Raw genomic sequence first — 288,358 nt, 5'->3', positions numbered from 1 at the left:
ATTTTGTCCTAAATCAACTGAACAGATCAATTCAAGCATTTGCTTGAATTTCTAATTAGGTTTAGATGATACTCCATCACATCAGTCGAACAACCTAATTCATAAACAGATGTGATCGATAACCCTTATGATATTACTGATCTAATAACGGAATTTGTGATCTTGTAATCCTATCTGCTTTAGCTTTGCACTAAATTAGTCTTGGGCAATCGTAACATGTCTTACATTATGTTGGGGGTTTCTTGTTTGCAATTCCTTGATTGTTAATTTATTCTTTTGGATTTATGTGGTTTATTCTCATGAATCGTCATATGCCCTATGCATGATTAGATGGTTTTTTCACCCTTAGGTTTTGATATATATTGTTAACCTTTTATATAATAACTCAAGTTTTTATACTCTAGTGGTTAAGTCGAGCTCCCATCTTAGCTTTTGTGACCAATCATGCAGGAGATTTTGGTTTATTATTAGAAATTTTAGATCTTTATTGGATGAAACATAATATAAAATTTTAAAATTTGTTCGAAATAGCTAATCACTTTATCCATAATAATGGGGTCGGCAAAATACGACTGTCTGCTCCAAAAACAAAACCCCTTGGCACTCTGGGATGGGAGTGGGGGATGGTCCTACACGAAAACAACAACAGTACCGGCTCTACGACATCCGAATCGAATCTTTAAAATTTTGAAAGAAACAACAACAACAACAACAAAAAAAAGAGTAATAAGTGCAAAATTGAGAGAAATAAAAACCTATGTACATAATGAAAATAGCATAATCCTTTTTTGAATCAATGAACCCAAATAATATCAAGATATGCTTATAGTAGCGGAAGCAAAAGATTGCAAGTCGCGATCAAATAGTTACCACAACAATCCCAAGAGAATCATGGCATCCGATTTGGTCCTCACTTGAAAAAGAAAGGCTTTGGTACAAAGACATATCACTTATCAAACGATCCCGGATCTCCAATTTTTAATTTTCCACCTAACTTGCAGATAAGCTTCGTAAATCTCTTCCTATACCCAAGAACGGTAGAGGTTGGATGCTTGCTTTTGCTTGAAACAGGAACCATTTTGTTGCCTTTATGGCAACATCTTTTTGAAAGTAGCCTTCATGGCAACATCAAACTTTGATATCATCCCAAGACTAAGCCAAATTACGCTTTCTCACAATCTATATTCCATCCTCCATCGCTGCCCCTTACATTATAAATATATATTATCGAGATTTGAATAAAGACTATGATTTTGATATTATCTTATTATATATGCTAGATTAGGCAGATGACTGTTGAGATTCATCACCAAGTTCTAATTCAATTAGGATTTTTATTTAGTTGGTCATTAATTTTAATGACTTTAGTATTCAACTCTATGTTAAGTTAAGTTGAACCTTAAGCATAATATATTTCAGTTTGTTTTTGTGTTGGAGAAGGATAGTGATATTTTTAGCTTTTAGTGGGAGAGAGAGCGTGGTTTTATAATAGGAGGAGGAGAGTTACATGAAAAAAAAATAGGAGAATATTTTTTGTGTGTGGAGCATCTTTTGTAAGGCATCGGTTGTGAGAGAGAGCCAAACTTATTGTTTTGGCCTTTTTTTTTAAAATAAATTTATCTTTTCCTTCCAAAATTTTCTTCCACTATTATTTTCTTCTTGCAATTCTCTACAGATATTTTTTTTTTTCTTGTTTGATGTTTGATCTGAATTTTGGGCCGATACAATCAATCTACTCCAAGTAGTATGCCGTTCTATAGTGACATCTACTATATAGCAGCCATAAACAAGACTATTAATTAATAAATAACATGTCATTGAAACCTTGATAGTAGCTTTAGTGTGCCGGGATTCAGCCAAAGCCAATTCATTGGGTCTAGGAGATGGTGGTTGAAAGCCCCTGGTCACAAAGAAGCATGGAGTGATTCATGGGATATCATGGTCTTGGGGTAGAATCTAGCAATAATAATAGTCTAATTCTCTTTTGTTTAATTGCTCCCGGGCGGGCAAAAACAAATAACTTTTTGGTTGAGAAAATGAAGTCCTTAGGCCATTTCGTTTAACTAATCTCTTTCATGTAATTTAATTAATTGTTCTCTTTGTGTTCTTAAAAATTAATTTTTCTCCTTAATCTCAGGATCTGGTCTAAGATTGGAGGATGCTATGATCATTAAATATCACACCTCTTACCCACAACTTTGTTTTTATGGGGGTCCTCTTTTTCAGTTCAGGCTGTGAAAAGATAATTTCACGTAGGACGATATAAGTTTGGGACCGCCCATTTTAGACTGAACGCTAGACCAGATTTAATTTTTATTTTTCAATAAAATGAATGGTCAAGGTATTGGGTTTATATTAGTTATAAAAACATCATGCATTGAGACACCCATTTTTTATATTAGTTAATATTTATGTATTTTTGTTTATTACTTGACTAGCTAAGAACTTGATATTTCAAAATCTTAAGTAGAGATACAGATGGGTTGGGTCGATTCTTGACATGATCTAGTCCCAAGTCGATTAGATCCGACCAATCTATATCTGAAGACTAGTTGGTTGGGCTGGGTTCAAAAATTAGACCTGATCTAAATTCTACATTAATTTTGGGTCTTGTATTTATCAACCCGACCAACCCAACTCAATTTGTATATCGTCAGGTACAATCTAATTTGGGTTAACAAAATATGGGCCATGTTCAATTGGAACTTAATCTAACTTGACCCAAAGATCCAAATCATATAAACCTCCTTATCCTTCATTCTAAACTGATTGAATGAACTCTTGTTTAAATTAATTCCTCCTTTTCCTCTCAGCATCACATCTCATTTATTTTCTCTTGATTATTTTTAAACATCAATAAATAACCTTTTAGAGCCCTCTTGTTATCATGCCTCAAGTATACCAATATATATTTCAGCACAGCGACTAGCAAGCCATAATTTCAAGGAAGAAGAAAAAGTTGCTTAAGCTTAGTTGAAAGGCGCCCATCTTCTATGATCTTTCTTGAACTTGTTAGGCCTGAAATGAATGTCACCAACCCTTGTACGAAAGAACTAACACATAGGTAGCCATGAATTGTAGAAAGATGTGGCACTAAAATTCATTGACGCAATTAAAACTAGTTGGTAACCAACCAAACTAAAATGATTCCCATTTGGTAAACAAGGGCTATAAGCTCCATGCACAAACATCAAACAAAACCAAGCAGGATGCTGCTACCTAGAAAGATCTCAAATTAGGTGGTCCAAACCCAAGAATTTACTCTGAAGCATGATTCCCTCCATGGAAGACTATTATATCCATGCAAAGGTGATGATCACTTTCTCCAAATTCCATGTGAGTCTGGCAATTCTCAAGATAACGTAAGATCCAATTACCATGGTAATAGAACATTAGTCTTATGGCAAGGGGTAGTTTAACTAATGGGCTCCATTTGATGAAACTTTGGGCGTCATTTAGCAAAGGACTCAAGAGGTCCCCATGGGAGACCAGCAGATCCCTGAGACACTAGATTCTGTCTTAATAATAAATCTGTTCATATATCTTCCAAATCTCAGAAAGTCAAGGGTGGCTATCTTCCAGCGGTCCCCTCATATTTTTCTTCTGGGAAACCAATCAAATTTAAGGAGGAAATCTCATGGAAGTTCTTTCAGAATCTTTTTGTCTTGGCAAAGTTCATGCATGCACTGTCACGCTTACCTTCCCCGGACGTAAAGGGGGCCATGCAGCAATGAAGGGGATTCATGTGTCCCTGTTCCCATGTCCTTAATTTGTCTGAACGAAACAACACAAGAGAGAAAAGGGCCACCCTTAAAAAAAAGTTTGGCTCTACGCAATTTGTGTTGTAATTCTACGTGATTTTGATTTTGTTATAGCAGTTAGGTTGTTTGGTTGCATGGTCATTGGTTTTGATTCACCTTTCTATATATTGTACTATGATGGTCATTATCTTTATTGTCAAAACTTCGTTACTTTACACTTTGGAGATTTTGCTGATGATTCCAGATAATGAAATAAATGGTCAAAGTTGTTGTTATAAGTTCTAATCCTTTCACCATGCATAGAGCTGTTTAATTTCGAACATGTTGCTATAAAGTTGTTTAACTTCTTAGGAAAGGTATAGAGCAGAATTGAAAATGATCATGGAAAAAATCTACCTATTGCTTGTGGTCTGTTGTAATTAATTGTTACAGTGGTCCATGATGTCTTGTGTTATCTTCATTCTTATCTTTTTGAGAGGAAAGAAGAGAGACACACCTCCACTATAATTACCCAGGTTGAGATTTTAGAGCAAGCTAGTTCATTATGATGTTTTATATTATCTACAATATATACCAAAAATTATTTGTTGGAGTGTATTTCTAGCATTAGTTTGATGCCCTTTTTTTTTGTGAATGATTGATTAGTTTTGAATGTATCTATCAAAATTATTGGTAAGTTAAAAAGTATTCATAACCTGACTAATCATAACCTTTAATTTATGTTAATGCTAGTGTTCAATAATTATTCTCACATGTTTTTTTTTGTAGTTTCTTGCCTTAATAAAGGATCTTACTTTCAAAAAGTTTGCAGTGATCTTCAAAGAACATCGTTATTAGTGCAACTTTTATTGAAAATAAAGTATATAGCTGGTAAAGGCATGCTCTTTTTCTAATTCAGTCCCATCAAACTCTTTAAGACTTCAACAAGTTACCATCTTTGCATTAAAATATATATATATAACATATATATACATAGCATGCCTCTACCAGATGTATCCTGTCGTACCATATTTTCTATAAAATGGTATTTGTAACAAAGATTTCTGAAGATTGCTGTGAATATTTTGGAAGTAAGCTCCTTCATTAACCCAAGAAACTCAAAATCTGTCATATGCTTTGAAACGAATTTGTGTGACAATTACTATCAAGAACAACAACATAACTAAAATATTTTTCATATGAATATTTTTCAACTTCTATCACAGTTAGTCATAACCTGTCGGGCAGCATGGTAGATATACACCTAGGTTAAAGGGAGAACCCACAAAGTCCTATCCATGCAAATTATGAAGGCCGCATGTAGGAGTGTGGATGCTGCAAAGCATTATGGATGATTTGGAATGATCATTAAACTCGATGCGAATCATTTTGGCACCTATAGATAGGATTGAAAGGATTTAAGAGCAAAATCCGCCATATCAGAAAATCGAATCTTGCACCAAACTTTCAGATTTTATAACTTGATCATACAATGCCCAATTGAGATGATCTTTTTTTAGAAATTGTGTAACTTTTCAAGATTATGATATATATATTGCCCTAAAGGATGCCACACCCCTAGTGATCAGGCTTAAATTTCATTGTTTTGGTCATGAAACGAGCAGGTCAAAATGAAAGTTTTTTTTTTCGGAAAAAAATTTAATCCAGCATATCTTCTAATCTAAAAAGAATCAGATGAAGCGATGAAACATAAAATTAATGTAGAAGTTTCAATTTACTTTTTTTAGGATTTCAGTTTTTTCAAATTTATTTCTATTAGTCATGGCTATTTTAAGAAAGTGAGTTCTATTAGTAGTAGGAGAAAAATCTAATCTAATTTGTGCAAAGATAGGATTTCATTGTTATAAATGAAGACTATATATCCCGGTTTTATGTTCATCGATGAAACCAAATAGGATGTAAATCCCACTTTTGCTAATTTTTCCATTTTTTTTAAAATTCTTTTGAGAGATTCGAGTTGAACAGGTTGATAAAATTCTTCACTCATCCTAATTGGATCAATAAAGCATTTGGATATAATAACCTTAGTTATCTTTTTCGGAGCAAATAATTAATTATCTTAGATACCTAATACATTATTATATATACACAAATTCTTCTTAAAAAGATTTGTATTTACACTTGTCATTGGCTCTACCTACACAAAATTTTGCTCCATGCCAGCAAACAACCAAAAGCTTTTACCAGCTCGTTTTGCAATTTTGTAATAATGCTTGCTACAAACTAATAAGAAGTTAAACACTCGAAAACATCAATTTAATAGCTTTTTATCTCTGAGTACATTTTATCTTAGTGGAACACTTCTCATTTTGGAACAATATATCATGATTATAATTAAGGTACCTCATTATGGCTGCTGGAGTATATTAATTTATTATTGGAACATCCAACTGGGCATTGAGAATTCATTGCCAAGGATCACCAATCATATTGAATCCTACATGTCATCTTCACTAACCTGACTATATGTCATAACGGCCGACAACATATTAAATCTTCTATATATCTCATTAATCTCTGTCGACATGATTTTTATACTCTCTTTTTCATGCACTGCAAGATCCACATTAAGAGACGAGCAGTCCTTGTAATTGACAACATCAAAAGGCTGCATGAAAACAAAAATAATATTACTCTTTTGTTACTTGACATCAAGTCTTTGTTTGATTACCATTTTATATTTGATTTTTTGTCTGAAAATTTTTATCCTCATCTCTTAACTTCGATGGTCATTTTAGTTCAGAAATGGCTGTAAGTGTGTGCAAAACAAATGTAACAAACCGAGTATCTGGTTCATAAAATGACAGTCAAACAAAAATTAGGGGCCAGATTCTCCTTTTAATCACTTCTAGCTAGAATTTTTTATTGCCTATAAATCTTACACAGATAAATATCCTACTGACTTTCGCAGCGGTCCCTCCCATCATGCTGAAGAATTAATAACATTAAATTTGGCCATAAACAGTACCCAACCCTAGCAGGCAAAAACCATGATAATACCAGGAGGGTAGGGTGGTAGCCAAATGGATTTTTCGGGTATCCGACTCATCTTGAACCCAAAAAGGATCCATCGGGCAAGACTCTATAGGATTTTAAATGAGTTTGGAATTTAAACTAAAATCCGTTATCTAATCTCTACCTTTACTATTAAGCTACAGAAATTATATATATATATATATATATATATTATGAGGGTACTTGAATCCCAAAACGGTTGGATATCCGATCTGACCCGAATAATCCAATTCAAATAAGGATTAATCTAGCAAGTTTAGGTACCCAACGGATTTATCATTTTTTGATAGCACAGACTTGAGATTTTTGGATAAATTTTTAATCATGTTTGTGACATTTTTTTTTTTTTTGTTGCCAGAACGGAAGTATCATACATAACGTATATGGATACAGGCAAAAAAGTCAAAAAATAAAACATCGCGGTGGCCACCGAGCAATTCCACCTCTCCCACCCATAGATGTCCCATGAATGGTTGGCGACATAGGAAGCCACCCAATCCGTAGCCCTATTCGCCTCTCTGAACACATACTCATCTGAATGACTATCCCATCACGCACCATGGCTCGGACATCTCTCACCAACGGGTGGTAATCGCCGACCCTGCCTGAGACCTATCGAAGCCATCCAATGACCATCGCAGAGTCATCTTCTAGGAGAACAGTTCTAGCCTGCAACGCATGCCACACATACCTCAATCCTGACCAGGCTGCTCTCAGCTCCGCCCCTGATACCGAGATATCAAAAAGCTGGCAGCCACCGACAACAATCACCCTAGAATCCTGGGCCGTCACAACAAAGCCCGCACCTCTTCTCTCATCGCCCTGCAAGATGCAACCATCGAAGTTGACCTTAAAAAAACTCGGGAGTGGGGGCTTTCAGGTGAAAAACACCATTCGGTGCGCTCGACGAGCAGGAGTAGAGCCCCAGGTGTCCCGAGCTATCAAAGATCTATCCAAATGGATCGCCTGAGAGACCTCCATCGCCAGCAGTCGCGCTCTCTCGACCACTACCGAACAGTAGGATTTTAAATAGATTCGGATAAGAATAGAGCAAATTTTGCCGGTATCCTGTCCATTGCCATTCCTGTAGGAGGACACGTGAAGGAAACAAAGGTGAGACTCGGCATGGGGAAGTGGGCTGGAGACGCCCTTTTACTGTAGTTCTTGCCGGAGACCATGATGAGGCCCGAGATCAGAGTTGCACATGGTCCCAAGTGGCATTGGCCCGGCGAGATCCAACCCGTGTTTCCAGGGGGTGCCAAACTTAGGTGGATATTTGTGGGGTGGGCCCATTGGACTAACTGCAGTTCACATGGAACAGTCCCTTGCTTGGAATTTTTCATCCACACAATCTCTTGATTCCAAATAAATGATGGCATCACTGATTTGATGTACCCTGGAGGGCAGATGGAACATGGGATGTTCCCTTTCCATGATTTTATTTTCCCCTTTACAGGCTGCTCACTATGTTGGTTGGGTCCAGAAGGATGATGCCATGGAGAAAGATAGAGTTTGGCCACCTTGGAGACATACACTAATGACAGAGGGGTGTAAAATGAGTGCATGGATCCAATGTCTAGTCTTTTGATGATGTCTGATGGCATGTCTGAGGGGACCTAATCCGTAGATGGCCCGACACTCGGACATGTCAGCATGGCCTAAAAAAAAAGGACTAGCTTTTATTATTGTTTTAAAAAAATTACTTGCCTAATAGTTTACCGGACCGATGTAGCAGTCAAGGTTTAACAACCCAAAACCTCAGTCAAATAATATTAGCCATAAGGTATTATTTTTACTCCTTGATTTTATATAAATATCAAGATTTATATAGCGCATAACTGATATTAGACTAAATACATACTTACACGGTCCTCACATACTCTGTTTGTCTAAATTCTAGTGAAGACGCTAGGCTAAGAATCTGAATTCTTTTAAAATCCAATCACAAATACTACGATCAGTATATATGTAATTCAAAGAGGCTCGTGCTTCATTGTCTCTTAGTTTAAATAGATTATTAGCCAGGTCTGCTTTGATACTAGATACAACAATCTAAAATCTCATGCAGAAAAGCTAGCAATAAGGTACTATTTAAGTTCTTTGACTTTGTATAAGTATACAAATCTACTAGGTGCAAAGCTAGAACTAAAGATGAACAGGTCCGCACACAAGGATTGGTGGGATACAAAATAGATCCAATAGTGCCAATCAGACTTCACCTATCACTCAACTAATTACTGTCTTTCATATCAAATCAGTAGATTAAGCAATGATCTGATGGATGATATCTATCTTTTTTTTGTACCCAAGATTGAGAACAACGCTTAATCACAATTTTGAAAAAAATAATGTGACCAAAATTCGAAACCAAATCCTCCTTACAAATGGAACAGAGGTGCAGCCACTGAGCTGTAACCTAGTTCTCATGTCAACTTTGGTTTCTTACTAGGTTATCTGAATTATATCCACTTGGAAAATATGGGAAGGTTTTCAATGCTGTTTAATTGTATTTTGGATCCTAATTGATCTATAAGATCGAGACCCTTAAGAAGTCAGCATCAAGTCAAGCCCATCCATCTTGATTCTGTTCTTGGTCAGCTTCTCGGAGGCCCCATAACTTGGACCACATAAAACATAACACCCTAACATGGATGAAGATTTTGCCTGCGAAGTAACAATTAATATGCAACCTTAGTAACAAAATAACAACTAAGGGTTCCATTAGTGGGGCTATCAGCTATGATTTGGACTCGGTTTTCCTCCTAATCTCAATGATGTAGCTTTCTTGCATAGGAGGTTCTATTTTGTGATCTGGAGTGGCAAGGCTGTAACTTCACCTTTTGTGATTAAACTAAAAAAGAGTTGCGGCACCATTCAATCAATTCTTTTGAAGAGGTTGGTGGATGGATTAGGGATGCAAATTGGCTGGATTAAATTCAAAATCAGACAAACTTGTCAAACCCCGTCCACACTGCAAACCTATCTTGTCCCAGCTAAATGTATTTGTTGCCGTTGGGAACTAGCCCGACCTAAGCGCCGAGTCAATAGGATCGCTGGAGATCTCAGCTTATTTGTCGTTCGGATCAGAAAGAATAGATATGGTTGCTATACGCCTCTACGGGATGGTTCGATAGCCGCTGCACTCAATCGGCGATGATCCCGAAGCCAAGCACCCACAAATTGGGGCTAGAAGATGGAGGAATGACTTCAGTCAGCACTCTAGCTCCAACCTAAAATAGTAGAAAAAAAGAAATCTACTCATCTAGTGTATGTCTTGCAGGGGACTCTCCGATGTCTAAGTCAAACACAGCTCTCAAAGAACAGAAAGAGGCCTAAAAGGAACAAAGAGGTAGTGTAAGAGAGTCGAAAGAGAACTTATCTAAAAAGCCTCCAGGAATGCAATATATAAACGAGGGTCGGAGCCCACGACTGAGTAGTCTGGGGCTATACACTGGTGGATAAAGTAACAAACCATAAATCTTGCCTGTAAATCATGCCCGTGCTTTTCGATCACAAGGATTTGCTCAGACATTGCATTTGTTAGAAAATAGTTAGCGATCATTGCTGAGTTGTTGCCAACTGGAGAGAGAATTTAAAATGTAGAGTACTCTTCGCGCGCCATTTGGGTCAGCTACGTAGCAAGCTTTGAATGGTCAATCCGCAGCTAGGTAGAGAGCTTTCATTTGTTGGTTTGCCTCATCAGTAGAGGTTGGTTTTGAGGTATATCAGTATTCAAGCACAGAAACTTGAGCAAATACAGATTTGGAAGTTTTCTTTGGAGAGAAAGGTGAAAAATCTTAGAAAAAGAAAAGAACATGCCCTCTACTTATCTTGTCCTGAACCCATCATCCGGGTCAACCACATGACACAGCTGCATGAATCCTAAAGCGGAGCCCTAGAGATCATGCATAGCCTATAAGACGATCACAATTCTAGTAACACCAGAAAAATCAAATTAATTCATAAAATTAAGCCAAAATAATTCAACTAAATAAATCCAATATTATCAAATAGTAAAGTTTATTCAATTACAAAATTTTAAATGTTTATTTGATATCAGAAAATCAACTATCTAACTAACGACTCCATTGCTTAACTCTATATCCAAATCCATTCGAAACTAGGCATCCTACAACTCTTAAAAAAAATGCAATAAGAGATATGAGCTTTACAACCTAGTGAAAATCCTCCATGCACACACAAACATGAAGATGAAAAACAGCTTTTAGTAAATATAGTTGATAGAAAAATAGTAAGATCCATGCATCAATTATCTAGTAATTGAATAAATGTTTAACAGATCTAGCGTATACATTATATAATATAAATATAAGCCATGGTGGCATACACTTCATGTTTTAAGCATATGGCAACATATATATATATATATATATATATATATATATATATATATATATATATATATATATATATATATATCACCATAATAGAAATCTCAAGATGCATGTCATATATCAAAATAGTTCTATTATACACATCATATATCATCCAATCAACAATCCTATTCAGTAACAATTCAATGAGATTACTTATTAACTAGTTAACATAGATCAGATCCTAACAACATTATCATTCCAATACTAAAGTAGTCCTGCCCACGCTCCAGCTTATGGCAGGTCAAACGTACATATCGTGTTTCCTCCTGTGGCCGGCAACCATAATATTGCATCTCAACGTACAACTGATATCACATATACCACATTTCACATAAGTCAGCTAGTCTAGATGCCCCTCTTTTTCTCTATCTTATACTTATGTAAAATTTAATTTAAACATAATTTATCATCTTGATTTGATTTGATAATGGACTAGTCAAGTCATGCTCTAGCCCATGGTAAGCCAATTACATGCCATGCTTCTTCCCATAGATGGTAGCCACAACATCTTATCTCAACCCACATCTGATAGACCATGCTTCACATATCGCAAAAATATGATTTCGTGTAGTTCATTATCTGGAATTGACTTTTCGGCATTGGACTAGTTATAGCAATGCTCCAGCCTAGGGTAGGCCAAATACAATTTTGCATCTTAGCCCAAGGCTGATACACCATATACACTGTAATGTCCGGGCCCACAACCTACTAGGCCCAATAGAAAAATAGGCCCAGTTAAGGGTTGGGCCCAAATTTTACTGTAGCCAGTATAATGATTATTATAAAAAAAAAAAAATCATACTGTAGCCAGTACGAAGGGATAAGACCGACAGGGAAGGGTGACCCCCACCCCTGCTGGCAGCCGATGCCGGCGCACCGGAGACAGGGGGGACGGCGGCCATTCCCGGAGAGGGGAGGCATGGAACGGATGGGACCTCTCAGAGGGGGGGGTCTCATCTTCTAAACCACTATTTAAGTCCCTGCCGGCAACCCTAAGTCGGAGGCCCCCAAGAACACTGAAAGAGAGAGAGTCGAAGCCCTGGAGCCTAAGGCGGAAGAGCCCTGAAGCTCCAAGAGGAAGGAGGGACTACGAGGGGGAGGAACGGCCCAACGGTAACCAGCAAAAATCCAGGTAAGTGGCCCTTAGGTTAAATAATAAAATTTTAGGAGTGGAGATACCCCTCTGTAGGGTATTCTCCCCTCTGTTTCACTGATGAAACAGAGGGGAGGAGACTGGCACAGAGAGAGAGAAGGAGACCGGCACGGGAGAGAAGAACAGGAGGAGGGCCGTGGGCCGGACCCACAGGCTGCAGGCCGGACCAACAGGCCGCGGGCCGGCCTGAGAACGGCCCAAGCCGAGCCCACGCCACCCGGGCCGAGCCCAGCCGGACTCGGCCTGCGGGTGACAGGCCCCGGCCGTGGCTGCCCTAGGGCTGAGGGGCAGCCAAGGGCCGCCGGGTCTGCCGTGCCGGCGACCAACGCGGCCTCAAGGCCGCCAGCCTCAGCCGAGCCCCAGCCGAGCCCCACCTCTCCGCCGGCCGAGAGGTGGTGGCGAGACTCCCACAAAAAAAAAAAAAAAAAAAAAAAAAGAAGAAAACGGAAGAGGAAGAAGAACAAAGTAAAGAAAAAAAAAAGAGGGGGCACTTACCGCGGACCACGGCCTTACCTCGCCGTGGTCGGAGCCGGAGAAGTTCTCCCGGAGGAGATCGGCCTCGATCCCACCTCCCGGCTCTTCTCCTCTCCTCCGGCATCACGTCGAAGGAGAGGGAAAGGGCCGGCCTCCCACCGTCGCCGCCCCGAAGGGGAAGCACCACTCCGGGCTGGTAGATCTGGCCGGGGAGGGTTCGGTGAAGGTCGGAAGGAGAAGAAGGGGAGCCGGAGAAGAGGGCCGGAAGCATGGGCTTCGGTAGAGACAAAGAAGAGAAGAGGGAAAGAGAGGGAGTGACCGAGAGGGGGAAGGCCACAGATCTGGCCGGAGGAGAAGAAGGGGAGCCGGAGGGCCGGCCGGAGGTATGGTTTCGGTGGAGACGACGGAGAGAAAAGAGAGAGAGAGAGAGAGAGAGAGAGCGGCCGGATGAGGGAGAGGGGGTCGGGAAGGTGAAGAGGCGGAAGCCTCTGGAAGGGGGGAGAAAGAACCCAATAACGGGTTCGCGGGTCGGATCCGAATCCGAACCCGCAACCCGTTAAGCCCAAAGAAAAAAAAAAAGAAAAAAAAAGAAAAAGAAAAAGAAAAAAAAAAAAAAAAGAGGGAAAGGGTTTAGCCAAATTTGACTAAACCCGAGCCCAAGCAAATTGGGCTAAGTCTGGACAAGCCAGACTATAAATTAAACCAAAATTAAACCCAATTAAGCTGGGAATTAAGCTTAGTGGCCAATCGGAAGGCCAATTAAGACTTATGAGCCCAGCCAAGACCCCAATACAGAGGAATTAGTCTTGGGCTAAATTTCAGGTAGAAAAGAAAATAATATATTGTTATTATGACAAAAATCCAGGTGACTTAGGACTCGTCACCAGGACGCAGGAGACCTAGGAGAAAGGCGAATCACTGTAAGTAATCTGCCTTAATCTTATCGTAGATCCTGTATTACATTTTATAAGATGAACCAGTGCTTTTTATACAATTTGAATTGTATGCATGATTAGTGAAGAATGTAAGTAATCTGTCTTAATCCTATCGTAGATCTTGTAATACGTTTTATAAGATGAACCAGTGTTTTTTTATACAATTTGAATTGTATGCATGATTAGTGAAGAATGTAAGTAACCTGTCCTAATCCTGTTATGGATCATATTATGTTATTAATGTTTCCTAAGCATTTATTTTAAGTATATATGTTTCATGCCTGATATGTTACAATGCATAAGTAACTTGCATGATCCCAGAAGCTATGGCTATGTATGCGACATGATGATACTGATATTTTAATCATGCATGTAAGTTTATAAAGTCTTAGTTAGCCAAGAGGCACTGTAACGGGCTCAAAGATGCTACTGATCGAATGCAACTGAGCTGGCCTTGCTAGTGGCCGAGAATAACTTCGCTGGCCTTGCTAGTGGCCGAGAATGACTAGCTGGCCCCGCCAGTGGCCGAATGGACTTCGCAGTAGCATCCGAGAGAATGGACCACAGCATGCCGGGGGCACGGGCTCAAAGATGCTACTGATCGAATGCAACTGAGCTGGCCTTGCTAGTGGCCGAGAATAACTTCGCTGGCCTTGCTAGTGGCCGAGAATGACTAGCTGGCCCCGCCAGTGGCCGAATAGACTTCGTAGTAGCATCCGAGAGAAAAAGGACCACGGCATGCTGGGGGCACGGTTTCATATGCATATTTTATGAAAAATTTTGTGATTTGCACTACTACTTTGTTTAAATTGCATACTTATTATGCCAGGATGATTTTTAGATAAACATGCATGTCAGCTTCTCAAAACCCTGATTTACATGTTTAGTCTACTGGTTGATCCGGTAGGATTATGCAGGATTACTTACTGAGCCGTGTAGCTCACATCTGTTTATGTTTCGCTTTCTTTCAGATCCTCACCAGTGATCGCCATCAGACATGTTTTTATTTTGTTACAGAGCTTCGTATTTTTGGAGAAGCTTATATACTTCTGTACATATGAATAGCCTAGAAGTTCTGTATTTTTGGTTTTCAAACTTGAAGGTTGTACTGCAAACTTTTAATATATATATATAAGGATAAATCCTTTTGGCTACCTGTTACCCTGTATGAGGCTGCGTGCTACTGTGGGCGATAGTCGGCAATAGCACGGCCGTGTCACGGAATCGGATCCGGGGCGTGACATCTAGTGGTATCAGAGCCTTAGGTTAAACAATAGAATAACCATAAAATGCCTAAGGAAAAGGATAGTTAAGAATGTCACGGTATCACGCCCACATTGATTGTTACCACAAGAGGGTGGTATTTCGGATACCTGGGGAGCAAGAATTTTTCTTTCAGGGCGATATACCCCTTCAAGATGCTCCTACACTACACTTTATTTCCGCCTTGAAAGCTGGAAAGGCTGTGAGAAAAGGGTGTAAGGCCTATCTGGCCTGTGTAATGGATACCCAGAAAGAGACCAAACTGGAAGATATTCCAGTAGTCAGAGAATATCCGGATGTCTTTCCGGAGGAATTACCAGGATTACCCCCAGACCGAGAGATCGAATTCACAATCGACCTCGCACCAGGAGAGGGGCCAGTCTCCAAGGCTCCTTACCGGATGGCCCCTGCTGAGTTAAGGGAATTGAAGGTACAACTACAAGAACTCCTGGATAAAAAGTTCATCCAGCCCAGTGCGTCGCCATGGGGAGCTCCTGTCCTATTTGTGAAAAAGAAAGACGGGAGTATGCGGCTATGCATCGATTACCGGGAATTGAACAAGATAACCATAAAGAACAAATATCCCCTACCTCGGATCGATGACCTGTTTGATCAGCTGCAAGGCGCCCAAGTCTTCTCCAAGATAGATTTGAGGTCAGGCTACCATCAGCTGAAGATCAAATCTGAGGATGTGCTAAAAAACTGCATTTCGAACCAGGTATGGGCATTATGAATTTCTGGTTATGCCTTTTGGACTGACCAATGCCCCGGCTGCATTTATGGACTTGATGAACAGAGTCTTTAAACAATATTTGGATCAGTTCGTGATAGTTTTTATCGATGACATTTTGATATACTCAAAGAGCCGGAAGGAACATGAAGACCATTTGAGGATAGTGCTACAAATCCTTCGAGAGAAGAGGCTGTACGCCAAGCTGAACAAATGTGAGTTCTGGCTGGACAGTGTGGCGTTCCTCGGCCATATAATCTCCAAGGAAGGAGTGTCAGTGGACCCCAAGAAGATAGAAGCGGTGGTGGATTGGCCTCGTCCCACCAACGCCAAGGAAATAAGAAGCTTTTTGGGATTAGCCGGGTATTACCGGCGATTTGTGGAAGGGTTCTCCAAAATAGCTACCCCTTGACCCAGTTGACTAAGAAACGGGCCAAGTTTATCTGGGACGGCAAGTGTGAGAGGAGCTTCCAGGAGCTTAAACAAAGGTTAGTTTCTGCCCCAATTTTGACATTACCGTCCTTAACTGGAGAATTTACCATCTACAGTGATGCTTCCAAGAACGAGCTAGGCTGTGTGCTGATGCAAGATGGCAAGGTGGTAGCCTATGCCTCGAGACAGCTGAAACCCTATGAACAGAATTACCCGACACACGACCTAGAGTTGGCCGCAGTAGTGTTCGCCTTGAAACTTTGGAGACATTATTTGTATGGCGAACACTGTGATGTGTACACCGACCACAAGAGCCTGAAGTATATATTCACCCAGAAGGAATTGAATATGAGGCAAAGAAGGTGGTTGGAACTCTTGAAGGATTATGACCTGAGTATTAAATACCACCCAGGAAAGGCCAACGTGGTGGCGGATGCCCTAAGTAGAAAGTCAGTTATAAGCTCCGCCGCTTTACTCACCACTCAACCACAGATTCAGAAGGATCTCGATAAAATGCAGGTTGAGGTGGTTACCCAAACTACAAAAATTTTGCTGGCCGCCTTGAGTATACAACCAACCTTGATCGATAGAATAAAGGTTGCCCAGCAGTCTGATGAGCACATTTGCCAGCTCAAGGATGAAGTGGAGAAAGGGTTGCGACCCGAACTCCAAATGCACCCAGATGGCACTCTAAGGTTTGGCCACCGACTGTGTGTACCGGCAAATGTTGACCTAAAAAGGGAAATCATGGAAGAAGCCCACCAATCCCGTTTCTCTATTCACCCAGGCAGTACTAAAATGTACTGGGACCTTCGGGAACATTACTGGTGGAAGGGGATGAAGAGAGAAATAGCTGAGTTTGTGGCCCGATGCTTGACCTGTCAGCTAGTAAAAGCAGAGCACCAGAGGCCAGCAGGGTTGCTAGAACCAATAGAAATTCCGGAATGGAAGTGGGAGCACATCACGATGGATTTTGTTACAGGACTCCCCAAAACGGTGAGAAAGAATGATGCAGTGTGGGTGATTGTTGATCGCCTTACAAAATCAGCTCATTTTCTGCCATTCAGAATTGGTACTCCTTTAGATAAGCTGGCCCAATTATACATCGATGAGATTGTACGCCTGCACGGAGTACCAGTGAGTATCATTTCTGATCGTGACCCCCGATTCGTGTCCAGATTCTGGAAAAGCTTTCAGAAGGCCATGGGTACCGGACTGAGGCTCAGTACAGCATACCACCCCCAGACTGACGGCCAGTCAGAGCGGACAATCCAAACTCTGGAAGACATGCTGAGGGCTTGCACTGTGGACCTAGGTGGAAACTGGGATAGTCACATACCACTGGTGGAATTTGCTTATAACAATAGCTACCATTCCAGTATCCAGATGGCCCCATACGAAGCTCTCTATGGGAGAAGATGCCGATCCCCCTTACACTGGGATGATGTCGGGGAGCGGAAAATGCTAGGACCTGAACTGGTCCAGCACACCAGAGACAAGGTACTACTAATTAAGCAAAGGCTTCAGGCTGCCCAGGATAGACAGAAAAGATGGGCTGACAGAGGAAGAAGGGCCTTGGAATTTTTGGAGGGGAACTTTGTCTTCCTAAAAATTTCACCATCAAAGGGTATTACCCGATTCGGAAGACACGGTAAATTAAGTCCTCGCTACATTGGCCCATTTGAGGTTCTTGCTAGAATAGGCAAAGTTGCCTACAAATTGGCCCTACCTTCAGAGCTATCAGGCGTACACAACGTCTTTCACGTCTCCTTGTTACGGAGGTACGTTCCGGATCCCAGCCATGTGGTGCCACCTGAGCCTCTGCAATTAAATAAAGATTTAACCTATGAGGAGGCTCCCCTGTGCATCATAGACAGAAAAGAGCAAATCCTCCGAAGGCGCACCATTCCCTACGTTAAAGTCCAGTGGACCAACCACACTGAAAGGGAAGCTACCTGGGAATTGGAGGAAGAGATGCGACAACGCTACCCTCAGCTCTTCGAGAACCAAGGTATGTTTAATTTCGAGGACGAAATTTATTTAAGGGGGGAAGAATGTAATGTCCGGGCCCACAACCTACTAGGCCCAATAGAAAAATAGGCCCAGTTAAGGGTTGGGCCCAAATTTTACTGTAGCCAGTATAATGATTATTATAAAAAAAAAAAAAATCATACTGTAGCCAGTACGAAGGGATAAGACCGACAGGGAAGGGTGACCCCCACCCCTGCTGGCAGCCGATGCCGGCGCACCGGAGACAGGGGGGACGGCGGCCATTCCCGGAGAGGGGAGGCATGGAACGGATGGGACCTCTCAGAGGGGGGGGTCTCATCTTCTAAACCACTATTTAAGTCCCTGCCGGCAACCCTAAGTCGGAGGCCCCCAAGAACACTGAAAGAGAGAGAGTCGAAGCCCTGGAGCCTAAGGCGGAAGAGCCCTGAAGCTCCAAGAGGAAGGAGGGACTACGAGGGGGAGGAACGGCCCAACGGTAACCAGCAAAAATTCAGGTAAGTGGCCCTTAGGTTAAATAATAAAATTTTAGGAGTGGAGATACCCCTCTGTAGGGTATTCTCCCCTCTGTTTCATCAGGAGACTGGCACAGAGAGAGAAGGAGACCGGCACGGGAGAGAAGAACAGGAGGAGGGCCGTGGGCCGGACCCACAGGCTGCGGGCCGGACCAACAGGCCGCGGGCCGGCCTGAGAACGGCCCAAGCCGAGCCCACGCCACCCGGGCCGAGCCCAGCCGGACTCGGCCTGCGGGTGACAGGCCCCGGCCGTGGCTGCCCTAGGGCTGAGGGGCAGCCAAGGGCCGCCGGGTCTGCCGTGCCGGCGACCAACGCGGCCTCAAGGCCGCCAGCCTCAGCCGAGCCCCAGCCGAGCCCCACCTCTCCGCCGGCCGAGAGGTGGTGGCGAGACTCCCACAAAAAAAAAAAAAAAAAAAAAAAAAAAAGAAGAAAACGGAAGAGGAAGAAGAACAAAGTAAAGAAAAAAAAAAAGAGGGGGCACTTACCGCGGACCACGGCCTTACCTCGCCGTGGTCGGAGCCGGAGAAGTTCTCCCGGAGGAGATCGGCCTCGATCCCACCTCCCGGCTCTTCTCCTCTCCTCCGGCATCACGTCGAAGGAGAGGGAAAGGGCCGGCCTCCCACCGTCGCCGCCCCGAAGGGGAAGCACCACTCCGGGCTGGTAGATCTGGCCGGGGAGGGTTCGGTGAAGGTCGGAAGGAGAAGAAGGGGAGCCGGAGAAGAGGGCCGGAAGCATGGGCTTCGGTAGAGACAAAGAAGAGAAGAGGGAAAGAGAGGGAGTGACCGAGAGGGGGAAGGCCACAGATCTGGCCGGAGGAGAAGAAGGGGAGCCGGAGGGCCGGCCGGAGGTATGGTTTCGGTGGAGACGACGGAGAGAAAAGAGAGAGAGAGAGAGAGAGAGAGAGCGGCCGGATGAGGGAGAGGGGGTCGGGAAGGTGAAGAGGCGGAAGCCTCTGGAAGGGGGGAGAAAGAACCCAATAACGGGTTCGCGGGTCGGATCCTAATCCGAACCCGCAACCCGTTAAGCCCAAAGAAAAAAAAAAAAAAGAAAAAAAAAAAGAAAAAGAAAAAGAAAAAGAAAAAAAAAAAAAGAGGGAAGGGTTTAGCCAAATTTGACTAAACCCGAGCCCAAGCAAATTGGGCTAAGTCTGGACAAGCCAGACTATAAATTAAACCAAAATTAAACCCAATTAAGCTGGGAATTAAGCTTAGTGGCCAATCGGAAGGCCAATTAAGACTTATGAGCCCAGCCAAGACCCCAATACAGAGGAATTAGTCTTGGGCTAAATTTCAGGTAGAAAAGAAAATAATATATTGTTATTATGACAAAAATCCAGGTGACTTAGGACTCGTCACCAGGACGCAGGAGACCTAGGAGAAAGGCGAATCACTGTAAGTAATCTGCCTTAATCTTATCGTAGATCCTGTATTACATTTTATAAGATGAACCAGTGCTTTTTATACAATTTGAATTGTATGCATGATTAGTGAAGAATGTAAGTAATCTGTCTTAATCCTATCGTAGATCTTGTAATACGTTTTATAAGATGAACCAGTGTTTTTTTATACAATTTGAATTGTATGCATGATTAGTGAAGAATGTAAGTAACCTGTCCTAATCCTGTTATGGATCATATTATGTTATTAATGTTTCCTAAGCATTTATTTTAAGTATATATGTTTCATGCCTGATATGTTACAATGCATAAGTAACTTGCATGATCCCAGAAGCTATGGCTATGTATGCGACATGATGATACTGATATTTTAATCATGCATGTAAGTTTATAAAGTCTTAGTTAGCCAAGAGGCACTGTAACGGGCTCAAAGATGCTACTGATCGAATGCAACTGAGCTGGCCTTGCTAGTGGCCGAGAATAACTTCGCTGGCCTTGCTAGTGGCCGAAAATGACTAGCTGGCCCCGCCAGTGGCCGAATGGACTTCGCAGTAGCATCCGAGAGAATGGACCACAGCATGCCGGGGGCACGGGCTCAAAGATGCTACTGATCGAATGCAACTGAGCTGGCCTTGCTAGTGGCCGAGAATAACTTCGCTGGCCTTGCTAGTGGCCGAGAATGACTAGCTGGCCCCGCCAGTGGCCGAATGGACTTCGTAGTAGCATCCGAGAGAAAAAGGACCACGGCATGCTGGGGGCACGGTTTCATATGCATATTTTATGAAAAATTTTGTGATTTGCACTACTGCTTTGTTTAAATTGCATACTTATTATGCCAGGATGATTTTTAGATAAACATGCATGTCAGCTTCTCAAAACCCTGATTTACATGTTTAGTCTACTGGTTGATCCGGTAGGATTATGCAGGATTACTTACTGAGCCGTGTAGCTCACATCTGTTTATGTTTCGCTTTCTTTCAGATCCTCACCAGTGATCGCCATCAGACATGTTTTTATTTTGTTACAGAGCTTCGTATTTTTGGAGAAGCTTATATACTTCTGTACATATGAATAGCCTAGAAGTTCTGTATTTTTGGTTTTCAAACTTGAAGGTTGTACTGCAAACTTTTAATATATATATATAAGGATAAATCCTTTTGGCTACCTGTTACCCTGTATGAGGCTGCGTGCTACTGTGGGCGATAGTCGGCAATAGCACGGCCGTGTCACGGAACCGGATCCGGGGCGTGACATACACCATATTTCTTGCATGGCTAACTAGTTCAAATGCCGCCCATGCCCCATCATACAATTATATTAAAGTCATAATTTGTCTTACTCTACATGATTTCAATAATTAAGCACAATTAATAAATTTCAACAAAGCTAAACTCAATAACATCCTAATCCATGCACCATCAATTCATCAACCCCTAATACATATACCAATATATATATAATATACACAATCATGCAGGTACATCTTATATACAAAACTTTTATAATCATGTAGATGATTATGTTGAAGCATTCTTACCTCCATCGATGATAGACTTAAATACAATGTGTACCAGGTCACACCTCAATCTTGGAACTAGGGTGTAGAGTATCTTACTCACACACTAAGTCAAGACTTCTGGCAGCCTTGGAACCCGAATAACAAAGAGGATAAAGATTGGGCATCTTACCTCGACTTCAGTGAGGTATCAAGATCGGATCGGCAAAATTTTCTAGCGGAAACCAAAAGAAAATTTCTCAAAATCAGCAGTGACAAGAGCGAATCTCGACAATGGGATGCTTAAAGGGAAAGAGAGTGTTGTTCTTTATAGGGAAACCCTAGGGCTCCGCCTGAATTTGGCAACCCTAGGTTCCCTCTTTCGATAAAAATCAGGAGATGAGGCGGACTCCGTTTGGGAACCCTCCTCTTTCTCCTCACGTGCCAATCGCATGAGACTTTAATTTTCTTCTTCTTGTTGTTTTTTTTGCGGTACATTTCATATGCTGACAATGGTGTGGCCCTCTATACTTGGACCGATCAATGGACCAGGCCCTTTCACTACTACGCTTCTATATTATAAAGAAAACAACAAAAATATCCACCCAATTTTTGGTGCAAATAAGGTGTGTGATGGTGCATTAGACAGCAATCATTGAGTCCTACATGTATCTCAATATAATTGAATTGCATTGTCGATGTCATGTTGCTAAACTCTTCTTAGAATAACCAAATTTTATACACATAACGGGCATCCCACAGCAGACAAACTGCCATCTCACAAGTATTTAGATTGCATCTGTTTGCACAAAGTGCTTAGTTTCAAGTATGGATGATTCAATAAAATCCTTAACCTTTTTTGTAGCATTTGATTCTTCTCCACCCTCGAGACAGCCCATGTCATCAAATGCCATTATAACTTAATGTAATGCCCTTCTAGGTTGAGCATATAGAAAATATCAGTAGGGCCCTTCCAACAGCTCGGCCCAAACAAACACAGATTGGCCCATCATCTGGCTTCCAGTTCATTTTGCCTTAAAAGATCCAAATGCAAGGCTTGGAAAGTTGTCCAAATGGCCAAGTACCAAGTTTTGGAGCTCCCTCAGCTGTACAATAAAATACAAATCAGCAGACTCTTGAAGAAATTCGAGCCAGGTTGATGCGAAATGTATCCAAACTTGGCTCCTACTAAGAAGCTTTTTAAGGGAGAAAAAAATCCATCCAGCCCATGTTCAATGAATAAATGCATCTGAAACAGCAGTCACTGTGAGAGGGCCATATCACAAGAAAAGAGATCCAAACATTACAATGACAAAGTCTCAAGTCATCAAGGAGACCTCCAAACTAAGTTAGGAGTTGACTGCTAAAAGATCCAAGATTGTGGTAATCCAAAACACTGCAATTACACTGCAAGACTAGTGGCCATGGCCATGGATTTCAATAAAGCAGTCCATTCTGATAGACTTTCAGGACCAACTTTGTGCATCAATTGGACCTAACCACCAGAACCTGGTTTGATGTCCAATCTGTTTACATCTGGTTGATGGCCAGTGGCAGTTTCAGGCCCAAAAACATGCCATATTGTTGTCACACCCACCATGCATTATCACCTTATTTTAACATCACTAAGGCCAGACTAGACTAATCCTACTATTAATGATGCAAAAGTCATTAATTTTTTTCTTTCATAAGCAATCTAAATGTTTAGTTTTATTATCAGTTGTTCGATAATTGCTCTTGCATTTCATGAAAAGGAAAGGAAGAACGCTTGTTTTGTGTGTGATTCCAGGAGGCAAGTAATAAAGTTTGTTACACCGTGACATTTCACAATTTTATATCACGTTAATAGGATAATAAGTTTGTTACTTTGGGGTATTAAGACAGTTTCACCGTACTTGCAGACCTCGACCTCATAACATTTTTACTACAAGAGTTCATACAATTTGTTGTTTGTATGTGCCGGGTTTTATTAATGACCGGTTCCAGTCCTCCACTAGTTACCAAAATGTGCAAAAGGATGTTCATATTTGTAAGCTTATAATGCTTAAATATGATGTTATTATTTTAGTATTTAATAACTTCCGGCTAGCCATTTTGAGTGAGATTCTGGGTTGTTACAAATAGTATCAGAGCGGACTCGGCCCATAACCTATGTGGACTAGGGGACACTGCAGCACGGATCTATTGGGGCTGACTACGGGCCAATCGTGGTGTTTGTGATTAGATTTGAATAGATATGAACCCTTAGCCTGACGAGAACGTCAGGGCTTGAACGGGGGGAGTATGTGAGGACCCGTGCGGGCGTGTGTTTAGTCCCACATCGGTTATTCGCTAGGTAGATCTTGGGTACTTATACAAGATCAAGGAACCCAAATAAGTTTAGCCTAAAGAAAAGATTCAGGATGATTGACTACGCTCCTGAGTAAGCTAATCTAGAATCTTTTAATTATCAAAGCTTAAAATAAATATTAACTTGTATAATGGAATTGTCAAGGAAAACTAGAATTGGCTTAGTTCAAATTTGGATCTAGAATATGATTACTTGATTATATGATGGTACAAATACGACAACTATCTCAAGGGTTAATCATGACTTAGTATATCTGAAAAGCAAGGATAAAATTTTGCTTGGATATTATAAAAAAAATGTTGATGATCTGGGATCATTAAGAAATTTTGGAGAATATTGATCAGAGTTGCGCAGCGAAAGTATGATGGACTGAGTCAATTTAAACTGGTCAAAAATATTGACTGTGTTTTGGTAACATGTTATTATGAAAGACTATGTTGTTCAATAATGAAAGATTTTGTTAATAAGGAAAGGTATATACTATTGATTCTCAGGTCAATCATGATATGATTATGTTATCTGTTGAGTAGAATTTGCTATTTTTGGGTTTGCTAAGAAAATAATAATAATAATAATAATTTGAGCGTATCATGACTCGGGTTAGTTGATTGTTGACTAAATATGGTCTAATTTGTTAAGTATCTGAATAAACCATGCATTATTTGCTCCCATCTTATAATTTATAAGTTTAAGTTAAAAGCTTTGTGGCATATTGAATCATGGTATCAATACTTTGCCTTCCTAGACCTGCTCTTGTGATTTGATGCAAATCATTTTTGAGATAGACCGTTGCTATCTAATGATCGTCAGTACATGTTCATTTTGTGAATTACATTTCTAGCCATTTAATGATTTGACTCCAAGGTTGGTCATTATCCTTTGAGGGTTCAGCACACTACCATGGTAAGTGTATGAGATCTATTTCATTTCAAGTTCTATCCCAAACACAACTAATTTTAATCAATCCTGTTGTGAATCGATCCTGATCCAATCTCGAGTGAACATGCATCAAGATGATAATTTCAATATGAGATTTTAGTCAGTCTCTTATCTAGTGTTAATCTTGCGAGTTTTATGGAATTTTTGATAGTTAATCCAAAGCTATCTATCACACTGATTTTGATCGAGGAGAATGAGATCTTGGATTTATATTACTCAATGGGCTAAGCATCTGAAAGGCCTAGATCTCTTAAATTTCGAGGACGAAATTTTTTTAAGGGGGAGAGAATGTGAGATACGGGCTGAAGTCGGCAGCCCCAGCCGACTTCAGCCTCGTTTTCCTTTTTTTTGGAAGGGGCCAGAGCAGGGGATCGCAGACGCGATCCCCTCCGGCTTCTTCGGGCGCAGCGAGGGCGGGGCGCCGCGGGCGTTACGCGGCAGCCCCGCGGTCATTCCGCGGCCACCCCACGGCCGCACGAGCGGCCGTTGATTTCACCCCACCGCCGTGATTTTCGCGGCGGAGAGCTATTGAAATGGGGTTATAAAACCCCCCTTTTCCTCCTCCCTTGGATCCTCCACCGAGCACTTTCTCTCCTCCCCCCCCCCCCCCTCTTCCCTGCTTCTCCTTCTTCTCCGGTGACCGTGTGCGCCACTTCAATCGAGTTCAGCCACCCCGGGAGCCAAGCTCCTTTGATTTTCTTATTCCCCTGTTTTTCGATCTAGTTTGGCCGTTGGAAACCCCACTGCCGTCGCCGCTGCTAGCCGCCGAATCGAGCCACCTGCGGCCGGGATCTGCCACCTCCATCGACCGCCGGTAAGCCCCTTCTTTTTCTCTTTATTTCGTTGCTAAACATCCTTGTGTTCTCCCTTTGTTTTGCCCCAAACCGAGACCACTCTCGGTCTCTTCCTCCCCGTCAGTCACCGCCGCAACCGCCGGCCGCTGGCGGCCGGCTGACCGTCAACCAAGGGATGGCCTCCGGCCACCCAACCGGCCCTCTCCCTTCTTCCGGTTCCCACCTCCCTTGCCCATGGGGAGCACGGTGAGGAAGAAGGCCCAGTGTGGGCCGTGAGCGGTACGATGGGCCCTGCTCACCGTGGGCCCCACTTGGGCCCGGTTCAGCTTAGTTGGGCCCTATTTGGGTCGTACCCTTGTGGGCCCAACTTGGGCCCAGTCCGAAATCCGAAACCCGAAATCTAAATCCGAAATCTGAAACCCGAAAATCCGAAACCCGAAATCTAAGTCCGAAACCCGAAACCCAGTTCAGACCCGAAACCCGAAACCCAATTCAGACCCAAAACCCGAACCCATTTGGCCAATAAATAGAATTTTGCAGTTAAGCCCTTGACAGTATGTTATTTCACAAAAGGGTCTTCTGTAATTTATGTTCGATCCCTAAAAGAAAGATTTATTATATAAAGGTCCTCAAATATAATTCTATGGTCCTTTTATCCAAGTTTTATTACGGAACAGTACCATGTAATTAAGTATTAGCCCCTGCAATGAATAAATAATCCATTAGAGACCAACTTTGGGGGCCCTATTGGGCTGGATCTATGCGGGCCAATTGGGCCGTGTCCGATATGGGCCCTATCGGGCCATGCCCATTATGGGCCAACTCTGAGCCCTGTTGGGCCATGTCCAATAGCATTACTTTGGTTTTGTTTAGCTCTGAAATTTATAAAGAAATTAATTAAATGTTAACAGGTGAACCTGATCCGCCTACCTGAAGTAAGAATTAAGCGAGGAGAGGTAAGTAACTTAATACTTCGAGTGTGATTTCCAAATTATTTGATAAATAGATTAAATTATGATAAATGTTTTGTATTCTATAAAATGGGTCTGGCATGTTAAATTTTATTTAAAAATTATGCTTTGAAATCCGTAAACTATGACTGGAAAATTTATGAAATCTGTTTATATATATGTATTCTCAGCATGGCTATGATCTGTTCTGTTCTGTTCTGGCCCCGCCAATGGGGATTATATGTTGGACCTGTCGACTTGTAATCTGTGAGGAACCGGTTTCGACACCGCGCCACCGGTGATTAGAATAGTGGTTTCTGGACACCGGCTGCCATCGGTGGGTAAATATAGTGGATTTGGCACTTTTGTGCAACACCGGCTGCCATCGGTGGATAAAAATAGTGGATTTGGCACTTTGTGCAACCCATGCCACTGGGTTACGTGGCCGTAGCCTATCATGTTGAGATTCTGATATCATATTTTTGGAAAAATGATAATAAGTTTTGAAAACAACAAAATGATGTTATTTATGATTTATTCCAGACATTATCCTATATTTTGATCTGATATGCTCTGACCCCACTTTGGGGTATTTTATTGCTTACTGGGCTAGTGTAGCTCATTATTCTATTTTCTCCATTTTTCAGATCCAGAGGCTTGATCTCACAGAATTGGGGAGTGCGTTAGATTTTCCGACGATTTCTTCAGTTATTGATCCTTTTGATAGATTGATTAGAATATTTGACTTACGTCAGCATATGTTATTTGAAATTTTGTAAGACCGCTTTTGAACAATTTAAATAATTATGTCATCTTTGAATAGTTGTATCTACTTTGATATGATCTGCTGCCTTGCGCGCCCGTGCGGCCCGCCGTGCGGGCGTACGGCGTCTGCCACGCCTCGGGCTCGGGGCGTGACAATCGGCAACTGGTTTGAGATGGGATGGCTATTTAGGTGATGCATGTCTACTAGAAGGCCAATGGGGCTGCCGTTTGGGTGGCTTCGTTTGTTGCTGACCACTCAGGAGGACATCTATGGGTGAGTAAGGCGGAGTTGCCTAGTACTCTTCAAAATATTTTGTATTTTGACTCTCTTGGCTGTATTCATACATTTTTGGTATGATACTTCCGTTTTTAGCGCGCGCACGTGCACACACACTAGATGCTGTTAGAATTGTTTCTTTAATAAAGCTTTACATTAAAATCCATGACTATCTTATCATAAAATTGGTAGATCATATGCTTAACTTGATCTTTTTAATAAATTGTAGATTAAATACAAAATAGAAAGAAACTTAATCTCTGTCTATCCTTGTATATATAACACACTCTTCAGAGACCTGCTTGTGCTTCTCCATCTCCAGTTTACAGAGCCTTTTGCTGCAGAAGCTGTCCTTCACACTATGCTTCTCCTATCACTTTTTAATTGGCATATCATGACGGTTCAGATGCATCATATATTTAAGACATTAGTTGTTGTTTTACAATTTGTAAAACCTCTGATTCCATTTTCCAACCTAGTCTCTATAATTCATTAATATATTGCTATTTATTGAGTTCTTGCTCTCACTTTATGGGAAGAATAAGATGAGTATGTCTATCAACAGTAGGAGTATATATATTTGTTAATCCATATAAATAATTAAAAATTTATTCTGTGAAATAGCTATTCACCAAAAATTACTCTGCGCAATACTAATATCCAACACTATCTGACAGGGTTATTTTTTGAACTTGAATTTCGAATAACTACACGATAAAAAGAATACTAGATTTAATGTAAAACCCCATACCAAAATTGAAAATGAGAACAACAAGAGTTTTCTCTCATGGTGCTCCAGCAAGCACATCCTTTTTATCAAGCAAAATAAGGCAATCATCACATATTTTATCATTTCTTTTAGTTTATGTTTATTATACTTAGTGCAAGAAAGCATAAGTTTGGGTGTTCAATCTATTGTTTCTAGGGGTGTTGAGTTATTATTAAAATACTTCTTGTTACATGTAGAAAGGAGAAATTCACATGCTCTGTTTTTCTTACTCATTTGCTTTTCTTTCCCTTTCTGTGAAATATAATCTGTTTAAATATCTCATAGTTGATCCAAGCCAATTAACATCGACTAGATTGCCTAGCAAAATGAAGTTTTATTAGATAGATAGCAAATACTATTTATCGTAGACAAATGCTAAATATACACTCTCACATATTTGAGGTTTATTGAAACATAATCTACACATGCATATTGGAGGCAACGACCATTTACATGTAGCAGAAATCACAAATGTCCCTGCCACAAAATTCGCTCCATCTCTGATTGATGCAAGATCCAAAATATGGCGATAGATTGTGGTTTATGCTACCTACATGTTTGGTGTGTTTTTCATGTATCTTATTTTGATGATCAAACTTTAAAAAATAGACATAAAGATCAAGAAGTTTTTTTTTTTTTGGCTCATTCTAGACATAAAACCTAGAATTACTATATAAACTTTCACATATTGCATGTCTTATTATAAATTCATGATCACTTGTAATAATCTAAAGTCATAGCTCAACAAGGCTCACTATTTGCATGTCATCTAATAATAAATAACTAATGCAATAGTTCCAATGAATGATGAGGCTCTTGATACTTACACCCTCATGTTGGCTGAAAGTTCAATCCTCCGTTCCCTTCAATAGCAAACCTATAGGGCTCGTTTGGTTCGCAGGAAAAGAAGGGGGGAAAGTATGGTCAACGGGAAAGTAATGAAATGCCTCTTGTTTGGTTGGAGTTTTCAAAGGAGAGAGATGGAAAAGTTGTATTCCCATGGGAATATGATTCCCACATTTCATGGGAAAGTCTTTCCCATGAGAAACATGGGAAAGTTACTTTCCCATGAGGTGGGAATCACTCCTTTTTTATTTTTTCTCAAAAAGACCCTTCAGCATTGAAGAAGTATTAAAGAGGCATTAAAGACCTAATTTTTATTAAGGGCATAATATGAATTATACATAACTTTCCTAGGAAAGTGGATGGTCAACCAAACATAAGTACTTTGGAAATTTGTCACTTTCCCATAGTTAACCAAACATGCCAAAAGTACTTTCCTAGGTATCCTCTTCCTAGGAATCTGATTCCCAGGAATCATATTCCTAGGAGGGAAAATACTTCCCGCGAACCAAACGAGCCCATAAGGGAAATGGAACCAGTCACTGACCCACATTGGACCAAGAAGGGAGTAAAATAATTAACTAATACTTACCTTCCACATTGCTATTTTGCTCCATCCCCTTCAACCTTCCACCTTCCACTCTGGTATTAAAGAGGCCAATTAAATATTCAAACAAACAAACAAGTGTGGCAATATCATCTCCCTACAATTAAAAAATTAATAAACCATAACATCGTACAAAAAATAGTAAAAAATAGTAAAAGAAGAAAGCGCCTCCAGAAAACGGCAAAGGAAAACCCCATCATATTCTCTTCTCAAATCACAAAGCGCCAGAAACTTAAAAATAATAAACAAAACAAACCAACAGCGCATTCACGCCTCTTTCCATTCCCCTTCTCTGTTATTTTTTCCTCCCTCTCTCTCTCTCTCTCTCTCGTACTCATCAACAGATGGTGTTGCTTTCTCGAGAAGGGTAGATTGCCTTGGGGACGGGAGAAAGAATTCCTCGAAGGCCTTCTCCTCGCTCCTCCTCCCTTCCGCCATGGAAGGTAAGCGAAGCCCTTTGCCCAGCCACCCCAAGATCGCTTCGTTTCTGAAAATTTTAGCTTGTTTGGATTAAGACGTAGGTTGCCGAGATGTTTCGATTCTTTGTTGGTAAAGGAACTCTTTTTTCTTTGATTAATCTGGGTTGATTGTTCACTTTGTGTGCAAGTTTGGATTTTGATGGAAATTGGGGCTTGTTTTGGAATGCGATTCTTCTAGTAATGTTGCTAGGGAAGAGCTATCTTTTTGACAAAATTGCTTCTGGTTGGAAGAAATGCGTTTTTTGATTTGGGTTGTTGTATGGCAAATTGGCAATACAACATGCCTTGTTTCTTTGACGGGAAAGAAATGCAGGATGCATTGTGAAGATGGTGATTTTAAATGAAGATTGTCTTATAGCTGGCTAGCATATTGCTTCACAATACGTTTATAATGATAGTACGATAAAAATAGATGCTTGAATGGTTCTGAATTGGTTTGGAATTAATGGAGTCATTGTCAGGATTCAAAGTCTCGTGATTGGGGTTGGTACTTTTATGAATATATGTTTCATGTAAATAAGTATTTACGATCTTTTGGACCCATGAGATCACTAGATATATAATTGATCAATACCGATCATTGTTACTTATGCTCAAGAATCTAGAAGAAGATACTCAAGCCTATGCCGTATATATATTTATGGGCATGATATAAGAAGCGGCAGGCGGAGTTCAATCTTGGAGTTGTTTTATCAACATCTTTCCATATTCGTATGATGGATATTTTCTGTTCGGGTTTTTTTTTTCACCATCTTCAATTGTCCACCAATAAGCGGCCGTCCTTTTATTGTAAAAATGCGGATCATACTCTTGTCATTTTCAAGAGTTGACAGAGAAGCAAATTTATCAAGAAGCTATATCAGACTTGTCTCTTTATTTGACTCTTTTGTTATAAAATCTTATAAAGACTTTGATGACAAACAAGTCAAAAGGTACAATGCAAGTTTATGGTCCATAATGTATATCTCAACTGGCCATTGCATGTATATTACTAGAATCCGGCATGTATGATGCTCATGAGAGTTTGTATGAATAGTTGTGATCCCCCCAAAAGACCAATTAATTTTTATCATCAATTCTTCTCTTAGTTTGGGATGCTGTACTTTTTTTATTTCACTCTCTTAAACTTGATCAATTTTCAGAGTTGTTTCTTATACTTCATAGGAATATGTCCTTATATAAACATATAGTGATTGTACCGCCTCCAGCCTTGGTTCCCCTTCCCATTGTGATAAAACAGAGCTTGGAAGAATATTTGGTTAGATGATTGCTTTGTGCTTAATTTAAGGCTCAAGGCAAATAGGATAATATGCGATTGACCAGTAGATTGGCATTGTGTTGCAGGGGAAGCACTAGAAATTAGTTGGTGTGTGTTCACAAGGCAATCACTTGAGATTTTGCAACTAAGAGGGGAATGCCAAGAGTGCTTTACTATGGGTAATGAAAGTGGGCTTAGATTTTGTTATAGCCTATACTATTTAAGTTCTAGATCTACTTATGGGCAAGGAGTTGTAGATAATTAATTGGTCATTATTTTGTTTGCAGATTGATCAGGGGTTTGATAACTAAAGAAAACATAAGATAGTATGTTTCCATTGAGGACATTAAGGATTTCTTACTTAAATGATTGAGGTTTCTTGCATTATGAATGGAAATTCTATAATTATGTTAAATGAACATTGAAGTGAATTTCGCATGTGGACATCTCATGTATTTCTTTGCTTGCAACTAAGATTAAATGATGATGGTTTCTACGGAGGACCGTGGCTTCACCTTAGTAAGTTGAGCAGCATGATGAAAGAACAAGGTATTAAGGCTCCATGAAGTTGCTCATAAGCATGACTTGTATCAATGTCTGAAGGGGCTATTTGGTTGCTTGCATCTAAGCCTCGGTTGCTGCATCCTAGTTGCAGGTGGACAGATCCTGGTATTTGCTTGCCTGCAACTAGGCCAGATGTAGGCAATTATCCTAAGGCCCTTTTGCTAAATCTTGAAGTGTAGCAAAAAATGGTCACATCCTTAAATGTAGGCTCTAGGTGCAGCCTTAAAGGCTATAATGGCCTCCCATTCTCTCCAGTAATCATATGATAATAATTTTACTATATGATCACAATAATAAAATATTATTTTAGTATTATCATAATTCACATTAAAATAATATTTATATATTAAATTAATAATTAATATCAAAATGTTATAGTAATGAATTGCAATATAATAATATAATATAATTATGATATGAAGATGTAATGATCCACGACCTCATCTAAAAAGGCTAGTCAAAAGATAGTATTTGGATTTCTTAGTCTTGTATCAGTATTTAAGATCTACCCAGTGTATAGTCGATATGGGACTAAATATATGCCTATACGAGTCTTCATATACTCCTCCTGTTTAAGCAAGTTTCACAAATCTAATCACAAACACTATGATTAGCTTGTGTCAACCCAAACGGGTTGATGTTGCAATATTTTCTAATCTATATAGGCTATAGGCCGAGTCTGCTCTGATACTATTTATGATGATCCAGAATCTCACGCAAAAAAGCTAGCTAAAAGATATTATTTTGGTTCCTTGGCCCTGAATAAATACCCAAGATCTATCCAATGCGTGGTCAATGTGGGACTAAAGCATGCTTGCACATATCCTCATTGGAGATATACAAATATAATATTTATTATTACAATAGGATGATAATAATTATTATAATATATCATATCAGTAGTGCTCGTTAATTATTAAAGCTAGACAAAATATTATACTATATTATATTATGTGTATCAAGGTTCGTGGTACCGATTGTACCAACGTACCGGTGGACGTCGGTACCGGTATAGTATTGAACCAAACTGGTACTGTACCAGCGAAGACCAAAAAAAACCTGCGCGGGCGCGTGGGCAGACGCGATAAATACCACTGTATTGCATTGAATCGAACGCTGCCCCGCACAGGTGCGCTGCCCAGTGCGCGCGGGCGTGGTTCCCGCCCGAGTGCGGTTTCTGTGCGGGGAACCCCGCCCGAGCGCGGTTCCCAAAGCGAGAAACCGCGCTGGCACAGGGCCCGCACCCGCGTGCGGGGCGCCCACGCTTGGTTCGGTGCAAATCGGCCTGGTTCGCACCGGTACATATACGGAACATTCGGTTCTGACCTAGAGGTCAGAACCGAAATCCAACGCCGTATCAACAGGCACCGGTCCGGTACGGGCTGAACCCACCGATTTCGGTCTGTTCAGCATACCATGATGTGTATGATTATTATATTATATTGTATTATATTATGATATTTTAGTGTTTTATATTATACATAAGATAGTATAATATAATAATATATTACATTATATTGTTTTTATTACTATGTTATATTAAGTTATGTTGTGTTATATAATATATATATATTTTGTTATAATATTTAATTACAATGACATATATTATATTGTAAGAAAATATTATATTATAGATCATATAAAATAATTTATTGTGTTATGTTATGTTATACTTTATCTTATAGTATAATATAACATTATCTTATAATATGATATTATAAGATAATACTGTATTATATAATATTAAAATAATATTACAATTATATAATATTAAAATGTTATAATAATTGTATAACATGATAATATGATAATAATGTCATAATGTCAATGGAGGTAATCTTACCATATCAGTTGCAGGGTGATCAAACACTCTAGATTAAGCAACCTCATGTAGAAATTGCAGATGAGATTTTCAGATGCAAGCAAAACAACACTTATAACTAAGGTTCCTCATGCCATTGCATACTGCCCCATACCAAGCAGACCATATCGTACCACTATTTTTGAACCAAAGCTCGGTATGTGGAGGGGGGTGCATTTCGAGTCTCGGTATGTCGAACCGACCCTCATACGAGGCATACTGGCACCGTACCAACATGATACAGGTACGGGGTCTGGTTTCGAGATGGGAAACCTTGCTTCTAACCAAGGAATGTTGTACCGGCCCGTACAGGCCGGTACGTACCAGTCCGGTCCTTGACCGGTATCGGAAACAGATGAAAGCCGGTATTTCTCGGTTTTTTGTGCGAACCGGCCGGTACGGAGCCCGTACCGGCCGGTACCGCTTGGTACCGGCCTTGTACCGGTGCGAACCGCCGGTTCGCACTCGTACGGTTTTTTTTTTCCGAACCACAGCGCCTCGCGCTGTGGTTTTTGAAACCACCGCGTGGCGCGTGGTTTCAAAAACCACGCGCCGTGCGTGGTTTTAAGGAAGAAGTGGCCCACGGGCCACTTCTTTCAAACAAAAAACAAAGAAGTGGCCGAGAGGCCACTTCTGTTCTATCAAATCAAAAAAAGAAGTGGCCTCTCGGCCACTTCTTTTTTGTTATTTTTGTTTTAAAAAAAAGAAATGGCCGAGAGGCCACTTCTTTTTTTGAGTTGACAGCATGAAAATCGAAGTGGCCTCTCGGCCACTTTTCCTCGCTCGTTCGGTTATAAAACCGAACGAGAGGCTCTGTCCAGACTCTAGAGTAACTAAAATCCAGGAGTGAGCCTCTGAAGAGTAATCAGAGACGGGAAGATTTGAGAGATAGCCCACAAATTAAGGAGGAGGTCCTGTCCAAAAAATCCAGCGGAGACTATTTAAGGTGCGGTTTTTTTGTCCTATATTATTTCATTAATTTTGTTAATAAGTAACTTAAAAAAAATAGTTTATAAATTACTTAAATAATAAGATAATGCAAAAATTTACTTTATTAGCTTAATTTTTTGATAAGTTGTACATTTATGATAGAAATGGAGCCATCAAAAAAAACGACCAGCTACCTTCATAGCCACCGAAGCTGGGTTTGATCCAGAGCAATGGGCTAAGCGCAATATTCCAAGCACTCCCAGAGCTGATCAGCCGCAGGCACAGGGGAGCCAGACAGAGAGAGCCAGAAAAGGAAAACAAAGAGTCCCAATGAAGAGTGTCGAGGAAGAGACTTGGACTAGTAGCGATGAAGGTTCTGGTGGTGATGGATCTTCTAGCCATGGAGGGAGCGGAGGACAGTATGGTACTCAGAAGACACAGCCGGAAGGTGGTCTTTATTTCACCGGTGAGTCCCAATTTACGGGTGCTACACAGGATACGGACCACGGTCGACCACCTGATAGATTTCGTGAGGATATCATTGGATATAGAAGACGGGCTCCTCGAGGTCGTTCAGGAAGACAGGATACGACTGCAGATCCGACAACATACGGATACGGATTCTATTATCCACAGCCTCAGCCTGACGAATATGGATATGGTGCATTGGATTTTGCTTCTGCCATATTTGGATGGGCCCTTACACAATCAGAGGACACCTCTCAGAGCCAGAGCATGAGCGAGAGATCTGACAGTTCTTATAACCTGGCGCGTGTTCCTTCTGATTGGGTTGATTTGCCTCCTCCTGATTATACTTATGATCCGGATATCTATGAGAGCCATCGGCACTCGTCCCGATTTTAGATATCCTAGGGTACTTTAAATGTATGTAAATGTTTGTATCTTAATTTGAGGATATTTTATATGTATCATTTTATCATTTGGAATGGGAGGAAAACATAACATGCATCATCTATATTTCAAATTTCAACCCTAAATTTAAATATAAAAACATCAAAAATCATGAAAAAAGCAATAAAAAAACATCAATCTTCACTTAATTTAAGATCCAACAGAGACAACATTTAAAAAAAAAAATCAAAATGTCTGGCTCGCAGTACCGGCCGGCCACCGGTACGCCGACTGGTACGGGTACGGCGGACCTTGCTTCTAACTATAATTAATACATTTTTTGTTAAGTTTAGCTTGTTATCAATTTTTATTTTTGACTTGTAATTTTGCTTCATGGAGTACTACATACTATTCTTCTGCTTACATATGTAAAGTAACAAAAAGGTTGGAAAATCACTAGGAACTGCTATTGTGCTTGCGTCTCTCCTTCAAAAGAGACAATTCCATATAACATACATACATACATACATACATACATACACATATATATATATATATATATATATATATATATATATATATATATATATATATATATATATATATATATGCTCATGTGTACATGTACACAAAGTTTAAATAGAGAAAGTGAGAGAATATACACCAATCATTAAAACTTTTTTTAAGAGAATGAATACTATAGTGCTATATTTTTTTTTTCTTTTTATTGCATTTACCACCCATTTCTCTGTTTCTTAGATGCATAATCTGCTAAGCTCTTATGATCTGTCTGACCACAGTCACAGCATTGTGTTTCAAATTACAATCGCAATTTATCTTTGGGGCATTACGTAATAGCTCATTGGTTATATATCAAATTTCGCAGGGTCTCAGGATGTGTATTACAAAGAGAAGACAGTCTCTCCCGAAAAAACCAAGAGAAAGATGAAGACTCCTGCACAGGTTGAGGCATTAGAGAAATTCTATAATGGTATTGTTGCTGCTCCTCTAATATGTAAAGATGCCATTTTTTGTTTTGTCAGAGAATAAATCATTAAGAATGAATATTTGCATTTGTCAGAGCACAAATACCCCAGTGAACTAATGAAGTTGCAGTTTGCAAAGCAAATAGGGTTGTCAGAGAAGCAGGTCTCTGGATGGTTCTGCCACAGAAGATTGAAAGACAAGAAACTAATGCAAGGTGAAGTTTATGCAAATGGAAAACATTATAATGGTCTAGTACATGATCACACTAGTGGACTTAGACAGGAATCATGTAGCAGTACTAAACAAGGGGATAGGTATTTTGATCTGAAAGAAGTACAAAGCAAAAGGTCTTATGGCCAGACTTCTTCATCTGCTGGTCTTGCTCTTGAGCAGAGGGGTCGGCAGTTCAATGTTGGATGTCATGCTAATGCAGATGATAGATCTTCAGGAAGTAGCTCAGCATCACAAGGAAGGTTGCTGCAACAGGTTGAGGATCCTCCTTCTTTGGTGTCCTCGGGGTATCCATCCCAGGGTGACAATTACATGTTGATGAGTACCAGGGGTGTAAAGAGCAGAGGACCTATGATGCATTCCAGATGCTCATATTTTCAGGTTGAGAATGAGCATCCAGCTATCTCTTCTGTTAAGCGCAAATTAGGAGGACATTACTGTGAAGATGGTCCACCTCTTGGTGTCAATTTTGACCCACTTCCACCTGGTGCATTTGATTCACCAATTCGAGATTCAAATTTTGGTAATGCATGGATTTGTTTTGGTGATTAAAGTTTTATTTTGTTGGTGTTCCTTTGCTTATATTTGTAAGCTTATTTTCAGTTTATCATGGTTATGATTAACATCATCATCACAATCATGCTACAGATATTGTAATCATTGTTTTTGATCCATATTTCATGTTTCATAGTCAAGATGCTGAGAATTAAGCTACTCAAGTTTTCCTTATTTATACAGGAGTTGCATTCTACATATACCACACGAAGGGCTAGTTCAGAGTCAAAGATGTTCTCATACATCTTTACATTTTCTACATTTTATTATAAGTTTGTTTATAATGAATAAAATAATGAATGAAACCTCAGAAATTGTAATAATAAGTCATTGCCGTTCACGGTTGGTCTTCTTTCACTGCTGGCTAATTCAGGTGTTACATGTGCAGCTTATAATGTATAGGATCATCAAAATTGATAACTTTTGATTTAAACTTTTGCAATTCTGATATAGTGAAAAGATATGTCCTCCACATTTTGTTGCCATTCTTTGACCCTAGTATTGCTTTCCTTGGTTTAAGGTGCAGCTAACTTGATTTATTCATCTGAGATGTGAGCAGTAAGTCTCTAATGGTATTGTACATTTTTTGTTTAAAAAAAACAAAATGCAGAAGTCATTTCTTAGGATTGTAATATCTAACGGTAGAATCTTTTATGTTGTAGTTTTAGCTTCTAGCTGCCTTTGCGAGTCTCTTACTGTTGATGAGAATATTGCCATGGTTGTTGCTGTACTTGGGGCATCAAATCCTCCGTAGAAGCTTTTTGGCAGCTTTTCTTTATACTTTTCTTGCATACAGAAAGGCATGATATAGGTCTGCCATTTCAATTCTTTTCCATTTATTTCAAGATAACCCTGATGCCTGGTACCTTTTAAGATTATCACCACTTATGTGGGCCTGTTATGATCAGAGAACATCACCATTGTAATCACTTGCCCCTTGCACAAGGGGATAAAATTTTCAAAAGATTTCTCAGCAACTTTTCCTGATATTCTTGCCAGCATATTTGTATCAATACTATTTTTTATGACCATATATTCTGGTTGTTTGGTGCCCCCTCATGCAAGAAAATATTAGTGCGCAAGGTATGCCATACCGTACCAAACCGAGCGGTACGGAGTGTACCATACCGTACCAGTTTGGTACCGGTATGTGGTATAGGAGGTGTACCAGCACTCAGTATGCCAAATCGGCCTGTACCGGACGTACCAACACAGTAACAGGGTGGCACTACTACAAAGCCTGGTACCGAGACGACGTACCTCGCTGGTGAGGGCCATTTAGATTGATTTTACCATATGGTCATGTATGGGGCTGCTTAGTTGTTATTGTTACAGACGTTTCACCATGTGGTTTAAATACATCAAGTTTGTCTGAAAAAGTTGGTCATTCGTCGTTGTTTGCTTTTAATGTCATAACTTTATTTTCCTACCAAAAAAAATTGCTGTACAATTTTCTAGTTGGGAAGCGTGGAAAATTTGTGTATTATGTGAAACTGTGAATGAATAATCAATTGATTAAAGTGAACAATTTAGTTGATCTGCAAAGCGGAGATTAACTTGCCCAAGGATGGCTGATGCTCACATTTAATATATCCAACCTAACCACCTCATGGTGGTAGCATTGGAGGTTCCTGCTTAATCCTATTCTTATCATTTCACTGGAATACCTTTTTTTTTCAATCTTGTTTTTTTATTCATCAGCTTGAAGAGAATGTATACGGTCGTATACTAGCTCTCTGCTTATTCTCTAAGAATGATGCCAGTTGTATATGATCAGTTAGCCAAGTAGATTATGATGATTTATTGCAATATCATGCTTTTAAATGATGTTAGTTGTATATGGTCATTTTTCTTTTCTTCTTTGTAATTCTCTTATGTTAGGATGCATCTTATTTTTAATTGGTTGTTTAATTTAGATCGTATCTTATTTCTTTTCCAATTTTTTTGGCAGAACCATATTATGTGGGAGATTCTATGCTCCATGGTGCTAGTTGCATCCCTAGGATTACAAAGGAAACTAAGGTAGATTCTCCACTTCCCTAATTTTGGTCTATTATTTTGCTGCTGCATGTAGAAAAAGGAATCCTCTACCAAATCAAAATTTGATCGTTCTTTTGTGATGTCAACAAATGGTTACTTATAAGATTTAATGTCGTCCATGTGGTAAAGAAAGGGGTTACTGTAGTTCCATTTTGATATTTGTAGACAAATAGCATACTTCATTTTGATATTTGTAGACAAATAACATACTTCATTTTGATATTTGTAGACAAATAACATACTTATTTCCACTATCGCATAAATTTATTCTTAGCTAGCCAAGTAATTAGATTCCCTTTTTGATAGGAGGCAACTTGAGAGAGCTTTAGTGTATCTAACGGGTGATTGTTGTTCAACAATGAGGGTTGTGTTAATCCTAGGAGTGGAATACGAGACATTTGTTGGAGGAGACGATGAGTAATTGAAAAGAGCCTCTCTTTCCTTGACCGTATTATCATATTGGTGAAATATTTTCTGGCCTAGGAGCACACATAGTAATGGTATCTGTCTAAACAAGAGACAATTTTTCCTCAAATATAGGTTGGCATAGAGCAGTTCTAAATGATTGTTTCTACATCTAATCAGGATCTGAAATTTATTACAAATTTGATGTAACTACAGAAATCTGGATAATAAACACAGAATAGATCATCGATCTATACAAAAATCTGATGCAAGGATAATTCCATGTTCCTGGAGTAACTCCTCAAACTCAAAAGAAAGAGAAGCGAGTAGAAGAGGTAAAAGATAAATTAAAAAAAGGAGCAAAAAAAGCTAAAATCTTTCTTTTCTCAATTGACTACATTTTTTTTTAAAGAAAACTGTGTGGCTTCCCTTTATAGGATTTCAATGATTGTTAGTTATCTCACAAGTGAATAGGCTCTAAATGTTCTATTTTCTTTGTATTTTCTATTTTTGTTTTTTTGTTAATCAAGAGGGGCTAACGCTCAGCTTTCTTCCCTATACCAACCCTACTCCTCAAGGGCCGACTACAACCGGAATCAAACCTCTGCCCCTTGCCCATGTGGCAAGGGGGGATACCATCCGAGCAAGTGCTTAGTAGTAATAGGACTCTAAATTACTAAATCTTCTAAAGTATAATAGTGCTCTTGTGCTCATTACCTAATACAAAAAAATGGTATAAGCTAAATAACTAATGAGATAGGTATGGTCCGGTTGGCCACCTAAGTGGGTTTCCTAATAGGGCCAGCCACTTTTATTATATCTCATTCCATTTCTCTTAGTTTCTCCCCTATCCTCTCTTTTGCTCATTACCTAAAACAAAAAAAAAAATGGCACAAACTAAATAACTAATGTGATAGGCATGGTCTGGTTGGCCACCTAAGTGGATTTCCTAATAGGGCCAGCCACTTTTATTATATCTCATTCTATTTCTCTTAGTTTCTCCCTTATCCTCTTCTTTTTCTCCCACTTTTTTTGTTACATATTTTCTCTGTTTCTCCTCCTTTTATCTTCTTTCTTGTCTTCTCTCTTATTCTTTACCTCTTCCTTCCAAGGTTGTCAAATTTCCAGGTGGTCTTGGTGAAGGCCTAGCTGGGACAGGTGGCCAAGTAGGGCCTGGGTAAAAAAGATCATAAAAGTCAGTACAATTGTAAGTTTTCATATATAGAGTTGCATATAGTTCATGGAAAGTACATTAAAGAAATTATATTGATACAACAAGGTTTTAGCTACTTACCCAAAAATGAAATCTTTAATTTAAATGCTTTAGTTTTATTTAATATATTTTCTACTACATGATTTAGAATATTTAAAGCTTCTTAGAAACATAACATGTTCGAGCATCAATTAGTATCCAAAGGAGCAACATATAGATGGACTCAGCTTCTCTCTCATAAAATAATGCCATCTTACTTTTGGGAGAAAATTAGCTGAAACTTAATGTCCTCAATAAGTTATTAAATAAGGTATCTGCCAAGACAAGGCCAGCCCCTAGGGAAAATATGTGCTCGCTCTTGGCAGCTGCCTTTGAAGGCATGGAAAGTGCATAGGCACTTGGGTTGTCCAAGCACCTAGGCAGGACAACCTTGGTGGCCTACCTGTGACAACAATGCTTCTTTCCTTTCTTTCTCTTTAGCTAGTCTAATTCTTCTTAAATTGGCCCCATTTCATATTAAAAAAATGGGCATGCAATTTGTTGCTTCCATTTTTTGAAAAGGATTCTATATATATTACAAAATATCCCCTTAATTATTAGTCCTTTTTATGCAGCAAAGAAATTTATACCACAACCATAACTATAGCTATCTAGCCTTGTTCCACTATTTGGGTCAGCTTTATGAGTCCTCGTTCGCGTGATTTCTAATTTAAGGTCGCCTTTAATGTTGTTTCAAAAAATGGTCATTACTTAGTTATGTTCCTGATAACTGGAGGTCCTAAGATGGGTAGATGTGGACAGACATAACCTTTAGTGTTGTTTCAAGCTTTTTCATAATTCAATGCTTGACATGCTTGTTTTACAAGCTGTCATCCTATCACCAACCATCAGGGCTAGGAATTGGCATTGCTGTTCCTAATGTAGAAAATAAATAAAACCAAAACTATCAGGAAAAGAAATTGTAAATCTACTAAAGCTCCTAATCAAGCCCTGCCAGACCATCTAACTACTCAACTCAACTTCAACTCAACCATGCCTTAATTTCAAACTAGTTGGGGCCGAGTAAACCATCTAACCACAAGGGGTGGTACTTTATGACCCAACTTGCCAACGCGATCTTTAATTTGCCTGAGATAAATGGGTTTGGTTTTGGCATAAATAAGTTTGAATCGTAAATGGGAAAACCTAACTTGACCTATTCATGAAGGTCAGGTTCAAATTTCGAGTCTTAGCCTATCTAATCTATTTCGACCCATTTAACATTTGGGATGTCTCAACATAGTTACAACTCGGCCTATTTAAGGCCTATTTCTACTGTTAAGACTTGTTTAACCCATTTAAGACCTGTTTGATTTGTTCTTACAGATCTGACTCGACCTAACTTGTTTATTTAATGAGTTATGCGGGTCAAATTGGGTTGCTTTTCTAATAAACATTTCGGATTTAGGTTTGATTTCTGACTTGTTTAATAAACATGTTAGGTTTGGGTTGATCGGTTTTCTTGAATGCCTATGTTTCAATCCAACCCAACACAACCATTGTTGATCATGCTAACTAGATTAGATATTCGCACTTATATATCTTGTTTGAATCTCTTGGTAGACTTATGCACATGGTGCTCTAGTGGATCTCCAAATTTGAAGAAGACCATTGATTTACTTCCTCTTGGATGATGATATTGCGTTATCTCGAATAATGATTATTCGGCCTTTCATCATCTATTTGATGGCATACAATCATGAATTTGAAAAATCATCAAGGAACAGTTAATAGAGCATTTAGAGCACTATCCTCTAAAGGTATACTTTTTCTTGTGATTGAATCCTATAGAAGGTACCATGATTTCTCAATGATGATTGATACTGGTGTTTTGTGATGTAGTCACATTCATACATATATACACATACTTATATACATATGTATATATATACATATATACAAATATACATATATGTATATACATATGTATGGACGCATGTGCATCCCCATCCCAGTATCGTACCATTTTAGGAAGAAAATGGTACCCCAGATAGGTGTGAGACAACCTGAATTGGGAGAATTGGGAAGTCCCAACTATCCCGGTTATGTCTTGACATGTGGGATGAACCGAGATAGTCAAGACAGACCGCAATGCAATTTTTATTTATTTTCTTTTTTTAATGTTTGTTATTGATTTATTTTCTTTTTTTTATGTTTGTTATTGATTGTAGCATACTATCCGAGGAGCAAACTGAGATGGCCTAGTACCAAGATTTAAACCCTTGGCTTGTGGGTGTTTAAGAACTTATAAATCATATCCAACTGTTTAGATATTCATTTGGAATCCCCATCTTTGAATTGAACAATGAATGTAAAATCCTCTCACTTATCGGATACTTGCGAAGCATTCTTAGAATATCAAACTTCAGATTTGTTATTCTCGTTATCTCTAACTAATAAAATATCTTTGGTATTCCCACTACTATTGTTTACCCTTGCACTCGATGCCATATTTCTTTTATCAACTTGGTCTCCTATAGTCATGCCCCATGGATTCACCATCATACCCAATAAACCAATGCTTCTTCCTATTAAACTGACCACATTTCAAGTGATGGTATGGGGTTCCCCCATTTGGAGTATGAGTTCATTTACTGGCCATATTTTATTCAATATTCCTTCCTTATTAATCAGCATAACTAGGTGTCTTTGCACTTCTAGAGCTTACTGCTTTTATGGGGCACTCTAGGCGATGCTTCAGTTCATCATAGTTTGATTAAGTTGCAGAGCATCTCTTAATGGAAGGCATTGCTCAAACATTATAATTGCTGAGTGTGATTCTGGGCCAGGTACTAATAGTATTGTTGTTTTCCTTGAATAGGCTAATTTATTCTTATGTACTACATTTTTATGTACCATTATATTATTTACCAGAAGCTCAGTTAATTAGTTAAAAGCATAATAGCTGTTCATCTGTTCTGATTCCGGATCATTGGTTTGCCATTTCTATATTTATTTGGAAATGACTGAATTACCTTTTAGTCCATATTTGTCGGTGTATGTAGATGATCGATGATGTTCTGGAGGATTATATTGCTCTCAACTCACTATTCCTTCTCTCATCAGTGATGTGACCTATATAATTTTTAATTTTCTATTTTCATTTTGCCTAGGTGTATGATAAATATAGGCACGAGGAACTTTCAAATGGCTCATATCCAGAAGCAATTGGCTTTAGAAAAAGCAAGCAAGGATTTGTTGATCAAGATGGCTTGCTTGGCTGTCAATTAAACTCAAAGGCTTCGCTGACCAAGCAGAGTGGTTCTGTCCCAAAGCAGACCAGTCTAATGGAAAAAATTGAAGATTTTGGAGGCAAAACTTCTGACTATAACAGCCGGAGCAACAAAAGACATGCTAAGTACAGAACTAAAGAGGGTGAAAATAGTGTTGGGCATCTCTTTCATATAAATGGTCAAAAAGCTTATACCAACAAAGCATTTCCTCATCCTCATAATCATTATAACTACATTTCTCAAGTGTCTCAGAGGGAAGAATTCAAGAAATGCATGTTTTCAAAATCAGCATGTAAAAGCAACAATTTTCTTGATACTGAGGATGTACTGATACCCAGAAGATCCCTGAAGGTATTCATAACACCCATGTCACCAGAAACTTAGGGCTTTTGCAGTACTGACTATCTGAAAACATTTTTCTTTGTATCCTTTTTTGCTCATAAAATGTCTCCCTAGAGCTTAACTTATTTATGCGCAGAAATGTCCTGATCCCACTCAACCCAAAATGCTTATGACGGTTTTTTTTTTTACTCAGAGTCCTCTAATTACCATTTACTCATTTTAATTTCATGATGTTTCATATCATCTTCATGCAGGTGGGCAGGAAGGTGAGCAGCATGCAATTTCAACAGCAGGATTATGTAACCAAAAGTTCTGTGAAACACTCATGGAGAAAACCAGTCATAAGGTTTGTGTCATTAACATAGCTAACATTGCAGAATATTTTTTTATAAATTTTTGCATGTAGATTTATAGTTGGGTTATGTTTCTTTTCTAGAAGAAAAATAACCTATACTAAATATCCATTTCTTGCATCTTCCCTTGAAATAATGTTCGCATAGCTTAATTTTTGTGGTTTTGTTTCTGGATTTATCATCATTGGTATACAATCCTACGCGGTAAAATGAGACACATTGATATTTCTAAGTGTGATATTTTGTCAAACCAATATCTGAGTTTCTTACCAGGTATTATACTGAGATAAGCAGTGTTCTCCTAATATATTATCACAATTCAGTTAGCTTACTTAACAGTAGCACACCTGGATGGGGCGAGCCAAATATGGTGGACATGGTCCAAGGTTTGAGTTGGGCCACCAAGCTTGGTCCTCTTCTTGGCTGTCTGGGTTTAGCCTGAGCTTCAGATTGGATATTTTCAGCTGGGTACTCTCCCAGTTGAAAACATTTTGCGTAGGAACAGCAAAATCTTTCAGATACCTGATAACTTGCACAATTCATTAGTCTCTCTTTTCTTTAAATAATTCTTTTAGAGACTCTTGCAAATATTCAAATGAATGTGATAATCTACCAACTAGTCCAACACATAGAAGGAGATTTCCCTGGACCTAAAAATATGAGTAATAGCTAATAACACCATGCAATTTTTGTGAGCTTGCTGACATTACGTTGTTTGTCTGATAGGAATAATGGAAACATGGCAACTACTTTTAGTGAGGATGAAACTGGTGGCACTGCTTCTTCCGTAGAGTAGGAAGAGTGTCAACTGAAAGTGGATCCATGTTGTTGTGAAAGATCTCTCAAGGAAGAATCTGAAACTTGGGAGGTGTACAATCAAAGGAACAGCCATATTTCATGGCATTAGAAATGTGCTGCATGGATAGGCATGGTGCCCCAGCAAGCTGCATCTAATTTCAAGTGTTGGACATGGTTATGCCACCCATTTCAAGAAAACTGTTGTACATATATATATATATATATATATATATATATACATACATATTCCCATAAGTCACTTAGAACAAGGCTGATATGAGAGGAACTTTCAGCCAAAAATATGTGACTTGATCTATGCTCTCCTCGTCTGGTTCCGTAACGTTTTCTATGCACAGCAAATGACTCTCAACTCGTTACCTGGTGGAGGATCTATGATGGGTTTTTTGTTGTAAAAAGATTCCAAACTCATTCGAGTTACTCTGTAATTTTGTATACTTCTCCGGTAGATGCAGGCAGCTTTATCTGTAACTGGAAAAAAAAAAGTAGAATTTGCATTTGTTTGTAGCATCTTGGATGTGAAGAGTCTTTTGAGATTGACTTAAAGGATGAATCTAGGCCTAGTAGTTTTAGAGTTCCGTAGTTCTGACTCATGCTACTTGGGTGCATCTTCTAAAGGGTCTTCTATTTGGCTGGTGATGACAATGGAAATGGTATTCATACTTTATCAATGGGGTTGGGAACTCTTTAATATCATACATCCAGATGCAACTCAAAAGGTACGTTACAGGATATTGTACTGTTATTATGAATTGAAGATGTCGACAAAACTTAGCTTTAACATGATTGTTGGAACCTTGACCAACTTAACTAATTGATAAATTTGATTTTGCTCAAATATAAATCTCGTGTTATAATATGCAGCATTGGGGTTATAGGATGAAATGCATTCGCTGCTCAGCCCAGTAAACATTTGTTCATTTTTGACAGTTCTCTGCCCTTGTTTAGTTTATGCAGACAAGGGGTCACTGAACTTGAACACTTTTTGTGCAGTTGATTAAATATGACATGCGAAGGCAAAATGACTGATACAAAGCAAGTTCATAAATACTAGCATGGCCTGATCAACAGAGATATATTCATGATCAATGAATGTCGGATAAAACCATGAGCATTCAAGTTCTAGCTAGATGCTCGATATAACATAACCATAATTGAGAATGGATAAGCATTGCCTTTACTCGGTGCACATTAGAGGAAAATGCATGATTTGATGAATAATTTGGAAATCTCATACCAAGAAAAAAGAAAAAAAAAATCAAAACAACGGTGAGCCCACAAAAAAGTGGAGAAAAGAAAAGGAAAAAAAATAGAAATGGGAAAAAAACCCAAAAAAATATATTTTATGTTGAAAGTGGGACAATGAGACAAACCCTAAACTAGGCAATCTTGATATGTCGATCTAATGCAATGTTAATGATCAAGCATAATGTAATGATTCATGACCTCACTCAGAAAAAAGCTAGTTTGAAAGTGATGTTTGAGTTCTCTAGCCCTGTATAAGTTTTTAAGATCTATCTAGTATATAGTTAATGTGGAACTAAACACACGCCTGTACGAGTACTCGCATCCTCTTCTCATTTACATCTTGGCATTCTCATCAGGCTAAAGATCCAAATCCATTCAAATTCAATCACAAGTACCACAAATCTAATCACAAAACCACGATCAACCTATGGTCAATTAAAATGGGCTTGTACTGCAGTATCCCCTAGTTCACGAGCCATGGGCCAAGTCCAATGTAATAGCATTTATAACAACCCAGGACTTCATCTAAAAAGGCTAGCTGGAAAATATAATTTAGGTTCTTTGGTCCTATATAAGTATCCAAAATTTTTCTTGTGTATAGCCGATGTGAGATTAAACATATGCTCAATAGGTCCTCACATGCTTCTTCCATTTAAGCCTTAGCATTTTCGCCAGACTAAGGGTCCAAGTCCATTCAAATCCAATCACAAGTATCAGAAATCCAATCATAAACACCATGATCAGCATGTAAACAACTCAAATAAGACTGTGCTACAATATGCCCTAGTCCATATGAGATAAGGATTGGATCTGCTCTAATACTATTTGCAACAGCCCAGAACTTCATCTAAAAAGGCTAGCCTAAATATGTTATTTAGTTTCCTTGATCTAACATAAGTACCAAAAATCTACCTAATATATAATCAATATAGGACTAAATACACGCCCACATGGGTCCTTAAATACTTATCCTATTTAAGTCTTGACGTCCTTGCGAGGCTAAGAATCTAATAACCCAAGACCTCATTTAAAAAAATTAATCAGTAGGTATTATTTCGATAAGTCGGTCATGTTTAAGTACTCAAGATCTATCTAGTGCATAGTTAATATTTGACAAAATACACACCCGCACAAGTGCTCAAACAAACTAACTTAGCCTCAGCTACCCAGGCTAATCTCGGTGCAACACATTTGCTTGATCCCTAGTTTCAATATTCTAGTCATGCCAGACCAAATTTGGTTATGTTCTCCGATCTGATTTTTCAACATGTGTTTGTACAACTTTAAGCATTTAGAATTGTGTACAATTTTGGAGTTTCTAGCATCTATTTTGCGTATCACTATCAAATTTAGACAAGAAGCAACTAGAACCGTCAGTCTTTTAATTCTTTATATACACTTGCCTTGTTCAACCATCTAATTAAAATTTTGTGATGGTTAATGCTTAAAGCCCTAACATAGTAGGATTGATAATAACTTGCAATCCATGAAAAGACTAATAAGTGGGTTCATCCCGGCTAACATTGGTTAAAATTCCTTCTTTAATTACCATTCATAAACTCAAGCATCTTAGGATAGGAAAATACAAGGTTAGGAATCACACAAGGAATTACCATTTTGGTCTTTGTTACTAACGAGTTGCCATAGATTTCCATAAGATGGCTTTAGCCATTGTGCTGTAAACTTATTTCCTAGCAATAGAAGAATGGATTACATGATTATTTATGTAAATTAAGTTGGACCTCTTCACCTAAAACTTTTGGATATTTGATTCATGAATCATTTCTTGTGCAGTTTTGAAGTGAACTATTGGCAAATTGTCAGCCCAAGCAGAGGGTGTCCTCTGTATGAAGGAAGGCCAGGGTTTCAATCCGATCAATTTAGCAAACTTTGGCATGCGATGGAAAAATTGCCAACATAATCACTGTCCTAAAAAAAATATTGTGGCAGAACAAGCTTTATATGGAGGCTCTTGGAGAACACCTGGCATCGATTCATTTGCCAAAGGAAACTATTATGTATTGTGGGAATTATGAAGTAATATCCTGCACAGGATTCATTATAGAATTTTTGGCTCATAGTGTTTTATTTGGCAAAGAATGTCACTCAAGAGTGTTAAAAATGTAATAGTTACAGCACCTGCAGCTTTTATCCTAAGCATTCGTTTCTAGGAGAGGTTGATATTGAACTGAGCCAGGGATTGTAGCTTGATGCGAGATACTGGAACTTGACTGGAGAACATCCCATCACCATCACCATCACAATCATCATCAACTCATAATCATCATCATCTTAATGTCATAATTAGATTTGAAGCCGAAGATTCTTTAAGAATGTGACGTTGCATCCATGTGTTTCTATGCTTATGGATGAAGTTGTGTTTCGTTTTCGTATTGCAATCTAATCTACTGTTTTTGTTTCTCAGCTGCCGTTTTCTCATCCAAATTATCAAAACAGAGGAATAAGAAGACACGGCCTTGTCTGTTTTTAAAATGACAGACTAAACCTGAATAGAATTCAATTACCCAACTTGATTTCCGAGCACAATTCTTCAGCACTAGAATAAAGACCACTGTCGTTTTCCAAAGTGATATCCAAATATAAATATATATTAGAGATTCAAAACATTTATAATTCATTCGTACATACACGCATACATATCTATATACATTTTTTATGCTGCAAAGAGTTATGTATGCACGAAATGCTACCATATCATTCATCTCAGAAATAGAAGGCTCTCGCTTATTTCGCAAATTAAGACCGTCTTAATTGCCAAACACATTGAGTAGTAAAACTGTGCAAGAGATCCTAGTTTTACAAGATGGATGCCATGATGGCAATCCAAGCATGCACAGCTCTTTAATCAGCCAAAGTGATGAAAGATTAATGGAGAGAAAGGTCGAAGAGAATCTCAAAATATTAAATGATTTGATCTCATTCTTTGTGCGAGTGGAAAAGGATACGTTTGTGGTCTTGTCCGAGCTGCGACAATCAGCAAACCGCAGCCATCCTTCCCATTCGCCGTCCTCCCAGTTTGTCCCCCACACTGCGAACCGGCCGGTGATATCGCTTGTGTGTGCATGGACTTTATGAAAAAGGGGCTTAAAGGGCATGGACATCCCCTTCTCATCGTCAACTTGCTCCAACCAAACCACTTATTGAGCTTTTTGAGCATCCTCCTCATGCTTTGTTTGCTCCCTTCCTTGGGGTCCAGCTAGGTTTGCAAATGGTTTGGGTGGGTGTGGATTGATTAGTTCATTGGTTGAGTCTAACTACCATGTCCCTTGCCAAAAGATGGCACACCCAGATCTTGGCTGGTTCTTTACCTCCCTTTTCACTTTTCATCCAAAAAAAAAAAAAAGAGCATGCACGAACCGGGCACGATAGATGTCGAGAAAAAAAATTGAAGGAAAGAGAGACAACATTTCGACATATTTTTATTTCTATCTACACATAACGCAAACGCTCGGTCGATTGCTAATGATACAACTTGCATCGGCATGTCTAACTCAAATCTACTATAATACGACATTCTATCGGTTAATTTGACCTAAGAGATCGGTCAATTGGGCTCGCATGGTTATTCAGGGTCGAGAGCGTTAGAGAATGAATGATTAACAAGAGATGCTTGTGTATACTCATCATTCCTTACAAAATGGTGAAGATTAAAGGCTATCATTTTCGCAAAGTTATTTTTAAGAACTAGGATGGGAGAAACTTAGGAAGCCAAGCCTAAAGTCGGGATGAGGGCAGGATTGGCTCCAAGTGATTGATATCCAACATCTTGTGCATATACCAGCTAAAATAGTTGGAACCAGCCACTTACACCAAGTTTCTAAGGCCAAAATGGCAATGAGAGGATTGGTGGTAATCACTAGGGTTTGATGCACCTCACAAGAAGTTGGTGTGTTGGTTTAGGCTGCATGGACCCATGGAATGATGGGTGATTGCGTGACAACCCATAGCATTTTCCCTCCACAAAGTGAGCAATCACCTTTCCAAAGAAAGGAACCGCATTCCTATACAAATAAAGTTCTGCAGTCTGCTTTAAGTTCACTACGAATTAGAGTGTTGGTACTTGAGCCAACCTAACATAGTTAGCAGACATAATCCCTGGATCTCAACATACACCTTAATGATGAAGTGCAGTACACTTGAATTGCATGCGGCTACCATCAAAGATTTTAGGTGTAGAGTAAATTTAAAAAGATTATAATAGATAGCATCTAAACAAGAATAACTCAAAGAGAATTAGAATTCCTTTATATAAAAGTTTATCATAACTTAAACATCTAAACAAGAAATCTAATCAGGATCATTATAGAAATTGAAAAGTTGAAAAGTTTAGCTGCTTTTATATAGAGTGCAACGGATCAGGATGCTGGGACATGAACCCAATCAAGCATAACCTTTGAAGTCCTTAACTCCAGGCCCCAGCACCGTTTTGGTGTGGTTCAAACCTAGTTACAATTTACTATAAAAATAATCATCATTTTGGTGACCATAAAATGTCAAAGTATGAGGATTCGTGCGGACATGTGTTTAGTTTCATATCAATTATTCGTTCAACAAATCTTAAATATTTAAATAGGATCGACAAACATAAATAATATTTTTCGTCTAATTTTTTTTAGATAAGATTCTGTGTTGTTATAAATAGTATTAGAGCGGACTCGATTCATAATTTAGGTAAATTAAGGATACTTCAAATCGATTTCGGGTATTTATGTCGGAATAAGATTTTTTTTTTTTCTTCCCTTGGGAAGACTCTGACTTGTTGCATAAAGGGAGCACGGGGTGCTGTGAAGTCAAATCCAATGTTTTTCGTGACTCAGACATCACTGCGGTTGTTAGTAAATAATAATTTATGAACCGGATTTGAAAAGATCGGTAATATCGTTTTAGATTAATGGTACGTGTATGATATGAGTAGTCCAATCAGCTTAAGAATATTGGAAGATTTCTCGCATCAAGACATCTTTATAGGACCACCAATATCTTTGGTATCCATCTAGAGATTCTTCAAACTTCTTGATGGGATTAGTTCTATCTTTTGCGTGACACCACGACAAGACGATGGCCCAATGACCGGCTCCCCATCCTTTGACACATTCCTTTGTTTTTTTTATTTGCAAGATTAAGACTGAGAACCGACCAAATTCGGTCGGATAATGCTATATCTATAATTTTTCAACAAATAAAAATATACATACAAGTACTAATTAGGTATTAAAATCAGAATTTATATTTGTTCTATATTTAGTTTAAATGAAAGTAGATATATATTAGATATCTATGCTCAAACACTAAATATTTCTTTCTCATTATCATTTTAGTCTATGATCATTGTTAAATTTTTCCATTGCTTTAACATTGACATATGCAGCCTTAAGTTTGAGTATTTGTTGATACACATGGTTGTATTTTACTATTTCTAAAACGAGGTAATGGACAACCAATCTCTTGGTTGACCATCATTTGATATTTAATCTTTGTTGCTTTGAAAATTTAATTCCCATTCTTAGCCTATTTATTTGATTTTTTAATCCCTGGCTCTATACATGGTTACAACTAACCATGTGTGCGCACACACATATAAATACATACATATATATACACACACACATATATGCGTACATAGATGGTATTAGTATGTGCAAAAACTATTGTAATTGTGTATTATTTTAAAAATCTAGTATAAGTAGTGGAGCAAGAAGAAGCCATATTTTTCCATGCTAAACTAACACATGTTGATGATGCGAGAATCCATGCAAATCTATGTTTAGTCCCATATCGATTATGCATCGGGTTATTTTAGGTACCATATAGAGCTAAAAACTTCAAATTTCTGGCTAGTTTTTTTAAGATGAAATCTCGAATTATTTTAAATGGTATCAAAGTAGACTTAGCTAACAATTCATAAGGACCAGAGGACATTGCAAGGTTTTTGTAATTAGATGTAATTGAATTTAGATTGTTTGTTGCTATAACTTAAACAGACAAGCGTGTATGGTGAGGGGAGGGTGGGAGGGATACGTAATGTAATTTTTGGCTAGTCTCTTTTTTTCATGAGGTCTTGAACTATTATAAATACAAGCCCACATAATTTATATTCCACGGTATGCAAGGTATCATGACACACATATTCACCTTGGACTAGCACCATGCAATAAGTTATATATTTAATAAAAAATATAAAACTAGCTGTTGAAATTTTGCTAAATGTGTTTGAGAACATATTCCAATAGTTTTTCTTACACCAATTCAAATTTAGTCACAGCAAGAAGGCTTCCATTTGAATGACTTGATTATTTTAGTCTGCTAATGTGTGATTGGGGATCTAATTGTAATTGAGAATTAAACACTAAAGAGTTGTTTACCCATGTTGGTGCACATCTGCATATTGTAGGTAAGTCCTGCCTAATCTACTTATGTATACACATATAGATCATAAATTACTCCATTTTTGTCATGCCTTTTATCTCTATCATTTTCATTTTCTTATTTTTGAGCATCGACAAAGTAATGTATTTTTTGTAAATTGCTCCATTAGTGCCATGGCTTTGAAATGGGTCATGCTGCTCCCAACCATAGATTCTAGTAGTCATGAATAGTCACATGACATAATTAGACTTTCAAAGCCTAAATCTAGTAAACTATATATAAATATTTTGAATTTTAATAAGCATGCCCCTCTTGTCTAAGTTCTCATCATTATTACAATCTTAATATTTGAAAATAATATGACCAAATATAAAAATTTGAAGTTTGAAAAAATTTCAAATAACAAAAAAATAAAAAAAAATATAAAAAGTGATGTTGCGAGCAAGGCATGTTAGTTTATTTAATAGAAAGATAATAATAATTTGTTTTGTTTTTTGTTTTTGTTTCTTCTCTTGGGTACCCCCATCCTCTGGTTATCTTAAGGTGAATTTCGATGGTGGTATGGCGGAGGATGGCGCCTCTAGGGGCGTGGGTTTCGTGATCAGGGACCACCGGGGTACTTTTATCGCTACTGGAGAACAGAGCATTCTTGGCTGTTCGGTGGTGAGAGCAGAGCTGCAGGCTGCTTAGGAGGGCGGTTTATTTGCGAGACGTGTTCTGGGGGTCGACAGATTTGTTCTCGAGGGTGACTGCTCTACAGTGATTGACTGGATACGAGGTGTGGACACATATGGGAATGGTCACCCCTTGATACGGGACACTCGCAGCTTGGTGCGGGAGCTGACTTCCTGTCAGATTGCCCATACCTATCGAGAGGCGAACAGTGCAGCAGACTGGGTCGCCTCTTATTTTGCCCGGCATACTGGGGAGGCCTTCTGGTCTAGTTTAGATGGCGTCCCACACGCTTTATTTTGTTTACTTTTTTTGATATGTCTGGTTGTATTCACGTTAGAGGTATCTGAAATGAAAATACCGTTTTGACAAAAAAAAAAAGAAGATAATAATAGAAAATTTGCTAGCGAGACCTTTCTTGCTGAGCATGTCTATAGGGAGGCTAATAGGGCTACCGATTTGGTGACCTCATACGTGGCTAATCACTCAGACGGTACTCTATGGATGCAGGAGGAAGAGCTGCTAGGGCTCTCCATAATATTTTGTTTTCTAATTTTATTGGATGCATCCGTACTCGTATATTGTGAGGCGCCCGCTAAAGCTAAAAAAATAATAATAATAATAAATAAAATAAATAAAATAGTGGATTGTGAATTTTCAAAATATTAGATGAAAATTTATAATTACTCCCACCCTTGTGGGGTTGGTGTGATTTACTTAGAGGAAGATGGAGAGAGAGGTTGCCCAGAACACAATGAGGAGAAACAAAGGAGAAACACAATGAGGCAATCTAGGTGTTGCCAAGAACAAAAACACTTGTCAGGCTAGTTTATTAGAACACAGGTCTAGACCAGAAGCTTGCCCCCCTTCTCATCCATTACATCAAATCAAATCAAACCAACTCCTTTCCCACCAGTGTTTTTAGTACTCTTTATTAAATAGTCAAATGGTTACTTTAATATTACTCAATGCCTAACGAAGCCCGCATTAATTAATCCCCACAAATCACTAACAAAATGAGCTCCATTTGATACGACGTTTACGTCCGGACTCCTCCTCGCGATCCCTCCCGTGGGCCCCACAAGCCGAGGGAATCCAACGTGGCATTACCGTCCTACGTGTCAGCGTATGGCGGGCCCGCTCCTTCGCGGTGTGTCTGTCACCCGTGGCACGAGATTAATGAAGGAAAACGTGGGGTCGTTGTGAAAAGATCAATGTCCTAACGCCACGTCAGATTGCAGCCCATTTGGGGCATCGATTGGGCTCCGAACCTCAATGTGGTCGCACGTGCGGGAGCTCTGACGCGACGCACTTGCGCCCAAAGGCCCAAGCCCCTGGAAAAATCCTCGATTCCTTATAAGTACACGCCCAATTTTTATTCACAACGATTAGCTACACGCTACATGCAGATATATAAAAGGGAAAATAAGGCGTGCGTATATCAGTAACTTTTATCTAATTTCTTCCTCTCGTATGGAGAGATACGTCAAAGACCCTTGTCGTCAACCGGAATTACGAGAACGCCACTACTCTGTGAGCCTCGTGCGCACTTCTGCGCCTTGTCCTTGCACTGCGTACTGAATAGGGTATATCCTACCTTCTTATAAAAAGTGACCATGGATTGCGATAGCACAGCTGGGGATGAAGGTGTGTGACTTGGCAAAAAGGACCATAGCTCTGTCCTTCTCTTTTCTCTTCTTCAGCTTATACTTTGGAATAAAAAGGTCACTGTTACAACTAGCTGGCAAGGCAAAATGTTTTGTGTCAAGGAGGCTGGCTTGAGAAATGCATAAAGAAAAAACAAGATACATCAAGATTTTTGTTATTATTGAGATAGCAAAATATCAAAAAAAGAAATTAGAGAATTTTTTAGAGACACGATACCATCTTCGAAAAGAATTTCGATATCTAGGGCATCAGGGTAGCCAAAACATCAATTAATGGCAAGCGATTGAGAAGAGCATGTATAGATAATGAAGAGCATTTTCGCTTCATGTCTCGTCTATTCTATTATCTTCTGATGATTAATATGTGGATAGCAAGCAATCGAGTTGGATTCTCAAATTCGTAACAAGGTTCAAACATGCCTTTCGTATAGTGGAATAGAGGGTTAATCGAAAAAGAGGGACATGAAGGATATATCACATGGCAATGAAGAGACCTACAAACCAAAAAGGTTACGCACCAAACACCACCACCCATTAGAAAGCCTAGTCTCAAAAGGGAATGTTATGGGTGTAATAAGTCCTTCGCCTTAGCATGGGGGACCCTTGATGGAACGTTGAGGAGCTGCGTGTTTCAATGGCCTCCCAATCCCTTTTCCTTTGGAGCAGTGATGTGATTGTGGGTAGGCTAATTGATAAGGCCATCCACTACACCTCCACATGAAGGAACCAACTTTTGGTCTTTGGAAAGTAAGCCACCTGCACTCTTTAGCCAATGTACCATCTCAGTTAAACATTGCTCATCCCATGGAGTCAACCAGAAGGAGAACTTTGCCCTAAAAGAAAGCCTAATGGACTATTATAACTCCTAACAAACCAAACACTCCACTCTCTCTCTCTTTAGAGATCAAAATATTGGCTTCCATTTGGTCATGATCTTCCTTATGGTCCCTCATCCACTCACACCTACTTCAATCTTTATCTTGCATGGTCCATTCTTTGAAATATCATGGTTACAATAGTCGCAAGTTTGGTGTTCAGGAGCAATTCATCTACAGTTGGACATTCAGAATTCTACAAAATATATGATGAAACTCATCAAGAGAACAATAAAGAATTCAGACAGCTTAAAAAATTGGAAGGATATAATTTTAAAAAACTTATATATTTATTGATGTCAAAATGAAACATGGGAGAGATGAAAAGATAGAAATAGCAAAATAATATCACCATCAACAGCATATACACTAATTTATAATTCACAGAGGAGTTTTGAACTAATCATGAATGATTAACTTGTAATGTGATTTTTTTTCTCACTTTCAGGAAGATAGTCGATATAGGCCTTGCCTTTCTTTTTTTTCAATTACTTGAGGTGAAATTAAACCCGACCCTCTAGCATCAACACTTAGAAACTTCACAAGACCTGTCACTGATATTCGAATAGTTCATCATCTACTGCTATATGATATCTACTTTTGAGATTGTGATTCCATCTTCGGCTCGCAAAACTTTGCACTTTTCTAACTTTTTTCATCAACTCTATTTAAGAAACCAAAAGATACAATAGAATAGTATTTTCTCATCTTCAGAGGGGTAACAAAAAAAATTTGGAGAATTACCCAATCAAATAAAACATCATATATATATATATATATATATATATATATATATATATATATATATATATATATATATATATATATATATATATATATATATATATATATATATATATATATATATTTGCTAAGGCGGGTGGATCATACCTGACAAGTTTGGATACACTCAATAAAATCAAAAAATAAAATACCTCGGGGTGCCACAGATAGCTCTTCATTTCCAGTCCACAGAGTACTAACAGAGTGACTAGCTAGATAATCAGCCATCCAGTCCGCAGTCTTATTGACTTCACGAAAAATATACTTAGCCTGAAAGGCTCCTTCGTCCTTCACCAATATCCAGATGTTTCGGAGCAAAAAGTGGACGCAATTATTACCTCTTGCCCTTCCGGATCTAATGAATATTTTTTTGAAAACTAGAACTAACAAAGCATATCCCAGCATGAGAAAATCAAAGGGGGGTGTTGTTACCGTGATCCCACCTGGGGGGATTGAGGGGTGAGGGGTGAGCGGTGACCGGACTCACATTCCACACCCCAGTCCGCAGAACTCCGGGGCCTGCGTCCGCGTACGGTACCATAACTCCACGAGCGCCAGTTGGCGGAGGACCAGACCGCCGCCGACTCAACTCCCCGATGGACTTCCAAAGCAAAGGCAAAGCTAAGGGGCACGGACGTAAATAAGCCACAAACCCAATGGCATTTGCATCTCCTTCCGTTCCCCGTCTCCTTAAACTTTGGGTAGTTCTATATACACCCCCCCTATTGCTCAGGACACCCCCCAAAAACCAAAAAAAAAAATACCCAAACTAACCTTTAGTGTAATTACCATATTGCCCTTGAAATTTTCTCATACACCCCTCCTTCCTCCTCCTCCGTTTCGTTTTGAAAAGAAAAAAAAACCCCCCCCTCAAACCCCCCTTAAACCCCTCGATCCATTTACATCGTTTAGGCGATCTTTGAAGGAGATTTAAGCCCCATTCGAAGCATGGACAAGCAACTAGTGATTTGGGACGAAGAATCGGCCGCAAAGGTACGTGTTCCACCTTGTTTCGAAATTTTTTTTTTCACGGTTCGTGCTCCGTTCGGCACTGGATCGCCGAACAAAAGGCTTCTGTTCGGCTGAACAGTGCCGAACAGAAGCCTTCTGTTCGGCAACCCTCAACCGAACAGATCTGTTCGGCTGCACAGTGCCGAACAGAAGGCTTCTGTCCGGCACTGTTCAGCCGAACAGAAGCCTTTTGTTCGGCGATCCAGTGCCGAACGGAGCACGAACCGTGAAAAAAAAAAATTTCGGAAGAAGCCGGCGAGGTGGTTCCGGGAGAAGCCGGCGAGGTGGTCGGAGATCGGGAGAATGCCGGCGACGAGAGGGAGAAGGGGGAACGGGGGGGTTTTGGGCGTTGGCGAGGTGTTTTGGAGGGGAAGAGCGGGGTGGGGGGGGGGGTTTGGGGGGTGTAGAGAGCAATTTAGGTGAGGGGGTGGGGAGGGTGGGGGGTAATTTAGAAATTTTTAATTTTTTAGGGGTGTCCTTAGCAAATGGGGGGTGTAGAGAGTATTTAATTTTTTTTTAATTTTTGGGGGGTGTCCTGAGCAATAGGGGGGGTGTATATGGAACCACCCTTAAGCTTTCCATTTTACTCCCACTTCTCCCTTTTTATTGGATCCACCGGCAGTAAACAAAATAAAAAACTAAATAAAAGACGGCAAGATTGGTTTTTTATTTTTTTGTAAAAGAAAAGCAAAGAGAGGAGAGAAGAGAGCTCTTTTCCTCATCTCTCACACGCTCTCTCTAGCCCTCTCTCTTCTCTTCCTCGGCTCGGCGACTGATCTCTCGCCTTTTTCCCCTCCTCGATTCCCCTGCACTCGGAGCTCGGAGCTTGCGACATTTGGATCCGAGCAGCACTAGGAGAAAGCGAGGACTGTGATTTTGGAGAGGTTTTGAACGAATCTGTAGCCGGAGAAGAGGAATCGAGACCAATTTCGGTGGATCCTGGAGGCATTGAGAGCAGTCTGTGAGTTTGACTCGCTTTTTGGTGGATTTGGATCGGATGGGTGGATGAAAGGTCTCTGCTTGGAGAGAATGGGTGCGGGGTCCGATTCGGTCGGGGAGGAGCGGAGGAGGAACTGCTAAATATTGGTTCGTGGTGAAGGGGATGTCGGCAGCGGCGGATCATGGCAGGACGGCCCCTGTCGAGAGGGATATCGAGCAGGTAATGGCTTCTTTTTTTGAGGAATTAGTTGATTTTTTTCCCTTTTAGTTCTTGAAAGTAGGATTTTTTTTTATTATTTACTTTTGGTTTATATGGTTGAATTTGGAGTCGTTGTAGTATTGGTGGATGAGTCAAGGATGAGAAGAGTAGTTTATGCTGGTTTTGTTAAGTGTTATAGTTGGTAAAAATATCATTTTGCTTGCATTTGGATTTGTGGTGTTCGCATTAGAGTTTATAAAGTAGAGTAATTGCTCCAACTAGTGTCTCATTGCAAGCTTTTTGGTCTTTTCTTCTGAAATGGAGGTTACCGGGCCAAAACTCATATTGCAAATTTGGACTGATATATGATGATGGTTCTGAGAATCATTGGAGTGAGTTTGGTAGCTGATTCAGCTGCCGAGAGTAACTAGTGAACTTTCTTCTTAAGTTCTATTAACTTCTTGTTAGTTTGTGATCGTCTTTCCACTACACACTAATTCTTCTTAACGGACTTTTTTAAAAAAATAATTTTTATTTGATTGCTACCTCTGAATTCCCTGGAACTCTACATTTGCAAGACTATCTTTCATTTCTTTTCCGGGATATGTATACTGGTGTTTCCCAATTCCTATTTATTATGAATTTGGTGATGTCTTTTGACCTGGCAAGTGCCTAACTCCCGTGCAACTCTTATCTGGTTCTTATCATTCTTTATGATGCTAAATCTGTTCCTTTGATGATTAACGAGGGGGTTATAGGTCAGCGGTGATTTGTTTGGAATGAGAGATAAGTGGTTCTCGGTCAAGTTTGTTCTCCTACCTTGCGTCTATTTTAGAAAAAGAACTAAGAGATAATTGAGCATGTCTTTTATAGGGGATAAGCGGGGCGGATGAAGTCAACAAGCATATGAATACTATATGGTTAAAATAATAGAAAAAATTCGTAAAGAAGCCAAGACTAGCCCTATATATGCATCAAAGTACTGGTTAATGAGGATGGTCCATTATCATAAAAATGATAATAAAAGTGATATCTATATGGAATAAATTAAAAAAAAAATGTTTATGATGATTTGGACATATGAAGTAGGGTGGAGACGGTGTTGGTACAGTGAAAGGTGTCAATAATGTTAAAATGTTTGTCCATGAGCAACTGGAGACCAAAAAAAACTGGGATGGAGGTGAGGTTTTCAAAGAAGCTAAAAGGGTTCTCAATGGTGTAGCTGCCTAAATGTGTAAATGATGCTTATGACTAGTCAGTCCACATAGGTCAAATGATCGCTGCCCCCCTTCCCCCTTCTTTTAGAGAGAAGATGGAGAAGTTGTGTAAATAAATAAAAGGAAGACAAGGAGAAAAAGGAGTAGAAAAGGGAACAAGAAAACAATGTAAGAAGAAAAGAAAGAAATAAAGAACAAAAGAAAATAGGAAAACAAGCAAGGAAAGGTAACATTTACTTCTGTTGAGATCAACAAGAAAGAAAAAATGGATGAAAAAGAAAACGAAGAGAATAAAGAAGAATCAATGATATTGAATAAGGTTAGAAAAGGGATGAGCAAGAATAAGAAGAATACAAAGGAAGTGTAGAGGAAAGAAAGGAAATGAAGTGCAGAGGTAGAATTGAAAGAGTCAATACATCTTTGTTAGTTAAACTGAAGTTAGATATATCTAACCTATAAAGGTCTTTTTATAGTTAACCGTGGTCCTTTGCCTCCTCTCACAAACAAGAGCAGCATGCATGAGTTTGTCGACATGTTGCTGGCCGGCCGACTCGAGGCTTTCTAACTGATGGTGACTGGGCAATCATTACCTAAAATGCTTAAGCACCTAGTTAGGTGGCACTAGTGGCAACAATCGCGAAAGTAAAACTTGCCGACTTCACTTAAAAATCGCGAAATTTTTTAAGACCGCGGCCAGACTCCCATTTCATTTGAAATGGGGGAAGCGACCGCGGCCGAGGCCGGCCCTCCGCCAGCATCTGTCACCCTCCGCTGGCCTCCCTCCCTTCTTCATCTCTCCCCCTTCTCTCTCTCTCTCTTCCACAATCTGTATCGTCTCCTCTATCGATACAGGCCCAGCATGACCCGTACCGACTCGTGCCGCCGGAAAACTGGTACGGTGCCCGGTACCGATTCTGCCGATCTTGATGGAAAAATCCTGATCTTCAGGAAGCTAGATGTAGTGTGAAAAGAACTTGAAGATGTATATCCCTAGAAACCAACTTTTCTAGAGCAAAATTTAGAGAAAGGAGAGAAGACAACGGATTTCCTTGAGGATTGATTCAATTCAACCTTAGATGCATTAGAAACTGATCAAGATGCCCTAGTATTCTCTCCTGTAGGAGGTTGGATCTGTTGGATCTGTAGCTAAAGCAACTATTGATAGTCCCAAACTAATGTTTCCATGATTGATTAAATTGCATTTGTAAATCTCCTGACATACTATCCTTTGGATCAATGACAGTTGACATGACAGATTGTAATCTGATCTGCTATGATACAATAAATCACCCAGCACAAACATTCCTTGTACTGTTTTATGCATTGTACTCTATTGAAATTCATGAAACATCTAATATCAAGTCCCGATTCGAACTCTTATGCGAGTAATGATGATTAGTACCTTAGACCACCAAAAGGTTAACAGTGTAAACAAGCTTGCATATGAAACATAACTGTATGCTGCAAAGGATACAAGATATCTTACAGATTGGAACTTGCTGACTTGTATAATATGACATATTTTGCCATCAAATAATCAAAACATTGGTCTCCTTGTGTTGTTACATCATGCATTGTTTTCCTACATCATCATAAGTCACTTCCACACTCTTTCGCGCTTTTTTATATTTTTTTGCTTTTGGTTATTGATGTCTTTTCTTGTGATTCTTATGCTTTGCTCTCACTTATGATATTGCATTCTGGTGCAGAGTCCTGTAGTCTTGCAAAATGCAAATGTGTAGTATATAATATCTGGGTTTAATATGGTGCAATCATCATTCATTTATTTGATTTTAGAGTTATTCTAAGGCAGATATTTCACATATCTTACTGCACTTAATTTTTGTTTTCAGTGGTTCTTTCTCAAGATCACATGAATATATTGTTAATAGAGAGTAGATGGCATTTTAACAGACTTTTTTTATTACAGGCTATCACTGCTCTTAAGAAAGGAGCATATTTGCTCAAGTATGGACGCAGAGGAAAGCCTAAATTTTGCCCATTTAGGCTGTCTAATGTAAGCATATTTACATTGTATTTTTGAATATCTATTTTTCATCAGGAATGGTTGGAAAATTCATATACTGCACTTACCATATTTTTAGTTGTATTATTTTTTCCTTGGGCAGAAAATTTATCAATATTTGGTCTTCCATTATTTTTCGGAACTATGTTGTACATGTGTCCATTGAGTGCTACCACAGAAGAGTACTATTTTTAAAACTAGTGGCAATGTTTTAGCTAAGGTTACAGGTGTCATGTAAGCTCTGTTGAGAAAGATAATAGTCTTTTAAGAACTGGTGCACTCTTCAGATGTGGATTCACAAGGTCATGAAATACCAAAGATATAACAGAAACATGACTTTCTAGTCAATTCTCACCTTTTCATGTAGATATGAATTGTTTAATAGTCAAAAATATCCCACTTTATGGAAGCATACATTGTGGTATATCTTGGATATGTGAGTCGGAGCTGATGAACATAACCCTCATTATATACTGTCAATGTTAGAAGCTCTTTTGACAGGAATAGGGCAATGCTGATCTGATTATGTTATCGATTATTTTATAGAAGTGTTTGCTTCCACTGTTCTGTTAGTATAGTAAGTTGGATAAGCATGCCTGCCACCCCTTCTAAGCATAACTATATTATAATTTGCAATGGTTGATTCAGTTTGGGCATTAGGATTACTACTAATTAGTTCCGTATTTGAGCAATAACACCTTAGAGATGAAGCCTAACAATACATAGAGCATTGTGTAAAATGACCAGCACCTTGGAGGATGTCATCACCATCTTGTGCCTCCCTTTTAATAAATGCCGGTGGTAGCAGGAAGTTGATAATCCATATTGGATGTTGCTTGACCATCCTGGGAGGGCACCACTGAAGGACAAGATCAGGAGCAATAAATTGACCTCGACTTGGCTTAGGTGAAAATTTAGGGTGATATCAAGTCCATCAGTAGTCCATGCCTTTATCCTTCATCTGGTTGGGAGCACCATATTTTCGAAATCACCTCGAACATTGTAGTCTGACTGTCCGAAAATCACTTTCGTTAGGATAGATGGCTTATTCAAAAATTCGTGCATAAGGCTAAGGAACTTTGGATTGTTCCTATAGTGGCTTGCTAACCCAACACACACTTGCTAACCCCAGCATAGCGGCATTAGTGCAAAAAAGAAGTCTGTCCTTAGAAGTAACTATAATCACCAATTTCCATAAAGATCAATAACCAGACAAAAGGAGTAAAAGAGGTAGGTGCCTACGTTGGGCTTCCGGTTACTAAGAGCTTCCTTCGATTATCATTTATTGTTTCCTTGGGTTCTTTTGCCTTTCAAATTAAGAATGGTTAAAAAATATTGTATCTTCTGTTGTCTCTTAATATAGAAGTATCATTCTGAATTTTGGAATTTAACATGACAAGGCTCCTTAGTTAGTGGGTGAGGCAATGTTTGAGCCTGGAATATGAGTTTGCAATTCAAAAGGAGTGAGCTTGTGTTCAGCTCAATGAATATTATATAATTTAGATAAATATCTATATATGTGTGTTAATCATTAAAGAATATTGAGCTGTTAGATCATATTCTAACAACTGAAATATTTGGATAATACCAGCTGTGGTTAAAATCTTGGATCATGGATTCACATACTGATTGAAGTGGGAGCATACTGCTTGCTATGTACTGCAGTTATCAGCCTGTACTGCTTATACCCTGCTGGGGTGCCTGCCTGTGCTGGTATGAGGGCATACCACAGTATGCATGGTACTATTCTTTGTTCTTGATTGACTCCTGGCCGCAGCTCAACTAATTTATGCTTGAGCTAAACCAAATACTTCAAACTCTGTACTGGACTAACATTGAGAGGCTTAGTTTGTCATGAACGTGAACGGATTGCAAGCTAGTTTTGGCTGAACAGGCAAAAACCTTATGCACACATTCTTTGTGTTGACAAAAAAGGCTTAATATACGGTTCCATGAACCCTTAAATAGTTAAATCTCTAAAGTAGAAGAGTGAAAGTTATATAGTTGAGAACTTTCTATATACTGCTTGAATTAGAGCACAAATTAATTTATTGTCTATGGATGCTTTTATTTGTAATGGTGCCATGATGCATCGTTGTCAATTGATTCTGGTATCATATCAGACAACTCACATATTTGTTAATTAAGGCATGCATGAATGGATATATAGACTCTGTGCACTTGTGTGCCACACTTATGTGGTGAGTGTTCATGTATGGTATCTGTCGACAACTCTGAATTTTTTGGTTGTTGCTACCTATGCATTGGTTTCTTCATTATCGAAATTCTTTATTAATGTGTTATAGTACGTATTTTTCTTAACATGACTCTATCCATATTGTGCATTTTCAGGATGAATCAGTATTAATATGGTTCTCAGGCAAAGACGAGAAACACCTCAAATTAAGCCATGTATCCAGAATCATGCCTGGACAACGCACTGTAAGTTCTACTATTTCAGAGTTTTAAGTTTTCAGAAGAATGCATCCAATCACTGTCCCCTGCCTCACCCCCACCCCCACCCCATTCCTGAAAAAAAAAAAAAAACTGCATATGACCTAACAGTTCTAAGTAAACAAAAGTTGTGACATTTTGTATGAACATGTTTTCTTATTCATTTGAGCAAGATATTTGTGCAGAGAAAAACTAGTTAGTCACATTAGGCAGATTCAAGAAGATGTGAGTTGTGAATACATTTCTTCCTTGGGAATGTATAAGTAATCAAATTTCCTGTTGTTTGCAAGTTGTCTATTTTATTCAATAAGTTGTTAATATAATGTTATATAAACCTAGAATTATAGTATATTAGAGAGAAGAAAAAATCTATAAGGAATATTCTCTATAAAAGGGAAACCCAGTGCACAAGGCTCCCGCCGCTGTGGGGTCTGGGAATGGTCAGATGTATGCAGTCTTATCCCCACGCATGGAGAGGCTGTTTTTATGTTTCAAATCCACGATACCTAGGTTAAAGTGGAGAACCTTACCATGCTTAGGCCCTCTCTCTTATGAAGGATATTTAGTGTAGTTCATTAATTTCTAAAGTAGCAGCAAAGCTATGCTACCAACTTTCAGAGAAACTTTCAAAGTAGAAAACTTGTGTTAGACAAAGATTGCTTCATCACCTCTCCTAATGTAGGTAGATTGCCACATACACATGGCTGGGTTGCCTGATTTGTGCCCTTACATCTTTTATTGGATTCTCCATATTGGATGAGTTTATGTGTGTTCTTCTTTCATCTTTTCCTTGTACAGTTTCTCAAGGAGTTGGGTGGAGAAATAGTGGTGCGAACATGACTCTTTAGGCAATCATTATACTAAATGCAGTGAGGTTGTCTTTGTTGACCGCCTCTAAAACCTTCTCATAAACATCTGGAGAGACACTAGGACACCTAATGCTCCCGAACCACCTCGTGATGGATTTTGAGTTGTACAATGACTCTAATTCTTATGCAACTTCAACTTCTGTTAAATTTCATTTGATATGGGGTACTTGGACCTTTGCAGTGGGGGCAGAGAGTAGCGCTGTAATCGGATTGGGTTGATGTTTCTGATCCAATCTGACCAAAATTGACCTAGTCAAGAATTTTTTTAAAACCAACCATTTGGATTAGGCGTAGGTCGATATGCATAATAGGATTCTTTCCAGACATCTCTTCCTTATCTGTGTCATAAAAAGATTAGTGATAATGATGCTTAATGACAACTGGAGGATATTTTATAGGGTTATTAATATTTTATGTAACTTTTTTTGGTCCTTGAAACTAATGTTTGCGGATCCTTGTAAGTTGGAAGATTTATATTTTAGCAGTTTACTTCTTCAAATATACAAAATATTGATTAGAAAAACTTTTCTATTTTTCAGGCAATATTTCAGAGGTACCCACGGCCTGAGAAGGAGTGCCAGTCATTTTCTCTTATCTATGACGATAGATCATTGGATCTTGTAAGTGCTGTTGCATCTTGAGCATTTTCTATGGTTGTTATTGCTCTTATTGACTCTTGGGTGCAGTTATCCTGTTTTGCTTGATTATTTTTCTGTTTCCATTTAATAATTTTCGCAATTTTGAAAGCTGAATAGTTGTTCTGTCATCTCTTTCTAATCTATACCAGATCTGCAAGGATAAGGATGAAGCTGAAGTCTGGTTTGCTGGTCTTAAAACACTGATATCACGAAGTCATCACCGGAAATGGAGAACAGAATCTAGAAGTGATGGAATGTCTTCTGGTACTAATAGTCCAAGAACATACACCCGTAGAAGTTCACCTTTGAGCTCTCCTTTTGGTAGCAGTGATAGCATGCAGAAGGTGCTCCTTGTTCATCTTAATTTCCCTCTATTTGTTGTTGTCACTATTGTATTCTTTAAAACAGGAAGTCCTTGGTTTTTATTTAATTCAGGATGGCAGTGAAACCCTTCGACTTCGAAGTCCATATGAAAGTCCACCGAAGAATGGCTTGGACAAGGCATTGTCTGATGGTTTGTTATATGCTGTGCCTCCTAAAGTTTTCTTTCCTTCAGATTCTGCTAGTGCATCGGTGCACTCTTTGTCATCAGGATGCTCAGATAATGCAAACGGGCATCCAAGGGGCATTGTGATGGACACATTTAGGGTAAGTCTGTCAAGTGCTGTTAGCTCATCGAGTCAAGGCTCTGGTCATGACGATGGTGATGCTTTAGGTGATGTTTTCATATGGGGTGACGGAACTGGGGATGGAATTCTAGGTGGTGGTGGTCATAGGGTTGGAAGCTGTTTAGGCGTTAAAATGGATTCTCTTGTGCCAAAAGCCTTAGAATCTGCTGTAATACTTGATGTTCAAAACATATCTTGTGGAGGCAGACATGCTGCACTTGTCACGAAACAAGGAGAGATCTACACCTGGGGAGAGGAATCGGGGGGCAGGCTTGGACATGGAGTAGATGCTGATGTGGCACAACCAAAACTCATTGATGCTCTTGTCAATGTGAATATTGAACTTGTAGCATGTGGGGAGTACCATACATGTGCTGTTACACTCTCTGGAGAACTCTACACATGGGGTGATGGTACTTTTAATTTTGGGCTCCTTGGGCATGGAAATGAAGTGAGCCATTGGGTCCCGAAAAGGGTTGATGGGCCTTTAGAGGGCGTACATGTTTCATCAATTTCTTGTGGGCCTTGGCATACAGCTGTTGTAACCTCTTCTGGACGATTGTTTACTTTCGGAGATGGAACTTTTGGTGTTCTAGGTCATGGAGATCGCAAAAGTGTCTCAGTGCCTAGGGAAGTAGAATCCCTCAAAGGACTACGCACAGTGCGAGCAGCTTGTGGTGTTTGGCATACTGCTGCAGTTGTTGAAGTTATGGCTGGAAATTCTAGTTCTAGTAACTGTTCTTCAGGGAAGCTGTTTACATGGGGGGATGGAGATAAAGGCCGCCTAGGACATGGTGACAAAGAACCAAGACTTGTGCCTACTTATGTGGCTGCCTTGGTTGAACCAAACTTTTGTCAAGTTGCCTGTGGGCACAGCCTAACTGTAGCACTTACAACCTCAGGCCATCTCTATACAATGGGTAGTACTGTTTATGGTCAACTTGGGAATCCTCAGGCAGATGGAAAGCTCCCTGTCCGTGTTGAAGGTAAGCTACTAAAGAACTTCGTGGAGGAAATATCATGTGGGGCATATCATGTTGCTGTCCTAACTTCAAGAACTGAAGTGTACACTTGGGGTAAAGGAGCAAATGGCCGATTAGGTCATGGCGATACTGATGACAGGAATACCCCAACACTGGTTGAAGCTTTAAAAGATAAACAAGTCCGAAGTGTTGTTTGTGGCACTAACTTTACTGCAGCAATCTGTATTCATAAGTGGGTGTCTGGTGTTGAACACTCTATGTGCTCAGGCTGCCGCCTGCCATTTAATTTCAAGAGAAAACGCCATAATTGCTACCACTGTGCACTCGTCTTTTGTCATTCCTGCAGCAGTAAAAAGTCTCTTAGGGCTTCTATGGCACCAAATCCTAACAAACCGTATCGTGTCTGTGACAGCTGTTTTAACAAGTTAAGCAAGGTTTTGGAAAGTGATTCATCATCTCATTCTGCAGCAACTAAAAAGGGTAGTGTAATTCAGGGGTTCAGTGAAATGATTGAGAAGGAGGATAAGTTGGATCCTAGATCACACATAAAAACCTCTAGACTTTCTTCAATGGAGTCATTTAAGCAAACAGAAAGTAGATCTTCCAAGAGAAACAAGAAATTTGAATTCAATAGCAATCGTGTATCTCCCATCCCAAATGGAACTTCACATTGGAGCACCCTTAACATCTCAAAATCACTGAATCCAGTATTCGGAGCATCAAAGAAGTTCTTTTCTGCTTCAGTTCCTGGATCAAGAATTGTTTCTCGTGCAACTTCACCAATATCAAGAAGGCCCAGCCCCCCTCGTTCTACAACACCAACACCCACTCTGGGAGGGCTTGCATCTCCAAAAGTCATTGTTGATGATGCAAAAAGGACAAATGATAGCCTAAGCCAAGAAGTTCTTAGATTAAGAACTCAGGTACGTGCTTAACCTGACATATCATGCATATCTTTAATTTTGTGTTCTTTTTTCTGTGATATGTCATTATATTCTATTAAGCATGTCATTCAATGATAATAAAAGAGAATCTGTATATCCACTTCTAGTATATGTAATATTGGGCTGTGCATCAAGAACAACTTCTTCTGGAGCTGATAGACCTTTGATTGGTGCTACTGCAAAGAGTCAGCCACCCATTCATTAAATAGGTATTTAAAGTTTACCGGATTTTGATGGAGGCTTTAGAGATGATATGTGCTATGCTGGACAAAATAGACAACTACCATCATATTAATACATATCATACCGAGAAGAGCCTAATTCTAATGGTTGAGCTTCATCTTCTATTATGCATCTTAGAGCTGTGAGTGCCTTTAGTGATGAAATCTTTTTTAATCTCTGTTGAAAGTATATGTCACATCTGGATAAGCCAAGAAGAATCATCGGTTTAAACTTGATTGATTTAATTTATAGTTTATGTACAAAACAACTGCTCCTGTCAGATACACACAGGTCTATTACAAATTTATGAATTTGCTCTTCAATTTGTATATTTCAAGATGGTTATTTGGAAAGTTTTGTTTAGATTTTCTGTGAAAGAACAAATTCTGTGATTTAAATGTTCAAATCAATTAGTTCATCCCCCCATAGCAGTCCAAAGGTACTGTATTCTATAAAAAGTTGAGTTGACAGGAAATCTCCTGAGCATATCTGGATAGCATGTTGTATCTTTCTGTTTTAGTGCATACCAATTCCTAACGTGACATGGAACCGTTTGTCATATATGGATGGCTGATCAGTATGAGCATGGTGTATATACTTTACACTTTGTTTATTTATATGTGGATCCATGTCACATCTTTCAGTAGTCAGCTATTTGTAGTTTTTGCAAAGCAAGTGCAGATCACTAATTTTTGTTGGAAAATTTGGCAATGTGTTGGATTTCTTATGCATGATTCCTGATGAAGCATGTTTTATAGGTGGAGAATCTTACACGCAAGGCCCAGCTTCAAGAAGCTGAGTTGGAAAGAACAACCAAACAGTTGAAGGAGGCTATTGCAATTGCAGGGGAAGAAACTGCAAAGTGCAAGGCAGCAAAAGAAGTTATAAAGTCACTTACTTCCCAAGTAAGGATCATCATTTTGAACCATGATATGATTGCAGTTATGATTTATTACATATTCAATTTGCTGATGTCGTTTTGGAGTCAATAACATGATTTGAATTACTTTGTTACTTCTGAATTTTTAGGCATTGTGTTTTGGGCAAAGCTATTTATAAGTTATATTGCAAAGCATGCTTGCAATTAAATGGATAGTTTATACTAAATTGCAGTTGTAGATTATAGCTAGTTTATAGTTATTTCGGACAGGTCTTGAAACTGTTGTTACATACTCTACTTTAAAATATATACAAACTAAGGTTCAAAATATCAAAGTACATGGATGAACCAATTGAAATTGGGTGCAAGACATGCTAAGATCAAGGATTTTGCCAACAAAGGGTATTGATGGGTATGGATAGATATGGCTGGCATGCCCTTGATAAGAGCTTTTTCAGTTTTTTTTTGGATTTATGCAGTTTTTGGTTGTAGGTTTTCGGTTCCAACAAAACATAAGGAATCATTAATTTTTATCCTGGACTCGTGTTAATTCATGCTCTAACGCATGAATCCAATGATCAAACAACATTTGACTTCACAAAATCCCCTCAATTTTTTTCAATCAAAGACGAAACTCCATTTGAATTTTTTAAGAAATAAGAAAGAGAAGGGAGAAGATTTACCTAGCTAGGATGATTTTCTAGCCTCGAAAATTGAGAACCAAGCTTCGATCCTATAAACTACTCCCCCTCACTTTGTTTCCACCTTCCATTGGTGGTGGATGATTGCAAAAGAGTGTTTTAGTCATCGAACACTGCAGTTCGAGCTGGTTTGAGCTTAGGGGACGAATCAAGTTTGGGACCAATAGACCTTGATCCACCCCAGACTGCTTGATTTGGGACAGATTAAAGTGGTTTATTTCAGTTCGGGCATGAAGCAACTTTGCTTAGTGAATTAAGCTTATATCATTCACGAAGAACTTAGAGAATGCTGAATTCTATCTTCACTTTCCTTTATTGCAGTTGCATCAGTAGCAAAGCACCGTCGCTTTAAGCATTTAGTCCCACCAAGGGGGAAGGCTAGTCATTTGTTGTTGGATTGCAAGATGAAAGAAGAAACCATAGACATGGCAAACTAAAGAGGGTTTGTCTTAACAGAAGATTTGATTATATGCCCACCAAAACGAGAGTATTCGGTTATATAAAGTAATATCTTCTCTAGTTATTCTCATGCAATGGTAAAAAGTATATGATCCTTGTGTTTTATTTTTGTTTACTTAGAAAGTCACTATAATATTCAACCACAGGAACCAAAATGCCATTCTAGTTAAACTGTGAATAGGTACTGTTATAGTGTCACATTTAACTTACAAAGCCACAAAAGAAGTGTAGTTATGAGATGTCATATGACACGTGGATAGCATAAGGTTATAGGCACGAATTATATCATTCAGTCCCCTGAATACATTGTAAAAGGATGTAGAAAAAAATCAAATTGTAAAATTAAAGATGTCCAAAATATAAAATACAGATATCCTACATCTTACCATTTTGAAGGAAAATAAATCTCTTTGTTGCATATAATTATCTTATTTCTAATAGGCCCATTAAGACCTAAAAAAATAAAAGTTTGCACCTAAGTCACTCTCAGAAATCATAGCAGATTCTGGAATGCATCTTAGTTTTATCTGGACTGCATCTTGTAGATCCCCTCAAATTTAAATTGTTGACATGGATACCTCATGGAACCATTCTTGATGTTGTCCATTAGGAGATGGGGAGTGATAAGGCATTACAAAAAAAGAATGTGAAAGCGCAACTATATCAGTGAGATGAGTTTGTTTTCTATGCTTGTATGAAGTATATGTAATTATGCATCACTGACAAAAATGTATAAATTATCTTAAGTTAGTAGCCAGGATATAGAAATATGAACTCAGCCAGTGGCATCCAAAACTTTTAGCTAATCATGAACCACAAAGGATGTCAACCTCCTTTTAACAATTTACTCTTAAGAAATTGGCGTTGCAAATTTTGCCCTTTTCTACTGTTGATGGGGAATATGATTTTGTGTTTGGTAGACTAACATCGGTTTGTGAGATCATGACCAAATCTAGATTTTGGGAAGCTAGCAAATAAGTTGGGCATCTCCATAAGGATCCTGTGTAGGCCTTTACTGCTACATGGAGGACTAGGATGTTGAGTAAAAAGTTCCTGCATAAATTTGTGGTATGGGTTATTTTAATCATAATTTACTTGCTAAAAGAACCTAGAGTTATGTCCAAGATAACTTGGGATTCTTTTCCCTGCACCTCCACAAAACCCTCATTCTATATAAAATATATTCATAGCGGCATAGAACTTATTGCTTGGTGTCCTTGTGTGCTAACTTAGGTTCTTATGTTTGAGCAAGAATAGTGAAACCTCCAAGATGCACACTGATCATGTTCAAAAAAATTTGTGCAAGGCAGGTTCCTGCTACTTAGTCATCTCAGGCAGAAAATGGCTTTCTAAATCTTTAGTTTCAGCTCATGGTAATGTGTATTTTGATACTTTTGGGAACTATCATTACCCATGCAGACAATAATCTCAATTCTTGGTTTAATGGGGAAGTTAAAGAGTAGGATATGTTAAACTTCAGTTTAATGTCTTCAATGAATGAACTAGTCATTGATTTGAGCACTGTTAATGTCATTAAGTATGTACAGGCTAGATCTTTCTAAGATATATTCTGGATACAGAAGCATGACTTAAGAAAATTGATGACATGGGTATATCCAAGCTTTGCTTTGAGGGGGATTTGCTTGCACTATCAACTAGCTCAATGTTTTGGCCTCAGCTCATAGGACAAATCATAATATTATATGGCCAATTATCTTTTCTGCTCTATTTGTCCTATGAGTACAGTTTTCACATGCTTTGTGCAGGGCTGATCAAACATCTAACTCCTCGGGAGGGATGGACAAGGATTTGTAGTCATAGAAGCAGTTAAATTGGTTTTCATATTTCTATGGAATGGACAGGGATTTGCAATCATATAAGTGGTTGATTAAGTATTTCAATTGATATGTGGCTGTTACTTGCTAATGATCTAGACACTTTGTGCCCCTTATCTCTTCTTGATGGAAGATTTTAGATTTGACATTACGAGGCAAAACAAAGTGCACTTTGTACATGAGTTTTTTTGCTATTCTGAGTTCTACTTAGTAGCGAAAGCCATCACCAAATATAGATGCAATTTTAGAAGGAAATTTCTGTTCATGTGCTTATTGCTGTTTTCTAAGCATGTACTGGCTGTTCTATCTTGTTTCTGATGTAATCTTCTTGTTGGAGCAGTTGAAGGATATGGCTGAAAGGTTACCCATTGGAGCAGCCAGAAACAGTAAACTCCCTTCATTGGCATCCTTCAATACTAATCCTGCTTCAAGTGATATTTCAGCTGCAGCTGTTTATCAGATGAGCAGTCCTACCACTTTGTCTCATGACCCAGAGTCAAATGGTTCAAATGGGTCATTAGTTTCTAGTAGAGTAAGTTCCATTAGCAATCGGAGCAAAGTAGGTCATTCGGAAGCAGTAAGGAATGGAAGCAAAGTGACAAATGCAGACCCCCATCAAGAGTCTGAATGGGTTGAGCAAGATGAGCCAGGTGTATATATTACCCTCACTTCTCTACCTGGGGGTGTCAAAGATCTCAAAAGGGTCCGGTTCAGGTATGTCTGAAGCACTAAATTCTGATTCGCATCCCAAAATAGAATACAAAATAACTATCTTGCACATGGTTACTTACAGAGAACACTGCTTTTTCTTTGCATAACTGTTACGTACTATTATATTGGATTAAAGTATAGCACGTGCAATGCATCTGCAAGTTTTTTTTTTTTCTTTTTTTTTAATAATATATCAAGAGGTGCCATGCCTTGTTGAAGCAAGATTTTTTTTTTCAGTTGGTGAGAGATGCCTCTATCCTATGGAAAACAGGATTTTTTTATATTTTTTTTTTTTTAAAGATAAATACCTTTGGTTCATAGAGGAAATGGGAAAACAAGATGTTTTTTCTTTTTTGGAACCCCGGTATATATGATTCTGGGGGGAGGTGCGTCAGGGAAATATGAAAAACCAGAACTTTTTTTGAAAAAAAAATGGGAACTGCTGAAGCTACGAGGCTGGAGGAGTGAACCTGCCTCAAGCTTTTCCCATTATATATTATTAGACTGTATCAAACGGCAAGCACCAAATAACTGCCATTTGAATTATATGTATATGTGTGGGGATCATTTTGCATTGTTAGGTATGACAACATCAGGATACAGAAGATCTGCTAGGGAAGTGTATAACTTGCTGTCTGTTCTCCATGCAAAATGTTTTTCCATTTTAATATATGTTAGATAATAAGTATATCATTATCAGCTCATTAAGTACTTTTATGATTAAAATTTAACGTCTTTTTTTTCCTTTTTTCAATGTTTGAAGGTGGTCATATACTTTATAGCCGGTAGTTATTGGAGTTGATAGGGTAATTTAAAGCAAATGATAAATTAGCTGTTGGTGAAATACTGTATCTGATGTAGTGGTGATTTTAAATACAAATCATCATGTTGATTGGTTGGCTACATAACGGTTTGCGACTCTATACATATAACATCAAAATCAGTCTCATTTTGCTCCTTATATTATTTTCTCACCTTTATGAGCAACTCTCTAATTCTTTGTTTGGAATCAGCCGGAAGCGGTTCAGTGAGAAACAAGCTGAACAATGGTGGGCTGAGAACCGGGCAAGGGTTTACGAGCAGTACAACGTGCGCATGGTCGACAGGTCTGCCTCGAGTGCTGGGAATGATGAAGGATCTCATTGAAATTGACTTGCAATTATTGGTTACCTAAATTGGAGCCAAGCTGCAGAAATGAGGAAGCTCTCACTGATTGAATGGTTGTAAATGTGGGTATATTTTATTTTGCCCTATGAAAGATCGGAGGGCCCTGGTATAAGATGTGGTTGGTATTCTGCACGATTTTTCCCCCCTTGTTGTGTGGAAAAATAGAGTGGGTTTGAGCATGAGGAATGTAAATTCTCATTAGGCAGCTAGCAATATCCTGCCTTGTAAATTCATAAGCAAGTGCATCATCTCCCATCCCTTCTCTTTTTCTTTCTTTCTTTCAATAACCTATGAAAGGAAGTCACATTTTCAACGGTTGAGCTGCCTGCTGACAATTTGTGCAAGAGTGGGCTTGTGCATTAGTATTTCAGCTGCAAGAGCTCCATGAAGATTTTATGTCTTGATAAGTTGTAATATAAAAACAGCTGCCTTGATTGCTGAATTTAGACAGTACTTTTGATTGACAAAATCTGATAATGGTGGCTGTGATGTCTGTCTTTTATGAAGAAAGAAATAAATGAAAATTGAGAAGAATCACTGGATTAGACGAGTTCTGGTGTAATTGATGGAAAGAGGTTATAAAATTTTCAGTTCTATCATTGAGCCAATCCTGGCGCGCCAGTCTTTCTTTGTATCAAGAAGAAAAACAAGAACAAAAACAAAGAACCTCTACGGTGTTGGCTACCATTTTCTGGTTCTGTGAAATTGAAATGATGCCTTGCTGAGGAAAGTCAGGGAATAGCCAGGAATGCTGCAAAAACAAACTTGTGTTTTAATTTCCTTTCCCTCGTAACATGAAGCTTTGTTCCAAACGTGCAAATTGGCTGAACTTTTTTTGCTGAGGAAAAGGAGTGAGCCAAAATTAGCTTGTGTCCAAGCTAATAACTTCAGAATGGCAACAATATCTGATCTTTCCATACAAAACTGAGTAGGGAAACTCATTCTCCATGCAGGAATGCCTTCAAAAGCCAACTTTGTCATGCTAGCCTGCATCAAAGTAAGAAGGCTATGAGTTACCCCTGAGAAGGTAAGTTTGGATGCCTTCTCAAAGGAGATTTCAGATCAAGGGGACGCATATGTGGATCGAGGGGATTATATGGAAAATAATTATCAAAAGGAATCGACAAGGAATTGAAATAGAAAAAAGAAAGGAAAGATTAAAATGCAAAGCCATATGGAACAGGGATCATCTCCTCCTCTGCCACCTCCACCTCTTGCATTCAGTTTGAACCACGAAGCAAGAATTAGGACTCAAATTATTGCATTTAACCCCACTTAGACAAAGATATTATACAATAATCCTTATTAGAAGTTTGAACTAGTCTCGGCAGGCCATATGCAGGGACTAGTTCATCTTTGACGAAAACTTATCAGGCAAGTTTCTGCATCCTGTTTTCCTCGACTGGTTCATATTTTACATAAAAAAATCCTACTCCAAGTTTCTCCAAAGTTCATACCCTGGAAATAAACATGTCTATGGCAACTTTCAAAAATTATCGGAAGGTTGGTGCCAAGACTAAGTTCATTCCCTCACAGCTTCCTTTACAAAAACTCTTACACATGGATTCCAGATCGCTTCACTCCTATCTTGTCTCTATTCTTTCCCTCACAAACAATTAATTTACTTTACTGAGTAAAGAGAGTGCCTTCACAACAAATTATTATTTTTTAATTAAATACCAGTTCTTTAGGATATTCATGTTGTTCATTTTGTTTGTGAGATACAAGAGGAAAAACTTTTCCTCGCAAATCTAAAATTTTTACTTGAAGAGTTCTAAGTAAGGTCGTCGTGACAAATAACACCACTCAAAGCTCGAATGGGTCCCTTGGAAGCAAGGAGGTGTGACTAGCAAGTTGTTTGTAAGATAACTCTCTAAATTTGGCTCGTCCAATAAGCAAGCAAGCAGAGCTAAAACAAAAGCTATATTATTCATAAATATTACCAATATAAAATATATATTTATATTTATTATTATAAATTAATATAATTTATGAAGAATGAAATATAAATGAAAGTTTTGAAAGATCTTCTCACAAAATCTTTTTAAAAGCCCTTTCCAAACAACTCAAGTTTGACTCAGAATTTAAATGAGCTAGCTTCAACTCGGATTGATTATAAAATAAGTCAACCTAGAACTAGACTTAGCTTGCACGTATTTGGCTTGTATGCATCCCTAGGTGTGACCACTGAGCTAATACTAAATTTTCCCTATTGTCAACTGTGATCATAGAATTTTTTTTTTGTGATGGATGGATAAAAGTGCTTGCCGAGGTCACTTGTGACTCATGGTGGCAACCTGGGGTGCATCACTTGCGTGCCTTGATTCACCCAAAAGACAATGCGGTGGGACCAAATCCAGGTGCGCCGGAAAAACCCTAGTTTCACCCCGCGACCCGGACTCATATAAGGTCAAAGCGCGGTTCGCTGCAAAGATCCATTCTTTTGGGTTACAGTAGATTGGGTACGCGGGTGGAGGCCGAGAGGAAACATGGCACGGGACAGCTGCTTGGCTCGCGTCGCCGCTGGAGCTGCCGTCGGCGGCGCGGTCGGTGGCGCGGTCGGTATGTAATCCCTCACTCTCACGCTCGCGCTATGGCTATGCGACGATCACTTAAAACCCTAAAACCCTAAACCTATAATCCCTGTGAAGTATAAATCTTCTAGGTTTCTCAAAAGGGCCGCAGGCTTCTCTATGATACTCTTCCTAGGTTACAAGGATCCGAGGTTAAGATTTTTCGTTGTTTTATATTAACGGAGGATAGGATGTTTTATCGCTGTGAAAAAATCTCATTTTTTCCTCTTTTAAATGCTATTTAGGTATAGGGGCACAATTCTTAAATTGGTATATACTTCGAATTTATTCTGTATGAAAATACATTCGAATTTAACATCAATAGGTTGTTTTATAACTGCATGAATTGTCGGAATGAAAGCCAGTTTTTTTGTTTTTTTTTCAACTAAGCTAGTATATGATTTTTCCACCATATAATTTACTTATATGTCACACTTATTCAGGAAGATGTTGGATTGCTAGAACGGTGGCCTTTATGATCCCTCCACCATTTTCTTTCTCTTCCTGGGATTTATGTTTTCAGGTTTTGTTTTGCACTGATGTACAAACTGCAATCCAATCAAGCAGCTGGGAACCGAAAAACTTGCTGCATTTTCTCTGATTCAGAACTTCCTACGAAACCATATTCTGTATAAAGCTCTAAATCTTCTTTCCCTCAGTATGAGAAGGGTGGTATAGGATGATGAAGCACTCTAGAATATGTCAATATGTTAATCAGCGATAAATGCATGCCAAGTTTGCTAAGCCTACATGTGAAGGCAATGAAGATGATGCAAAATTTCTTCATGTAAACCCGATAAGGAGCATACCATGTATCCATTTCCACTTTCCTTTTTTAGGATAGTCTTGCCCTGGTTAGAAGTTATTTTGTTATTTCAACTTAGCTCATTAATAAGACTGCTGCATCTTATATCTTACATACTCTCGGGATGAGAAAATGTGAAGTAAATAGTCCTCAAAGAAACTCTATGAAGGAACAATTCCTTAAATTGACTTATATAATTGAGTATGTGCTTATAAAGAATTGTCAATACCAAGGGGTTTTACTATGTCGTTCAGCTGCTTTCTTCCCCAGATTTTTACACACTTTTCTAATTTGCCCTTCCAAAATTAATTCAAACTTGTCAATTTGAATGGGTGGCCTCCTTCGCGGCCGATCACTCTAGGGGCTTCACCTGGGTGGACGACGGGTCGGTTCCTACTCCATTGTATCATCTTCCTTTTTCCGACTCTGTTGGATGCATTCACACCTGTCGGCTGTGAGCCGTTGTACCAAAAAAAAAATGAAAAAGAAAAAAATGAGGTTTACTTCTCTCATCTTCTTTCCTCCACAAGGAACTTTTTTATTTTCCACAAGTCTCTCCCTTTCTCTCCAACTTTCTACCATTGATTTTAAAAAATTGATATATGCTGCATTGACTGTAGTCGTGAACCTTCTGATGTTATCTTTTAACCAAATTGAATTAAAAGTTTACTAGAAGTTACTTCCCTTTGAAGATTCTTACATTCCATTCAAATTCACAATCCTAACTCCCTAAGCCTCTATTTATACCTCTTGAAATTTTAGCTTTTCCTCTTTTTAGTCATTTTTTAAAGTTCTACATTGTTAGAACCTCATCCACCTCAAACATTTCATATCTAAGCTAGTTTTCTTTCACAAATCCCTACTTTTCCTTCTTCGTGCCTCAGGCTTTCAATCAAAAAGATATCAGTCTCTCATTTATAACCTGCAATGTTAAGATGATTGGCACATCTTTGGATGTTGGTCTTATTGCCCTTTTTTCTGAACAAGAAAAAGAAGAATTTCCCAAGTTCCAGTCTATGATAGTGCAGCATTTGTTGCATAAGTCACATGCTCATTTAAAAGTGCTTCCCTTCCCCCATGTTATCATTCTCTTTAGCTTTGATCTGCTTTCAATTTTGTTATAATATTGTTTTAAATTTGTTAGTATGTTTTAAGAGGTTAAACTTTTTTAATTTACTGTAGATGGTGTTTGAGTAGCATGATTCTTTGCAGGTGCGGTTTATGGGACCTATGAAGCTATTAGGTACAAGGTAGTATTCTTAAATCATGTCACGAATTTAAACATCTTTATTTTGTCAACTGTTTATAATATTTTATGTCAATCATATTATCTTAATTCCATAAACTTGTTGCCCTGATCTTGTACTTGTCTTCATGTTAGTGCTTATACTTAATCTATATTAGTACTGTAGTCTGATTCAGGCAAATTTAAATGTAACGAGTGAATGGCATCGAGCAAGTTTGTGGAAATTTTGCATGCTAGGACAAAAGTGCCCCGAAGACTTAAAAGATACTTTTTTTTTCCTAATTGCATGCTGTCTATAGGAGCTGAAAAGTTGAAAAGTAGCAAATTGTTTAACTATTCATGTATGTAATGTAAATAAGAAATAGTAGTGGGTGTATGAATATTTTAGTTTTATCACATGGCTGGCAAGTGACCTAAGGCCTTTTCTGTTCAATGTAAATTAAGTCAGAAGTTGTTTTAGTCCTCTCACTGATTTGTCTAAACACTCTGGATATGATGTATGTCTACTATAACCTTATTCACACGCATATACTGCCCTTTATTATAAACAACATGCCTTACTGCAACAGTTTGGTGTCACATTTAGAAGTCCTATCTTGCCATGTGTTCTTAACGTGTGCTATCTTTTTTCTCTCAGCTTGAGCATTTTGGGGTCCTTGCAACTTTTATCTAATGTACTTTTTGCGTTGCTTTTCCCCATGACCCTTCAATGCAACTTTGAGGCCTTCTTTACCAGAATTTATCATATCTTCCTTGTGCAGACCAACAGGATCAATAGCAGTTTGCAATCACTTCAAGCTCAATTGGTTCAGATGATGGGCTTATTTTCTCTTCCTACTTTTTAAAGCTTTTAGCACAAACTCCCCAACATTCAGTGTGGGCCTATTGCTGTGACCTGTCTTATGAATTTCTCCATTCAATTTTGAAGGCATGCAAAGAATTGAAGCAAATGATCGCATTTTATCAATGACAATTAATAGTTTAATAGGAGTCACAGAACCATTTGGTTATGCCCTTTGAGATTTAGGATGATAACTCGCAATAGAAGCATCAAAAGAGGATTCTAAAGTTTCTTACTATCTATCACATTAAGTTTTATTTATTTTAAGTACCTGTAGCAAAAAAGTAACATGTAATACTTGAAGTTAGTAATGATGAATTTGTATTCATAACTTTTATATATGCATCTTCATATCTTATTTGTATGGTGTATAATTCTAATTACATGTACATGCCCATGCAATGGGTATGGTCTTATGGATGCATGCTATTTATGATATAAATTATTAATGATTGTTTGCTTTTCCATTTATTTGGTAGGCAATATATGATATGGCAACAACAAATGTATAGTTGATATTGAGCCATTGAAAATAAGTGATTTGCATGATTCGCTCATCTAATGGTTCATTAAATATATAGTTTTTCCCCAGAAGATCCACTTGATCTCCGAGCATCTTCATGATTTTGTATATCAGCAGACAATGAATTTTCAAGTGTCTACAGAGGAAATTTTAGCAAATGGTACTTGGATTATGATTCCAATTATCAGCTAAAAGGTGAGTATGGACTATTGTCGATAATGAACTTGGAATTAGATGAGGTGAGGGTTGCATTGGTCAATTCAAAATGTGCATGATAGATGGAGGTATATTTTAACCTGATGTCTCTCATGCCCTCCTGGTATAATATGGTAATAAATTGTACATATTAATCAGTTACCAAATTAATTATCTATTGTCTATCATGGTATTTGGTGTTACCTAAACACACCAAATTTTGGATTTTTCAATATATTGGACCCTTGGGCCCTTGGGACACTTCATGACACTCCGAGACACTCAATAGCAACATGTTGTTAATGCATCAATATTACATCTCTATTATTGGCACTTATATATGAAAGTTTTTAGTTCTAACATAATAGTTGGCGAGCATTTATTCAAATTTTATGAACTTAAGGATCATAGATCTGGCTCATTATTCATTGCATGCATATATCAATACATATGTAAGATATAGACATGTCCCTTTGTTCGACTTTTAGAAGTTTCCCATGTCGAATTCTTCTGGGCACTTGACACTAGTGTTGCGTGTCCAGGTAACATTGATGGGAATTGATTGTTAATAACTCTGAAGTGTTTTCTCCACCTACACAACCATGTGTATACCTCATCTCATATAGGTATGATGGGACCCCTGAAATTGTAGACATCAATAAGTCACATCTAGCATAGATCATGTTCATTTTCTGTAATCTTGGTTTTTCAAAACTTCTGAAAAGTTCTGGCCACATGCTATACTGAGGCTATGAGCATTATGTATAATTATCATGGAGTCTTTTCTGGTTTGATGTTTATGGATCTAAGTGTAAGGTAACCAGCAAAACAATATATGGCATCAACTCAAGTTCTTGTTCTTGTTTTTATTTTTTATTTCTTATTTTGGAGATTCGGGAGGAGGGTGATGGTTGGGGTGGAGGAGGTCCTTTGAGGTGCGGTAAATTGTCTAATATATCATGCCTGGTTGTACACAACTAAATTGCACTTTGTTAATAAATTTCATCTTTGGAATCCTTCATGTTGGTGTTTTATTAGTTGTGTAGACATAAAGGATGTTGTTGAGGAGCAATTGATATTGTCTGTCTATGGGTTTGACAGGCTAGAGTGTTTTCTTAGTTGTGCAGACATAAATATTCTTCTTGTTGGTTTTAATCATCATTGGGGCTGAGAGGTCTAGGCTAACTTTAGAAAGTATTTTCCGGCTCTTGTATGACATGCTCAGGAAAAATGATAGTCCATAACCTGTAGCAAGGTTGAAAGTTGAACAGCATGAGATGCTTGAAGAAATACATCAACAAAGGAACAATGCAAATACCATTGTGTTATGATATGTGATCATCTTCTACGTGTTGAGAAACAAGATTTTGGAAAGCAGGTTTTCTGCTTCCTACCTCTTTTTACAGGTTTTATAAAGATACTTGCAGAGTTCAATTTCTGTATGACCAGGTTTTATGTGTCTGAGATTCTAAGTCAAGGGAGTATGCCATTTCAAAGTAATTGTGGACTTAGAATCTGTTGAGTTCATAAGAACCATTTCATTCTTATTAGACTTCTGTTTTGCCTAGAATTTCTTTTCTGCAGTTCACAACAATTTTCTCCATGTTGTCATTCTTTTCTTCTATTTAAACTTGGCAAGGATTAAATGTTCAATGCCCATGCTAATCACATGCTGGCTAGGCATGTTATCATGACATTACTGTGCTGTGACATGCTGTGCCAGTCATGTACCACTCACTTGTTAGGCCTCACTGCAAAGACGAGTCCTTGCTCGTGCAATTCAGACTAGCCCGCTTGCAAAGATTTGGACTGATAAGGACAGGCACAGACCAGTATATGCCTGTATACCATCTCAATACCTATACGGCAAGGTGTAAATCTTTTAGTATGAAGGATTATCCTTTCTCTTTTCAAAGATGTTTGGGTTCATTATCGCATGCATATCTTATGAATCATAGGATCTTTAATTCAACTGTCTTTATCTTCCCTATAAAGGGAGTGGTCACAAGGTTCCTTCACATAGAGTGAGGTTTGACCCATAAAAAAACATGCATGAAGAAGTATCTTGCAAAAAAAGATGTGAACCTATCACATGTGAGGAAACAAAGGTTTGTCCTTTAGAACAAAGATGTATGGATTCATCATCACATGGATAGTTTTTGAACTATAGAAACCCCCAGTATGATTTCTTTTTTTCCTTTTCTTTCTTTTTCCCTTGACCAGAATGGGAAGGGCGAAAAGGAAACTGAAACATGCTAGACCATTGGTTTCCAATTCACTTTTAATGTTGTGGAATGTGGTTTCACTTTTAATGGTGCATGAATATGTGCCTGTATGTAGGTTCTTGCATGTAAAAATCATTTAAGCTATTGGTTCTGATGTAACCCAACTCACACACATACATGCACCAGTTGATCAGAGTTTATGAGGTCCATTGTCACCTAGCGGGATGCAGTTTTAGATAAATTTTCACCATGACTAAATACCATGTTCTCAATTTAGTGATTACATGTTTTACAGGTTCCAGGATTATTGAAAATCAGATATATCGGACAAACCACGCTCGGAAGCGCAGCAGTTTTTGGGCTCTTTTTGGGGGCTGGGAGCTTGATACACTGTGGGAGATCTTACTGACTACCTCTTGAGCGCTTCTGCACTCTTTTGGGGTTGAGAGTTCATTGCATAAAGATCTTGCGAAGCCCCCGGTTTTCTGAGTATGTGACATTATTTTCCGTTTGATGTATTAAAGTTTGATACTGTGGTTGAGTTCTCAACCAAGTGAAAGCTTGATGATGAAGAAGGGCAACCGTTTTTTTTCTGAATATGTCAACTGTTACAGATGGAAATAATTAGAGATGCCGAGATCGATCGATACATGTTATCATTCTGAGCTGCATTTGATCAAATTGAATTTATTTTTTCAAAATATTTCTGAATATGTCAACTGTTACAGATGGAAATAACTAGAGATGCCGTGATCAATCAGTACATCTCATCATTCTGAGCTGCATTTGATCAAATTAAATTTAGTTTTTTCAAAGTGTTTGCATGCGAAGTAGAATCTCATGCATGACATGAGGATGCCTACACACAGTAGAACCTAAGTTGTGGGTTTATTTACTCATCAACACCTTAAAAAAAAAAACAGAAATTGCTTCAAATTATTCCCTAGTCTGTTCTGACCATCCGGTGTGTTCCCAACCATGATGGATGGGATGGACGCGGATGGGAAGCAATCTTGGGTCTTGGTTTTCTATTATAAGTATTATCCCATTTCGATAAGACTTAAATCCTTGATTCTATTTGATCAAAAATTAATTGGTCTGATAGATCGATTGATCTTTATAACCATCACCTAGTTTGTCTGGTAATTATTCTATGAGTGTTCATGTGCCCCCAAATAAATTCTAGTCCAAACAAGAACAAAAGTCAGGGATCAGGAGAGGGGCCAAGCAGTACCATTCTGAAACAATTTTCCGGTGCACCACTATGTTGCTTAAAACTTAACAAGGCTCCACTCTTTGTTGAGGTGATATTACTCTTTGAGTTAGTGCAAACATGATGCTATTGCATGCATCTGTGGCAATGCACAAGGCGCAAATTGCTTGAAGTTTATTCAAAAGGGGCAGCAGACAAGAACAGATCGATGTCGTACCCGGTTAACTTTGTTATTAGTAAAACAAGATGATGTTTCTGTTTTAATGAATCACATCAGAATAACACTTAATTGGTGAACACAAAATTATCTATTTTTAGATGAATTACTTCTGACTTGCAACTTTAGTGTGAGCATTAATTTAGATCATGATACATATGTCATGCCATCCACTGTCAGTGATTCAGTTATGAAAAATAGAGTCGAACTCGAACTTTGAGATAACCGCCTATATGCATGTATGTATAATTTCATTCTTTATATTCATATCCTAGTTCAAATCTAGGATTCTTCAAAAGGAGTGAAGCCATGAAATTTCTTATTAAACTGAGGAGTTTATATCATTGTCTAGGGGGGGAACTGGGAAGCATAGGTGGATTTTAATGAAAGTATAGAAATGCAGAGTTGATGGTCTCCTATTGCAAGATTTTGTGTTGTAATAGTGCATTAAACAGCCTAACAGACTCTTATGGAGAAGCCTAGTAGGACATCAACATTTTGTATTATTGCAGTTAGTGATGATGTAGGATTTAATGATTAAAGAAAAGAACTAATCAATGGTTAATAAAATGTATATTGTACAGCACAAGGAGTGGGATTTTAGTCAATTCAAAATATAAATATCATTGGCTGGAAGCAGGGTGGTAATGGTTATGCATGAGAATAAAAAAGCAGTCCATCCAAGAGTGGAATTTAAAGTAAGGATATGCACAGTTTTATTTCATTGAGGGTAGAGAAAGAGAACGAAAGAGGGATTATCATAAAAACTGAAAAGGCTAATGCATTTTCCTGTTAAAATACCTTCTACCTTCACACATGAATTTTGCACAATTGTCAAAGTTTTATACCACATGTGTCACTATTAGCACTGATATAATAATAAAATATATCATCTCTTACTAACTTAGCAGATGTAAATATATTATCCCAGCAGATTGGCCAGCATGATATAGAGGTATTGTAGTCTCTTGTACATTCTTTTTGGAATTTTTCAGATCTCCAAAATTCAGATCAATATATAAAAATGATAGTTAACCTCATACTATCAAAAAAAAAAAAAGACCCTATGCTCCTATTCTAGCTAATATTGCAATATGTTGATCATTATTTATTAACATATATTTAGAAGCCTTGATTATCCTAGAGATTCTTTAGATTCCATTCTAATTGAGAGAGATAGATATCTTAATCCATGTTAGCATTAATTGCCTATGAATGCTAGCAAATATGCTAGAAACTAAAAACCTTACATTAGGCATGACAAAATAGCCTGTGTTTTCTTCCATCCACAAAGTTAGCCTTCCTAAGTTGGTGAAGGCAAAGAACAAAACACCAACCTCTTTAGATGAATGTTTCAAGATACATTATGCATGTGGGTTTATAGCAGATGTTACTATATCTTCAACACACAATAAAATTTGTGGTGATGCCTTCGTACCACTACATCTTCAAAACAGGCGCCAACAGAACTTCACAATCAATAATATGATCATGAACTACTCCAAATGTTTAAGATCCATAAATACCCTCATTTTTTTCTAGTTTATCACCCAATCCATGTGTCAATTGTCTTACAGTATCCTTTGTTCTCTGATTCCTTCTTCATCTACTAGTTTCTAGAGCATTATAGACAGACCGTTAGCCATCTCTTGCTTACGATACGGTCAGTGAAGCTCTCATCGATCGAACATTCTTGTTTCTCCCTTATAATAGGAAATTGCAAATTTTTCTTTGCAAAATTAATATTCAATCTATTTATCAATATTAATGCAACTAATGTTCTTCAAAATCATCTAGAATCTCCTCTTAAACTTTCTTAACATTCTGGACTTTTGACATCAGAGGATCAAATTTTCAGAATTTCCATTACAACCATGTTACTTTGTCTTCAGATAAGAGACTTCATGCTCATGTAGATGAAGGCACCAAACCCTCAAAATATTAGTTTTTGTCCTCATCGACAGATCATGTAAATCTAAGATTGCTTTCATACAAGTGAAAATAATAATAATAATAATTAAATTGTCTGAGATGATATGGAAGCTTGAGACTTCATGCTCCTTCGAGCCTCCATTTCCTTGCCATGTCAATTGGCGCATAACAAGAAAAGAGCACTACTAAAATAACAATAACCCTTAAAACAGGGCTAGGCCACTGCCACCTAGGCACTTGGCCCACTGCCCCAAAGTACGATTACTTGGAGACTAAACCCTGTTTAATGAGGCTTGCTCAATTAAACTATGATCATCTTCCTATCTATTTATTCTTAGCATCTCACTATTTGGATTGAAGAATCATAACCATCCGCTATCGAAGTGAATTCTTCTACCTGACTGGAAGCAGCAATGATAAGCAACTAGCTAGTCAGAATTCTAGCATGGCTCTTGTTAAAAAATGTCTTCCCTTACCAAACCTCACTCACCCAGGAGAGTTAAGCCGAGTATGATCCCTCCAGGCCGTTCTTTTATCCAATCAAAGTGCCATCAACTTTGCTGCATCAGCCTCACAAGCCAAACCAACTGGACCATGGCATGATAAATGAAAAAGTAGAGAAGCAGAGGCAATGTCAGCAGTTTCATATAAACTTAACAGAAGCAGATAGTTAAGCAAATTCATAAACAGCACAAGACAGAGAAGAAGAGGGACAAGAAGGCCATTCTCCTTCTCAACATTCAAACCAGAGTCTCCTATGTTTAGCATGAGTTCTTCTGTGCTTACTAGAATGCCCGCTCTTCTCGCTCTTCTCCGCAGCAGGGAATGGAGCAGGAGGGGATGACCCTTCTTTAACCTCAGGCTCTATGGAGGCCGATGACAAAAGCTCTTCTCTGGGCTCTATCCGAATGGAAGGTAGCAGCAACGGCTCTTCTTTGGGCTCGGGCAGAAGTAGGGCAGGTGGCAAATATTCCTCATCTAGCTCCGGCTGCAGTAATGTCTCCTCAATAGACTCAGGTTGCTCTGGTGCTAGATGTGATGAGATTTCCATAAGCTCCATCCTCGATGGGGCTGGCAGTGCCAGTTGCTCTTCAGTCTCAGGCTGTGCAGAGATTGACAGCATTGGTTCTTCATGAAGCGCAGACTGTGCAGGGCCTGGCGGCGGCCACAACTCTAATTCAGTCTCAGATTGCAGCGGGAGGAGCCGCAACAACTCTTCCTCTAGCTCGGCCCGCATTGGGTCCAAAACCAGCAATTCCTTGCAAGGTTCGGAATACGCTGAAACCTGGGGCAACATTGATTCTTTTAGTTCTTTCGCTTCAATATGCAGTTGGGCAGATGCCAATGGTTCCTCACTAGGCTCTGGCTTAAGGTGCACACTGGCCGGAAACAGTGACTCCGCATTAGCCTGAACGGCCGGCGGCGATGACTCCTCTATGGATTCGAGCCTAATTGTCGCTGGCACCGATCGATCTTTCCTGGTCTCGGGCTTTGCTGAAGTTGGCAGTGATTGATCTTCATTGTTCTCAGGTGGCTCCTGAGCTGGCAGCAAAAATTCAGACTCAGGCTGTAGCAGCAACAAACCACCCTCTGGCTCTGGCTGCATTTGATCCATATGCAGCATTTCGACATCGGGCTCGGAAAGCTCCGACTGCATCACCGTCGTCATCTCGGAAGCAGCAGCAGCAGCAGCAGTATCAGGCATGGGGTTGGAAGGTTTGCTTCGTAGCCGAATGATCAGCCGCGGCCTCGGAACCGGCTCACCAACAGTCGCCGGCACAGCGGGAGTCGGAGCCTTCGTCTCAGGGTTCTTACGCGGCCTGCCCCTTCCCCGGCGCGGCGGCGGCGATGCGCTCGAATCCGTTACATGACATGGGCTTGTTGTTGGCCAAGGAGGAAGCATAAGGCATCCGGCGGCGGAGCCAGAGGGGGCGGCGGCCTTTTTCCTCTTAGGTGGCCTCCCACGGCGGCGCGGAATTTGAGGACCGGCGGGTTTTTGCCGAAAGGACGATCGACGAGGGTTAGGGTTATTAGGATGATGATTGGGGGTTGGAATGGGATAGTGGCGAGGCAGGAAGAGAGGAGGGGAAGGAGGAATTGGGGGGAGGGCAAAGCGATTGGGAGAAGGCATGGAGACGTCGCCGGCGGCGACGAACTTGCCGAGGTAGTAAGGGAGGAGCCTGGAGTGGCCGGGAGGGAGCTGAGTGTACCTGGACTGGATGTAGCGGGAGATGGAGGCCTCCGAGGAGCCGCCCTCCTCCGCCAGCTCTCGCAGCGCCACCCGAACCATCTACTAATCCAGGAGTCCCACATCAAGAACACAAACGATGTGGGACTAAAAAGAAGGAAGAGGTGATAGCAACGAAAGAAATAGATATCATTCATACCTCGGCGTAGGGAGGATGGTCGGGGGTGGGTCGTCTCGGTCTTGGCGCTGCAACATTGGAGGGATGGCGAGGGGGGGCTTCGGCTTCTTCGTTATTTGCCTCCATTATATTAGAAAAATAAGTTTCTGAGGCACGCGGAGATGGGGAGCTCTCCCTCCCTCTTTTGATAAGCACTCTCTCTGTCCGCATAAAAAAAAGCACTCTCTCTTTTCAGATTCTGCTTTGAAGCGAGGCAGGTAGAAGGTTGGCGGAGAGCACCGCTTGTACCTGCATGGCGCTCCGACCAAGTGCAGACCAGTGGTTTCGGCTTCATCTGTGGGCCCCGCCGTGTATTTTTTTTTTTTTTTTTTCTGAAAAAAAAGGGGGTAGGGGGGAGGGACAAGCCCACCCCGCGTAACAACCCCAACCGGGCCCCGTCCCCGCCAGGACTATGTTCGATTCGGGCAGAATGGCCGTTTGGTATAGGCCCAGCTCACCAGGCCCCAGCCATATATTACTCATACCCTCCCCACCCGTGACCCCGGCTCGGCTACCCCTCTGGGCTCCGGCTCGAGAACCACGTGTGAGTACGTCACACATGGCACCACTAAGGCTACCAGCCGACCAGTAGCACTTCTAGACCCCGTGTCCAGGCTAGGGGCATCCGGTCCCCACATTTAATCGACGCCCGCGCGTTTCGAACCTGGAACCACTTGGTTAGAAGCCAAGCTCCATTCCAACTGAGCTACCGCCTTGGCGGCGGCCCCGCCGTGTATTCGTCGTTAGGTATGGGCTCAGGTTGCACCGAGAAAGAAATAACCTTCTAAATCTATGGATCGTGCAATGGCCGCTTTAAAATCTGACGAAGCATTCAAAGCTTAAGATCCACACAAAGAGCTATCCATAAATTAATATATTAAAAAAAATAAATTATTTTTTCATGCCAAAAATACAACTCAAATCTGTTAGCAGCCTTTCATGCGTCTTGCACAGCTCTCAAAGCATTCTAATTTTTTTTATCAGCATAAATCTTAAAGTGGCTATTGAAGTACCCAAAAAAAAAAAAAAAATCATTGGTCTGTTTAAATTCTTGGTATAGTTTTGCCCACTTTGATAGCTTGTAAAATATGTGTAAATAATGAATAGTTGTTTTGGTTAAAGTTGTCAATACCGAACATAATATAACCATGTAAGGATAAATGGATGAACCTCTTATTTATACTAGGTTTGTTTTTTTTCCCAGGCAAAGGCACCTGTAATCTAACCAAAGATTATTAAATTAGATGAGAAAATTGTTTTGTCAAAAAAAACCTTTAGTTTCATATAAGAAATTCATCATTTTTAGGATATATGCATGCAAACTGCAATATTTATAGATTTATATATTGATATAGTTGAGAGCATTATAAATAAAAATCCATCAGCATAAATTATATTTAACTGAAATAGGTGAGAAGAGATATGTTTGTTAAGGTAAATAACAAGAGAGTAATTCAATGGAGGATTTAGTTTAAATAATTATTTATTTAATAAATTAGGAGGATAGAAAGGATAGGGCTTTATGTGATTTAGGTTTTTGGGTTGGGTTAGATCAGGCCCAAACTAGATTAGATCCAACCACACCAAGATATTATATAAATCATATTGGGCCGAGCTAAAAAAAAAAAAAAATCAAGACTCTTCTTTCAGAGGGTCAATTTTTTTTTTTAAGCTAACTTATATTCCATACGAATTGGTTGGGATCTAAGTATCTAACCAAGTGAGGACCGAGTTAGGTCGTGGCTGATCCAATCCATTTGTAACCCAACGATCCACTGTTCAACCGAGCGGTTACCCGTGACATCAATAGGTACAAATGGTTCGGGTTGGGTCAAGTCTTGAGTGACTCCGATCCAACCTAATTTCTTGTTCAGATTTTAATTTTGGACCCAAACCCAACCCAATAAAAAATCGGGTATGGTCGGATCCACAGCTACAATTTTTGACCCAATAGACCATTCGGGTTGGGTTGTATCCATGTATAATCTGGATCCGATCCAAAATATTCAGTCTGATTCGAGTCCGGGAGTCCGGATCTGGGTTGGGTGCAGTTTGGATCTAGCCTTGTATTAACGCATGCTAATTGCTGAAGAGATGTGAAAATCTAAGCGGGCATTTCACAATTTATCAGTGCTTTAAAAAACACTTGATGCAGTTCATCACTCGTCCTATTATATCTTCGTCACTTATCTCTCTGCCACCAGCCTCCTCTCAGCCCATTTGTGTCCATCCCTTTTCGTCGATCCCATCCATCGCCGGCGGTTCTCCGACACGGTGATCCGTTAGTCCTCCTCTCTGTCTTTCCCCTAATCTATTTTCTTCTTTCTCTTCATCCCATCCCCACCATCTATCCCCTATGTTTTCTCATCGATGGCGACGGGGACGACGATGCCGACGTTGGGGGTGGGGATCTCACCGGACCTCTACGAAGACGACCTCATCTACACGGAGGAGATCCTCTGCACCCCCTTCAACTTGAAGCTGCGGTGGCGCTACCTAGTGGCCTGCGTCGACGCCCCCTTCAATAAACAGTCGCTGATTTATAAGCGCACCCTCAAGGCCCTCTCGGGATCCTACAAGCTCTGGCACGCCTACCTCCGCGAGCGTCTCAACCTTGTCCATTTCCTCCTCGTCTCTCAACAACACCTTCGAGCGCGCCCTCGTCACCATGCACAAGATGCCCCACATCTGGATCATGCACTTGACCTCCCTCACCGAGCAGCGCCTCAGTCGTCACGGAGAACCGCCTAAGCCTGAAAGCTAGAAGCAGTGAAGACTGAAGAGTGAAGAACGATTGGGCCTCAGGCCCTCATTCCTCATGGAGGCGAAGCGACGAAATGATCGAGCGATCGGATAATCCCTTGCAGCCTGTGGGCCTGCATGTCTAAAATAGATAATTCGGGTTTGGGTCGACCGGATTGAATCGTTGGGTAAACGATCCAAAATTAACCTAAAGATAATATAGATCAGATCGGATCAAGCCCGAAAAATAAAACGGGCCTAATTTTAGAATTCGACCCAACCTCATGGGTCCTCCAAAATGAATCTAGTCTAATTGAAGTAGATCGGTCCGGTCAACCCAACCCAATTTCAGCCTCAGCGGGCCATCCTTCACGCGTCCAAACGATGACAGCCGAACGCAGAAGAGAATATCCCAGACCCAGGGGGGCCCATCTCTCTTTCCATCCTCCTTCCCCCAGGTGTTTCCTTGGCCCCAAAGTCTCTCCCTTGTCCATTTCTCTCCAGATCCCACCCCACTCCGATCTCTGAACCCCATAAGCACCCTAGCTTTTGATCCGGGAGAAGAGCAGCTCGGCCATGGACGCCAAGATCGGCAAGTTCTTCGAGTCCGTCGGCTCCTTCTTCAGCGGCGGCGATAACATCCCCTGGTGCGATCGCGACATCATCGCCGTAAGATCCCTTGCTTGCCGCTCCCAAAACCCTAATTTCACCTCCTCTCGCACTCTGATTTCTTTTATTTATTGTTAATTTAGGAGCTTTTATGATATTGTTAAATTCCTCGTCCTTAGATGCAATTAGGGCATCTTTTCTGCACTCATCTTTCGCATGCATATCATGATTAATGGATGTGATTAGTTTGAAAGATCTACGAATCTGAAATTTCATTTAACGGGAAGAGTGGTGATTGTAGTGTCAGTTTGTTCTTCGTATAAGAATGCGCTGATAAATGATCTTGACTTTGCCTGAAGCCATCCTCTTCATGAAAAAAAATGACTTTGCCATGAAGCCATCGGATTGTTTCCTATTGTGGATCGTTGCAGCCTGTACCAGATTCAGCATATGCGGCCGCTTGAGATGTAGAAGTTTGTGCTTATGTAACTCATATGGTACAGCATATGAAATTCAGCATATTCGCTATTGGTATCGAGACTTTTTAAATCGTTACATATCTAAAATAAATTAGGTTTGGTGGAGATTGTCATATGAAAATTCTCGTTATATGCTATACAAAGTTATTTAACTCTTTTAGATCAACTTGGTTAACCTAACATAACTTTACAATCTTCTACTAATAAACAATGTTCTTCGACATGCAGAAATTAGAAGATAATTATCATAATGCTCAAGAAATGCAATAACAACAGATGCTAGTTTATGAATAATTCATCTCAAGCTAGTCTTGGTATTTTTCAGAACCCAGTTTTGAATAGCCACGGCCACCTGATACCACTAGAAGCTTTTTAAGAAATGTCCATGATTCTTGGAAATCTACTACCTTGAGGTATCCATGTTGATTTGATTTAGCATAGGTACAGGCCCATGGTAAAGTTAGAGAGTATCAATTAGTTTGATACTGGTCAAGTTGTTGGTTTATGTCACTTTGGCACGTTTGTTTTCACTAACTTAATGAAAACTAGTTAGGTGTCTCTGCACCTAAGTGTGTCTTCAGAAGGAAAAAGGGGGTTTGGGGGGTCTGTCATCTTGTTCTACTAAGGAAAAAAAATGAGGGGTGCGATTAAAGATGTCATCATTATATATGGGCATATCACGTTATTACCATTCAAAATATGATGTCTGCATGGATCTTATGACACCACTACCTTCTATGTGTGATAAGTTAGATCTCTTTTTCTGTCTTTCTTATTTTGAAATTAGGATATTAGTAGTTTCGTGAAATATACCACAGCATACTCTAAATGCACCCACAGTCTATTTAAAGATCTCTTTAAATGGTACCATTGGAAAGTTTAATATAAATAGGTATTATGTTAGTGTTTATTTATGACTTTTTTCCCTTTCTCATATATATTAATCATTTCATTTCTCATTAATCAACACTCGGCAGTATTATTTTTCATCTGATCACTTTCAGTATGTTTTGGTATTTATCCTTCATCCATGTACAAAAATGTTTGTTTCCCATGTGCACAGGGTTGTGAGAGAGAGGTTGCTGAGAGTGGGAGCCAAGAACAAAAGAGTGAAAGTCTTATGAGGTTATCTTGGGCTCTTGTTCATTCAAGACAAGCTGAGGATGTGAATCGTGGAATAGCCATGCTTGAAGGTGGAATATTTTATTCTAACGTCATTTCTATCGTCTCTTTCCTAATTTTCAATATCTTTCCTTATAATATTTTTCTCTTATGGTCTGCACTTGCTTGTTTTTTTTTCTTTCTGTTCAATTATTATTGGTAACCTGTTAATCCTGGTATGTCCGAGAAGTCTGAACAACCTGGTGTTGGCAGCTTCCTTGGGCAGTTCAAGCAGCCCACTGCAAACTAGAGAGAAGCTATATTTGTTAGCTGTTGGATATTACAGAAATGGAGACTATTCAAAAAGTCGGCAGCTCCTGGAGCACTGTTTGGAGGTGTGATCTCATTATGTTCGCCTTCATATTATATCACTCGAGTCCTATTTTCTGCTCTTTTTTTTTCTAGTGAATGATACATGCTTCATGTTTGATTAATGAGTTACACAATGCTATTTGTCTCTTGTTTTTATTTCTTCCACAAAGATTTTATTAGCTATTTATTTTTTTTATTTTTAAATTGCTTTGATGAAATATGTCTTCTTTCTACATCTTAAAATTTCATTGCCTACTTAACATTATAACTCTTACCTCTTTTCCCCTGAACTTTTATGTATCGTCCTTGAATATCATAATTGCTCTGGAGGGATACTTGGTAGGGATGACTAGCTTCCCATGCCAGTACTACAACACCCTCCCATTGGCTAGTGCCAGCTGGTCATGGGAGAAAACTGGGTTCTCCATTTTCTTATCCAAACAAAGGATAGATTTAAATAGACTTATCTACCTTTATGTTCCCATTGCAATCACTCGCTGTATACCTTTGGTTTCTTTACACTGACTTATTTACCGTTAACCCTTGAATAGACTGTCTTGGTCCTATCTCTATCCTAGATCCATTCTTTAAGGTCTAACTAGTCTTGGATAGAAGTCATTCCATGCCTAGTTTAGTATAGATTTTAGGCTAACCTAAGAGCTTCCCCAGAGTGAGACAGATAGAGAAGGGGGCCCATGCTACCATTATTCCGATGGCATAATGCATATATGACACTTGTCTCCATGCATAATTTTGATAAATGAATTCACTTCTGTAAGAAATGTTTCATTTGTAGGCTGGCTTAACTTTGTTTATTTTGTGTCATGTGTCTCTTGGTCTTTGGTTTTTCCTAGAGACGTATCGCCAAAAAAAAAAAAAAAAAAAACTTTGAACATTATAAGCCCAAGGTCAAGCCATACCAATGCCATTAGTTCAATGTTTTCAGAATTTAAGATATTGACACCTCATATTGGAATAGCACCTGTGCCAATACACAAGAAAACAACTCACATTTTATCCGTAAAGCTAGGTATTATGTGATGGCTTGTATCACACTAATGGTTTATAGCTTGAAAGCCTTATTTCTGATGTGAGTATGACAGTTAACAATTCACGCTCATGTGAATTCAGTGTGCTTTCTAATTGCCAATAATTCATTGTGCCCATTCTTTCACAAGCGTATATTAACATATTAAGTCAACCTCAACTTTCACCTCTTCTATCCAAATATCTAAATAACTTCCACATATCTTATTGGCTAGTGATCACTATATTTCATGTATAGATTACTTTGTTTCTCTTAGTATGTACTAGGCAAACACATATTCCAAAATTTAAAAGTATAGTTTAACAGATTGAGAGTTGGGGAATATAGTCTTGGACTATAGGTTTAATATGATCTGTACACATGCAATGAATGTAAATATTATGTTCATGCCTTGATGTAAAAATTATGCTCATGTCATGAATGTAGATATTATGCTTATTCTTATATTTTTCTTTGTTTAACAACTTGTCAGAAATTGAAGTTCATTTCTTAGAAGGTTGTATGGTTTACCATCTTAAAACCAAGGTTATACATGAGGTAGTAAACAATTTAAATAATAAGAACTATCGGAATCTCAGTAAATGTTTGATGTGTTGTACAGGCTTTTAGTTTTGGTGCTAACTTTGATTCTGTTGAATACTACTCTAAAGCAATTAAATATTCATTGATTTGAATTTTGTTTGTGGCATCTGCTTCTTTTGGAATTCTCCCTCTCTCTCATATATATGTATATATATATATATATATGGAGAGAGAGAGAGAGAGAGAGGGAGGGATAGAATTGGTTATACGAGTGGATCTCTACTCAGATCTGATCAGGTCTAGATCGGACATGGGAGTTCCACGTCGATAATCCAAGCAATTGGATATTGGATATGATATACTATCTGTAAACTACATACGCACTAAAAATCATACGATTTGGAGACTCCAAGCCTATGCACCAAGTGGTCAATATATGTATATGGTCAAGTTCAACATACATCTATTGTAACTCTTATAGAATTGCTCCTTTCTTGAATTAGATGATGGATCCAACATTAATAATTTGAGTTATTCGATGTGATCTATTTGTTCTAAACTACTTACACATCAAAAATCATATGATTTGGAGATCTCTAGCCTATGCATCAAGTGATCCGAATAGTTTAAATAATACGGAATAATACATGTTATTTAAACTTTGTCCAATTTTTTACCACTTAATGCATAGGCTTGGAGTCTTCAAATCAAATGATTTTTTGTATATTTCAGAGATAGTAGATCACTTCTGAATTCTTAATGAAGTGTGTTATCTGGAATGTCCGTGGAATGAATAAAAGAAGTAGACAACTCGGATCATCAATATGGGACTACCCTTGTCCAATTCAACCAAAGATGTTACTCTATAAGAGGTACACTAACATTCTCGAGGTTGTATTATATAGTATCTAATAACTCGGATCATCAATATAGGACCACCCTCGTCCAATTCAACCAAAGATGTTACTCTATAAAAGGTACACTAACATTCTCGAAGTTGTATTATATAGTATCTAATAACTCGGATCATCAATATGGGACACACACACACATAGAGAGATGTGTATGGGCGCACATTCTTGAAGTTGTATTATATAGTGCTGTCACCAAGGTTAACAAAATAATTATTTTGTACAATTACTTTTGATCCAGAAGATTAAACACAAATATAGGCAGACTAAGTGTGCCTCCATCTAGGACCAAGATTATCAAAATAATTTTCTTTATATGTTTGTTTTTGGTCCAGAAGATCAAACACAAATATAGCTAGTCTGAGTGTGCTCCGTCTAGGACTTGATCTGAATGTCCTGGGTCAGGTCTCAGAATGCCTTTCATTTTTTCTTCTTTTACAGGTAGAACTAATGACCTTCTATTCAATGATGTATGGTAATATTTTTCTTATTGTTGATCTTTGTTTTTTCTTCTCAAAAAAATATATTACCATCTTACAAGGAAATCCAAATAAAAACAAATGTTTTAATTTTATTTCTTAAACATGATTCAATCATGAACTTATAATGCTTCAACATTTGTTTTATTAGAGCATTAAGGTTTTTAGATTCTATTAGAATCTTATTTACCCTTATATAATGATGGGTTTTGTAGATCGCACCAGATTGGAGGCAGGCCCTGAGTCTTAAAAAAGTGGTGGAAGATCGAATTGCCAAAGGTGAGAAAAACCCCATGGATCCTATATCCGTTGGCTTCTTTCTATCTCAATTACTAAAGAGGTTAATTGCTTATGTCATTGGAACAGATGGTGTGATAGGCATAGGGATTGCTGCAACCGCTGTGGGCCTATTGGTTGGGGGCATTGCTGCTGCGGTGACTCGGAAGAAGTGATGAGTTCACCGACAAATATAACACCATGAATAATTTAGATGCTGCTGTTTCCTGTAATATATTGAGCTACTTAAGCGTCTTTACTTGAATATTTTGTTATTTCTAATCACCATATGTGCGTAAGAAACAAGAGTCTGAACCTTGCGAGGATGTATTTTTATTTTAATGCTTTGCATGATCTGTACAGGAGGTCCTTGACCTCTGCCTTGTTGTTTTGTTCTGTGGGTCTCCTGTGATTTTGGTGAAAATGTTTGCAGGGAGTAGTTTTTTAGTGGTCAGTGGCCTGAAGAATATGTCAAATAATTTCAATGGTGCTTTCATTGATGGTAGCAGCAAGGGTTAGGCATATTGCATCATATGTGAAGTCAAAGCAGCTGTTGACTTTTGAATTAAAATGAAAGATGAGGTGCTGAAATCATATCAAGTCAAATTTGTTGATTGTGAATATTTTGTGCTTCAAAATGGTATAAGTTGAGATGAAATGGCAAAATGAAATATAATGTCTGATTTGATAGAGTCGAACATTGAAATTGGGAGCTCTCTTGTAATTAAAATTTTGTATCTTGTAACTTGATGCTGCAGTAATTTGCCCTCCTCTTTTTGGATGGTGAAGCCCTAATATTTAGAAATATACAAAACTATTAGGCACCAAGCGAGACTTCCTCACAGTGCCACAAAAAAAAAAAAAAAAAAGAAAGGAGATCATTATCATCAGACGGTTCTCTTGCCTCAACCCCTGCTGTTTAAACTGATTGGTTGGCTACCTCCTCTATCTCATTATGTTAAACACTGATGCATATGTCGTCAAGTTGCATTTGGTTTTGCTACCACTTCTAGTATTAATATGGATATGGATATGAATAGGTAACTATTCGATTCGTATTTGAATATTCAGATATATTTATAATTTTATTTAATTTGAAGTAGCATTCATATATTTTTTTAAAAAATGAATCATCATATTAACTTGCTATTAATTTGATTTATATTATTTTAAATAATATTTTAATTTTGTGGTGATAAGATTTAATTATTTGGCTTATATCTATATTATTTATATTTATATTTATATCTATTTTACTCTAAACGAATATAGATAAAGGATTAAAAAATAAATATAAATATAAATATAAATATATTAGTATCTAATTGATAGCTGATATGATTTCTGCCCTAATTGCGATGGTGGCTCGGGTTTAGTGGGAGCGACCTTATAACGAGATTTTTTTTCCGGGTGGGCTTCCGTGAGTACCGGTGGATGACAACCTTTTTCTGTTTTTTTTCAACTGAACATGTGGGAAACCGAATCCTTGTTGGCTGTCGGATCTTTACCAAAAAAAACAAAATTAGTTTTTTTTTTTTTTCCAGCACTGCTCATGCAAGATTCGCAACAAAACGGCGGTTTTTTCCGGTACGGCGACGCGGCCATCAAAGCCGACGACGTGTTGTCGTTTTGTTGTCCCCCTGCCCTCCCTCTCCTCCTCCTCCTCCCCGTCTTCGCGAGACCGCCCCCCGGCGCCTGCTTTTCTATCTCTGGCCTCTGAGCGTCTCTTGTCGTCGATCATGTCGTCGGTAGGGCCTTCTTTTTTATCATCAGAAATTGATCTCCATTGCGTATTTTCTTTGTGTTTCTTCTTGGAATGATGCTTGAAATCGGTTAAAGTTCCCGTTTTTCCGGTTGGAATCAGGAATGGGGGAATCCCCCACTGTTGAAGCAGGGGATGGGGTAAAGAGATGGATTTATTGGGAAATTTGTGGATTTGGATTTCTGTATTTGTTTATTCTTCTGGGAATTTCCTTCCGAGCGGGTGGAATGGAGAGTAGAGGGATCATAATGGGGGGAATGGGCATGGGATCTTTTTGTAGGAGTTTGAAATGATGGGAGATTTGGGATATATGGAGATCGGATTTGTGGAGTTTCTGGGAAAATGCTCCTTGGTTTGGATAATTATGGGAACTTTGGATGTATTCTCGTGTATGGAATTTATATAGGGTTGGGAGAATGTGGGAAGAGATAGAAAAATATTGGTTTCTGAAGGCTCTGTATGTTTTTATTTATATTTTTTGAGCAAAAAATTAATCTTGATTTGTTCTTTTGGAATTTGATGTTATTGCTTATGTTTTGAAGTCAGATAGTTTTAGGTCTCGAACATCATTTGTCAGTTTCCAAAACATTCAAGTCTTTTGTTAATTCTCATCTGTGTCGTAATCTTCTGTTAAATAACATATATAATTAGTTAAATATTATAGTTTGTAACATAGGTTTTCCATCCATGCTTTACAATGTGTACAAATTTTTTGTGTAAAGTTTTTATGTTTATGTCAAGGCCTTAAAGTATAGGGGTAGGGAGAATACTATAGTGCCTTCAGACAGAATCGGAGGTTTAAATGTTTCAACCGGAATTGCTTATTGGAACAATTGAATCATTGTTAAATCATTTCATAACCATGACTTCTCACAAGATTTATTATGGAACTCTTAGTTCTAAAAATTTGTAATCAAGTCAGAAACGGAGAAAAAGTTTCAAAATTGTTGTCCAAATATCCCTTCTTTTATTTAAGGCACAAATCTATATGATCAACATCACATTTTTAAGCCAAAACTGGATAGTCTTTAATACCACCTCAGATTGCTGCCTGTTCGTTTAAGCATCTTCTAGACACCAGTTAATTGAACATCTTTTCACCTTAGGCAATTAGAAAGCATGCTCTTGAAATTTAATCATGCATGTATCGTAATACCATTTATCTTGGAAAATATGTGATATGTTTGATTTCTACCTTTAAGTATAAGAGCCAAGGTGCTTTTGGTTTAAAAAATTGTTTCATACAGTTAATATGCACTGTAGTAGTATCATTGATATAAAACCAACCTGAGCCAATGCATAATAAAGATTAGACCAATTGTATACTTTTATTTATATTCTCATATGCCTTTTTCTCAGTGCATATGGCCAAGTTTATTTTCATATTCATCTAGAACTTCATTCCATGCATGAACATGAATTATATATTTTGTCTACATTTCGGTTTTCTTTGTTGGTTTATCAATCCACCTAAGCATCTAGACAAATATGGGCTTGAGACATGAGTGATGCATAGAGATATGTTGATTAGCATTGCATAGTTATATCGGTGGTTTAGAGATAACTGATAGGAAGGAAGATTCTAGAGAAACAAATAAGGATGAGTATCTTGAAAAGGGAATCATGTAGCTTTTTGAAGGTAGATGGGTAAATATTACAGGGGAATAGCAACAGAACTTTTAGATGAGAAATCTAGAGGTCAATTCATATAGTTCTTAGGTTCTTAGAAAGCAAAGTTTGTCTGTCTTTTCTTTTCTTTTCTTTTCTTTTTTGTAGTTGAGGTTTGTGTTTACTATGATAACATCTGTCAAAAAAAAAAAAAAAAGTTGTTGAACGTGAACAAAGTTAATGAACATAGTTTGCAAAATTTTCTCATAATCTGCTGGTCCACTGCCTTCTTTGAGATTGTAAACAAGATTGTTGATAACTCCCTTTTACATTGAAAATTTGCCCATTCCATGCATGTAAGATTCCAGCTTCTATGCCTATTTAGTTTACGGGATTTTTCCTATAGCTGTCGAAGCGGAAAAACAGTTGATACAACATCTCAAGCTCACCCTGACCATCATTTGGTGTGTGGGTGAGTCTTGCATGTATATGAACTATGAAAGTCTGTATGTTGCATAAAACCAGAAGCAGATTCATTAGTTATTCTTCTACTTTAGCATGTATTCATCATGGGGAAAATTTACTTTGCTCCTATCATTTCTCGTAAAATTTCATTGTAGAAAGTAATTTCTGTGGCCTTGCTTCCTTCCAGTCATTGTAGCTGCTTCATCTATATTCTGTTCTCATAGTTGCAGCTCCTGTTTTGCATCAGATTGTATAACTAGCTTGCAGCCTTGATATGTATAATTTCTCTCCCTCTGAATGTGGCAGGAGAAGAGCTGGCCACTGCCCAAATTTGGTGATTGGGATGTGAACAATCCTGCCACCGCTGAAGGGTTCAGCATTATATTCAACAAAGCTCGAGATGAAAGGAAGACGAGTGCCGGTAATCCAGGGGTCGCAAACTCTCCACGGAGAAACAATATGGGTGGTTTAAAACCAGATGAGACTTACCAATACCCAAGAAAGAGTGTATGATCCTATCTTGTTTCTATGTTTAATCATAACTCATTTAAGCATAATTACTCAATTGATTCATTTAATCCTATAGCACAATATATAGATAAGCTTTATGCATATCGATCAGCACAAAATTTTGCTGCTTTTTAATTTGCAAAAAGTTCTGCAGTGAGTTTTTATTCCACTGACAATTATATGAACTCGCAAGCAGAAAAAGTGGTTTTGCTGTGGTTGAGTGCTGCTGCTGGAGGCCTGAGGGATTTGGTGCTCATCATTTAGGGTTCCTACGATATAAAGAACCTTCTTTGTTGGAAAGCTGCTTCCCTTGGTGTTGCTACCCATTTCCAGTGGTCCTCATGTATCTGTGTTATATGGAGCAAGAAGAAAGAGTGGTGGTGGATGGACGACCTTAGTTTTATTCTTGATTTTTTCTATATGTTTGTGCGTTGGTGAGGACTGACTTGCTTATTTACTCACTTATGTATGTTTTTGGTGTGTGAGTTGTTAGATCGGTAATTCTATTTAGCTTGTAACAGCACCATATATAAGATATATTTATTGTAAAATTTTCCATACTGTTTTCATCATTGTTGTTGTTGTTCAGATTTGATTATTCTGATGCTTGACATCACTATTTAGGAGATTAAATCTTGTGGAAACTTCAATTTTGAATTAATCATTGATACAAGTTGGCGATATTCCTCCCATATATCGTCATAATTGAAGCACAGCCTTTACCCTTATCATTTCATATATGGATTCCACTCCGGCATGAAAAGCTTTCTTGCTTCTCATCTCTTGGTTCCATAAACAGACCTTTGCATTATTACCAAATACCACTCCGGCATGAAAAGCTTTTTTGCTTCTCATCTCTTGGTTCCATAAACAGACCTTTGCATTATTACCAAATACCACTCCGGCATGAAAAAGCTTTCTTGCTTCTCATCTCTTGGTTCCATAAACAGACCTTTGCATTATTACCAAATAGGGGTGAAAGAGGATAGGTAATATCCATCTGGATATGTTTTCATGTTTGAATCTATTCAAGGACATGAATAGACAAAATCCTTATCCAAACATCATGTATAGTCATATTTAAACTTATGTAGCATTAATTAATTTTACCTTCCACATAATGATATCATTGATTTAATGGTCGCAAAGTTGACTATCTAATTTTATCTCCACTTCCAATGTTTGTCTGTTTAAAACAAATATCGTTATAATTTTTTGCATCCGACTAATATTCATATTTGAATCTAAATTCATTAAACAAAAATACATAGAAATATGGAGATACCAAATATCTGATCCATATCCATTTTCAGTCTTTTTAAACTGAGTACTAGAATGTCCAATACGCATGATAGAAACCATTAAATGACCGAAATTTTCACCAAAAAGACTTAAGATTCACATGGAAAGGGGCCCCAAAAATTTAGCATAAAGGGAAAAGAAAAGAGCTTCAAGTGAAGATTCCGGCCATGGAAGGGACCTTGTTTCTAGTAAAATAAAACTGGTGAATAACATAATTACAGCATCACGGCCATAGGCTGAATAGAACTCTACATCATCCAACCCCAAAAATATGTATATAATTTCCCTACAGTGAAGCATATGTTATGCACGTCAGAGGATGATACAGATAGCTGCAATCTTCTTATTTAATTATAAATGTTATTATTTTTCATGAGATAAAAAGGACGCACTTCAGGAGTCAAGTTGGACACTTGCAGATGCCATACAGCAGCTCAGATAAAAGGTTTTCTTAACTAAATTTTTGAGACGACTGCTAAAAAAGTTTGACAAAATGCTGTTGTCCGATACCAGACAGCTAATTAAACCTAGGTTTGGCTACAACTTTGGGTGAAGGCAGATACACCACGTCAAGCACACGAGTCAAAAGATTGATCACGAACATAAAACACAATTCGTCTGTATCAAACAAGCAATGCTTCCCAACCAAAAGGCAATTGATGATTTTAATCAACACTAGTTTATACCAAGCGAGAAGCCAAAAATATAAACAAACAAAAACCGTTTCCCCATTAAAGGCTCATTAAATTTGACCTGGTACTTCTTAATTTAGAGAAGAAAAAGGTGGGGACAAACCCCTAAAATGCAGACTTTGCAAGCAAAATTAAGACTTTGTTAAGAAAATACACAAATGGTTTCTACATAGAAGTCTTAAAACCTAATAGCTGCAAAATTCCACACAAAGCATCGATGGTGAATGTTTCCAACAAGCTCTCATAACCCAGAATCAAATTTGGCCCGCTACCAATCAGTTTCCATTGTTCAGTGTGACTTCACATATTCCTGAACTATATGTAGACCCTCTGATTCTTCGCCATAATCCTGTAAAATAGAACATCAATGGTTACAAATTTGATGGCCACTATTTTCTCGACGCATGCCCTGGTTGGGGGGTGAAAAACATGCCCACTAAAGAACATTGCTAGAAACATTAATAATTGATATAATTCAATCTCTACCTTGATAACCACACATGAACAGCCTACAACTTTTCTTGCCTTTCCCTCAGAGTCAATCTTGCATAGCTGTAGATTAAAAGAGGAAGAAAAAAAAGATGAATTAGGATGATGAAGCAGGATTAAAAAGAACAAGAAATATAAGCAACAGGAGGGGGGTTAACAGTTACATGGCAGCATGTTTTAACAATGAAAACTTTAAGATTAGAATGAAAAGCTTAAAATACATTCGCAGGCACATCTCTATATCTAACAGGAGAGCCTTCCAACGACTAAACTCACTTCTTGTAGCTGGGCTTTTTCTTCTACTGGAAGTGCATATTTAGAGCCCCAATAAAGAACAGGAAGGGGGGAACAAAAAAAGGTACTCCACATTTTTTTGCCACCTCATCTACCTTCGAGGTAGGGAGACATAAAGAAGCCACATGTAGGAATGTGAGGAAGAAATTCAAGAGAGAAAACACAAGATTTTAGTAGTTCCCCACATCTCTAAATTTTTTATTTACTCTTTATCTTGAACAGACCAATTTCTCTTTTTATCTAGAATATAGAGTAGTCTAAGAAGGCTAGAGCATTCGAATTTTTTTAAAAAATATTTTTCTCCTCAATTCTCATCTGATTTTATTTTCTTGAGAGATCATGTCCATCCATCTTGTTTTTATCATGATGTTTTCTTTATCTTGCTCTGATCATCATTCAGTTATTTACTAAAATATATACTTGCACTCATCTTTGAAACTCAGCGTGTGCATTTCATGGGCCAAAAATTCTACTCATATAATGCATGAATATGCAAGTACTGGCCTGAGCATTTAGACAGTTTTTTGCTCCAAACCCAAAATAGATAATATATTCTAATACACAACCTTAAAATACAGAAATATAGAACAATCAAAATTCATCGGCCTGCTTCATGAAAAATGGGTAAACAAATCATTTTTTTACAGGCATTTCAACTGATATCTCCTGTTGATTCAAAAGCCTCAGAAACATTAACAGAACAAAGGTCAAGTGTCGCATATTAAGACAAAGAACATGAAAGCCAACTCCAGCATGGGATGGTAGTTTTAATTAGTGCCTTGAAACTCTCAAATTTGATCAAACAGCTGCCATGTAATGGCATAACTGACATGCTCAGGAAATATTTTCTCTCTTTCAGATAATCTGCTGTTAAGCATGAAAAGCAAAACTAAAAAAGAAATAATAATGATTATGATGATATAATAATAGACATATTTGACTAGTTACTTACCCCTGCCCACTCGCCAAGGGTTTTTGCACTTGGTACTGTTACTAAATGCACATTGTGATCAGCACAAAGTGCTTTGACCAACTTGACATAGTCAGGCTGGTCACAATCCTCAGCTAGAATACAAAGCTGTGCAGCATGCTTTTCAATCGCCTTGGCAGCTTCATGGAGCCCACGAACAAGCCCATCATGGGCCAATGATTTCTTCATCACAAGTTGAAGTGCTGTCATCAGGTCCATGGGCTCTCCAAGAGCTGGAGCAGCAGTTTCGACAGCAATACCATCTTCGCTATCATAACAGAATATGAGAATAGGTCAGATGGGTACCGACTGTATAAAAAAGTCTGACTAGCTACTCTCTTAATAATTTAAGCAACTCCAGGAGAACCCTTGAATCATTATGTTAAAGATTTTAACTATCTCATTGTCAGTTGTTTTATTGAGAGAATTGTAACACAGAATAAGTATGTAATATTTTCATGCCACAAGTTGGACAATTATTATGCTCTTCATGGCAAGGTTACAATTAGTGCAGATACAGATCAAATAATGCAAGCTGGAGGGCATCCTAACATAATTTGTTTTTCAACTTGTCTCGGAGGTAATTATAAAATCTTTTGAACATATAACTACATTGCCAGATAATAAACATCCTTTAATGAAACATGCCTGTGTCAGTCGTACTGAAAATACAACAAACAGATAAAAGATTCATTCTTACTTCCTTTAAAGTAGATCTGTTGCTCGACTTGCTTATTTAATTACCTTGTGCAATGAGATTTGTAATTTTGAACCTAATGACCTGTTCTTAAATAAGGGCACATGATGGGGCAAATTAAGTGAAAGACGACATAAGTTTGAATCAAATGACCATTTCTTAAATAAGGATCCTCATGAGCATGGAACATAATGAATGATGAACAGGCACTTCACAGCACTTACATAAGAAATGAAAATTCAATTCCTTGGGTCATGCTGTTAAATAAAATCAGAGTCTTGTGAAAATATGTCGTGGTCCCTATACTTCAACATGTTCTAATGGATCATGTAGAACTTCATTAAAGATTACAAAGATGAACCAAGCCCTTGTAACAGAATTTTCCATCAGCAATATTTGAAGGTGAAGGCAATATAGAACTAAAGTGCCCATGGTATTATTAGCAATAATGCTCGGGACACTATCATAACTCATGATCAAAGTCATTGTGATTCCAAATCCCTTTGCAAAGAGACAATGCATCAAATCCAATCATTTCTTAAAATTTGTTAATTACAGCTTATGTATGTACCACTATTTCAAGATGTAGTGCATAGGCTGCATATGCATATGCAGTTCCCTGACTGCACTAAAAAGAGAATTTTCTTAGCACTCTGTTGACACATATTGTAGGGGTTACATTGCGTGGCAACATATGCAGCCTATTTAACATCGTACGACCGCATATATGGCCCTTTCAGCATTATGCAACCATAGATATGACCACTGTTATGCGCAACCATACAAATAAGGCAGGTTCAAAACTAATGGTTGGGTTGGATGCAAGGATTGCCGAACCGAGCCGACCCAATCTCCGACCACGTCGGTTCTCTAATGGAAAATGGTTCCAGCCTAATTGGATGTGCCCGGAACCGGCCAAAATCGGACAGTTCCATCCAGTTCGACTCGGATTCAGTGTGAACCGGTCGAGTCGCATCGGATCCAGGGCTCGCTGTGGGGCTGTGGCAATTATTGTTCCAGTTCGATTCGGTTCGAACCGCTATCGAACCGTACCAGTCGCAGATCGGTACAAGTCTCGATATCGGTTCGACTAACCTTGGTTGGATGTAGGCTTCAAATGAGCCAGACACATATTTGTTAATTATGATACAACAATTGCTACTAAAAATCAAGTACTAAGTACTAAAGAGTAGATATATCATTTAATGAATCTAAGATCTATAAAAATATCACTCTTATTATTTTTAATATATTTTATTTAAATATTTAAAATACTAACTACATATATATCAGCATAACAAATGAACTATTGGTCCCTTAACTGGCTGCATAATGCAGTCGCTTTTTAAAACATTGATATGTACAATCATTCCAATCAATCATGTTGCTTACAGGGGATTCTTTAACAACAAAACCATTTTGAAAAAAAATGACAAATTATGCATTGTTTGGTAAAACCTTATCTAAAATACCAATTCATCTATATTATATCCAAGACAGATTCTTCTTCAAGCTAGTCTATTTCTAAATCAGAAAACAATATATAAGTTTATAAGGTCTCAAACGAAACAGCACAATAAACAGATGTTTTATATCAATTGATGTTTTCCTAACTTCAGTTCCAGATTGTTAAGTATTCAAGGCTTTGGATAATTGAGGACAACAAGCAACTATTCATTAGACCATTCAGTTATGAAATACAATAAAGAAAATACTCAACTAGAAAATATATGCAAACTAACAAACAAATCATATCACATAAGGATCATTGCTATCCGTAATTTCATTTTGATAACAAGCAGGCGACAGTCAAGTCTAGCGAAACCAACACAGTCGATGAACTAACTAGATCATAATTACCAGTAAACTTACTTCTTCTCCAATAAAATAATATCATATAGCTGTTGATTTTTACATCCATTACTCACTTAAATGACTGAGATAAATCCAGAACTAAATTGAGCCAAATGTTCCCAGGTTCTGCTTCTCCTATCTTCCCAAATCCATTTCTTATTCTGATAAGTACTATTATGTATTTGGAATTTCGAATCACCATATCAGTGATCAAGCTAATAAACTTCAATTTGACATGAAGACCGGAAACACCATCTTAAATGCACAATAAGCTTAAGTCATATTTAACTAGATTGAAGTTATCATGAGTTTGCCTTCAACCAACTTCATGCAACAAAATTCTCTAAAGCTGGTTTCTCACATTAAGTGAAACTGTGATTTCTAAACAAAATATATGGATATACTCTAAGCATAAAGATCACAACTTTCACATATCAAAATACAAAAATATCATTAAAAAAAACATTATACGATCAAGAACAAAACGTATAAAAGAAGACTTTTTCCAGAAAATAAAATCGACCAAAGGAACAGCAAAAGGAGCAGATCGGATTACGTACGCAGCCATTTTCTTACGATCGAATGGGATCTGAGGAGAGAATAAAAACAGAGAATTAGAAACAGAAAAAAATCGAGAAAAAAGGGGTTCAAAAGGGGAAGGTGGGGAAGGAGGAGCGCCTCACCTCTATCTCTCTCCAGGTTTTAGAGCTAGGGTTCGGATGGAGAGGGCGGTCGTTATATAGGTTGGCCGTGACCTGGTTCGAGTTCAGATGAATCGGATCCAATATAAAATTTGTCTAGGGTCCGCTTTGGGTTAGCTTGGACCCGTAAAGACTAACCCGGTTTGAGGATGGATCTGGACCATCGTTGAGGCCTTGAGGGTTGCAATGGACCAGCCTTCATGCCAAATTCATATTTTTGGGGCCAGATTTCCCAAGTCCTACCTAGGATTTCAAGCAGGTTGGATTGGATCAGGGATGGGAACAAGCAATTCAATCTATATTTGAATCAGGATCAAAAATCAAATCAAAGCTTCTTTGGGATGGATAGGATCGGATCGAATCCAGGCAAAAGTAATTCAATCACAGATCATAATGAGCTACTTTACAATGTTTATGATAATCCTTTTTGCACTAGTTATAAATGAACTAGCTGGGCATGGCATAATATTCCTTAGTGTATAATATTTATGGATGATATAGCCTTAGTAGATAAAAGTAAAGTCACAATTAATCATATTAGAACCAAGGGTTGTATAATCTTCATCTCTGTTTTGTTTTCTTTTTTGCACCTTACTCTTGCCTGTTCTTTTTATAACCGTCCCAGTGGTGATCAGCATGTCATTTTTACGCATATATTATAATAAATGGAGATGCCCCATAATATGAAACTATTATGAATTCAAGTTTGGAAAATTGATTCTCGAGCTTCATGAAATGAGAATACATGGATTCTTAATGCTGAACTCACCAATAAGTACAAATCCCTCTCTAACCCATTATTGCAGGACATTCTTGCTTGGAGGCGTACCCCTGTTCACTTTTACAGCTGTTCTAAGCATAATTTTAGAAAGTATGTAACAACCTGCATCACCCATTATTTTCTTTTATTAGAATATCTTGTATCGACTTATATTATTTTTTTCTATTAGCATAATTTTGTTAGAGTGATTTTGAGAATCGCGTAACAACCTGTATCACCAATTATATTTTTTTTATTACCGTGATCTTATATCAGCCTATATTATTTTTCTTATACAGAGTCTATACACGAATATATATAATCCCTGAAATATACCGAATGTGATGAAATAGAAAAATCAAATTATTTTTTTTTTCTTTTTTTTTGGTAAATATTTCAATAGCTACATATATAAAAAAGGCAGGTAACTCTGGTAGCTGATTGGGCGGCAGCTGGTGGACACAAGGATGCTTTCTGCATTACAGGGCAGCAGTCGTTAGTATCTCTTGTAGAAAGATATGTACATATAACGTGTGCGTTACTCTTTTTAATTTTGGCTTAGGCACGTTTTGTATCAAAAAATAAATAAATAAATAAAGGATGCAGCGAATTCGAACTTTGGCCCATCCCATCTCTCTATCTTCTCTTGATTACTCTTCTCGTCTTGACATTACTAAAATGCAGCACAGAATCCTTGTATGAAAACAGGAGCTATCCAAACTTCTCATAAGTCATACCTCAAGCTTCTCAGCCATGATCAAATGTCCAAGGATGACCCCAGTTACAATTTTTCAGGAAAATGGGGAATGGTCACCACCATTTCATTAAATAAGACAACAGGTGGAACCCAAATAGGTCGCCTGGAAAAATTTTAAAATTAGATGGTAAAAAGAGAAAAATTAAGAGAGCAGCTCTCAGAAGTTTGAGCTCCAGAGCATCTCTATGCAAACGAGCCACTCCTTCGAGCCAAAATGAAGTCAGGATTGATTTGAACTTAGAGCATCAAACGTAATATCTCAGACAATGAATGATGAGTTCCCGCTGTGATTTCAAACCCCTCTTCTCATCTCAAAATGAGAACCTCCTCATTTTAGGAGGAGAGGTGCGTGAAACAATCCCCCGAGTTCACATATAATCCAAAGCCCTCCCAGTTGCAGAACTCGGGGATTTATTACTTCCATGCCAATTTGGACGCCCCTCTCGCTATCTACGATATATTCCTCACGACCGAGAAGAGATCAGAAGCAAGAGGAATGGGAGAAATGCAGATACCAAAAAGCATCCCTCACAAAGACTCTGATAACTTTAAAATCGAAGAGATTGCCACGTTCAATCCCTCCACACCTACATCTCCCAAAGCTTTGATTTGCCTGGAGGGAACCTGAGAAGATACAAAGGATATGCCTCCTGTTCGAAGGTCGGGGATGCTTCGACAATAAATCATGTAAAACATCCAACAGCATTGCCAAACACAATCCTTTCGCAGTTTATATCGGCATAGATGGAATGTTATGGGGTATTATTTATTTTAGTTCTGAATCCTTGGAACTCCTATCCTTCATAGTCATCAGAACAAGAAAAGGACTCCAAGAATTATATTATAGAAACAAGGGAAGGCATTATTCATAATTAATTTATATGGCACTCTCATAATGAAAAATGAAAACAGAATCTGCTCAACCATGCTTCAGATAATGGAAGCTTTACACCATAAACTTACAGCCACTGGTTGTAGCTGGCAAGATCTCAACACAAGAAAAGAATTTTCAGATTGTTGTACACATTCATATACCATCATGCTGTACATAGTCCAATAACACAATCATTTCAATCATCTATGAGCCTACAATCTTCTGATTGATAATATTACACAACCATCAAAGTCTTCCGAACGCTTCCCATTCATCTGATGCATTATCCTCGCGAGCCTACTTCCACGAGCCCCCATCTTTCTTGGAGGCTCCAGAGCTTGAGAACAAAGTATTAAAAGAGGGTGGTTAATTCAGGTATAATTCAAAAAATAACCCTGTACCACTCACCAGATCACAAATATAAGCAAAAATGTTAGTAAAACTCAGTGATTCTGACATTCAGTCACAGGCATCTCTTAGCGGTCTGGGGCTGGTTCCCCCTCAGACACCCGGCGCTTCCTCTTTCCCTCACCATGCCTTGACCGTCTTGGTGCTGCCTCATCTTCACTCTCACTGTCATCATTCTGGAAACTGTCTCCAGCAACAAATTTATCCTCAGGTTGGACCTTAGCACCATGATGGTACGCCATATCACCATCTATTCCATTGCTAGGTCCTGTCATTTCCTGACCCTTGCTGCCCTGATCTGATCCCGGATCATGTCTGTCACTCCTATCACTTGCCGGTCTCCTTTGATCCCTCTTCACAGCCCTGCTGTTGGGTGGGGGTGGAGGCGGATGGAGGAAAGGCGATACTCCCATAGGACGATTGGGCCGGCCAGCACCTCCCATGGGCATGCCACCCATGAATGGTGCCCGACATGGGCCCATCATCATCCCAAGGCCACCCATTGGAAAAACAGCGCCCGGCTGGGGTGGCCTACCAGGGAAAACCAACCCAGACATGGGGCCTGTCCCTGAGAAGTCACCAGAAAATCTTGGACCCCCGAACGGTGCAAAAACCCGAGGAGGAATGGCAAAAGGATCAGGTGCAGCAAAGCAATCGCCATAACCAAATCCATCAGCACCCATCATGACAGGAGGGAAACCCCGGACCCCATGCATCGGCCTCCCTCCACGACCAAGTGGCATGTGCGGCTGCCACATCATTCCTCTTCCCCTACCTCTTCCTTGGGCACCCTGGCCACTGCTCTCATCCTCTTCCTCACTTTCCTCTTCCTCCTCTTCTTCATTGTCCTCAAACAAGACAATATCTGGATTATCAGTTGCATCATCTGTACTAACCCCCTTTGCTTTTTCCTCCTCACGTTTAGACTCTGCAGCTATGAGCATTGCCTGCAATATAACCCACTCTTTCAGTGCGCATGCACACGCGCACACACATATATGCACGTATTTTGGAAGGAAATAGAGCAAGAGACAGTAACATCCAAGCATGAGGATATAATTACATGAACAAATAAATAAACTTGGAAAAAAATATGTATAACAAAAAAAAAAAATGGGCCAAAAACGGGCAGTGCAGTGCACGAAGCTCCTGCCAATGCAGGATCCAAGGAGGGTGAGATATATGCAGCCTTACCCTTGTATACAGAGAGATTGTTTTCGTGTTTCAAACCCATGACCTTCGGGTCATAATAGGGCAACTTTATCTTTGCACCAAGGCTCACCCTTATGATAAAGGGTCATCAGCAGTTACTTGCCTAACCAACCTTCAGCTTACATAGATATTAAGAGAAAAATTAATTGACCAAATCACTCATAAAACAGATTAAAGGGAAATCAGTAGTTCTTTTTTTTTTTTGGTTAAAGCGGGTATTCCATACATTACGAGTACGGAAAATCAGCAGTTCTTTGCTAAACTTCCTTTAACAATCACAGATATTAAAAGAAAAATTAATTGAATTTTCTTTTAAGAATTTCTTTTTACATATTTTATAGAAAAAAGACAAACTAATAATTTGTTAACTCATAGGTAGCGTTTGGTGCAGAATAGATTTTTGAAGGGATATGCTTTGTACTACTGGAGGGATAGGGCTTATTCCGCAGAATAGAAGGGTTTTGGCATTTGGTTATAGCAATAATGCACGGAATAAGTGGTGGGAATAGGGAGCATTAATGTGCATCAGATTTCAAGATGTTTTGGATTTTATCACAAAGACAAAAATTGCTCTTCTGCATATTTATGTGTTTACAAAGTGGAAAAGGGCAAAACAGTAATTGAAGGAAATAGGGGCAAGCCTATTCTATGGTATTTCTATTCTACCAAAATGGTAGAATAGAATTATAACGTGTGGACCCACTCATAACCCCACATGGCATAAGTCCCTTTCCACAGCCCATTTTTGGCATTTGGCAAGGATATCCCTCCAAATGGGGGGGATTTGGAGGGATATCCATCCACTAATTCTGCAACCAAACAGGATTGATGACAATGGTGGTCATTAACTTGTAGGCCAATATAAATAGTCCCAGAGAAACACAAATTCAGTTGAAAAATATTTAACAAAGCCATAGTAAAGCACATGATACATGTAGCAATCATTGATAAGCAAGTAACAAATTTCTCTGAACCAAACCTTGTGGTACAAGTTTTATAATCCCAAATGTTGTCAAGCCGAAATTGTGGAAGAAAACTTTTAGTAAATGATGAGATAAGCATACATTATGATGAAGGTTAAAGTTGATGAAATATTTTGTTACGGCCAAGAGGATGAATCAAGTTACATAGATTTAATTGAAATGGTATTTAAGGGGATTTCTCGTAAATAGGTTTCTCAAGCAAACCTAACTAGAATCTATGAAAAGCCAAAAGAATCTGTTGTTGTTAGAATTGTATGGCGAACCAAAAGAATGTTCCTCTAAGTTAAAGGTATGGGAGTGGGTAAGCAAAGAATGCTCCCCACATTCAATTTTGGGATGATGATGGTATAACTATTTCGAAATCAAAAACTAAAAGAAACACCTGCTCTCTTTTTTTGAATGGAAAAACACATGGAATTTTGATAAAATAGTATAGGGCACTTTTGAACCTTAAATTTCATTAGTTTAGTAAGCATTAAAATAAGGACAATTGTCAAGGATATAAATTGTAACTGGAAAGCTTCGCAGATTTTGTATATCCTACAGCTTGTAATAACACCATCCTTTGTACATGTATGAATTCAAATATTAAGACAACGAAGAAATAACTGGAAGCATTTAAATGTTAACAACCATTATCTCATGAGCGGGACATCAAGCCTAAGATACTTATATTCTTAGCAGCCAGAAACTTCTATCTAAGGTGCCGACCCACTATGGAATCTCTCCAGAAATTTGGTCTCACATCCTTGCTAAGCACTTCTTTATCGAAGTCTTTTTTAAGAAATTCTCTTCCCCAGACCCAAATCCCAATCTGCTCCTGCTTCAGGTAACTAATCTCAAAATGCTGATTCGCAAGTGGAAATAGCAAAGATAAGAATGTAATAATAATGGCCTAGTCAACGGGGAAGAATTTGTCACTTCATGTAGGGATGCAAATGGCATAAGGGCCAGGAATTTGATTGTCATGTGCAATGCCTATGCCAATTGTGAGAAGGCATGGCATATTTATCATTCCATGATTTATTGGCAATCAGGAAACTGGCATGGAAAGATACACAAGATCTGCAATTGACAAGCTAAAAATATGCTTCTTTATTCAGTATTTTTAACGTAAACCATTTCTAATTGTTCTGTATTGAAGTTGTACACATGTTTTACACAAGTGAACATAGTTATTAGTAGGGGCGGAAACGAGATGAACATGAGCCAAGCAAGGCCTAGCTCAAGCTCGGCTCATTCATAATTGAGCCAAGCATGAGCTACCTAAAATTAATTTCAAAACTAAGCTCGAGCTGCTCATAAACAACTTGTTCAAGAGATCCAATGAGAGTCTAAGATCAGTCGAAGCCTTCAAATGTATAGTTTTGAGTAATAATCCCTATTATATTTTAATATTATAGTTGAAATACATACTATTCTAAACCTATATTAATCTATTAAAAATAATTATTTTATAACCTATATTAATCTATATTCTATATTAACCTATATTATTTATATAGATAATAACAATTAAAGAAACATAATAATATATAAATTATTTAAATATTTATATCTCTAGCTTAGCTAAAATCCTAACCAAGCAAAATATAGTCGAGCCAAATTTCGACCTGAACTAGCACTGGCTCGTAACCGGCTTGCTTGTTTGCCAGCCCTAGTTATTATCTAATGATTCTAATCTATAAAAAAACTAGGATCATAAAGCATACTGCATATTCATGTTGATTACAGTTCATACATGCATTGAATAGTTTTAAGCAACTTATTATACATTATTAAAAATACAGAACTCTGTGTACGTACATATATATATATATATATATATATATATATATATATATATATATATATATATATATATATATAACATGTCAACAATTTATGGTAAAAAATGATAAACAAAAATATAACTATATGTACAACATTCACACTTTGTTATCACATTATAAATGTTGTAGATGTCCTGGCAGGTTATTTGGTATGCTTGTAAATTAGTCATACTATGGAAAGAGTTTTGCATTCTATAACCCCTTAATCTCTATCTTTTGTTGCAATATAAAGCAACAATTTTTGGTTACCATGTTCAATCTGCACATAGGCCTTCAAATCCTTGGACAAAAAGTAATCACAATAATAACAATAACAAAGACAATAATAAACAGTGGAGAAGAGTGGCATGCCTTTCTTGAATAAGAGAAGGATGCAACCCAACAGTTATAATTCAGCAAACTATGCCACGCAACTATATGAACCGAAACACAGCAGTGGGAGCGACCACAAACTGCACAAGGACACACCCTACGCTGTTGATAACCTATTGAGACAGTACATATCAGAAAGAAGGTGTGATGTTGACAGACATTGTAACCATGGGCAAGAGCTAAATGTGGAAACAGCATGCAATTAATTGCCAAACAACCTTCGAGGCCTATAAAAGAAAAAAAAATGCTTCGCTGTGCCCCAGCATGTACCATGACGCATACCGCTACCAGGCTTTTGCCAGACCAGTGGGGGTAAATTGGACATTAAAACCCCACTTAAACAGTTTACCCTCGTGTATGGTGCACATAACCTGGTTTGGCACTCATTCCATGTACGTGCTGGGGTACACAAAGCAGGACTCTAAAAGAAATTGAAGATTTGAGAAAATGGAATAAATAAAAATAGAAATGTTAAAGGTAGAAAAAGATATAGGAAGATGCGTTATAATAGTTTGAAGTGTTTCAATGGAGATGACATATGGCTCAAGAAGAAATGATAGGTAGACTTTTCCACTGGAGTGGATTTAGTGACATGGAATTAGTAGAAGAATATTTGAATTGAAAAGCTAGATTTAAATATAGAACATAAATGGGAAACTAGTGTATAAGCCACTTTAACTTAACTGTTAGAGAAAAATGCCAACAAGGGCTGATATTCAAAACTGAGAATCTTAATTTCATATTATATGTGCAAGCCTAGTGTTTAGTCATTGTATATCTTCCATTCACCCTGAATTTCTCTAATTTCTTCAATTTTTTTTCTGGGATATGGAGTTGTTGATGTGCAGCCATAGATCATGTACAGCAAAGGTAAATCTGATGTGTGACATAGGATAATTCATACTTATTGGCGCCACTAACAATGTACAGCATACAGGTTACAAAAGTTATGAAAATGTGAAGCAGCATACCATGAGTTCACCATCTGGCTCAAGATAAAGCAAAGACGCCAACTGTTCGCCAATAAAAGGCTCCAACTCTTGGCAGTCTCGGCTTATCTGCAATCATGTACAAATTTGAAAGAATTAAAAAACTTTAGTGGCAATAGAGATTCAACTGTTGAGCTTCTAAGAGACAAAAATGCAAATTTCAGGGAATATCATATTCCTATTAGCATAATAAATACCAGAGGCCGTCTTTTTCATTAAATACCATTTATTGCAACTTCATAGGATTTGTCGCAACAACAAAAGCAAACATACTCCATGTCTTAACAACAAGTTCTTACCAGCCCCAGCAACTTCAAAGCCTCTTGCTATGTGCAGAAAATAATCTCCAACATGCTACTGAAATTACATCTATTATCAGTAAAAGGTTTATCTCAACAGCACCATTACCAGCTATCGGATATCAACATTCACATCTGCATTCATCACAATTGTCGGCAAGGTATACGGAACCGACTGAACCGACATACCGGTAAAGACCGGTACCGGTTCGGTACCTGTTTCAACCGGTACCGAACCGGTTCGAAAAGAAAAAAACCCACAGAAACCCGTACCGAACCGGTTCGAAAAGAAAAAAAAACCCACTCTGTGGCATTAAAAGCCCACGTGGGGCAGCCCGCATGGGCTCGCTGCCCCGCGTGGAGAACCGCGCGTGATTTCGTGAGCGTGGACGCGTGGAACGCGCGCTGGCACGAGTCGGGGAAGCATTTCCCCACTCGTGCCCGCACCCCGGCCTCTCTCCTTTTTTTTCCTTCTCTTTTTTCCCCTTCTCTTCTTCTTCCCGACCCTTCTCCTCTCCTTTCCGAACTCTCTCCTCCTCTCCTTTCTTCCCCTCTCTCCTCTCTTCTCCTCTCTTTCCCCCCTTCTCCCGCGAGCAAAGAAGAGGTCGGAACTGCACCGAAGAACGGGTGATCCTCCTCGGCTCAAGGGAGAAGGTAGGCTTCTTCTCTTCTTCTTCTTCTCCTCTCTCTTCTTCTTCCTCTTCTTTCTTTCTCTTTCTTTCTCTTCTTTCCTCTTCTTCCTCTTCTTCTTCCCCGGTGCCGGTACGGGCAAGGAGTCATTCGTTTCCGACCCCAAACGAGTCGGAACCAAAATCTGTGGCTATACCGTACCGGTGCTGGCCATGCCTGAGATATTTTATATTTGATATCTAACTTGTTTCCATCAGCGGCAGCTAGATTCTGCACTGTTTTTTCAAAATAAGTTGTAGGGATTATTCCCTCTTGTCTATTAGTGCAGTCATATTTTTTAAGACTAAATTGTCTTTTATCACAATGTTAATTATTGTGTTCCACCTTTGATATCTTACTTCATTTAAGATATAAGGGTTCCTCAGTAGAGTATTTTCTACTGGTTGATTCGCATTCTGTGACCTTAACAGAGTTATTTCTATTTTTAACTGGTTAATCTCGTGTTTCAATTCATTTATTGAAACCGATTTCTCTTGATTATTAGTCAAAACATTGATTTGGAAAAGATTAGAAGAAACGTCATTCATTTCTTCTTCTGATGTATCCAAATTTGATACATCTGATGTAGAGCTATTATCTACATCTTTCCTTCTTCTTTATTCTCTCTTCGGAGAAGAATCCTCTAACAGTTTTATTAACTGGTTTTCTTTTATCATTGATTTCCAATAGTGCACAGATAAACAGTATTGTCTATCTGTACTTGAACCCAACTCAGGATTCAAGATTACTTCTTAAAGAACATTTTCTTCAAATTGTCTAGATTCAAGTTTATTCTTGATCTTTCTTGGATAAGACTTATATTTAGTCTTAATGTTTTCTGAGTTACTAAGAGTTATTAACTCTGTCCCAGATACAAGATCTTCTTGTTCTGACTCAACTCTAGGTTCAACAATTACTTGACCTAGTTCAGTTTCAGATTCATTATCTGACTCTTTTTCAAAAATTTGAAAAGGATCACTATCTGACATAGGGATGTCAGTGAACTCTATTAGATCCGGAAGACTTATTTCTTCTTTCCTAGACTCATTCTCTAGATTATCTTCGAAACTTATTAAGTTTGGAAGATCTATGTTTTCTACCCTAGATGTTTCATCAGGGTTAGTCCTAGAATCTTCTAAGACTTTCTCTTCTATTGTAAGAGAGTGAAGCATTAATTTTGCTTTCTGTTGTTCTGCATAGAACCTACCAAACTATGGAACAAAATATTTTATGTTTCCATAGATTTCTAAGCTTTCATAATACTGAGCCTTATAATATGCTAGCTCAGTTAGATTAAACTCATTAAAATACCATATTCTGAAGATTTTATTATCTTCCGACAGAAATTCCTGATTTAGGATATTTCTTAACATGCTTCCTGATTGAAGACATGTATGACGCTCTATATGATTTAAATGATTAAAAAGAAAATTAAAGTCCTTTAAAAATTGTTCATTATTGGAACTTGGGCTCATGGAACTATTTTCCATGCTTCTGGGCTTGCTGGCCAGTGCTCTGTGCAGTGAAGTTATGATGTTCTATACCTTAACTCTTTGTCATGAAGAACAATAGTTAATGATTCAAAGACAATAAAACACTACCACATGAAGGATATGGCATCTGTTAAATCTTGTTGAAAAATAAATCAATTATCCTTTCATCACCTGAACAACTACGATAATAAAAACACAGAAATAGAAAGAGGAATACCAAGATTGGTAATCAATTACAAACCCTTAAATAAAGTGTTAAAATGGATAAGATATCCAATCCCTAACAAGAAAGACTTCTTAGATAGACTAAGTGAGGCATTAATCTTTTCCAAATTTGACTTGAAATCAGGATACTGGCAGATCCAAATAGAGAAATCTGACAGATACAAAACTGCATTCACAGTACCATTTGGACATTATGAATGGAACGTGATGCTATTTGGTTTGAAAAATGCACCCTCTGAATTTCAGAGCATCATGAATGAGATTTACAATCCATTCTCTCATTCCATCATTACTTATACTGATGATGTTTTGGTGTTTTCTAAATCAATAAAACAATACTTTTGAAGATTTAAAGACTTTCAAAATGATCACCATTAAAAATGGTTTAGCAGTATCAGCTAAGAAGATGAGTCTTTTCCAAACCAGAAAAAGGTTTTTGGGTCATTACATCAGTCAAGGAAAAATAGTCCCTATTGAAAGAAGTATTGAGTTTGCATCCAAATTTCCGGATGAAATCTTAGACACCAAACAACTTCAACGATTTTTGGGAAATTTGAATTATGTGTCTAATTATTATAAAAATTTAGCACAGGATACTACAATCCTCTATGACAGGTTAAAAAAGGAACCTGCTCCCTGGAGTCAGAATCATACTGACAAGGTAAGGCTAATTAAAGCCAAGGTAAGGAATCCACCTTGCCTATCTTTACCAAATCCGAATTGGTTTAAGATTGTAGAGACCAATGCATCTGACATTGGTTTTGGGGGATTCTTATGCACAAAACTCGTGCAGCTGAAGCTACAGAAGCTATGTGGCAAAAGGTCTTAATCACAAGGCCAAGAAAGAGAGCAATTAAAACCAACAAATTAGGTTCAGCCCTGTTAAGCTTCATCAAAGCAAAAGCAAAGAACCTGCTCATCACTCTGACTAAACAGAAGGCCAGAATCATGGCAGAAGCACGAGCAAACTGTTCTTTAAAGGAAATTCCTTTATAAATGGTGGCTGGAAATGCCCAGAGAGAAGTTTGATGAGATTATCACCACCATAAAATCAAATTTGATTTCATTTAAAAATGATCATGCTGAATCACAGCATACTGAAGAAAGTACTGACAGCTATTTTGCCAGTCTTAAGAACAAATTCTTCAGAAAATATCCCCAATGTACTTCTGAAGAAATTATGTCCAAATGTATGGACCATATGAAGCAACAGTTATGCTCTGCCTTCAAAGCAGAGCCAAAGAAGACAGTCTCCATGAAGAGCACTGCATCTAGGAGTTCATCAAACTCCACACCTTAGGACAATAATAAATACAGGTGTCTTGCAGGAGAGCATCTTTCCCTCTGGTTGGTGGAGATTCCTTCCTTCAGAGAGGACTGATGGGACCCTTGGTCGGTGGCATCTTTTGCCGAAAGTGGTTCCTTCCATGTGAAGAAAGCATCTTTTCTTGGTCGGGAGTAATTTCTTCCGCCTGAAGAAAAGTGAGATGTGACATAAAGCTCCTTTTGTCAGGGCTTCGTCAGCAGGCAGATTCCTTTTGTTGGATGGAGAAAACATTTCTTCGTCCTTCATGATGTGTTGGCACTACTGGTGAAGGCTTGGACGTAGTCCCAGTAATTGACTAAGACTATCTACCCATTTACTGTGATCTGCTTGGCCTGATTCGGGTGTATGTAATGTTCAAACCTTAACCTCAAGATACCTCTGATAGGTTCCAATCCCTGAGGGTTAAACCTCTTTTGGGGCTCAAACCATGAATCATTCAGATTTTGAACTTCCCAATCCCTGAGGGTTAAACCTCTTTTGGGGCTCCTTACAGAGTAATCTTCAGAGCCTATTCCATGGGCATTCGAAGGTTAGTTGGAATATTTTATGATTCTTTGACTTAAAGCATGAATTGGTAGTTTGTTTATCTGCTATTGAATCATATATCCTTTTACCCGGAAGTCACAAGGATGGTTGCTTGGTACCCGTCTCTGGTATTACTGTACCTGGATGAGTTGAGACCGAGGGTGGGAGGTTGTGGCCCGTTTGTTGTCCGCCCGTTTGATGCCAAGATGGCGAGTTAGGGCGTTGAGTTAGGGCGTTGAGTTAGGGCAGTTCCGGCCAAGTCCCATAGTGATTGTCCTCTGGTAGGGTGCAGAATTTAGATTGATGGGAGAAAGAGACCAGATTAGTAGTTGTTCAGGTGATGAAAGGATAATTGATTTATTTTTCAACACAGATTTAACAGATGCCATATCATTCATGTGGTAGTGTTTTATAGTCTTTGAATCATTAACTATTGTTCTTCATGACAGAGGGTTGAGGTATAGAACATCATAACTTCACTGCACAGAGCACTGGCCAGCAAGCCCAGAAATATGGAAAATAATTCCATAAGCCCAAGTTCCAATAATGAACAATTTTTAAAGGAATTTAATTTTTTAATCATTTAAATCATATAGGGCATCATACATGTCTTCAATCAGGAAGCATGTTAAGAAATATCCTAAATCAAGAATTTTTGTCGGAAGATAATAAAATCTTCAGAATATGGTATTTTAATGAGTTTAATGTAACTAAGTTAGCATATTATAAGGCTCAGTATTATGAAAGCTTAGAAACCAATGGAAACATAGAATATTTTGTTCCATGGTTTGGTAGGTTCTATGCAGAACAACAGAAAGCAAAATTAATGCTCGACGCTCTTATAATAGAAGAGAAAGTCTTAGAAGATTCTAGGACTAACCCTGATGAAACATCTAGGGTAGAAAACATAAAACTTCCAGACTTAATAAGTTTCGAAGATAACCTAGAGAATGAGTCTAGGAAAGAAGAAATAAGTCTTCCGGATCCAATAAAGTTCACTGACATCCTTATGTCAGATAGTGATCCTTTTCAAATTATTGAAAAAGAGTCAGATAATGAATCTAAAACTGAACTAGGTCAAGTAATTGTTAAACCTAGAACCGAGTCAGAACAAGAAAACCTTGTATCTGGAATTGAGTTAATAACTCTCAGTAACTCAGAAGATATGAAGACTGAATATAAGTCTTATCCAAGAAAGATCAAGAATAAACTTGAATCTAGACAGATGGAAGAAAATGTTCTTCTAGAAGTAATCTTGAATTTTGAGTTGGGTTCAAGTACAGATAGACAATACTGTTTATCTGTGCACTATTGAAAATCAATGATAAAAGAAAAACAGTTAATAAAACTATTAGAGGATTCTTCTCCGAAGAGAGAAGAAAGAAGAAGGAAAGATGTAGATATAGCTCTACATCAGATGTATCAAATTTGGATACATCAGAAGAAGAAATGAATGGCGTTTCTTCTAATCTTTTCCAAATCAATGCTTTGACTAATAGTCAAGAGAAATCAGTTTCAATAAATGAATTGAGACATGAAATTAATCAGTTAAAAACAGAGATAACTTTGTTAGAATCACAAAATGAAATCATGCCTACAATCAAGAGGCAAAGAAAAGAAATAATATTTTCTTTTATTTCAGAACCTCAGTTAAAGGTTATTAATGAGACTAGGAATCTCTTGGTCAGTAAGGAAAAACAATTGATTTTCCTTAAACAAGAAGCTAACATGTTTAGCATAGAAAGAAAATTGCGAGATCCTTACATAATCCAAAAAATTAAGGATTTAGAGGGACAGTTCACAAAAGAAGTCTGTAACAAGTTACCCTATGCATTTTGGTCTAGGAAGAAACACATGGTTTTTCTTCCTTATGAAAGTTTCTTCAATGAGAAGAACATCCCAACCAAGGCTAGACCAGCACAGATGAAAAGAAAATTTCTTGATCTGTGTAAAAAAGAAATTGACACACTCCTTAATAGAGGGTTGATTAGGAAATCCCAATCATCTTGGAGTTGCACAGCTTTCTACGTTGATAAAAACGCAGAAAAAGAAAGAGGAATACCAAGATTGGTAATCAATTACAAACCCTTAAATAAGGTGTTAAAATGGATAAGATATCCAATCCCTAACAAGAAAGACCTCTTAGATAGACTAAGTGAGGCATTAATCTTTTCCAAATTTGACTTGAAATCTGGATACTGGCAGATCCAAATAGAGGAATCTGACAGATACAAAACTGCAATCACAGTACCATTTGGACATTATGAATGGAATGTGATGCTATTTGGTTTGAAAAATGCACCCTCTGAATTGCAGAGCATCATGAATGAGATTTATAATCCATTCTCTCATTCCATCATTACTTATATTGATGATGTTTTGGTGTTTTCTAAATCAATAGAACAACACTTTAAAGATTTAAAGACTTTCAAAATGATCACCATTAAAAATGGTTTAGCAGTATTTGCTAAGAAGAGGAGTCTTTTCCAAACCAGAATAAGGTTTCTGGGTCATTACATCAGTCATGGGAAAATAGTCCCTATTGAAAGAAGTATTGAGTTTGCATCCAAATTTCCGGATGAAATCCTAGACACCAAACAACTTCAACGATTTTTGGAAAGTTTGAATTATGTGTCTAATTATTATAAAAATTTGGCACAGGATACTACAATCCTGTATGACAGGTTAAAAAAGGAACCTGCTCCCTGGAGTCAGAATCATACTGACAAGGTAAGGCTAATTAAAGCCAAGGTAAGGAATCTACCTTGCCTATCTTTACCAAATCCGAATTGGTTTAAGATTGTAGAGACCGATGCATCTGACATTGGTTTTGGGAAAATCTTAAAGCAATTGGATCCAACTGTTGGTAAAGAAATTTTGGTTAACTTTGTCTCTGGAAAGTGAAATGCCACTCAGAGCAAATATTCAACAATTAAAAAAGAAATGTTTGCAATTGTTAAAAGCATTTCTAAATTTCAAAGTGATCTGTTGAACCAGCCATTCTTGCTGCGGGTCAACTGCACTACAGTCAAACGGATCATAGAAAAAGATGTGAAAAATCTTGTATCCAACCAAATATTTGCTGGATGGCAAGCATAATTAAGTGCTTTTGAATTTCAAATTGATTTTCTTAAGTCCGAAGATAATTCTCTTCCTGACTTCTTGACTCGCGAGTTTTTGCAGGGATGATTCCACGACGAGGATCTTATGATCACGACAGACAATCTTCTGCCCGATATATCAGGGGACGCAGTGCTAATGCACTTTCCGAAATTACAGAAAACACATGGCCTCATTGTATCAGAGAACGCAGTGCTAATGCACTTCCCGAAAGTACGGGGAATGCCCTGACTTACTATGGCAAGGAACGCAGTGCAAATGCACTTCCCAGGACTCCACAAATGGTGGACTTGGCAACTTATCTCGGCAAAGGGAAAGAGAAAGTTGACCAAGATCAACATGTTGATGCTGTGTAAGGAATTTCTTTGCAATCAACTTCATTGTTAAGCCCAACAATGAAGGAAGTACTACAGAAAAATCTCCAGGACAATACTTACTCGGAGAAGAAATCCGAGGAGATTATCATGTACCTGGATCATAATGAAGTTCAAAATTTGAATGATGCATGGTTCATCCGTCAAAAATACTTTGACGAACGGGGTTATCCTTCCTTGGAAGGAAAAAACAGAGTAGTTATGGAGGCGCTCCTGCTCCGTACTAATTCTGTGAAAATTAATCATAATTTCCAAAATGGTTCTATCAGGAGTGGAATTATAAACTTCAGCAAATGTGTAATACACAAGGTGATTAGACCAAATGAATGGGGACTTGACCCGAATCAGGCCAAGCAGATCACAATAAATGGGCAGATAGTCTTAGTCAATTACTGGGACTACGTCCAAGCCTTCACCAATGTCTTCTACTATGACAATCCAAAGAGGAGGCATTCATGGTTCTTGCAGGTAAATCCTGAAGTCCTGCACAAATCCTTACCAGGATGGTTTCACAAATGGTGGATATACTTTGAGCCAGATCTGAAAATATTACCCAAAAAAATTCTTAATTATTTTGAAGAATGGGTGGATCATCATCCCACCATCAACAAGTTGGCAGATGACTTCATCTCTTCGGAGCTCTGTCCTATGATGTTCGTAATTGAGAACAAGATCCCTTGGATATGGAAATGGGTCATATCCGCAGAGGTAGAAGAAGAGGTAAATATTCCTGTTCTTAAAAGAAAATTCCTTTATAAATGGTGGCTAAAAATGCCCAGAGAGTTTGATGAGATTATTACCACCATAAAATCAAATTTGATTTCATTTAAAAATGATCATGCTGAATCACAGCATACTGAAGAAAGTACTGACAGCTATTTTGCCAGTCTTAAGAACAAATTCTTCAGAAAATATTCCCAATGTACTCCTGAAGAAATTATGTCCAAATGTATGGACCATATGAAGCAACAGTTATGCTCTACATTCAACGCAGAGCCCAAGAAGACAGTCTCCATGAAGAGCACTGCATCTAGAAGTTCATCAAACTCCACACCTGAGGACAATAATAAATACAAGTGTCTTGCAGGAGAGTCTCAAGATCCCTATGCAGAGGATACTTTATCTCCTGAGGAAGAAGAACGGTTCATTCTTATGCACAAAACCCGTGCAGCTGCAGCTACAGAAGCTATGTGACAAAAGGTCTTAATCACAAGGCCAAGAAAGGGAGCAATTAAGTCCCAACAAATCAGGTTCAGCCCTATTAAGCTTCATCAAAGCAAAGGCAAAGAACCTGCTCATCACTCTGACTAAACAGAAGGCCAGAATTATGGCAAAAGCACGAGCAAATAGTTTCGTGTCTACATCAATGGTGAATCACCAAACTTATCCCGAAGGAATCCACCTTTCGGCAGATGATACCAGCCTTGTGTCTCCATCAACAAGACTTTCGGTGGAAAACATCATTTCCAACCAGCACAAAGAATCCACTTTGTACGAAGAAGTCTGAATTCAGACCAGTAGTGCCAGCACATCATGCCAGCACATCATGAAGGACGAAGAAAATGTCTTCTCCTTCCAACAGAAAGAATCTACTTTCTGACGAAGCCCTGACAAAAGGAGCTTTATGTCACATCTCACTCTTCTTCAGGCGGAAGAAATTACTCCCGACCAAGAAAAGATGCTTTCTTCACATGGAAGGAACCACTTTCGGCAAAAGATGCCACCGACCAAGGGTCCTATCAGTCCTCTCTAAAGGAAGGAATCTCCACCAACCAAAGGAAAAGATGCTTTCTTCACAGCGAAGGAATTATTTTCGGCAGAAGAAAGGACGAAAGAATCAACTTTCGGCGGAAAAAGGACGCTTTTCGAAAAGCACTTTTGTAAAAGCAAAGAATGTTTTGCTGTATTTTCCAGCTTTGAGTCTTTTCGGTCATGTCTTTCCTTTTCTTTTGTCAAGTCATTTGTTTCTCTGTCAGCCATGAGCGGCAGCCTGACTTTCGGATTTCAATTCAAATTGGAATCCAACTTTGTAACTTGGTCTATTTAAGGCGATGCTCTCTCAGTTGTGAGGCAGAACCTTTCAGACCGTTGGAGAAATAAAATTACTTGTTCCTCCACATCTCTGAGTTTGCGTTCTTGTTCTCTTCTCCACTTCGTAAGAAGATATCTCAAGAAATCTTTGAAGATAGAACTGTGCTAATGTTAATCCCTTAGAGATAGACATTTAAATGTAGGAACTTTATATGGGGAATGCTAAATTTCTTCGCTTCCCTCCATCCAATTTGTTAATTCCTTCCAGCATGCAAGATCCAGAGCTCTTTCAAAAGCAATAATATTGCATAGCACAAAAAACAGAACAGCAAGTCGTAGACTGGATTAAACTACCAGCATTGCATAAACTATGCTTTGGTTCTATGCTTTTATGGGTCAGAAATCCTAATCTTAGACCCTTAAGTTCGACAATTAAATGAATTTTATATGGAGGATGCTCATTTGTTCACTTGTATATGGATGTTAAAAGAGGTAAAAAAGATCAATGCAAATGAATCATTTGTTATTGACATGTTTATTAATAATTTTCTTCCTTTCTTTGTGCTAGATCTTTGACAAATCCTGGTAGAATATCCATAAAGAATACATATAAATAATTGTAACATTTTGAACAGCATAAATCATTAACTATGATATTTTTTATTTAAAAGAAAACAGCTGTAAGAGAAAACTAATATTGCATTGACTCTTAAACAATTATGCAATCTCGACCTATTTAAATGGTATGAAAATAATATTTTCCATCCTTTTAATAGCATGTATGGTCCTTTAGTCTAATGATAAACAATATAACAATAAATATATTAAAGAAAATAATTTAACAAATAGCTTGTGTACTCAAGATTGCTAACTTTGAGAGGATTGCCTAATCCAAAAATGCCACATGCATAGGGCCAGACGTGGCTCGAGCCAGCCGAGAATATTTGGATTGAGCTTGGAGCTAAAATCAGGGCTAGATTCAATATCAGGCCGGCTTCAGGTCAATGGGTAAAACACTCCGCACTCAGATTGAACCCAAGCCTAATTCTAGGCACAAAGCCTGAGTTTAAAACACAACCCGAACTAAGCCTGACTTGGCTATTTCTATTGATTTTTGCATGATTTGTATGAATTACTCTAGTTTTATATCATGATGTATAGTTGTTTTTGTCTATTTGAATTCCAGATCGAATCTAAATGTAGTTTATTTGATGAATTAGTTGTTTTTCTCTGAATGGAACATCTCAAAGACAACTTGTTTGACCCAAAACAAAAGTTTTATTTGGTTGGGCCAAGCAATTCGGGTCAATCAAGTCATCGCTAAGCCTTCCAACCTAATCGAGTCTGGTCGTCCAATTGGGCTTCGGGCCTGGTTGAGGTTCGGGCTCAAGTTGGGTTCGGGCTAGAGCCTTGAAAATTTGTTTGGGCTTAGGCCTGAAGAGAAGCTCAAAAAATCCTTCTAAGTCAGGCAACAGGCTACATGGAAGCCTGGCTCCACCCAACATGGTTCCAACCCTGCTCATATGCAAGCACATATGAGCAAACTTCAGTATGTTGAGAGGGCAGACATGTCTTTTAACCCACCAAGATCCAGTCACAATCACCATAATCATATTAAAGAACTTGTTCAAAAGCTTAATTATAATAAAAAGGCCTTCCTGCACCACAATTTGACTAATAAAAGGGCTAACCAAATGTCTTACTATCCTAATCTGCTTTTATTAATTTCCCCACATTTCTATTCTTTATATTTTGAATAATTAAAGTTAAACATTGAGAAACCTTGAGATTTCTTTATTACAATAGGCAGCCACATATGTCGAACTACCAGTTCCAAAGATGAAGACATTTCTTAATGCAACCACTTGGGTGGCTTAGCTTAAATGAGCTAAGGGGTAAATGAAATTAGAAAATAAGCTTTTCCCATTGTGGTATGCAGGCAATCAAGGGACTGCATGGTGGATATGTGACATGCAGGTGCATATGCGATTACATTTTTTAACTATTTAAAAATAAATCTAATAAATTAAGTCCAATAGAAACAACTTTAATAATAAATAATTTTATAGATGGATAATTGCAATATCAATAACAATAACAACTAATACTTATTGCTTAGTATCTAAGACCTAATAGCAACAGTTATAATATAATCATTTTAACACTATTAATATCCGTATCAGACCCACCTGAAACCCATTCAAACCTAACCATCAGCTTGAACTCATTTCACCTACATTAGCACATAAGAACATATTTAGCTCCAAAATACAAAGCGATCTCACATATGTGGCTGTACAATACTAACCAGGTCTCGTATGCCACCGTGCAACACTAAGCGAACTTTGTTTTTGGTCCATGTGCAATGAGCGCATATAGTATTGCATAGGCAACACGATGTCAAATTCCATAGCAGAAGACAAGATCTTTCGTGCTATTCAACCTTTTTCTTTTCTCTTTGTTGGCTAAATAATGTAGCATACCAAAGTTCCAAACCTGGTGGATGATTGTAGTCCAAAAGGACACTATGACAAGATTGGCGGAACCGTCTCGAACCGCCCAATTTGGGGCCGTCCCGAGCTGTACCAACTACTTTCGGGATGATTCCGGTAAAGAATCCAAAACGCCGCACCAGAGGAGAAGAAAAGAGAAGAAAATAGAGAGCGAGCGGAGGAGGGAGGGAGAGGGAGAAAGGCTGGCGGAGGCTGGCGCTGGTGCGGATGGCGGAGGCCGCGGTAGAACCTCTGTTTCCCTCAAAACAGGGGTCCAGCCGTAAAAAATTTCACGATTTGCCGACTTCACTTAAAAATTGCGAATCTTTTTACAGCCGGACACCTGTTTCGAACGAAACAGGAGTTCAGCAGGGTTCGGCCGCGGCCTCCGCCACCCGGACCAGCGCCAGCCTCCTACAACTTCCGTTGGCCCTCTGCCACCCTCCACCAGCCTCCCTCCCTCTCTCTGCCTTCTCTCTCTTTTTCTCTCGTTCTCCCTCTCCCCCGTCTCTTCTATTGCATCGGTACGGGACCGGCACGCCTAGCAGGGCGCGTACCGACTCGTCCCGCCGAGCAACCGGTATGGTGCCCGGTACCGGTTCCGCCAACGCTGCTCATCATGTATATTTTGTATTTTTTGATATAAAGAATGTGATGGAACTAAGAAGTAATTGTGTGAAGGGATAGACTGGTGACATCGTTACTATAAATGCAATTTCTTTCAGTTAAGAATTCACAGCAGCTCTAATTATGTCATGCAAATGTTCACTTTGGTGAGTCCACTCATAGTCAATTTAAAAGCTTTATTAGTGGATTTCTTAGTGAAGGGATAGACTGGTGGCATCGTCACTATAAATGCAACTTCTTTCAATTAAAAATTCACAGCAGCTCTAATTATGTTATGCAAATGTTCACTTTGGTGAATCCTCTTATAGTCAATTTAAAAGCTTAATTAGTGGATTTCTTAAAGAAACGTGAATTGCTTTATATGTCTAGCATTCTTCATGAAAAGATCATATTTTTTTACTGAACTGCTCAAATACAAGGTAACTCATGCACTAACTTTGAGATTCAAATTAATTTTTGCCATCAATTCTTTAAACTGGTTATTTACAAGCTAGTCTTCAAATTAACTATTAATCCGCATCACTCGTTGCTATGTAAAAATGGTACGAGTTGAATTGTCATTCATTAGATTATCATACTACTATCATAGTTGTATTATCAATTTTCAGCATGTGATCAAATAATAAAATGACCTTGAAATAAATTTTTATTTTCATATTGTTACTTGTTAAAGAAGAAGAAAACAAAGCAACGCTTGAGCTAGATATTCGCATATACCCTTCTTAAATGTTGCCAGTCCAAAATAAAATAAAATAAAATAAAACAATCAACCAGCCAAAGGCATGTTCAGCTCCCTGGAGATAGAAAACATGTACAGCAGACTGGATGACCGCTAACAGAGGTGCACATATGAGATAGCAGTGGTGATGCCAACCATTTCCAAAGAATATCTGATGAGTTCTAAAACATGTATTCACATTGATATTTTTTAAAGGAAATATCATGTCCACAAGCCCCTTGATACAAAAACCACAAAAAAAAATGTGGAAGTAGCTTAGGTATCTTATCATACATAACCTGCAGAAGAGTACTTCAGTCCTGAGAGAAGTAAATTACACATTATGCTTGGATGGTTTGTAGTATAGACATAATCTCTTAAAGATGTCACTTCTAGTAATTAACAAATTAATAAGAAGCTGACTCCAGTAATGTAATTGTCAATTTCAACTTCATGTAAAAGATTTGAGATTACTCTGCTTAAAAACTTCCATGAGTTAGTTCACATGGCACATGAAATTGGATGATTTTTTGAATATTTCAGATTGATCGTGTTGCATTCGGAAAAATTACATGACTAACAAGAGACAAGTAAGAAATTTGTACGATGTTCAGCACTTAACCAGCATTCTGTATATACAAGGATTCCAAGCAAATATTTCCAAAAAGGAAACTATGAAAAAATCTCAAACCAGATGACCGCATAACTACTTATCCTTACATATCTAACATGACCATGTCCATGTCATGTAATGGCAAAAATAGGATGTATCGACAAAACAATAAGAGATATTATAAAAAGCCATTGGTCAAGTTAAAAATTACAAGACACTAGACATACCTTCACTGGTAAGTTGTCATTGTAAGGATTCCTGAGATGATGAGTTTTATTGAAGGACAACTCACATAGCTGCAATTTAAGACACGTCGCATATAAATTGAAGTTGAGAAGCCAGAAGAATAAGCTCATAAATTCCATTATTAATTGAAAGAGAAGTTTCTAGTGGTGTAGACAGTGAACAAAGAAATGGAGGATGCTATAAATGAGACCGAAATAAAGATTTAAATATTTGAGCAACAGTCTATCAATCAAAGGCAGCAGCAGCATAAATATCTAGGATCACTTGAAGATGTTTTAGATCTCTGAACTATATGCCCATTAAATTATTCATAAATGAACAATAACTGTTGTAGAGAAGATGACAGTCAAACCAATACCCAACCATCAGCATAATCTTCTAACATGTATTTGATCATATTCATACTTATTTTTGAAACATGAGTATTCTACACTGCAAGTTCCGCTTTGTACAATAAAGCTAGTGTGTTCAATGTTAAGAACCTTCTTCATCCGATCCCTCAACATAGATCCAAACCATCATGTTAGCTCCTAACTTTCTCTTTCTTGACCCCTCAACATAGATCCAGCCCTCATTCTCACTAAGGTCTCTTCATGGATATTTGTCAGCAACTACTCCAGCAAAGGGCAGCACCCACTGTAATCAAGAAAGGCCAGCATCCATTGTCAATGCAAGCTTTTCTGTATTCTTGTCTCGACATCCATCCATATTATCTTTAGGTCCTAGCCTTCTCTCTCTCTCACCCTCAACGCATTCCAAGCCCCCATTCATACCAAAGCTCTCCCTATATCTTCTTTCCACTTGCCAATAACATGTCAGCTGATTGTTTGGACAGAGTGCCTTTATACTTCTTCAAGTATATCCAGTCCTCACAAATCCATTTCCAGTCATACCATGAATCAAACAGATTTGGACTTACAATTAGGTCAAATTTCTTGGCTTTATCCAAAGTGAAAGTACATATATTAGTAAAACTCAAGAAAGAATTACATTAGTTCTTATTTCCATTCACGAACTATTCACACATACATGTGCATAGGTAGATGTGGATGTAGATGTTTGTGCCGTGCATGCATCAGAAAGTACATATATTAGTAAAACTCAAGAAAGAATTACATTAGTTCTTATTTCCATTCACGAACTATTCACACATACATGTGCATAGGTAGATGTGGATGTAGATGTTTGTGCCATGCATGCAGATGCATGCACGCATGTGTGGATGGATACATGCGTGCACGCGTGTATGCATGCATGTGTAGCACCGAAGAAAGGAAAGAGCGAGATGGTGGTTTTTGATGTGTACGTATCTACGCGTGCATGTATGCATGTGTACATGTATCTACGCATGCATGTATGCATTGATGCATGTGTGCATGCATGAATGTCTGCATGCGTGTGTGCGTGCACGTATATATGCGTGCGTGCATGTATATATGCGTGCGTGCATCCGTGCATGTATATATGCAACCATGCATGCGTGCATTCGTGCATGTATATATGTATGCATGCGTGTATGCATCTATGCATGCATGTACATGCATAAATACAGGAAACACCAAAGTTTTGTGCCTACAACATCCCTAACATGGTGTAACCTCAGGAAGAGCTTCAATATTGAGAACATGATGACAAAAGAAAATGATATTATGCATCACTGACAGAAGCAAGCTTCTTTCTGCTATCCATCTTTGATCTTTCAAAGGAAATGTATCAGGGTTAGAAATCATTATGAAATTGTATGTAATTGATCACTTATAAGGAAACACTGGTGTGGCTAAAGCAACTCATATTTGACACATGCTTGCAAGAAGACTGCCATGTATGCATACACCAAGTACTTCACAGGAATATATATATATATATATATATATATATATATATTGGAGGAGATTATAGCACAAACTTTTGATAGCAAAGAAGTTCCAGAACATTTTGTTTTTCTGGGTTTTGGGGAATCATAATACTTCAAGTTATAGTCAATATTGTGGATTAAATAGTTCATCATATAAATTCACTGATAAAATTTGAGCTAAAATCCTACCTTTGGATCATATGTATTCCTAAAGAACCCTAGAATGCACGAAACTCACAGAAAAACCACAACATTCTAACCCAAGGATTAATGACCCAATTCATCCTGATGATACCGTACCAGTCAAAGAGAGGGACCAGGATCGTTGCATCCAGACACTTGGGATGAGTTGGCATCATCTTACGACCCTTTTTTTTTTTCATTTTTTCTCTTTGTTCTTGTTTTTTAATAGTTGTTCTGGTCCGTCCCAATATTGTACTGACTTGACCCTAACCTGGGACAAGGGCCATATATGGGGATATAAACATTTGATCTAAAACATGGTGAGGCCACATTTTTTAGTTAAAAATCGCTTTGTTTTAATCATTGGTCCCATTCAACAAACAAAGGATGAAGCCCATCCATGGCCCATGCAGCAAACAAAAACCCAGCACAGACTAGACTTCATGGGAATGTATTAGTTCTGATTTTATCCACATGCCGCTAGCAACTTGCGCCAAAGAGTGACAAGGGCTCCTTGGAGTTTTTCCATGGGCCCCTTACAACTCATTAGTAGTCCTCATTCTTTGGGATCTTAATAGTCGTTTGACTTTCACTATAAGCCACGTATATTCAAATAAAGGGAGAAGGTAAAATCCGCGCATATTGGACTATTTGATCATGCAACTAACCTCTATAGTTATGCCATGATGTCCTTTGAAGTACATATGCAAAATGCAATAGAAAGACCCCAGTAACCATGCTACATTTGCTTGCTGAAAGAGAATCTCTCTCTAAAAGAAATGGAATGGCTAATCCCACAAAGAATGTTTGTTCACATTGTATAACTAGAAATTCCTATTTATCTATTACAGAATCAACCATGGACAATTCTCCTTTACTTTGGAAGTACTGAATACATGTATATAATTTTGAGTCTCATCTAACTTTTCCCTAAACACCTGTCAGACCCAGGGGTATCACATCCAATCTAGCTAGAATGATAGCCTCTCAAACTGAATCTACAAAATGAAATTTTTGATCAAACCTATGTTATTAGAACATCTTGCCTTGGGATCTAAAAGATCATGGCCACTCTCCATACTAGGCAACCTTTGGCTTTCAATGCACATGATCTTACCAATTCTACAGGTTTCTTATCAACTCTATCCTCTGCAGTGCAACTTCGATTTCAACTAATGCACCTTCTTCTAACTTTACATCTCTTAGTTACCACACAGTTCTCAAAAATTGTAGTTTGCTTCGATCTATATCCTACAGGCTACGGTCATATTTCAGAGCATTATGATATCCTCTAAACTTTGGCACTAATTAGTAATTCTTTTATACATGAATCAGCATGAAAGTCAAGGTTCAAGTACATGTATTATCTGTTAAAAAAAACACTTCTCTGCCGTAAATTGGCAAGAACCTACATGGAAAGATAAACATCTAGGTCAATGAAAAGCCTATTTATTTGCAGATATGACAGTAGTTTTTTATTAATGATACAAACAAATCTGGATAACTTTATGAGATCCATAGATAGTTTGTTCTTTTAAGAAAAAAGCATGCTACATGAATCTACTAGGATAACTATCAATGACTAATAAATAAACATAGCTTCCTGAAACGAAAATGCCTTTAGCCAACTAAACATACAAGAATTTATTCATCATAATATACACTTTTAGCCAAATAAACCTAGCAAAGGATATCAAAATAAACATACCTTTAACCATTTGACTGAAAAGTTTCGCCCATAATGTGCAGTTCCATGAGCATATTTCCAATTTCCTCCACCAATATATCCACCTATCTTAGACGTCATCTTTGCGCAACCCTTATAGATAACAAATAAACATTATTTGCTTCAGCCACAAATTAATTAGCATGCAAGATGCGCTGAGAAACCAATTTAACTAAAGTTCTTTTAATGATATTTTTTGAAAGATCTATATTAGGCATGTGTTTGACAAAGCATAATGTAACGAGTCCATCCTACCTGGAAATGCCGAGTTCTGTTGATTGAGAATATCAAAATAACATTCTCTGAGGATTCAAAAGCTTCGTTAAGTTTTGCCTCATTACTCTTTTGAGTTGCCCAAACACCCTGCTGAACGGAAATTTCCAGATTTTCCCGGTTGCAACTTTTAACAATAAAATACCTAGTTATTCATATTTCAGAATGGAAAATTTAATCAGAAGACAATGACTGCATGCAATAAAACCATCCAAAAGAAAATACAAAAATGGGGAGAAGCATATGAAAATGTTGTAGACTAATATGTAGGATGCAGATGGGATGTGGTTATCTATTAAATTTTAATACATGGTGGAAGCAACCTGTAGCAATCAAGAACAATCAATAGCAATTAGTTTGTATAAGAAAACATAGAGCCATTGCTAATGTCAATTAAAGCAGTGCACCATGTTTAGTCTATGACAAGGCTTTACTGCAACAATAACTACACTTCCATATCAACTGCAATCCAAGGTTGAAACCTTCAACCATGATTGACAGCTTTCAGATAGAAGTCACAAAACCAAGTTGAGACTACCAGAATTTTCATAGTTTAAGCAGAAGCTGAACTTTTCTGTCCAATTTCAGTAGTTCCAAACTTAAAACCTTTCTGTCCAATTACAATAGTTCCAAACTTCCAAAAAATATGAGAAGGGGCTATTCTTAATGTTTTCTCTCATTACTTTTGCAGTTCAATTGGCACTTTGTTAATAATATTGTTTTTTAGTTTTAACCAGAACTCTAAAATTGAAACTGAAACATTTTAGTTTCAGTTATAACTGATCCAAAACCAGTGTTAGTTTCATTGTTTCAGCCAAAAACTCATTTATATGGGTGAAATAGGTCGCACGTTGTGCTTATTTTTAAAATTTCCTCCCTTGATTTGGGAATTCCAAGAAGCACTATGCCAAGACTAAAGTTAGATTTTGTAAGTCCTGGTAAGATGAGAAAGCAGCTTATTGCTGGGTCTCAAGGAAACTCAAAAGAAGAAAAATGCTGGCATAGATCTGGCTATTCTACTGCTCAAATCACAATAATGTAGATAGTCGCAAGATTAACTCACATCAAACTATAACTGGTATATTGTATTATAATGTAATCCAATATATGGATTAAATTTTTATTTAGAAAAATCATAACTGACTATTTAAGACAAAGCTACTAAAGCAATACGCCTGAAGGTCCTGATCAACCTGATATATAGGAGGGGCAACTTCTAAGTTGGAACCACCAATCTGCCAGAACATGTTTGAAATAACTGAGTTTGGATGAGGATTCTTATAAGCAGGTTAGGTTTGGGTCAACCAAGATCAACCCAATTATAACTGGGTTCGGTTCAACTTTGCCCCCCCCCCCAACCTACAGGGTCACCATAGGTTGGACAGACTCATAAAACCTAGTCCTGGGTCCCTATATTATTGGTGATAGTCAGCTGACCATAGACCGATCTGGACTTCGTTCAAGTGATTAGGAACATTACGCAATTAATGATTAAGAAAAAATGAAGTTTTGGAGGAAAGAATTAAGTGCATATTGTGTTTAGGATTTATCATATTTCTCATTCACCTTAATTTCCCCTCTCTTCCCCCCCCCCCCCCCTCTTTCTCTCTCTCGCGCGCTTTATTTAGATACCCAACCCTAGATCCCATCTTTCTGGCTCCACTCGGTTTTCTTAAGGTATATGACTAACCAATGTAGACCTATAAATGGATTAGCAAGTTGGGTATTGGTCCATATTAAATAAATGGTTTGGGTATGAGTTTGCTTTCCCTAAACTCAAGTACAAATGGATTGAATAAAGGCTGAGGGTTTCTTGACCCAACACAAAGGAGAGTTAACACCAATCCGTCTTTGCTCAACCACTAGGCACATACAATATCCTAAAAAATGTTTTTGAAATAATTTTCTTGGCTTTTTTTATTTTTTTATTATTGAAATTTTAGACTGGAACTATTGATACTGTCGAAATGTCAAAACTCAAACTAACATGACTAAGAAAAAACCAAAACCAAAATTTTAAATCTTGGTTGATATAACAAGCCTATAAAGAGTAATATCGATGAGGATTAAACTAGAAATTTGTGAATTTGGAGTGCAATCAAAAGCACGTAAGCATTTGGTTACAAGATAATTGGTAGAATTTTCGTTAAAAATATGATATGCATTATTTTCACTAACATTTCATGAAGCATCACTCGATAATTAGAACTCAAGAATGGGAATATAATTTTATATTATTAAAAATTCATTATTATAACATGGTTGTATAGAGTTGTTGCCATTCCTCACCACATAAAATATTATAATGTAAAATAATGTCTAACCATTTTCTATTTGTTCTAATTTTAGAATTATAGTTTATTTTCAACAATTCTAAATAGCTTTAAAAAATGTCCACCGCCAAAAGTATACATTATTCATTCAAGGGTTCCAAAAGTACAACATAATCTTAAATGGTATCAATGAATATCGGGGCAGTATCAGCATCATCGGAGAAAAGAGACAAAAGAAAGCACTGAAAGATGCAAAGCCGTAAGGAAGGGCAAGGTTGGAGAAAGATATCGTCAGCTGAACTAAGAGCAGTGAGCCCATTCGGTCATCCGGTCAAAGATGCCCTGGTTGAGTTAACCTTAACAACTATTTGAAAACCCATACTCACTTATGCCACAAATCGCAAGCCTAGAGCTGCACACACAATCAGGCAGCGGAAGACTTGGTTATATACTACGGTTGTAGGCTAGGATGTTATAGTCTTTCAAGCCTTTAATTTTTATAATTTTGATTATTTTCTAATTATTCTTATTTTTGGTTGAACCCTAACATTCAAATTGTAAAAGCCGAAACTCATTTTGTTATAGCCAAAATCATAAGAGGCTCAAAGTTTACAAACCTTGAGATAAACAGTCTAGTTTCTTTACCAAGAAGAACAATATATAACATTTTCTAGCAATATGAATTAATACACTTGTTAAACTAAAAATTTATCTTATATCTATTTCTTAAAGTATCAATTTCCCTAAATAATGTTATTCAATGTTCATGTTGTCAAAAGCTTGAAATATGGTGCAACATGTCTAGTTTGAAAAATGTTCTGGGAAGCCAACAAATCATGTCCATGAGATTCACAATCTTTGTCATGTTTATGAGAATGAAACATATTTTTAAAGATTAAAAACAAGTCAAAGAACTATTGTAAAGCTGCCAAGAGTAGTTCTCCAAAAAATAAGTTCTCCAGGTGTATCTTTATGTCTTAAAGTGCCCGGTAGTGGAATCATGTTCCTAAACATGGAAGGGTGACAAGTGGCAAGACAATTAGACATAGAATGTGGCTCATGCCAATCTCTTACATAAATAGGCATGATATGAGAAACTTTTAACTTTAGTTTGTGCACATTATGCCTTCCACTTAAGCATTATAATAAAACAACACCAATAGAACCTGGAAATTCTAAATAGGGCTGCAAATGGGTCAAGTCAACCTATGACCCAACCAGATTAGATCCGACCGGATTTATATTTAAAGACTCGACAGTTAGGTACCGATCTAAAAACCTGTTTGGGCCTAGATTTTGTATTTTTCAACTAACTTGGCCCATATATCATCCGGGTCTAATTTGGGTCAACAAAAAATAAACCTGCTCCGACTCTGACCTGATCCGACCTGAAAACCCAGATCATATACATTCACTTCTCCTTCACTCAAAATATTTTTCCCAATTCATTAAATGCACCCTTATATAAACTAATTCCTCTCTTTCATGTCAACAACCAAGCTTCTCTCACCTATTTTCACTCAAATATCTTTAAATATTCTCTATTTCTTTTGGTGGATTTTTATTTATTATATCCTCAAGTACATCAATATATACTTTTAAAACTTATTGTTTGTAAACTTAAGAATAATCAATTTATTTGATAAACTTTGAATGAAAATTTATGTTTAAAGTTGAGTTTTTTAGTTTTGTTTAAAAAATTTCAGTGTTTTATATTTAATTATCAATTGTTATATTTTAGCTATAAAAAATAGCTAAATGCTTGACCTGAACTAAATATCTTAACCGATCCGGTCCCGATTTGAACCCAAACATTTTGGGATTGCGTCCAAGTCAACCTTGACCTTGACTCGACCCAACCCAACTAGACTCCGCCCAACCCAATAAACTAATGGGTAGGGGATCCAAAATCAAGATTCAAGTGTGAAACCAAAGTCAGGTTGGGGTCAACAATGACCAGGTCCAAACCAACATGATTGCAGCCCTAATTCTAAATCGGAATGATAACTATAGATTTTAGATTGATGTTCCTCGTTATGTATAATCACATCATATAGCATCTAATTATTCTACTAAACCACCTGGTCATGCGGTGACAGACAGCATTAAGTACACAAATAATTAAACAGACATAATTAGTATGTATGACAATAAAATCAGTAGGTCTAATTACTTTGCTACTCTTTGCTACCTAGATGCATCTATCTCGTTTTGATGCTAGCTAAATTTAATAATAATAATAATCATTCTAAGCCGGATATACAAGCACTATGCTCTCTTGCTTACTATTAAAGGAGAGCAGCAAAAAAAAAAATATCCTCGAAGCAGAGTTGATTGTCCATTGCATTATTAAATACTCAATATCATCATAAGTTTTAATAAATATAGGCTTCTTGGAAGCTAAATACAACTTCAGTTGAGCCTTCAGAAACCAGTTCACAATAAAGTGCTACAAGAAGTTTTTTTTTTAACAAAACCTGACTGAATCTAGAAACTCCAGACAAACCTAGATTGCCCTTGAGGGAGTGGAGAAGCAGTTCTAGTAGCTTGGTTCAACAAGCCATTTGAAATATTCTGCACTGGGTTCTCAGTAGTTGGCTGTGGTGGTTGTTGTTGTGACTGCTGGATTTGAGATTGTGGCGGCTGTACATTGGGTGGTTCAACTGATATCGGTGGTTTCACTGCTGCATTCTGATTAGCTCCTGCAGAACCTTGTGAGAATTGAGGCTTTTCTGCTTGTTGGTTATAACCAGTGTTCCTATGCTGATAAAATCTATTTGAAGAGCCATAATTGAAAGAACTCAGATGTTGAATCTTCTGAAGGACCTCTTCAACAGGGGGTGGAGGTCCAGGCAGCTTTGCATGCCTATACCGACAATCAGGGCCATTTGGGCAGAAACCCAATTTGTACCTGCAGCAGAAATAACACCAGAATGTCAGATCACAAGTCTCAGGATACAAGGGGCATGTTTAATGTTTGTCACCATATATATGATCAGATATAATGCATTTATATTGACAAAAGCATTACATACCATATAGCATGCTCAATGCCCTCTTGAATAACACAATTATACCTTACCAAGTAGTTTTGTAGTTGATATTTTAATTATATTAGCTCTTCTTCTTGCATGTCAACTGTAAATGACAGCTGTCATTTTTTATACTAATGGTCAGTTGTAAAAGGACCCTTTTTCCTTGAAATTTTGACAAAGTTTCTCCTTTATGAAGATAACAATTCCAAAAGCTTTCCTAAAGCAATTCATTCGACAAAGTTCGTGCTAATGTTTTAGATAAATGTCAAAAATTATACTCTCAAACAAGAAGAGCTATAAGGAGACAACAATCTGTGGATGATAGACAGCCGCATTTACAGCTACATTATTTTTTCTTGCGCCCACTCAAATAAACAGTGGCAGCTACATAAGAAGTTAAGAACAGATCAACATGAAAGCAATTTCTTGACACTTTTCCTTCATGCTAACATCATTAATTGATAGCTTATGTACCTCGCAAATAAAACATTTGTATCATTATATTTTTCAATTTTCCAACTTCTGCAACTAACTCAAGGTTGTATGGTACAAAGTACAAACAATTTAGGACTAGACCTTTATGTCCAATTATACATTCATAATGTTGAAGAATTAATTTGCTTGCTTCATTCAATATTTTTTTGGTATTTTATGCTTTTTAATATTTGTTTCTAGTTAATGTGGATATTAGTATCCACTACCAAGTTTCCTTACAATTTAAATCTTATATATGCTCGTCCAAGCAGCTCAATAGTAATCCTTGTCAGAACTTTCCATCTACTTCCATTTCATAAACAATCGCAATCAAATCTTGTGTTTCATACCCATGCTTTAAAAAATAAAAAAATAAGAAATGACCTTTTTTTATGAGGAGAAGTTAGCGATTTACAAAAATATACCTCTAAAGTCTAAATGATTTTATGGTGCCTCTTTTTATCCTTACATTTAGCGTTATTGTTTATGTCACTCTTTACTCTTTAACAACGCATCTAAGAAGACTGTCTGCATAACTGCTACCACAGCAACAAAAAGACAATCAATCCAGAGATATGTTATGGCATCACCACTAAAAATCGTGTTGATAGAATTTTGGCCTTAAACGCTCGTAAAGATGATTCATGCATTTGAAAGGAATCAAAAACCACGTCTCATATCCCCAAAATTTCCCCAAACTCAGCACCAGTTTCCAAATAGCAATCAGGAATAAAAAGTCCGCATATTCTCAATCAATAATGTATGAATTCAACACAAAGCCCAAAAATTCCAAAAAAGAGCTCAAAACCCTAACAACTGCATATATTGCTTTGCATTTAATAAACTTCAAATCAAAACCCCTAATTCTAATTTCTCAGAAAAATGAAAATCAGAGAAATAGACTTAAGGCACAAAAATTCTAAAACAGAACTCAAAACCCTAGCACCTGCATATACTGTTTTGCATCTAATCAGCTTCGAATAAAAACCCCTAACACTAATTTTTTCAGAAATAAACGAAAATCGGAAAATTGATCAGATATAAAGGAATCGGAAGACGGTGAGATCTAGGCATTCATACATGTTGCACTCCTTGATGTCCTCATTGGTGTGCTTATAGACACAATCCTGCTCGCGGCACTCGCCGTAGAGGCGGAAGAATCGGCAGACCGGCATCCGCGACTTGTCGTACTGGTGGAGGAAACCGCAGGCGTCGCCCTTCATGCAGAGGCTGCGGAGCCAGTGGCGGCACACCGTCTGCCGGAAGGTCCGCCTGCCGGGGCCGCCGCCGCCGCCCGCCAGATCGCTTGGGCCGGGGCCCGCCGCCGCCCCCGCATTCGCCGCGGCAACAGTGGGGTCGGACGCCATCAGGGATGTCGGCGCCGAGGAGGCGGGGGCGGGGGCGCCGGCGTCGAGGCCGCCCTCGAAGTCGAAGCTGAGGGCTCCGTCGGCGTCGTCCATTTGCCCTCGAAGGCGAGACGGACAAAACCTAGCTAGGGTTTTGGGTGCAGCTCAGGTTTACGGGTTAGGGTTGGGGTTAGTGTTTCTGAGAACAAAGTCTTCGTAGAAGGGCTTTTTTTTCGCAAAGCGAGAGGCGAGAGAGGAGGGTGGGAGGAGTATGAAGTTGTTGGAGACTCGGAGGAGAAATAAAATACGTCTTTAATTTGTCTTGGGACGTATTAAATTTGCTCCCATTTTCCATTATATAAAATAAAATAAATATTCACCTTTTTCTTTTTATTGGGATATAAAATAATATTTTTTATTATAAATAATAAGTAGTGTAATAAAATTTTGATAATTTGATATTACATATTTGCACTAAAGATAAATTTTTTTTGGTCTTAGATTCAGAGTTGATGGCTGTGATTTTGCTTTTCATTTTACTATATTTTTATTTATTCCGATCTTTTATACTAGTTATTCTATAATTTTTCAAAACGAACTATTAGAAATTAGGATATTAAGTCTTGTGTTTCAAATAGGACTTGAGATCTTATTAATTTGATAATTTATCATCACTCATTAGTTTTATATAAAATTGATTAAATAAAACTTATTATTATATATAATATTATAAATATAACGTGTCATATATAAACCTAATCAAATAAAATTTATTGTCATTTATAATATTATACGGTTTGGAGATGGAATTTATTATCTTCTAAAAGTTGAGAAAGATGAATAGCTTCAAGGTTAGAGATGGCATTCATTAATCTTATATAAATTCGGTCAAATGAAATTTATCATCATTTAAAATAAATGTTGGATGATTGGGCTAAAAATCCTACGAAATTTCTAAATTGAACCAGCCATTAAAAAAGTAGGATTATAGGCTGAGTTAAGCCTATATTTATAAATATGAATATAATCCACAAATTTTGTAGGATTTTGCTGATTTTACTGGCCCAATTTACGAATGCCATAAGATTTTTGGTCCCAACTATCCAAACATGCCTTTATAATAATATAAAAGCTAAGAAAGATGAAGAGGTTAGAAGTAGGAATTATTACCCTTTAACAATTGGTCCTACCATGTATACTTGACAACATTATATGCACCCCCTATGTATACTTCGTAACATTGTATATAATTCTTGCTAAAAGGACCATCATTTAATATGCAGCCTTACTATGTACATTTAGCAATGTTATATGCAACCTTTATGTACACTTAGCAACATTATATGCAACTTCTACCGAAATGAGTAACTTCTATATATTATATCATAAAGATTTATCAATGTCCTTCACTAATTTATTTGTACTTTCTATATATGAGATATATGATTTCCTCGCCCCCCCCCCCCCCCCCCACAAAAAAAAAAAATCCAGCTCTAATCTATTTAATTTTCTTTCTAAGTTGGATTATGATTATATCCCATCTTAATTGATCGAACCTAACTAAACTAGGATCAAACCTAACTCTTGGTTCTGAAAAGAATGTCTAATTCACGGACCTGAATATTTCAATCCCATTATATCTAAATCAAGTTAAACTTCACTACTTCCGAACTCATGCACTCCGTTTCCAACTCTTCATATTAAATCAGACTATTATGTTATTGTCTTTTGATAGTTACCGTTTAAGATAACACAATTTATTTTTGTGTATCATCCAACTAAAAAGTCAAATTTAGGCACAAAGAAATGGAATTGGAGTGAGTGGCTTTTTGATTTTAATAATTTTGTAATGGAAAGACATTGATAGTGTAAGAATTTAACTAGACATGTATTTTGTGAACAAGGAGTTGCTCTAGTGGTCATCTTGTTTTAGTGATTAGAGGTTCTTAATTGATCCTTAGCATATCTCAAAAATAACATGAATAATTATGATGTGGACGGGACTCTCCTCCCTTCTGTCAAAAAATAAATAAATATATTTTTACTTGATCAGTTTTAGTTTTGGCATTTTCTAGTGAAAAAATATGATATATGACAACCATTGTATGAAAAGTCATGCATGCATTTATAGCATATTTATTCTTTCTGAATTTTGAATCCTTTACCATTAACTGGGTTTTTAAAGTTTCTACACCATGATTACGCTTTTTTATATATAGATGTGACTCAATGACTGTGCCTCAATTAATTATTTAACTATTTGATTAAAGATAAATATGAAATTAAATTGGATAAAACTATACACCGTTGGAGATTCTTTTATACGTGGGAAACTTTTTTTCTAAGAAGATGGCCTCGTAGCAAGCTAATCGGAATAAAACTCAAAGCAAAGATTAATAAAATACCCTATCTTTTATAGGGGTTGAAATATTTTACTATTAATATCTAGCTTATATGGAAATTGTGCAACATATTTGTTTTTGATTGTATAAAGGGTCTAAAATAACTAGGTAGCCAAGTAAATTTAGGCTAGACATTAAAGGACCATACCATAGTTAGATATGTTTCAAGCTCTTCACCTCTGCCTCTTTCTTGATTGGGCTAGAATGAATATTGACATTCTTTATTCTAGATGATAGTTAAGTGTATATATATGTATAGTGTTATTAGCCAAGTAGCATATCAATTCTAGTAAAGCTATGGTAAATATAGATTCAACTTTTTAAGATGCACAAAATACTTTGCTTGAAGAAAAGATAGGATGATCATTAAAACTCAGTCCCACTTGCTGCCCTAACATAAGGTGACTCTATCGTTCTAAACAATCAAATATTAGCTTTATTGATTATTTCTCGCTGTAAAATAATTTCTAATAAATCAACTTTACATGCACGTATCATCAAATAAATTAGATAGGGGTCATAAAGTAAGCATGTTGATTTAGATTATTACAGCAAGGTGAAATATGTATACCCTAAATGCGACGCTATTAACACTTCACAATATTTTTGGAGATTATATAAAGAAAATATGAGTAGTTTTTACAAGCACATGTTTGACAATTTTTTATTTTTAAAAGATGCAACAAATTTAACTAAAGACGAACGTATAAATATTAGGTTTTTTGCATGAATATCCTCCTACATATCGAATTTTGCATGAATATCCTTCCAAAATTGATATTTGCATGTATACGCTCGTAAATACTTATTTTGCCATTCTATTTTTTGTTTAAATTTTGTTTTTGCATATGTACCCATTAGATAATGACGTTAAAAAATTAACGGTTTCAAATTAAAATGACTAAAATATCTTTAATAGAAATATGCAAATAAATCGCGATCCTGGTAGCAGAAAAAGAACATAAGGATAGTAGCATAATTTTAAAATTGTATTTTATTTTAAATTAATATAAATATGATTTTTCTTAACACCGTTAGAACAATCGTTATATTAAAAGCATTTGTACAATAATAAAATTTTACAAGGGTATATATATAAATATAAATTTAAAAAAAAATTAATTTGATATTTAAAAGGATATTTCATGCAAAAAAAATCTCAAAATAATTTCAGTTTTAGACAAATCAAAAATTACTATTATATAAAGTTTTCTTGCGGTAGCCAAACTTAAATCCTTAAAGGCAACTCCAATCTAAATCCAGAGCAAATTGGCTCGGCAAGCCAACCACACCGCCGCACCCACCCAACCCATTTAGAATCCAATAAACAAATAAAAATCAAGAACCTAACGCCTAGAAGCCATGGATTCATATCACGAGTGAAAAAAAGCCCCCTTTTTCCTCCGAAAAAACTCCATCGCGCGATTCAAGGGTTCGCTCGCCTCCCCCCCCGGCCTCCTCCCCTCTCCTCTTCTTCTTCCCCTCTCTCCCGAACCCTCTCGATCGAAGCCTTCGATCCTGTGTCCCTCATCGTTTCTCTGTTTTATCGCTCTCCTTTCTTCGCTTCTCCGGGGGGTTGTTGTGCCGCCTGTCGATCCAATTCTTAATTTGATCTTCGGGAAGAAGGAGATTAGAGTTACTGGAAGCGGAAATTTAGGGTTTTTGTTCAGGTTTCCAGGAGTTTTAGGGCATTCTATTGGCATTCTGGGATCCGGTTTCCGGCGCTTGGAACCCTAGATCTGAGGTTTAGGAAATCGAGAAAGCAATTGGGATCTCCTTCTTTCGGCCTCCGTCAAGATGTTCTGGCGCATGACCGGATTGTCCACGGCTTCTCCCGTAAGTTTGAAAGCTCCCCATGTGTTTTTTTTTTTAGTTTCGTACCCTGTAGATTCTGGTTGCTGGGGTTTGGTTGTCATGGCGTACTTGGGGAATCCAATGCGAAATTTGGATTTTTCCTTTATTTATGAATCCTCCGAATTTAGAGAGATGGGTATTGTATTGGGTTATGCTATTTTGTGTGATTTTATGGATACAGGGTTCCGGCCTGGAAATTTTTCTTTTGAAGGCGTTTATATTTCCATTAGTGTCAAAAATAACATCTCCTTAAATTCTTTTTCTGTGAATTATATGATACGCATGATAAACTGAGTTAACTACTTTATGATTTTAAAGCTTGGGAATTTTCGCCTTTCTTTCTCTTCACATTGAACAATTTGAATTTTAGAAAGGCAACCAAAACAAGGGAAGCTATCTTGGATGGAGTCCTGTAGCTCGCTATTTTAGACAAACGCTACAGAGGAATTATAGAATGATTCGGGGTAATTTATTTAGGATAAAGTGAGGATTGATAAATAAGTTAAAAATCTTTGTCTGTCAGGCTTGATTTGTATAAAAGGATGGGTAAAGCAAATCAATCTCAGTAATGTTATTAGCAATTATGAGAATTGGTTCTGTCCTGATTGCTTGTACCTCTTCCCATGAAAATATGCTACTGAATGTTTCTGCATGGCTGATCTTTCTGCTGGTTAGGTTGTTCTATAATGCTGTCTTAGCAGCGCGCTATCTGTCCTTTGCTGTATAGATGTAATCCGTTTGGCTTCGATATACCCATTTCTTGGCACCAATCTTTTATTCCTCCAATTTGTGTATTTGTTGCTCTTCTTTGAGTTCCAGTTGGAAGTTGTGGCCATGATGACAGTAGTGATAAATGATTCAATGAATATAAAATTGCCCATTCTTCTATTGCGGTGAATGAGTGGATCTCAGAGATTCTCATTTGATAGTTGCTTTTGTTTTCATCACTTTGCTGTACCAGCACTTCTTGTCTTAGTCTTTTTGTTACTCTGCTTGCTTCTTTCTTAAGCACTATTTGTATTTTTTTATCTCTTTATTATTCTGTGGAAATGATTATATTGCATTTTTGTGATGGCAGAAAATGGAACAAAGTTTATGGATGCTCTGTGTTAATCTTGGAAACAACAGCCCATATAGTTCAAGTTGCTAATTTTTTGAAAGCATTATTGGTTCTGATATTTACAATTTGTAGTTGTTTTCGTTTTTGGGCTTCTTTGTTCATACAGTCAGCCTACTGTCTATGTACATTTCATCCTATGTCAATGCATCAGTTTTTTTTCCACAAATTTATAAATAATATTCACATGGGTTTCATGTCTATTCAATTATCGAGGCACATGTAAGCTGACTTCCACCATATATTAAAATTATCTTCAAACCTGAAGGTTAGCTAATGCTGGATAAGTTTGTAATTTTGGAGCTATTCTTGCGGATGTCAGCTACATCATGATTTAGGTCTTTAAGTGCTTGTTGTGTGTTGTGCATCTCTCTCTCTGTGTAGCCTTCTTTTCCATGGCCATTTTTTTTTGTTGGTGGGGGGGGGGGGTGGATATGTGATGAGCATGTACTTGTGTTAACTTCCATTATTTCTTTGAGTTCAATATTCATATTTATAGCTTATATGTTTCTCACATAAATCTACAGCTTTTTTTTTCAAGCATCTTTACCACATATATCTATCAGGCGATATGCCTTTTTTCCATTGTATAAACTTCTTTGCACATTACCAATCACTACCTTAATCCTGATGTTCAAACTAAGTCCCATCAAATCGTTTTGTTGATGCAAGGATTTTTATCTTTTCTGGTGTCACAGTGAAAATCTTCACTTTTTTATTGTTGTGATGCTATTAGTTTCAGTAATCTATTAGTGATGCAGGTGCAATTTTTTTTTGATTTAGTTTAACTTTATATTCAGGTGGATACCATTTTGGACAAGGAAAACTTTACTTTGGAAGAGCTTCTTGATGAAGATGAAATAATTCAAGAATGCAAAGCACTGAATACCCGTCTTATCAATTTGTAATGAGATTTTCCTTTCTTGACTTACTTTCTGAGAGTTTGTTGCTTCATTTACTTCCATTTTTTAAGTGACACCTTACTAATTTAGGTTTGTTGGATTTTTACTTTTGACATTTTTGTCACTTCTTGTTCATCCTTTTTGCCATGTGAACAAAGATAATTTATTTTAATATTAGAAGGTAGCAACTTATCCATATATCCTATGAAAGAATGATCAAGCAACAACTTTACTAATGGTACTTCTGCTCTGTTACTAGCATCATTAGGTTACTGGATACAATAGAAACTGCTGCACGAAAACTATTTTGAATGTTCTTCATTCAAGGTGATGACGATATTGATGTGTACCCCAGCTCAAAGGGAAAGTAAAAAATAAAAGAGAAATGCAAGAATTAAATGAATCGATATTTCCTTGACTCTGAGAATCCAACAAATTATAAAGCTTTCTTAGTGGCATATTAGGTATGGAGATTATGCATGCTCATCTTGAAGGCATTGCAGGTCAACAATACAAAGCTTTCTTCAAAAATGCAAAACAGGAGGCAAACTTGTCTATAGCATGAAAAGATATAGCAAAATCTTGATGCTATATATCCCAAGCATCTTGCAGAGGTTAAATTGAAAAGCCAAATACCACCAAAGTATACATTTAGGCTTGATAAGGATACTTTTCTTCTCCATGTAACTGTTCAGAATCTTTTCTTCTTTTCCACACTGACCATGGATGTCTACTTGAGATATTTTTTTTAGTTGTATCTCCTCTTTGTTAAGTAGGGGGCAACCATCTTTAAGGTAGCTTTAGATATGAATCCTGAAATGTTAAGAAAACAGGAAAAGGTCCTATACTTTGTGAACATTGTTTCATTGATTGACAATATCTGAACTATAGAAAGGGTTAATGATGTGGCACTTGAATTTGCAAAGATGTCTGTTTACCTAATTGGGATACTTGGGAAATTTAAAGTACAATAATCGTGCTTCGTAGTCATATTTAGCTTATACATAGTAGTCATTTTAAGATAAAGTATAATTATTGAGAGTTTGTAAAATTTACAAGTTTATTAAGCATGCAATATCATTTCTTTTGACAATATTGTATTCTTTTTCTATTTCTTTTTTAGTTTCTATCACTGATTATAATTAAATAATTTTTAGAAATACAAGTAATTACACACATGCATGTTGGTTAGTTATGTGCCTTTACAAGGAAATTGTTATATGTTATTTTCAGATATGATGTTTGAAGTCCTTTTCCTTCTAAAAGGAAGCTGGTTTCATTTACTCATCATCTTTCTTGATGGTTGACATGATCAAACATTTAACCTCCTTTGCTTCTTCTCTTTGTGTATGATACAAAATTGGATTTGTAATTGTAAGATTTTAATCTTTATATCTGTTTTACCTTAATTGGTGTTGGCAGTGAAGATCATTGAGGTAAGAATTAGATTAATCTTTAGATTACCATCATTATGAATGTAGAATGCGGTCACATGCTTTGACAATATGATGATAAATTGGAATATCTTTTCCACAATGTTTCTGACTTGCGAAATGGATGGATTTTCTATTGATATTCAATGTATTTATGGCCTTTACAAAGATGAATGGTAAACCATGATGATGTATAATTGAAGCCAAAAAGTTATATATTGACTATCCAAAGATATGAAGATCGACATATCTGAGCATTCTAAATTTGAAGTTCTATTAGTTAAACTTTAGCTGTGACAGCTTGTTGCTTGGGATTTATCATAATGTGAGATATGACTGCTGATGTGAAATTGATGCTCAAATACAAGTTCTCCGACATCCTTAGCCACAACTTAAGGATGCCATTATCAATCTCATTAGATCTGGTATTCAGTTAGAAAATGAGAAGATAGATTTGATGTGACCTTGCAAAAAAGTATCCATGTGGTGGAAATAATTTTTTTTTTCAATCTAGAGTTATGCAGAGCAAAGAATAGTTCTTTCACTCTATATCTATTTTTTTCAATGTTTTTCCACTTTTATAAGGAACTTGGCAGGAGTTAGTATGTTGCTTAAAGCATAGGGCTATATGTTTAGTAAAAATTATTTTTATGCCTTTTTTTCTTTCCTTTTTAATTAACAATCTATTTAGCTTAACAGAACTTAGACACTCTGAACTATCATTTTTAAACTGAACAACCAATTGGTTTTTGTTTTGAGCAGCTAGAAGCTTACTAGGCTTCTCAAGGCTTCTTAATTAATAGCTTTTATAGAAGACATTAAGATGGCATCATGAAAAGAATATCTCAAAATATCAGTACTTTTCGATATTCGTTCCTAATTCTCAGTGAAGATCTGATAGAAAAAAATCTAAATATAATGCCCTGGCCAAGTACATAAGTTTATGTTTTTTAGAGTTTTATCTCTTGGTCATAACAGTGGAGTAATTTACCTTAGTGATGCCCGCACGCTAGTGTTTTCTAAAGCAATTCATATGACTTGATCTGCATAGTGCACAAGTTTATGTTATCGGAGATATGTCTCTCGGTCATAACAATGGAGAAATTTACCGTAATGATTACCCAGTTGTAAATTTTTACTTCTAGCATGTGAGGATTCTTGAAGGACATAAATATATTTTGGGATGGCATGATTATTAGCTTGTAATTGAGTTATTCAGTAGATATTTGGTTCAGCAACAGGTAACTGAGTGGGGCGAATCATGTTTGGTATGGCTTAAATATTTGTAAGTAGTTCTTGCTTAAAATTATATTTGTAAGTAGTTACTTCATTAGATAATTATAGTTTGAGTAGTTCTTGCTTAATTGAACTAAAGCATAGGTTCAACAGTAAGTTTGCTCCATTGTGACCTGAAGGTCACGGTTTTGAAACACGGAAACCACCTCTTCGCAGTCAGGTGTAAGACTGCGTATCTCTGATCCTTCCTAGACCCCACAACGGCGGGAGTCCTATGCGCTGGCCACCCTCTTATTCTTGCTTAAAATTGCAAGTCACATCTGAAATGGGCCCAAATTCTCTAGTTAGAGTTCGATTTCAAGGAAAATAGGATCATGGAAGTACAAGATTGTCTAGGGTTTAAGGAGCTTCTGTCATACAAAGCATTCAAATTGAGAGGTGGGAGAAAGGTGGATCTTGATCTTTGCTGGAATCTGTTGCAGTATAAAAAAGATTAGTTTGCGGATTACATTGAAGAGTAAATGTGTTAAGGTGATGATCGCATTTGGTGATTTTAGGATTGATGGTCCAAGAGGATTCAGGACTTGCACCATGGGGATAGACCAAGAAATATCATTTTCAAAATAACTGAAGTGTATTTGTTAGAGATGAATGACCCTCTATCGAAAAAATTGGGAGGGCCAATATACCCACTTCCAGTTTCCCAAGGAGCTCCTCCTTTTAAAAGAAAGTAAAATTTCTACTTTGGTCATTTACGGTCAGCAAATAAGTAATGGGGCCTGACCTCTTTCTTTACTCATTTGTCTTTTCCCTTCTTGTTCTTCTTCTCTTGTCTTTTATACCATGTCTTCATCTTGTCCTATTATTGATCAATCTGATGTTTTTTTTCAAAATTTATTTTCACCATACCTTCTCGTTTTAAAAGGAATTATAAGGCAATAAATCCTTTATGTTGATTATTGTTTCTTCATCAAAATAGTTATACTTCAGCATGATCCATGGGTCAAATTGCTTCAGTGAGGAAAATAATATTATTCTGGAGAAAATATGGAAATTAAATAAACTTTCATTATTTATGATATTTAGATAATGATAGTGAGAATCTAGTGTTTATCAAATATTAGAAATAGTGCAATACAGTAGGAAACTAGGAATAGTATAGTACATTATAAAATTTGCATGAGATAAAGATTGGAAGCAGGTAGATATAGTCTTGGTGGAGGTCTTAATTAAATATTCCTACCTAAAACCAATTGATTTTCCCTTTTTCTGATTTTTTTTATCATGCCTGGAGGCAGTATCTGAGATGATAAATACATCATTGATATAAGATATGTTGAATCATTGACATAAATTTTCTAATTATTGAAGTAGTGCTTGCTAATCTAATGAACTTTTATTTTCTTATCCTATCTGACTTATCCTTTTAACACTCTTTGAAATACTTTGTGGAGCTTTTAATATGTTAAATTCTAGAAAATATACCGAAAATGGAATTATTGAATGTTAGGAATGTTGTAGGAGAAAGTACACCCTAGCCCCCCTTCCCCTCTGAAATGAAAAAAAAAGGATGAAAGGAGAAGAATGAGGGAAAAAAAGGATAATACGGACTTAAAGTCTGGACATTTCTGACTCTGCATTGAAAGAAGCGAACATTGCCATCGAAACTACATTTTCGTTCACATGTGATTTAGGCCACTCTCTTTGGAAGATTGCACCAAAATTTAGGAAAATAGATAGAAAGTTTAAGCAGGGTAAGCTTAAGATTCTTTCAAGAAGAGTTAATCAAATGGTTGATGAGTGTGTTAGCAAGTTCAAATATTCAGCGAGGTTTAATTTTTATTTAAGACGGATAAGTAAAGCTATGCAAACGATGTAATAGATATTTGAATATTTCAAGGAACTTTGCGACCACTAAATCGATTTGTTTAAATTGAATATCTGCTTTGGTGTAATTTTATTTATCTTTCTATTATTTTTTTAATGTAGTTTGCGAGATAGGACTCAAGTGGAACAATTGCTTCACTATATCGTAGAAGAAGCTCCTGAGGATGCTGAAAAGAAACGGGCTTTCAAGTAAATTGTCATACACTGGCATATGAATTTGTTATTATGTATACCTTCCTACTGTTGTTTATTTGTTTGATTTTTTTTCCATGCTGTTTTATAGGTTTCCTTTTATTGCATGTGAGATATTTACTTGCGAGGTTGACATCATTCTGAGAACCTTAGTAGAGGATGAGGAGGTAAGTTCATTTAACATGAACTCTTCAGTTTGTGTATGTATACATATACTGCTACACATATACCTCATACCTATATTTTTCTTCATTGTTAAAAATCAGTTTTGCACAATTTCAGTTTGTTTTAAGCATTCCTTGTTTTTCTTTTTAATTTACTCTTTTGCCTTTGTATTTTTTGTTGTCATGCAGCTGATGAATTTGTTGTTCTCCTTCCTGAAACCGGATCACCCGCATAGTACGTTATTGGCTGGTTACTTCAGTAAGGTATTCTTCTATCTTGCTTGAGGCATGGATTAAGTACATTAAGAAAGGAAAAAAAAATGGAAATATGAGAAGTCGTAAACTATTTTAAGTAAACAACTTTCCCTTCACACCTGCTATGTTGCTTATGCTAGGTTGTCATATGCCTGATGCTACGGAAGACATCTACTCTTATGAGTTATGTTCAGGTGATTCTTTTATATTTTAGAACTAAAGAATACTTTGACTGTTGATTTAGATAGTTCTATCTTTTAATTCTCTTTATCAATAACTAAGGATTTTTAGTTATTAGACTTGTGAATAAAAAGTTTTAACTTGATTTTATCAAAACCAAAATCCTGAAAATAAATTGATACCAGAAATTGTTATAAAACTTGCAAGAGCAGTGACAAACTGCATTTGTCATTTTGCTGTAATATGGACCTCCATCACATTGCAACTGAGTTCATCTGCAATTGCTAAAGAGAAGTACTCCTGTGAAAAATAAACATGTGCATGCACTTACTTTTCTAGAACTCAAGGGCAGGGTTGCTTTCTTCCTTCTCTCTTTCTTGATTCGGCACTCTGGCATAGGCTGTAAAGAATTTCTTCCTTTCTGGCATAAAGACCTTTGCAGGGGGGGATGTCTTTATATTGTGATCATAGGGAATGCCTTTTTGTTGTCATCATAAGCCATTTTTCTTGACATTACAACTTGCTTGGGGTGTCTCCACTTGTGAATTTCGAAGAAGTTGTACTGCAGCTCAAAAGGTTATGTGGAAATATGTTATCTAATGCGCTGTCTTATCCTGCTGATGATGTCTAAAGATTAGCTTGGATTATGTTATTCAATAGTTGCATTATTCCTTTTTGCTGGCGAATTGATAAAATGATGGTGCTTATTCTGGTGGTGTTTGTATATAATATTGGACTCACATAGTACGACGCCCATTATGGGATTTAAATGACCATGTAATTTTGCAGAAATGATGCTTGTGAAGGCTGTATCAATAGACAACCCACCTGCGGTAGAATTTCAGTCATTAATCAAAATTATGCCCATAAAAAAAGAGATAAGTTCAAGGATCTGGTTGTCCAACACATGCTTTGATAAGCAAAGCAGTACATCATAACTTAGCATGGGCAGGATTCGAACTACTTGACTTTGTTGTGTCAATCAATTTGTTGTTGCCTTTTGTTTACCTTCTTTAGCTAGGTCTCTCTGCTTATATTTTGGATGCTATTGCTGAAAAGGGGACATTTATGTGGATATCATTTTCTCTGCTAATCTAATCTCAATGAAGGTGTCTTTTCATGGTTCATATTCTTGGAGATTTTGAGATACAAGGTATGCTGTCTCGGTATCGGGCCCTATATCGGTGCCACACTATCACTGTCGGTACGATACGGGGCTGGTTTGGTGTACCGAGTATCGGTATGCCCTCCCGTACCATATACTGGTACCGATATGGTATGGTGCTGTATGCTTTATACTGCCCGGTTCACTATGGTATGGCGAATCTTGCTTTGATACTTAATGACATGAAAATTTTGGCAGGAGCTCACTTTTGAGGGAAAACATTGATTGATGGAACGAGCTTCCTAAGATTCTCTTTCATGGTTTTTTGAATTGCCATGGTGTGGAAAACCCTATGCTCATATGTGCTAATGCTATGTCATGATGTTCATATGAACCAATGAACTGATAATCTGATTGGATTGTTATGAGGGGGTAATGGGGCTTAAGAGAAACGTGGCCTTTTCTGTGTGGGGAAAGATGTTATGATAAAGTACTTGTTCTTTTTTTTTTGTGATCTAGTAGTCTCTGAAAGTATCATGGACATCTCCCGATTGTTTGATGATGTGGGCAGTTATATCAAGGATTTATTGATTGAAAAGTCAGAAATGTGATTAGCAAATCTGAATATACTTGACATTGTTCTTGTCAACAAAAAACAAAGGGGGGACTAGAGGCAAATGCTGGATGTGGTATACTTAGATGGTCTTACAGTACACTTGGAAATATTTCTTGCTTTGGTGCATGAGTTGTTTTGACTTTTGATGGAAGGACAGAGCTCTTTGAAACATGTCGCCAAGCTTGGCTGTATAAGAGAAGGAAAACCTAGAGGGTGGAAACGAACCCTTTTTGTTGGTTCTGAAATGAATTTTGATTATTGTGATCTCTTTCAAAGCATAGTAAATTAAGGTGGCTATGGGTGTCTGGGTACTTGTGTAGGTACTTTATTGATGCTGTCTGTTGTCATCTCATTAGACATAGTTGCTTTGGTTAGTGATTACTTTGATTTCAGATGACTGGACTGACCATGTCAGATCTGGAATATATGTGTAGCACATTTGCTACAGTATATTGTTTTGATTGGATTCTTCCATGTTAATTTGAGCTTGGTTAGGAATTTCTTGGTGCAATTTTATAAGGAGTTTTTTTCCCCATTAGTTAAGATTCCTTAGGACATGATAAATTGCGGTTTATTTTTATATATAATCTCTGTATGGTTATATTCGATAAGAAACATTGGGCATATAGGTCTTCTAGGTTCATGAGCTCAAACTATATGAAACTTGTCGACCCATTTTGCTATTACCAAATCGTGATTTATTATTATTTTTTCCGCATGTGTAACCTGACTTGCTTTAAGAAGGGGAAAATAGAGAGCAAACTAGAAAGGGAATTGCTGTTGGTGGTGTGATGGTCTGATATTTTCCCTAGCTTCAGTAGTTCCAGAAATATATAGTTTGCGATGAATTTCCTTTGGTTTCAGCATAATTTATTTATTTTCAGTAGAAGGGACTCATATTCAATGGGCCTACACAGTGTGGCTAGCCCTCGTCCAAATACCTGTAACCTCCCAAACCCTTGGTGAAAGCAGGATTTGGACTCAAGTATCTTGATGCAACTACAAAGGGACTTTACCAGCTTAGCTAATTGATGATTTTTTTGGTAATTTCTGAGGTTTCAACTGCTACTGGCATGGGCCATGCTATGCCAGTATTGGCATTGAAACATCTATCAATTCTACGTTGGAAAGGGTAGTAAGTCTTTTTTAATTCTCTTTTTCAGCATAGAACAGCATGTTTGCCTGTACGACATGGCACACAGCATGTGCCATGCCAGTGGGTGGCTGGCATGCGCACTGGTGGTAGGATTAAAATCATAGGTTCTTTCTTGGCCTTTCATCTCGTTTAGCTTTTGTTTTTAGCCCTTTTATGTTTAATTCTGAGTTCTACTCTACATTCTTTTTTCTTTTAACAGAACCTCTTTATATGGCACTAGGATTAAAATTGTAGGTTATTTGTTGGCCTTTCACCTTGTTTATCTCTTGCTGTTTTAGCCCTTATATTTTTAACTTTGGTTCTACTTCGACATTCTTTTTTCTTTTATGGAACCTTTTCAAATTCTTGTTCTAGAAGTATAAATAGAAGACATGAAGATACCTTGCCTTGTTAAAGGCAAGCCATTGTCTTACTTTTCTGACATTCTGGTATCAAGTTATTGCTTTGCATCCAAGTTTTCGCTATTAATTTCTCCATGCTATGGATAAGTGAGGTAGAGTAATAACTATGTACTTGTAATATTATGACTGTATAATCAGGTGGGATTAAGCAGACATGCAGTTAAATGGGTTGTGCAGGAATAATGAAACAGAAGGGGCCTGAAAGGGACGAGGGAGCAATATTATTTCTTCATTTCTCGCTTGTTCTTGATAATAATTTTCAAGGGGCCTTTGCAAATTGGTGTTTCATGTGTTGAAACCAGTGGACATCTTGGTGCACAGTGGTCACCATCATTTGTTGGGGGAACGTAATATTGCGAAACATCAATCTCTTCATTGTCTGTAGAGTGTTACTCTCCTGTAGGAAGTTATGAGAAATAACTACCGTTGATGATAGCCTTGTATTAGGGCAAAGCAACAGCAACAGCAAAATTTTTGTGGAGCCCTTTATCCAGCATTTTTTTTTTATTTTTTTAGTTTTATTATCTTATCTTCATCAACCACTAAGCTTTCTTGTTTTGAAAAAAAAATACGGTTTTATGTTAGTTATTTTCTCCTAACATTTCATATAAATATGCATTGCATTGTCATGACATCTTGTCTTGATGTTTGTCTAGGGCCATCCGGAGATAATCCGCCAACTTGTTGATCTCATTGGCATCACATCTATCATGGAGGTCAGCCATTCAAAAGTTGTGAATATCTGTTTAGCTGACTGAGCCCATTCTAATTAGTAAAAGACTTAAAGTTATTCTCATTATCCTCCAACTATTCCTCAGTTTTATATCCAAATAATCAAGAACTCACTTCTTCTATCGCCTTTTCAAGCAGGTACTGATTCGGTTGATTGGAGCTGATGAAACTATGTATTCCAACTGCACAGATACAATGCGATGGTTGGAAGATACAAATGTTCTTGAGATGATTGTGGATAAGTTCAGCTTATCGGTAGGTTTCTTGGTGGTGTCATATTATACATTCAGCCTTGTACCATTTACTCCTTGAAAAGGAATCTGTTCATGTGCTTTTGCTAACAAGTTGTATTTATGAGGTTTGTTATGAAGCAATCTGGAAATGTTACTTAGACCTGAAAGAAGAGAAAAATGATAAAGCTGTGGACAGGAACATAGAGACTTCATGTTCCTTAGTCAAACATTAAAAGTTATATTATGATAGCATGTCTAATAGATCAGACAGAGGCACAAACTGTCTGATTTTGTGAGATAAAAGAAACAGGGTTTTAGAATTTGTGGATATTCATTAAATTTTGTTATATGTGGTCCATTCAAACGCTGGCAAATAGTTTTATTCTTTCAAGAATCCATACAGAATATTAAAATTCTATGCTGAGAAAACTCAGGGTTTATTGCTTTTTTTTTTTTTTGCTATTTAGTCATCTATGGGTAAATTTCATGTCTTAATAATGGAGGAAAATGTCAAAGTTTGTCTTTTAGGATGTGATTTCTTTATGTTGGGCAAATGTATGAATAATTAAGGGGACATGGACTTTTTTTTTTCAAATTTTTGGGTGAGCATGCCAGTTATCATAGGTGGGAACTGATAAAGCAATTTCACCATTTAGTCATCAGATTCTTTAGAAGAACTAATTTACACTAGTTCTCCTTGCGTGCTTCTAGCTGTATTTCTCGTCAGAATATGTTTTGTGTGTTAGAACACTGTATATAGCATGGGTTACAGTTTCTTTAGACTATGCATGCCAGACATAAGTGTATTTTGTCTTCTCGATACGAGTTTAACTCTCAAGTTTTTCTTCTCCTTGTCCGTTTACATCTGTCTGCTTCTTACTATTTATGCTTTACAGATATTCTTGTACCTCTAATATAAATTCTGGGAACCTTTTGTTCCTATGAAATTGAGGCATGGTCATGTTTATCTTATGCTGAAGATTCTCGAGGCATTGGACCTTACGTCTTCAAATTTGGCTAGGGATATGAGTACTTCATATATACATGCATGCATGAACATGAATGTATGTGCTATATTTTTTTTTTATATATATACATATATATACATACATATACATACATATACATACGTACATAAACATATGTAGATACATACACACATAAACATACATATATGTATGTGTTTATGTAAGTAGTATGTATTAATATCGAGTTAGGCTAGAATGCTTTTGAGAGCATTTGGCTTCAAATGCTTCCTAGTCAGAAATAATGGACTTCCCAGAATGAAAATCAATACTGGCGATCGTGATTTACAAAATTCAAATTGTTTAGAAACTAAAAGTCACACTTTTGAGGTCTTTTACCCATGCATCAATCGAAAACAAAATTGACCATTTCAAGGGTACAATATCGTGTTTCATTTTGATCTATAATTTAGAGACATCCAAAATAGCAAAGATTTGATTTGTATATGTTTTAAAATGTTTCGATCAAGTTCAACAGTTTAGAATTGTAAATTACATAGTTTATGCTATATTTTAGCTTACTAGCTATAATTCCATTGTTCCTTTTTTTGTGGGCTGGATGCATAGGCAAGAGACCTCAAAATAGAAAAACTTAGTTTTCATTTTATATATTTTCGATCATAATCAGTGGTTTCACCTTGAGAGGTCCTCCATTGTTTTTTGACTAGAAAGCATTAGGAGCCAAATGCTCTCAGAAGCATCCAGTCTAACTCTAGTTACATGTATGTATATGTATAAGTATGTATGTATATATGTGTGTATAATATGTTAAATGTTATTTTGTGCATGTATAGTGTCATCGCGCAACTACAATGGATTAGTTGCTTCCAAATTAGTTTTCATATCATAATTCACTATGATACTGTGTATGTATATGTATATATGTATATATTTATGTGTGTGTGTATGATATGCTAAATGTTATTTTGTGCATGTATAGTGTCATTGTGCGACTATGATAACTGGTTGTTTCCAGATTAGTTTTCATATCATAATTCACTATGATACTACTTTGATAACGACATGTGATAGCAATAGCAAGCTTATCCCATTGAAATGAGTTCAGTCTTGTCATACAACTGTAAAAGAAAGCACCATGGGGGAAATGAACAAGATCTTATAGTTTGCTGCGATTCTGGTGTCCACCCTCTGATAGGTCATGCCAACAATCCTTGCTTAAGCTAGTTATCCTATCACAGTAAAGGGGAAAACATCTTACCATAACTTCACTCTAGGTTTTTGAATATAAGGAGGTTGACAACTCCCACATCATTGTTGAATCATAGTAAAACATCACTAAAGATCATTGAGAGATCCACATTTCTTATTGTAAAATTGAGCTTTCCATTAATTAGCGCATGTTTTCTCTGTTGAAATTTAGAGTATCGATTGACTTGCACATTTGGACATAGGTGTTCGCCATTGAACATGACTATACATTTCTTAGAAATTGTGATTGAGGTATGTTCTGTTGACATTGTAAAACCTTCTTATGTTGCCATTGATGTTGTATATTCAGTTTTGTTTTAACCATTGGCATTAATTGGAAGAAAACTTATTATCTTGATTGCTCAAAATTTCTACATTAATCACCTCATTTTGGAATACTTTGTCTTGCCTTACTTGAACAGGACTCTGCTGAAGTGCATGCCAATGCATCAGAGATTCTTTGTGCCATAACTCGATATGCCCCCCCAGGTCTTGCTGCTAAGATTTGCAGTCCAAGGTGACTTTTCTTAGGATTTTTAATTGTCTAACACTATCTTTTCATAGATCTTATCTATGAGTTTTAACCTATTATTTTTTTATTTTTTATTAACAACAACACTGTGATGTTAAATTGCAGTTTTGTGGGAAGATTATTTCGTCATGCACTGGAAGATTCAAGACCTAAATCTGTTCTAGTACACTCATTGTCTGTATGTGTATCTTTGTTAGATCCCAAAAGACTATTATCATCTTCCTATCAATCATTTAGGAGCCAGCTGAGTCATGGGGCAATGGTTGCTGCTAGTCCTGAGACAGTTGATGGCATGCTGGAGAGCCTAGGTAGGTGGCTGATTCTGTGGAATGCTGTAATTTGAAATTATATGCATTTGTTCAGTAGCATTCTGGTTCTATTATGATAAAATAGCAACAATTTGTGTTTCAAATTACAGAATCTCAAGTTGTTTGAGTTGAATCGTTGTGACATCAACTGTTAATTCTTGTTCCAACTTTTGGTGGCCATTTTAAGTTTTCGAAGTTTGACATCCAGTATTTTTTGACTTTTGTGGCCTATCTATCCTTTGTTAATACTTTTGCAGGTTTCTTATTATGACTTTTTCAGGTTTCCAATGTTCCACAACTCTAATGAGGTCATGGAATCAGACCTTATTGCAGTTTTGACATTGTAAAATATAGGGAAATACCAATTATTCATCTATGCAGCTAACTACTTTGATAATAGTCGACACAAGTTAGTGCAATTCAGTCTGATAAACATTAGGGGTGGGATGTGGTTCTTGTTGGTAAACCTCAGTTTTTGGCATGGCATTATTGTCTTCATTCAAGTTTTCTCGGATTTTCTTTTTGGGGCGCTTTCCCTGCTTTTATTTCTGTAGATTTATAATAGAGTAGCACAACACCAGTTTCATTATAGTCCTGCTTTATAATATTATGAACACATTTTTTATGAGGCAGCTTGGTTGCCTGCAATTGGCAGGTTGCAGTTGGCTGCAGTTAAACTAAAAAAAAGACTGGACTATAATGAAACTTGCAATTGGCAGTTGGCTGCAGTTAAACTAAAAAAAACCTAAACTTGTAATTCGAGTTGCGGCCTTCGGTCGTAGTTCCAACTACAAGGAATCTCTAAATCAAGAAAGCTCTGTGGAAAGGGTTGCTTAATTGCTCCAAACCATTCCTCTTCTCATTCTCCATGGTGTCTTTTTAATTAAATAATAATATTATGATATTATTACTGAATTAATATTATAATATTATTATCATATGATAATTATTATAAGATTATTATCATAATATTATTATTATAGGATTATAATAGTAGTACTATCATATTTTCTAATATTAGTTATATTATGTTATACTATTATTATATTATAATGATATTATATTAATATTTAGTATTGTACTATGACATTATTATATTGTAATATTATAATAAAATATTATTATTACTATATTTTATAATATTATACTGTATTGCAATTATACATTAACATTTTATTATTATTATTACAATAGTAATGGTATTGTTATTATTATAGTATTAATTACTATTATTATAATTTTATAATATCATTACAATATTGTAATCTATATATAATGCCGTAATAATAATAATTGCATGTAATAAATCATATATAATTACTATTAGTTATTATAATGCATATGATAAATAATGTCTAGTTATTATAATATCAAATTATTTTATATTCATCTACTTACTGTAGTAATTATTAGTACTCATCCATTGATAATTTATAACAATAATATTTTTTCATTACAATTAAAAAAATAATATGATAAAAATTATATACTATAATAGAAAGCTTACAACATCACTATTTCTTAGAGGGGTAATCTCACCAGCCAATTGCAGGGTAGCCATATCTTTTTTCACATCAAACAAACAAACAGCTGTAATTATATTGGCAATTTTTAATTATGGACCACCAAGGAAGACCCCTTTCTACAGCTGCAATTCCGATTGCAGGCAACCAAAGGACTTGTACATGTATTTGTCTTTCTTTTGAACATTCTCTATGTTGTTGCTCTTCAAACCAATAATACTTTATCTTTTCTTACGATTATGGTGGCCATATTGTTTAATTTTTCCCACTTTACAATATGTGAACCTATTAACCATAACATTATATACTTATAATAAATATTAATTTTCTTGTTAATTTTTTAACCTCATGTCATTGGAAACTTGTTTGAAACTTAACATAGTAATTTTAATAACATCAATATGCGTAACCATGATAATAGATAATCTAGTAAAAAATTCATGCTGCATATTTCTAGATATATTTCTTCCCTTATTGTTATCTTTAATTAGAAATTTGCGTTATGACACGTATATTTATATCACTATCTCAAGGCTCTGCCATGTATTAACTTTTTTTTGTTAAGTATATCATTAATTCTACTTTTATACACTTTGAGTTGCCATTGTAAGCTAATATGTCTAGCGACAATTGCTGATTGTTATGTAGGTTTTCCATATCTGCTTTTAAATTTTAAGGCATATTAAATGTGATTGTCATGATATTGCAGGTGATTTATTGAAGTTGTTGGATGTTTCTTCTTCTGAAAGCATATTGCCTACCACATACGGAACCTTACAGCCTCCCCTTGGAAAGCATCGTTTGAAGGTATTGATTTATAACTCTCCATTTTCTTATTTTCCTTAATATATGGTGTTAGGTAATATGATTTAACTTTGTAATCCTCTTTGATTAGGGGTGAAAGTGGACCGGATAATATCCATCCATATCTGTTTTCGTATGTGAATCAATCTGGATATAGATAGAAATTTGAGCATTCGACTAATATCTGTATCTGGCAAAGAAAAATGGATAAGATATAGATAGACAACTATCGGATCCATATTTGAATATCTGATTCTATTTGTAATCCTATTTAATTTTCTATAGCACTCATGAGCTTTTGAGGGAAATAAATGACCATATTAACATGCCATTACCTTGATTGACCTTTCACTTACTAATTTCTTTGATTCTATGACCATAAAGTTTAATTATCAAACTTATATCCATAGTTATATCCATATTTTCAGTATTCGATTTGTTTGTATATCTGTTTAAAACAAATATGAATTTAATTTTTTTGTATCCAACTAACATCAATATCTACATTCATCAAACAAAATAAATATAGATATTGATATACTAGTATCCGATCTATATCCAATCCGGTTCCTGCCCTGTTTCTAACATGTGCAGGTTAGACATAGACATGTATGTCCAACATGGATACACGATATTGTGACTGTCTATAATGAACCTATTAGTTAAATAATTTTTAGATGCATAAAGCATAACTAATTGTGTAATAAAGTAACCACTCAACTATGATATTTTTTTTATAATTCTCTTTCTTGGCACATGCATTTTCATTGCTAAAAATGGGAAAGTTCTAGGAAAAACAATAGCAGTATTCTCTTAGATGCTTTATGATATCAGCCTCTGTGGAGTAATGCATTCAACTACTATGGTGGATTACTTGTAGGGCTTCTAGTGGATTAGATTGAGCCGTTTCCAATCTAGGTACAATCTGTAATTAATCTGGTCTAACTCGATCCGAAGTTATTTGGATTAGGCTCAGATTCGAGAACATGACCTATTTCGTGTATAGATTGAATTTGAATCCTTGAGTTCTGTATCTGTACCTGACATTATCTGATTGAAAACTAGTATGCTATGTATTTCAAAGCCCTCCTTGAATATAGGAAAGTAGTCTTCTACTCATGATATAATTTGTCAGGAATTTATGTTGTTGTTTATAATCATGCATGATTGTCAATCAAATTGGATGTAGAATTTCTTTGATAATGTGTACACATTGGTTACTCTTATTTTATTGCATAATATATTTATTATATAATTAGGTTATCAATTTATATATGTTTGTTATGATTTATGTTTTGATTATTTTTGACCCGATTTGACCGGAAAAATCTGATGGATTGATAAAATATAATATTAAACCTGATCAGGTCCAACCCCGAAAAGAAGTATTATAGATTTGGGTTCAATTTTTTTGACTCAGTTCAAATATGGATTGGGCTTGGGTTGTGCCAATCCCTGATACAACCCAACCTGCTTGCAATCCTAATACTTGTGTTCAGGAGTATGGCTCACCTGTCTTACATTTGGCATTGCTATCAGTCTATATTTGGAGAGCACTTATAACAAAAACAGAAAACTATTAGATGCATTTGTTTCTCTGATCAAAAGCCTGACCGACACATTAGGATTTCTAATGATTGTAGTATGCATAGATTTTCTGTGATATTAGAGCTTAAAATGGTCGTTTTCTTTTCCAGATTGTGGAGTTCATCTCGGTTTTATTGACAATTGGTAGTGACTCTGCTGAAAAGGAACTGATCCGGCTAGGAGCCATAAAATGTGTTATAGATTTGTTTTTGGAGTAAGTTCTATGTTTTTGAGAATATAAATTTTCTTGTTGAAATTCATGAAGCTTAATGTTGAAAATTCATGATAATTATAGGTACCCTTACAATAATTTTTTGCATCACCATGTGGAGAACATTGTAGTATCATGCTTAGAGAGCAAGAATACTCCGCTAATTGAACATGTTCTTCATGACTGTGACATTGTTGGTAAAATTCTATCAGCAGAAAAACAGTCTACACTGTCCGCTGATTCAAGCAAGGTAACTACATATCACTAGAATGCTTAGCTATTTGTGTCATGTTTCATCAAACCCCTCACCTCCTCCCCCTTTCCCTTTCCCTTTTTGTGTCTTCACAAATATAAAACATATATATGCTGAAGATATTTGGTAAAATCATGTATGTTGAAATGTATCTTTGCAGCCAACAGTGTCTGCGCAGGGAAAATCACCTCCCAGGATAGGAAATGTTGGTCACATGACACGCATAGCTAACAAGCTTTGTCAGTATGCGAATAACAACAGCTTAATCCAGACGTATTTGCAGGTTGATCATTCTCACTTATTCATCTTTAACAAATACTAACGTGCTTTATCTTGCATGATAATTGATTATTGTTAGTTTTGCAAGTAATATTGGTAAAATTCATGACTGACATTCTAATTGGAAGCTCTGATTGTTATGCAGTAGTTTTGTTTTTTTCACCACATGGGCATTTCTATCTTTGTTGTGCTTTATAGTTCACATTTTAACCATCTCTTGGATAGTTGTTACTTGTTTAAAATGGCGATGCACAGAAGTATTCCCTGAGAAACACTTTTGAGTTATTTTCAGGATTTTCAAAGCACCTGTTATTTTCAATGAAGGATTACGATGATACTCTATTGAGACTCTTTATACCGACGTTACTCTTTCTAGCAACTCCATTATATGGATATTATATTTGTAGACATGTTGTAAGTTGGATGAACTGTCAAGCATTGTGACCGTCAGTTATTTGTTGTGTTTTCTTATGGTTTCTGCGATTAAAAGTCCTTAAGTTGCATTATAATTCTGAAGTTTGTTCTTGTAATATAAAATCCAATGCTCATTTTTCTTAGCTGTTTATATGTTGTTGGAAAGATTTAATCTACGTAGCCAGGGATCTGCTTACAGGAAAATAGTGAATGGGTTGAATGGCATGCAAGTGTCTTGCTCAAACGAAATGCGGTGGAAAATGTCTATCAGTGGGCTTGTGGGTAGGTCTCTTTGCACTTTGCTTCTTTTGCTTGTGCTTATTAACATTTCTTTCTATTTGCAGTAATTTTCTGCCCTTTCATTTTAGAACTTCATCTTAATGAAAGTGAGATTATTAACCGAAAAATTTAGAGAAAGACCAAGGAAACACTCAAACCTTCTTTGAGTGTCATGTGGAAGGGAAACTGTAGAATGTATGAAATTTGTACCACTTCAGAAGCAGTGTTGTGGCATTTTGAGGATGTTTTGGGTTTCTTTGCATGGAATTGTAGACTGACTACCATACGAATAGTCAATTTTGAAAGAACTTATTGTCAGCCTCTTTCAGATATGAATCTATCTGATTCAGAAGGGAAGAACTTGTATCAGTATCTCAGTTTCAATTCAAACATGGGTTTGATTCACACTCCATGTTCTGAGAAATATTTACCATCCGGAAAGAGGAAAAAACGGAGTCTCTTTGTTATGTTTGTTGATATACAATCTTCTATTAACCTTTGAACTACATTGGATTGATTGTTTCATATTTGCGAATTATAACAAATCTAGCATGCCTTTGGATTTTTAGTTGGCCCTTGTTCTTATAATTTGTGCTTTACAGATGAAGCACACCTCGGAGACAGATTTCTGATCTTCTGTTCATCTAGACTTTGTTATGTCGATAAACGTCCTTCGATGGTTGTTTCTTGTTGAATTTGTTTAAATCATGTAATTGCTTAGGTAAGTATTCCCATGGGTTTCTCCCTTTTTGCTCAATCTTAAATCATATGATCAGTTGGAGTTGGTCTTCTTCTTCTGAGTATTAGGTCTCCAAGTGTTAGATTAATGCTCATGGAATAGGGTTCTTAAAACTTGATGGTACACATGCAAGGTTTGAAGTTTTGGCCGAACAGGTCAGTTTGGCCAAGCAAGACCAGTCTGAACCTGACTGAAATTTTCGGTTTCCTTAAGTTCTACAAGAAATTGATCGAAACTGATATTTTTTGATCTTTTTTTAGCAGGTACATATGTCAAATATTTTCTAAAATTTTAGTTTTATACAATATCACATTCATCGAAGGCTCTAATGATCTAATTTATATTATTTTTGGCTATGCTTTTGTTATTATAATGTGCGAGATGCAATCTTGATGCGTGCCTTTACTAAAATGACTGTTCCTATGGTTCTTTTTCTAAATGACTGTTCGTTCTTCGAGAATAAAATTATATGTTAAAAATTAAATAGTGGAATAGAAGAGGTTTTTATTTTGATTACTTGTAATGCATGTGCAAATGCACTTGGTTACTAATAAAGATTTCATATATATATATATATATATTAAATATTGTGTGAAAAAATAATAGTTTGGATTAGGAACTATTATGTTTTGCTTATTAAATTGTTTAATATTTATTGGTACAATTTGTTCTCAATCTATGGTTCTTTTGCTATGACCAGAGCTATTATAATGCATATGTAGATGAGTCTATCATTTTTTTTTGAGAAATTTCATGGTTATTTACCATCGATACCCGGGATTTCTCCTAATGAGAAGGGTTCTAATTAATCCGCTGAGATAACAAGTTTTGGCAAAATCTAGCATATTTTAAACCTTTGAAAGCGGAATCTAATTGAAGTTATTTTTGGAATTGAAAAATATGAGGTAAAGCTGCTTTAAAGATTATTAGTTATAATGCATGTGTAGCTACAGTGGCTGCTAAGGATCTTAGATTTGGGATAATTTATTTAAATCTAAATTTTTGAGTAATTAACTAAGTATAAATTTTAAAATATCTAAAATAATTAGTTCAAGACTAACTAAAATCTAATGTATCTCACTTTCCTCTCTAGTTTCTGAAGTATCTATCTTTCTCCTCTCTTGAAAAATGTTAGTCCATATGTACCCACATATCCTTTTTACAAATTTTAGAGTCAATTCTTCTGTAGAAGTCTAGCATATTTTATATTTTCTAAGATAGAAATCTAATGAGGGTTTTTCTTTTTGGAATCAAAAAATTGGGAAATAAAGCCACTTTTTTATAGTTTGAGGATTTAAGTGGATCTATTCTTGGTTAAAGAGATTGTTAAAATGGATTATAATGAAATGTGCTCAATGAGTTTTTTCTTGCTTCTAATGTTATGAAAATAAAATAAAATGGATGCTTAGAGGAAAATATAGTTTATTATAAAAATTAGAGCAAATATGGGAAATTATAAATAGAAGAGTAAGGTACAGAAATTATGAAATTTAGAGAAAGTGTAGGATGATCATCAATCAATGAAAATGATAAATTTAATGCATTAAGCTTTAAAATAGTTCTATTTCAACTTGAAATTACCCGAACTATGAATCTTAGTAACTCCAAACACAATGAAATGATATGAAATAAATAAATTTCTTGATTTTTTTTCAATTTTTTTGTTTTTTTCCTTGTTTTTTGGCCAAACTCTAAAATTCTGAGTGAAATTGCTGAAATTGAAACCAAGTTCCAAAACCTTGTGTATTCATGATCCAAAATCCTACATCATTGTAGATGGGGTAAGGTTTTTTGATCATGCATGGTCAAAGGAAGTTGCAGATTGCTTTTGTGCTTGGAAGTTTTTTTTTGGGAGTCCGTTCCTCTTATGCATGTGATTAAATTGAACCCTCTAGTATGCATGTGAACCATAGTCTCAATAGAATGGTCTCACAAGAATTTCAAGGAAAACGAGGTGTTTGGCTCTTTATGACTTCAACACCATTTTATACCTCCCATGGCTCAAGTCTTGTTTGGTGGGATAACTATAGAAAAAAGAGAGTTAGAAATATCATATATGTTGAGGAATAAATATAGTTTTTGTTTGAATAACACTGTGTAATCAATTTCTAGAAATGAGTACTTGCTATAGCCAAGGAAATCAAAAGGATTACCTTGTGGGCAAGGTAATTTGTTGTCAAACAAGCTAGATCAATGCTAACCAGAGCGGAGTGTGACGGGTGATTTGGCAATATTGTGGTAGCTGGATTGATGCTTAGTTGCCAGAATTGGGGCGGGTGCAGGAAAGCAGGTACCTTATTTTTAGTGAGGAAGTGCTCAGAGAGTAGGTGTGGGTTCAAGATTTTGAAAGATTTAGAAGTTGGTGCTTCCAGGTAGAAGATTTTGGCTACTGATCATTGATGTATGGAGGTAGGGGTCATAGTCGGATGGATGACAGCAACGATATCTAGAGGGGATCAAGTGGTTGTTGGGCGAGGTGGATTTAGTCAGAGGGTTAAGCATAGCTACACACTCCTTGACTGCTAATGGATAAGATGAAGGTAGTGGAAAAGAATGGAAGCAAGAGACAAAAATAGACTTTATTTATTTTTCATTTATTAAAGGGCATAAGTTGTTTAGAAACTAGGTGAACCTGCTTGGTTCGACTTGTTGACCTCACCTGTCAACCTTTGCAGATCAGACCGGATCAAAACTTGAAAATAGAAAAAACCTGTTCAACCTGATGAACCCAATGGTTTAACCATTTGGAAATGTCTAGGTTACCTATTGAATTGAAGAAAGAATGAAGAGGAAAAAATGTACTCTACCTTGTCTTCCTTTTGGGAAGAAGGAAATAGGTGAAGCCTGTCCCCAGCATGAGGTGGGGTTGTTAGAGGTGGATTCAAAGAGAGGCAATGGGATGGTTGAGGAGTGGAGGTGTGACAAAGTCTTAGAGGGGAGGTCCTCTTCCTCTTCACTTGGTGGTCATAGGTGAGGGCAGTGCAGCCAAATCTGGTTGGGAAGCAAGGTTGTTGGATATGTTAGGGAGGGAGATGGCGTAGTTGGATGTGGTTAAGGAGCTGATACGGCCGAATCTAGAGGATGCATTGTGCCTGGATCTGTTAGGGATGGAGGTCACACAATCTGGATCTCATGGGGGATGGTTTTGTGGCTGAATGTGGTGGGAGGTTGCTTTTCCCTCCTTCCCTTATTTCTCTGCTGTAATATTGTTTTGGGGCTAGATTGACACACACACAGAGAGAGAGAGAGAGAGAGAGAGAGAGACCCATACAAGAAAGTTGGTGGTTGGGGGGTGATAAGATACATGGGTTTGGTGGGAAGACAAAAATTAAAAAAGGGGAGGTTGTTGGTCACTCAACCCGCTAGTTACCCACAATTTAAAAGGGAACTTTGGCTGGACTACCATAGGGGTTTAGTCTTGTTGAGTTGGTCTGAACATTGGGAATAAGATGAGGGTGATATTGACATATGATTGCAAAATTCATATTTATAAGCATAAATATTATCTTATGTTTTTAATCTTATGTTAGGGGTTCTTGGGTGTATTCGGACACGCGTTGTCTGAAGAACCCGTTTTAAGCCAAAAAAAAAAAGATTAAAATAAATTTGCAGTGGTATTGCATATATTATAATTTAAAGAATCTTCTTTTAATTCTACTCTTTGTATGTTTGAAATTGTGTTTCTTAGGCATATGAATGAATTGAATTATTGTTGGTCTTTTTGATAATTGAGGTGTTGTTTGGCATCACGTTCATTTTTCTTATTTTTGAAAGTAAAAATAGAAATTGTTTCCATTTCATTTCTAAGTTTTTAAAAATAGAAACATGTTTGGTATAGACAATTATTTTTAAAAATATAAACATGATGATGGTGGGCGAGGTAGTAGTAGTGGTGGCAGAGATAGTTGATTCTATAATGCTAATAGTGGTGGCAAAGATGAGGGTGCTGGTGATGTGGTGATATCGGCAGTGGTGGCGGCGGAATTGATAACTTGGTGGATGGTGGTGTGGCAAATATTGTGATAGCAGTGATGCTGTGGTCGAGACAGAGATAGTGGTAGTGGTTGTGGTGATAGTGGTGGAGGCGAGGACAATGGTGGTGCAAATGATGGCAGCGGTGGCGGTGACAACAATGGTGCAAATTATAGTGGTAGTAGAGGCGACGACGGTGGTGGAGACGATAGTAGTGGTGATGGTGGTAATGGAGACAACATCTGTAGGTGGTGGTAGCATTAGCAGTGATGGTGTGGTATCGTTGGTGGTGGTAAAAGACGTGAGTTTGTTGTTTTTGAAAATAAGGAAAGTGAGAATTTCTTACTTACATGTTTTCTAGAAATAATGAAAATGACTTCTAAAAGTAAAAAATAAAAACAATAGTATCAAACATGTATTTTTTGCCTCAATTCTTGTAATGTTATTTATAAAAATAAAAATAAGAAATAAAAGTGATGCCAACCAGGCCCTTAATTTTTGTTAACCTTTTATTTGTGCACCTTTATCTATAATTATTTAAGCAAACTTATTTTATGACTATTCTTTTTTTAACATTTTGAAGGATTTTCCTCTGTTATAATATACAAAGTGCTAAACTGCATAATATTTGTGATTATGCATTTTTCTTGTATGTAGTTTATCATCGCCTAAATCATGTTGTTTTGTATCTTTAGAAGCACAATCTATATAATAGAATTCTAAAAGATATTAGTATTCATAGGCTGTAAAACAGTTGATTCTATAAACAATTTACACTTGAATAAGCTTTTTCTTAACTTTAATTAATTTTATTGATTTGTTCCTATGTTTGCACCATATTACTCAAACACTGTGCCTGCTTATCGGCGTACAGTATATAGGATTTTATAAATTAGCAAATAGTGCCAAGAAATTATGTATATGAACTAGCAGACTATATTTGGCATGCAACAGCATGTGATACAAGATTCTTTTGGCAATTATAAAATAATGTTTGATAGTTTCAGGGCAAAAAGATTAAGCAATAAATATATGTGCCATGTATAAGTAATACACATGTGATACATATATGTAGGCACACATGTATAAGTATTCTCTTTTATTAGCAAAGGCCATGCTGGCTACTTTTTGTTAGTGGAGTTTTCCACCCATCTATCTTTTTTTGTCATCCTCGTTTTCAAAAGGCAGAGCTAGCAGACTGAACTCGGCCTACTGGTAGCAGAATCAATCATGGAGAGCAAGTGTCATTCCTGTCTCAGTGTAACCAATAGTCATGTACATTGGGGATGTATGTCTTGCTTAAAATTCTTCAAGCTGGAAGTATACATCAGGAAATATGACTTTCTAAAACCATACTTGTTTGTATGTGTTAAGATGTTCACAAATCATGTTTCTAGATTGAACTTGGCCTATTGGCAGCAGAATCAATCATGGAGAGCAAGTGTCCTTTCCTGTCCCAATGTAACCAATTGAAGTGATACACATTGGGGAAGCATGTCTAGCCTAAAATTCTTCAAGCTGAAAGTATATATTGGGAAATACAACTTTCTAAAATGAGACTTGTTTGCAGATGTTTATAAAACATCTTTGTAAATTGAACTTGGCCTATTGGCAGCAGAATCAATCGTGGAGAGAAGTGTCTGTTCCTGTCTCAGCACAACCAATTCAGGTCATATACGTTGGGGATGTAGGTCTAGCCTAAAATTCTTCAAGCTGAAAGTATGCTTTGGGAAATAAATATCTATAACCATACTTGTTTGCATGCATGTTAGATGTTTATAAATCCTTGTTTAGATGCCTTCCTCTGTGGCATGATTTTCCCATACATCTGATGCTTTCTGTTGTGTTTTCTAATTTGGCTTGTTTAAGCTTTGGTTATTGTGTCAACAGCTACATCAATGCTTCTGAACATGAATTTTATTTTGATACTTTCAAAAGTGAGCAAGCTTGCTTTATTCATCATTTGTTGCAGGCGTCCAACTTCACTACAGGACCGGGGCAGGGATAGTGATGACGAAGACTTCCGAGATAGGGACTATGATGTGGCAGCACTGGCTAGTAACTTGAGTCAGGCCTTTAAATATGGAATTTACAGTAATGATGATATTGAAGAGGTAAATGCCTGGATGTTGACAAATGACCTTCACTCTCTTGCACTCATTCTGATGTTAGTGTGTACACTGAGATCAGTTGAATTTAAATTAGTAACTAGGGAGCAAATAATCAATGACAGTGCTTTTGGTTAGACTTTGGATGTTCTTAAGTTTTGCATGAACTAGAATTGCATTTGAAGAGTCAGTAAGGATGTTTTGTCAAACTTGGCTTTTAAAAGATAAGTTTGACATGGGGTGAAATTAGTTGAAATCCCTGGAAAATCAGTGTGAACAATAACTTAAAGGAATGCTAATCATCGCTGCTTGCTTCTTAGTGCCATGGTTGAGGAACTTACCTTAATTTTGGCTTTGAGAAAGCATAGAAATGATTGGTTCTTTCTTCTGATCTGTTGCAAAAGCACTAAAAACAGCTTCTCCTAAGAAGCTGTTTTAAAATAATTCAGTTGTCTTGGGAGAAATTATTTAAGGGATTTGCCTTTTGTTAAAAAAGCGACCTTATGTTAACTTTGGTGGTTCTTACCTTTAATGTAAGCCTCTGTGTTATTTTACATTTTACTTTTTTTTCACTTGTAAATGAAGGCCAGGATCATCTTTTATGCTAGCATTTAGTGAATGCACTAAATGTGATGTTGGAAATTCATAAGGGGTGATCAGTACATGAGCCTAAAATAGCACAGTGTCGTAGCATGCAATGTGTAATATCAACATGGTATTGCAGATCTTACTAGTAACCTTGTAGTTGCTCTTTTACTTGTATCTGGCAAATTTAGTCAGAGGACTGATTTTTTTTTTTTTTTAGTAAACGAGTTTGAAAACAAGCATTCCTGCATACTTTTCTACCCACAACTACTCATCTATTTGTGCATTGCCCAATTTTTTTTTTTTCAAATTAAATCGATTCCTTATGAGGCTTCATTAATTTTTCTTTGGATTTCAGCAGTTAGAAATTATCTACCGGATCATGTAGTTGTTTGTTTTTTTTTAATTATTCTTTTGGAAAGATTATGTACTTGAACTTATTTTTGTTAGGTATGCACTTGTGTAAACATGATCATTTTTCCCTTTTTGTGTGCATTTGGGCTTTTTTTGTGTGTATATGTGGTTTTTTTCGGGTTGGGGGATGGTCAGGTGGTCTGTACTACGCACTTGATTTCTTTTGCCCCCCAGTGGAATGACTACAACTGTTGGTATTTTCTCTGAGTTGTATAGTGATTATCTGTTGTTACAATCTTTATATTGGTTCCAATAAATATTTTCTCACCATTATCATCATGAATTAAATCAATACTCAATAGGTTTTTCAAACACATCAAATTTAAATTTACTCAAATCATACATGCCCACAGAGTTCACTGGCTGGACTGATTATTTTTTCAGACTTTTATGCTTACTAAAGAAACGAATTTTTAATTAGTGTCTTGCTTAATGGATGCAGGCTCAAGGCACACTTGAACGAGATGATGAGGTATGGTCAAGGCTGTTATTCCCTTCCAATTTGCTTTGTGATTTATTGTTGGAAATCCATCCAATAATCAATTTGGTCAAAAGACGTGTCTTGGTTACAGCTTTTGGGTTCTGCGGTATAGAAGTCATACAGAATTTTATTGTTTTTAATGAGTTTTCATTCACTGATTTCTTCTTTGGCTTGCTAATTGCATGAGCAATTCAGCCTTGTTGTGTATTATCTAAGGATATTAGACAGCACAAAAATCTCGCCAAAAAGATTAAACTTTACATCCACATCTTCTGTCAAGTGTTACTTTGTGTACGATAGAGAAAATTACTACGATACTGAAGAATGGTGTTCTGCAGGATGTTTATTTTGATGATGAATCGGCAGAAGTTGTTATTTCATCTCTTCGTTTGGGGGATGACCAGGACAGGTAATTTGCTATCTGTATGCAACTCTGATATCATTATTCAACACTTCACTGGCTGACCAAATATAATGTCTGGCCCAGTTCTCTCTTCACAAACTCAAACTGGTTTGCTTTTGAAGACGGCAAAGCAGTTCATGATCGTTCAACTGGTTCCCTTGCTTCACCATCACCCAATTCAGATGAGACAGCACTTAATATAGATGAGGCTGATGAGGTCGTCGTTGGTGAAAATGAAGATATAATTGACGACAAAACATCTTTACAAGTGTCCGAGTTATGTACCACTCCAGGGGAACCTGAAAGTATGCTTTTGGGAAATGGTCCCATCAAGGAGTCCAAAGAAGACTCTGGAAAGTCGACTTTAAATGAAGGCGACAAGCCACCTGAGTGGGTTGAATGGAGAGAGACATTGGAATCAGGTACCCTGCCTGATATCAATCGAACTTCAGGCGTTCCAAATGGTGAGCTTGAAAAAGATGAAGATGAGCACACTATTTATGAGGTTACGTCAGATGGAGGGAAATGTTTGTCATCATCAGGGGATGCAGAAGTAGAAAGGCATGGTGACGATGCAGGTGGATCACCGGGGTCAACTGGTGCGGTCACTGAAAGTTTGCCAGAATCTGGGAACGCTGGTCTATGTGCCAATTCTTCTGAATCGTCTAAATCTGTTAATGGTGATACAAGTTCAGAGTTATCAACCAGTCGAGATGCAGTTGAGGATGCAGAACATGAGAAGAAAGCTGTTGAGAATATGGGGAACTAAAATTTAGCTGGGTATCTGCCATATGTTATTCTGGACCAATCTGGCAGTGGATGGCCCTGTCAGACGTTGGTGACCCGAAGGTTGCTCGCTGTAACTCTAGAGCCTTGTACATCTTGAGAAAAGGCTTGTTGTATAAGGGCTGATATACTAATTTGCCATCCATCGTTACTAGCACTGTACAAAATGACAGCCCTCTCTAACCTCGGGAAAGTTCTGGCAAGATCTCGTGAAGCTGCTTCTATATGTTCTGTTCTTTGAAATTTTTGAAATTGATTGGTGCCAATCACGTTGGCAGCTAGTTAAGTCTTATTTTGCTGTTTCTTGTCTTTGTTACGCTGTGATGCATAAATGGTTAATTGCCTGTTCGGTTATTGAAATAGACAGCTTCTTGGTTTCTCTCAGGCAGGGCATTTGTATTTTTTATGTTCTCAAATTCGGACAAATCAATTTTGGTCTCTGATGTTACCATGGTATCGTTTATTTTGCATGTGAATTTGTTGTCTCGAGTCATTGCAGTCTAGTAAACACCATTTAGTTCCTGTTGCTCCATGTAGTGCCTGAGTGCAGTACAAGTTGAAGGTTTCAATTATGGAGTTGCTGTTGGATTAACTGTACGACTACTTTCTAAAGATACTAATTTATTTTTTGGCCTTTTGTAGGCTTTTCTTGTCTTGTATTTAATTCTGTACAGCATAAGAGATGCATGGTTACCTTACGTAATTATCTTTTATAACATTGTTTTGATGCCTCAAGTATTGACTAGTGGTAACTTCTGACTCTGAGAGGACATTTCTCCAGTGGTACGTTATTTGCTAAGAAGCTGTTATCTATTTGCCACTGATCGGAGAATAATGGGGGTGGAAGAGATCACGTAGTATCTGTCTGCATCTGTTTTCTTATTCCCATCTAGATTTGGATACAAATTTAGTCTGTATCTAGATTCACATCCATCAAAGAAAAGCAAATACATATCACACCATCCGTATATTTGTAATTTTATCTAATTTTATATAGCTTTGATGAATTCTAAAATAAAATGGCAATATGCAGTTGTCTTTAACTTAATTTCCATTTTGGCTCAAAATATAGAATAAAAATTCAATTATATCTCAATTTGTATCTGTATCTATTTAAAGCAAATTTGAATATGAATTAAGCATCTGATTAATATCTCTATTCATGTCTATATTACCATATCTATATCCATATTCATGAAGCGCTTGATGTTAATAGCTTTGTAATATATAGTCCACCCATTATCAGCTATGCCTTTTGTTGTTTACATTTCTTGCAAAGAAGGCTGTGCATATGACTTTGCCAGAATAGGTAATTAATCACTGGGTGCAGCATACCAGTGACCTGTGGTTGATTCCCCCTTTCCCAATTTTGACAGTGACCTCCATCCTAATTTCAGAAAAGAAGATACGGGCCATCAGGTTTTCATTAGAGAGAGAGAGAGAGAGAGTGAGAGAGAGGGGGAGGGGGCTTAACAAATGTATATCAGGCTTGACATCCATCTTCACATACAGCTGAATCAGGTATATGAAGGGGAACTATTAATCTCCAACAAACCTGAGCTTTGGTACTATGTTAAGTAATGATTAACCCTTTGCCACATTCTTATGCTATCATCTAAAAAACGTTTGTAACAACCAATACCTGACTTAAAATAACTCAATTAAATTAATCAAGATCGATAGTATCCATCAAAATCCAATCTAACTCACTTTAATGTAGCAATACTGATTAATTTGTGTAATATAAATTGTCAGATGAATAAGAAAAGTAAAATATTACGTAGAAGTATTTAATCCCTGAATTTGTGGAGAAATCAAGATATGCGACAAATATATTTATAGAAAATGAACTAAAGAAGTCCCTAAATGAATGGAGAAAGAAATCCAAGACAAAAGGAATTATAGTAAATTGGCTTATGTAAATCAGTTTGATTACTATGTTCATACTTGTTATGACTTATGTGTAATCCATATATGATGATCAACCTAGGAATTGCATTGTTTTTTTTCATATAATCGAGCTCTAGTGTGCTCGTGCTTGTCTGAAAAATCGTATATATGCGTAAACGAAGGAGTTAGCTTCGGGGCACTTTTTTCCCAGTATGTTAATACTATAGAGCTTAAGTGATGTATTAGTTGCTAAAAAATGTCAACTTGATTTGGCCATAACTCCAGCTGTGACAAGATTAGATTTCAAATTAGTATGTCTGATGACAATCACTTTGCTTTTCACCATGTAGGTTTAAACTTTAAACATCCCTAATCATAATATTTTGGTAAACAAATGGTAATTTTAGGGAAAAGATATACATGGATACCTATATATACCAAAACACAAACTGATACTAAGACAATTTTTGAACTTCACATCACAGATTGCAGAATAATTTTGAACCTTGAAGTCTAAATCATACAGAGGCTTTTCTTCCATAACCCATTTGATTTATTAGACAGACAATTTACATTTAGGAATCAATAATATGTGTTTAGACAAAAGACAACAAAGTATTGTTGCAAGGTATGAGGAAAGTCAAAAGTGTGAGAAATCTAAAATTCAACAAAAAAACATAATCTGCTAGCATTATTGCAGTCCTTCAAGAGATTCATTGACTCGTAAGAGATTAATGATGATTTCCATCCTACAGATGAATCTCAAGTTAAATACTTCCTAGATCTAAAGCCTGCATTCCTTTGTTTTTTCGCTTTTTAATAGCAAAATAGTGGATATTGAAATCTTGCACTTTCCTTGAGAACGATACTGATAGAAACAGTCAAAGTTTAAACCATAGAAATGCATGCAAATTGCACCCAAAGTGAAAACCTAGAAATCCTAAAATATGAGTGACTATTTGAATTTTACAAAATTTGAAAGGAGAATAGCCTTTGCAGCAAGGAATTGTGTCCCGAGAACAAGAGCCTTTGATGCTTGGTATGTTCACGAGCTGAAGTCATAGAGGAGACGGTCGCTGTGGTTGTGGAGGTCGGCATTGAACTCATAGAAGGAAGCCTCATCCTTGCGGAACTAGAATGAGGTACTCATAATTTCATAGGGATGCAACTTGGATTGGACCTAACCGAATTCCACTTGCCTAACTCATCTATTTGGTAGAATTGAATTGAGGTTTTATAGATTTAGATTAGGCTTGGGCTCAAAATTTTAAACCCGATTTAAAGCAGGATTGGGTTAGGGTGGCCTCAAGCGCAATAACCCAACCCAACCTGAATTTAGCTTAAAATGAGGTTGAGTTAGGTTGGATTAGGAAAAATCTCAGATTGGGTCAGGGTTGAAGAATTTAGAGGTTGCATTCGGCTATGATTTGCTGTCGTGAGATTGAGATGACTAGGATGAGGAGCCGTGTGGGGGATGTGGAGCGAGACATGGAAGAGACGTGGCTCAAAATTTTCTCAGCTTGAATTTCGAGTCCCGGCGTGATTTAGTTCTTGTCGTACCGAAAGGTCCAAACTCGATTCGAAGGCGGCATGGCCCGGGCCATTCCCATTTAGGGTCGATCTGATCCGAATTTTAGGATCCGGGGGCCGGGTCGGGTCCTAAATTTGGATCCGTTCTATTTTTCGGGTCGGATCGGATCCATCCAATTTTGACCCAGATCCAGATCCGACCCGGTCCATTTTTTTGTCATTTGAATATAAAAATATATAGATTCGGACCCGACTCGGATCCAATCCGAATGATTCGTCGGGTCAAAATTTATAGGCATGGATCCGACTCGACCCGATTTTCAATCAAATTGGGTTCGGATCCAAAATTAAGATCCGAACAAAAAAACTGGATCGAATCAGGATCATTCAGGGCTCGACCGGACCGATTTATATGGCTGCGAGTCGAGGGCGTGCCAAGCGTGGATCGGTCACCGCAAGGCTATATACCCTTTCCGCGACGCAAACCTCTCGGCTAAAACCCGGGTCCCCTCGGTTCCTCTCAAACGCTCCGCACTGTGAGTCTCGGGGAGCGGTTTTAGAGGACACAGGGAGATTTCTCCTCGCTTTTCCTCCGTTGCGGTGAGATTTGGTAGGTTCTCCAAATTTTCTACAAATCGCCTCTCGCATGCTCTCTGCCCTTCAATTTTCTTTTTCTTTGGGAATTATGGGGTTTTTTTTGCCGTTTTGTTCGGATTTATTTCCTATTCGTGGAAAAATAATTTGGGCTTCTAAGGTCCTACACTTCAGCTGTTCAATTTTTTGTGATCTTTCACTTCTTTTTAAAAGATCAATGTTTTTATTTAAATCCTAAACCAAGAACTGATCTATTTGATAGCTAGATCCTCGGTTTCTTGGTTTTCATCAATCTTTGCGAACCCTAGTTCAAGAAAACCATTTTCCTGTTGTTCTTATGGAAACCTGGTTGCTATTTTTATTGACAATATTAGATTTTGCAAATAGGAGAACAAAGTTTGGAGCGAGGTTTTTTTTTTTTAATTTTATAATAAAAGATACGAATATATGCGATTCGTCTATTTACTTGATTTCCTATGCATAGAATCAGAAAGAATAGACAAGTTCTTGGAGTTGCAATCTCGAAAATCAACCACAAAGTAATTCTTGGATAGAGAGAGAAGCAAAAAAATGTTGGGTGGTCTTTATGGGGATCTCCCTCCTCCTTCTTCAACACCTTCAGCTGATGAAGAGAAAAGCAGCAGTTCGGCTGTTTGGTCAAGTAGTGCCAAAATGGCACCACCTACACTGCGGAAGCCGTCATCCGTGTTTGCTCCACCGCAGTCTGTGTTGAAGAGCCAGCAGTCCCAAAGCAAGGCTAAAAGCTCAGCTGCACCCCAAATAAAAACATCAAGTTCTTTTACCCCTTCACCAGCATTGCCTGATAATGGTACCAAAAGCCCATCTTTTCAACCTGCTCTTGTAGGGGTCACATCTACCGTGGTCGATGAATATGATCCTGCTAAGCCAAATGATTATGAGGAATATAGGAGGGAGAAGAAGAGGCGGGCTATGGAAGTGGAGATGAAGAGGGAACTTGAGAGGAGGCGGCGGGATGAGGAGGAAAGGGAAAGGGAGAGGGAACAAAGGGAACGGGAGGCTGCACAGAGAGAGGAGAGAGATCATCAATCTAGGTCTTCTTCATTAAATATTTCTGGCGAAGAAGCATGGAAACGGCGTGCTGCCATGAGTGGGAATTTGGGTGGTGTTGGCCCAAGGTCGCCTTCACCACCAAATGGAGAGGGATTCATCATTGGGAAGTCTGATTCAACTGGGTTAGGTGTTGGCGCAGGTGGGCAGATGACTGCTGCCCAAAGGATGATGGCAAAGATGGGCTGGAAAGAAGGCCAGGGGCTTGGGAAACAAGAGCAGGGAATTACAACTCCTCTGATGGCCAAGAAGACAGATAGACGAGCTGGGGTGATTGTGAATGCTAGTGAGACTAAAGCTGAGAAGAAGTTAAAGAGTGTGAATTTCAGTAGCCCACCAACTCGAGTCTTGCTACTCCGGAACATGGTACTTGAGCTTTCGTTCCATTGAAAATGAATATAGTTTAGACCATTTGATCTTATCTCTTATTTGCCGTATATATGGACAATTATTTTAAAATCATATTTGGTCTTTATTTACAATATATTCCTTGTTGCAGTTAATTATGAATCTTTTGTTTGATTTCTTTTTAAGAAGTTCCTTTTGAGTCAAGGATGAAATAACCTAAAATTGTTTTGGTTCTGCATTCTTCATGTGATTGTCATAAACAACAGGAACAATAGATAAGTTAAGATGCTCTATACAATTAAAAATCCAAAAAGTTAACCTGAATATTGCAATCTTATAAGAAGCATTTTTTTTGACTCTCTTCCATTACAACTGTTGAAGCTCATACAAAGTCTACTTTCTTGCTATCTCTCATCGTATTGATATTTTAACTCTATTTGATTTTTTTTTCCACATCTGCTTACTAAAAGATCCTTCAACTTAAGCAGATTTTTGTTAACTTCAATAAAGGATCAATATTAGTGCATCTAACAAGGTAATCCTATTATGCTCATTGCACTTGAGCTTGTTGTTATTAAGCTATTTTAGTTGCTCGAATCAACATCTATTTGAGGGTTAAAATATATAATTTGAAGAAAACAAACTTCTATTTGAGGGTTAAAATAGATAATTTGAAGAAAACAATCTTAGTTTCATAATCCTAGCCAACTGTAACAACTCTCTGTTTAGTTTTGGTGGCCAAAAAAGGAAATTCTTGCACATGCCTTTCAAAAAAAAAGAACATTAGGAGCTACATTAACAAGTACCAATTAGAATCAAAGATGAAAATTGTATCTAGTTTTGATAACCTAGATTGTGTAGCTCTCAAGAGTAGAGGGTAAGACTTGGTGCGATAGTAAGGTTGCTCCATTGTGACTTAAGAGTCAAAAGGTTCGAAACACGGAAAGTCTCTCTGCATGTAGGTGTAAGGGTACGCACATTTGACCCTCTCCAGGCACCACAATGAGGGGAGCCTTGTGCACTGGGTCTCCCTTTTGTAACACATGTTGTAACACAAACCCTACAAGGACTAGAAAGAAATATCTTGTTTTTAGGTATGATCTACTCTCAATTTGAGCCATATTAATCATGATAGACGGAACCTTCTTTTGGTATTAGCATTCGAAAAATAACAGTTTGAAGAAATCCAATTCATTGTTAGCGACCGATAAAAATCACAATTTTTAGAACTTAGGTCCAAATGTAAGTCACAGGCTCTATGAAAGAATATGTCATAGTCATTTCCAATAATATCATTTTAAAGTCAATATCTGAACCAGATTATGAAACATAGGTTCCTGGTGTTCTAATCATATTTACGGAAGAGTTACTCTCTTACATTGTCATGCTGAACTCCTGTTGAATGGTTGAAGTCATAATCTTATATCTGGGGTTTGTCTGCCGTGAAGCTAAGCCACTCCCAGGGCACTGCTTCAATCTTTATGATTCATGTTATGAGTCAAAATAAATGATCTGCAAGAACCATGATCCATGCTGTAATAATAGTCAATAACAAATGCAGAACAATATCTTGGTCAAAAGAAAATCTTGCACAAGCTTTGGGGAGGACTCTGTTATTTTTACTCCAACAATAACTGAGATAAAAAAATATTCTTATGATTGGAACTAGATTGATGATGATAATTAGTATATACATCAAGCCACATTGGAAAAATTCTTTGTCAGCTTTTTAGTAGAGTACAAGTTGAACAGTACAATTAAGATATGGAAGCATTCTAGGACATGTAATTTCTGCCCTTTTGGAAAGTTATAATAGAATAACTTTAAGACAGATTCAAGTGCTGTATGTTCTGATAGTCATGGATCAGGACATATTCTGCCAATGATTTACTGGCATGTGGCACAGCTGCATATCATCTACATATCACTGCTTGGCATGTTCTGGTGCTATTGCATGTTAAGCACTGGCATGTCACAGTATGTAAAGTGCTAATGCCAGGCTAGCAATGCCTGAATGCTGTAATTCTTGATTTAGGAATCATAATTAAAATGGAATATTGATTCAGAAAGCTGAAATATATAAGTCTTGACATTTGTTCAAAACAAGAACCTTTTTTATGTTTATGAATGGCGAGAAACCACATTAACACGTGCAGCTTTGAGTCCGCTGAAGCAATTCAATTCGATGGGAGGATACAGCCAAACATTGAGCTTTACCATGAGATTAAAGTCTGTTCCTTGTTTTTAGGCACCTATGATGCATCAACTCAAACAATGGTGAAGTCAAAACATTGTGACATATTTGGGAAAAATGAATATGCATCCAATTTAGTTCCAGACGGGAGTATTATAGCCCATTTGAAGTGCATTTTCAACACTGAAATAAGCTGATTTGATGTTTGAGTGGATAAATTGGGGTCTAAAGAGACAACCATCATTATGTTACCCACAGTTTAGCCAGCAAATCTAATATATGGCCTTTCTGGATGATATAGACATTGAGAATGGAGATCTGTTGCTCCAATAAGGAGAGGTATTTTGGTTTGTGTTGAAGGTGGTAAAAAAAGGAGGGGAAGATCTGAGGTAACATGGATGGAGGAATGTTAAATTAAAAATGAAGCCCTTAATCACCACTCTCAAGTTTTAAGCAATAATTTTTGATAACCTCATTATTAACAGTATTTGATTTTGTTATGTTGTCTTATTTGTAACAAGAATGCATATTTTGGTTTCTTGTACTGTTGAGATGCAATTTCCAACCACTCGTCATTAATCTCTGTCACTCCACACTCCTATTATCATATGCTTGACACCTGGCTTATGATTTTAAGTTTGAGATCACATGCTGTAGCTTTGTAACTTTTGCCTCAGTCTTGTTATTTATTATTGTCCATGATACTAAATTTTTTCTAGTTCTCAAGAGTTAGATGTGGATGTAGTTGACTAATATGTACTGCTTCCAATTGTTTAACTATGTAAGTGGATTTTAGTCATAAATATTACTTCTCCTTTGTCACTTATATAATGACTCTTTAACACATCAACTTGGTGAATGCTTTCAAAATTTTATCCTAATTGCTGCCCATTATTTTCATCACATAGTCTTCAGGTCTGTAACCTTTTTGTGGTGTGGTTATTACATGTGCACAATGGAGTTAGTGAAACAACGAGTTTAAATTGTTGTTACCACAGAGGCAGGTTAAAAATTATTTAGGTATAGGCAGACAGCTAACTTTTGGGCATTTGGAATGCTGGTCTGCAATTAGAGTACAAGTTGTTGCTCATGTAATGTATGGATAGGGGCTATCAAAGTGGCACTATGGTTTTCTTTCTGGATTAGGCAGGCTTCACTGGGGCTGCAAATAAACCAAGATGTTCATGAGCATTTTGGGCTTGGGTTGATAATAGCAAGTTGGTTCAATTAGTAAACAGACCAACATCAAACTTCGTTTAAAGCTAGACTCAAAGATGAGCCAAGCCTAATAGAAGTTCACACTTGACTTGTGAAACAGATTGTTCAAGCTCATTAAGCTAGCAAACGAGCCAAGCTTCAACATCTGTTTGCAAGCTTAGCTCAAGCTCAAATGCCTGAGAGCTGAGCCTGAGCAGCCAAAGCAGACCAAAGCTCCGCTCGTCTTGTTTGCAGCCTTGGGATTCAGATCCTTAAGCTTTATGACCAAGAAAATGAAATCCGTTCGCGCTGCACATTTATTTGGAGACTTTAAAACTTGAGGATTTTTCAGGAATTTTAAGTATGAGGTTATATGTGCAAACTTTTCTCTTGTAACGAATTGATGCTGAATGCAACAATAAGGGTTTGTATGTGATGCTGAAAGTATTAATAGATTATGTATAAAATTGAGGTTGAATGCTACATACAAGGATTGTCCACTGCCAGTTGTTAACTTGTTATCGACTTATCCTCAATTAAGAATGTTGCGATCTAAATTAGCTAGCATATCTAGGGAGATGATGGCCTTAATTCTGATCATCAGTATTTTTCCTGGGCTACCCAGGCACTTGCAAAATGGTCAATAACTTTATCAAGCTGTGTTTTGTACGTGAGAACAGGGTTTGCTGAGAATTGCAACTGGGACCTAGGCATCGTGAGTTAGTTAAATACAGAATTTGGGTCAAAAATCAATTACTTTGTATCTTTTGTTGTTCTATATATTGATAAATTTATTTATCCAGTACCTTAATTAACTTGCATCTTGACCTCTTTTTCTCAAATTACAATATTTTGTCTGACTTTTCAGTTACCTATTAAATAGGGTATCTGATGGGCTTGTGATGCCAAACTATCAATGTTTCCATTCACTATGAAACAATCAGGCTTTTCTTTCCTTTTCTTTTCTTTGTTTTTTTAAAATTCCTATTGTGCACTGGGCTGAAGGCTAGTTCCCCTTAATTGCATATGTAATGGTGCAAGTGCCCGCAAGCTGCTTCATTGCTTTGACAACGTAGGAAGCTAGTTTTTTTGTTTCTACGAGGGGTTTGATAAAAGGCAAAACACCTGATCTGATAGTTAGGTGATAGTCCAGCTCCAAAGGCATTCGATATCACATAGACTATTTTGTAAATATTGAAATATCCATTGTTAAGCTTGCTGGTCTTCATTCCCAAATATTCGACCAATATATAGGTGACACTCAGACAATTTGTAAACTATGCCAGACAGAATGATTCAATTTTATATGAATGTGGTCAATGAATAGAAATAAGTTAAAATACATTCTCCACTTTTTCCAGAACAACTTCTTGAAGGATATCGAGCATACAGTGACCTGGATGGGGGAAAGACTAATAAATATGGATATATTATGCCTGTAGGACCTGTAACTTCATGTTTAAATGTTTTAGACCAGAAACATATACTGTAATTTCATGGAAGGGCTAGTTTGCTTCTTCTGTGATGTCAAATTCATTTGGTTGCCCAGTTTGACGATTGGGCATACATAAACACATTAAAGCTGATGGTTAGAGCTACTTCTTATAATGTTTAAAGTGTTATTGTTTAAAAAATGCCTACCATCGGGCATTCATCTAATGCATCAATTGTTTATGAGTACTTTGAAGAAAATTTGGACCTGACAAACAATCATGAGTAATGGTACTATTTTCTAACTTATACGAAAAAGAGAGAAAAGCAAAAAAGATTGATTACATTGTAAAAAAAACCAATATTAAATAATAAAAAATAGACTGGAATTTACAGAGGTTCTATAAATTGTTCTCTGTTCCCATTTTCCAGGTTGGGCCAGGAGAGGTGGATGATGATCTTGAAGATGAGGTTTCTTCAGAATGTGCCAAGTATGGTACTGTGACGCGTGTCCTGATATTTGAGATTACAGAGCCAAACTTCCCAGCAGATGAAGCTGTCAGGATCTTTGTGCAGTTTGAGAGGTCAGAGGAAACAACGAAGGCATTAATCGATCTAGAAGGCCGGTTCTTTGGTGGTAGAGTGGTGCACGCTACATTCTATGATGAAGAGAGGTTCGGAAAGAATGAGCTGGCACCCGTTCCTGGAGAAATTCCTGGTTATCCTTGAAACTGGTTGGGTGATGAACCTTTGCCAATATGTGTGCGAGGATCCCATTATAACTAATTATTGCATTTTGTTAGAAACAGTACAAGAGTGAGGCTTGCCAGGATACAGTTTGCAGCAATTCTCATTAGTAGTTCATATTGATCACTGAAGTTGCAGATTAAGATGTTAATTCTATGGTGTGTTGAATCAACAGAGTGCATATGCAGGTCTGTTCAAATCTAACTTTTGTGAACTACTATAAATACACGAGCTGTTATTGTGTCTGATGCATTAACAAGATAGCAGATTATCTTACTGTATCTTTCAAATTTTAAGAATTAAATGATTGGGCATCATCTGTTTATGTTGTTTTTAATCCGGCTGATGTCTTAATTAGAGAAAACAAGTAACTCTTCTTCTTGAGGCATTCCTTTTGTGATGCTAATGTTATGAACTTTTATTTTTGATATAATCTCTCTCTCACACACACAATATATGGAGAGCTAGTTTTTTCCGCGTTGTTAATATTTGTACAGAGAAGTTTGGGCTACCAGGGAATATTTTGTGCTGTGTGGGATAGATTTTCTGGCTTTTGGGTTTTGCAAAAGCCCGGCATTTGTTTGTGGAAAGATAAATTGTTGGTTTTGGCTGGTGATCTGATACACTAATGTATTTGAGTCTGATCTGCCTGTTTGTTGTTGTATACCTACCTGGAAAAGATGTTTGACCTACATGAACTGTTTATGAAATTTTAAAATGTTTGTCATTTTGATGTTTTTCAGTTTTGGATTCTCTGAAACTACAGTGATATTGCTAAGTTAAGCAAAGCATAGTTTGCTGAACCTATCTATCCATCTTTTGTACGTTATTGGCATGAAGGATCTCTGCCATATGTGCTCGGGCACGCTCCACAACGAATCTTAGGGATGGACTATGCTCGCCAAATGTCCGAGAGTTCTTTTCCAGCTAAATCTGGTGAGCTATGCAAGTCACCTCAATAGCCACCAGACGCATCTGAGGGATGCCGGACCATCGACGGATCGTCTGTAGGAACAAATCCCTCCAACTCCAAGCATCTTGTGCGATCTCAGTAAGCCTCCAGACCTCACTTGCCTACGTGCATTGAAACAACATATGATCTACCGTCTCGTCCATATGATATTTTGAACACTAAGGAGGAATGCTCAATTCTTGTCTGCTCAGCACTGATCTCGTCGGTAGGTACTCTCAAGTCACTTTCCACAAGAATAAGGCGACCATTGGGTGGAGTTTGAATCTTCAATTTCAAGCATACTCCGGTCCCGACTCGTGCTCTTGCTGGAGGACACAGAAGACATCTCCCACTCTGACACTGGCTTTGCATGACGTTCTCCGAACTCTAACATCCAGGCCCACACACCCCAGACCGGGAGCGATCAAACACGCTCTGCTAGGTGCTCTCGAAATAGCCGGCCAAGCTTGACACCGTCTGACTCCGCCCCCCCAGGGCTGAAGAGGTCACAAACCTGGAGTCCGTCCGCCGTCTCGGCACTGAGCATAGTCGGCTAGAGTCTCAAAGGGAGAGTCCACCCACGAGTCCTCCACCACATCAACACTCTGCCCATCGCCGATCAGTCATTTAGTATTCGCCAATGCAGTAGGCAAGTACCTCCCAATCTTCTGCCACATGTAGGAGTATCTTCGTCTACTCTGGGTTGCCCCATTAATCCCCACTCGGCCGTATTTAGCTGCCATGATCTAACTTCAGAAACCTTGTGGCTTAAGGATAAATCTCACCGCATGATGAGCAATGAGCGCCTCTCGCCTCTCCAGGAGGAATTGCACCCCCAAACCTCCCTCGCGGATCGACGTGCAGACTCTCTCCCAGGCCACCAAATGCATTCCGTGGCCGTCTCTGTGCGAACCCCACAGAAAGTTCGGAAGAAGCCGCTCAACCTCTATCGGCACTGCTTTTGGGACGACAGTGTTGGACATGAGGTAAATAGACATGGAGCATAAAACCGACCTGACCAGCGTCAATCTGTCCATCACGAAAAGAGATGACGCCCTCCAGCTTGTTCTGGGCCATTGCACCAGCCCAGAGCACTCCGACACCCGTAGCCTCTTCCATGTGATAGGCACCCCTAGGTAGCTCTATAACCCCTCTTACTCCTGCATCTTCAGGATTCCCCTGATCTCTCGCCTCACCCTAAGCTTCGTGCTTGGGCGAAAGGAGATGGCCAGGTTCACTCTTTTCCCGAAGCCTCGCAATAATTCGCCAACACACCCTTGAGGGTTCCTGCATCCCTCGCTCTTGCCATGGCTAGTAGGAGATAATCATCTGCAAATAATAGGTGAGAGATAGGTCAGGCACCAGGGGTTGGAACATAGGCTTCCAGCTCCCGATTCCCACAAGTTGCCCACAAAGCACGGGAAAACATATCAGAGCAAATATGGAGTGAGTACGTAGACAAAGAACAGCCCTGTTGAAGCCTTATGGTGGCCGGAAGAAAGGTGATGACGTGCCGTTGACCAGAATGGAAAAGCTCAGCCCCTATACACAGCCCAGAACCCAGTCTATCCAGGTCTCATGGAAGCCGAAGCTCTCCAGTGCTCGCCGGTGGAAGCTCTCTCCATGTCCAGCTTGACTGCCATTAGACTCCGCCTCTTCGGGGCCCACTGTAGATCTCACATTATTTTCTAAGCTAGCATGACATTGTCAGAGATATTTCTGCCCCTGCGAACACCTCCTGCTCTTGGCAGATAATACCTGAAAGCAGAGGCTTTATCCTACTCACCATGATCTTCACCACGACCTTGTACAGTGTGGTACACAAGTTAATGGGCCTAAAATAGCTCGGCTCCATCGCATCCTGACTCTTCGGTATTAGAGTGATATAGGTGACCTTCCAATGATATGCTATCACTGCCCTACTGAAGAACAACTGGATTGCCTCCACCACTGCTCTTCGGATAATGCACCAGTATCTCCGAAAGAAAAAAGGGGGAAGCCCGTCTGGTCCTGGGGCATTGTCCTCTACCAGGGCTACTGCTCTCCGTTCACCTGGATCTGAAGAAATCGAATAATACCTGTCTAATTGCAGACTCCACCCGCTGGCCCGCCCCAACTCTCATGGAGCGGATCACATTTCTCTGCCTCTTGATGATGGTCATCCAGTGGAAGATCTAGTGTTCTGGTCTCCCTCTTTGACCCACTAGATCCTAGATTTCTGTTTTCAGAAGACCACCTGCGGCTGCAATAAGGAGTGATGTGTGGCAAGTAGTTGTCGTAGGTCCACCTTGTCGGACTCTGAGAGCTCTTCTTCCTGGTCTTCTCTCCCTTGAAGATCAGCAATTGAAGCCTCCACCTCCTCCAATCTTCTATAGATGTTGCCCACGACCTCCCGGTTCCATAGGCAAAGCCACTGCTTTTTTTTTGGTGCAACGGCGGCTCACACACAGCAGATGTGAATGCGGCTAACAAAATCAGAAAATAAAACACTACATAATGGTCTTGGAACAGACCCACTTCCAACCCAAACAAAACCACTGGAGTGGTGGTGGGCCGCATAGGAGGCCACCTAATTGGCCGCCCCGTTGGCTTCCCTAAACACGTGTGAATCTTGGTGGGAGTCGCACTCCTCCATCAACCTGCGAGTCTCAAGGATCAGCGGCCGATCCTCAGTAGTGCATCCCCGTCTTCGGATCCACTCAACCACTGTGGCTGAGTCGCCCTCAAGAATAATACGGTTTTCACCCAGTATCCGCCTCGCATAGAAGATACCCTCCCAGGCTGCTCTGAGCTCAACACACACCACTGACGAGTCAAAAGTCCGCCGGCCTCCTGCCGCAACTAATCTGGCATCGTGATCTCGGATAGCGAACCCCACGCCACTACATCTCTCCTCATCATCCACACTGCTGTCAAAGTTCACCTTAAGAAAATCAGAAAGTGGGGGCACCCAGAAGACGAGTACTATCCTGGACACTGTGTGAGCAGAATGGGGCCCCCAGATGTCCCTAGCCAACTCAGGTGATATCTCTGTAACGTCGGTGATCTCAGCCGCCTGCATAAGGGCTCTAGCCTCTATTACCCTCGGGTGAGGGCTGACTCCCTCGAAGACTCGGGCATTTCTATCCAGATAACACTGGTAGGCCAGATAGGCAGCACGTGTCCCCCTCTCCTCAAACACAGATCTCTGTGCCGAGTCCTTCAGGAATCGTAGAAACTCCTCGATAGACAACCACCTCTGCCACTGATCTGGCTGGCCCGAAGCATAGCACTATATCTGTCTGGCCCACAGGCAGTCTATGAGGGCGTGGAAAATGGTCTCCTCCACCTCCGGACAAGACACAGTCTACAGGGACTCTCATACCCGCCTCTCCAACACAGCTTTAGTGGGCAAGAATCCCCAGGCCACCTTCCAGATGAATAAGGCGACCCGAGGATGAATGCGCAACCTCCAGATCCATCTACTTTCCATCTATCGGGTCAAGGGACTCGGGACCAGCCCTGAGACGTCTCGGGACCTCACCATCGGCAACCCAGACATGCTCCACACTCTCCTGTCAGCTGTCGCCCAAATTACTATTATCCTTAATTTCTCGTTCCTTCCTAATATGTGACTAATTTAATTAAAGAAATTAGGATTTTATCTTGATTTAGGAACTAGAATATAAAACCTCTTGTGCAATATCTTTTTGTCCAGACAATTGCCCTTCCATACAAAATCCATGCTGACTAGCAAAGGAGATTGGCATAAGAAGAAGGATGAAGCCAGCTAGGTAGTGGCAACTAGTGGCCCTAACTGATCAGAACAGTCTAACCAAATTCATCAAATTAAGAGACAAGTGTCCAATCAATATAAGGGTAACAAATCCAGAATTGTTAATGATATGTCTAAGGATGGGCAACAAAGGCCAGAGTGGAGGCCGACAAGATGGGTGGCCACCTATAGTTTCGGTCCAATACTCCTTATGGGGATCAACCAAGTGTCCACAAAGTAGGAGTCTTGGACCCCCCCCCCCCCCCCCCCCACTAGCCCCCACTAGGTCCGCTAAACCATGTAGAGAGAGAAGAAGGAGAGAGAAAGAAGAGAGAGTAGAAATAATAACGATGGAGTCTCTTTGTTTCTCAAAACAAAGGAAGGGAAGGAGATGGTTCAACCCAAGGGTGGCGGTGGGTAGAGGTGGTGAGCTATGGCAGCAACAAGCTACCACAGTAGCTGGCATTGGTGGTCGGCCAAAAGAAGTGAAGAGGGAAAAGAGAAGACAAAGAAAGAGGCTACTAGCTCAAATCAGGATGGGAAGAGGTCGGTGATGGTGACAATAACCTTGGCTAAGGATCCAGCCACCAACAGGGACTTTGAAACCCCTAGACTAGTGGTGGGCTTTCTTTGGGCCGAGGCCTTAGGCGACTTCCTCAGTCGCCTAAAGGTTGAGCCGGCCTTGCTATCCATATTTTTGTGCTCGACCCAATTTGATCTAGACTCGGTGACTTGGGGGTTAGGTATAGGTGTATATATTGATCTTTTTTTTCCAATCCAGATATGAGTTTTTAAAGTTTATCCAACCTGACTTGATCATATATTAATGTTGGACTGGGGTATTATGTTTGGCACAAAAGGATTCATCTTTCTTCGCACGAATCCACCATTGGATCGCATAATGGTTGCTTCGAAAACTGGGCAAATAGATGAATGAAGGAGTTCAGAGTGCTTTCAGATCTGGAGGCATGATCCAATGATTGACATCATCCGAAAGACAACCCGAATCCATTAACATTAGGGTGTGAATTTGATTTATACGAATCTGGATCTACCCAACCAGACCTGAACTTGATCAGTATCCATCCAACCCAAACCTGGATCCAAAGTGTACAGAAGCCCATCCATATCCAATCTCCACGTATCATACCTCAACCGGATACGGGCTTGTCGGGTATATGATGAAAACCTAGGTATAAAAGCAAACGCGAAAGAGGAGTTTTAAGGGATTACGGCGACAGGTTTATCTCCGCTCTCTTCCTCTCATCTAGGGTTAGGGGTTGGGTTTTTTTCCTTCCGTTCGCAGGGTTTCTTAGCACGAATCAGACATGACGGTCAAGCTCACGAAGGCCGAGAGGAAGCTGGAGTACGACAAGAAGCTATGCCGCCTCCTGGACGAGTACAGCCAGGTGCTGATAGCAGCGGCGGACAACGTGGGGTCGAATCAGCTTCAAAATATCCGGCAGGGGCTCCGGGGGGAGTCGGTGATCCTCATGGGCAAGAACACGCTGATCCGGCGCTGCATCAAGGTGCACGCAGAGAAGACCGGCAACAAGGAGTACCTCAATCTCCTTCCCTTGCTCGTGGTATGGATTCTTGTCGCATCTTGTGGTGGCTTTAATCTTAAAATTTTGGTAGAAGAGTTTTGATTTTTGATTGTATTTTGGCCCTACTGCTATTTTTAGATCGTTTTGTTGTTAGATTAGTAAGATTCAAGGATTCCTTAGTTCAAGATTATTTTTTTAATATATCCTTCCTTTTTTAATGATTTTTAAATTTCAGTAATTTTGGAGCAATAATTGTGAGATTGAGGAGTTTGAAAGGTTCAGCAGATTGGGATCATATTAAAATTCATGTTTTTATGATATTCTGGTCGGCTATTTACTAAGATTTAGATGTAATTTTGGTGTATTTTGTTATTATTTTAATGGGCTGGAGGGTTTTTTTATAGCAGAATGGCAGGCCTTATATTTTTAGGGTTATGGAGATTGGTCATTACATGGGTTGTTTAATTGTTTTGTTCAAAGTGTGAGTTCCTGTATCAGGTTTAGAGCAGGTTTTTTGATCTGCTGGTATTAGTTGCTTTATTTTGCCTCTCCTCCTTGATATGATCTAATCCGGTGATGTCCGTTATTTAATGAAGGGAAATGTGGGATTAATTTTCACAAAGGGAGATCTGAAGGAGGTCAGGGAGGAAGTGGCGAAATACAAGGTTTGTTGCTGACACTGCCTTCTCTCTTTTTATGCATTGGTTTTTAAGACAAGGTTTTTACCAATTGAACCTATTGGCACAAAGAAGAGTTAATCTTATGACAAATCCAAATTAGTAATTTTATCACAAATATATGAATTAAAAATACCTAATTATAATTCAGAAATTTGTGAAATGTTGTTATCTTTTCTTGCTGGTTAAAACCCTTAATCTAGCATTCCAGGTGCTTGGTTAAATCATGAGCTTGATATAAAAAACACTCCGACCTTTAACTTTTACATATGATGCTGGATGAAAACATTAACAAGCAAACAGGAATTTTGCTTGGATTTTTGAACTGGTGACAGATTCTTATTTAACCAAGATATTCTACCGCTCCCCCGAACTCTCTGGGGACCCAACCAAAGCATAGATAAATTTGAACTTGCAACCCTTGGGCCAATTGGTCCCAGTTGGCTCCTTTTCTGCAGTGCATGTGCTAAGTGGAGGTTCTGTGTTCCTTCTCAAAGGAAGGTGGTTTCTTTGACTTTTGTCAAAGAAAAAAAAAAGGCAGCGGAGGAATTTGGTTATGTCTCAGAAAGAACATTGCTGTGAAGTGGTTTTAATAGTATAACTGCAGTAAATGCTTTCGGATTATGAAATTTTGTGCTTATAGTTGAATAACTGCAGGATTTTTTTATCAGAACTATGATAATCTATATGCAGATGCATGCATATAGATATGTAACAATTGCATATCTTGTCATTTTTTATATTAAGCTCTAACCACCTTTCTGTTGATTCGCCATTGGTTGATTGTGTATGGTTTCTTATTTTCTTTATGTAAATCAGGTTGGAGCTCCTGCCCGTGTTGGACTTGTTGCTCCGATCGACGTTGTGGTTCCCCCTGGCAACACTGGATTAGATCCATCACAGACCTCCTTCTTTCAGGTCCATAGAAACATTATCCTTGTTCTTTTAGTTTCAGTGAGGCCTATGATGCTAATCTCTTGCAACTCTATTTTTCAGGTGCTCAATATCCCAACCAAGATCAACAAGGGTACTGTTGAAATTATTACCCCTGTTGAGCTGATCAGGAAAGGGGAAAAGGTCGGCTCTTCTGAGGCTGCCCTTCTTGCCAAGCTTGGCATAAGACCATTCTCCTACGGTCTCGTCATCCAGTCAGTGTATGAGAATGGGTCAGTCTTCAGTCCTGAGGTCCTGGACCTCACTGAGGATGATTTGATAGAGAAGTTCGCAGCTGGTCTTTCTATGGTCACCTCGCTGTCCTTGGCCCTTTCCTACCCTACTTTAGCAGCAGCACCCCACATGTTCATCAATGCCTACAAGAATGTTCTGGCAGTTGCAATCGCAACTGAGTATACTTTCCCACAGGCCGAGAAGGTGAAGGAGTTTTTGGAGGTAGGTTGTGTATTCTTCTGCCAGATGAAAGTTAATAAGCTAATAAGCTGTTACTTGTATCAAATTTGTTGGTTATAATACCAAATCTATCGCTGTTATTTGTATCAAATTTGTTGGTTATAATATCAAATCTATTGGATGCAGGATCCTAGCAAGTTTGCTGTCGCAGCTCCTGTTGCAGCTGCTGAAGCTGCTTCCACACCTGCTGCAGCAGCCAAGGAAGAAGAGAAGAAAGCGGAGCCTGAAGAGGAATCGGATGATGACATGGGGTTTTCATTGTTCGACTAGGAATATTTAGAAAAAAAAATGATCACTTTATAATGTTGTTTTGCTTCAGTAGACTGGTTTTGATCAGAAGTTTTGGATGGTAGTTGCTTGCTTCTTTATGTCCTGTCACTTTTAGATTGCTATATCATGCGTTATACTTTTGTTCTTAAATGATATGTTTATGGTATTTGGTTAGTAAAATCCTTTCTATGTTCTTTGTGGTGTCTTTTTTTTCGTGCACTGAGGCATTCAGAGACGGAGGATCCTTCTATCAATTGGGTCTGGATTCTGGCTCTTAGTCTCTTGGGCACTGTAAATAGGCTTTTAAAAATTCATTTTCAAAACAAAGTTTCACGGATTTTAGATTGGCGACGTGTTATGAAATTGAAATTTATATTCTTGGCATCCAATGATTCCATAGATTGAAAGATTTTATTGCAGTGTGGCTTTTATAAAATGTGATGTTGGACAGGTGCGGCAACAAAGTATCACTGTAGCGGGCTATTACATTACTGAGCTTTATATATTAAATTTTTTTATTGTGTAATTGGTCTTATTATATATTTTTTATCATTTCTGGAAGCTGAGTTATTTGCATGCTTGCACATAGCAGTAGGAGGTTCATCTCGGAAGCTGGCGGCAAAGATAGCAAAAGCCTACATGTCTATTTAAATTTTGACATATTCTTTGCCCACAATCAGCTCTAGCTTTGACTCATCAAGTAGTAAGAATTATTGACTAATTATTTTTTAAGAAGATTTTCGTAATTATTTTTTTTTTGTATAAGATTTGGATAAATGATTAAAATGTGACTATATTAATTAATGAAAAGTTTGGACTAATTATATTTCTAAATTAATTTATTCTTTAAATTTGATAATTGATGAAAAAGCTATAGGCTTTTCTGTTGTATACAATAGATGACACCTTTTAAATTGGGTAGATCATTGCTCCACCTAACTCAAAAGTCTAACTCAAAAATAATTATAAATTCAAAGTCTATGCATGCGTGTAAACTCGGACTCATAGGTTTTATCTGGTAATTAATGCTGCTATCTTGGTGCTTTTGGTTGTAATTTGCTATACCTATTATTTTGTTATATTTTCCAGGTGGATGCCTAATGCATGATTAATAAAAAATACATATAAATATGTCATGTCTTATTTTCTGGCATCTATATAGAGGAGGATGTGAGGTTTTAGATATTATAGAGCTCTTATGATATTTTTTGGAAAGTTATTCTATATGTGAAATTGATGTTTTTATTTGTTTTAGGCGGGCATCTCATAGTACACAAGTACGAACACACTCAATAAAATCGAAAAACAAAACATCGCGGAGAGCCCTTCGCAGCTCTCGCTCTGCATCCACAGAGTACCACCTGAATGACTAGCCACATAAAAGGCCATCCAATCCACGGCTTCGTTGGTCTTTCTGTAAACATGCTTGGTTAGGAAGGTCTTTCCGTCTCTGCACATGGCCCAAAAATCTCGGAATAGGAAATGGTTCCATCCCAACACCCTCAAACCCTTCTGGATTCACCCTATTATAGTAGCCGAGTCGCCCAATGGAGCTGATGTGTTGGAGGAAGCCAAAATAATTAAACAGCAAGTCTTAGAAATTAAGCAAATTTGGTAATATTTTTTATTTTTTTTCAAATTAACTTTTTGGATGCAGGATTCTAATATGTTACATTTGTTAATCCGTATTAAGATTATTAAGTATTTAATGTTGCTATGTTTGATTGCAATTTGCAACATCTTAGCATATTAATACTAGACTATTGCTGTCTTAATGTTTTTGGTTGCAATTTGCTATAACCATGTCATTGTTGTATTTTACAAGTGGTTTTCTAATTTATAATTAATAAAACATGTCCATAAATGTTATACAGAGTAAATGGAGTTTTAGATATCATATTAATATTTTTTTCTCTATTTTTTAGTAAATAACTTTTATAATATTTTTTTGAAAATATTCTATATGTAAAATTAATGTATTGGAGGAAGCCAAAATAATTTCTATATAATAATTGTTTTGCTATATTCTATATATTGCACAAGAGTTGATAAGTGATAAATAATTTGTATGTTAAATTTGTTAACCGATAAAGAAGTATTGGAGGCTCTATAATGTACACCAAAATAATTTGGAAGGGGTCTATATATCATGTTAGGTTTCTTTACGATGGACACCATTTTTAGTTGTAATTTGATATAACCATTTGTAGTATGCAAGATTAACACAGATAAGTATAATAATATGTCTTTTTCTTTCTTTTTTTTTGGTATTTATAAAGAGGACATGGAGTTTCTAATCTCCTGGAGTTTTCCGCATCGTATAAATATTTTTCTTTTTTCTCCTCTGATGATATTTTTTTTTGAAGCCATTCCAATCCAGAAATGGATGCATTGGAGCCAACCAAAATAATTAAATAGTAGTGACACGTATTACAAATTTGATATTTCTTTTTTTTTCTTTCCCAACTCATAGTACACTAGATGTTGGATACTTGCTGATCTTTTATTGAAGAAAAACCCTATGAATTATAGATTATAACAATTGAAAACTCAACTGTGATTGATTTTTTTGTTCTCTCCGGTGCAAGGATAAATCACGTAATTAATTGGGAATTTGGACAAATCATGAATTATATCTGTCCTTTTTTAAAAATAATTAATTTTTAATTTTATGGATCATTGTACCCTATCTTGTAACTTCTTTTACAATATCAACTTATTTTTGGGTACCTCCATTAGTTACTAATAGAGTGCATTGTGGAATTTTTATATCATTACATTTATGCTTTTTCTCATGCTTCCGCTGGAATTTCTATTGGCAAAGAGATGACTTACATGTTTGTGTGTATATATATATATAAGCTATGAGCTTCCATCAACAAGTTCAACAAAGCTACATGTCTACTGGAAATAAGCTACATGTCCACTGGAAATAATAAAAGAACGAGAATAAAATTCCCATGACTTCGATCAAGGAAACAATTAATGTGTAGTAGAAATAACAAAAGAATCAAAAAACTTAGTCCGTGTGCACCCAAAGTTATGCAACCTAGTTTATTCAATTTCAACACGCTTCACAAAATTAGTGGTACCACTATCAAGCTTCCATCACTTTGGTAGTCTGTAACAAAACATGTAAGAAGTTTGAGGCCATGTCATCCTCTCTGTAAAGATGGGATTCTTGGATACTTTAAAATTTTACCAAATCTCCAAATTTTACAAGTTCATATCATGAAGATGATTATGGACCATACTTTTCTTGAGAACTAGCTAGAATGGGTGATGTTGGTCGAAATTGAGCGAGGGCAGGATTTAAACCAAGATCGGTGGTATGTAGGGTACAAATGAGCTAGACTTAAGCAAGCTAAGCCTAGCTCAAGTGTGGCTTGATGAACTAAGACTAGATTAAGCTTGTCATGAACTAGTTGGATTGAGAGCCTAAGATTGAGTCGGCTCGTTCCCACTCAGGCAACTTTGAGCTTGGCTTTATTAAGGCTGCAAATACTTGACTTGACTTGATCTGGATCCGATTTAAAGATCTATGGGGTCAGATTGGGTTCCAAATTTGAACTCATTCCATATTCTAGATCGAGTCTGGGCTTACTAAGACCCGACCTGACCCAATTGTTCTCTGGGTCCGATTTGAGTCTTTTGACTTATGACACGATCCGACCCGATCCAAGCCTAGTATACTCGTTAACCCAGGTACTCGCACATATTCTATTTACCGTGCATTGATAGCAGGCTTACTAGATATGGTTCTTGCTGTCTGTGTAGGAGAGATATTTAGATCCTTCTCACATGACTCACGAAAGTATGAGATATATGTATGTAAAATATTATGTATCTGGTTCTAATTCTTTTAGACATGTCTTGTTGTTTTCTCTTTTTCGGGAGTTAGATGGTTATGGAATATGAAATACAGCTCTGTTTTCTTTTTGACAACCATATATCTATTAAAAAGTATGGTCTTGGACTTTATTTATTACAAATATGATAATTTGTAGATTAACAATTTTTAACACTTTTGCCTATTACTTGTATCATCTAACTATTTCATGCATAATTTATTCTTAGTATTTCCCCTATCTTAAAAATAGGATCATACTAAGGAATATAGCGCCACATGGATTAGAACATTGGCCTTAAAGAGAATATTATGTTGAAGTAAATGTTGGAAAAAATTGTGGACATTATGGTTACGAATGATTAGGAAAGAGAAATTTGGGATTGTATCAATCGAATCATTGGGGAAACAATCTAAGTTGTACAGGCATATGCAAGAAATATTCGAGCATGTTTCAGACTTTCATAAAAACGAGTAGCTTTCATTTATTAAAGTAAATGATAGGAAAGAGGAGTGCACTTATTTCTCAAAAAGAAAGATGAAGTCATGTTAGTATTAGTATTCATGTTTTGTTATCCATCTTTTAATATTATGTGTGACCTGGATTTGATCTGAAGCCGATTCAATTTTTTTTGGTTGGGACTAGGTTATACATAGACTGGATCCAATCTGACTTGATCCGATCTTCTATTGGGTTAAGTTTGGGTCCAATATTAGAACTTGAACAAAAAACCAGTTCAGATTGGGCCAGGTCAAGGTTAGGGTTATTCACAACCCAATCCATTTGCACCCCCAAGCTTGATTATACTTACTTGGTCTGGGCATGAATATGAGAAGGGGATTGAATAAGAGAATGGGGTGGTCACCACCGTCGACCACAGAGAGTTGGACGAAGAATAAGGGAGCTTCGATGGAGTTAGAAAGATGGAACTGAAAGGAAAGGGCTTAAACACGTATATCCACTGGAAGGCCGCATAGAAGCAGTAAATGAGAGAGAGAGAGAGAGAGTTATGAACTAAGTTTGAGAAAGAATTTAGGCTCGAAATACAACCGAGATAAACATGGTATTGCTTGCTTGTGTACGACTTCAATGAGCTCAATACGGACGTAAAATAAAAATAATTAAATATTATTTATTTATTATCAGTTTATTATAAGTAGATTTATATTGATATCTTTATGATAATAATATTAAAGAAATATTTCAGAGTATGTTTGAAATTCAAATCATAGTGAAGCAATCTTACCGTTGCACCGAAGTTCACTCTCTCTTTTTTAAGGTTATATTGTATAAACATCAATTTTATATCATCATAAGATCTTAAGCTTCTATCTCAGTCATTAAATCCCAAAATAACGGAGAAGACCCTAATGTTTTTAATTTCACAACCCTCAACCGCCACCACCTTACTCATTTGACAACCCTACTGGTATTAACAGCCAGACTTTACTGATTTGGTCAATTGGCACCGTCTTAACACTATAATTAGAAGACTTCACAATTAGTCTCTCGATCACAATAAGAGAAACACTACCTTTCTACCAAGGGGAATAACCGAAACCAATGGCTCTTTTAGGATCAAGATCCAATTAGTAGGAAGGAAGAAAACCATTGACAGCACCACAACAATTAGCCCCCTGTTCTATCAGCCAATTCTTCTAGTCAGTAAACCTCTTCGGAATTATGGGATCCTCGTATTGGTTTACAAATCAAAACAATCCAATTCCACCCAAGTATCAAGAGGATGGTAGCACTTTTTTGTGAGAAGAGGATTGTGCTACTGTAGCTCTTGGTAAGCTTCTATTCCTCAGCCCTTTGTTTTGTTGCTTTCTGCCTTTCTTCTCAAGTTAATGATAAACAACAAGAGTACTGTTCTTCTTAAGTTCTCTTCACCTGCGACCTGTATGTATGACAAAATCTGTGCCGATCTCGTCACCAACTTCGGACTTGTTAAAGTTTGGCAAACCCTTCCTCCTACTTCAAACTCCACCAATTACACTAAATTCACTCAAAAAGATCGAAAAGAAGAGAGAGAGAGAGAGAGAGAGAGAGAGAGAGAGAGAGAGAGTTGTAAGCAGATGAAGCAGTTGGCGTTTCGGCATCCGGTTCCACCAGAGACGTGACGTTAATGGATATATAAAAAGGTGGAAGGCCTCGTGATCACAAAGGTGACGAAACTTTTTGCTAGGTTCCTTCAGCCATATATACCCCAAAAGAGAGTATATATACCAATTATAATGATGATAGATATTGGAATTTAGTTTAAAGATGAAAAAAAGGAGGCAGTGCAGAATAAAGGCATATTTTGACGTGGGCTGGAAGGGAAATATCTCCTTTTATCTTCATCTCCATTTAAAAGTCTCCTTTATCCTTGTTCTGCATCTAAAATTCCTCATGGTTTCGTTGTTTCAGGTGCGAGGATGTGGATCACATTGGTATAAGGTACTGCAGGAATCCAAAGTAATGTTTTTGGTGCAAAAAGATTGGGTGTGCGCAGCTTCACTTGCAGATAAAGAGAGCTTTTGCCTTCCATGAAGCCGGAACTGGAGGCGTGGTGGAGAATAGGGGTTGGAGAAGCTCAAAGTCCCCATTGCTCTTAATTCTAACTTGAAGCATCAGTACAAGGTTTCTATAATGTAGGCATTCTTCTGGTTTGGGGTGCTCCAAATTTCCTCTAAATAGCATTTGGAGCAGCATTTGAAGCTTTGCTGTTGACAATCAGTGGAGATGGAAGGTGCAAGGAAATTTTCTCGAGAGTCTTTATACTGCACCATGAGGAATTTTTTTTTTAACCATGGGTGAGAGTGGTTTTATGTTGAGCCCTGGAATCTTCACATTGAAATGGTCCTGCTGATCTAAAATACCATTTCTGGATTAAACTTCGGAGTTTACCTTAACTGATGTGTTAGGAGGATATTGTTGAACGAGTAGTTTCAAGTTTTGGTGGTGTTGAATTTATGGATTCTTAATGCTCCCCGCATAAAGATCATTCCGAACACCAGCTAATTGTTTCATGCGAAAATTTTTGATATATATCTGTTGCAATAAGTAGGAAGAATAACAAAATCAGAAGAAAAATAAGAACATACGATGGTTACATAGTTCGGTCTATTGATCTATATCCATAGATAGAGATGATGCAAAACCTCCAACAAAATGTTCCTTTATGTCTCTACAAAATTTATAAACTCACGACGTACTCAACAAAATTCTAACTTTGTCTGTGCAAACGTTGGTGATTATAAATTCAAAGTTTATAGATTACAAATTTTAATAGATTACAAAGAAATACTTGCCCGAAATATCTACAAAATGTGGCAGCTATTTGTGTTGAGAGCTCAAGAAGAGGATAGCGAGCTGCAACTTCTTGATAGGAACTACATGGCCTATTATTAGTTAGCTTAATTCTTGATTATTAAGCAAATCCAATCTGACCAATCGACCTTTGCACCAAATGGTCCTCACAATTGTGAGAAGAAACTGTTTCAATGATCATCACCAAATACCATACCTCCCACCCTAAGAATCAAAAAGACCACATAATGAAACAAGTCATCCAAACACTAAGATTATTCCAAACATGTAATGTGATTGCATCAGAAGAATACACACTCATTCAAGATCAAGAGCAAACTGGAACCCTTGAAGAAATGTCGGACCGTTCCTCCACTAACCACTAGATCATGATCGAGCGGCTCGGATCATTCTCGAGTGATGATCTCCACGCAGCACCCTCCTCCCTCCGGAGTCCGGACCTCTCCGTCACGCGGCTCCGAACCGGGCCGTCGGGCCGCTTCTCCGCCAACCCAGGCCGAAACCCGAACCGGGCCCGCCCCCACGTCTGGACCGGCGGGCGTGGACCACGTACGCCACCGCCGCCGCGGCGAGCAGGGCGGTCCCCACGACGCCGCACACCACGCCGGCGACCAGCAGCGCCACCCTCGCCCGCTTCCTCCCGGCGGACCGGTCCGGCCCGGGCGGCGCCACCCGCCAGGTCTCGTCGGTGGCGTTCCGCGCCTCGGGGAGCGCCACCGTGGGCCGTCCCTGGAAGAAGGCCGCCATCGCCGGGGACGTTGGGCCCGGGTCCTTCTGGTCCTCCAGCCCGTGCTCCGACGGCCGTATGTCGCGGGACTCGGATCCGACGGCCCAGATCGCGAGAAGGCAGAAGCCCACGGCGACGACGGAGCATGGACGGCAGAGATCTCGCCGCCGATTCACCGCCATCTTTTTCTCTTCTCCCGATCTACTCCTCTTTCCAATTCTCTGCAACCTCCTAACCATCATATTTAATTATAACTTTTCCAAACTAAAAACTACTCGAAAAAAGTTTCTTCTCCGAACACTACGAGCCAAAAAAATTTCAGAACTTCACCAAAGCCAAAAGGGAGGCATTTGAGCTGATCTTTAAGGAAAAATAGTACTATTATTTTTTTATCATGAAGCATTTTTAACCCTTACAAACTGTTTGGATCCAACGCAAAGCAAATTTTTTCCTTATAAAGAGTTCGGATCTAAACCATTTCTGGGTAGATACTTCACAGGCACATTTTGGGAAAATAAAATTATAAAGAAGAGCAAAAGAAGCTTTTTGTTTCTTTTTTTTTTCCCCTCCTGTTCAGAATCGATTCATAAAACAGTGAAATTATCTTTTGAATGCCAAGATCAACATGTCCAGAGCTCAAGCCCTCTCCCTAATTTTTCTCAACCACAAAAAAATTATTCCCTAAACTTCTTCCTTTTCTGATAGCAAAGAGAATAAACTTGATAATTTTACCTCTTTTGAAGCAGTTTCTTGAATTCTGAAGGGGATCGGCTGTGGAAATCTACCCTCAATGAACCTTTGCTCTCCTCCTTATGACAGGAGAGTGGGACTTTCAGCTAATGTGCCCTATTTATGTGAAGAGAGTAGCCTGGTACTAATAGTGAAGCTGATTTGACTGTGACAGTGTCGAAATAGGAAGAATAAGTGAAAGAAATTGTATTTTTTTCTATCTTCATTTATAAAATTAGAGACTGACAAAGTTTAATAAAGCCGGCTGAAATTGATACAAATAATCACAAATCAATTAAAATAAAATTTGATAAAATCAGTCAAATTTGATATAATTAATAAATCAATGGACCTAATCAACCATATAATTTTAACATATGATTTTAACAGGCAAACTTTTCTACTGTCTAATTTTTAAATTATTTTTTATTTATCCTAAGACCAAAATTATTGTTAAATATTAATTGTAATTGTAGAAACGTTCATGACGTATTCATCAACTTTGTTATTTACTTGTCACGCCCCCGCCTGCGCGAGGCACGTGAGGCACCCAATGCCCACGTGGGGGCCACATGAGGAGGGACCACGGGGCTCCCCTACCAGATATTGTCCGGTTCTGGGGCTTCACGCAAGCGTCCTTCACCCCTCCCCGGTTTTGTTTTCCACCCAAAACGCGTCTGCAGGATTTGGAGACACCCGCCTCATATGCCCAGGCTTTGGAACGAGTCTTTCCGATGTGGGACTATTGGGCCTCACACCCTTCCCACCATCGGACAAGAGCCGTCCTCGGCTCTGATACCAATTGTAACAACCCAGGAGCTCACCAAAAATGGCTAGTCGGAAGTTATTATTTGGGTTCCTTGATCCTGTATAAGTACCCAAGATCTACCCAGCGAATAACCGATGTGGGACTAAACACACGCCCGCACGGGTGCTCACATACTCCCCCCGTTCAAGCCCTGACGTCCTCGTCAGGCTAAGGGTTCATATCTATTCAAATCTAATCACAAACACCACGATTGGCCCGTAGTCAGCCCCAATAGATCCGTGCTGCAGTGTCCCCTAGTCCACATAGGTTATGGGCCGGGTCCGCTTTGATACCATTTGTAACAACCCAGAATCTCACCCAAAATGGCTAGCCGGAAGTTATTATTTGGGTTCCTTAATCCTGTATAAGTACCCAAGATCTACCCAGCGAATAACCGATGTGGGACTAAACACACGCCCGCACGGGTCCTCACATTACTCATGACTGGTTTTCAGAAATCTTTGTTAGGTACAAATTTATGAGGATGTTTGCAATTGCCAATGATGTCGGTCTCATTGCTGTTTTTCTTTCGCTTTCTCAATGCACAGTCTGATATGAAAAATATATAATATTTTTTTATATTTTTAATTAATAAATTTACTGAAGGAATTCTTATATTTTTATTTTTTAAAAAATTCTGAAAATTTATGTTTACAATTTTTTGCTTGAGGGATTTTGATTAAGCATCATTTTTTTTTTCAGAAATTAAGCATCAGGTAATCAAGAGTGATAATTTTCAGAAACAAAAAGTCTTTAAAAAAAAAAAAAACTTATCAGATAATCAGATAAAACCCAGAAACAAAAAGAAGGTAGATAGTTCCACTCATTTGAACCCGTGAAAGTGCATATCGTCAGGCTAGAGCACAGTTATTTCCTAGAAAAGGAAACCTTAGTGGGTCTCATTAGATTTAAATGGCCAAACATAAATAGAATCTTGACCTAATCTCTAATGCAATCTTTTAGGCATCCAATTCGTGAAAAAGATTAATCTATACATATTCATTTAAACTTTCTTCCATTCATATAGAAATAGAAAATATATCAGTGAAAGAAAACAAGCAACAATAGAAGCCAACCCTATTTTTTCTGCATAAGAATGAATAAGAAATGCAGACATACTTTTGTTAGATGCAAATATAAATATTAAAAAAATTTATTTTATTTGTAAATTATTAAATTTTATTTTCTTATAGACTCTAGGACTAGAAATTTGTGAGCACTCTAGCATTTTATTTTTATGCGAACTCTTATTAAGGTTTTGGATCTATATAAATCTATTGCTACATAATTGAGAACACAAGCTTGGAGTATTGAGATTTAAAAATACAGAATATTGATTTGCTCCCTTGCTCTTTTTTTTTATCTTTTCTTCTTTTACTTTTTCTTCTCTTTCCTCCCCCTCTTTTATTTCTCTCTCCTTCATCTATTTTACATTAATTTGGTATCAAAGCATCTTATTTTCTCTGCCTCCCGAGCTTGTCTTGCCTCAAAGAAAAGAAAAGATAGGAGCCCATCATACAAACCCGATGAAGAAGAAATAGAACTAGATAAAAATAAAATCAAAAAAGGGAAAGAAACAAAGGTAAGGGGTAATCTAACCAGGGACTTATTTCCTTAAAAGCTAGGCTAGGTAAAATCTATCATGTTCATCTTACACACGATCAATTGAGATGCGAAGCATTTTGGTATTTAGTTTTCATAAGAGCCGACAACTCGAGCTTTATCTGACATTTTTGGTATTTACTTTTTTGCTTCATCTGACATTTCGTTTCTATTTTTATAACTATATTTCTTCTGCATTGTAATGTCCTTAATTGCTCCTAGTGTTGGTGTAAATGACAAATTTATTCTTATGATAGGGAAAGTTTAATTGCTCTTATAGGCTATTGTCTGGCCCTGCTTGGTGTCACAATCCTACCATTAAGGTGTGAAGTTCACTATAACATCCTATTTATATACAGCCAAACTAATCAGAAGTATATGATCCATATTACATCAAATCTAATCATGTGGATTGTTTTCATAATAAAGTATGGCCAATGCAATGAAGGATGAATTTCTATGTAAAATATTTTATCTATATATTCAAGCTTCATCTTGTCCCATACACCTAGATTCAAGCTCAAAATATCACTCGAACATGTTATCAAAAAAAAAAAAATAGATTTGTAAAACTAATAAGTTTAAGGATATACAATCAAATTGGACATAATTTTGTATTAAGTTTTCATTTGATAAGGTGAACTATAAAAGGCTCTTTTATTTGAGATTCGATTTATGATTTACTAAAGAATCTAACACAACTTATGTTTTACTAAGTCATTTATGTACAGAACTAAAAAAAAATGATTATAAAGGTGTGAAAGATGGATGAATGTAAGGCTCAATTTTGTATTATTGTAGATAGTAGAGCTTTTGTCTATAAAGCTTTGGTCAGTAGCTTTTCCTAACAGAGCTTTTAATAAAAAATTGTTTGTTATTTGGCGGCTACATATTTAAAGTATTGTGCAACTTAAATATTTATTTGGTAACCAAATTGAAAAAATATTTTAATATCAAAAAATGATAATAAAAAATAAATTATCATTTTCGTGCATATCTCTAGCATCTCTTCCACCTGCAGTTGTTTATATTTCATCCCAAACGTACCAAAATGTAACCAGCTTCTTGAGCCCTAAATTTATATAGTTAGCCACCTTATGAACTTTGATTCCAGGTTTTGGACATGATAAGTTTTCCAATTAGAATCAGCACAAGGAAGACTCTATCTCCAAAGCAAGTCTAGTTGTGGATCATTTGAGTCGACATGGCTTCTTTTCTCTCTTTTTTTTTTTCCACCAGACTTCGGTGTAGTAGAAGGCCATTGAACTACTCAAACCTCGCAATCTTCCGCAGCTTTGCTGGATTAATCCTTAACTGGAATTTGCTTTAAATAGAGTAAGCCTCCCTTATAGTGGTCACTAAATGTTTCACTCACTCTTTAGTGATTGCATATTTTTAAATTTTATTATTTTAATTTTTCTGAAGTTGAATCTTTAGCTCTAGCAGAATATATTTTTCCTAATTGATGGGAAAAAATGCTGTCCAGGTTGGATCATTGTTGGCTTTTGGGACCAGAAGTGGGGTGGGGGTTGGCAAAGTTGGTGACTTAAAGAGTTAGTAGGACAAAAAGGAGAGGTGCATAATTTTTTCTTTTCTCCTAAAGATAATGGGTTATGGTCGATATTAACAAGACCAAATGAGTATGATTCAACATAGCATTGGCTGCATTTCACATTGAAATGAGTACTATACTTGGAGAGCACAAGTATTGGTGCACTAAATATCATGTATGCTATGAAAAGAATGCTCCATTAAACTATAGAAACAGTCCAAGGAGAATTCGATTCGATCTACCTCCAGCAAAAGGTAGCTAATAAATGATTGGAACAGTTTGTTATCTAAATTTTAGAAATAAAATGCCATCAGTAAACATAAATGCTAGAAGTTTTGTTGTAGACAATGGAAAATTTGAGTTACTAAAGATTTTTGACAGTTTCAAAGACAATAATTTTTAGCCCAACCAAGGATGGTTATGAGCTCAGTCTATGATCGGAACTTGAACTAAGATACATAGGTTCCTGTGGTATGTTAGGTTTTGTTTTATTGGATTTCTTAATTCTATATAAGTATCCAAGATCTACCGAGCGAATAACCAATATGAGATTAAACATATACCGCATAGGCCCTCACATATTTTTTCTATTTAAGTCATGATATCCTCGTCAGGCTAAGAGACTAAATCCATTCAAATCTAATCATACCACGATCGGCTCGTGGTTAGTCCCAATGAGCCTGTGCTGCAGTAGTGTTTTTTAGTTCATATAGATTATGGGTTGGATCTATTCTAATACCATTTATAACGACGCAGGATCTCATTCAAAAAAATTAGACGAAAGATATTATTTGAAGTTCTTGATTCTGTATAACTACCCAAAATCTATCGAGCGAATAACCGATGTGAGGCTAAATACATACCTGCATGGGCCCTCGAACATCTATTTTGGGACCAATATGGTATTTATTAATGTGTTACCACCAAATTTAATTGTTGGATGCTTGATTTATTAGACTCACAAGCATCATGGGACTTGTATATTTCTATTTATTTTGTCCAGTGGAGGACAAGCCCGTCATTTTAAATGTTATTTCAGGGCGCACAAATAGCTCATGACAGGATCATGTCACTCTCGTGAATCGTTTTCTTTATTATAAAAATGTTAATGAGGCAACCATCATCTTTTGTACTCAACTGAAAAAATAAAATTTGTATATAATTAAAATGAACTAAAGAATGTGTTTATTTTGAATAAGATTTGATTATATCTGCAGTGGTTTTTGCTTGATATATTTAAAATTAGATCGTAAGCCAAAAGTTTTAAGGAATGATAAGATAGGACTAATAATTAGAAAATATCCTAGCCATGGAGCGAATGCATGAGACCACAATAAATAATCAAATTTATATATAATTAAAATGAAATAAAATAATGTGTTTATTTTGAATGAGATTTGATTATATCAGCAGTGGTTTTTGCTTGGTATATTTAAAATTAGATCGTAAACCAAATTTTTTAAGGAATGAGAAGATAGGACTAATAGTTGCAAAATATCCTAGCCCATGGAGCGAATGCAACTGTCTTTAACAATTAGCAGCAATTTTTTTATACAATAAAAGAGTAATAAGGAAACCATCATTTTTGTACTCGATGGAAAAAATTGGTATATTGAGGGAGAATAGAATGAATAATTAAATTTATATATGATTAAAATGAAATAAAGCAAAGTGTGTATTTTGAAGAAGATTTAATTATATTTATGGTGTTTTTTGTTTGGTATATTTATGGCACTCTGGTTCAAGGCATGATAGACTTAGTGGTATCAAAGCCAAAAGTTTCTATCGAAATCTATGTACAGAAATGGTGTCATAGGAGACATCCAGCTGAAAATGTTTATTGCTTGGGCCTGAGCGCCAAAATGTCCCAGGAAGCCAATATCAGAAGTTATGAATTTTGGACAGTGCCAAGGGAGATTTATACAAATCAAAACTCAGGCTAATATAGAGTGAGTTATCCGCATGGGATTGGGCCTTTTTTTACTTGCCTTCCATTTTCCCCATGCCAGGAAGCACAAAAATGAGCTTGGAAAATCCCCAACAGGGCCTCAAGGCAAGGCAGCAGCAAACAACATCTCAGAGATGCAAGAGCGGTTGGATAGGGAGATCAGAGTGCTGTCTTAGAATATCTCAGCAGCTAACAGCAAAGGGGCATTGCAATAAAATGTGGTCCTAGATTCAGCAACACAAAGACACTGAACATAAGATGTGAGGATCCGTGTGGGCGTGTGTTTAGTCCCATATCGGTTTTTCGTTGGATAGATCTTGGGTACTTATACAGGATCAAGAAACCCAAATAATAACTTCCGGCTAGCCATTTTGGGTAAGATCCTGGATTGTTACAAATGGTATCAGAGCAGACTCGGCCCATAACCTATGTGGACTAGGGGACACTGCAGCACAGATGCATTGGGGCTGACCACGGGCTGATCGTGGTGTTTGTGATTAGATTTGAACCCTTAGCCTGACGAGGACGTCGGAGCTTGAACAGAGGGAGTATGTGAGGATCCGTACGGGCGTGTGTTTAGTCCCATATCGGTTATTCGCTGGGTAAATCTTGGGTACTTATATAGGATCGAGGAACCCAAATAATACCTTCTGGCTAACCATTTTGGGTGAGGTCCTAAGTTGTTACACTAGATGCATGGGAAATCATATTAATGTTAAGGAAATAGGAAGTGGTTTGTAGGCAATTCCAGCAAATTTTCCAAAAAATCTAATATAAGAAGGAGCTTTGAACTTTAAAACAACATTCTGATGCTAATGCAGGTGTGAGCCAAGCACAGTGGGAGAAATTAGAATAAATTATGTTTCACTAATCAGACTCTAGAGAAACCATGTTTATTTTGTCACCAAATAAATAGATTCGTCCAGTATGCCCCAAAAATCATTTGCATATAATTTTAAATATTGGTCGAAATAATATATGGATATTTCATTTGCATATGCATGAATATTAAACAGTACTGTGTGGTTATGAGACATTGGCCTTAGAGTCAAAAAAAAAAAAAAAAAAAAACTTATTGCAGGGGAACTAGATATCCTACCATCACATTGAATGGTTAACAGTGACAGGAGTTGAGGTGTAAACCAAGTACATGGCTTGCAAGTAGTTTTTTTGATCCGAAAGAAATGATACCATGCTGCATTCTAGAGATCAGTGCATTTAGAGCCAAACCCATGGGACCATGGTGCCCTGAATTATGTCCCTGATAGGATGCACACTGGTCTACTGGGCCAGATGTGAGTGAGGATCGCCAATAAAGGAACTCACATATGGCATTGTGCCCATATAAGGACAGACAAATTTGGATATGGAGTCTTGGAGCCCAATCAGTTATTGAAGTTTTCAGAAAATAATTAACTTGGTTTGTCAAAGTTATCCTATTTAACAATGAATTTGTAAAAGGATTTTGCACGAACAAATTTATCGAGATCTATGTGATATGATCCGAGGTTCTGGTAGGCCATAATATTGCATGACTAAGGATTTGACAATGTTTATATTTTCAATAGTCATGCGAGGATATTGGAATGATGGGAAATTGAATTGCAATAACAAAGATTGTTCAGGAAAAAGAGAACGCTAGTTCCATCCTAGCTCACTAAAGGTTGTGATATGAGCACCATATCCCCATTCCAAGCTGTATTGCTAATGTATAACATTGCGAACTAGAAAGGACAGGTTATTGGTGATGCAAGAAACCTGAGTTGATCTAACCCTAGTCATGTGTCTGGCACATGCGACCTATCTCTAACAATTAATTAAATCTGATCAGGGAATTAGATAAGCCTAGATTAGGCCTAAAAGAGCCCGACTGATTAGGTTAAGCCAAGTCAAGCAAGACTTGGGCTTGGACCAAGTCAAACCTAGTTTGACCTAGGGTTTGAAGTGTGGGTGCCCATCTCCTCCCATTTACGTGATAGAAACTGAGCGCACAAGAGGTGCCCTAAGATAGGCGCCATACCCTTCTCTCTAATGTTCTTGACTAATTAGAACACCAGAAGGTTTCCTAGTTTGGATCAGCCGCAGACCCTTGTACTTCCATCATGCATAAAATCAGAGAGAGAGAGAGGAAGGGAGAAAAAGAAGTCTAGATCTAAAGTAATAGATTTATTTCTTTGAGCATTACATCCTTTTGGCATGTGGATAGTTAGAGTTTGGAGGCCAAGGAAGCTTTCTAAGGTCATGCACATGAACCACACAGCTGCAGGTAGTAAAGCTTAGAGGATCATGTACTTTTGTAGTCTCAATAGGCTCTTAGAAAGCAAAACCAACTCTAGAATCACCTAATGGCTTGGTAAAAGTTTTTCGAACCCTCCGAGCATGATTTTACATGCCAATAAATCATGAACAAGATCCTAGACTTTGGTTGCATACATCTAGGATAGATCACTATTTCCATTGCTTTGTGTCTTTGGTATCTTTTAGGATCCAACCAATAGCAAACCACTTTTTTTGACCTAGAATTTTTAGTTTCCAAAATGTATCAAACCAATTTGCTCTTACCTCATTGAGTCTTGTAAATTCTTTCTGTACCTTCTTCTAAATACCATGAAAAGGGATGATAGTGGCACATTCTTCGCTGACATTCAAGATCTTTCATGATCCAACAATTAAAAAATCAAGGTAGCTACTTCCAGATAAACATGAGTTGCAATTAGAACCTTGTTACCACCAACAACAAGATGTATGATTGGAAAACCAGCCCCTCATTTTGAATTACAAATAAGTGGCAGTAGCAACACCTATGGTGCTCCATTAATTATCTGGGTTTTAAACACGAGGCTTGCATGAACTATTAGATACTCAGACCATATAAAAGTGATTATATTTGGTTATGTCGAGTACTAGTAGCTTAACAAGGGTGACAATTGCTGGATTATCTGCACTAGTGATTTGCAGCTCATTGAGCAAGAAAAGGATTCTATCAATACCAAAGAAGAAATGTCCACATGAAGAGATTTAGACATTGGAATTCTTAAAAAGCAATTCCCAAGGGTCCCCTATATTTTCATAAGCTGCATTATACGTGTAATCCAGGATGACCATCAGACCTATTGTGTACTACTCTAGCCATCCTGTGAAGGTTTGGATAAGGGCCCAGAGTAGGATCCATCGTGTCATAAGCCAAATCATGCATCTAAGCTTTCAAAAGCTATAACTTTCCCCATGATACTCAATCGCCATAATTTTTTTTTTTAAAAAAATGGATAACTTTTTAAGATCTATAACGTTGCTTCACTTCTAAATGTTTCGACGGGACATACAATAATGTTTGTGTCTTGAAACAAACCAGTCAAACTTCAGAGTAAAAGTTTCTTTTTTGGTACATTGGTCGTATCTCTCAATCCAGGAAGAATTAGGTGAATAAGAGCAAGACTAAATTGATGTAGAATTCGAAATCTATCTGCAAGATGATTGTGACAAGGATTTTTGAAAATAAAGATATTGCAATTAATTCTCTTAAAGATCTAACAAAAGAAAAGGAGACCTCAACCTCACTTTTAAATTTTTCTATTTTTCATTATTCTTTTCTAAGAGGTCCGAGTTGAGCTAGTTAAAGAAGATCCCTTCTCCTTCCCATTTCGAGGAACATGTCAATTCTCATTCCATCTAAATACTATTTTCACTATGACTAATCTTAGTTTTGCTGTTAGGTCAGGTTGGCATCTCCAATGTTTCCATGGTTGGTATTCATGATGTTCATCTAACAGGGAAGATAGGTACTTGTGCTACCATAAGGGAGGGCTAGGAATGGGCTGATCAAATCAAATTGCTCACCTAATAATGAAAATTCCGGAGGAAGTATTCCATGAGATAAAGCAGCCAAAAATGTTTATTTCTCAATGTCTATACGGTATTTCGATTTTCTTAAGTGCTTCATTAGCTAAGACACGTCATTAGGACCAAATACATCACAGATGGAAGTCTTATGGTTTTTGTTGTTTTATTTATTTTTCTACCACAATTGTTCACACTAGTTCATGTTGGGTAGTTTTACTTTTGATTAGGCATAGGAGAAGCACTTAGTACTTATAGATCATTTCCTTAGAAGCATGAAAACAATTTCCTTGCCCATGTCTTTTTTCTGCAACTATATTTATTCTACCTTTGCTTTCAGGCTTCCCCTGCATCTTCTACTTCACAAATGATCCTCTACTCAATTGACAAGTAAATATTTGGGTATTTCTGTAGTGAAATTTAGTTTTCACTTTCCACTTCTCTTTATTCCTTTAACTTTCTTGCAGATTCAAGATACAGAAGACCTACGGAGGAAGTTATTTCCAATATAGCAAGAAGCTAAAAAGAACAAATGCAATTAAAGAAGCAATATATCCTATATGCAACTGCCTAGAAACTCAAGATTTCAGGCTCTGATCAAAGGAGAAAAAAGATATTTCATTTGAAGCAATAGCCAAAATTAAAAGAGCTACTGTAAAGTGAAATACAGTAATTTTGTTTTTTTTTTAAAAAAAATAATAGGAAGAAAGAAAATCTTGTACACTAGTGGATCTCGATTTAAGTACTCGAATAAAGATTGAAAACAAAGATTCTGATGATTCATTAATACACAGGAGGAGAAGTAAAGCAGAGTAGTCCCTCTAAGATGTCAAACAAAATTTTACATGTGAAGAAACTAAACTGCTTCAATGATTAAAAACTCAAGCTCTCTATTACTAGCTAATGTGTTTTTTTAATATGCAAATACTGTATTCTGCATTAGAATATCTGTTCGATAGACAAATATGTCTCATATGAGAGGTGAGGTAAGCAGAACAATTATTCTTAGATGCTTAGTAAAAGATTCCATATCGAGTAGACTCGTTTTAGAGCCTGAGCATATGAGGCGGGTGTCTTCAAATTCTGCATATGCGGTTTGGATGGAAAACAAAACTGGAGAGGGGTCTAAGCGGCGCGTGCGGACTCCAAAATCGGACAATATCGGGCAAGAGAGCTCCGTGTTCCTCCCTCATGTGGTCTCCACGTGGGCACTAGGTGCCTCACGTGCCTTACACAGGCGGGGGCGTGACACTTAGATTCTTATCAATGGGAACCAAAAATATCATCTTCACCTAGTTGCAAGGTCAATTTGTACATGGATTCCTTCTGCTCTCTCGACATTACAGTCAGAGAGACATCTCCATCACAAGAACAATGACATTGATCTCATGTAAACTTAACCAGAAACGTTCACAAAGTAATGCTCGGGCATTTGCTACAGTAGCCGATATTAATACCTGCATCTGTATCGAAACCTCTTCTCCATCTTTACCAACACCATAGAATTAGTTGACATTTCCCCTCTCTTAGTCCTGGAACTTTATCCTCGTAGGTGATATGATAAATTTCTCCAAAAGCTGCTTCTTCAGCCAGCCAAACGATGATGTTTGAAAATTTATAGTCTCTGGTGTAAAAGTCTCTCAACTTCAAAGCCACCAATCAGCCTCTTCTCTACACTGTATGTTCCGCAAGGAGGGCGAGGAAGGATGGGTCGCACTCAGCTTCTTTCAAGAAGAAATCCATCCATCTTGTCCCGGAGGGTCTTCTCTGAAAACGTCAAGAACGTGGGATTCCGACGGAATGTGCAAAGGAACTGCTCCTCCGACCACCCGAAGCTTTCATGAGGCCTAATTTGGTCTTGAGCTGAGCTCAAAAAACTGTTTGAGCTACTCGAGCTTGACCCGGGCTTAGACGTGATAGTTGAGTTGAGTTAAGCTTGAGACCAAAAGGGAGGCCGAGTAGGTTCCATAACATTGGTTGCAAACTACACATTGGAATCAGTATGATCAAGCATCGAACAAGTATAACCATTGATGCATACAGACCTCATAAATTTTAATATATGATGCAGAATGATTTCTACTGGAGGACATCCGTAGATTGACGATGAACTGTGGTGCCTTTTGAGCCACTTATGTATATCGAAAGTTAAATAGAGTTGCTGATTGAATCATATTTTTTATTATCCAATATTCTGCCGGTGTCCTCTGGGAGAGGTACGAAACTACCCCACCCCCTCTGTGCTATCTCTTTTATCTTATTTTTTTTGGATGTATTCATTCTAAAGTAGTATGATTTACCCGGTCTATCAAAAAAATATTATTTAAGTTGTTCTAGAAGCATTTTTGCTATTGACAATGAAAGATTTGATGAGCTATTTGATTGTTTCAGATTGGATGCAATAATGTGCAACCCAACACAAAATAGTTAGGTCAAGTCAGGACCTTTCCCAAGACAAATCTCTTAAAGGTGCCAACCAGCTAAGATAACAATTGTTAATTATTTAATCTTTAAACGTACATATAACATAGAGACACTTCCAAGATCCTACCATTTTGCTTTCCAAACTAGGGCTTTAATGTTTATTTACTTTGCTTGGGTAGAGGAATAACCCCTTATCCCACAAAATATTTCAAGTGCACATGTATAATGCATGATGATAGCAAAAAAGCATGTCAAGGTCTCATGCCATTTTTATATTTAATATCTTTCTTTATGAAAAAAATGGTGATGTGGTGACTACAATTTATTTAACTTTTATTTATTTCTTGACAGTAGACATAGTATTACATTGTTTACAAAATTGATGCATTGGAGGAAACCAAAATTAATCATGAAATTTTTTTTATATGATCAAAATGAAAATCATTGGTCTGATGAAGGAAATCTTATTGTATTTGTAGAGAATTTTGTTTAGTAAATTAAAAGTTAGTTTGTAACCAAGGAGCAAAGAATTTTAAGAATCAACGAATATGGGAACGAACTAGTGGTTGCTAAAATATCTTGTAGATGGAGTCTAGGAGTGCAAAGAATGTAATTACTTTTATCATTTTTTAGCTACACACTACTAACTCCGAATTTTTTATCTCTCCAAAGGTAGTAGCTTAATTTTTTTTTCTTTTACATATTTTATTTTTGGTAGCAGAAAAAAAATCCAAAGGTTTTGTTTAGATATACTATCCTAAAAAGTACATTTATTGGTAAGAAAAAATTAGTAGATCTTCTTCTGATAAATTAATTCGATAATGTCCAAAATTTTTCATTTCCTTTTCAAAAATTTGTTCTCAATTTAATATTCTTTTAGAAGAAATGTGGAGAAAGAGTACAAGAAATAGTTAAGATTGAGCATGGTTTAATGAAAGGATGGGACCTTCATTTGATGAAATATTTTGTTCACAAGTTGATAGTTATTTGGAATATTCAAGGCCTTGAATAAATGAAGATTGTTTGAGCCTACATATTGATGAACATAATTTATTTCACATAAAAAGCTTTATTATATAATAGCTATCACTTATTATTCAAAAGAAATATGTTTCAGGGTTTTGCACATTTTACATTAAAATCTCTTATCAAGGATCAATTTTCCTTTCTTTTTTTTATTGTGTTTTAATTTTTATTTTTCTCTTTAGTAATACTATTCTTTTCCATTTCTATCTTTTCATCTATGTGCTTGCAACCTAACATTCCCTAACTTCGCCACACACATCCTCTGTCGCTCTCTTCTCTCCCACTTGTTACATTTAAATGCGATCCTAATAAAATTACCTTCCCTAATTTATTTCCTACTGCGATTCCTTAAGGTTCCTTCTATAAGTAAACAAGTTGAAAACAATTAATAGAAAATCCCAAAACCCCAAACAACCATTAACAATTTAGTAGTCAGCTATAGAGATCATGTTGATGCAACTGTGGCTTATTTGGAAGAGTTCATCTTGCTTTCTAATTCCCATTAGAAGATATTACTTAAATGCTCTTCTTTTATTTATCTAACCTTCACTTGGCTAGTACAATCAAGAAGCGTAGGTACATTTTTTTTACAACTTTATTATATGTCACTCTAAGGGTACTTCACATTTTCTTTACCAATTTTATAAACATTGGCATACAGTTAATTCTTAGACATAACATAAGTGAAATATTTGACTGACCATGTGCATCCAAATAAACGGAGGAACAAATACATTTGAGGGTCCTCCTTTATAACATTGTAAATGAATTTATGTTTCTAGAAAGTTTGGAAGTGATATTCTAGATAAAATCTATAAGATATTTAATTAAAAAAATGTTACTCCATGCATTCCTCTATTCTTTATGCGGCTGCTAAGTTTTATCTTCTTTGGATTCCTTATGACTTTCATTGTATTAGCTGTTTATATTCTTAATAATTTTTCATATGTATATCTTTCTAAATATATATATTTATGTGAATATCCTTATAAAATTACTATTTTTATATATATATATATCCCTATAAAATACTTTTTTTATAAGTACTTTTATATATATATATATATATATATATATATATATATATATATATATATATATATATATATATATATATATATATATATTGGCATGCCTGCCCATGCCATCTAATGCTATGAAGAAATGAGCTACTTATTATTAAAATGGCTGAAATAAGCTTAATGAGTGGATGTTAATTGGGAACTGGAACTCTCTTGCCACCAACAATAAGGTGTATATGTTGGAAGTAGCGGCAACTGTGCTCCATTAATGGGAGGTTTTAACATGAGGTTTGTATGAATGATTGAGTATTGGGACCGCATAGTGGTGACTACAATTGGATAATTTTGAGAATTAGTAACTTAACAAGGTTGATAATGGCTAGAATGATTGCACTAATGATCAGTGTCTCGTCAGGCGAGAAAAGGATTCTATCAAGTTCAGAGAGGTCTATAACCTAAAAAAAAAAAGCAAAAAAAGATTAGAGAGGCAATGTCTACCTCAAGAGATACAAAGACCATGGAATTCTTTGAAAACATTTTCCTGGTTTTTTTTTTTTTTTTTGATTGAGGTTGCATTATACATGTCAATTTCCATTTTATTTAAATACTATTTCTCATTTTAACTGATCATAGTCCTATTTAAAGGCCATAGAAATAGGTGTCACTTCACTTCTGGACTATGTCCTTTTAGGGGACGTAAACTTTCTCCATAAGCCCACAATACTATTTGCAAAAGGGCCCAACCGGCCCATATTACAAGGTTTTGATCTATTTTTATTATGTCATATTGGTCCAACCAAATCCAAATGCTCGATCTTTGTTTCATCGGGTCCATCCATTATTTTTCTCTAGCCAAGTAGGACATTTATTGATTATATCTACAAGCATAATTTGTTTCTGATTCCATATATATTTTTGATGAAGATAGACGCAACGGTAAGGTTGCCCCATTCTGACTCGGAGGTCACAGAACAGGCTCTATAATAGTAGGAGCCTCATGTACTTGCTATCTTTTTTATATATTTTTATGAGGCATATCATGAAGTGAGAATGAGTTGGATTTCTGCATTTATATTTTTTTTGTAGGCGGGTATCAGCTAATTTTGAGTGAACAAAGATCAAGGCTTGCAAGCTTGCAATTCGATCATGCCAAACCGGCAAAATATATCATAAAGGAAAATAGATCATAAAGGAAGCGACCCTAGAAAGCGAGATGTGATATTGAAATATTTAAGATAGATTAGGACGGCAAGTATAGACTTGGGAATTTGTGGGAAGGGAGGATATGTATTGAAGAATTTACCATAGAGGATATGGCTATCAAAGGGGAATTATGGAGTGGAAGTGGAATGGGAAAGCGATGAGGTTATATGTGATAGGAGTTGCATAAAAGGAGGATGAGATGGTGCAAGTCAAGAAAGATATGGAGAAACAAGGGAGATCCATAAATATGCTACCGAAGAAAAATCTTAGCTGCAATAAATGGACAATTCAAATCTTAGAATATTCTCCCACTTAATACTCTTTACAGTTGATAAATGCGATCTCATTACCATTCAAAAATAAATAATATACATGCCTAACTATTATATGGCAAGTACGCATATTATATTGCATGGTTTGTTCATAACTATCAGATTTGTTTAATCCTAGGTTCAGAAAGCTAAAGTTTCAGGAACTTTAGCTCTAATCAGATATTTGTTTAATTGCTTAATTTTCAGCGAGTTGACATAGAAAACGTATAATTTCCAGACTTAAAAGTTATCATAAATTATTATTACTAGTAATTTTCATTTAAATGTTGTTTAGATGGATCGTTTATAAGCAAAAATGAATAAGAGAGTATTAGATGTTCTACTTACATACATACGCAGACCCTCGTAGTTGGGCTCATCCTTTTTGGTAAATTGAGATCTTGTGTTCTGGAGTTTGAGCTAAACAAACTGCTGAATGCATTTACTGTTAAATTTGACTAAGCTCGCTATTTATATTCCGATTGTAGTATCCAATAGAACATCTTTATACTATGTGCCAAGCATTTGCTCAGATGGTATTGTCTCTTGCTTATTGATGAGAGGGCCGAGGTTTAATTCTAACTCCATATTATTTCCTCTGACTTAAGTCTTAATTTTATGAGCTTGACTTAGGGATAAAAGCTGATCGAATACGGACCAGATATCAGCATATCCATATCGATGTTTGTTTTATCTGACGAATATAAATACAAATGCAGATATTAATCGGATGCAAAAGTTTATATTTATATTTGTTCTAAATGGATATAAATATAAATCGGATACTGAAAGCATAGATATACACATGGATATAAGTTGGATAATTAAACTTTATGATCGTAAAATCAAAGATTTTACTAAGTGGATGGTAAATCAAATATATAACCTATTAATATGGTTATATATATTTTTTAAAAGTTAATGAGTTTTATATAAAATTAAATAAGGTTATAAATAAAATCAGATATTCGGATACGGATCGGATAGTTGTCTATTCATATCCATATCCATTTTTTTATAATGAATATGGATATATATGCGGATATTAGTCGGGTGCTCGAATATCTATCCATGTCCAGATAGATTCAAATACGAAAATAGATTCGGACAGATATTATCTAGTCCACTTTTATCCCTAACTTGAATAGGTTGCCTAGTAGCCTGGGTTCCATAACTAGGTAGGCAGAGGAGGGGTGTGTTGGTCCCCTAAGAAGAAATAACACCTCAATGATGGAGAAAGAATTCTGGTGCTAGATGTGAGATAGAAGTTCTAAGTTATTTGGCTCTCATGAACGATTGCTTTATGTAGATTGGTGACGAGGATAGTTTGCCTTGGTTGAAAGGAAAGGTTTAATGGCATGACTCAGCTCCTTATATTTTCAGCGTGAGAAGCTTGGAATCCACCAGCTCAAAAAGGTTGCTTGAGATTTCCACATAATGCAGCTTGGTGGAGAGCCCACCCAGCTTTGCAGATCATATGCACTGCCACTGCCGACACAGCTGTGGTTGGAGATTCTTTGTTTAGTTTCAAAGCAATAAAAAGGTGCTGAGAATCAAAATTCTCATTGGTGATTGTTGATAAGACACTTATCATCTTAAAATTTCTTCACATTTCATTTTTGTCCCCTTCATGACATGTTTGGTTTGTGACGGAAATTTAATCGGAATCGAAACAAATTGAAATAGAAAATTAGAATGGCCATATCTCCCGATGTGTTTGGTTCGAAATCAGAATGAAATTTAAATACACGGAAAGAACAGAGATCGAGTTTTGAGGAATTTGGACGTTCCTATTTCTTTTGGAATTGGAATGAGAATGAAACTCCTTCCAACCAAATTGCTCGAGTGGGAGTAACTCATTTTTACTCTCATTTTAGGATTTAACTCTCCTAACCAAACATACCCTAAGGTATTATTTTTTTAAAAAAGAAGGCTCATAAAATTGGGGATATATCACACTGGAAAAGGAAAGAGATCACTGTAATGGGTTTGGATGGTAGTTCCTATCATGCTCCTTTGGTCCACAGGCTCCTTTTTGTAGAGTACATAGAAAATGAAGGATAGCAAAGCAAGTAAATAAGGGATTAGCAGTGCGTGGTTGCTAATAATTGGTAGTTGTTATGGTGGAGGAGATATTGCATAACCGTGCATGAATTACATTCTAAAAAATTTCAAATAAGGAGAGGTTTTTTATTAGTAATCTAGATTATTAAAAAAAAAAAAATCCTCATCAATCATATTCCATATTCCATATCATGTTATTAGATGGTTAAAATTCATCACCATCAAGATATTATTGTATATCATGATTAAAAAAATTATGCTAAAATTATAGCAATCACTTGATGGCCCCAACTCTCTATCATTCTTCAAATAATTTAACTCCATGGTTAAAGTTACATATGAAAAGTTGGAGTTCGAATAGTATAGAGCATTATCGTCATTTTATCTAATTTGATTCATGATAGCTTGGAGACTCAAAATCTAGAATAGCTATGCTCGCCACCTACATGCATGTATAGATAGAAAACCCTTCTAAATTGAAAGCGGTGAATTCAATCTCTTTTGTTGCATTTGTGAATAGAAGGGAGTGTATTTGTTTACAAGGCTAGTATATCAATCAAAAAAAGATAATTTTATTACTAAACCTATCGTCAATTACAAATAATAGAATAAAAGAAAATAAATTTAGTTCTCTAATATAATATATACATATTATTGGATACTGATTTTTTTAGAATATAAATAAGGAATATTATATAAATGGCTGTACAAAAGCCCTACATCTACAATTTATTATTATATATAAAAATATTTTTTATTGAATATTGATTTTTGTGAATATAAATAGAGATACATACATGGATGCATGAAATGCTAAATCTATAATTTATTATTAACAAAAAATCAATATATTAATATAATGATTAAAATAAAAATTAAAAGATGTAAGTGACTATTTTGACATGCTGGGAGGGGATGGCCAACAAAATCCTCTCAACTGATGATAGAATTGGAAATGGTGGGGTCGTGTAGGTCAGGAGGTGGGTGGAAAAATTAAGAAGGGTAGATATTTGATGTGAATGAGAAAGGAAAGTTCCGACCTTTCATATTCCATTTATATGATCATATTTTTTACATCAAATATAATAAAAAAAATATCAACTTAATTTTTTTAAGTAAAAATCTATATAAATAAAAAAGAAATTAAAACAACTGTAGCTAGCGTTTAAGACTTTCGGAAAGGCTTTGGAGCAAGATAAAAAAAGAAGTGGTGAGGAAAGCAAGAAGAAAGATAAGATCTAAAGCAAAACTGAAAATATTCGGACAAGAGCCGTGATGGAATTTCTTGATAGAAAGGAAAGTAATTCTACCAATCTTTTGGATTTCTAATGAAGTGCGTTATATAGAATGCCCGTTGAATGAATAAAAGGAGTAGATAGAGGGTAACAAGGTCTCGAGTCAAAAAAAGAAAAGATTCGAACAAAATTTTGAGCAACTCAAGAAGTTAGTTGATCAAGATTGATTCAAAATCTAAGTTTCACAAAAACTAAATCTCCTATCAAGTTGATTGGAAAATTTATCAAGCTAACTCGGCTAAGCTTCGTGTTCATCCACATCAAATTAAAAATAAATTAATTTTAATTTTATTGAAAATCCAAAATCCAAAACTAAATCAGTATTGCACTAGACCTGACCCAACGGGATCCGGCGAGCATTTGTACCTTGTTGACCTTACCCGCTAATGCAGCGATTTCAAAGCTGTCACCTTTTGGGAGGCGTCGCTGTCCAAGTTCACTGCTCGCGCTCTCACTGCACCGCCCGCCTGACTCGAGATTCCGTTTTAGCTTTTTTCCTCTCTATTCCCCTGTTTCCACTTTATGATCTCCAAAACCACCGTCGCGGAAGCGAGGAAAGGCGGCTCCTTTTTATCTTCTCCTCCATTGTAGCCGAGAAAGGGAGAAGAGACTTCGCGGGAATAAACGCGACCGATCCACCGGCGGTGGCGGGAAAAGCTCAGGAGTGTCCTCCCCCGTCCGCCCCCTCGCCCAAATAGCAAATCGAATCCGTGAGTCATTGCCCTTTCTTTTGCTCTTTTTTTTTTCGGCCGGGGGGTGGTGGGGGGGATTCCTTTTACGTTATTTTTTCAGTCTACCTTCCTCGTAGATATGCTTTACGTGAGTTTGATTTGATTCGGGTGCCTTTTTTGCGGTTTTCATTAGGGGATTAGGGGATTTTCTGATTGATTTTTTTGCCCTTTGTTGTGTGCTCTGATTTTGAGGTTTGGATTATTGATATCTATTCAACTTCTGGCACCAGTTTCTTTTTTCGATTATTTGAAATTGCTAGTGGTTTGTTAGGTTTTTAAGTTGAGCACAAAGTTGAAATATCTGTATCTTGTTCAAAATATACTTGTTTTCATTTTGGTCGATGCAATTATTGTGGTATTTGAAATTCAGTTTTTTTTTTCAATGTAATGCTTCAGTTTACTTATATGTCTAAATGGAATGTTAATCATTTGTGTTAGTTTTCCATATTATTCAAGTTTTGCTATGACATATGTGTATAGGATAGTGCATTTGGGATTTCTAAATATTTCTGGCATTTTGTATTAAACTTCATTTTGAAATGGATACTGAAGATCTCCTAGGTTTTAATGTGACACTTTCTTATGGAAACTTGGACTTAACTAGTTAACTTTATGTTTTTACAACTTAAAACATAACCTGAAACGCCTTCCACTTCCTTTGCTCTCAAACTGAATCTTTTGGATTCTCTTATGTATTTGGGTCTTAATGGCCTGGAGGAGCTAAGATCGTTTTCATATTTATATTGTCATTTATGGGGTGTTTTGTACTTCTTCAGTAAATTATGCAGGTATCAATGGAGAACTCAGAGGTCTTGAATGCAGGATCTTTACTTTCAATGGATGACTCTGCGATATTAAGCTGTAACCATAATGGGAGTGATACTGTTGGCAATGATTCAGCAGTTTATGAGAAATTTCTCCTTGATGATTTGGATTCTTATATGAATGATATCAATTCACGTCTGACTGTCTCAAGAATGGTGAGTGATTCTGTGATCAAAGGGATAGTAAATGCTGTAACAGAGGAGGCTTCTGAGAAAATTGCTTCAAAGCAAACAGAAATAGCAGTTCTGTATGAAAGATTGCAGCATTATGAATCTGCTTTAGCTGAAGGGAACAGGCTAGATTCATCCACGATGATGCCAGAAGCATCAATACCTATACGTAAGCCCCAGAGGAGGAAAACAGAGCTGCATCAGCAGTCTTTAAATGAAGAGGTAGACTGCGATTATTATACCAAAAATTTTGGGAGTTTAAAATTTGCAGCAGAAGAGCATCTTCAAAGGCTTAAGGAGGAACTCAGGGATGTGAGGAACATGATATCTTTCAATAAAATAAATTGGTGTTCCAAGGATATTGAGTTGTACAGCATCCAGGGGAAGACTATGGAGAAGTTGCACGTTGTAGATGGATATGCTGATGCTTTGGAAGTAATACTAGCAGCATTATGTGAACCGGCTGATAGCACTTGCTTCTCATTGAAGCCAATGTTAAGTGAGCATGGAAAAAAATGGGAACAAGAGATTCAAAGGGAGGTCAGGGATATTATCATTCAAGGTTTTGACAGGGAACTTCAGGACGAGTTTGAAACAAGGTTATCTGAGAAAAGGAGTCTTGTGAACACATTAAACAAGAATTTGCAAAAGATGGTTGATGAACTTTCCACTATTCATCAAGAACTTGATGCTATTGCTATGCCCTTGTTTAGCTCAGACTTTGGGCCATTAATTTCTTATTATGGCCTTGAAGGTTTGGAAGAGTGGAGTACTCTTAAAAGGAAGGACCACCTACCTCGGAAGGTTTTGGGTAATCATCATATAGCACACACATCTCATTGTGAGGAGAGTGGTAATCTCTCAGAGAAGTGTGGGGATTCTGTAAAACCCACCCTAACTGACTCCCCACAATTGAAGTGCATGACGAAAGATGAACTGATGACCTACTATAAAACTGAAATGACCAATATGAAGAGACAGCATGATTTAGCTTTGCAAGAGAAGACAGAAGAATTGTTCAGCCTCAAGCGGGAATTCCTCAAGGAAAAAGGTTCTAATCCTTCACATTTTAGGAAAGATAAAGAATTTGAACTGTTAAGGAAAAAAGTTGTCGAGTTCATTTCAAAATTGAATGAGATTATCTTGGAGAATGAAAACTTGCCTATTATTCACAATGACCAAGACATGTTTCTTGGCCTGAAGGAGAGGATGTATACCCTGTTTTTTGAAAATCAGCGGCTGCAAAGTTTCTTAGAACAAAAAAGAAAAGAGGTTGCTTGTTCAGAGGTTTCAAATGAAACAAATCAAACTTTACATTGTTCGTCCATAGAGGAAAAGTTCTCAGAGCAGATTAAGAAGCTGAAATTGGATATTGAAGACATAAAGTTAGAAGCTTCCATTAGAGATGAAATACAAAAGATCATCTTAAGAGAGTGGGTTGGTGAACTTATAGATGACATGGAGTGTTTAGATATGGAGTGTTTAGATGACACCTACTCCACTATTTACAGAAAATCTATAGAAGATGTCATTGCTAGGGCGAATCATATTATAGTAAAATGTGACAAGGAAAAGAACTCCATTGCAGGAGCGCTTGTAGAAAAGGAGAAGGTGTTGTGTTTAGAAATTGAAGCAAACAATAAGTTGAAGCATGAAATTGCATCCCTATCAACTTTGATGAAAGCAAAAGAGAAATTTGCATTAGAGACTGAATCCAAATTAATGCAACAGAAGGAACATTTGGTTAATATGCTGAGAGATCAAGTCAGTAAGCAAGATCTATATATTCAGGAGAGCAACAAGGAGTGTGATTCTGTTAAGGGTAGATTGGATGAGACTTTGCAACAAATTCATCAATATGAAGTTGAAGTAGCTGAACTGAATCAGAAACTAAAGCTTGTTTCTGATGCTTTGGAGGAAGCAGAGAAACAGAAACACATCCTTCAAGGCATTGTTGAAGAGAAACAAGAGATGCTAGCATCAACCATCTCAAAGGAAGAACGGCATAAAAAGGGGATGGAGTCCATGGTTGTTTCTATGAGAGAGTTATCAAAAGCCATTTTGGACTGCGAACGTAGGATGGCAAGCAGTCTTGAAACTAATGAATCAAGGTGCTTCTTTTCATCATTTCGCACTTGCATTTTCTTACTAACTTTTACTTGAAATATGGCTAGTTTAGCTGGCTAATTCTAGACCTGAATGTAAGCCCTTTCCTTGCCTATACTACAGCCTGAATTTTCCTTGGACATGGATTAATGAATCATGCAGTTATTGGCTAGCTTCTTAGAAATTAGAAAACCAGTATGTTATTGTTGACAAAGCTGGTTAGATTACTTTCTTAAAAACAATGATGCACTATACTTTGTGTACTTTGATGGGCAAGTGTATGCGTCAACATTTAGTTAAGATTAGAAAAATTATGAATATTAACTTCTGTCATAAGCAAGCAATCCCATGACTTTCATTCTATTATTCATCTCTTAAAAAAATGCTTGTCCCCTTCTTTGCTGGCATGGATTGCTGATTACTTTTTCCACTGCATCCTCTTATGTTATGATCAGATACAGACTGTTGCAGACAGTCCTCAATAAACCAGAAAAATGCAAAGTTGATGGTATTTTCTAAACTATACTGATAGCTCAGGGGTGGGTCTTCTTGACTTTTTTTTTCTTTTTTTTTTAATTTTAAAGTTATCTTATGTTGACATAGTTGGGTCATTGATGTAGTCCAAGTCATAATGAAATCCATAGAGAGTAGAGTTATTGCCCTATATAAGTAGAAAAGTGGCAGCATAAACAGGCCAAACATGAGCCAAGTTGGGCTAGCTCTAGCTCGGTTCATTTTATGTTCGAGCCAAGTTTGAGCTATTCACAGACAACTTGTTTAAGAGATCTAATGAGAATATAAGATTATTTGAGACTTTTATTTATATAATTTGTAGCAATAATCTCAATTATATTTGAATACTATAGTTGTAAGACGTTTTCTTCTACATAATCAATGTTCATTTATAATAAATAATTATAAAATAATTATATTATTATTTATGTCACATAATAATTATTAAAATAATATATTTTGCATATGAATCATTTATATATTAGTATTCGAGCTAACTCGAGCTGAGCTTGAGCGAGCTAACCCCAGCTCTAACCTGGCTCGTTTCTTAATCAAGTGAGCAAATTCTGAGCTAAGCTTGAGCTCATTTGCAACCCTATAGGAAAGTAGGTTGCCATTTTTAGCTTAGTTTCTTTTTTTTTTCTTTCAAAACTAGAATATAAGTTCTGTAAGGTTGGAGTTGCATGGAGTGTGTGGAGTGATTGATTAAAACCCTATTTGATTTTGATGAGCTCAAAGCATTTGAGTATATTTCTTGTTTACTAATGAATTCAATTAAGTGTTTCAGTGAAAATCTTGTCTAAGTGTCTCAAGACTTGGTTCATAATTTTTGGATAAGTTAAGAAGTCAGCTTGAACCAAAGTCTGAGACTCGAGTCGACTCCAGAGTATCACGAGTCGACTCCAAGCGTATCAAGTTCACTGGCACGAGCTCGAGTCGACTCCGGATCAGTACGAGTCGACTCCGACTGAGAACAGACAGACGAACTGAAAGCTTCAACTCAGAACCTGTCAACGAGTCGACTCCCGAAGTGTGCGAGTCGACTCCGAGGTTCACCGAGTCGACTCCAGGGTAGTAAGAGTCGACTCCAAGAGGAACACAAAGAAAAAGTCAGAGGGCAGATTCTGGTCTCTGAGATTCGAGTCGACTCCCGCATTACGCGAGTCGACTCCGAGACTCCGCGACCACAAAGAAGACAGAAGACCAAGTTACTGTCTCTGAGATTCGAGTCGACTCCCAGACAGCTAGAGTCGACTCCAAGGCAGCTTCACATCAAAAGGGCAGAAGACCAAGTTTCGGAAACTGAGAGCCGAGTCGACTCCCAGGACAGTCGAGTCGACTCGAGTGGACCAAATTCAAAAATACGTCCACGGACTTCATGGGATGAGCCGACTCCGAGAAAGCCAAGTCAGCTCCAGAAGTTGGCGAGTCGACTCTGGGTCAAGACGAGTCGACTCCCAGTCGTGAAGGCAACTTTAATTCAAATCTGGAACAGTTGCAGAGTCGACTCCGGAAAAGTATGAGTCGACTCCCGCTACAGACGAGTCGACTCCTGATCGCACGAGTCGACTCCAACCCACCAACGGACACATTGTCAGACTGTACAGAGTGTGCAGAACGGGCAGAAAAAGCTCTCTAACGGCTAGTTTCCGTGGGGGTTGGTTTAAATAGCCACAGAGGACTGTAGCAAGATATAGAACAACCATTCCACTCCAAGTAATCAAGCTTTCAATCTCTGCAACTTGTTCTTCAACGAAAAAAAGGGAAGAGCAGCATTAACTGCATCCACCTACTTCTTCCCAACATTGAAAGAGCCTTCTCCTGCATTCAAGTCGACTACACATTCAAGAGGAGACCCGAAGTTCAAGAAGCCCTTCCTCTTCTCCAACTTAAAAGCGTTTGAGGGCTCTTAACTTCGTTATTGTTCATATTGCCATTTATCTGCTTTTGAGAAGCTGTATTTTTCTGTTTGTCTCTTTTATCTACACCTTTGTCTTTGCTTGGTTCAATCGGGGCATTGAATCAAGAGTATTGAGGTTGGTTGGTGAGCCGAGTGTAAAACCAACGTGTAAGGGTTCGATTGTGATCCCGGGAAAACAATCGGGGTTGGTTCTAGTCGGTGAGCCTGGGAAAACCGACCGAGTTCGTTGTGAGCTCGTAAAACAATAAGTTTGGTTGTGAGCTTGGAAAACAACCGGCTGTAATCCAAGGGGTTATAGTGAATTCCCAAGAGAGACTTGGGGAGTGGACGTAGGAGCAAGGGTTAGCTCCGAACCACTATAAAAGCTTTGTGTTTGTGATTGCTTGTCTCTTACCATTACCCTCATTTCATACACATCACAGCAACTAATTAATCATCTTGTAAAAAGCATTAATTAGTCACCCACAAACGCTTTAATAGTTAAAATTATTTTAAAATCCAATTCACCCCCCTCTTGGGTTGTCTATCTGGGCAACAAGTGATATCAGAGCCTAAACTCTTCCACCCAAGAGTAAAAGATCAAAATGACAACCCCATTTGGATCTTCCCACATTGAGGGTCAGTCCACCCAAAGACCCCCATTCTTTAATGGATCCGACTACTCATATTGGAAGGCTAGGATGAGAATATTCATCCAAGCCCAAGACTATGAGATGTGGACCATTGTAGTAAATGGCCCATACATCCCATCCATATATGTAGAGGGTGTCACGGTACCCAAACTAAAAAAGGATTGGGATGAACATGACATGAGGAAGGCACAACTAAACTCTAAAGCTATGAATGTGCTTTATTGTGCCTTAGATAGAAATGAATTTAATAGGGTCTCTACTTGCAATTCTGCAAAAGAGATTTGGGACAGACTTGAAGTGACCCATGAGGGCACGAATCAAGTCAAAGAATCCAAAATAAATATTTTGGTTCATAAATATGAACTATTTAAAATGGATTCTAATGAAACAATTACATGCATGTTTACTAGGTTTACTGACATTGTCAATGGCCTAAAAAGCCTTGGCAAGAACTATACTAACAGTGAGCTTGTCAGGAAAATCCTTCGGTGTCTACCAAGGTCATGGGAAGCTAAAGTGACCGCAATCCAAGAAGCCAAGGACCTGAACAAATTACCACTTGAGGAGCTTCTTGGATCCCTAATGACGCACGAGCTAACCATGAAACAACACAACGAGGAAGAGTCCTCCCATAAGAAAAAGGTAATAGCTCTAAAATCTACTTCATCTAACAAGGACTTATCTTGCAGTAGCAGCAGTGAAGAAGAAGAACATGAGGATGATGATGGTGAGGCACTTCTTGTGCGCAAATTCAGAAAATTCATCAACCACAAGAAGTCCTATCATCAAAGGAGAGGCCCCTCAAATTCCTACCGCAAGGACAAAGGTAAGGAAAGGGAAAATGAGGGAATTGGCTGTTACGAGTGCAAGAAGCCGGGTCACATAAGAGCTGAGTGCCCTTTACTGAAGAAGGGGAGCAAGTACAAAAAGAAGAAGGCTCTTGTCACGACACTATCCGACTCAGACTCATCATCCTCTTCATCGGATGAGGAACAAGAGGAAAAGGCCAATTTCTGCTTCATGGCCAATGGAAATGAGGTAACGCTCGAATCGCCTTTAGATTTTACTTTTGATGAGCTTTATGATGCCTTTAATGAACTAATGATTGAATATAAGGCTATAAATGTCAAAAACAGAGAATTAAAAGTAACTAACCAAACTTATATCCGTAAGTATGATTCATTAGTTAAGGATAAGGATTTAATCACCAAAGAAAATATAGACCTTAAGACAAGCAACCAACTTTTAACTCAAAAGACTAATACCTTAACTAAGGATAATGAAAAACTAACTAAGGAACTCTCAGAACTTAAAAACCATAAACAAATCTTAAACAAGGATCTCACAAAAGAACTAAATGATCTAAAGGCAGAAAATCAAACACTAACCAAAGAACTTAACAAATACAAACCCTTAGTTGAAAAATTTACATATAGCTCAGAAAAATTGAATATGATACTAAATAGTCAACGAGCAGTATTTAATAAAGCGGGTTTAGGATATCAACCAAGAAATAAACAAAAACTTCTTAGTAACTTCTTTGTTAAAGCTGGGGAAAGTAAAACTAAGAAAATAACCTGCTTTTGTTGTGGAACTATAGGTCATAAAGCAAATGTGTGTAATTTTAGGAAAGGTAAAACAAAAAGGAAAATTAAAAGGGTATGGGTTCCAAAAGAAACCAACTTGACTAACCATGAAGGACCCAAGAAAACTTGGGTACCTAAGATGACATGATTTGCTTGTGTAGGAGTGTCTTGCAGCCAAGGTCAACAAAAACTGCTGGTATTTGGATAGTGGCTGCTCAAGACACATGACGGGTGATAAGGATCAATTTTTCACCCTTGAAGCTAAGAAGGGAGGTGCTGTGACTTTTGGAGACAACAACCAAGGTCACATCATTGGTATTGGTAAAGTTCAAATCACCCCTTCTACTTTTATTGATAATGTTAGATATGTTGATGGTCTTAAGCATAACTTGTTAAGCATTAGTCAATTATGTGATAAAGGGTATGATGTTATGTTTAAACCATCACTATGCATTATAACAAACCCTAATGACAATAGTTTAGTCTTTAAAGGAATTAGACGTGGAAATGTGTATGTAGTAGACCTTGAAGATCTTGCAAAACATAACCAATGTTTAGTTGTTAATGAAACTAAAGATAATGATGCTAGTTAGTTATGGCACCGTAAGTTAGGTCATGCAAGCATGGACACAATAACTAAACTAGTTAAAAGAGATTCCGTGATAGGTTTGCCAAAATTAAAATTTGAAAAGAACAAAATATGTGAAGCATGTCAATTTAGCAAACAATCTAGGAACTCATTTAAATCCATAAAATGTGTCTCTACCTCTAGACCTCTAGAATTATTACACATGGACCTATTCGGACCAACTAGAACAATAAGCCTAGGTGGAAATAAATATGGTCTAGTTATTGTAGATGATTATTCTAGGTACACTTGGGTTATGTTCTTAGCACATAAAGATCAAGCTTTTTCAGTATTTAAAAAGTTTCATAAGGAAGTAACTAATGCTAGAGATACTTCAGTAATAGCCATTAGAAGTGACCATGGTACCGAATTTGAAAATCAGTTATTCAATGAGTTTTGTAGTAAAAAGGGAATAACTCATAATTTTTCTGCACCTAGGACACCACAACAAAATGGAGTTGTGGAGAGGAAAAATAGAACTCTAGAGGAAATGGCTAGAACTATGTTAAGTGAAAGTAACTTCCCTAAGTACTTTTGGGGAGAAGCCATTAATACTTCTTGTCATATATTAAATAGAGTTTTATTAAGACCCATTATAAAGAAAACACCTTATGAACTTTGGAAAAACAGAAAACCAAAGGTAAACTACTTTCATGTTTTTGGATGTAGGTGTTTTGTTCATAATAATGGAAAAGATAATCTAGGTAAATTTGACTCTAAATCTGATGAGGGCATATTCTTAGGTTACTCTACGACTAGTAAAGCCTATAGAGTCTTTAATAAAAGAACCCTAGTTATAGAAGAATCTATACATGTTGTATTTGATGATTCTAGTGACATCTCCTCTAGTAAGAAAGTTAACCTTGATGATGATGCTGAAATTCTTGAAGAAAAGATAGATGAAATGACATTACAAGATGATAATCAAAAATTGATTGAAGGAGCATCATCAAGCCAAGAGGCTATTGTGGATCATGGGCTAACTAAAGCTTGGAGGTATGCTCACGGGCATCCTAAGGAACTAATTCTAGATGACCCATCTCAACCGGTTAGGACTAGAGCATCCCTTAGGAATTTAAATAACCATCTAGCGTTTGTCTCACACTTTGAGCCCAAACATATAGAAGAAGCCGAAAATGATGTAAATTGGATAAATGCAATGCAAGAAGAATTAAACCAATTTACTAGAAACAAAGTGTGGAATCTAGTTGAGAGACCTTCTGAATATCCAATTATAGGTACAAAATGGATTTATAAAAATAAACTAGATGAAAATGGAATCGTAATAAGGAATAAGGCTAGACTAGTAGCAAAGGGGTATAATCAAGAAGAAGGTATAGATTTTGATGAAACCTTTGCTCCTGTAGCTAGACTTGAGGCTATTAGATTATTATTAGCATATGCATGCTCTAAGAACTTCAAACTATTTCAAATGGATGTAAAAAGTGCATTTTTAAATGGGTATATTAATGAGGAGGTATATGTAAAACAACCTCCTGGTTTTGAAAATCATCAATACCCTAATCATGTTTATAAATTGAACAAAGCACTTTATGGTTTGAAACAAGCACCTAGAGCATGGTATGAGAGACTTAGCAAATTCCTATTAGAACATGAGTTCTCTAGGGGTAATGTAGATACAACTCTTTTTCTGAAAAAGAAAAACCAAGATATGCTGTTAGTACAGATTTATGTTGATGATATTATTTTCGGTGCTACTAACAATCGTCTCTGCGAAGAATTTGCTAACTTGATGCAGAGTGAATTTGAGATGAGCATGATGGGAGAGCTGACTTACTTCCTTGGACTCCAAATCAAACAATCTGAAGGAGGCATCTTCATCAATCAAGCCAAATATATCAAGGAGATGCTCAAGAAGTTTGATATGGAGGAAAACAAATCAATCAGCACCCCCATGAGTTCATCATGCAAATTAGACCAAGATGAAGCAGGTAAATCTGTAGATCAGAAACTGTATCGAGGTATGATAGGATCCTTATTGTATCTTACTGCAAGTAGACCTGATATTATGTTTAGTGTTTGCATGTGTGCTAGATATCAGGCTAATCCTAAAGAATCACATTTAGTTGCAGTTAAGAGAATTTTTAAATATTTAATAGGAACTAAGAATATAGGGCTATGGTACTCTAAAGAATCTAGCCTAAACTTAATAGGATACACAGATTCAGACTTCGCTGGATGTAAGCTTGATAGAAAAAGTACCAGCGGGTCGTGTCAATTTCTAGGAGAAAACCTTATCTCATGGTTTAGCAAGAAACAAAACTCGGTTGCATTATCTACTGCTGAAGCTGAATATGTTGCAGCCGGGAGTTGTTGTGCTCAAATCTTGTGGATTAAACAACAACTAGAAGATTATGGCATTAAACAAGATAAAATTCCCATTAATTGTGATAATACAAGTGCCATTAATCTAACTAAAAATCCAATTCAGCATTCAAGAACTAAACATATTGAGATAAGACATCACTTCATAAGAGATCATGTATTGAATGGTGATGTGACACTCCAATTTGTTTGTACTGATGATCAATTAGCAGACATTTTTACAAAACCCCTAAGTGAAGAGAGGTTTAGTGTGCTTAGGAGGGGATTAGGAGTGATTGATCCATCCTAGTGGTAGTTTCCACTAGATTCATTGATTTTGATGATTAGTTTGTGGTTAAAATAGAGTTTCTCTTCAATGATCATCAAATCAGATCCTAATTTAGTGATTTTTCCTCGTTTGGCACAAACGAAGCATGATTTTTAGGTGCGTGCCAAAGTTAGAGACGACTCGAGTAAGTTTCAGAGTCGGCTCCTAAGGGGGAGTCGACTCGCGCATTTGCGGGAGTCGACTCGCAAAGATGGCAGCAGAGGGGGAGACGACTCACATATAGTCGGGAGTCGACTCGAAGTCTACAGGCGCATAAGGAGAGTCGACTCGCGCATATTCTGGAGTCGACTCGAGGTCGAGTCGACTCGCGACTCAGTGGAGTCGACTCGCAGTCGGGATCCGACTTTTTAACCCTAGATTTGTCGTTTCGAAAACACTTTTCTCTCAAGCCGCCACTGTTCAAAAGCCCTAGAGCCGACTCCTAGGTCGTCCCCGATCGTCTCCAACCCCTTTTCCGTCGATCTTTCATCGGTTCTTCGGTTTTTTCATCCCTTCCTAGGTCGCCCCCGGTCGGTCCCAAGCCTCCTCCGTCGACCTTTCTCCGTCCTTTAGGTTTTTCATTCCGTCTAGGTCATAATGCCGCGTAAGACCGTTGTCCGGAAGAGGTCCCGACCCGAGGCCGGTCCCGAGCGGCGCTCCAAGGCGCGGCACGATCCCGCGAGGCAACCACCTCCGGCTCGTTCCCCGCCTAGGGCGGTTCCCGCGAGGCCATTGGCCGGGAAGGCCGTCACCACCGGGAGATATGTCGACTTCGACTATCTCTCCCGAGAAGGGTTCACCATAGGTAATAGGCTTAGGACACAGGGATTAGAGTACTTCCTCACTTTAGATCTCCCCACTTACCCTGGCCTTGTTAGAGAGTTCTATGGTACCGTCCATCGGGGAGATGGGGGTATCGAGGGCACAGTAGCCGGTGTCCCTCTGTTTGTTACGGAGGATCTTATTGCCCACATCCTCCACCTTCCATTAGTAGGGGTGGCTCCCACACACCCTGAGGACAGGGTTGAGGCCCTTACGGCCGTTCTAGGGCATCCACCCCAGTCACCTCTAGACGAGGTTTCTGCTAGCTCACTTCCGATTGAGGTGAGAATCCTTTTGAGTATACTGTCTAGGTCCATCTTCCCTAAGACAGGGAGATTTGATTTTGTAAATGAGAGAGACCTAGCTCTTATGTTCTATATTCTTCAGGACACCCCGATCAACTTCCCCAAACTCATCTATAGGTATATGTGTGAGCCCCTAGATAGACCTAGGCTCACCCTCCCATACGGCATGATATTCACCCTTCTGTTTAGGGAGTACGAGATTCCCATTCCTGAGGGGGAACCCTTTCGCGCATTGCGATGGACAGATCGCATGCGAGCGGGGACCCTACACAGGATGGGGTTTCGGAAGAGAGAGGGGATCTGGGTTAGGAAGTCATCCATCACCACACAGACCACCAGACCTTCCCCCAGTCCTGAGCCCGATTCTGACTTTCCCGACATACCAGACTTTCCATCCACTTCTGCTCCTACCACCTCCGCCGGACCCTCCTCCTCAGCTCCACCCACTCAGCCTATGGAGGTCCGGATCTCGTCTGAGCAGCTCCGGGAGCTGCGGCAGGAGATAGTCCGAGATCTGCTCCAGGAGCTCCGGGGTTCGGTGCCTACTCCCTCTCCTGCGCCCACATCTTCCGCATTGGTCCCTTCCCTGACAGCCGTGACAGACATGACGGCTGAGGTGCGGCAAGAGATATACAACATGAGGACCTTGATACAGGCCCAGTTCCACAGCATGAGTGAGGTCACGAGCACCACTCGACAGATGCGGGATGACATCGGCCGTGACATGTCCACCACCACCGCAGGGGCCGAGCGCTTGTCGAATGTGCTCATCGACAAGCTGGACGGACTGCAGAAGTCAGTACTCGAGCTGGATACGACACAGAGCAGGGCCATCCAGGCCATCATTCGCCAGCTAGAGAACATGACCAATGCGGTCCAATCACTCGTGGAGCGCATGCCTCGAGGAGATACATCCTCGAGAGGAGGAGCCACATCCTCGAGAGGAGGAGATACATCCTCGAGAGGAGGACCTACATCCTCGAGGAGACCGTAGCTACTTTTTGTATTTTGCTTTGACATGTATTGCTTTACGTTACTTATTGTATTCTGAAATGTACTTACATACAAATTAATACAATGAGTAGCCGCATTTTTCTTCAATAATGTGCCTTTTGATCTATGGTTGATTGTGTGTTCTGTTTACCTCCTTTTTGATATGATGACAAAAAGGGGGAGAAATATGGAAAAGGAAGAAAAATATGTATAAAATATGTAAAAGGAATCAATGGAAATCAATAAAAAGATAAACTCTTAAAACACACAAATTTGTTCTAAGTGGATTCGGTACCCCGAGGCTCATTATCTCTCTTTTGGGGCTCCTAATAGAGTAATCTCCAGAATCTATTCAAGGGATAGAATGCATATGTTGAGGGGGAGAATCTGAATTTTTAAGAAAGCTAAATCATTAAAGATATATAAGCCAAACAATTGATTGCATGATATGAAGGCTTATATAATTCCAAATGAAAGGGGGAGCTTTAACTCCGAAATTTATTGTTTCACTCCTTTCAAGCTTGGATAAATTGAACTACCAGACATTTGAATTCATTTATGGATTTTATTTCATTGTTTATTGTGCAATTCACTTTACATATACTCAATGTTTTGTCATCATCAAAAAGGGGGAGATTGTGGAGTGATTGATTAAAACCCTATTTGATTTTGATGAGCTCAAAGCATTTGAGTATATTTCTTGTTTACTAATGAATTCAATTAAGTGTTTCAGTGAAAATCTTGTCTAAGTGTCTCAAGACTTGGTTCATAATTTTTGGATAAGTTAAGAAGTCAGCTTGAACCAAAGTCTGAGACTCGAGTCGACTCCAGAGTATCACGAGTCGACTCCAAGCGTATCAAGTTCACTGGCACGAGCTCGTGTCGACTCCGGATCAGTACGAGTCGACTCCGACTGAGAACAGACAGACGAACTGAAAGCTTCAACTCAGAACCTGTCAACGAGTCGACTCCCGAAGTGTGCGAGTCGACTCCGAGGTTCACCGAGTCGACTCCAGGGTAGTAAGAGTCGACTCCAAGAGGAACACAAAGAAAAAGTCAGAGGGCAGATTCTGGACTCTGAGATTCGAGTCGACTCCCGCATTACGCGAGTCGACTCCGAGACTCCGCGACCACAAAGAAGACAGAAGACCAAGTTACTGCCTCTGAGATTCGAGTCGACTCCCAGACAGCTAGAGTCGACTCCAAGGCAGCTTCACATCAAAAGGGCAGAAGACCAAGTTTCGGAAACTGAGAGCCGAGTCGACTCCCAGGACAGTCGAGTCGACTCGAGTGGACCAAATTCAAAAATACGTCCACGGACTTCATGGGATGAGCCGACTCCGAGAAAGCCAAGTCAGCTCCAGAAGTTGGCGAGTCGACTCTGGGTCAAGACGAGTCGACTCCCAGTCGTGAAGGCAACTTTAATTCAAATCTGGAACAGTTGCAGAGTCGACTCCGGAAAAGTATGAGTCGACTCCCGCTACAGACGAGTCGACTCCTGATCGCACGAGTCGACTCCAACCCACCAACGGACACATTGTCAGACTGTACAGAGTGTGCAGAACGGGCAGAAAAAGCTCTCTAACGGCTAGTTTCCGTGGGGGTTGGTTTAAATAGCCACAGAGGACTGTAGCAAGATATAGAACAACCATTCCACTCCAAGTAATCAAGCTTTCAATCTCTGCAACTTGTTCTTCAACGAAAAAAAGGGAAGAGCAGCATTAACTGCATCCACCTACTTCTTCCCAACATTGAAAGAGCCTTCTCCTGCATTCAAGTCGACTACACATTCAAGAGGAGACCCGAAGTTCAAGAAGCCCTTCCTCTTCTCCAACTTAAAAGCGTTTGAGGGCTCTTAACTTCGTTATTGTTCATATTGCCATTTATCTGCTTTTGAGAAGCTGTATTTTTCTGTTTGTCTCTTTTATCTACACCTTTGTCTTTGCTTGGTTCAATCGGGGCATTGAATCAAGAGTATTGAGGTTGGTTGGTGAGCCGAGTGTAAAACCAACGTGTAAGGGTTCGATTGTGATCCCGGGAAAACAATCGGGGTTGGTTCTAGTCGGTGAGCCTGGGAAAACCGACCGAGTTCGTTGTGAGCTCGTAAAACAACAAGTTTGGTTGTGAGCTTGGAAAACAACCGGCTGTAATCCAAGGGGTTATAGTGAATTCCCAAGAGAGACTTGGGGAGTGGACGTAGGAGCAAGGGTTAGCTCCGAACCACTATAAAAGCTTTGTGTTTGTGATTGCTTGTCTCTTACCATTACCCTCATTTCATACACATCACAGCAACTAATTAATCATCTTGTAAAAAGCATTAATTAGTCACCCACAAACGCTTTAATAGTTAAAATTATTTTAAAACCCAATTCACCCCCCCTCTTGGGTTGTCTATCTGGGCAACAGAGTGACTTTATTTTAGTAGGATAAAGAGTCCCGTAGCTATAAGCCAAACTAGTCCTTGTTAACAAAAATTTTCTTTTGTCTCTTGTGAAGAGATAGCTGCGGTATTCCCTTGTTAAGCCACAGGAACAGTCCATTTTTCCGCAAGCATAAAAGGATGTCATTCTTCTTCTTGCTTGGGCTTCTTTAAGAAGACAGTGTTGCCTTTGTTCATGGTTTCTTTGAGAAGTTGGTGATGTTTTAGTTATCCCTTGCTCCTCGTCACTTGCACTGCATTACACATGCTCCTGCTGTAAACCAACAAAATTCATACAGAATAAAAATGCATATTTAATGCTTATATCAATCTGTTTTACATCCCTTCTTACATGTGCATATACTTGATTGCAATGTAGTACTCTTTGGGACTTTTTGGTGGACTTGTTGGTTGATGCAGCTACTCACAATTGGTTGTTATATTTAGGATGCTCTACCTCTCTATTTAACAGTATCATTGCCAAATATTGAGTTTACCGGGGAATTTACTATGATTGTTTTCCTATCTAATCAAAACCTGAATTCTCGTCTCATCTATAGGGGTTCACTTTTTAAATTCAGGGTTGCCATCCTTATCGAGGTTGGCTGTCTTTGTCTACAAAAGTTTAAATTCTTCCATATGATATTTATCCTAGTTTTCTTACATTCTTTCTCCCTTTTTTGCATAAGCATGGAAAGCAAACAAAATGATTCAACGAGGTTTAATGTTTTATTTTGGATCACCTTTCATCATGCCAGCCTTAGCTGATATAGATTCCTTTTTTTTGTGTGTGTGTGTGTGTGTGCGCGGGGGGGGGGGGGGGGGGGGGGGGGGGGGTGTTGGACCATGACATGCTGAAACTGTAAAAAAAAAAAAGTAACAATTCAGTGATAAAAAAAATCATGAATTGAATAAACATGATCCAGAAAATGGAAATATTCTATTTTTTTCAACAATGTTGTGTTAGCTTTTCATATCTACTCTTCTCAATTTCAAAATCAACAATGGGGCATCCAAATCATTGATCCCCAATGCTGGTGTCACCAAAAATGCCTAGAAACCAAAAATCATTTGTTTTGATAGTCTCAAACCTATGCATCAACTAGGTGCAAAAATGAACAGTTAAAAACTTAAAATGATATAAGACTATGTTTTGCTCTGATATAAGCATTAAAATCGATTGATTTCCCCAAGTATGGCTATATAAATTCCTTGCACAACTTCACTATGAATTTTTGGATACTGGTAGAAGTAATCAATAAGCTCTAGTAGAGCTGATGGCGACCGGGGAAAACTTAAAACACAGTTCTGTTCTTAAGAAAGTTCTTACAAAGGAAATTATATGGCTGAACCGCAAATTTAGTTAATATGTATGATAAGTTATCACAAAGTTTTTAGCATCCAAACTTTATCTTGTACCCTGCTGTCTCATATCAATAAAAAGCAAAGGATTTACTAACTAAATCTTCACTCTTTTTCTTAATCCTCATTAGGAAAGGTTGGTTTGATTTCTAAGTCTTGGTAGACCTTGTAGGAAATAGGATATTCTTGTGTGATCTATACACATCAGTGCAGTCGTGCACTTCTAACTGCTAACGGCTACTCATATTTTAAGTTGTTTTAAATTGACACTTATGCTGGTACATATTCCATGAGCTGAAATTGATGGATTTTGTTTGATTAATAGGTTAAAAATACTGAGCCATCAGTGTGGTCAACTGGTGCAACAGGCTAACTTTGTCAAAAGAAAAGCCTTGTGGTACAAACAGGGCTTTGAAAGAAGATGCTCTGATCTTCAAAAGGCTGAAACCGAGGTTTGTATTCAAGAGAGTGCCTCTTTTACACATTGCTAGACATTTTTTTATTACTTGGATAATTTTGGTGAAAATGCTGGAAGTGGTTATTCTTTTGGGTAAATACCTGTGTATATAGAGTAACATTTGATTTGGTTTCAAATTCCGATGCATCTTGTCCTAATAATTAACATTATAAGAACCTCTCTTTAAAATTTTTGCTTTTTTAACTTACTGTTTCGTGATATTTTCCTTGTATCTCAGGTTGATCTATTAGGAGATGACGTTGATGCCCTTTTGCATCTTCTTGAGAAGATATACATAGCTCTAGAACATTATTCTCCAGTATTACAACACTATCCTGGAGTAAGAGGATTGTCCTTTTTCTTGTTTTCCTTTGGCATCTTTTACTACTTATGCTTCTTCAATAAGAGAATGTTTGGTTGTTAAAAGAAAGTGGAAGATTGTGTGTTTCTTGTGATTGTCTAGGCGGTAGACAGAAAATGCATTGGCTTAATGGCACTAAATAAAAGTTTTTCTATATCATTTACACAACACTATTGGTTTTTTATGTTGTTGGTTGTTCTTATAGAATGATGATTAGTTAGATATTGTGGAGCAGGGAGAATGGTTTGCTCACTTTCTTATTCTTCATGTTCTTTTCCATAATGTGCGTTATGTGTCTGCACCTTTAGTTTATAATGGTTTAGAAAATCTTACTATTTTGTGGATATATTTATCTATTTTTCCTTTGCTTCTATTTTCATAGCTCTGTTATTCTCTTTTTTTTCTTTTGAGCAAATATGGTGGCAAGCTACCAGAATTTGATTTTCATTAGTTCATAAAGTAGTGGAGAAAGGGTCCTTTGGTTGGAGCCAACCTTATTGCTAACATGTTATTCACTTGTGATAAGCCCCTAGTCATTTTCTCCTTCCCTCTATTATCATAGTTACGTCCATTATATTTCAATATTAGCATCTTATTCACTTGAAGACCAAATGCTGAAGTGCTCATAGGGCATTAAGTTGAAGTTATTGCAATTACAAGGGATTCACGCCCACCAAATAATATGTCAACCTAAAGGATGTGTTAATCCTATGCACCCTAAAAAAGAATGAAATGATACACATTAATAGCACATTGAAGTTGGATTTGTGTAGTATCTTGGGCTAATAGAACTTTCTATAGCACGTGTTCCCCTCTAAGTATGGAAAATACATCAAGTATTAGTTACAAAAACCAACCATTTGTTATAATATAGCTGAAAGATAGGGAAGGGAGCAGATATGACAGGTTTTTTTAGCAACAAAATTATGAAAAAGATTAGATAAGAAGTGTCCAACATGCTAAGCTCAAGGAAGAGTGGATTCAATTTTTAGAGTTGCAATATACTACATATGAGATGTTACAAGCACTAGAAACTATTGAAATAACCAAGGAGCTAAAATTGCGAAACTACATCGCTGGTGGCAGGACAGTCCATAAGCAAGCCTAGATGGTGCTGGGAGGTAGACAAAGCATTATTAGTAGCCTAGAAGGCAGCAGTCAATAGTGAAGACGGTCTTACCCACGTCAGCAGTGCTTGTTGGCCCCAGAGGGAGCCTTGAGTAGTGATGCAGGTACCTAAGTGAACAAACAAAATTGTGACATCAGCTTCATTGGAGAGTTCGCTGACAAGGCTTGCTAGGGAAGCTTGTAATGATACGAGTCGGTGATTTAAGTAAATCTGGCAATAGATTAGTGAATAAGGTATATAATGTGGTAATATGAGACCTTGGCTAGATGGTGCCACTGATGCAAATGGAAGAACATCCACCAACAGATGTCATGCTTAGAAATAAAAAAAATATTTGAGTCTAGAGGCTAAAGTCTTAAGACAATCCCAGAGACAGCCATTTTACGAATCATAGGCCTCTTTACCAAGAAAATGCCTAATGGCCATCTCAATTTAGTGAGAAGATATTCACCTCCCTAGAATGATGCTTTGCATTTTAATGTGTTGATATTAAAAGTTTCTGAATGGGTCCACATTCTATTGTGGAATGTTAGAGTAGGAATATGTTTTATAGGGAGCAAGAAATCAATCAGTGAGAACATCTAGTAGATGTCTAAAATAGTAGGAATAATTTTTCTAAGTATTGAAACCATGGTACGCTATACCATATTGAACCAGACGGTACGGGAGGTACCGTATTATACCGATTTAGTACCGATACACGGTAAAAGAATGTCGGTACGCCGAACCAGCCCCATATAGTACCATACCGATACAACGATGGCGTGGCACTGGTACAGGGCCCGGTACCGAGATGATGTACCTTGATTGGAACCATATAAGAACTCATGATGGATTTGAAATCTAGGAGCATAGCACATCCAATGTCTACATTGGATATGTATCAAATACTAACACTCTTTTGACACTTGTTGGATACATGTTCCATACTTGTTAAAGTATCATATTTTTCATTTTTTTTAAAAAAACCTCCAGATACTTCTGAATACCCTAGGATACTTCCTTGATATTTCCAAAAATGATCGGGAGGGTGTTTTCTTGTCTTTTTTTTAATGTTCACCTTTTAATGGTGAATGGTCGATTTTAATCTGTGATGTTAATATTAAAACATTTAGCATGAATTTAGATTTATTGATTTGAATGATGACTAAATTTTAAACTTGATAAAGTTGATGCTATGATAAAAAGTATGGAGAATGTAATTGCAGTAGCATACTATGCTTTATGGGTGCTTTTTTGCATACATAACTATGTATATGTGTGCATGTATGTGTATGTAGGCACATATATTTTGTTGACATATGCTAGCTATAGTGTCCTATTTTCAAGGGTCTATCACCATGTCCATATCGTGTCGCACCTATATCCTGTATCCATGTCCATGCTTCATAGATTTGAATATATTAAAAAAGCATTAGAACAATACAATACATTGAAGCTCTTAAGCTTAAGTTGGATATTTAGGAATTGTATGACCATATCATGGTTAAGGGTAGTTCTTTCTTGCAATGTCAAGTGAATTTAGAAACGGAGCTACTGAAGCTGAGATCCTAAAACATGTCATTATGGATGAAAATGCTGTCATGCAAAATTTCCCTATCAACTGCTTATGGTGATATACACTGGTTATTTGAATCGGTAGATCACTTGTGATTCTTATAAGTGATTGCAATCTACCTTATCATTCATTATGCATCTTTTTAAAATTCCTGTGTACATAATAGTTTGTTTTTGATAGAAGCATACATGTGCAGTAATACATCTTATATATGTAATAGTACAGTATGCATGCATGCCATTTTGACAGTACAATAGTACATCATGGCTAAGAACAACCATTTTCTACTTATTGTATTCAATTCCAGTTCCTCTAAGTTGCTTTCAGTGCATATTCATATCTTTACTTTTTACAGTTAAAACAGTCTACTGTCTGTTGTTGTATATTTTTTCTTTCTTTTAATTCAGTTGCTGATATTTATCCAAAAAAGAAAAAGATCAGGCAAGGGTCCCTTACACAGTTTATGCTTTTTTTCTCTAATATAAATCAGGGCTGAAGCGTGTGTTTGGAATTGCCTTACCAAGCTAATGCCAGTCTTTTGGATTAACGAGGTTCTTTTTTCTCTAGCAGGTTATGGAGATTCTAAAACTGATTAGAAGAGAAATGAAAAGAGAGAGTACTAAATAAGCATCATGAGTTACTTATTTAGGTGACTGAATACGTGATTCTTCTATAATATGCCTTCAAATTACCTTCCTTTACATGCTCTAAATTACTGTTACCAGTCTATCGGAAATTTTGAAACTTCTGCACCCATCTCACTTGTTGCACGCGAATATTACTAAGCGTTATGATCTGCCTATGCTTTTGCGCTTCAGGTTAACAGGATTGTGATAACAAATCCACTTGAACATTTAATGAACCAGTGCGTGCAGACAACTTCAGAAAGAAGTCAACATTGCCAAGGCGGAAGATTTTGTTGAAGCAACCAAGAACCTCAGTTTTTTCCACCACCAAAGCAAGCAGTGCAGCTATTTTGTCTGCTAATCAGGTTACATATGTTTGCTGACCCTGATGTTCATGTCCAAGCCCTCTAGACCTCAACATCAATGTGGACTCCTCTTTTTGCAACTAATGATGAGAGACCAAAAGTGTTGCTGATTAAAACATGGTCAGGCTACATTATAGATGTCAAGGTGTATTCACTTGTTATATAGTCTCCTTATCCATGAGAAGGTGTGTAAAAATGGTTGTTAACACATCTGATGGGTTGCCAACAAGGGAGTTAATGAACTTCCACTTAGGCCAATTGCCTTTTGGAAGCTCCGATTTTGCTTCCATATTGTGATGAGAAGTTAGAAATTTCAGTTGCTAGACCACTGAATACATACTGTAATTATACATCAAATGATTTGATAATAATGAACTTACAAGTATTTAGTGTTTCCACAACATGATATGAGAAATTTTGTATCTCTTAGCATTTGTTCCCAGATGGCGGAAGTAATGTTAGCACATAAAGCAGCAAGATTTGGTGAAAGATGAGAACAACAAATACTGGGAAAGTAGTTCGAGGTAAAGTATGCAGTCTCGGTACCAGGCTCCATATTGGTGCTTCTTTGTTATTGTGTCAATGTTTCTTTGTTATTGTGTCCATACACCTGATACGGAGGCCAATTCGGCATACTGAATGTCGTACACTTTCTATACTATATATCAAATGGACGGTATGGTATGTTCTATATTGTTCGGTTCGGTATGGTATACTACGATTTCAGGCAGTGATTGTAAAGCCTTTCCTATTGTTAGTATCAAGTGTCTGATATATAAAGTGATATATGCTTCCACATCGAGGCCATCAGCGGACCTCACTTATCACACACCCAGTTTATACTTCTGTGGGATGATAGCAACTCCAAGGGTCACCATTAATGTAAACCCACAAGCTACAAAAGGTTGTCACAGAATTCCACAAGCACTATTCATATCAGGATATCATTGTTTGACAGCAAGGCTAGTCTTGCAGGTATCTGCTAGTCTGGATGGGTTTAAGGATGTTAATCCAGCAAGTTTAGCACAAAATTTTGTTATGCACAGTTTTAGAGCATCAACTTCTGTAATACAGTGCAATTATGAGATATCAACATCAAACAATCCAAGTGATAGCAGTGCAGGTCATTTCATCATCCTTCAAACTATATGGCCCCAGCTTGAAGGAAAGTGGTCTAGCAGGTTAGTTTTATTGCAGACTTCAGATGATATTTCATGGCATAGAGGGATATGATTAAGATTGTGGTATGCCTGCAATAAGGGGAGGATTTATTACAGCCAAGCAGTAGTAGCAGCAGCAAGGAAAGAGTATGTTGCCTTTGTCCCAAGGATTAGTTGTAAAAGGAACATAAGGAAACATGATTAGCCACACAAATTTTTTGCATTTGCATTATTAGTTATATGTTGCTCAAGTTAAGAAATAATTAAAATAATGCATAGCATAATGAAGGGTTGCATTCTAGATCAATATGAAGACTGACCAAAACAACAAGAGAAAAAAATTGAGAACCCCATGACCTTTCCATTCCACTTCTCCGCCATTTACATTGTACACCCCGAAACTTTGCAGAAGCTAATACAAGCCTTGAATTGATAAAAAGAGAGAGAAAGAAAAAACAGAAATTGCATGCGTTGACTATAAAATTCAGTTATGAGGTCACACAACTGCTGAAAGCTTTAACGCCGACAGAGCTGCTAGTGACAGTTGAGCAATATTCCTGTTTATCTTTCTTTCAGCTTCGATGTTTAAATGTGTTGCTGTAAGTAAACACCTTCATCGATATTCAGACAACTTTAATCAGATCAGCTTCCATGATCACCTTTAAATTCTTTCATGAAATGATTCCAAGCCAGCAATGCTGCTCCAACAGCCGGTTCCACCTGCAGTTGAGAGTTGAGTGCTCAAAGGGGCAAAAAGAATAAACAACAATAATAAAAAATAATAACTGAAAGATCACACAATCAGCCATTGCATAAAAGTATCATGGTAAGAACTGTAAAAATTGGGAACCACAAGAGACGGATGAGAAAATTTATGAACCCATATATCATTGAAACAAGGTCCTTCATGCCATCTGGTTCAACATGTTAAAGAAAATGCAACTCCATATGGAACAAGAGATTCTCTCACATCAGTGATGCAACGAATTCAGCTACTCCTTTGCTGTAGCCAATCATCTTGGCATGAGACAGATGGTGTTCAGAAGCATGGTGCTCAACAAGAATTCCAGAGTAAAGGAAGTATTTACATATTTTAGTTTACAAAATAGGATGTATTAATATACTAAATTGCAAGAAATAGATAATTAGCCAAATGGTTATGGTGTCATTAAGTAGTCTGACCATGGAAAAGCTGATAATTCCACAAGAAGGGGAAGTAAGCGTTGATTTAATTTCTACAAATACAAACAGCTATGAAAAGATTGCCGGTTACTAGAACTCCACCTAGTCTTTATCGCTCGGTAAATGTTCACCAAAATTCTCTAACCATCTTGTCAAATTCCATGGTTTTGAATCGTAACCATATGTTCCTTTTCTAAAACCTTCATCAGTACAAATAAATGTAACAAGATTTTTGAATGCTAGAACTCCACCTTGGGTGCGTTTGGTTTGTGACTGGAATTGGAATTAGAATGGACTGGAATGGAAATCGGAATAGCCATATTCCCTGCACATTTGGTTCACGGCTGGAATAGAAATTGAGCAGAAAATCAATTAAATAGAGGGGTATTTTTGGAAAATCAATTAAACCACACCCAATATAAGAAGTAGAAATAGTATGGATAAAGGCTCACACATGCTGATTTATCTAACTCATGGAGAAAAATAATCTCACAGAAGTATAAAAAAAAAAAAATCTTATAGTCATAGACACCATCGAGTACCACCATTTCTACCTCTGCATAAAAGTATGAATTGGAGATTTACACACCTTAGGTCGAATAGGATGAGCACCAGGGCAGACCTTGGAGATGCAGTTTATGACTTCCTTCCCAATATCCCACCCCTTGTTAGCTTCAAGAACACCTCCAACCATAACAAGTGGGAAAGGATCCTTTCCATCTGCAGCTAAAAGCGCCAATTAAAATCCCAACGCTTGTAAGAAACCAGAATGAGTAAAAACTTTCTGGATTATCATAGTTTACTGCACCTTCTCCACACAATCTTAGTCTTCGGACAACAGCTATGACACTATCAACCAATTCTTGAACTGCGACATATAATACTTTGTTTGCAACTTCATCACCATCTTCAGCTGAAGATACTACTACCGGAACAAGTGCAGCAATACGAGCCCAAGAGGGATCAGCATAGGTCCAGCTACACCACATAAAATGAAAATGTAAATGCTTGTCTGTGAGCTTAATTTTCTAGCTTACCATACCCATGGAACTGAATAGCTGGAAAACATCTGTAGCATGCCATGTGGTTGCTAATCATAAATACAAAGCCTTATTTTTGCAAGGCTTTCATCCTTCAACAAGAACTGATATTCTAAAATGTATTCATGTGCATGGTATATCTGAAGATACAAAAGAATGAACTCATAGACAGAAATATGTAGAATGACAGAAAGACATTGAAATAAGAAAGCATTTAACAAGATTTTGAAAATAATGTTAAGGTTGACAATCCTTTGTAAAAATTTCTAGGACAGCCACTATAAGAAATCAAGTCAAGGGGTAAAACGAACAATCCAGACCAACCAAGTAACATTATCCTTCTATAACTGATAGCCAGATATGCAGCTGTCAACAACCTGAAGGCCTGCAAATGAATTTTGCATGGTCCATCAGATAACTTGATGCACAAGTTTCTGATCCTCTATACAAGGATATTTTTCTATTACAAATTGAAAAAAAAAATGTTTTGGATAATAGTTTGGTAGTCACAGGTTCAGCATGCCACAAGAAAACCTGAAAAAGTAAATAACAATACTCCACAGAATTGTAAAAAAAATTATGTTCCAACTTATCAATCTGCAAAAGAGTGAATCCATGCATCAATTATGTGGAAGGATGCAAAGTACCCAATCAGTTCATCTGGTGAAGAAAGCCCAAGTATGTTGAGAATGTTTTCTGTTAGTTTTGTTTGCGGACCACGACCATCATGTGCCCTAATCACTGCAGTCAATGCCTGTGCAGCAATTCCATACCCACTGCATAAAGTACAGATCTAGTCACCGACATTTTTGTTGCAATTAAAAAGCATAAAAGACGGTATTCCTCAAAAGAGCAAAGAAATATAAGAGTGAAATAAGATTCACACATTCCATTCTACATCCATGACACCAATCATCCAAAGAAAAGAGATGACATTGTTCGCCAACAAAGGCATTCTAGCATGTACATGTATATGCTAGCACATGCACGCATGTACATCTGATGACTTGATGACTAGAACATAACACGTATTCAATAAATAAGATCAGGCTTCTAGATATGTGTGTGCAGTTACTCATATGTAATAAGCCATTTAAAGATCAGACTATATCATCTAAATATGCACAAATCATTTTCAAATTTAATTTCAAAAGCCACTGGCTTTTTTCATGAGCTAGTCAATGATAAAGCAAAGAACAACACTCTCTTCCTTTCCCTGTATATCTTCCTTATCAATTATCCTTTCCTTTCATAGGATTTTTTTTCCCAATGCTTTCTCCCCTCTCATGATTTTCCTTGAATTTTTCAGAATTACTTTGCAGACCTACATACCTACAAGGACAGGATTATGGTTTTGGTTCGGTAATGCAATTGGTATATTCTCATTCCAATAGCATGCATGCCAGCATGTATCATACAGCTCACATATCATTCTTGGATGGCATTGTAATCTTGCTCCAGTTGATGAAGAGATAAAGAGGGCAGTTTTGGAGTTTCTTGAGAATTTTGGAAGGAAACAACCAACGCATTTCCAAATATGAACGCATTCCCCTAAAAAGTTGTTAAGATCTGAGAATACTGTCATATCTTTTTTTAGCTACCACTTTCCACCAAGGAGACATAGTGTATTGATTAAAGGAACATGCAGAAATTGTTAGCGTTTCTACAAGTAATGATACACCTAGACTATTATCTGGTAGGCAAAGCTCGATTTTGGCGATAGCAACCTTTGAGATGCTATGCAGGCGATCTGCATTGCCTTCTCCAGTCCAATCATGACCAAAACATCAAATGACCTGGAGCGTTACATGACAAAGAACAGGCTCACATAGGCGACTAGCTGTTTAACAGTTTGAGTATAAACACAATGCGGAACAACTGTTGCAAGTGCATTTGTAGTTATTGCACTTTATTGTTCTCCACTAGCTCAAAGATAACCGCATCAATAGTCGGGTGATGGTGGGTATTGCACCATGAAGATATGAGACAGTCTTGCGACTCCTACAAACTCCAATCAGCAGTTCAATTTCCACATGTTATATTATGTTAATAAAGTAGCAGAAGTTATTGCGATCAGTAGACTAGATCAACCATCCTGCAAGTCTTGCAAAAGTACCTCACATGCATTATTTTTTATTCATCTAACAGAAGTTTAGTACCCACCAAAATTAAAGTGGACATGTGACAAGTTATTACAAGACACAATACAACAGATGAAGATGGACTTTACGGAAAAGATACATGAGAAAATAAGTTGATCTCAATCCGACTTATATAAAACTAAAGATATCTTACAAAAGCTATCAACAGGAAAAAGGTCCCAAATGATGGAAAGTACTTCAAACCAAGAATTGCTGAACCGGTACCAGGTGTCATACCGGTCGGCGATTAGTCCGGCTCGGTACCGGGCCCGTACCAAGAAAAACCAACCGGAGCCGGAGAAGGAGAAGAGAAACAGAGAGCGAGCGGGGGCGGGAGGGAGAAGGAGAGGCCGCAGACGCCTGCGGAGGGCCGCAGGGGGCGGCAGAGGCGGCGGAGGCCAAGGCCACAAAAAAAAATTTAAATTTTTTTAAGTGAAACCAGCAAATCACTTGATGAAATTTAAAGTGGATATGTGACAAGTTATTACAAGACACAATACAACAGATGAAGATGGACCTTACGGACAAGATACATGAGAAAATAAGTTGATCTCAGTCCAACTTATACAGAACTAAAGATATCTTACAAAAGCTATCAGCAGGAAAAAGGTCCCAAATGATGGAAAGTACTTCAAAGTTCAAACCAAGAATTGCCGAACTGGTATTGGGTGTCGTACCTGTCGGTGATCGGTTTGGCTCGGTACCAGGCCTGTACCAAGAAAAACCAACCGGAGCCAGAGAAGGAGAAGAGAAATAGAAAGTGAGCGGGGGAGGGAGGGAGGAGAGGCCGCGGGCGCCTGCGAGGGGCCGGCGGAGGCCGTGGGGGGGCTGCGGGGGCGTAGCGGAGGCCGAGGCTACAAAAAAAAATGGAGATTTTTAAGTGAAGTCGGCAAATCACTTGCCGATTTCATTTAAATTTTTTTAATTTTTTAATTTCGGAATTTTTAAGTGAAGTGGGTAAGCAATTTGCCGACTTCACTTAAAAATTTCCAAATTTTTTTCCGCGGTCGCGGCCCCGGCCTCCGCCGCGCCCCAGCGGCCTCTGCCCGATCCCCTCTCCGCAGCCCTCCGCAAGTGTCCACGGCCGCTTATTCTCCCTCCCTCCCCGCTCGCTTTCTCTTTCTCTTCGTCTCCTCTAACTCCGGTAGCGAACCGGTTTCAAAGCTGCAACCGTACCGGTAGGCCAAGATGGTGTTCCAGATTTTCTGAAAATATAAAAAATTGGTGTCTGCTTGTTCAAATTGGTTGGGTTAGGCTTGTTCAATGTGGCCTTAAACGATCAAGCATACTCCAATGCCTTGGTAGAAATAAACTCACCCTCAAGTATGACAAATTCCTCTATGTCTACATCTAGTAGATAAATGGTGGTTCATGATAAAGTTGCACCATTTTCTGCTGGTTACAGCACTTCAAATACAGTAGCATCATTAGAACTTAATGATGACTGGAAGCTTACAATTGAAATGATCCTAGAAGACTATCAAAATTGCCATTGCTAACGCATGTAGAGGCAAGGTATCATTGTAATTGGCCTAGTTCCTAACATATGATCTCCTTGCTTGAGGTATTTCTACTAGGTGACTTTCATATTGCTCTCTTATGCTTATATATCCTCTTAGTTGGCATTCTGCTGATGCTTAAGTCTCTACCATGTAGGTTACCATGTGTTATATTATTATCAAAAAAAAAATGGCATTTTGCACTATAAAATAATATAAAATATGATATACCTTTAATTTTAATTCATATTCAAAAAACTGTTTCGGTATGAAGCCATTGAAGCTCCAAAACAGTATACTCTACAGAAGATTTCTGTTTAATTTTCTTGACTTATTTTGTTTTCCTTTATTTTTTTCTATTTTTTGCATTTTTTTTGTTCTAATTATATATCTTTCTGAAACAAGAACTCATTTCTCCTGGACTAAATGAAATCAGGAACCAAATATTTCAACCTTGCCATCACTCTAAGTGGAAAAGTGCAGAGGTAAGATACCAAACAAACATTCAATATTATAGAGGAACCATCTGGTGATGTGACCATATATAGGTTCCAATAAGGTCGATAACCAAGCCAATCCATGAGAACAAAAGGTGATGGACAAAATAGCATCATGCCTAACCAAAATAAGCTATATGCCACAGTACATGTTGTCAGTAAGTGTGGTGGAACAAAGATTGGGAAAAAAATGAACTATATGAATTAACATGCTTTGTATCATACTCCCACTGATGATGTTATTTTTTTGCTTAAATATCATGAAAAGATCAAGAAGAATCTAAATTATATACACATCTCAACTTGGAGTAGCATATAATAAGAGTATGATAAACGGTCAGAATGCCAACTAAGAGGATATATAAAAGCATAAGCAATAAGCATAAGAGAGCAATGACAATTTTGAGCATTAGTTCAGGGAAAATAGAGCTAGTTACCAATCATTGTGGACCTACACCATGTGCCTACATTGTAAATCTATCTTCTTAGTTCTTACACAGGTCATGTGTGAACTGATAAATGATATTCTAGAGCAGGCTCCATTTGCATATTTTTACAAGACAACAGCTGGATGCTTAACTATTGCTGAAAAAGGCAGGTGGATGCTTAACTAAATGATTTAGAATAGCTTTCCAGGAGAAGTGTCTAAGTATTAGTTGAACTAACAATATGAGGACCTAGTGATTACAGATAGCCCAGGGATGCTATAAAGTGATTACTTGTTACATCTCTTATGTGAAAGGATAAAAGAAATGGAATGTACTTCCACTATAGCCAGATCAAGATGGATTAAGTGGAAAATGTGATTCTAAAGTGTTCTGCGATCACTGCTTGCCAGCTAAATTTCAGAGTAATGTCAATAAGGTTGATAAAGTCATCAAAGTTAGAAAATTGGTAATATAGTAAACACAAATACAAGATGAGCATTGTAAAGTAAGAAAGTTGATAACTTGATGTCGTGAGGCTCGGGGGATTCATGTGATAGATTGAGCACATCAAAGAAAACTTAGGGGTTACACCAATAACGACAAGATGATGATGAACCAATCTTGACCATGTGGTCATGTTGCCATGCAGACCAATGGAGACCTTGGCAAAAAAAGGTGCTCCAATTTATCCTGAAGGGTCCAGAAAAGTCTGAGAATAGCCTAAAAAGGCCTAGATAGAAGTTGCAAGAAAATCTTCAGACACTTTTTGTTGACTGATTATAAGATTTAAGTAGTGAATAGGTAGGATATAACTTATTGGTAATGGTTGAACTGATGAAAAAAATGTCATTATACAAGAAGGAAACCTATCTAAATGCACTTTTTGAAAACCCTTTCTCAGTTTCTAGAGATTGTGGAAACTAAAAAAAAAAATCTAGATTTCATTTTTTATTTTTTTTGAAAACAGAAACCACCCATGGTCACCACCACCACCTCTGTCATCACTGTCGCCACCAACCTGGCAGCCCTCGCAGCTGCCCTCTGGCCACTGCCAGCCCAGCCAAATACAGCCCAAGTGACTGCCAAACAAGTTTTAGGCTTCCATGTTCAAAAAACAAAAAAAGAAAGAAAGTGGCTTAGTTTTCATGAAAATTGAAACCTGAAAACTACAAGTGATGCCAAACACAACCAAAGTTTTCTGAGAAATTATGTATCATGATTTACACATGGTCACATTTTATAGGTACCAAATCTAATTGTTACAACAAGGACCAGGTAATCATTATTTTTAATCAGAACTTGGTTTAAGCATCTACTAGTAAAATGGTGAAACTGAGAAATAGAAACATGACAAGATGCACCATAATATCAAGATTGTAGAGGAAGAAGAATTAACAATGGCCAATAATCTTTAATAATCGAAAAACCCTTCTAGGTCTGGAAACCTTTCATATCTGACTTTACATGAAACAACTCACATTGAAAATACTCAGCTGTATGCTTCATCAACCCAGTAATGTATCAAAGATTATTTTATACTACTAAGATTTTATTCCTTCAGGCAGAAAATAAGCAGTATCAAGCTCATTAAAATCCAATTCCACATACTATCCAAATTCAAATCTTTTATAATGTAGAATAAATCTACTATTAGAATATGCATAGCATATTATTACTGTTCAAACCAAAAACTGTCAGAGCAGCCATAGAAGCTGGATCATCCTGAGCACCTTTGACACATACAATTTAATTTGACTCACCAGATAATCATAAACTGTTTTAGGATAAAAAAGAATCAGAAATAAACCTTCCCCAATCCCCCAAGACTGGTCCTGCACCAGCAGCTCGGGCTTCTCTTCCATCTTCAGTGAACCCATAAGCAATGGTGCCTGTACCTGCAATCAGTACACAGCCATGGAGCTTTCCCATTGTACCACTAGCCAGTGCTGCCACGGAATCATTTGCCACGTAGAACTTCACATGGCTTGGAAATATATCTCTGGTAGAAGGACAGCAAAACTTAGATGTAATAAAATTTTCAATCCCCAAGTCATTTGAAAGGTGCAGCAAGGCATGGCTAAATAACATTTCTGAAAAAAATAAAAAATGCTAGAATTTAAACAATGAAAAAGTTAGGATATGTCAAAAGATGCAAGTGGTTATAGATAGATTTATTGACAGCGGAGGATTCTCAATCATCTTTTAGTTACCAAGATGATGCAAACAGTAAAAACCAGCCCACTCCCAACAGTGAACAAAAACCAATACAAATACAATGCTATCCCACACCAAATGATCTTCTATTATTGCCCTTTAATTTGTAGACAGATACGTATGAAAAAGAACGAATAATGTTGAATGAGGTATTCAGCCAGTGTAGTCACTGTAGTGAAAGACCTGCAAATCAGGCAGCACATCAGGAAGGAAAAGGAGGAGGAGGAGAAGGGGGCACGCACGTGCGAGGGGGGAAGGGAGGGATGGGCAACATATGCATTTTTGGCACTGTAGATTTCTTGCAATCTTTTATACATATTATCTTTAATTGGGCATGTAGTTGTAGCATCTAGCGATTGCTGCTCCAATTTAACAACTGCTTAGTTTGTTACGAGTTATCTAGTAATCTGGCTACAATTAATAACTATATAATCTGTATAATCACAATATCACATAGACTTAGCTGTGTTTTATACAGAATATTGATTTTTAATCTCGAAAAGGAAAAATATATTAGGATTTTGTTTGAAAATGTGAATGCAATGTTTTAAAGACAGGGATAAGTAGCTGCATTATAATAGATCAATGCTTCACTTGTTCCCCTAAATTATCAAAAGGAGTAAATTTCAAGGATTGGCAACTCAAGCCAGTAAAAGACTAACAAAAGTAAGCCAGCTCAACAACCATAACCAAATTCTATAATCATTTTTTTGTAAATCCAAAGGGTGAAAATATAGAGACTTGTAATAAGGTCAAGAATCCAAATGAATCTCCACAAGCATGCAAACTGCAGGATAAGTGGTCCTCAAGTACTTGTAGAAAACTGAAAGCCATTGTCATACGAACGGAAATATGTTTTTCCAACATCTTTAGTTACTTTCACAAAGTTTAATAAAAAAAACCATCAACATATTTAATTCCATCCTTGTATTAGATAAAATTCCATGAATGGATATTCAAAGTCCACTTACAAAGTTAGATTTCCAAATATGATATTTTTTTTCAGTATTCCTCAAAATGTTGGCTAGCAAATGTTTCAAAAGTTATAAAACCCCAACTGTCACGAATATCCTTTGTCATCTGAAAGTTAAATTTCCATTCAGAAAAATGTGTTCCTTACAAATATGATTAGCAAATGTACGACCTCAGATAAAAAAAAATTGAAAGTAGGCAAAAGTTATTTAATAAGTTTATAGAAAGAAGATTTATTTAACACTCTTCAGTCTGGTTGTCCGATACTTTGACTTGGTAAAGCAATTTATTAAACAACTATGATAACAATTTAACTAAAGCAACATTGAGAATGGACCTACTCTGGCAGCAGGGAGGAAATTATCATAAAATAGAGAGCAGAACTATAAATCCCCTCATATAACTGAAAGTAGCATTTTTATTTAAAAGAATATGCAACATAGTAAATTTTGATGTCTTAGTTTTCGAAAGCCATCCCGTTGGAATGGAGAAGGCAAAAATTTTACAAGAATCTAGGACCGCAAAAGAATTAAAGGATTTAATTTTAAACAGTTCTGTCGCTTCCCAGAAGTTAAGGGACAGACCTTAGCCAATCCAGTATTCTCTGTTGATCTGTAGGATGATTTACACCAGATACAGCTAAGCAAACTGCCTGAACAGCTGCACGACTAGAGCAAGCCTTTGAAAGGGCTTCAGCCATAACCTCCTCTAGGGTCTTCCTAGCTGCAGTTTCTGCAGAACTCAAAATAAATACAACCCTTTCAATGTTCATCAGTTTAACAATAAAATTTATTAACTCAAGGTCAGATTCTTTACATATATAGACATTATTCTGCCAATTGTGTGGCTAAACTAAAAAGTATAAGAAATTTAAATCGGTTAATTAGATGATATTAGCAGTTCACTACTATGCTATCAAAAACTGAAAAGAATCATCAAAGCACGCAAAATATTTATCTTCAGACATTTATTATGAACTGTTAGATATTTTTTCCATAACCATTAAGCAAGATAAATTAAATCATCATATTAAGTTTAACTTTGTGAATCTGACTCTTCTTAAAATCTTCTGATCAAATGTATTTCCCTCACAATAAAAGATAAACAGGATTAAACTTGCAGTTTTAAAACAAGTTAACTGAGAGAGAATTCAGGACCTTCAAGAGCATTTAAGCATCAACAGCTGAACAACATTTGCTAAAGTTGTGAGAGGAGGTTGTGTGCGTGATGGGAGGGGGCGGGTGCTCTTTCAGATCTATTGCACAACTTTCCATTATACTGTTTACAATACCTAAGGGCACATTAGAATAAGAAGGAAGCCACCTACACAAGTTTGTAGGATTTAATTGTTCTCCAAAAGTAAGGCCCAATCACTAACGAGTCACCTCCCACACATCCACTAATTATATTCTTCTATCAAATTGTAACTCCAAGCACCATCAAACAAACGGAAAATTGTCAAGTTTGAATCATGCAACCATATAAACAACCAAATTTTGTCCTCTCTCTTCCCTTAGTCAACCTAATTACCACCTTCTTTAGTACTCCTCTAGCTATAAAGACAAACAACAAACATGGCATAGCCAAAAGGCGCCTAAATTGCAAAATCTGTCAATAACCATGAACTTGTGTCGGAATAATATGATATCCAATTCCAGGTGATGTATAATGTATATGGTGACATCAACCACACATCAGACAGTTCATAAGCAACCAACTTTGTGATGTAGTACAGATCTTTTAATGCCCCAGCCACCATACTAGATGATGCATTCAATGCCTACTGCCATGCATCAGACTATTCAAAGTGTAATTTAGTTGATTTGAGTTAAATTTCTCTATGTAGAAATTCAAATTTGAGTCAAATACTAACAGCACCATCAAGTCCTAGCCATTGCAAAGGCCCCTAGAAGCCATAAATACCATATATTCTCTATATAATTTATCATCATGACTAATGGAGCTTTAAATTTCTTCTTAAATTCACTTGTGTCATGTGACATTGTGTGAGAAGCTGTGGTTCGCGGCTATGGTTCAGAAGAAGATACATGTGAGGCCATGATATTTCAAATTTTCCACTGAGGTCCTATGAAGACCAAAGGTAAAGCAAGAATGGCGCGACCTCTTTCTTTATCCTACTACCTACACTGTTTTACATGAACCCCTTAAAGGTCAATTATTTAGCTTCCGCAGCCATTGTTTTATTTTGCTTTCACTTGGTTATAAGCTCTTCTCAATGAAATCTTTGATTATGCTGCAACAAGGGGGCTCTCATCTCGTACTTGAATCAAAATGCTTGTGACGATTAAACTTTTCCTATCTTATTATATCACAGAAAAATACTCCTCCATATCCCTTTTGCAGCTTACTTATTCATTCTCTTATTGGTATCGGAACATTAAATACTTTCTTCAAATTTATAGGAATTTGTAGAGCCCAGTAACAAGAAGACCTCTTTTTGAGCTGCTGATAGAGTAAGAAGAGGACATCTAAAAAAATATTCCAACAACCAAGAGAAAGAGAGAGATTACAAGAATATGAGAAGTAAATGGTTCAAAAGGATTCTTATAACCAAGCAAGCAGTGAGAGATCCACAATATCAATAGAAATAAAAGAATAGTTGCAAAAATAAAAGATAAAAATCATCCACCTTGATTAAGATTTTCTAAGCAAGGATTGGCAAGCCGGACTGAACCGTCCAGTTCGGACCGTACGGAGCCGACCTAGTGAGAAACTGGGTTGGTTCGGCCTATGGAGTTGGTTCCGACCCCAAACCAACCTGAATCGGCCGAAAAAGGTCCAAACCGGACCATACTAGTCAGAACCGGCTTGGAACCGGCCGGAACCGGCTTGAAACTGGCCGGAACCATTCAAACTCGATGTGAACCGGACGATCCGGTTCTGAACCAAACCCTCTCAACTAACCTTTCTATGCTGATAAAATGATGTTGGGAAGGCCCGAGAAGATTTTTCCAACATTATTTGTAAGCGACGGAGAGCTTTCCGCCTTTCCCAACATCCTCACGATGAAAATCACACCGATTCAGCACTTCAGAAGAAAAATCCAAGTCTAAATAAGGTGTGCTTTCTCTTTCCAATCTCATTCCCTCATTTTTTGGGAGGACTTGAAAAAAATAGCTCAAAAATTGCAAAATAAGATAAAATCATGCCAAAATTTTGGATTTGGGCTTGATTTTATTATATGTTGCAGATCTATGGATGATCTAGATGATGACATAAAAATTTTAATTTTTAAATTATATATAATTTTAAAAAATTAATAATATACTTTTAAATTAAAAAATAAAAATATATATATAGAAAATAAAAATAAATAAAAAATAAAATCAGAAGCGTATTTAGGAGCATGCAAGCTACTCTACAACAAAATTTGGTGTCCATTTATTCAAGTGTTGATGCGATCATGTGCACGAAAAAAAATGAAAAATAAGTAGCATTTGATGCATGTCCACAGGCTTAGAAAAATATATGTAACATCTACTGTTGACTTTTATATAGATCTGAGTTAAAATTAATTTTTTAAAATATTAATATTGTAAAAATTATTTTTAAATTTAAAAAAAATTAAAAATATATAAATAATATCAAAAATTATAAAAAATTAGTAGTACGTATTACATAATTCAAAATTAATTTTTGAATTAGAAAACATATTTTTCTGAATTTGTGATATTTAAACATATTTTTAAATTTAAAAATGTTAAAAATATATAAATATATAAATAAATATGAAAATTTATTATTATTTATTAGATAAATGAGATGTACTTTTTGATGTAAAAAAATTATCTTTATCGTAACGAAATTTTGCTATTTTTAAAAAATTGATAAACTGACGTAGTTGATAAATCTGCAGGAATGGAGCCATCAAGAAAAAAAGAGCCAGATCGTGACATTGGTTGGGATCATGAGCAAATGCTCTCAGATTGACATCATTGGAAGTGCAACTAGTGCAATATAGAGTTCAAAAGAGGAGAGGTAACCAGGTTGAAGCAGCGCTTAGCTGATGATTATCCCGACATATCTATGTGTCGGAAATATATACAGAAGATTCGGCAGCTGATGGAGTAGCACTTTGCTGATTTCAGAGCAGCAAAAGAGAAGGTTTCCAAGAAGAGGGCGGAGGTGGACCACCAAGTGGTAGAGCTACCTTCCTATCACTCCAGGGAGTCGGAAAAGGCGTCCGCTCCAGATGACGAGGAGGCACAGGCATAGGGGCTCGATATAGGCCCTCATACTCCAAGTGGAGCTTTGGTTCTGCGAGCAGCAGGGTAGATCTAGAGTTCAGGAGGACCTCCTCAGTCAGAAAGACCGTCAGCAGAGGCGGTGGTCGTATTGCATCTATGCTGGAGGCTTTTAGTAGCAAAAAAAAATCATCCAGAGAATTATACCTTTAGCTGCAATCCATGATTTAGATCCGCATATCTTTTCCAGCAGAGATTCGAAGCAGCAAAGGGTTGACACAATGCTGAAGAAGGATATGTGGTGAGCTATTGGATCCTGGTTCCACTTCAGTTACAGCCCAACAAATATGATGGTCTACCACTCCTATAGGTCTGCCACTTCTGCCATAGAAGCTGTCGGCCCCGGTGTAGATTCTTTAGGCCCAAAGGGCATCTACGGTGAGCTTCTTGACAGAAATAAGAAGTTAGAGAAATGGATTACCTTATACAAGAGCAAGTGGTCCATATATGGATTGATGGTGATGTGTGATGATTGGACTGGTCATGCCAAATGGAGCATTATCAACTTTCTGACATATTGTGATACAAAAACTTTCTTCCATAAGTCAGTTGATGCTTCTGATCAAGTGCACGACGCCACGTACATCCTCAAACTGATGGAGAAGGTGATTGATCAGGTACAAAAGAAGAATGTTGTGCAGGTCATCACTGATAATGAGCTGCAATATAAGATCGTTAGGAAGATCTTGATGGAGCGGCTTTTGGATCTTATGTGTTGCACATTGTATCGACATCATGTTGATTGACATTGCGAGGATTCGTATGGTGCAGCAAACAGTGGAGACAGCCCAAACCATCACCAAGTATATTTATAACCATACATGAGTCCTTTCACTGATGAGAAGCTATGCAGGGAGAGAGATCTTGAGATTAGGAGACACACGGTTTGCTATCAACTACATTGCACTTGATAGCTTTATTGAAGAAAGCAGTTCTACATCAGATGTTTGTCAGTTTCGAATGGCAGAAAAGTAGATATGTAAGCGCCGACACTGAAGGGAGCATTGTCAGGACTTGGTGATGAGCCAAAAAGATATTCTAGCAGCAGACCACTATGATAGTGAAGACTATCAGACCGTTGTATGAAGTGCTTCGGGCCAGATGCCCCCAGATGAGCTTTTTGTATTACATGATAGAGAGAACAAAAATTTAGATAATGGAGGCAGATCCGACGTATGCCCATGAGTACATTGAAATCATTGAGCGGCGGTAGAACTATCAGATGGGTAAGAACTTGCATCTAACAGGTAAGCAAGAACATTGAAAATTAGACTGCTCCTGTAGTTGTACAATTTTACCAAAACAATAACGAACTCTATCCGCAGCATATTACCTAAACCCTCGGTTTCAGCACACCATAGTTGGAATCGATATGGATAACGAACTTCTAGCCGCTCTATGTAATGTGATTTATAAAATGGAGCCTGATCTAGAAGTCATGGCCCTATGTCTAGAAAAAGTAAGTTAACTTAAGTGGCATGTGTAAGTTAATTGGTATCTTCGATTATTAACAAATTACAACACGATTTTTTCGCAGACCAAAATATTTAAAGAGGATACCAACAGCTTTAGAATTTCGGCAGTTGTCGTAAGTAAGAAAAGTATGAACTCAGATATATTACACATCAGGAGGACATTTACCTGACATTAGATGGTTACTAATATGATATTATCTTATATGTAATTTCTTCAATATTTTGCAGTTGAATAGTGGATTCATTTTGGTTTGTCCGCGAAAAATTTTAAGTGGATAGCTATCCGGATTCTCTTTCAGACGGTCTCTTCGAGTGGTTGTAAGCGCAAATAGTGCACTTTCGCCCTCATCCACTGCAAGCAAAGAAATTGTTTGACACAGAAGCGCCTCAACGACTTTGTATATGTTCACTACAATCTGAGGTTGACGCTGAAGTGCATTCAGGAGGAAGTGGAGCTAAAGTACACAGATCCGATTTATAGTGCTTTTGCTGATGATGAGGATGATTCTATAATCGGAAGGCTTGTGGGCCAGTAGCATGAGCCGAAGCTTGATGAGCGAGGATCGCCTCCATGACTGGTCAGTTTTGTAGCTAGCGAGGCTAGAGTCGATGCAGGACAATGGATAGAGAGTAACATTCTATGCATCCTTCCAGCTAATCAGCCACAGCCACAGCCATAGGAGCGTCGATCACCACATGACTCCTTGTTCGAGACATCTTATTAGACATATGATCGAGAGATGCTTACACGAGGCTACTACGCTATCCGGTCAACTCGGTCAGGAGGGCAACATACATCCTCCTAACATAGCCAGGTCAGAGAGGGGGCATGAAGGATAAGCAGACAGCGAGTGGCACGAAGTGCAAGAAGGCGACTAAATTATGGATAGCAAATTCCCATTCAGTTATTGCACCTTAAGATGGGAGATCACTGTTATAATCCTTGCTTATTGCATGACAAATAATCTCTGCAATATCTTCAGGATGTTCGATTCCACATTTTTCAGAAAAGGCAACCAGCCTGAAGACTGGTCTGTTATGTTTTGCAACTACAGTTGATGAATTTTTGATCTGGGATTCTAATTTCCCTCTGATGGCTCACATGATGTTTTATTCTTAGGGAACTGGGCTGTAGAGAAAGTAACCAGGCATTCCAGCCTGTTACTTGTAAATAAAAAGAAAAAGGAAAAAAAGTGATCATCCTGCTTACGGTTTAAACTCCATGTTTTGCCCTTTCCCTTGGATCTTGACCATGTTTGTTGAAGTTTCATTATGGCTATTTTCCTCTTCCACTTGTTTCTCAAGATAGCAATAGTTCCCTTTCATCAGCCTAAAAATTATATATAAAAAAAAAAGAAAGAAAACTCAACTATATTTCAAATGATTGGACAGAAGCATTGTGATTTAATCTAGTTTCACCATATTGCTCCATACAAACGAAATATTATCAGGTATTGCTAAAGAAGGATGCAAGGTAAAATGCAATAGGAAGGTAAAAAGAGTAGGGCCTTATTTCCTTCCTCCACCTTAAGATCAATGTTATGCAGTTGATTTTTAGAACTGAACATGTCCTACTGTTGCAGATGATTATTCGATTCTTTCATACCCAGGTCATATACCAGTTGCATCAGGAATATCCTATTTCAGCAAGTCTTTGCCATATACAGACTTCTCCAACATTTCCAACAATATTAGCATTTACCCTTTGTCCATGATGTTGTGCATCACATAATCAGCTATATGCATTTGGATAATGTTCATCATCCTGAGCTCTAGATCCTCCCAATCTTCATCTCTTACTGTTGCCAACCTTTTGAAATTATTGTACAATGCCTTATGCAGGCCCTATTGAACTGAAAAAAATAATTACTCTTCCTTGCCACATGCCAAAATTCACCTAATCTACAGAACTCCACCTTCAACCCACTAATGGTTGCGAATGTTCTTATAGCCATCACTGGTCTTATCCAAGCCTGATGTTTAATTTAATATCAATCGTGGGTATTTGTATGGATTTCTAAACCCTCATCTCTTTATAGAACAAAGAAGTCCATGTAAAGCCAACTCCTGTCAGAAAACAAAAAAGGCCTTCCAAATGAAGCATAAGCAAGAAAGAAACAAGTAACTGGATCACCATACCTCCCATTTAGCTCCATAAATGACAATGATCATACGATGCAACAATATGGAGAATGAGCTACCCTAAACAGAAGGACAATCCAGCATTCTAAACATGATTTCAAAGAAAGGAAGAAAGCTCATTCTTTTATGAAAAAACAAAAAAATATGAAGAATTGACCAACTTCAGCAAAAATATAAACATATATTCAAACTTCAACAGCAAAGGACAATTATAGATTGCAAATCCACGAAACTTATACAAAAGCACATTAAAAGAGAAGCCTGTATGGAAATAGGCTTCCCAGGACCCAAAGGAGGCGTCTTTCTATGTGGCCATGTAGGTTAAAGATCTACAGAACAAACAGAAAAGAGAAACTGAGAGAGAGAGAGTGACGGCATCGAGTACCTCCGACGGAGTTGTGGTTGGAACAACCGGCGACGGCGCGGGAGAGGATGGGGAGGGATTCGGGGAGTGGCCCAGCGGAGGGCATTGCCGCGACCAGGCAGACGCAGACGGTGGAGGTGGCACCGCCGTCGACGCCGAGGATGACGCCGGCGCTACCGTCTCTGGCCGCAGGCGTCTGGCTCTCGAAGTTCCAAATCTCGCCATTCCGATACCTCTTCATCTGCGCTCCTCCCTCTCGATACGAAACGCAACGATCCCAAAATCTTCTTGTGCTGTTCTCCCTCTTTCTCTTCCTCTCCCCCCTCCGAGACAAGCAGAATTGAAGGGGGGAGAAGGACCGATCACTGATGGATTCGAAGTTGGATCGAGGGCGATGGAGGGCTTGGGAATGGAAATGGGTCAAACGAAAGATGGGGAAGGAAAGCGAGAGGAGAAACAAATCGAAGGGAACCGAGTTAGTTGAGAACTAGTAAAATGACTGAGATTTGGGACTTTCCCTGTGACCGTCCAACGTGGTCCCACGTAACATGGACTTGGTGGGTTCTTCCAAATGAAGAATGAGCTGTATGAAACGCATATCAGCCATGTCGGCCAAAAAAAACCGATGGATTCCAATACACAAAGTCAATATGACTCTAGGGCACCTCCTTTTTTTTTTCTTTTTATTTTTTCGCAACTGAAATCAAAATCAGAATCGAATTTAAAATAGAAATCAAAATGATCTCATCGTGTGACATGTTTGGTTCGTGATCGGAATCGAAATAAAAATTAAATTTTAATATTAGAAGAGAGTAGGAGTTGGATTTTGAAGAATTAGGATATTTTATATTTCTTTCTGAAATTAGAATGGAAATAGAATTCCACCCAACCAAATAACTGAAATGGAAGTCACTCATTCCTATTTCCATTTTAGAGTCCAATTCCTCTCTACCAAATATGCCCCTAATATAATCAATTATCTATTTTGTTTCTTTAGATTTGGATTTATTATGTTTCGATATCTCAATCCGCAAAAATCATCTAAGAAATTAATATATCATTATTTAAAAACCTTAGTTGCTAACCTTGTTCATTTCATATCATACTAGTATTTTGCACATGTGATGTAGATCTGAGGATAAGAATTTTCTACATTGAAAATAGTTTTTAATTTAAAATAATTAATATTAAATGATATTTTTAATCATGAATCTCTTTGATTATGGAAGCTTAGTTCTAATGAAAAAAGAGTTTTGGATAAGTAAAACTTCTAGTCAAAAAAAAGTAAATTAGAAAACTTTTATTTTGGTAGAATTTTTGAAAATATATGTTCTTTCCATGATGGATTAGAGGAGAAGAGTTCAATTAGTTTGCAATTTACCCACTAGAATGCTTGTTTTATTTGGAAAGGGTATAATTTTCTCTCTCCTATTGATTCAATAAGTAAGATAGGAGAAGTATTTTTGTTTGGTTCGCAGAAAAAAAAAATTCACTAAAATACTTTTCCTAGAAAGCTGATGCCTAGGTATATGAAGCCTAAAAAAATAATTTTTGCATATTTCGTTGACCATGAAAAAGTGGCATATTCCAAAGTAGCTTATGTTTGGTCGAGCATCTTTTTTGTGAAAAAATTGTGTAAGATATCTGTTATTCCAAAGTGGCTTATATTTGGTCGAACATCTTTTTTGCTGAAAAAATTGTGTAAGATATCTATTATGCACTTAACAAAGAGAAAAACTTTACCTCATTATATTTAAAACTTAAAGGTACATTTGAAAAAAAAAAATTACCAATTCCCAGCCGGTAAAAAATGAACTATTTCATGTCCTACATAGATTTTTCTTTTCTATGAAAATTTTATTCTCGTATAAAAACTACTTTTCATCTCTATTCTTTAAAAACTCCAATTATACATGAGATTATTATTATTATTATTATTATTTTATTGATCACACTTTCCCTCTTTTGTTTTAAAATGGTTACACTCTTGCAACAGTAGCATTTTAGTGTTTTTTCCTTTTGGGTTTTATAAGGAGGGGCTATTCCCCATCCTTTATCTTTTGCCCATCCACCCTCGAGAGTTGAGAGCTAATACTAACTGGTATCTTGAAAAAAACATCACAATCAAGTTTTCTAGTACTAATTATTGTGTAATAACTTTTATGTCCTTTATAGAATGAATCTCCTCCAAGTATAGATGAACAATTTTATTCTATTATTATTATTATTGATTTTAGCATAAAAGTTGAGGATGCGAGTTTGATGTAATAGTATGTATCATTAGAATTGGCTATTATGGAAAGCATATGCATTGAAAATATCATAACATATTGAATAAGGGTTAGAGGTGAAATTTATTGGGTGAAGCTTGGATCCATAATATACTTCTCATTTCTTCTTTTATACTTTTGTTGAGAACTATAAGTCCTTTTCGGTAGTTCTTTAATAAGAAGAAAAAAAATTATTTTAATTTACATAATACTAGGTTTTTACATATGCATTACACGTGTTATGAAGATGGAAAAAAAATTGGAGACTCATGCACCACTAGATAGAAGAATAGATATTCTTAATTCTTTTTGCATGATAGATTATTTTTCGATTATTTGTTTAGTATTCAATTTTATAATACACTATTATTTCACCTATAGTCTACTATGTATTCACATAAATACCATATCATGAACATCAATTAATGCTTATGGTTGGTTTTGACTTTGGGTTGAGTATGTTCTAAGTTTCGTTAGCTAAATCTAAGCTTGAAATAATATTTTGTTTGCTTCACTTTAGGTTAAAGCTAAATTTATTAATATGCATGTGGTGCTTTGGTTAGTTTTTATTAGATATAATCAAATTTGATTTAGTTTATTAGGGTTGTTTTTTATTGTTATCAAAAATTGATCGGGAATCTAATTGGAACCAAAAGTTTGAGCTTCGAGTATTGGCCAAATATAGTTTCAATCCATAAGAAACTTAAACTTTTTATCTTCTGGCCTATCAGTTAATAAGTTTAGTCATGTCAACTCTACTTTGAAATTTGATTACACCACAACCAAGGTAGGTTAACATTTCTTAACAAATTTTTGTTGTACCAAATTATGCTATTGAGAACCAATTAGGTCAATTCTAATTTGATGAGATACCTATCTTATATTGATGAGGTCGAGTCTTAATTGAGACCTATGTTTTATCCATAAGTTTATTTTAAATGGTGATATAAGTCTGATAAAGTTGGGACTAGACTTTCAATTGTTTTTATATTTTCATATTTTATATTTTAAATGTTATATTTTATTTTTAAAATATTACTATTTTGGTTTTTTGAATTGGTTGCCCTTTTATTTCACCTTTTGAATTTTTCATAGATATCATATTATTATTCTTATCAACTATTTCCATTATTGTCCCATATGAACATAAAATATATAATTATTATTTAAATCATGAAATTTGTTTTTATATTTCATGCTTCTATTTGGTTTTCAAATTTGTTTTCGATTACGAGAATCATTAGTACTTTTCTTAACTTCTATTTAATAATATAATTCAATTTTTTATTTTATCTAAATTTTATTTTATAATTTAATACTAAAGCTTTCATTATGCTCATCCTACGATATTTTATTGGTATCAAGTAGATTTCTATGATAGCCAATATCCATTAATCATCTGTAAATTTCCTTCTAGCCATCTACGACTAGTTTCACATTTGCTATTTCCGGTCCCTCCCATGTTGCCACCAATTAATGATGCACTAAACGAGGACGTTGAGATTAGGTTCATACATAATCACCAAAAATGCTACTTCGGCCATAATATAATTTTTTTTAACAAAAAAGAGGGAGTTGTCTCCCATTCACATGTATGCAAGCCTCAAATAAAGAATGTTGGTACCAGGAGCTTACCAACTAAATATTTCAAAGTACAAGAGCAAATAGAAGCCAGCATTTGCCCAAAACTAAATATTTCGCATTTGCCCAAATACAAGAATATTTTATTTTATTTTTAATTAAAAATATGGGGGTGGGGTTGAACCGAGTAAAAACTTAATCGAACCGCCCTGACCCGTCCGGCCATTTCCAAACCAAACCGGATATCATGATGAGACCCGGCCGAAGCATTTTGAACACCCCCGCCACATGTCTAACCTCCAACCAAAGGCCAGAAATCACCTCTTCTCGAGAGATGACGAAATCTAGCCGTCGATTTCTCGGAGCACCGGCGGTTGGGGCGGTATATATATCCAGGCATTCTTGCCGAACCGATCGGGAATGAAAGAACCTCCATTTTTCTCTGCCCCAGAATTCGCCGAGGGCGAGCGCTTGAGAGATCTTCGAGGTCCGATCAAAGGATTTATAGGGTTTCTTCCGTGATTCTTAGGGTTTCCATCGTTGGAAATCGGGTCCAGGCTTCGGATTTCGAGGTATTTCTCCCTGCGTGTTCCTTCCCATTGTTAGATTTCTATTTTATTTCGTAGCTTTGGTTCCATGAATCAGACTAGGGTAGGTTTCCGATAGGAGAGTTTAGTTTTCCTTGACATTACGATTTCTAGGGTTAGGGTTTCCTTGTTTTGTTGACTTCTTCGGAGGCTAGGGTTAGGATTTCCGTTTGGTTTTGGCGGTTCGCTGGGGGAATTAGGGTTTCGAGGTCTGCAGTGTTCCAAAGTTGATTCGGAGCTCCTAAGGGATTCCAAATTTGGGATTTTATTGAAAAGATTTGGTAGGCTTGGGATTGTGGGGCTCTTCGATTGAAATTTTACGGTTTCTAAGTTCACGAATTAGGTTTTTTCTGGGGCTTGGTTTAGAAAAAGAAGTTAAAAATTCTTGATATATTGCTTGAAATTCTATTTGAAGAGGGAGCAAGGTGTTATTTTTGGCTTTTCATAACTCCAAACACAATATTTAGGTTGCAAATTATTGAATGTGTAATAAAAAATGTATCTTTTAGGGATTTTGCGCTACAATTTGCTGTAAAGGGAGACTGCTCTAGAGGTTACTCGGTCCCGGGTTTCTGTCTTTTATGGCCCTGGAATGCCAGGAGGTAGGAGAGGCATCACCAAAGAATTCTTTCAGTAATCCGTGGGGCAAAGAAATCAGTCGACCCAGCACCAGAGACTATTTTCCTTCTGCCAGTTTAAAACCCAATTCCAATAAGAAATCTCAGAACAAATCTATCATACCAAAAATTCTCTGGTTTCCCTTCGAAGAAAGCTGAAACAAAGTCTGAAAGCAAAGGAACTGATGATGCGAGTCCTAAAGAACACATAAATAATTTGAATGAGCCCATGAATAATTTTTGTCCAAAGAACCTAAACCCCAATTAAAAACCTCTAAACAGATAAAACGAAAACCAGAAGTAGACTCCACTACTTAAACCATCAAAATGGACACCAATTGAAACCAATATTCTGTAATCCATTGATCGACGAACTCACCATCTCAGGTCAAGATTGAAGATTTTTTGGATAAACTCTAATAAGGATGAAAAGACACTACCAAAAACCGAGATAGACAACGCTGCGATGGAGAAACTAAACAGAGGAGAGATGGATAGGAGGGTGAGAAACAGGAGGGTGAGACAAAGAGCGAGAGGGGGAGAATGAGAGAGAGAGAGAGGCCCTACTAGGTACCGCCGGCTACCGTCCTCCATCCGCCGTCCATCGTCCACTGTCCGTCATTCACACTGTGGAGGAACAGGAAGAACTCGGGATGGCAATGCAAACTATAACCCCTAATCAGTAATCCTCAGATTTAAAATGAAGTTTGATACAAACATCAAAATTGAAAGCTGAAGCTGACAACAATAGAGGAATTGGGATTGCATGAAAGGGGCTTATGTGGTGGCGATGGCAAAAGTGGAAGAAGGGTTAGGGGAGGTTACCTCCAGGTGAAAGAGCGAGGCGAAAGAGAGACGTGAAATAGCATGTGAGCGAAGTAGGGCGGAATTAACCTAAATTGATTAAATGAGGCTGAAAACGGGTCAAGTTAGGGTTGAGGTTCAGAACTCTTCAAGACATTGTAGTCAAGCCTTCTTTGCTAGGATGAGCAGACTCGTGGCAGCCAACTTTGGAGCTAATATCTTTCAGTGCGATTAGGCCACCCATCCACCGATCCAAGTCAAGCAGGACATTCCTACATAGGAATCGATGTCTCTTCCTCAAATTTACACATGGCCTCAGCAATCCCATTACATGCCAAGCTATTAAGCATCAAGTTGTTACACTACTTCAGTAGTTTGTTACGACACAACTTCATGTTTCTCAAGATACGATTTACTGAAGATGCATGATCCTAGCTATAAATAAATCCAAAGGCCCTCCACCAAAAAGGTAACACAAAAAATCACCATGGTCAGGGAAAACTCTCTATTCTTCCTTTCCTCTTTGTTTTCTTTTAAAGCTTTCTTTGACATACGTCTGGTGATGGGTGTTGGCTTTTCTCACTTTGTTTTCCATAGATGGAGCTCTTTGCTGCCATCAATCTCAGAACGCCAATGCGGACCGCCTCTGTGGACCTATAAGACAACGGATAAGGGTGATAGCTCACCGGATTGGCTCCGATCAGGCCTTCCGATGCTTAAGTTAGAGAAAGCTTTAAAAAAAACAAAGAAGAAAGGAAGAATAGGGAGTCTTCCTTGACTATGGTGATTTTTTGTGTTACCTCTTCGGTGAAGGGCCTTTGGATTTATTTATAGCTGGGATCCTGCGTCTTCAGCAAATCGTATCTTGACAAATATGGGGTTGTGTCATAACAAACTATTGAAGTAGTGTAACAACTTTGAGAACATGCTTAATAGCTTGGCATGTGATGGGATTGCTGAGGCCATGTGTAAATTTGAGGAAGAGAGATTGATTCCTATGTAGGAATGTACTGCTTGACTTGGATCGGCGGATGGGTGGCCTAACCGCGTTAAGAGATATTAGCTCCAAAGTTGGCTACTACGAGTCTGCTCGTCCTAGCAAAGAAGGCCTGACTATAATGTCTTGAAGAGTTTTTGGATGTATTTGGGCTACCGCATAGTTGATGGTGACGAATCTTATGATGCCATATTATCTCGACCATTGAATGTCATGGAAGTTTTGAACCTCAACCCAAACTTGACCCGTTTTCAGCCTAATTTAATCAGTTCGGGTTAATTCCGCCCTACTTCGCTCACATGCTATTTCACGTCTCTCTTTCGCCTTGCTCTTTCACTTGGAGGTAACCTCCCCTAACCCTTCTTCCACTCTTTCGCCGTCGCCACCACATGAACCCCTTTCATGCAATCCTAATTTCTCTGTTGCTGTCAGCTTCGGTTCAATTTTGATGTTTGTATCAAACTTCGGTTTAAAACCGAGGATTACTGATTAGGGTTTATGGTTCGCATTGCCATCCTGAGTTCTTCCTGTTCCTCTTCGGTGCGGAGGATGGACGGCGGTCGGTAGCCGGCGGTACCTGGTAGGGCCTCCCTCTCTCTCTCATTCTCCCCCTCCTGACTCTTTGGCTCACCCTTTTGTTCTTCTCTCCTCCTCTACTTAGTTTCTCCTTCGCAGCATCGTCGATCTCAGTTTTTGGTAGGGTCTCTTTTCATCCCTATTAGAGTTTCTCCAAAAGATAGACCAGGGTGGGGCCCCTGGTCTATCATGGGGTTCTCCTCACAGGGAGGAGGTTGCGGGTGGCGGAGTGTTCTACCCTGGTGCAGAGGGTGCGGAGCAGACTAGAGGGATGGGGGGCATCATCACTCTCATTGATGGGTAGATTGATGCTGATTAGGTCAGTTCTGTGCTCTATGCCCATCTATCTGATGGCACACACTGTTGTGCCGAAGACGGTGTTGCTGGGGATTGAGCGGCTTATGCGGAGCTTCCTTTGGGGCTCCTTGGGGGGGCACGGGGTACATCTGTTAGCCTGGGAGCGAGTATATCAGCCACTTTGCGAGGGTAGTTTGGGGGTGCAGTCACTGATGGAGAGGCGCGAGGCACTCCTTGCACGGCGGGCGATGCCGTTCGTATTGGAACCACATGGACTTTAGAGTCAGGTCATAACGGCTAGATATGGCCGGACGAGGTCTGCTGGGCAGGTGGTGGGTGGCGGGAGGGTTTTCTTCATGTGGCGAGAGATTGGGGGATACGTGCCTCTGGCCCTGGCGCACTCCGGGTGGCTGATCGGCGACGGACAGAGCATTGATGTGATGGAGGACCCGTGGGTGGGTGCACTTCTATTGAGACTGTGGCCGACGATGGTCAGCGGTGAGGGGGAGACGGGGCTACGGGTGTGACCTTCTCAAGCCAGGGGCGGCGAAGTGGGATGGTGATAGACTGGGCCAGTTGTTTGGAGAGCACTTGGTAGAGCGGGTTCGGGCACTCCCTGTTCCGAGATTTGCTTGTCCGGATGTTAGAGTTTGGAGCACTACTTGTAGAGCCAGAGTCGGGATCGGCGATGTTTTTCGGGTTCTTCAGCGGGAGTCAGAGCTGGGTTTAGATTGTCACTGGGTGTGGGGGTTTGGGCTACATCAGAGGATTTTTTCCTCTGAAAGGTGGCCTGGGAGCGTCTGCCGACTTGCTCAGAGTTGAGCAGACGAGTAGTGGGCATCTCTCCCTTGTGTCTGGAGTGTGGGGTGGACTAGTTGGTGGATTATGTGTTATTCCAGTGTGTGTGGGCGAGGGGTGCTTGGAGCCTATCAGGGATCCCAGAGGACGCTTGCAGTCGGAGGGATTGTTTTCTCGAGGAGGTTCGACGATAGTCTGGTATCTTCCAGATGCATCCCGTGGCTATTAGGGCGACTTGTACAGCTTATTAGGTATGGCTGGCGAGGAACACCCGGATATTTGGTGAGCCCAGTCCGTCTTCGTGGTTTGTCATGGAGCGGGCTCGTGCATAAGCAGCAGAGATTATCTATGTTGATCTAGACCATAGGCCTTTGACAGCTCGGGACATTTGGGGCCCCCACATTGCTTTGGCAGTTTTTCATAGGGTATTCTTTACCTGAGAGCCCCTACCCCCGAGTTTTCTCAAGGTTAATTTTGATGGGTCAGTCTCGGATGGAGGTAGGAGGAGAGGGGCCGATTTCGTCATTAGGAGCCCGAGCTCTAGAGCGGTGGCAGCGGGGGGCTGTCAGATTTTCGATACTTCGGTTTCTGGCGCAGAGCTGTGAGCGGCCTGGATGAGCATGTGTTACGCACGACGGGTGCTTCAGACGACTTCAGTCCTGCTGGAGGGTGACGGCTACAGTGATCAACTGGGTCTGATAGGGCTCGAGAAGTTAAGGAGAAGTTCATCCTCTGCTCCGCGATATTTAGATGATGATGTGAGAGGGTGTTACATTTCAGGCTATGTATGTATATCGTGAAGCTAATGGGGCGGCCAACTGGGTGGCGACATATGTAGCGAGCCACTCAGGAGGCACCCTATGGATTGGGGAGGGTGAGATGCCCGGAGCATTTCGGGACCTTTTGTTTTCTGATTTCATTAGGTGTATTCGTACCCGTAATGTATGAAATGTCCATTTCAGCCCAAAAAAAAGATCTTCAATCTTGACCTGAGATGGTGAGTTCCTAGTGGATTATAGGGTATCGATTTCAATTGGTGTCCATTTTGATGGTTTAAGTAGTGGAGTCTACTTCTAGTTTTGGTTTTGAGGCACTTAGACTGATTGATGGGTCCGTCGATTGCGTTGCTTTCATATCTGTTTAGAGGTTTTTAATTGGGGTTTAGATTCTTTAGACAAAAATTATTCCTGGGCTCATTCAAATTTTGCAATTCACATCCATCTTTACGTTGCATAGCATTTTTGCCGCACGTTCCAATTTTACAGAACCTGACTTGTCTTGCATGGTAGGTGATTGCCGATGCATTCTCAAATTTTCTGCTTTATTTTTATGCTTTGAAAGTTTATAAGACTGTTTCTGCAGTTAGATGGGAAGTCCTAGCAGGCAAACTTGTGATGCAAGAGATTTCTTCCATAAGGTGAATTGCTAAATGACATCACTGTTCAACATGTGGGCATTAAGGAACTTTCAAAGGCGTTGTTTGAAGACCATGTTCCTTCTTCAAAACAGGTGGATAGATATATTAATACTAAATTAATGTGTTCTTACAGTGGATATAATATTTTAATGGAATGACTGTTTCTGTTCATACTGGTCTCTGATCTCTCTCTTGTTCTTTTTTTTTCTTTTTTTTGTTTATGATAGGAGTTCTTTGTTTGGAGATATATCATTGCAGATGCAATCCAATAATGTTGTCAAACTAAAGTTACCAAATGAAATGTACTCCCCTTCCATGTCTATGTTGAGTTGGGTAAGTGCGTCTCGGTTGATGTCTACAACCCAAGGAAGGAGCATGAGGAGCAAAGTGGAGAAGAGAATGCGGCGAGAAACAGGAAAAACCCTAAGGGAAATCCGGCGTGCAAAGAAATTGAGAAAGAAGTTAATGACAGAAGAAGAGAGGCTTATATACAACTTAAGACGAGTAAGTTCTTAGGATCATTTTTTGCTATTATTTCCTGGTATAATTAGAAGATCCTTCAGCCTGTGGCCTTAGTTCATTTTTGGCAAAGCTGTTGTAAAATGTATGAAGTTATTATAGATGTAAACTAGTTTAAAGTTTGGAAAATTATCAACAAATCTCCAAGTAGACCTTGAGTTTTTTTTCTTGTCCTATGAATTATTGGATTTATTTTAAGGACATTTAACCTATCATGTTCACTTGAATGATTTACAGTTGAATGTGAAAATTACCTCTTTTTGACATTAAACCTCTACTGGCAAAAACAATGCATATATTAACTCAAAACTATGTATTTATTTTATATACATCTCTAGATGTTTAACCAATGATTTACAGTTCTAACAACAACAAATTGTAGTTGCTAGTTATTTAAATAATGAAATAGGTACTGCATATATCCAAGTCACTGGCATGTATGTACCAATTAAATCAGAACATTCAAGATGTGTTAACATATGTGCTTAAATATCTCATTCAATGTAACCCTCCTTGACTAGTTAGTATTATGTGTACAAAGTTCATTTTCTTAACCATAACAAAATTACAATGAATTCTGCACAGCTGGTTATAACATATATTCAAATGGTACCATATACACTCTTCTTGTCTCAACATGTAATTTCTCATATTGGTAAGCCTTTTACATTCAAAAGTCTAGTTTAATCATTCAAAAAACATCTTGAAGAAAATGATTAAATATTTAACTTTTTGGATTCCAGGTATTCAAAAATAAATTAAATGATCACTTGAACTAAATATAATTTTGGATACACCTAGAAACCTGAAGGATGTTTTGTCTTTGAAATTTGGAGCACAAACACTTTGACTCAAACTAGATAAACATGTTCATGCCCCTGACTTTGCTAACATGAGCATTTGCAGTTCTGGGGTCAGAATCTAGACCTGTTCATCGGGCTGGCCAAGTTGGGCGGCTTAGCTTAAGGTATAACTAAATTAGTCGGACCCAAGCCCGGCCTACCCTAGCCTTTAGGCCTATTTCTCGGTCCCAAGCCCAGTACTTACTTGGGCTTCTGGGTTCGGGCTGGGTCTCGGGCTTACTCAATCTTTTTATTTGGAAAAATATGGAATGTGGAAGGAAAGAGAGGAAAAAGGGAAGAGGGAGGAGGAGGAGGCCGGAAGAGGATGGAGGACCAGGCTTGGGACAGGCTGATCAAAACCAGAGCCCAGCCCATATAACAGGCTGGCTCATATTTCAGGCTTGGCTTGGCCTGGCCTGCCGGGCTTAAAATCCTTGTCTAGGCCCAATTGAAATGCTTCGGGCTTGAGCATACCAGGTGAGCCATTCGGCCCTTGAATAGGTCTAGTTAGAATAATAGTCATTTTTGTTCATCGTAGTTTTTGGGCAGCCTCTTGCATAAATACCCTCCACTTCCAAGTGTCCTAGGTAGAGTGCTTTCCACAGACTTTCAGGTTCGGCACCCTCCACTTGACAATCTAAGGGCTGCCTCTTGCTTGGTATGTTGTTCTGACTGTGGCCTTATTGGCCTAACAATGATAAATTGCCACTCCTTTTAACTATTATTGTATTACTAGCAACAACAGATTTTAGCTAGAGGAACATAAGAGGATGGAAATTGAAGTTGGAAATGTATATATCAATTAACTTATATAAGTACAGTACAAATGTTCTTCAATACATACATACTTTAAATACTCATGGAATGTTTTGTTAAAAAACATACCGTTGGAGTGATATTGTAGATAGTAGTAAGAGAAGCACATAGACAGAGAGTTGAGTCCATTCATCCAAAAATAAACCAGTTTATGCAATCACAAACATCTCATACTCATTCAACTTAAATAAACAAGTACAACCGGTTCAACCAAATCCTTATTGCAGCCCATGTGTCCAGGCATGAAGAGACCTTGAATCACTCATTTTCTGGCCCTGGGAGGTATCAGAGTCCTTTAAAGTTAGGAATTGGTTCAGCTTTGATAGATGGAGTGCACAGTCTAGCTGGTGAATATTTAGTGAATTTATTTTGCATTTTTAAATTTTTAAGCTTTAGAGATGTTATTGTGGATGTATTTGTTTGGCTAGCAAGCAATTTAAGTTCCTTATGGACTCTATTTTTTGCAGGATACACCTGTCAAAATAGTTGAAGGAAAGCTAATGTAATCATGAATCACACATGCAGTTTTTTGGAAATTTCAATGAAAGAAAGAACAAAATAAGGAGCGCATGGTTCTTCTTGTTCCTTCCCCGCTCATTCAACTCTTATCCTCTTGTTATTGCTTCTCTTTCTACTTCTTCTCTTTCTTTGCTTTCTTTTGCTAGCTTTTCTTTACCAACTTATTATGCTCAGCTGTTATTTACTGTTGTTTACAGCTAGAAACAGTGACAATATTCAGACCTGAGCACATCTCCTATTCTTTTTCTCTGTTTCCTCATCTTTTCTTCCATATCTCTGTTTTCTATTTTCCTCTACTTCAATTTTCCTTGTCTTTTGCTTTGAACTTGAGCACCCATTCATTCTTTAAAATATATTGGTAATACTCATTAGCTCATTTTGTGCAGTCTATAGTTTTCTGGTGCTTGTTTTGTTTCTGTAAGTAACAGCAAGCGTGATATGAATTGCTCCTGTAGTCCATCATGCAAAGGACCCCATCACATTCCTGTATGTATTAATTGTTGAAGTTGCAAATTATTTTGTTTCACTTGTTTCGAGATTTTGGAATCCGAGTAAAACAATAAATTAAAGATTTTATTTGACTAATAGATATTGCATTAGTTAATTCTAAGTTCCTTCCTGGCCACCTAGTCATTTTGTCGTCTCCTTTTCAGAGGTCACTGCTTAGGACTGCTTGGTTGGGTTGATAACCATGAAACGAATCCCAAAAGTCATCAGAACAAACTAAATTACTCGTGAAAACAAGATATATTCAGCCTCTTAGTTGTTTCTTACCCTGATTGCTATAACATTGTGCATAAAATTTTGGTTTCTTAAAAAAACCTTGAATTAGTACCTAGCTGTCTTGAAGATGTTTTCTGCCCAATTATTTTTAGTTGGTTGAATTTGACTAATGTGATAAATCTGCCTATGTACTAGTAGTTTGGCTGCAAAAAAAAGGATACTTTTTTTAAAGAAAATTTTGATAAGCACTTGAAGAAAAAATAATGGTCCTCCAGATCAGTAGATACAGTATTGTTCCCCCCTCAACAACATTTTGAATCTGTTCTGGATTCATGCTTGTTAGAAAGCACTTTTTATTTTCCACTTAACGGTACTTGTTTATTAAGAATTAACTTCTAGGATCTTAAGCCCCTGCCTGTAATAAAAAGTGAGAATGATTCTATTTGCCCAAACGTCAGGGCAACTGCTTAACTAGGATACAAAACCTATGCAACTGATCTCAATTTGTTTTTCACTTTGATAGTTAAGAGTTTTTATCTTCTTCTTGAGTTTTCACAAACCTATAGGAGCTCTGGAGGGTCACGTTTCAATTTGCGTAAGCTTAAATTGCACTAGCAAACTACTTGCTAACTGCAAGTCAACACCCCCACCCACCCCAAAGCCCAAACATGTCTGATTCAGTAATTCTACATAAACTCAGAGGTTTGATGGCAAGTTAACAACTGGTTTGATATGTTCTCAAATTCTGATAGATTGAATCTTGACCCATGGAGCCAGCCAGACATAGAAGGGATGGGGTTTGTTGTCAAGGTGATAAATACAAGCCTGACATTGTATATGGTATGTCAAAAGTCAAACATAAGCACTCTAATATCAAAGTGATATTCGTGTTTATTGAAATATGGACGTTGACAGCATCAGCAACGTATCATGTTTCTTGGCAAATATAGAAAACCCGGCCTTCCATTCCCTGATTGATTTGCTTAATTTTGTGAATGTCATACTAGTCATTGCAGATATATGAAAGGAATCAGTGGTAATATTTGTGGATATCCCGCTAAGACAAACATTTAGGGTACTTGTTTTAATTGTTGGTTGCACAATCAGTTGATCATGTATAACACAACTACAGAGCTAGCTTCAAAATTAACCATCTCAGATGCATTTGTTATCTTCTGTCGTTGTGATGTTCTGTCTAGCATCCTTTATCTTTGGTAACTTATGTTCACGGCAAACTTCATCTCCAATAATGGACAGTGCAGAATTATTCATGTACTAGGCAGCAATTATTGGTTGCTATGATAAATGTGTGTCGGAAATTGTGGTATTCTTATTCTCATGCTTATGCAACAGAAAATTAAAAGCATATCATTTTTATTCGATTGCTCGACCAATGTTCACCACAGGTCTCCACAATTGTTATTTCTGTCTCATGAGGTTCATATCTGTATTTGTTGAGTAGATCCTGCTTAAATTTAAATATCTTTTAACTAACATGTATAGATAACAATTGGGACATTGCTTTTGTAGGCCAAGAAAAAGGTGGCTTTGCTCCTACAGAAACTGAAGAAATATGAGCTACCAGATTTACCTCCTCCTCGTCATGATCCTGAACTTCTAACCCCAGAGCAGCTTCAAGCTTATAAAAAGATTGGCTTCAGAAATAGAAATTATGTACCAGTTGGAGTCCGTGGAGTCTTTGGAGGAGTTGTGCAGAACATGCATCTCCACTGGAAGTTTCATGAGACTGTGCAAGTTTGTTGTGATAACTTTCCCAAGGAAAAAATTAAAGAGATGGCAACGATGCTTGCAAGATTAAGTGGGGGTATTGTGGTTAACATACACAATGTAAAAACAGTTATCATGTTTCGTGGAAGAAATTATCGCCAACCAAAAAATCTGATACCCATTAACACACTTACTAAAAGGAAGGTGCATACAAATTGTGCCTGGTTTATTTATTTATTTTTATTGCTTACGTAGCAAATATATAAGGACCATTCCTTTTAGAGCGCATATTTGCTATAGGCATGTAGGGATTTGTATCGTTATTGAGACTTGACGTTTGATTTCTTACTTATTTTAGATTGCATATTTGCTATCAGGCACATAGGGATTTGTCTCTGTATTGAGACATAAGGTTTGATTCTTACTTGCTATTGTATGAGTTTGATTAGGGTAATGGGCAAGTTATTGATTTTTGTACAAGATCACTAAGCTACTCTTTTGATGATTGTTCATCTTGATTTTTATATGGGGTGAGGTCCATTTCATTAGCCATGCACAAATTTGAGTAAAAGTGTCTTGAAACCTTGGATTGTTAACAATGTTGGGATTCTTTTTGCTCTCTGTTTTTTTAATCCCTGCATCTTTAAGTATTCTTGCCATATTTTTCTTTCACATTAAACCCTGCCGTTGTCTTCTGATTTCATTCAACTTTAAAATTTATTTGATCTTTCTGGCATTCTTTTTCTTTTGTGATCATTTTTTAAAAGTGGACATAAATTTGTGAATTATAAGAATCCTTGAAAAACAATTAGAAGCTGTCTATTATTTGTAAAAGCTGGCTCTTCTTTCGGCAAATGAATAAAGAAATTTTCCTTGCTTGGAGCGCTTTCTTTTCTTATCAACCGTAAGCTGTAATTTTAATTATTGTTACTGGTTCATTCTTTTATATCTCTTTGCTTAAGACTTTGTTTCATTTTTTTTCTGAGTCTAATAAATTTTTATTGGCCCTATTGAAAAGCAATATAGACAAGAGTAATGTTTAGGAACTAAAGCAACTTGACTATGTCCAACCACACAAGATATAGTGATAGTGTTGTGCCATTTATTATGAAGCTTGTTGGAATGTAAACTTGTGAACTCAGCAATACCTAATTGGAGTTCTTATGCATCTTATTGCAGGCATTGTTCAAGGCAAGGTTTGAGCAGGCTCTTGAATCGCAGAAGTTAAACATCAAGAAAATAGAACAGCAGCTACGTCGCAAGGGTGTCAACCCTGAGGACCCAGTTGCTATGGCCAGCATCCAGAGAGTGGCTTCCACCTTCTTCCGAGCTATTGATGAGAAGCAAGGAACTCCCTATGTCTTTCATGGGGACAGGCAGCCAACTTCCGAGACTATTGACATGCCAGAGGATGCTCCTGACCTACCTTCTGAAGACAGTGACCAAGAGGAGCTTGACCGCTTCATTGCAGAAATAGAGGATGCGGCAGACCAGGAGTGGGCGGCAGAGGAAGCAGCAGAAAAAGAAGAGTCAACACGAATAAGGTACTGGGGGACAGATGATACGGGGATGCAAGGTAGGAGTCCAAAATGGAGAGGTGATTCAGAAGATGTGGATGGGGACCATGGAAGACGTTGGAATAGTGTTAGTAGCAGGCAAAGAAACACAGCTGTAAGAAAATGGGATAGTGGTGACGAGATCTCTGATGCATCAGAAGGTGAGGATTGGGACTCGGATGATGAAGTGGGTGAGGGGGTAGCTAATATTGATAGTGACACAGATAGGGAAGATTATACACACAGAAGTCTGGCCAGCAAAGGGCGGGAAGAAGCTCTTCTTACAAGGACAGGTAGCAGAAGTTTGAGAGAAAGAGCTAATGAAGTGGATGCAGAGTCAGATGGTGATATGCTTGGGGATGCAGATGATGGGTTGTGGGAAACAGATGATGAGGAGAAACATGGTTCACCAGCTTTTAGAGGCAATATATATGATTACCACAGTGGCAGTGATGAAGAAGACGGTAACAGCTATGGTAGAGAAAATGCTGGGATAGGTGAATCGAAAAAAAGAATTGATGATAGTTGGGACAGTGACTAAATCATGAAAATGAGGAATTTAAAGAATTTAAAGCCATGAGACAGGCTGGATGCTGAATGCTGTATGGCTGCAAAATACCAATGTCGCAAGTCACATATGAAGGTATTTCTTGGTCACTCTAGCCTCAAAATGGATGGATGAGAAGTTTTCTGATATTTTGATTCGGGGATAACGTATGATTCACTTTATGATGATTAATACTGGAACATTGAAGTTCTTTGGTGTCCCAATTTATTTAAGGGTAAAAAGATTATTGACTGCATGATGACTGGTATTGGAGGTAAGAAGGTTTAGAAAAATGAAGATTAGGGGGCACTGGTTTTGTTCACATTTGAATGGATGCTTGTTTGGCCAGCCTCTATATTGGCAATTGTTGTTTCAGGCATTAACTAATTGCTGTCCCTTGCTTCAACGAGTTTAACATTGTGAGGCAAAGCATGATATTGTCCAAATTTTAAATTCATGTGCCATTTGGTACATTAATAATAAAAAATATAATATAAAATGATAAAAGTTGAGGATTTGGTGAGATAAAAGTATAACAATCTGTTCTTGCTGGGAAATTTTTTTTACTGATAATGAAAAAAATTCTTGGAGAGAATAAATTTCTTTCATTTTCATGGTTATCAAATAGAACACAGCATCTTTTTCTGGAATGTTTGTTGTCCTATAGCCAATTTGATGCCTTTTTTTTTTCGAAAAAGTTAGATGCATCTGTTGAGGTATAATAGAATCAGTAATTTTATATGAACAATTGTTGTTGTTATTTGAAAATACAATATTCAGAACAAGCTAAGCAGCTATGGATACATTAAATAATGTAGCAAGGTTATGTTAGAGAAGGATACAAAAAGTGCATTATTTAGAGACTCTTTGGTGTTGGTTTTGTTTTTTGTTTTTGTATTCAAAATCCCAAGAAGAAAAACGAAGTGGATTGTTCTCGTATGATAAAAACTCTTTATGTTTGTTTAAATTGCGTTTTCAGTCTTTAGATCTTTTGGAAACAAAGCTTAATTGCTTAGGAAAAAGTGAAAATAGAAGCAAGGAATGACAGAAGTTTTCTGCAAATTCTATCTGCAACATCAATCTCGATGGGGTATTTCACAAATTTGGAGACAAATAAAAGCACAAAAGCAACAATATTTCCAAAGAGGGCCTTAGTTTGCTGTTTGATATGATCACCTACAAGCATAGAAAAGCAAAAAAAAAAATCTGCTTATTATGGATGAAACCTTTATGGTGTTTTCAGCTAAACATGTTAATAATAATTAGACCTTCAAAATGAAATGTGTGGTTTGGCTATTAAAATATAAAATATATTATCAATAGATATGATCATCTCTCACAATAATGAAACTTTCAGGAGACAGTAATGAATCCTGCCATGGCAAAGCATAGTAGGTGCATACGTCAAAAAAAATAAAAAAAGACTAAAATACTACCTTTTAGTAACACATTAAACTTTAGGCTGATTGTATGTAAGGAAAAATAATAATAATGGACAATAAATTGAAAGAGATAGAACTTGATATAACTTATATTTTATGCTATTGAAATAGTTTACTCGCGTAATCTTATGTTTTTCAAACTTTGCATGTAAAAATTTTATATCAAAATTGATGTCTCAATCTGAGAAGTATTACTTTATTAAAAGCAATAAGCACTATTTTTACAGCAAGACTCATTTCGAGGCGGCCGTGTCATCTGAACATCTTCGCAAGGAAAACTAGTTTCCAACTGAGTTTTCCTTAATATTAAACTATAGCGCTGCGGAATCATGTTTATACTTTTCGATCATAGAGAGTACCAAAACTTCCAGACTATTGCATGCATGCAGAAGAGTAGATCACAAATTACAGATAATTTTATTCAGAGTAACAGTATTAGTTTGAATGTTTTTGTATAACTACTGATCTCATACAATACTGAGCATGAATATGTTTTTTTCCCCTCCTTTCCCAGTCATTCATTTTCTTTTCATGTAGAAGAAAATTGTACTTGCATGGCTTCAATTGTTGTCTGAAAATTCATTTTCAGATTGCTTTGTGAGTAAATGAAGGGTTCCTTCAATTGTCAAAGTGGAGCTCAACTTTAGTTTGCATTGCTTTAGAACTTTTGCCCTCTGTCTCTCATGAAGAACTAAAGAAGCTGTATTCGGAGTGATCAGCATGTTCACTTGGTTTGGCAGTGAAGCAACCTTGTAGAGCTGAAGCATTGTATGGTATGCATCTCCACCGCAGAGACCAGCTTGGAATCTCAGGCTTCTCCACTTGCACTCCCAATTGGATTCTGAACAATAACCGGCTAGTGTTTCCTGTTTCTTTTTTTCTTATATAACTGATTGCAAGTACTTCTCCTGCACTTCTATTCAGAGCTGCAAGTTTCTCTGCACCTGAGAGGACCAATTTAATTTCTTCCATCAGAGAAGCTTTAGTTTAAATAGGTGATCCATGTATCATGTGGTGTCACCTTCCTCAATTTGTTCCTGTACTTTCCTCCGGACCTCAATTTGCATGCGCAAAATAGTACTGGGAAATGAGTTATCGTTTAATGTGGAACTAGTATTATGAGCAAACATTAAAGAAAGAACCCAGTTGCGATCTTATTCATCATACTCCTTGAACTGAGATTGTGTTTTCTCCTCACCAATATATGCAGCTTTGTTCTCCATGGTCATATTATTAGCTGCCTTGCAATCTGCTGTCGAAGAATATTATAGTCCATGCAAGAAAATTTGTAAATACTGAAAGTATCTCACCTTGATTTCTACTCTCAACCAGTTTGCTTGTATCTGCACTCCTTGTGAGCCTATATAAATTTTCCTTTTAAGATGTAATGAGAGAGAGAGAGAGAGAGAGAGAGAGAGAGAGAGAGAGTTTGGAGGACTCTTTAGAACGGAGCTTGCCATACTAATCGGTACCGTACCTTATCGAACATATTGTACCATATCGATATGTCATTTAATATTGCATGACACTTGGTGTATTTTGCTGTCTTGCATGTTGATACTGTAATAGAATAGTATGCATGTTGATACTGTAATAGAATAGTATCAAGATGTACGGAATTTGGTATGGAGACAACGAATCTTTTTTCAAATTTTATGGAGATAAGTCTAGAGCGCTTGTTACATTAGTGCTTTATAGCTTTGGTGGTTGAATAACAGGAGCAGGAACTTCAGGAGGAGTAAATTAACAAATTCAATGTGAGGAGGAGCTATTGGCTCCACCAAGCTCAGAGACTGCATCAACAGAAAGATTGAGAGATTGAATAGGCACAAGAACTTCAAGGTACGGAGTAAATTATTAATTTCAATGCAACAAGAAATATACGTAGTTTACCGAGTTGATCGACAGAGAGTTGAGACTTTTGGGGGATATTTAAGTAAGGCTTTAGAGAATGTGGAGGGTGAATTTTTGTTTGGCCTAGGCTTTGGTTTATCATGGATGAACTTCTAATTTTGTAAGATTGACAAGCATGATAATTTATCATAATTAATGTAGTGGAAATCATAATTTAAGATCAGGTGGGGCAATTGCCCTCCATTGCCCCTAGCTCCCTCACGATGAAATATTTCTTTGCTTTTATTTTGGTAAAATATTTCTTTGTTTCAATGAAATCATGTTCTTAGTAAAAAAGAATATTTCAAAGACTAAGCTCTCTCTCTTTTTTTTTTTCCTTTTTTTGATTAAACGGTTTGGGACCTAAGTATTTACATCTTAAAGAAGAATAGTCTATAGTGTACCCAATGAGTCGGTAAAACTCAATCCAATAAGCATATAAAACAAGCTCAATTGTACATGCTACCCCACTAACTTTTTTTTAGCAATATTCTGATTTTAAACCCTAGTTTCTTTCAAGGTCAAGCCTTTAAGGAAGAAGTGCCAACTGAATTAACAGTTGTTGGTAGATCTTGATTCCAACATGTGTGTGCGCATATAAATATACATACATGTGTGTGTCTCTCTCTCTCTATATAAATGTAATCCATGTATCCTTTCTCCCCCTTTTGCCTTTTTTTTTTTTGACTTGGTTACTACTAAAATTCCTTAATTTTAATTAAACTCAAACTTCAAAAGAATCCTCTCCCGTTTCTCATCTAAAAAAACATAAAAAATTCGACATTGCCTATAATTTACAAGAGGATTCCAATGGTTATTAGAACTAAAAATTAATGCATTCCCTTTAGTTACTTCTCTTCCTTAAATAGAAAGATAATAATTAAATCTTTACTCAAAAATCAATTGTTCGAAAATAAAGGAAACTAGCAATAAAAGAAAAGAGAGAAGATGGAAGAATATAAAAAAGATCGAAAAAAGGGAAGAGTAAAAAAAAGTATAATAGACTCTAATAGACTCCTCTTAGAACCATGATAAGAAAACAAAGCATAAAAAAGTCCAATGATCCTCTTAGAACTAAATTTATTAAAAAGAAAGCCAATCTAAAAATAGGTTGTTCATGGTTACATTGCCTTATAAAAAAGCCTCATGTGTGTGTAAATATAGAAGAAAAATAAAATAAAAGAGAACCTTTCTCTCCCCATCTATCATTTATCTAGGTCTTTGGCATCCCAACCAACAACAGAAGCATATGTTTCGTTGTCACCTCCATAAAAACCTCTTCCTATATCTCCTCCAATTCTTCTTTAGTCTTTTATAGTCTTTTTCCAAGCTAAAAAAGGACATGATGAGATTTTGGTCTCCTACCTTGTTGTTATTCTATGTACCAAGCAAGGAGAAAAGAACATTACAATCAAGTTTTCTAG

General features: G+C 37.6%; 14 protein-coding genes across 28 annotated transcripts; 9 read left to right on the top strand and 5 right to left on the bottom strand.

Moving 5' to 3' along the window:
* Nucleotides 1-30,099: 30,099 nt before the first annotated feature.
* Nucleotides 30,100-46,535, top strand: LOC103713842 (uncharacterized). Its single transcript, XM_008800882.5, has 7 exons — nucleotides 30,100-30,310; nucleotides 36,698-36,802; nucleotides 36,893-37,552; nucleotides 39,536-39,606; nucleotides 44,395-44,865; nucleotides 45,111-45,202; nucleotides 45,936-46,535. Exons 1-7 carry the CDS (start codon nucleotides 30,304-30,306, stop codon nucleotides 46,003-46,005), a joined length of 1,476 nt encoding a protein of 491 aa, XP_008799104.3. The 5' UTR covers nucleotides 30,100-30,303; the 3' UTR covers nucleotides 46,006-46,535.
* A 12,747-nt stretch (nucleotides 46,536-59,282) lies between these two features.
* Nucleotides 59,283-76,114, top strand: LOC103713841 (PH, RCC1 and FYVE domains-containing protein 1-like). Its single transcript, XM_008800881.5, has 9 exons — nucleotides 59,283-59,827; nucleotides 62,954-63,040; nucleotides 65,402-65,491; nucleotides 66,912-66,992; nucleotides 67,160-67,354; nucleotides 67,446-69,584; nucleotides 70,586-70,732; nucleotides 74,043-74,416; nucleotides 75,427-76,114. The coding sequence occupies exons 1-9, from the start codon at nucleotides 59,771-59,773 to the stop codon at nucleotides 75,557-75,559; spliced, it is 3,303 nt and encodes a 1,100-aa protein (XP_008799103.3). The 5' UTR covers nucleotides 59,283-59,770; the 3' UTR covers nucleotides 75,560-76,114.
* Nucleotides 76,115-77,988: 1,874 nt separating this feature from the next.
* On the top strand, nucleotides 77,989-84,650 carry LOC103713840 (reactive oxygen species modulator-like protein). Its single transcript, XM_008800880.5, has 3 exons — nucleotides 77,989-78,142; nucleotides 80,171-80,208; nucleotides 84,284-84,650. Exons 1-3 carry the CDS (start codon nucleotides 78,070-78,072, stop codon nucleotides 84,395-84,397), a joined length of 225 nt encoding a protein of 74 aa, XP_008799102.1. The 5' UTR covers nucleotides 77,989-78,069; the 3' UTR covers nucleotides 84,398-84,650.
* A 3,315-nt stretch (nucleotides 84,651-87,965) lies between these two features.
* Nucleotides 87,966-90,069, bottom strand: LOC103713851 (uncharacterized). 2 transcript variants are annotated; one of them, XM_008800894.6, is made up of 2 exons: nucleotides 89,738-90,069; nucleotides 87,966-89,640 (listed from the first exon to the last, which is right to left on the bottom strand). In XM_008800894.6, exons 1-2 carry the CDS (start codon nucleotides 89,924-89,926, stop codon nucleotides 88,084-88,086), a joined length of 1,746 nt encoding a protein of 581 aa, XP_008799116.5. In that variant the 5' UTR covers nucleotides 89,927-90,069; the 3' UTR covers nucleotides 87,966-88,083. The 2 variants fall into 2 exon arrangements, with proteins under 2 accessions (XP_008799116.5, XP_038971787.3); XM_039115859.3 differs by having other exon boundaries at nucleotides 87,966-89,643; nucleotides 89,738-89,993.
* A 2,861-nt stretch (nucleotides 90,070-92,930) lies between these two features.
* On the top strand, nucleotides 92,931-98,685 carry BIGYIN (Tetratricopeptide repeat (TPR)-like superfamily protein). Its single transcript, XM_008800879.5, has 5 exons — nucleotides 92,931-93,166; nucleotides 94,649-94,778; nucleotides 94,960-95,081; nucleotides 98,234-98,297; nucleotides 98,385-98,685. Exons 1-5 carry the CDS (start codon nucleotides 93,074-93,076, stop codon nucleotides 98,468-98,470), a joined length of 495 nt encoding a protein of 164 aa, XP_008799101.1. The 5' UTR covers nucleotides 92,931-93,073; the 3' UTR covers nucleotides 98,471-98,685.
* A 5,962-nt stretch (nucleotides 98,686-104,647) lies between these two features.
* Nucleotides 104,648-109,708, bottom strand: LOC103713837 (small ribosomal subunit protein eS12). Its single transcript, XM_008800877.6, has 5 exons — nucleotides 109,621-109,708; nucleotides 109,498-109,526; nucleotides 106,369-106,654; nucleotides 105,120-105,185; nucleotides 104,648-104,982 (listed from the first exon to the last, which is right to left on the bottom strand). The coding sequence occupies exons 2-5, from the start codon at nucleotides 109,503-109,505 to the stop codon at nucleotides 104,923-104,925; spliced, it is 420 nt and encodes a 139-aa protein (XP_008799099.2). The 5' UTR covers nucleotides 109,506-109,526; nucleotides 109,621-109,708; the 3' UTR covers nucleotides 104,648-104,922.
* A 2,309-nt stretch (nucleotides 109,709-112,017) lies between these two features.
* Nucleotides 112,018-144,000, bottom strand: LOC103713836 (zinc finger CCCH domain-containing protein 45-like). The gene is made up of 7 exons (XM_008800876.5): nucleotides 143,484-144,000; nucleotides 141,401-141,805; nucleotides 136,604-136,766; nucleotides 136,331-136,441; nucleotides 132,566-132,634; nucleotides 117,808-117,894; nucleotides 112,018-113,384 (listed from the first exon to the last, which is right to left on the bottom strand). The coding sequence occupies exons 1-7, from the start codon at nucleotides 143,861-143,863 to the stop codon at nucleotides 112,506-112,508; spliced, it is 2,094 nt and encodes a 697-aa protein (XP_008799098.4). The 5' UTR covers nucleotides 143,864-144,000; the 3' UTR covers nucleotides 112,018-112,505.
* A 3,419-nt stretch (nucleotides 144,001-147,419) lies between these two features.
* LOC103713835 (uncharacterized) lies at nucleotides 147,420-177,974 on the top strand. Of its 3 annotated transcripts, none has more exons than XM_008800874.6 (19): nucleotides 147,463-147,987; nucleotides 149,923-150,026; nucleotides 154,683-154,769; nucleotides 154,864-154,939; nucleotides 155,126-155,200; nucleotides 155,332-155,385; nucleotides 159,306-159,365; nucleotides 159,520-159,636; nucleotides 162,271-162,365; nucleotides 162,486-162,688; nucleotides 164,921-165,018; nucleotides 166,713-166,816; nucleotides 166,898-167,063; nucleotides 167,227-167,349; nucleotides 167,959-168,041; nucleotides 174,722-174,863; nucleotides 176,299-176,328; nucleotides 176,676-176,746; nucleotides 176,825-177,974. In XM_008800874.6, the coding sequence occupies exons 1-19, from the start codon at nucleotides 147,949-147,951 to the stop codon at nucleotides 177,507-177,509; spliced, it is 2,412 nt and encodes an 803-aa protein (XP_008799096.3). In that variant the 5' UTR covers nucleotides 147,463-147,948; the 3' UTR covers nucleotides 177,510-177,974. The 3 variants fall into 3 exon arrangements, with proteins under 3 accessions (XP_008799097.3, XP_008799096.3, XP_088564331.1); XM_088708205.2 differs by having other exon boundaries at nucleotides 147,494-147,987; nucleotides 149,906-150,026; XM_008800875.6 differs by lacking the exon at nucleotides 149,923-150,026 and having other exon boundaries at nucleotides 147,420-147,987.
* Nucleotides 177,975-181,373: 3,399 nt separating this feature from the next.
* LOC103713834 (DNA-damage-repair/toleration protein 111-like) lies at nucleotides 181,374-188,883 on the top strand. 2 transcript variants are annotated; one of them, XM_008800873.6, is made up of 3 exons: nucleotides 181,374-181,556; nucleotides 182,031-182,995; nucleotides 188,232-188,883. In XM_008800873.6, the coding sequence occupies exons 2-3, from the start codon at nucleotides 182,111-182,113 to the stop codon at nucleotides 188,526-188,528; spliced, it is 1,182 nt and encodes a 393-aa protein (XP_008799095.3). In that variant the 5' UTR covers nucleotides 181,374-181,556; nucleotides 182,031-182,110; the 3' UTR covers nucleotides 188,529-188,883. The 2 variants fall into 2 exon arrangements, with proteins under 2 accessions (XP_008799095.3, XP_008799094.3); XM_008800872.6 differs by having other exon boundaries at nucleotides 181,417-181,556; nucleotides 182,025-182,995.
* Nucleotides 188,884-194,398: 5,515 nt separating this feature from the next.
* Nucleotides 194,399-197,333, top strand: LOC103713833 (large ribosomal subunit protein uL10). Its single transcript, XM_008800871.6, has 5 exons — nucleotides 194,399-194,838; nucleotides 195,396-195,464; nucleotides 196,296-196,394; nucleotides 196,473-196,865; nucleotides 197,010-197,333. Exons 1-5 carry the CDS (start codon nucleotides 194,581-194,583, stop codon nucleotides 197,151-197,153), a joined length of 963 nt encoding a protein of 320 aa, XP_008799093.1. The 5' UTR covers nucleotides 194,399-194,580; the 3' UTR covers nucleotides 197,154-197,333.
* A 7,188-nt stretch (nucleotides 197,334-204,521) lies between these two features.
* Nucleotides 204,522-205,904, bottom strand: LOC103713832 (uncharacterized). Of its 2 annotated transcripts, none has more exons than XM_039115858.3 (2): nucleotides 205,776-205,904; nucleotides 204,522-205,264 (listed from the first exon to the last, which is right to left on the bottom strand). In XM_039115858.3, the coding sequence occupies exon 2, from the start codon at nucleotides 205,223-205,225 to the stop codon at nucleotides 204,764-204,766; it is 462 nt and encodes a 153-aa protein (XP_038971786.3). In that variant the 5' UTR covers nucleotides 205,226-205,264; nucleotides 205,776-205,904; the 3' UTR covers nucleotides 204,522-204,763. The 2 variants fall into 2 exon arrangements, with proteins under 2 accessions (XP_038971786.3, XP_008799092.4); XM_008800870.6 differs by having other exon boundaries at nucleotides 204,522-205,274; nucleotides 205,776-205,893.
* A 19,405-nt stretch (nucleotides 205,905-225,309) lies between these two features.
* LOC103713831 (WPP domain-associated protein-like) lies at nucleotides 225,310-247,427 on the top strand. 3 transcript variants are annotated; one of them, XM_008800869.6, is made up of 6 exons: nucleotides 225,310-225,574; nucleotides 226,372-228,701; nucleotides 242,856-242,982; nucleotides 243,226-243,327; nucleotides 246,606-246,684; nucleotides 246,854-247,427. In XM_008800869.6, the coding sequence occupies exons 2-5, from the start codon at nucleotides 226,378-226,380 to the stop codon at nucleotides 246,660-246,662; spliced, it is 2,610 nt and encodes an 869-aa protein (XP_008799091.4). In that variant the 5' UTR covers nucleotides 225,310-225,574; nucleotides 226,372-226,377; the 3' UTR covers nucleotides 246,663-246,684; nucleotides 246,854-247,427. The 3 variants fall into 3 exon arrangements, with proteins under 3 accessions (XP_008799091.4, XP_088564939.2, XP_008799090.4); XM_008800868.6 differs by having other exon boundaries at nucleotides 225,348-225,574; nucleotides 246,603-246,684; XM_088708813.2 differs by lacking the exons at nucleotides 242,856-242,982; nucleotides 243,226-243,327; nucleotides 246,606-246,684; nucleotides 246,854-247,427 and adding an exon at nucleotides 229,152-229,348 and having other exon boundaries at nucleotides 225,323-225,574.
* Nucleotides 247,428-248,527: 1,100 nt separating this feature from the next.
* On the bottom strand, nucleotides 248,528-266,887 carry LOC103713830 (uncharacterized). Of its 2 annotated transcripts, XR_015972112.2 has the most exons (8): nucleotides 266,427-266,887; nucleotides 258,744-258,891; nucleotides 256,781-256,972; nucleotides 251,056-251,184; nucleotides 250,177-250,346; nucleotides 249,958-250,088; nucleotides 249,620-249,712; nucleotides 248,528-248,906 (listed from the first exon to the last, which is right to left on the bottom strand). XR_015972112.2 is itself a non-coding variant. In XM_088708818.2 (7 exons), the coding sequence occupies exons 1-7, from the start codon at nucleotides 266,644-266,646 to the stop codon at nucleotides 248,829-248,831; spliced, it is 1,068 nt and encodes a 355-aa protein (XP_088564944.2). In that variant the 5' UTR covers nucleotides 266,647-266,887; the 3' UTR covers nucleotides 248,528-248,828. The 2 variants fall into 2 exon arrangements, 1 of the variants encoding a protein (XP_088564944.2); XM_088708818.2 differs by lacking the exon at nucleotides 249,620-249,712.
* Nucleotides 266,888-270,661: 3,774 nt separating this feature from the next.
* LOC103713829 (RNA-binding CRS1 / YhbY (CRM) domain protein) lies at nucleotides 270,662-287,243 on the top strand. 7 transcript variants are annotated; one of them, XM_088708632.2, is made up of 6 exons: nucleotides 270,662-270,828; nucleotides 276,299-276,441; nucleotides 276,577-276,853; nucleotides 278,994-279,531; nucleotides 281,299-281,700; nucleotides 282,676-284,129. In XM_088708632.2, exons 4-6 carry the CDS (start codon nucleotides 279,484-279,486, stop codon nucleotides 283,591-283,593), a joined length of 1,368 nt encoding a protein of 455 aa, XP_088564758.1. In that variant the 5' UTR covers nucleotides 270,662-270,828; nucleotides 276,299-276,441; nucleotides 276,577-276,853; nucleotides 278,994-279,483; the 3' UTR covers nucleotides 283,594-284,129. The 7 variants fall into 7 exon arrangements, 5 of the variants coding, with proteins under 5 accessions (XP_088564758.1, XP_088564757.1, XP_017699925.3 ...); XM_088708631.2 differs by having other exon boundaries at nucleotides 276,295-276,441; XR_016398154.1 differs by lacking the exon at nucleotides 278,994-279,531 and adding an exon at nucleotides 286,760-287,243 and having other exon boundaries at nucleotides 270,664-270,828; nucleotides 276,295-276,441; nucleotides 282,676-283,695.
* Nucleotides 287,244-288,358: the final 1,115 nt, after the last annotated feature.

This window comes from Phoenix dactylifera, chromosome 12, assembly GCF_051530095.1.
Source record: "Phoenix dactylifera cultivar Ajwa chromosome 12, Ajwa_hap1_PhDact_Kaust_v1.1, whole genome shotgun sequence".
Classification (NCBI taxonomy): Eukaryota; Viridiplantae; Streptophyta; class Magnoliopsida; order Arecales; family Arecaceae; genus Phoenix; species Phoenix dactylifera.
Note: the sequence above shows the minus strand (reverse complement) of the source record. Positions and strands in the feature narration are given on the sequence as shown.

Excerpts from the sequence above, each read along its gene's own strand:
- LOC103713842 (XM_008800882.5), top strand. Across the intron at positions 37,553-39,535 it reads AATTCGAGATTCAAATTTTG|AACCATATTATGTGGGAGAT; the intron begins GTAATGCATGGA and ends TTTTTTTGGCAG. Across the intron at positions 45,203-45,935 it reads TGGAGAAAACCAGTCATAAG|GAATAATGGAAACATGGCAA; the intron begins GTTTGTGTCATT and ends TTTGTCTGATAG.
- LOC103713841 (XM_008800881.5), top strand. The coding sequence starts at position 59,771 with ATGTCGGCAGCGGCGGATCATGGCAGGACGGCCCCTGTCGAGAGGGAT. Across the intron at positions 63,041-65,401 it reads GCCCATTTAGGCTGTCTAAT|GATGAATCAGTATTAATATG; the intron begins GTAAGCATATTT and ends GTGCATTTTCAG. Across the intron at positions 65,492-66,911 it reads TCATGCCTGGACAACGCACT|GCAATATTTCAGAGGTACCC; the intron begins GTAAGTTCTACT and ends TCTATTTTTCAG.
- LOC103713840 (XM_008800880.5), top strand. The coding sequence starts at position 78,070 with ATGGCACGGGACAGCTGCTTGGCTCGCGTCGCCGCTGGAGCTGCCGTC. Across the intron at positions 78,143-80,170 it reads CGCGGTCGGTGGCGCGGTCG|GTGCGGTTTATGGGACCTAT; the intron begins GTATGTAATCCC and ends GATTCTTTGCAG. Across the intron at positions 80,209-84,283 it reads ATGAAGCTATTAGGTACAAG|GTTCCAGGATTATTGAAAAT; the intron begins GTAGTATTCTTA and ends CATGTTTTACAG.
- LOC103713851 (XM_008800894.6), bottom strand. The coding sequence starts at position 89,926 with ATGCGGACAGAGAGAGTGCTTATCAAAAGAGGGAGGGAGAGCTCCCCA. Across the intron at positions 89,641-89,737 it reads ACCATCCTCCCTACGCCGAG|ATGGTTCGGGTGGCGCTGCG; the intron begins GTATGAATGATA and ends CTGGATTAGTAG.
- BIGYIN (XM_008800879.5), top strand. The coding sequence starts at position 93,074 with ATGGACGCCAAGATCGGCAAGTTCTTCGAGTCCGTCGGCTCCTTCTTC. Across the intron at positions 93,167-94,648 it reads GCGATCGCGACATCATCGCC|GGTTGTGAGAGAGAGGTTGC; the intron begins GTAAGATCCCTT and ends CCATGTGCACAG. Across the intron at positions 98,298-98,384 it reads GGAAGATCGAATTGCCAAAG|ATGGTGTGATAGGCATAGGG; the intron begins GTGAGAAAAACC and ends TCATTGGAACAG.
- LOC103713837 (XM_008800877.6), bottom strand. Across the intron at positions 105,186-106,368 it reads CCCTTGGCGAGTGGGCAGGG|CTATGCAAGATTGACTCTGA; the intron begins GTAAGTAACTAG and ends TTTAATCTACAG. Across the intron at positions 104,983-105,119 it reads GTTCATGTGTGGTTATCAAG|GATTATGGCGAAGAATCAGA; the intron begins GTAGAGATTGAA and ends TCTATTTTACAG.
- LOC103713836 (XM_008800876.5), bottom strand. The coding sequence starts at position 143,863 with ATGGACGACGCCGACGGAGCCCTCAGCTTCGACTTCGAGGGCGGCCTC. Across the intron at positions 136,767-141,400 it reads CTCCCTCAAGGGCAATCTAG|GTATTTTATTGTTAAAAGTT; the intron begins GTTTGTCTGGAG and ends ATGAATAACTAG. Across the intron at positions 136,442-136,603 it reads ACAGAACTCGGCATTTCCAG|GGTTGCGCAAAGATGACGTC; the intron begins GTAGGATGGACT and ends GTTATCTATAAG.
- LOC103713835 (XM_008800874.6), top strand. The coding sequence starts at position 147,949 with ATGTTCTGGCGCATGACCGGATTGTCCACGGCTTCTCCC. Across the intron at positions 162,366-162,485 it reads GCTAAGATTTGCAGTCCAAG|TTTTGTGGGAAGATTATTTC; the intron begins GTGACTTTTCTT and ends GTTAAATTGCAG. Across the intron at positions 162,689-164,920 it reads TGGCATGCTGGAGAGCCTAG|GTGATTTATTGAAGTTGTTG; the intron begins GTAGGTGGCTGA and ends ATGATATTGCAG.
- LOC103713834 (XM_008800873.6), top strand. The coding sequence starts at position 182,111 with ATGTTGGGTGGTCTTTATGGGGATCTCCCTCCTCCTTCTTCAACACCT. Across the intron at positions 182,996-188,231 it reads TCTTGCTACTCCGGAACATG|GTTGGGCCAGGAGAGGTGGA; the intron begins GTACTTGAGCTT and ends CCCATTTTCCAG.
- LOC103713833 (XM_008800871.6), top strand. The coding sequence starts at position 194,581 with ATGACGGTCAAGCTCACGAAGGCCGAGAGGAAGCTGGAGTACGACAAG. Across the intron at positions 196,395-196,472 it reads CACAGACCTCCTTCTTTCAG|GTGCTCAATATCCCAACCAA; the intron begins GTCCATAGAAAC and ends TCTATTTTTCAG. Across the intron at positions 196,866-197,009 it reads AGGTGAAGGAGTTTTTGGAG|GATCCTAGCAAGTTTGCTGT; the intron begins GTAGGTTGTGTA and ends TATTGGATGCAG.
- LOC103713832 (XM_039115858.3), bottom strand. The coding sequence starts at position 205,225 with ATGGCGGTGAATCGGCGGCGAGATCTCTGCCGTCCATGCTCCGTCGTC.
- LOC103713831 (XM_008800868.6), top strand. The coding sequence starts at position 226,378 with ATGCAGGTATCAATGGAGAACTCAGAGGTCTTGAATGCAGGATCTTTA. Across the intron at positions 242,983-243,225 it reads TTCAAAAGGCTGAAACCGAG|GTTGATCTATTAGGAGATGA; the intron begins GTTTGTATTCAA and ends CTTGTATCTCAG. Across the intron at positions 243,328-246,602 it reads TATTACAACACTATCCTGGA|CAGGTTATGGAGATTCTAAA; the intron begins GTAAGAGGATTG and ends TTTTTTCTCTAG.
- LOC103713830 (XM_088708818.2), bottom strand. The coding sequence starts at position 266,646 with ATGAAGAGGTATCGGAATGGCGAGATTTGGAACTTCGAGAGCCAGACG. Across the intron at positions 251,185-256,780 it reads GTCTTGGGGGATTGGGGAAG|TGGGTATGGAATTGCTGCAC; the intron begins GTTTATTTCTGA and ends TACTTTATGCAG. Across the intron at positions 250,089-250,176 it reads ACTAAGATTGTGTGGAGAAG|ATGGAAAGGATCCTTTCCCA; the intron begins GTGCAGTAAACT and ends TTTTAGCTGCAG.
- LOC103713829 (XM_017844436.5), top strand. The coding sequence starts at position 276,362 with ATGACATCACTGTTCAACATGTGGGCATTAAGGAACTTTCAAAGGCGT. Across the intron at positions 276,442-276,576 it reads ATGTTCCTTCTTCAAAACAG|GAGTTCTTTGTTTGGAGATA; the intron begins GTGGATAGATAT and ends TGTTTATGATAG. Across the intron at positions 281,701-282,675 it reads ACACACTTACTAAAAGGAAG|GCATTGTTCAAGGCAAGGTT; the intron begins GTGCATACAAAT and ends ATCTTATTGCAG.